The 255,058-nt window shown below is 37.2% G+C and overlaps 5 protein-coding genes across 7 annotated transcripts; 3 read left to right on the top strand and 2 right to left on the bottom strand.

Annotated features, from left to right (window-relative positions):
• The first annotated feature begins 57,958 nt into the window (after positions 1–57,958).
• On the top strand, positions 57,959–92,233 carry LOC125241075 (flotillin-1). Of its 2 annotated transcripts, XM_048149380.1 has the most exons (11): positions 57,959–58,153; positions 62,461–62,627; positions 73,137–73,316; positions 73,581–73,664; positions 77,322–77,540; positions 77,825–77,985; positions 79,454–79,562; positions 80,471–80,596; positions 82,684–82,848; positions 87,477–87,588; positions 90,044–92,233. In XM_048149380.1, exons 1-10 carry the CDS (start codon positions 58,102–58,104, stop codon positions 87,549–87,551), a joined length of 1,338 nt encoding a protein of 445 aa, XP_048005337.1. In that variant the 5' UTR covers positions 57,959–58,101; the 3' UTR covers positions 87,552–87,588; positions 90,044–92,233. The 2 variants fall into 2 exon arrangements, with proteins under 2 accessions (XP_048005337.1, XP_048005339.1); XM_048149382.1 differs by lacking the exon at positions 87,477–87,588.
• A 1,299-nt stretch (positions 92,234–93,532) lies between these two features.
• On the bottom strand, positions 93,533–111,694 carry LOC125240801 (sulfhydryl oxidase 1). Of its 2 annotated transcripts, XM_048148905.1 has the most exons (3): positions 109,747–111,694; positions 101,403–101,450; positions 93,533–93,950 (listed from the first exon to the last, which is right to left on the bottom strand). In XM_048148905.1, exons 1-2 carry the CDS (start codon positions 111,435–111,437, stop codon positions 101,408–101,410), a joined length of 1,734 nt encoding a protein of 577 aa, XP_048004862.1. In that variant the 5' UTR covers positions 111,438–111,694; the 3' UTR covers positions 93,533–93,950; positions 101,403–101,407. The 2 variants fall into 2 exon arrangements, with proteins under 2 accessions (XP_048004862.1, XP_048004864.1); XM_048148907.1 differs by lacking the exon at positions 101,403–101,450 and having other exon boundaries at positions 109,747–111,693.
• Positions 111,631–157,404, top strand: LOC125240471. The gene is made up of 27 exons (XM_048148364.1): positions 111,631–111,682; positions 113,310–113,455; positions 117,455–117,613; positions 118,234–118,430; positions 118,651–118,700; positions 119,018–119,202; positions 119,428–119,538; positions 119,839–120,154; positions 120,366–120,510; positions 120,896–121,037; positions 121,423–121,536; positions 121,923–122,095; positions 124,423–124,487; positions 126,535–126,676; positions 127,673–127,759; positions 128,176–128,260; positions 129,377–129,566; positions 135,601–135,683; positions 137,191–137,358; positions 138,239–138,475; positions 139,997–140,248; positions 140,864–140,967; positions 142,402–142,548; positions 147,682–147,922; positions 154,200–154,307; positions 156,121–156,261; positions 156,943–157,404. Exons 1-27 carry the CDS (start codon positions 111,631–111,633, stop codon positions 157,117–157,119), a joined length of 4,017 nt encoding a protein of 1,338 aa, XP_048004321.1. The 3' UTR covers positions 157,120–157,404.
• A 10,094-nt stretch (positions 157,405–167,498) lies between these two features.
• Positions 167,499–194,297, top strand: LOC125240470 (hypodermin-B-like). Its single transcript, XM_048148363.1, has 8 exons — positions 167,499–167,547; positions 172,133–172,278; positions 175,234–175,367; positions 179,615–179,776; positions 180,469–180,595; positions 181,111–181,239; positions 192,694–192,896; positions 193,843–194,297. Exons 1-8 carry the CDS (start codon positions 167,499–167,501, stop codon positions 194,267–194,269), a joined length of 1,377 nt encoding a protein of 458 aa, XP_048004320.1. The 3' UTR covers positions 194,270–194,297.
• A 2,313-nt stretch (positions 194,298–196,610) lies between these two features.
• Positions 196,611–235,133, bottom strand: LOC125241114 (protein scabrous). Its single transcript, XM_048149441.1, has 6 exons — positions 234,913–235,133; positions 223,540–223,705; positions 217,562–217,729; positions 198,359–198,820; positions 197,785–197,985; positions 196,611–197,692 (listed from the first exon to the last, which is right to left on the bottom strand). The coding sequence occupies exons 1-6, from the start codon at positions 235,095–235,097 to the stop codon at positions 196,979–196,981; spliced, it is 1,896 nt and encodes a 631-aa protein (XP_048005398.1). The 5' UTR covers positions 235,098–235,133; the 3' UTR covers positions 196,611–196,978.
• Positions 235,134–255,058: the final 19,925 nt, after the last annotated feature.

Raw genomic sequence — 255,058 nt, 5'->3', positions numbered from 1 at the left:
ACTAGGCATCAAGCAACCCTCAAGAGCATATGTGCAGTGAACACACAAGCTGCAAGCGTGGGAACCAGCCGCAGCGAGCCTGAGGCGGTTCAGACAACTCGCGTGTAAAAAGCAGTTCCTTCATTTACACTGTCATGACTTTTAAAAGGCTCGCTAAAATAATGCTCGTTCCGTATTTTTGGGGTTCTTTGGCGAGAGGTTCACAAATATTCGTAATTAAGTCAATTTTAGATGTGGTATGGACATCTTAAATTTGAAAGAGTTTCTTGGATTTTAAAGTATGAGGGCTGAAATTATGCTTTCATTTAGAATACGACTAAAGTAAAATAAACTAGTCCCGGACCACTGTATTGGAAGTCTAGCTAAATTGGACATTCTATATCGTAACTATTGTCACAATGAATATTGTACAAAAATCTATTTAATTCCTCTAACTGAATATTGCATGTCACCATAATGCTGAAGAAAAAGCTACATAATGGGAAAAGCATATAAAATGCTGTGCAGAAACTTATATGAAAGTAATCATGAATTTTGTAACTACATAGTTTTCGGTAGGTATAATATCATGTATTATGTATTAACAAATTCATGCTAGGTAGGTTTGTCTAGGTTCTAAATTCCTGAGTTATAAATACAACATTTAATCTGTAGTTGCCTACCTTCTTTCTACCTTACAATAAATAAAGTTGCAATCAATGCCGTTAAATTATAATTCATTCTTTTAGAAAATTGAAATTTATTTTTTTATTTAAAAATGAACTAAAAACAAAAGCAATTAGCAAATACCCAATTAGCCGTAATAAAAAAACTACACTAACCATAGAATAAAAACTCCACCTCATCTACCTACTTTAGCCCACCTCCTCCTCTTTCTCCTTATCTACTCGTATCGTAGTTTAAACTAAACCCGTATTAATTAGGATAACACGTCGATAGAGATTAATATTTATTAAGACCTTAGTTGGTACGTTTGGTTATTCAAATATTTAGGAGGGGTCAATTCTCCATACAAACACTCTCGATTATTTCTTCCCTGATTTTTGAAGATAGAGCAATGATTTTTTCAACATAGATTTTTTTTATCTGTGTTAGATTTTTTTGATATTCTTATTTTTAAAGACGCTAGAGCCCATAAAAAATTTCCAAAAACGGGCTCATTGATTATGACGAAAAAAAAGTGTGGTATTCAAAATTGGTAACAATTAGCCAAAAAAACTAAAAGGTCCGACACAGATTATTTCATTGTTATTCAGACTCTCAAATTTCGTTACGATTGATTAAGTTTTGAAGGAGGAAACAGTCGAGAGCGGAACCTCGATTTTAAAGATTTTTTCGGAATATCTTTTAACTGAGTTGTTCTGAATGGATAAGTTTTTTCTAGTTAATAACACTAGTATATTTAACAAAAATTCAAAATTAAAATCCTTTCTATTTTAGCATTTTCGCTCCCGTAGTGTCTTAAAATTAAGATATTTGTCATACCTACTTACCTTAGAGTCGGCAGTATTGTTTTGGGAGTCAAATAAATGTCGTTAGGTACGTTACACACTGTGTTTATTGAATAAACAGTAGGTATAATATAAAAAACAATATCAGGATTAATTTACAACGTATTCGTGCTCTGAAGTAGTGTAGTGTAAACAAGCAGGAATGTCAGTAAATATATTATTTTATTAATGTAGTGGTAGACAGTAAGGACTGCGTCGATCCAATGCGACGCACGGCGGCGCGCCCGCGCCGATCGCTCGGTAAAAACAGGACATACTCGTAATGTTTTATTAAAAAGTTCTGCTTGAAAATATCACCCGGCCATTGCCTTGAAGGCTACTGATGCATCATTTTGGCATAAAGTAACGGAGCTACAGTTTAATTCAACATGGTAGCCTATTTAATCGTTTAGGGTTTAGGTATGAGAAGCTCGATGCGCTTGCTTTTGCCTGTATGTAATTTTCAGAAAATAATTAAGTACCTATAGGAGCAAAGGTAGTAAAATGTTTGGTCAACTTTGGTCAGAGTATATATTTCATGTCTGGTGAACTATTTGGCGACCTTGGCTGCAACAACAGTATGTATTTGATGCTGACTGTACCTGTTTTTTAGTCTACCTACATAAGAAAAAGCATAGCACATTTTGCAGCAAAGGTACATAAGAAAAAGCATAGCACATTTTGCAGCAAAGGCTTTGTTTTTATTGTTTTGCAGTAGAGTTTATAAATAATACATATTTTACATATTCATCCTATAATAAGTATATCCTCATCCTCCTATGATATTATATATCGTGTCACTGTTGGGTGCGTTGCCAACGTACCAAAGTCTACGATCCGTAGCAAATGAAACGCGTTCCACAACAAATTTTGCCACGATCCGTAAATAATAGCAAATGAAACGAGAGTAAGTTAAATCGCGACGGCTTCCACAACAAATTTTGCCACGGTGACACTTGGGAGAACGATTTTTCTAACGTAAATAATATGAAATAGTTATTTGTTATACAAGGGAGCAAAGTTGTATTTTAACCGAGTGTGGAATTGCAACACGAACTAGCGAATGGATTCTAGGGTTGAACTACGAGCGAGCGAATGGATTCTATGGTTAAACCACGAGCGAAGCGAGTGGTTCGAAAATAGAATCATGAGCGAAGCGAGTAGTTCAAAAATAGAATCCTGAGCGTAGAGAGTGTTGCAATACACACGAGTTCAAATAACTTTGCATCCCGTGTGTAACACATAACTTTTCACCTCACTAAAGAGAGGAAACACGCAATAAAAACAACTGGAACATAATTGCACAGAAATAAGTCAATTTGCGTTTATTACAATTTCCACGAAGCACCGACCGATACCACAAAAGTTTCAAATTAAGAATCAAGAAGAAAAATCTATTTGGGTGCGTTCCGTTTCACGCGTTTTGAGATTGCAATGTTACTTAAGGTGCGTTCTGAATAAGTACAATGGAAGAGTCAAAAATACAATTTCTTGTACGATTTCAAGTGTCTTATGGTGAAATGTTATAAAATTGTTTGAATTTTATGTTTTAGTCGGATACAATTCATACAATTCGATATGAAATTATTTTTATGTTCGCATCACATGATTTGTTAAGACAATTTAAGCACAGGGAGAAAATTGTCCTGTCTGGGACATGCCTTTACAAGAAATTATATTTAAAAAAGTAACTAATGACACGTTCGGATTTCAAATATTCTTTGCACTCTTATGGATAAAATGCGATTTTACTAACTGTTTTTAAAGAATAAAAAAGTCCTTTCCGAGCTAGTGAGGTGAAAAATGTTTTTCACCTTGGCTAGGCACCCTGGCCATAGAGGTCTCCTCATGTGATGCTGTCCAGCAACCCCACTTTGCGTTAAAGGTTTTTTTATTATATTAGGATTTTGTTCACAATAGGTGCAGAAATTGCTTTAAATTATATTTAAGCTTTGTTTACCTAATAATGTTCAATGCGCTGTTAGTATTATTCCTACCGTAAAAGATTATGCTTAAAGATTCAGGCCTAGCCTGGGAATAGGCCCGTGTCGGATATTTCTGCGGCCGCGGACATGACTAGGTACTTACGTTTAGATTTGTTTTATATATGGCATTAACGGGACGGAGGTTTAGCGAATACCATATCACTCGCTCGTAGAACTTCTACCATTACTCCTATGTTCTTCAAGATTTCTTATATGCCCTGCCAGCACCATTTATTGCCTCTTTCTGTGATCTGGGTTGGAAGTTTATACCGTGAGTAATGCTTTGGAAACTGATTTTTATTATTATATCCATGTCTTTATAATCTATCTACCTAAATTACACTTGAAATAGTAGCTCTTGTTATTCGATTTATTTAAAATTAACGAAAAATCATTTTTTGACATTTTCCACTTCAAGTTCACATGGTAGTGGGCGTAATTGTCGTGCACGTAGCCAATACCACCTACACCAAAAGTTGTTGGAAAATGTCAAATCAACATTTATAAGAGTTCTTATACTTAACTTTTTTCAACAAAACAATTATGTCCGTGACTTCAACTTCGTTGCGAAATTTCTCTCATTTTCATTACATTATACGGAATTTTAATTGTTTCAGTTTATGACGGAGTTTGAAAACATTCAAAGACCAAACAAAACAAACAAACCCATACCAGGTTCATTTCGGCTTCTAAGCAGGAACTTTTTGGCAACTTCAAATATATTTTACGTAATTAGAAACTTTCAAACTGTTGGTCAGACAGGGACTCGCTCATATATGAGCTAGAATTTGAACAGTCACCTGTACAGGCAATAAACATTTACTGTTGTTTCTTAACCTTCAGTTTCAAATTGTTTCAGTACTCTAATTCGTTTCTCTAATTCGTTTCGTGCCATACAATACCTATGTAGGTATAAAACAAATTGAAATTATTTATCGAAAAAAAATTATTGGATTTTCCAATTTTCAAAAGTAAGGTATTTTTTATTGGAAAGATGAATCTTATAATAATTTGAGTAGAAGTCAAATATAAATATCTGATAAATCCACAAAAAAATTGTAGCATATATGTGTTGAGTGGTAGCTGGTGTATAATTACTTTTCATGTACCATTTCTTTACTGCTGAAGTATCATAATACATAGTTCAATTTCCCAATCCATCCAGACTACGCTACGGTCCATTTTACCCAGTTACGTCTGGCTATAACTGATAGTATAATGAATTCGGTCTTATACATCACCATCGAGTGGCACCTCGTTATGAGTCCATACCATGAGTTTTTAACGTTGTAAAACACGTTACCCGGAAAATGTATGTAATTTTTGGGAAGTAACCGGACTTTCTCCATACAAATGATTGAAAAATTGCACGACGTTTAGGCACTGGTCCCACCAGAAGCAAGTATATAATCGATGAGCATAATAGAACCGAATAAAAGATAGTCTCTCCCTCGTAAAAGTTGTAAATAAGAGACGCGATCGAAGCCTTCGCCGAGCCTATAAATCGCTCGTTCTCTCTTTAATTTTCAAAGGAGCGACTATAGCTCATCGCTTTTGGTGGGACCAGTGCCTAATGCTATCGAGTAACATAATTATTCTAATACGTCAAAAACTCATGGACCTCATGGTACTCCGTTCGGTACCGTCTCGCCAACATGCAAAGCTTATACCGTTACCCTACGGCGGTGAATCACAAATAGCACAACGACGCGTCATTCATTATACACACATTAGCACGGCAATTAAAATGCTCACATTAAAGTGAATATCAATTACCTACTTTACGGGCAGGTAGGCAAACTTCACTGCACTTCCGTACATTAGGAATATGCACATAGGCATTGGTGGAATAGTGGTCTCAGAAAGGTTATGCAAAAAAAAACAATTTTATTTATTAATATAAATAAACAATGTTTTTTTATAGTCATAATCATAAGCAATAAATGATAGATAAGTATACCTATTAATAAATTCCAGTTGTGGATTAAATCCAATTTTGCTATCTGTTTTCGAAGAAGCAAGAGAGTTAATCTAGAGACTAATCCCAGTCTAATATAAACTGGCTTGTCTATCATATGTTCGCAAAGCTGAACAAGCTATTTTAAGCCACGTAGACTTATTTTAAGAGGTATAAAATTAAATTATAAAATTTAATTAACCATTAGGTAGACAGGTACCGTAAGAGAAGCGAAAAACAAATTCCCTTGGTATTTATGAAAGCTTCTAATCAACTGCTAAGTAATCCTAATCTCTTGAAGTACCTACCTAATTTAAAAATCAGAAATTCGTTTATTTTAAAACTCTATCACTTCGTTGTCTGTAATATTTAGACCTTTGACAAAATCTAAATATCGTCACTACTTTTAAAAAAACTTGTATCTTCGTCTGTCAATGAAAAGAAAATTGTAGTAAGTATTTATTTTTAACAAGCAGAAACGTCTGCTAACGATTCTAAACATTTTTATATTAAAGGAAAAAATGGAAAAATTTACGCTTCCGGCGGGACTTGAACCCGCATCATTTGCAATCCGTGCAAGGCTCTTAACCAATTGAGCAACGGAAGCCACGCCGGACATCGCAAATCTTTCCATGCTTTTCCTTATGTACACACGTCTTGGGGTGACGTCTAGCGCCATCTACCGACAGACTATTACATCTTGTAACGGCACTGGAGTCTCAAGTTATATTGAGAATTCACCAGTAACAATGTGCTAACCCATACTAAATTTATTTTTAACAAGCAGAAACGTCTGCTAACGATTCTAAACATTTTTATATTAAAGGAAAAAATGGAAAAATTTACGCTTCCGGCAGGACTTGAACCCGCATCATTTAACTAACTCTCGTCAGCAATATTCAACTTCCTCCCCTTGTTGCACAATGTACTATTTCATCACACTCCCACAGTAAATGTGCAATTACACGCAGGCGGAGCGGGAGTTGTGAAAAAATCGTTCTCCCCAGGGAGTTCAGAAAATTCTAGTACTTACCTACCATATTTAATTTATGTTTTTACATATTTTTTATATCGAATCTTTAACCCTTAAATGCATGGTGATGTATATATGCATCATAAATTTGATGGCCCGTGGCTCGATATGTAGCTATCCAAAATCACATTTATTGGTTAATTATTATTCATTATTTATTATTATTTAATATACAATTAAATAAATTAAATAATATAATGATTTACTATTTATTATTTAAGGATTAAGATGAAATGGCAGAAAAGTGTGAAAAAACAGGACGATGGCGATTTTTAGTATGTGATTTAGGCTGATTTTTCCGGAGTTAGTAATTAGTTTATGTTTAAACATTTTATCATAAAGGTTTCACAAATAGTGTACCTTTTTAATAGCAGTATTTTTTTTAAATAAAACTTACCAATTAAGTACGATATATTTATATAAATAAGATTTTGCCTATTTAACTTCTAACACTGATTTAGTATAAAAATCGATCTTAAATATTTTTTTTATTATTTTTCCCAGAGTCAGAAAACCATGCATTGTCTATCACATATATTAATATCTCGTTAAAAGAAAAAATCATGCATTTAAGGGTTAAATCTTTACCTACTACTTAAATTCTCGTTTACAATATTTAACTTCCGGCCCAAGTTGCACAATATACTATTAATTAAATATTTATTGATTAATAACGGCAATATAACCTATCGGAAATATGTTTACAGCGCATATATGGCGCTACTTTTCCGCCCTGAACCGTACTTTACTTGACTGTGTCGAAGCTTTGAAGGTAATTCGCGATCGTGTCGATTTAAAACACTCTCTTCGGTCCAATTTTATATGTAAATACCTGTAATATTTAATAGTATTTTATACAATCGTGATATAATACAAAGCTTTTCAGTCCAGTACCATGTTTAGGCCACGAAGCTTGCTGAGTGGCCTAATAGTCAATCGTATAGTACGACGAGAGTGAAAAGCTTAATTATATCACTATTGTATACAATACTTTTTCTACGAGTCATCATCTTCATCATCAATGGACGGAAATATCATCATTCATGCAAGTTAAAATTAATGTTAATAGAGTCGTTCACCGTTGTATCAACATCGAATTACCTAGCAACCAATTGTTTGTAATAACCGTCTCTGATTGGCCGATAACGCGACAGATAAAAAAAATGTGTTTCAGATGCAGGAAAATTTGCCAGGTATCGCAAATTAGTATAGAAATTGTATGAAGTTCTATTTTTGAAATTATTACAGTTAACTAAAGTCAACTATAATGAGCTTATTATAATTGAGTCGGAACTGCCATAGAGTATCCAACACTGAAAAGTTAGCACTTATAGTTTAGTCTGTGGTGTCCTAATTGACAGATTACAGTCGACAAGTAGGAAAACACCTTTAAAGTTTTCAGCTTATGCAAGTACCTACGTATACATTCTATATCTCGGCACTACTTTGAAAAAAAAAACCTATCTTCTTCTGTAAATGAAGAGAAAAATGTATTAAGTATGTATGGAATGCATATAGACTTACTACGTTTTGTCTTTGAGGAGCAGTGTGAGATACGAGATTTTTTTAAAGTAGTGACGATCTGTTTACAGACTTTCATCAAGTAAGTAAGCAAGTACTTATCTTATACTATTAAACGAGCAATTCTTGTATATTTATTTATTTATTTATATCTTATACTATTAAACGAGCAATTCTTGTATGTATATTTATTTATTTATATATACCGACGATCTCGGAAACCGCTTTAACGATTTCGCTGAAATTTGTTATGTGGGGGTTTTCGGGGGTGAAAAATCGATCTAGCGTAGCCTTAAAACGCGAATTTTCGAGTTTTCATGAGTTTTTCTTTCGCGTTTGTAAACGTAAAATATGGTCCTTAATTTCGCCGCGCGCGCATCGATTTCGCTTAGCTCAGTCGTACGAGGTCAGTCTAATGTACGCAGATAGATCGTAGGTGTCAGGGTTTCGAATCCCGACCAGAAATTAAGTTTTTGTTTTTTGTCTTTTTTTTGTTTTTGTATTTATAAGGGTTTTTTTTTATCTAAAGACGTGATATATTAAAATAGAACCGAGCGAAGCTCGGTCGCCCAGATATAACTACTTATACTACCTACATATTATGTATATGTAATAAAATGATGCGACTCGCGCGACACATAGGTACAGGCAGGTAGACAGAGGGACAAACGGACTGGACGAAACTTAAGCATATAACGTAAAATGCAAACAACGCTGTTGGGAAACTTGACAAATTGGTTAGGATAGGTCAACAAAATTCACATAATAGATAATTACGTGACGTTACATAGCTATTACACTGATTTTCTTACAAATTTTCAGTTGTATGTATAAGTACAGCGGGAAAATTACGACTGGAGGGTAAATTTCAACTAAGTAGGTCTGTACTCGATTTTTTTCCATGATTTACATTTTTTATATTATGAAATAGTGTCCACTGGTCATTTATGGCACGCGTTTTCAGTGGATACCTACATAATATGGAGCTTATTTTAATAGCGTAAAACATGGAAAAAAATTATCAGTTGAAAATTGTTCCCCTGTCATAATTGCCTCGCTGTACCTTACTCGTACTTAGAATCTCTATATGCACACAAGAGAAACAGATTTTCCTCCTTCGAAGATTTGTATCTTAAAATATTTTTTCGGAGTAGGTATTTGCAACGTGGAGTTCTTTCGTGATTATTTTTAGTTATTTACGCCGGCGCTGGACGCCACAGGTCCGGGCTGTTGGTGTCACATAAAATGCAACAATGCACTAGGATAACATGGTCGCGAGGCGGTTGACCTTGCTTGGTGTTTACGTCGTGCGCGGTCGCGGCCACGTCACGGCCGCGCGTTGCACCGAGCCGGGACACAAACAACCTACATACCCATATGTACACGCATCGGCATCGGGTATAAGTAGTGGGACTGGGACGGCTCGAGTATGCAGGACGCCCGCTCCGGCCCGTGTCCGGTTAAGGCGCGTCGCGATCCTCCGACATCGATGCCATTGAACTGCGGCCTATCGCCATTGTGAGTCGTCGTCGACTTATTCGGTTACAGGCACGTCCATGCATGTTTTAATGACTAATTTAACTTCCTAAAATTGTATCCTGTGAGCCTAAATAAATGACTACGTGAATTTATACCGGGCCATCACTTGCATTATAGAACTCTTGTCAACAAGTATAGCAAGTGGCAGGTAGGTAGGTACATAAAATGTAGGTGTTAAAAAGTGAGCATATTTTGCGAAAGTCGTAAGCTCATGGTCTGAAGACTTGAATAGGGCCATAATTTAATTGTTGTGCGGAAAGCGTAGAGTCAAAACCCTTCCAAAAATAGAACCCTTATGAGTACACCGTTAAAATATTTTCTTAAATGCTAAATTAATTTAAAAAACCGGCCAAGTGCGAGTCGGACTTGCTCACAGAGGGTTGTGTACACACTTTCAAGACCTAGTTGCATCGTCAAATGTTATTCATATAACTCTACAGTCATATCTTGACTAAATCCCTCAAGACTCAATTTCCCACATAACAAGTAATATTTTAATATACCTACAATTTTATTGTTAGACAAAGTCCAAAGAAAATCAAGACTATTCGACTTCAATTGTTTACGACATGTCGTAGGGACGCTACGAAAAATTTTCAAGATACGTGTACGATTTTATTTCTGTAATATTCATTATAATAGCCATGTTTGCCAAAAAATCATAAATTTATGTTGGTAAACTTCGGGCGGGCGGTACTTTTTTTTACATTGTCCTACAAAAAACATTTTTTTTTCATCTACAGAAAAAATATAAAAAATATTTTTGATATGTACAATTTGAGTTCTTTCTAACGATACCCCACTTGACCTAGTAACTTGAAATTTACAGTTTATCCCCCTTTCATTTTGGCCATTTTCTGTAATTAATATTAATAAATTAAAAAAAAAATAGTTTCAATTTGTACAAGTTAACGATGTTCATATAGGGATCATCCACATATTACGTCACAGACAGACAGACACACAGACAGACAGACAGACAGACGGACAGAGTCGCACCATAAGGGTTCCTTTTGTAGCTTTTTGGTATGGAACCCTAAAAATGGAAGTAGAAACACGCCGAGGTGTGAATGTTTCCCCTCTTTCCCCTCATTTTTATATCCCTATTTTCAGTTTTTTTTATATTTTCATGAAAACCGTGAAAGCTACAATCAAGATGTTTAGGAGTTGTCAGAAAGTTAATGTCAAGTATCTGTCGGCAGTGTCGGCACATACACCCCGTTTTTATTGAATTCCGTTAACATAAGGGAAGGTTCTTTAGATCAAATACAATTAATTTCTCTAAGAAACTTAGCGTCTTAACTCTTACGGTTATCGAGTTATTAAAAAAAAAAGATAATTACTGAACACGTGTGTGACAGCCTTTACCAATTCCTAATGTTATTTGTTTTGACATGTGCCGTCAATTACTTGACACTACCTTGAATGTTATTCGTAAGGGTCTCTCACACAAATAAATTAATTTATTATCTATGAAAATGATGGAAATTTTTTTTTGCGAATTTAACTATAAGGGATATACAGGGTGGTTCCTGAGATACAAAAAAAACACGGTTTATAAAAATAACATTAGAAAGTAGTAAATTCAATTAAGTGTGAGTGTGTTTAGTAAAATGCGAAATAATGATATGCGTATTAAACGTTATGCGTAATAAACGGTATGCCAATTCATATTAGACATTCAGTTATGCGAATTAATATTATTTTTTTTTAATAACTCAATAACATAATTAAAACACTAAAGAAATAATTGCAAGTAAATCTTCGCCTTAATGGTAACCGACAAAGTGGGACGTTTTCCTAATATGAATTGGCATACCGTTTATTACGCATAACGTTTAATACGCATATCGTTATTTCGCATAACAGATTTCGTATAATGCTAATGCGCATAATGTAAATTGTTATAACGATGAATTGGTATAAGTATAATAAGCATAACTTTGTTTCGTAGAATGTTTAATTGGCATACAAGAAAATTATATTTTCACCACTCTAACGGGTAACGGCTTACTTTTCTGTTCGAAAACATATAGCAAAATTGCATTTTATCCACAAGAGTGCAAAGTAATTTCATACAAATTTTAACTTAATGTCTTAAGCTAGCTGATAGAAATTTACCTATAAATGATGATTTTGAATCATAAATATTAAAAAAAAGGATTTGATTTAGTTTGATGTTTTATAGTCAGTATTTTGTTCGTGTTGGGGTGGTGAAAAATTTGGTTTTCAAACTCGGTGGCAATGTTTAACGTGCCGTACGAAGGTTAATGTGCCTTGAAACCCTCGCAACGCTCAAGATTCCACTTTTTGAACCACTCGCTACGCTCGCGGTTCAATATTGGAATCTTCCGCTTGCTCGTGTATCAGTATTGGCACGTGCGATCTGCGAAAATCTGAACGATGAAATAATATTATTTAAATACTACAGGTACAGCGGGGCAAATCTAGACTAAAAGGCAATTTGTAACTAATCCATTTTTTCCATTATTACACTATTTCCATTATTACACTATTTCCATTATTCCATTATTACATGTACCCACTGAACACGCTTACTACATAACTGATAGACACTCTATTTTCTGAAAAACACTTATGAAAAACGAAAAAACTTAATAAGTAATGTGTAAATATAATAAAGACTCCTTAACTCAAATAATCTTAATTTGAGATTAGCAGATAAGTTCATAAATGCATGTATGTTTCTTAAAAATAAACAGTTTTTTTTAATAATGCAAACATTGTAAAACATGGAAGAAATTGACCAGTTACATTTGCCCCCACTCGATATTTGCCCCGCTGTACCTTACTTAGCCCTATTTTTTTCATGCTTAATAAGTGAGACAGTATAAAATTAAACACTCAAAATCGAGCGCTCGAAATTGGAAAATCAGCCCCTGATTGATCCTATCGCTTGCTCCATACAGTTAGTAAGTATGGCCATTCATTTTAGGATAATTAAAGTTATACGAAATAATAGTATGCAAATTTCAATTATGCAGATTCATTGTTATGCGAAATAAGAATTATGCATTTTTAATATTATGCTTATTCAATGTTATGAACAATTATGTTATGCCAAATCTGTTATGCTTATTCAAATTATGCGAATTAATGATAGGCGAAATAGAGGGCACCCACCGCGAACGTATCTAGTTCAAGATAAAACATATATGTATACTCAAATCTATAGTCTCTTCAAGCTGAGAAATAAAAGCTAGGGCACGGTCAGTTGCTTTTCCTTATAAAAATAAGAATAAATTTATATCAGTAGATATATATCATTAGATAATTTGACAGGGGTCTCCGCACTACATAACGCCTTCTGTATACAGTGTGGTCTGTAACAAGAGCAAATAAAATCCGGCCAAGCGCGTGTCGGGCCACGCTCTGTGTAGGGTTCCGTAGTTTCCCGTATTTTTTTCAAAAAGTGTTCAATTGATAGGTTGTAATAATTTTCCTAGGAAGTCTTTATAAAAGTTAGGGGGGGAGCACATTTTTTTTACTTTTGGAGCGATTATTTCCAGAAATATTAACAATATCAATAAATGATTTTAGTAAACCCCTATTAATTTTTAAATAAGTACCTATCCAACAATATAATCACACGTTAGGGTTGAAATGAAAAAATATCGCTCCCCACTTTGCTTGTAGAGAGTCGCCGTCGCCGTGGCTCTTTTTAACCGTCGCCTCATATCTCTCAAGAAGGACGGTTATCAAGTCGTCTGTATGTTTTTTTTATTTTTTTTTATGTTTGTTCCTCGATATCTCCGTCGTTACTGGACCGATTTTGAAAAATTTTTTTTTGATTGAATGTATATGCATACAGATTGGTCCCATTTTTCTCAGAACCCAGTTCTGATGATGGAATCCTGGAGAAATCGAGGGAACTCCTCGAATCTGAAAGGCATACATATGGTGATTTTTGTGTTTTTAAAGGAACAGCATGCATTTAGGTACGGAACAGTGACATTTGGTGCAGTGGAACTGCTGATGATGGCCAGAACGGAACTCTTCAAATCTGAACGGCACGCTTATACTTTGGTATTTTTATAAGAACAGCATGCACTTTCGTCCAGAACAGTGACATTTGGTGCAGTGGAATTGCTAATGATGGTCAGAACCGAACTCCTCAAATCTGAACGGCACGCTTATAGTGACTTTGGTATTTTTATAAGAACAGCATGCACTTTCGTCCAGAACAGTGACATTTGGTGCAGTGGAACTGCTGATGATGGCCAGAACCAAACTCCTCAAATCTGAACGGCACGCTTATAGTGACTTTGCCATTTTTATAAGAACAGCATGCGCTTACGTCCAGAACAGTGACATTTGGTGCAGTGGAACTGCTGATGATAGTCAGAACCGAACTCCTCAAATCTGAACGGCACAATCATAGTGAATTTGGTATTTTTGTAAGAAAAGCATGCATTTAAGTTCAGAACAGTGACATTTATTTAGTTATGTTTGTTAAGCATATTGATTTTTCAAGTCAAAGTTTGTCAAGCTTCGATTTCTTATAATATAATCGGATTCATGAGGAATTGAGGAAACTCCTGCAACCTTAACGTTATACGTATATTCATTTGTGTTGCCATCTAATAATTAAAGCATTAAAAGCAGTTTTAAAAAATACTTACACATTTGTAAGTACATAATCCAACATTCGCAAGTAGCTTTCACCAGAACCCGAAAGGCGACGGTTTTTTTTTCTTAAAAATTATATTTACACTCTTTGGGGGGCTAATAAAAAAAAACACTTTTTATTTTACCACTTTGTCGGTGTGACTGATATACATATTGGTACCAAATTTCAGCTTTCTAGTGCTAACGGTCACTGAGATTATCCGCGGACGGACGGACGGACATGGCGAAACTATAAGGGTTCCTAGTTGACTACGGAACCCTAAAAATGTAGCTTCTACAGTCGAGTTGCCATCAAATATATCGTAGGTGCCAAAGCTCTCACAAATATCGGGACATGCCTCTGATGTGAAGACGTTGAAGTGCGTGTTCCGATATAACTGTGGTCAATATTCATTAAACTGTGTCGCAATATTTTCATTAATGTTTATAATACACAGGGAGAAAAATGGGCACTATTGTCCCGGATTTGTAAGAACCTCTTTTTGACACATGACAGCGTCCACAAAACGTAAACTCGTGCAACCTAATGAAATTTTAAATAAAATCCTGCAATGATATTTAAAAAAATCAAGTACTTCAAAACAATATTTCACTTACTTTAAACATAATCTAACACATGTTACATTTTTGCGGATCTTCGTTAGTGAGTATTTTACGATTAAGTATTAATTTATCACACAGCATTTACTTATCATGTCATTTATTTATCGTTCATTTTTATTTTTAACCGCCTTCCAAATCTCAAGGGAAGGGGTTCTCAATTCGTCTGTATTTTTTTTTAATGTTTGTTCCTCGATATCTCCGTCGTTACTGGACCGATTATGAAAAATTTTTTTTTGATTGAATGTATATGCATACAGATTGGTCCCATTTTTCTCAGAACCCAGTTCTGATGATGGGATCCTGGAGAAATCGAGGGAACTCCTCAAATCTGAAAGGCATACATATGGTGATTTTTGTGTTTTTAAAGGAACAGCATGCATTTACGTCCAGAACAGTGACATTTGATGCAGTGGATCTGCTGATGGAGAGTGAGCCGCCCCTGGTTAGAGTTCCGTTCTGATAATCATTCTCATCTGTAAGTACTTCAGAATCATCCAAATTTCAAAATTGGTTCAGAAATGACGGAGATATCGAATAACAATCATTAAAAAATATACAGACGAATTGATAACATAATCCAACATTTGAAAGTATTTATCACCAGAAGCCCAAAGGAAGGCGGTTATTTTTTCTTAAAAATTATTAAACTAGTGCTGTAGCAGAGTCTATCATTTCGATTCAAATGACATTTCCGTCAACAATATTTTATTATAAATTATAATATACGATACCTTAAAGAAGTAAAAAATATAATAAAATTAAATAAGATGAAAACAGGTTTATTACTAATACTAACTTTGCTAACTTCGATTTTTGAGGCTATAAGTAAGCGTACATCTCGCGTCTCGCGAGCGTAGCGTTGGGCCACCTGTATGGAATAATTTTTAAGAAAAAAAAACCGCCTTCCTTTGGGGTTCTGGTGATAAATACTTTCAAATGTTGGATTATGTTATCAATTCGTCTGTATATTTTTTAATGTTTGTTATTCGATATCTCCGTCATTTCTGAACCAATTTTGAAATTTGGATGATTCTGAAGTACTTACAGATGAGAATGATTATCAGAACGGAACTCTAACCAGGGGCGGCTCACTCTTCATCAGCAGTTCCACTGCACCAAATGTCACTGCTCTGGACGTAAGTGCATGCTGTTCTTATAAAAATACCAAAGTCACTATAAGTGTGCCGTTCAGATTTGAGGAGTTCCATTCTGACCATCATCAGGAGTTCCACTGCACCAAATGTTACTGTTCCGTACGTAAATGCATGCTGTTCCTTTAAAAACACAAAAATCACCATATGTATGCCTTTCAGATTTGAGGAGTTCCCTCGATTTCTCCAGAATCCCACCACCAGAACTGGGTTCTGAGAAAAATGGGACCAATCTGTATGCATACACATTCAATCAAAAAAAAAATTTCAAAATCGGTCCAGTCACGACGGAGATATCGAGGAACATTAAAAAAAAAATCATACAGACGAATTGAGAACCCCTTCCCTTGAGATTTGGAAGGCGATAAAAAGACGCGACGTCGACGCGGCGTCAGGCTCTGCCATACAGTTGGCCCGACGCTACGCTCGCGAGACGCTAGTTGTGGGGGGGCCCTAAGCTAAGAAGTTTAGCCTCATTACGAACATAGACAAAACATTACCCGTTGGCGGAAACATCGACGAGTCAGTCATAACCAAGCCTCCCTAATAACAAAGCTTGTGAAATGCATATAATGTGAAATACCCTATAATGGACGGTGATGCCATTATGGACAAAAAAAACACAAATCCTTAAAAGTATGTATCTAAAATTAGTTTCTAAAAACTGACGGCAATGTACCATAAACTAGAGTTGTAGAGCTGTTTCATTTTGAAGTTTCAATTAATTCGGTTATTTCTGAAGGATTTGGCGGCAAGGTAAAATTCACCAGTTTACTGAAAAAAATATCAAGACGAATTCTTAGTAATGTTGCTAAGAGAGTTGAGTTCATGTATAGGTACAAAAAGAAAAAACTAATACTCGGTGTAAACTTGAAAGAGTTTTACTTACTGCATTAAGCATGAGATAAGGTATACAACATACTAGTTTGTTGTTCCAAGGATATAAAGAAATAGACTTATTTTGCGAGTGTCCATTACTGGAACCGGAAAACTGCGTACCTCCTATGTTGGACAAGGAACAATTTACAAAACCAAAATTTACAAGAAACAGTCCTATGTTAAAATAACCCAAACTTATTTTATTTATGGTATATAAAATTGACTTATTGAGTATCAGTTGGCTTTAAAAGTAAAATTTTAAACTTATTTCACTGTCCATAATGAGTGATCCATTACTGGAGAACTGCCGTCCATAATTGGAGAAAAAACACCTAGTTTTAATTTGTTAACTATGAATAAACCAATAGGAGTATCTATTCTGCAATACGCTTGAAATGTAAAAGAAGGATAGGACATTCAATATTTAACACGCTTAGCGGTAGAATTTTTACATTTATCAGTGAAATATCAAAAAGAGGCGAATTTTTTTCTTAAACTGTCCATGATTGGGTCCGTTACCTTACTCATCCTCGACTTCTTTATGAATTAGATAATGTATTGAAAAGGGATGGATATATATGCTAGTTATTTCTCTTTTTAGTAGGTGGTCAGTAGATTAGAGATGGGCCGAATATTCGGTAAATATTCGGTATTCCGCATATTCGGCAAGTTTTTCAATGTTCGTATTCGGCCGAATTATTCGGTTGCTTTGCCGAATATTTACCGAATAAACAAAGTAAATAACTAATGAAGATCTTACGTATTTCATTGAATAGACATCATAATAAACAATTTTTTACGAGGATATAAAAAATTCATCCCTTGGAAAGCCGAGCGTAGCGATGTCTGTTACGAAAAACAAAAAAAAGGCATTTTTTTTTATTGGATCGTCTTTCTAAGGGTTTCTAAGGAATGAAATTTTTATATACTTGTAAAAAAATGTTTATAATGATGTCTATTACCTATGCATACTTTTAACTGTAAGAAAAATATAATGTTTCTGACTTTCTGGCTAAGGAATTTATAAGCGACCATATAAACAAACTAAGCCAACTTTGACAACTTGCATCTTAAAAACTACTGATTCGATTTCGATTCGGTCTTTAGTTTGTAATCATGCATTTATTTGTCTTTAATTTTTAAAAATCATATATCGAAATTATACACCGTGTCTACCGTTTTTTGCGGTTATTCAGTGTGATACGAAAATTAAGGTTTTTTTTTTAAAAAATCTTACATTTTTTTTCCAATTTTTTTCAATATTTTTTTTTAAGTTACATAAAGCAATACCTTTCAAATGAAACATGTTTTGTCAAAATCGGACGACGTACAAAAAAATTAGATTTTTTTTTCGGTTTTCGTAACCGACCTCGCTACGCTCGTCGTTCTAAGGGATGAAATTATAATATCCTCGGAATTTTTAATTTTATTTTGATGTGTACTGTTACTAACGACGATACACGTGCGAAAAGGAAATTCGTAACTCGTTGTCGATTTAATACACTCCCTTCGGTCGTGTTTTAATTTATCGCCACTCGTTTCGAACTTCCTTTTCGCTCTTGTATCGTTAATGTACTATTATGTTTATAGAACATAAAAATTATTAATAAAGTAATTAAAAATTTTCACTAGCATGGCGTTAATTTTCTGTTGCACATTATTGTGTAAAAATGGTGTTCCGGACCTTTGGTAGGCGTACGCGGAGCCAAAGTTCAGACATAGAGGGATGCAGATGCACCAAGGCATACAGCCATTACTCGTGTCATTAACGTACGCAGAGGTGTTGCACATCCATAACATTGCACACAATTAAGGGAAGGGAAGGTTGCGATCATTGGACCAGCGCCTTGATTGGAAAAAGAAATAATTTTTAAGAAAAAGAAACCGCCGCCTTTGGGGTATTGGTGAAAGCTACTGCGATTGTTGGATTATGTAGAAATGTATAGGTATTTTTTAAAACTGCTTTTATTTTTTTAATTATTTGAGGGCAAGACAAATGAATATACGTATACCGTTAAGGTTTGAGGAGTTTCCTCAACAATTCCTCATGAATCCGATTATAAGAAATCGAAGCTTGACAAAATTTGACTTGAAAACTCAATATTCTTAACAAACATAACTAAATAAATGTCACTGTTCTGAACTTAAATGCATGCTATTCTTATAAAAATACCAAAGTCACTATAAGTGTGCCGTTCAGATTTAAGGAGTTCCGATCTGATCTTCGTCAGCAGTTCCGCTGCACCAAATGTCACTGTTCTGGACGTAAGTGCATGCTGTTCTTATTAAAATACCAAAGTCACTATAAGTGTGCCGTTCAGATTTGAGGAGTTCGGTCCTGACCATCATCAGCAGTTCCACTGCACCAAATGTCACTGTTCTGGACGGAAGTGCATGCTGTTCTTATAAAAATACCAAAGTCACTATGAGCGTGCCGTTCAGATTTGAGGAGTTCCGTTCTGACCATCATCAGCAGTTCCACTGCACCAAAAGTCACTGTTCCGTACGTAAATGCATGCTGTTCCTTAAAAAACACAATAATCACCATATGTATGCCTTTCAGATTTGAGGAGTTCCCTCGATTTCTCCAGGATCCCATCATCAAAACTGGGTTCTGAGAAAAATGGGACCAATCTGTATGCATATACATTCAATCAAAAAAAAAATTCAAAATCGGTCCACTAACGACGGAGATATCGTGGAAAAAACATAAAAAAAATAAAAAAAAAACATACAGACGACTTGAAAACCACCTTTCTTGAGAGATTTGAGGCGGCGGTTAAAAACTAGTATATATGAAAATATATATATATATATATATATATATTTTCTAAATTGTAAATTTGAATACAAAATATTTCATTAAAGATATTTTTTGTCGATTTCCATCACTTCCCTCGATTAGACCATTGGTCTACATTTTCTAAGTCCATTGATGGCGACTTTGTGGTCCAAGGAAGGCGACTCTGGTCCAAATAAGGCAACAGCTTATGAAAACCTTTTCACGATTTTTCTCTATATTTATCATACTTTTTTTTATTGTGAATAAGGTGATCATATATTGATGTCAAGAATTAAATTTCTCTAACTAGTGTTATTTTTGGACATAAAATCTGTAAATTATAGAGCAGCGAAGTTAAGTGGTCCAATGATAGCAACCTTCCCCTACTAGTGTTAAAAAAGTTGCACCATACGGGTTCTTTTTCTACGTTTTGGGTACGAAACCGAAAAATACATTGGATTTAGGGTTCAATTAGCTCCGTACAAAAATATAAAGTAGGTATGACAAAGTAAAGACCTAAGGACGACCCTCATGTATGGTGATCGCTGATATACGGTTCCTTCAGTCACGCCCAACTCACACTTTGCCTATTTCATTAATACGTTAAGGTTGTGAACTTAGTGTCTTTTACCAAATTATCATACATCTTTTAAGTGGCCTGCCACAATACCTACTTAATTTGAATTCATTTGAAATGCCAATACCGCTTATGTAGCGTCGTCACAAGCTCCGCAGTATATTCAAGTAGTGAGAGGCAACAAAGTCATTAGCACAGCAACCTCAACAAGCTACGCAGAAAACGGTCCCTCAAGCGCAGGGTGCATATTCTGTTTGCGCCTCGCATCCTTATATGAGGAGCCGAGGAATCGAGCACACTCGGCGCAAGACGGAGAGCGCGCGCGCACAGTCCGCCGCGCCGGCGGGTGCGACAGAAACGACGAAACCGTCGCGGAATGCGGCGCATTTCATTTTCGTAACGGACTGCGGGTCGAAAAGCGCGCCCAAGTCGAGAGGGCATGTTGGTCATGTAGTAAGGTCGCGCGGGGGGAGGGGATATTGGCTGTAGTACGACGGCCGCGCTTCTCGTAAAGGAAGCGACCCTGGCGCGGTCATTGCTCGCATCGGCCGCATTCTTCTCCCTCCCCTCGTCCCGCCAACGCGACTGCGCATCAATGAACTGCGCGCGAGCAACTGCCACGTCCAATCGCGCTGTCTCCTTTCAGCACCAGAGGATGCGCTTTATCCCCTTCGCCTTCCTGCTATAGAACCCTGTTATCTGCAAGAATCATTGTAGATGTATCTATGAATAACTAAAACGTTTCCAATGGTTATAGACTATCACAGAATATTCATTTATCATGTTCCTACGTTATAATATAAAAAATATACACCAATGAATTAAGTTCCCAGAAATTCTTACATATTATATAGGTGCAATTTACGAATTCTCAGGCAATTAATTCAGGCTAACTTTGAGGGAACCTTAATTTTACTTAAAAATTTGGAAAAATATGTAATACTTAAAGTAATCATATTACCTATAGTAATTTCTTTTACTCTCATCAACATCATAGAATCTCCAAAACAAAAGAATATAAAAAATCAAGAAGCATAGTAAAGTCAAAGTAATTCATGTTAGTACATAATAGTAATTTACTAGTAAGTACTCGGATAAGTTGCATAAAATATAAGCTTAACAAAACATCAAACTTGACTCGTGTTTATTCTTTAGATTTAGTTTTTAGTTCTATTACCTAAGGCAGGTTTTATTTATTCTTTTTCCCTTGAAAACTTTGTTTTATAATAAACAAGTTCTGTTTAGTTTATGTTTTACCTCTCATTTCAGGGTACAATCAACAAATGGCTCTATCGCTTTTGCGTATTGGCGCGACAGAGCCAGAAATGCCATTCGGCGACGGCACAAGGACCTTTTAGTGCCGAAGGACCAAGTGTTAAGGTGCGTTTATAATGTTTATATGTACTCAGACAAACATGGCTTACGAAAATCGACAGCGATTTTATATATCCTATCACGGTAGTTAGCAATAATAACAATCTTAAGGTCAAAAGTTCATCAATAAATTAATTTAAATTAATTAATCTTGCATAGACAGTAAAATTATGAAAATCTAATCCAGTATTGTGCTTGAGGGTTTTCATATACTTATACCTTGTACTTTTGGCACTTGAAAAAAGTGTAAACAAACCTGAGCTGTCAAATTTGAGGGTTGTTTATTAGGTAACGTTTGGTTCCTGAATTTTTTTCTCTATTTAAAAATAATTGAGCTCACTACTATTTTCCATTTCATTCCACTAACATGTAATTTCGTTTAATTTGACGAAACGTATACACCTTCACAAATACAAACCTATCGTCATTACATTTAATGAATATTATTGTTTTCTTCAGGGAATCATCAACCAAAAAGTACCTAATTTTGCAGAGGTTTAAAACTCATGGTTGCATTTTAATCTGGATGTAACTCCGGTTTCACATTAAATAAATAAATAAATAAATATTATAGGACATCTAGAAGGCTTGTGTTGTGGGTACTCAGAAAACGATATATATAATATATAAATACTTATATACATAGAAAACATCCACGACTCAGGAACAAATATCTGTGCTCATCACACAAATAAATGCCCTTACCGGGATTCGAACCCGGGACCGCGGCGCAGCAGGCAGGGTCACTACCGACTGCGCCAGACCGGTCGTCAACACACATCGACATTATCGACATTATCCGATCCGATATCGGATGTCGGAAGGATTTCGATGGAAAAATCCAAGATGGCGCCTGTAATGTATGAGATATCGGTCCTACATCCGATATCGGATTGGATAATGTGAAAACGCACTAACTCTACTAAAATATAAAGGTAGTACTTATGCGATTTTTAATTTTATCTGTCTGACATTTGCCATTGCTTGTTATCAATCATCATCATCTGTTCCGAGTTCGATATTTGTGTTTTCGAGCTTCCGTCCCTCCGTATGAGATGATGATTATTTATGTTTTTTAGGGTTCCGTACCAAAAAGGTACAAAAGGAACCCTTATGGCGACGCTCTGTCCGTCTGTCTGTATGTCTGTCACATTTCTAAATATCTCGAGAACTACTTACGCTATTGATTTGAAATTTGGAACAGTTATGAACATTTTAAACCTCTACAAGCTGAAACTATTATTTAAAAAAATATATTAATATTAATTATAGAAAATGGCCAAAATGGAAGGGGGGCAAATCGTAAATGTCAAGTTACTAGGTTAAGTGGGGTATCGTTAGAAAGAGCTCAAATTGTACATATCAAAACTATTTTTATATTTTTTTTGTAATGGAAAATAAAAAGAATTATGAAGGAAAATGTAAAAAATAAAATACCATTCCCCCCCTTATCTCCCGAAGTTTACCAACGAAAAATTATGACTTTTTACGAAATATTGATTTTAAGCTAAATTTTACAGGAAAAGGTTTCTGGCCTTAAAAGGTTCACTATCCCTGGATCTGTCAAATTTGACGGCTCTGGATTGTTTACACTTTTTTCAAGTGCCAAAAGTACAAAGTATAATTATAATTAATTTTATTTTTGTAAGCACGAGCACAGCCATTCATTTCGGATAGCCGGCGTGAGTAAAGAAAACGAACTTACTGGGCCTTAAGTACTAAATAACTTCAAAAAAAGAATGCGAAACTATTTCAACTGTTTAAAAACATCAAATGTGCAATGAAAGGTTGGCATTAGGTTAGTTGTAATAGGGTTCTAATTCACGTTTCAGGCGAAGCAAGTCGAGAGGACTGTAAAGAAATTGCATACTTAACTGAAGGCGCAGGCCGTGAAAAACCGTTCGTTTTATTTTTAATTTCACAGATATTTGAGGTAGCATTCAGCAATAAAAACAAACTACATACATATTTGATTTTTGGTTCGTTTTTTTTTTTATTTTTATTTAGGGGTTTCAGACAGGATTGAACGTTTGTTTATGTTTGCTCTAAACTTTGCAAGGTTTCAGAGATACGGACGTGTAAATATTTCTGCCTGACTAAATAACGTTTCTAGTGAACAGTATGTCTATAACTATTATTTCGACCTCTGCAGCCATTACTGCACATACATAGAATAATTATCATCAAATATATAAAAAAAAATAGTTTTTTCGTTGTACTTCTTATGAAAATTATCGCGCGCTCCGCCCTTAGTGCGTTTTCAATGGCATATAATTAACCGGGCAACTAAAATATTAAACGGGAAGTTATGTCGGGCATACAATAATATAATTTGGCTGTGTTTTAATATTGTGGCGACAAAAAAAATATATGAGCCTCAAATACTAAGCACCATTATTATTGAAAAAACGGCAGCAAATTTCAAGCGACAAAAATATTGCCGACCTAGTATTGTAAAGCGTAAGATTTTTAATATTTGTAGGCATATAGATGTTAGCACCTAAATAATTATACTTAGCTCATCGTTTAAAGTAGTATTTAAATGGCGGAGGCAACTACAAAAAATTATTGGGAAGTAGGTTTTTTTTAAACACATATAAAATCTGTTTTTTTTTATCATGCAGAAACGTCTGCGAGCGATATTACATATTGCGCAGTTGGTAAGCGCGACGGACCCGGCAAGGCCAAAGGTCGCAGGTTCGAGTCCTGCCGGAGGTGTGAATTTTTCCATTTTTCCTTTAATTTAAAAATACATATAAAATAATTTCTTTATGGAAACGTTGGTCTCATCGGAAGATCAGCGCTGGAAGTCATCAGCAACACGCTGAGGTGAGGCCATTTCGTGGCACTTCATTCCTTTCTGTCGTGTTGTTAATATGTGTAATTTGTCTTGCCTGTGTTCACGAATAAATGTTTATTCTATTCAAACATCGTATTTGAGACCCGTAAACCACGGCTATGTATTTAAATATTTCACATCCTATTTTCGAGCGAGTAGCAAGCGAGGGAACGCGTACCAAATCATTTTATAATAAGTACACAGCAAAAAGAAGTGTATAAGCTTCTAATGGGTCGGTAACGCGCATGTGACGCCCCTTGAGTTGCAGTCGTCCATAGGTTACGTTGACCGTTTTCCATCAGGCGGATCGTATGCTTGTTTGCCAACGACGTGGTATTCAAAAAAATTACCATGACAATCGTATAGTATAATATTACAAGAGCAGAATTATTTTCTGCTAGCAGAAAAGTGGGTTAGGGTTAGGTTATTTTTTTGTAGAATATAAGTCCTACCAAATTTGCTATGTCATATTCTCAGGTACTTTGTATGAACAAAACAACGATAGCAAAAAGGAAATGAAATACAGTCCCAGAGGCACCGTTAGGTACGACGACGAGCGAAGCGAGGAGGAGTGTTAGGTATCTTGCATCCCCAACACACATGACTCGCTATCAAAACAGAAATAGGAAGAAAATGGACAACTTTTTACCGCCTAAATATTATGCAATCAAAAATCTACGGAAGTACTCTTAATCTAGAAGATTATTTTGCTCTTTAACATTATGCCACCATAAGATTCGATATTATAAAATCTGCGGAACGATTTATGCCAAAGCATATTATGATTTTCCTGCCAAAAAAAAATAATCTTTCAGAGTGATGTTAAGACTGCGTAAGGCCAGCCTTAGATTCGATAGAGTAAACGTCATGAAAAGTTAAATTAATCGTATAGTTAGACGAAGTTGCCTGCACCAGTGCACCCCCAAACACCTAATTTCTTACCCATGAGTATAATATTTTGTCGACCGTTATATTTTATAAGAATCCTTTTTTTTTATTAAATTGACAGCTCAGGTGATGAGTGCCGATGTATAAATTTTAAATGTAGTTTTTATATTAATTTGCTATATAAATATTTTAAAAGAACTGTATATTTTATATTAATAGACAGCCGTTTTCCTATTAAACTGTATCTCTTAAATTGTTTCCAATATAATAATTCAGTTGCCAAATAAATAGTTGGTACTCGCGTCTGAATAAACCGTAGCCGTAATGACATTAAAATGCTACCTCATATTTAAATAGTTTGAGGCCCCATTTTAGTCGCCAAACTATTATTTTTGATACCCATTTCTATGGTTATTCAGTCGCCCCGTTAAGACCCCTTACTCCTTAGAGCGCTCATCAATTTCACGAAACGGCCATCGATAGATGGCGTTGGCGCTCGGTACGCGAGCACCGGCAACTCAACGCGCGTTTCAACGCAGACACGAATAATCTTGATAGTTTTGAATTAAATTGCTAATAACATAATTTTCAATTTTATATGGGGACTCTTTATTTAATTTCATATTCATGGTATGGTAGTAGTAAATAAGGTATATGAATGTAGTAAAAGTATAGTATTAGTCTACATGTACATATATAAATTCAGGTTTCCTAATTGATTGATTCAACAACCAACACCGCTGAGCCGAAACTACGAAAGCTAGAAAGTCGAAATTTGTATAGATTGCATTAACAAAATTTCGAAGAGATAAGAATCGATTATGAAAATTTACACCCCTAGTAGAGGGAAAAAGGGGGTGAAAGTTTGTAGCGGGATCAATTTGTTTTTTTTTTTTATTAGGAAAATTTTAGTTAGGAACTTGAAATTAGAGAATAGTTTAATAGTGATTTCTGTTTTTTAGGGTTCCGTAGTCAACTAGGAACTCTTATAGTTTCGCCATGTCTGTCTGTCCATCCGTCCGTCCGTCCGTCCGTCCGTCCGTCCGTCCGTCCATCCGCGGATAATCTCAGTAACCGTAAGCACTAGAAAGCTGAAATTTAGTAACAATATGTATATCAATCACGTCAACAAAGTGCAAAAATGAAAAATGGAAAAAAATGTTTTATTAGTGTAAAGTGTAAAGTGGGGGCTGATTTTTTTTTTCATTCCAACCCCAACGTGTGATATATTTTTGGATAGGTATTTAAAAATGAATAAGGGTTTACTAAGATCGTTTTTTGATAATATTAATATTTTCGGAAATTATCACAGTTATACTGACTTTCATATTTTTATAAGAACAGCATGCACTTACGTCCAGAACAGTGACATTTGGTGCATTGGAACTGCTCATGATGTGGTTATGATGAGGAGAATAGCAGTTCTGTTGACCACCTCCTGACTCCATCATGAGAACTTGGACCTCGTCTAGTTCGATGGTGCTCGTCAGCCCAAATCTAATGAGCCCGAACATGATGGGATTATGTTGAGGAGAATAGCAGTTCTGTTGGCCACCTCCTGACTCCATCATGAGACCCTGGACCTAATCTAGTTCGATGGTGCTCGTCAGCCCAAATCTAATGAGCCCAAACATGATGGGCTTATGATGAGGAGAATAGCAGTTCTGTTGACCACCTCCTGACTCCATCATGAGACCTTGGACCTCATCTAGTTCGATGGTGCTCGTCAGCCCAAATCTAATGAGCCCGAACATGATGGGGTTATGATGAGGAGAATAGCAGTTCTGTTGGCCACCTCCTGACCCCGTCATAAGACCTTGGACCTCATCTAGTTCGGTGGTGCTCGTCAGCCCAAATCTAATGAGCCCAAACATGATGGGGTTATGATGAGGAGAATAGCAGTTCTGTTGACCACCTCCTGACTCCATCATGAGACCCTGGACCTCATCTAGTTCGATGGTGCTCGTCAGCCCAAATCTAATGAGCCCAAACATGATGGGGTTATGATGAGGAGAATAGCAGTTCTGTTGACCACCTCCTGACTCCATCATGAGACCTTGGACCTCATCTAGTTCGATGGTGCTCGTCAGCCCAAATCTAATGAGCCCGAACATGATGGGGTTATGATGAGGAGAATAGCAGTTCTGTTGGCCACTTCCTGACCCCGTCATGAGACCTTGGACCTCATCTAGATCGATGGTGCTCATCAGCCCAAATCTAATGAGCCCAAACATGGTGGAGTTATGATAAGTAGAATAGCAGTTCTGTTGAACATCTCCTGCCTGACTCCATCATCATGAGAACCAGAACCTCATCCTGGTCCCAAAATATAATAATAATTCAAACTCTCAACAAACTTCACGTATAACTTAAAATCCAAAATCATATGAAAAGCATGTCGAATGCTAAAATTGCATAAGGTGTAAAAAGGATCAAGATTTGTTTAGTCGCAGTTTACGGCACTTCTCGGAACTATCGAGCTGCTTAAGAAAGCTAGGTGCGCCGGACGATCAAACGCAGGTCCGTTGTCTTCGAGCGCTCGGCGCAGACTGAGCGGGCTCGCGTTAGCACAGTGTCTTTTATTCGAATTTTAGGTGTTTTAAAAACATATCTATCGACAGAAAGGTATGTCTTATATGTATGATTTTTTTCTTATAGGTCAATAAGAAGTTCTAGTTTAGGATAATATTATTTAAGAGTTACAAAAAATGCAGGAATCGCAGGAAAAATACATAATGTAAACCTCTTTTTATCGAAAAAATGGGGAGGATACGGAAGGTCAAGTAAATCTTAAAATGTCAAAGTATTAGCTAACTCGTACAGGATATAACAAATAGGATTGTGATCATTTATTACCCCAAATAACATTTTTAACAGCACAATCACGATTCTAAACGAGCTATCCCACTATGAAAATTGAAAACGTCTTCCGAAAAAACTGATTTTTCGGAAGTATAAAAAGACATATTTTAAAGTAGTACCAATTGACTTTCTAGATTAAGATATGTACTTTTAGGAACATTATCATTTTTTTAATAATCATTTATAGTTTCTTTATAATTTTGAATGAAAAAGGTTCTATTTTGCAAAAAACGCTCGTCTTTAGGAATAAGGCCTCTTAAATACGTGCCGTTTTCAATTATCCCATCCGATATCTGATGTAGGACCGATATCCCATACATTAAAGCCGCCATCTTTGATTTTTGCCTTTGAAATCCTCCGACATCCGATATCGGATCGGATAATGTGAAAGAAAACGCACTTAAGTTTGGTTATATTTGGATGCTGATAAGCAACAATGTGTCAACCCACACGCCAACCATTTTGAGAAAATGGCGTCTAAAGATTTTTTCTCATTTTTTTGTGTTTCTCTTAAAAAAAATTGTTTTTATATAGATTGTTGTGTTTTTCAGCTATAATACGTTCAGTAGTAGTGATTATTGTAGCTTAATTTCAAAACAAACTTCAATTTGACGAAATAATGCCCTTTTCTTTTATTGCGAATTCTTCGACGACGTCAAACTTTTTCAGGACTGTGTTATGATACTTAACCCACTTTTGCTAATTGTTTAAAAATATCTATGAGTCTTAAATAAACATGTTAAAGCACATAAATTGTTGTTGTAAAATACTCTACCTATGCATATTTTTAACTTTATAAGTGTTAAGTAACATATCAGTCATGGTCACTTATGTTATTAGGTATGTAGGAATCAATACATTATTTATTAATCAAACCTTTTAATGATTTTTCTACTCCCGAACTGTTATTCGTCATTTACAGGATTGTGCGTATCGAAAAAACTGAAAACGCATTGTTTGGTTCTGTAATCATGGCAACGCATTGCATTAACGATACTGCGTGCGTGCGCGGGAAGGCTTTGGGCAGCTGAGCTGACAGTGCAAACCTTTGCAATACAGGAAACAGTGTGAATTTCGCGAGAATTATTAAAAAAAAACTATTAAAAACTAAGTGCATGGTCGTTGTAAAAGTATTGTATGCAATGGTGTTTAACTGACTCCAAAATACTCGTGGAAAGTACGCCACTCATATGTCTTGACCTTTAAACGCCTGTATGTATAAAATACTATAAATTTAACTATTAGAGTAATGATCATTTCTAGACACATATTTAAATTATCTGTGCTTTTTCAACAAAAAATCGTTACAAAAACCAAATAAATCTTTAAAAAAAAAATAAACTACTTATCTAAAATATACAACAAAATATTTTTTTACGCTAAGAAATAGACTAAGTCATTTAAATTATGAATAACTCATGACTTGTACAAGAACAAAACATAAAATATCTTTAACAAAATAATAAACTACCATTCAGTAAGTATTCAAAAATCAAACAATATTTTTATGCATACATTAACACGTCTTAATGTAATTAGTAATTATAAAAAAATAGTAGCTTATATTAGATTTTTATATAAACACGTACTTGTAAAAAATGTTTGCAAATTATAATAACGAATATGTATATTCATGACTTAAAATGTTCAATTTCGTACTGAATTTACCATTCATGTGCAAAAATATACTAATGGACTAAGTCATAACTTATTCAAACATAAATTAATATGAACAGTTATAATTTACAATATAGTGTCATGGTACTTACAACAAAAACGAACAATTTATGACCCGAATATAATTTAACAATAATGACTTATGTTTTATAACACGGGTCGTAGCATAAAACAACGAATAAAATATCATTTTGCAATAATCATTCAAGTCTCATAGTGGGTAACTATGTCATTTTTTGCGTTTCGCAAGAATGAGTCAAGTGTAAAAAAATCGTTGAGTCAACCCTCATAACACATTATTGTAATTTAAATATGTCTTCTGCCAATTACTATAATAAGTTAAGGTTCTTGACACATTAATGCAAAACAGGCAACACACGATAAAGGATTTGTGTTAACCTATTTTTTTACTTTTGGGATGGTGAAAATTTTCAAAATGAAAAGGTAATTTTTGCAAATAGAAGTTTAAAAATCCAGCTACAACATGGCATTAAAATCTCATTTTTTTAGTTTTTGTGGGTTGACACATTATTGCTTATCACCATCCATTTCTACCACCAAATTTAATATGTAGGTAGTTACCTTACGACACAAGTGCGGAAAGCTCGAAACAAGTGGCGATATATTTTTTTTTTATACATAATAGCTTATAAATATTATAAACTAACTCTTGCCCGCGGCTTCGCTCGCGTTAAATTCGGAAATTGCGGAATGCTCCATATAAACATTTACCCCCTATTTAGGTAGAAAGGGACAAAAATAGTCTATGTCACTTTTAATCCCTTCAACTATCTCCACTTAAAAAAGTCGTCGATCCGTTTTGCCTTGAAAGACGGACAAACAAACAGACACACAAACTTTCCCATTTATAATATTAAGTAGGTATGGGTTAAGCTATTACAAAGTTGATGTTTGATAAATACATACTTATGTTCCCTTTGACACCCTTTATTACTATAGAATAGTGTACCTAATTAGCGTACTAAAAAGCGTCTTTAAACAATACTTATTAGCCCTGCATACCGAATTGGTAGCCAACTTGGTTTATGCAGGGTTGCATGTCATGTATGTATGTTACTGGGGCGACACTGTTTGAAGTTGAACATTCAATCACGAGAAACTATCCAAAAAACCAATAATATATTTTTCTCAAACATGGTATGAAATATTCATGTTATGTGCCTTATAATTGGCAGCGAAGTATGACGTTGCAGGTGCGGCTAGGACGATTGATAGATAATGGAATTTCATACAAACCTTGCAGGCCAAGGCCGGCAAAGTCCTCTTTTTTAATTTCCAAACACAGATAATTGTGACATAACATCCAGGTATTTAGCCAATTGAAAAAAAAACTATAAGGGGCTTTATAGACGTGCCGACTGCAACTGATACGGGCCCTAGACAATATTGGATTTTGGGTGCGTTTTCATACAAAAAATTTTTTTTTCCTTTTTTTTGAATTTTTTTTTAAGTTTTTGTTTTTTTATAAGCGTATACGGGGTATCAAAGGGGAACGAAAACGAAAATTCGATTATTTTTGCGCTACGACGCACCGTTTAGGAGATACAGCCATCCAAAGTTACTATTTTCAGTAGACTTTATTTATTTCATACCATGTTTGAGAAAAGCACTATACATACCTCGGCGGGAAATGGGGTTGCCCGCCTCAGACCTATCCGGCCTCGCTTCGCTCGGCCGTCTATATGTCTTCGGCCGGCAACCCCCTTTGTCCCGGCCTCTGTAGTAATGTACTAATAAGTAGAAATAGAAATCATATATTCGTGACAACAGAAATTATTTACACATAACACAAAAAGACAGGTAACAATTATGTATTTGCCACGAAATGGTCCCGACTCAGCATGGTGTTAGCCTGGGAGGGCCAACGCTGATCTTCCATCGGGGTCATTGCGAACAAACACACACATTACAAACAGGAAATATAATAAAAGATGCATTAAAGTAGATAATATAAAAAAAAAATTTACAGAATTTATAATTAAAATTATACATTAAAATGAAGAGAACGAAACAATGGAAAATAGTGATATTTCAGTTTATTTACGTTCTAGTTCCGGGAACAGCAGGGTTAGCACATGATTGCCGCGAGAGTATGTCGCCGCGAGATAGACTACCCGTCCTTATGTCATTAATACAGTTAGAAGAAGACGTGTCATCTATCTCGCGGCGACATACTCTCGCGGCCATCATGTGCTAGGCCTACAGATCACTATTCACACAGGAGAGTGGTAGAATAGTTCCCACGCTGGCCCGAGCGGATTGGAAACTTTCACATGGATTGAAACGTTACATTTTTCACTGTTAATACAGGTTTATCATAGCGTTTTCAGTTTTCTTACACCAATAACGGTTGTTAGTACCTATAATTCTAAGTTAATTCTTTGATATATGATGAATGATATGATATGTTATTAAGAGTACCTACCTCCGATTTCAGGCAGGCAAGCATGGTCGCGCGATATATGATAAAACATCAGACCGTCCCTATCATAGAGTATATTGAATAGTATGGTACTTATAGAGTTATCAGTCAAGATTTTCGCCAGATTTTTTATGTGACTTTCCATGCCTAAAGGTTCCTTATAGCGCATGATACATATGGACCCTTCAAACATAGAACGCCACATATTTATGGCGGGATTTTTAAATAGGTTTTATGTTTTCATTCTGAATCTGAGCAAAAATAACGAACTTAATTGCCAAAGTCCAAAATCAACAACAAATTTTACATTTTAATAATTAAATGTAATTAACCATAGAAAGTCGTTCGCTAGTTTGCGGTGGTAAAATGAAAAATGAAAATGAAAATCTTTATTGATAACAATTGTTATATGTCCATATTTTGTTGCCTAATATTTATGTCTCTATGTATACGTAATGCATTTATCATAATTTCTAAATTAATGAATCTAGTACAATTTTATTGTATTACTTGCTACATACATATCCAAATCGTTAAATACAACATTAAATTGCAAGTGGAATGTCAAAAAACTCATCATAATTGTAGAACATCTTCTCAAGAAGCCACTTTTTAATTTTCGATTTGAATGTTTCTGTGGAAGCTGCATTTCTAATGTGATCGGGTAATCGATTGTAAACGGTGGGTCCAAAGCAGTAAATCGACTTCGCCGACTTTGCGAGTGTGTGTCGCTCCGCCACCAGCCGATCCCCGTGCTTGTTACTGCGCAGGGGGTATCTGGCGTTCATACCTCTGCGTTGAAACTTTTCTAGATTGGTGTGTGTGAACGCCGCTACCTGCTGTATCAGCATACAAGGCAGAGGTAGAATTTGGAACTCTATGAAAAGCTCCCGGGCAGGAGCGTCGTTCGGCTTACCTGCCATACCGCGGAGTGCTCGCTTTTGCATTGAGAAAACACGATACCAATCCGCGGCACGAGCCCAGAGCTCCACGCCATACGACAGCACGGAGTGGACCGTCGCGAAGTAGCATTCACGGTACAGCGACATCTAGCGAAAAATTTGGACATCAAAATTAATACTTATACATTTTACGACTTCAAGTCGTTAGCCAGTTTGCAGTGGTAATAGTGACATCTAGCGACAACTGCACTACGGTATATTTGTACGCGTCAGTTTGCGTTAAATTGTTTTTCACGCCCTCTATCGTTCACTTTCCTAAACGGCGACTGGTCTGGCGCAAAGACCTTTACAGGGGACAGCTCAATCACATTTTTTGCCATACGAAATTAAACCTTATTACTGAAACAGAAAGTCGATCGTATCAGACTAGTGAAAACGGTCCACATGAGAGGGCATTGTTTGGGCTGGTGTCCCTCTCGCACGTGTTGCCAGTGTTAATGAGGTTCCCATATTAGTAGTATTTTTATCTGTATATTACCTGACTTTATAACTTCTTATTTTATTTTAATGTTATATTCAAACTAGGGTTTCGATATATATCAAAAAATTTGAAAATAATTATAATGTAATTATTTTGATGCCAGTAAATCAAAGATTTGTATAATTAAAAAATACTTTCAATTGGGTGTTAGTAGATTTAGTAGTAACTTTGAAAATTGACTGGTATCCCCAATTTATGACAGTGATGACGTCACTGAATAATGTTGACATTGTCAGCAAGTGCGAGAGGGACACCAGCCCAAACAATTACCTCTCATGTGGACACACTTTTTGACCTAACTAAACAATCTAGTTTAATAATTCTAAATCTATGGTCTGGCGTAGTTGGTAGTGACCCTGCCTGCTAAGCCGCGGTCCTGGGTTCGAATCCCGGTAAGGGCATTTATTATTGTGTGATGAACACAGATATTTGTTCCTGAGCCATGGATGTTTTCTATATATATAAGTATGTATTTATCTATTTAAGTATGTACGTCGTCGCCTAGCACCCATAGTACAAGCTTTGCTTAGTTTGGTTCAAAGTTGATCTGTGTAAGGTGTCCCCCAATATTGAAAAAAAAAAAAAACATATCCTAAGTACAACGGATTTACTATTTCCTTTGACTGAAAACACCGTGGTCCCTATCGCACTGTATGTAAGTGCGATAGGGACGGCCTGATGTTTTATCATTTATCGCGCGACCATGTTTGCCTGCCAGAAGTAAATGATGTACGCTTTAGCCCTAGGCCATCAGCACTTTCTGAAAATCATAAGATACCAAATAAAAATCCTTAATTGGATGCTAAAACTACATATACAACTTAGATTTTTTTTTCAACTAATGTATGTCACATGTGTACTTATCACAGCAAAAAGGAGTGTACATGTTTCTAATGGGTTGGCAACGCGCTCGTGACACTCCTTGAGTTGCAGGCGTCTATAGGTGACGGTGACCGCTTTCCATCAGGCGGACCGTATGCGTTTTTGCCACCGCCGTAGTATAAAAAAAGTGGCATACTACTCAAATGGAGGACAGAGGCAAAAGTCCGGCGCGGCGCAAGTGAAAAAGCACTGTAGAGACTACACACTGTGTTTTTTTTGTTTTCCGTTAAGACGATACGGTAGGGGTCAATTCTCCATACAAACGCTCTCGAATATTTCCTCCCTGGTTTTTGAAGATAGAACAATGATTTTTTCAACACATATTGTTATTATTTTTATCTGTGTCAGACCGTTTTGATTTTTTTGATATTCTAATCTTTAAAGACTTTAGAGCCAATCAAAAATTTCCAAAAACGGCCTTTTTCATTGTGGCGCAAAAAAAGGTGTGATACTCAAGATTGGTATCAATTAACCAAAAAAGCTAAACGGTCCGACATAGATTATTTCATTGTTATTCAGATTCTCAAATTACGTTCCGATTGATTAAGTTTTGAAGGAGGAAAGAGTCGAGAGCGGAACCTGGATTTTAAAGATTTTTTTGAAATATCTTTTGACTGAGTTGTTATTAATGGACAATTTTTTTTCGATAAATCTAGTTAATAACACTTGTATATTTAACTAAAATTCCCAAGTTGAAAGGGTCCTTTCCATTTTAGCAGTTTCGCTACCGTATCTTCTTAAATTCGACACGTCGTTAGGTTCATTATCAAGAACCATCCTGTATATCACTTTTAGTTAAATTCAGTAAAAAAAAATTTTCATCGTTTTCATACATAATAAATGAATTTATTAGTGTGAGAGACCCTTTAGAATTACATTCAAATTAGCGTCAAGTGATTGACGGCACATGTCAAAACAATTAATATTAGGAATTGGTAAAGGCTGTCACACACGTGTTCAGTAATTATCTTAATTTGTTTAATAACTCGATAATCGTAAAAGTAAAGACGCTTGTTTCTTAGAGAAATTAATTGTATTTGATCTAAAGAACCTTCCCTTAAAGTTAACGGAATTCAATAAAAACAGGTTGTAGAGTAGGTACTGTAGTGGTGACCAAGATCTACAAGGATTGTAGTGGCATATATAGTAAGAATAAGAAGTAAGTATTAACAGCTCTACATGGAAAAATTGTGCCTGTATTGAATAAACCTATACAGTAGGTACCCTAAAGTGTATAGGTATTTTTCATTATTTTAATATGTTCCTTTGCACATTGCAATTTTTCTTTCGTTGAACGTTGAAGGCAGTGAAGGGTTCGAACCTTCGAGATATATTTATTATCTTTTCATTATACGTATAATCCAATTGCATAGTTTAGTTTCATATACATATGTAATCCATACTAATATTATAAATGGGAAAGTGTGTGTGTCTGTTTGTTTGTCCGTCTTTCACGGCAAAACGGAGCGACGAATTGACGTGATTTTTTTAAGTGGAGATAGTTGAAGGGATGGAGAGTGACATATGCTACTTTTTGTCTCTAGACCTAGTATAATATAAGTATGATCAACCGATGCATGTTAAGGTACTGACTGATATGTATATGTACGAGTAGGTACACGTACGTGTATCATTTGGGTCGCACTGTCAATCATTCATCTTTGGATTTTCATCCGTTTTTATGACTCCTGAAAAATCTCTTAAGGCTGATTAAAAGCACAAACCCTACGTAATGAATCACAAGATTCACAAGCTACTTACTGTTATTACTATTTATTTCAATTGTTGAAAAAGTATTACAGGATATAAGTTAAAAAAAAAAGTGTGTAAGATTGTAAGAAAAAAATAATAAAACTAGGTATTTTTATTTTATTTCAAGTAGACACCGAAGAAAAGATCATATAAGTACATATGTACAAAGAAAAAAACTGGCCAAGTCGGGCTCGCCGTACGCTCGTTGAAATTCAAAATACCTGAGTACTTATTTAAAATTTATTTTTATTCTGAAAATGTGTTTTTAGACTTTTTCCTGTGTCGATGATTGCACACTTTGTCACAGGCCTTGAAATGTTAAAGTGGTCCAGGATTCATTTGACGTAACATGTACCTATCTAAATAAAATAAACTTTCTATCCGGTGCGGTAATCCTTCAATACCATACAAACACGGGCGTTTCTTATAGGCCCTAACGATATATTGGGATATTAAATAAACAATTTAGAATTTTGAAAAATTTACTTTAACTGGCAAAAAAAGCTGTTTCTCACCAATACGAGATCATAATGCTGGCCTGTCAAAAAGTTATCACACCTCATGTAGAGATTGTAAAGCTAAACTTCTAACTACTGCCAAATTTAGTTGGGAAGAAGGTCAATCATCAAGAACACATAAGCGTTGTGTTTGAGACGTTTCAAACCCTATAATAAGTTGCATTTAACGATAATGTACGTAACAAGCTCACAAACCTTCTAAAGAAGTTAAATTTGTCATTAAGGAGAATCTGAAAATGTTACGAAGTAATCGAAAGGGTCGCAGCAAAGTTGTCCAACGGCTTTGCGCTTCGCGGCAAAGCGCGGTCAACGCTCGGCAAACTGCCGGACTTACAGGTTGGACATGGGGCAATGGAATCCGCGGGGGACAAAAAAGAAACGCGCCCGCGCCGCCGCTGCGCGCGCTCCGAGACTACTAACAACGGTTTAAGTACACATACGGCCACGTAGGACGGGACGCATCCGCCAGCGAACTCCGAGAGATGTGCTCAGGAGTCCACTGTGCTACTTCAGCGCCCGCCAGGACTAGCCGCCTTCGGATTGTATGCTCGCATCTCAATCACTTACTACATCTTTGATCATGCATTCGTGCGTTACACACTAGCGCGCATGAATAGGCGCATTCAAGAAAGATAATAAAACACCACTCTGATATTGAATGCTAATAAATCTTTCTTTTTGTTCCTAATCTAAATAAACATGGCTCTACAAATAATCTTAGGGACTCACGAGATTAGAATTTTATTAGGTACTATACACAAAAATACTACGCATATCTTAAATATTCAACCACAGTTGACAATGAAAAAGAATAAAAATACAAAATTCGAATACAGGGCTTGGTACTGCAGGTCATTAAAGTAAGTAGCAAGTAAAAAAAAATACTTACATGGCGCTCATCGCCCTTTCTGAGAAATTGCGTGTAGCCGTCCGTTTTCTGGGAAGAGTGAGGACTTTTTACGCGCCAAATTCTTATTACAATACAGTGCGGATGCCAGCGCCCATTCCGGTGACGGACCGGCGCAGGCGCACTCTGCAACGGTTTATTTTTTTTTTAAAGGCACAACTAACTTGGAACTTAGGTACATGCAATGCAATAGAGTTGGCCCATAGAAATTAAAAAAAAAACTGATTACTTATAGTACCTGAGAATCATAATCACGCACCATGTTGAAATGTTTTCTTTTTGTACTTTTTTATACACTAATAAATAAATAACTAAAATAAGTGTAATATTTTTTTGTAAAGCCTGCTCACGCTTAACCGGTTTTATTACATAGGTATGTACTTAAAAACATACTCCTAACATGCAACTGACTTGAGCAACCATTATTAAAACTTGATCAGTATAAAAATATAAAGGAACTCGTTCTTAGGGTACCGTAATAATATGTATGACCGTCAACCAAATCTTGTCACTAGAAAAAGGCGGCAAATTTGAAAAATCGCGGGCTAGCAACACTAATAGATCTGAAATCTCCACCCTACCAAAAAGAGAAATGACTAGCACATATCCGTCCCTTTTTAATACATTATCTAATTCGTAAGGAAGGAGGGAATCCCTTGAAAAAAAAAATATCTGTGGCTGTTCGACGTACATTGCTGGTTTTTGTTCGTTTCATAGGGATACCATACATTAGTTTGATGTACATTGCTACTGCCAAAATTTGGTTGACAGGCTATAAGTAGGAAGGTAAAACCCTTGTAGCTAGTTTCGCCATATCTCACTGGATGTCTGTCCGTTATTTACTCATCACAGAAATTCTTCACTTAGACTTAGTAAGAAATGTAAGAATAGTAAGTAATAGAAAGCTCACGTGGAAATGTAATTACCTACTTATAAAAACACCTTTTCCCCTCACTAGCTCGGAAACACGTATTTTGTCCTTTAATACCAGCGGGTAAAAACGCATTTTATCCACTAGTGGGTAAAGTAATTTGGCCTTGAATAAAGTCAAATTAACTGCTTTTAAATTGATAAAAGTAGGTGAATCTAGTAATTAAGATGATTTACCACCTGTGGAACTACTGGAAGCAGTGATAAACGCATTTTTTTGCGTTGTAGTTTCCTCGCTATAGTGAGGGGAAAAGTTTTGTGTTACACTCGGGTGCAATAGTTATTTGTTATACAAGGGGGCAAAGTTGTATTTTAACGCCGAGTGTGTAATTGAAAAACGAGCAAGTGAAAGGATTCTATAGTTGAACCACGAGCGAAGCGAGTGGTTCGAAGAATAGAATCCTGAACTTGCGAGGTTTTTAACACACGAGAAGTAAAATACATTTGCACCCGAGTGTAACACAAAACTTTTCCCCTCACTATAGCGAGGAAACTACAACGCAAAAAATGCGTTTATCACTGCTTCCAGTAGTTCCACAGGTGGAAAATCATCTTTATTACTAGATTCACCTACTTTTATCAATTTTAAAGCAGTTAATTTGACTTTATTCAAGGTCAAATTACTTTACCCACTAGTGGATAAAATGCGTTTTTACCCGCTGGTATTAAAGGACAAAACACGTGTTTCCGAGCTAGTGAGGGGAAAATGTATTTTACTTCTCGTGTGTTAAAAAACTCGCAAGTTCAGGATTCTATTCTAGAACCACTCGCTTCGCTCGTGGTTCAACTATAGAATCCTTTCTCTTGCTCGTTTTTCAATTCCACACTCGGCGTTAAAATACAACTTTGCCCCCTTGTATAACAAATAAGTAACTATTGTTGTGTGTATGAGGTGACGGTCTGACGGTGAAGGTCTTTATAAAAGAATCGGGCATTTAAAAGCGTTTTTTGGTTTTTTAGACAAAGGGTTTTTTTTGTCTGAAATAATCAGTATTCAAAACCAGATAGACTGGATCGATTCTCCGTACAAACGTAGTCTTTATTTTTCTCTCTCGATATTTAACATTTAAGAAATGCTTTTCAAAACATTATATTCACCGTAAGTGCGTTTTCACATTATACGATCCGATATCGGAAATAGGAAGGATTTCAAAGGAAAAAATCAAAGATGGCGGCGTTAATATATGAGATATCGGTCCGACATGTAATGTAATCATATTTTAAACAATGTTGAGATTACTTCAACCATTGTTGAAAAGTACTTAAAATCATTAAAGGTTTCCAAAGGTAGTGGGCCTGATGGTATTCATCCAGTTTTTCTTCATAGGTGTCGTACAACTCTAGCAGCGCCAATTAGCTATTTGTTTAACCTTTCTTTGGAAACCGGCGTGATGCCTGGCATTTGGAAAAAATCGATCGTTGTTCCTATTTTTAAAAGTGGGGATAAAAGAAACATAAAAAATTACCGTGGTATTTCAAAACTATCCGTACTACCGAAGCTTTTTGAAAAAATAATATATGATACGCTTTATCGTGTAATTAGACCAATGCCACAGAATATATAATAGTACAAGTACAGAAGGCCCACTGCTTTGATGTTCACGAAATGCCGCCTTTTAAATACCTACAAAATTCTTACAAAGAAACGAGCCGCACGTGCGCGGCGTCCCGTGATAGGGTTACCAATGGATTCAAACGAATTAATACCCACATAAAATGTTATACTATTATATTCAAGTCTTGGGTACTTTCTAGGTATATATACTGTATTTATATATTTTTGTTCAAGTTCTAACATCACAAATCACAAGCCTTATTGACCTTTCCGTGGGACTTAATCAGTAGTAGATCTGTGTAAGAATGTCCTATGGTATTTATTTTATTCAATATGTCTATTTAACTAAATATTATTAGCATTTCACACGCGGACATCGCTTGCAAAAACCTCGCGACGTAAAGTAACAATAGAAAGTGCGAACGTGCATTCCGTGAGAACGCGCGCCACCCCTGAGTAGGCCGCGAACTCGCGGCCGCCAGGATGTACTTGTAGCGCGGCGATAGAATCGCGGAGTGAGCCGCCCCTTACTCCTCATCAACATGGTTTCGTTAACAAAAGATCCATAGAAACCAACCTTTGCCAATTACTTGATTATTCATTGGTTGCAATGGACAAAGGTGCACAAGTAGACGCTATTTACACAGATTTTTCCAAAGCGTTCGATAGAATTCCCCATTCCTTGCTTATAAACAAAATAGAAACATTTGGAATCCACGGAAACCTTTTGAGATGGCTCACATCTTATCTTCGCAACAGAACGCAGGCGGTGGCAGTTAAAGGTCATACTTCTAGTTTTGTACCTGTCTCGTCAGGGGTCCCTCAATGCTCCCATCTAGGTCCGTTGTTATTCAACGTTTTTATTAATGATGTCACTGACTGTTTTAATAATTCTGAAGTTTTGTTGTATGCAGATGACATGAAGATATTCAGTGTGATCACATCGCATAACGACAGTCTCAATCTACAACGCGATCTGGATAGATTAAATGACTACTGCCAAAACAATAAACTAAGCCTTAATATCGAAAAATGTTGCTCTATCACATTTTCTCGCAAAAGTACTCCCATAGTTTATGACTACACTATAAATGGCAACCCCCTTAAAAAGATGACGGAAATAAAAGACCTTGGAGTAAATCTTGATCATGAGTTGCGGTTAATCACCCATGTTGATAAAATTGTTCGAAAGGCCTACAGCATGCTCGGGTTTATATTTAGACAGACAAAAGATTTTAAAGATCCCAGGCAGGCAATTATGGTCGCGCGATAAATGATAAAATAGCAGGCCGTCCCTATCGCACTATTTGTAAGTTCGATAGGGACGGCCCGATGTTTTATCATCTATCGCGCGACCATGATTGCCCTACAGGACATTGATTCTTTTATATAATGCTTATGTAAGATCTCACTTAGAATATGCCTCCACTGTATGGAGTCCTCATTTTTTAACACATATAAATTCTATAGAAAATATACAAAAAAAATTTATAAGGCGGATGAAGTATAAATTCAAGGAATTTAATACTAATAATATAATTCCCCTTAAAATAAGGCGTGAATACAGAGATCAAATCCTACTATATAAAATCTTAAACGGACTGATGGACTCCCCCGCGCTGCTCGGCCGCGCCGCCCTGCGATGCCCGAACCACCGCACGCGCTCCTCTAAATTATTTGCTATTCCTTCTCATAGAACAACATACGCACGGAACAGATTTATCGTAAGAGCGTGTAGAAATTACAATGATAAATACTGTCATATTGACATGTTTCACATTTCATCAGTACCAAAATTTGTTTCTGCAATTAAGAGCAAATAAATAAAATATATATATAATATAAATAGTAATAACATTGGATACCTACTCAAAATTCAAAATTTAAATGTATTAATTCTAGACATTTTGTTTATTAAGTAGATACTTAGTTTGATAAGTTAGAGTAAGGCATGTGGGCATTTATTAATATGCATATTTAATCTAAAATCAGTTATGTTTAACATTACATATGTATATTTCGTTTGATTATAATCGTAGAACAAGTCATGTCTTCCCTGAGCAACCATAATTGTTAAATTCAGTAGTGGAAACTGTTTTTGGCCTATGTATATCTAAATTGTAATTCTTTTATATGTGTTATTTTCGCTGTTTGTTTCCCATTATCAATAAAAAAATAAAAAAAATAAAAAGACATCCGATAACGTCTCGGATAATGTGAAAACGCACTAAGATTTAATTTAGTCATGGCTATGCTTGTAAGTATATCGTTTGATTTTTTAACCGACTTCTTTACTAAAAATAAAGAAGAAGGAGGTTATACATTCGGGTTCCTTTTATGTATGTTACTGTTACCTGATTACTCCGAGACCCGTGGTCCGATTCCATTTAATTTTCAATTATGAATATCATAATGTGAATTACAATCATTTAAAAATTTGCGAGAATGTGTTTTATGAAAGAAAAAAACGCTTACCATGAAATGTTCATTAGTATCTATGGTGGAAAATATTACCTTTTTTATATCTCCAACAAGTTTTTATGGGGCATCCAATTATGTCTCATAATAACTTCCTTATAACTTAGAACAGTTATATGCTTTATTCATCTTTCGTCTTCAGTTAGGCTGTTTATAATATGAATATAAAAGTAGAATACAAAAACACGTACAAAACAACATAAAAAACATATAAACACATTATAAAAAACCTAACCTAGGGTGCCGCCAGCAGCGGGGCAGGGCTCAAGGAACAGTTATTATTATTAAAAACAGTACAATATGTATCAGTAATCCGGCACTTCGGTGGTCCGAAATGCCCCATGAAAAAATAGGCTACTTTCCTCCTAGTCAAATCAGCTTCTTTTTAAGAAGTAAGAACTGTCAAAACGATTTTGAACGACTTGCTAATATGGAATTATTTACAACTGATTTACTTTATATATTTCTATCTGATTTATAAAATACAAATTGAAGTTAAAAATAACTTCCGTCCCTGGTTTTCTTATAATGTCTGATGCTTTATTTCGTGCATGGTATAATAGTAAATTACGATACAAGTGCGTAAAAAAGGAAGTTCGAAACGAGTGGCGATAAATTAAAACACGACCGAAGGGAGTGTTTTAAATCGTCACGAGTTACGAATTTCCTTTTCGCATGTGTATCGTACGACGTTTTTCAGTACAGATGAGCCTCCGAAGTTTCGACCTGGCGTATAATGAACCACTTCTCGCACTAGTGCGTAAAAAAAACAACATCTGTACTGAAAAATATTTTATTTTAAGTACAGTAAAGTTTCCTATGTTCAGAATTTTAATTTGCCACTCCAAATTAAGCCACATAATGGATAATTAAGGAGAAATAATTCGTATCAGTACAATTGAATATACAGCGTGTGGATTCCATATGGGCAAATAATGTAACCAGTTATAGTATCTGATCATACGAATCGAATGGGATAATAATTTCGTTAAATAGTGTTATTAATTAAGAGTAATTATTTTTTTAAATCCGACCAAGCAGCAATGTACGCCGTCCAACTTAATTTGACATGACAAGTAATTAACTGTTAGTAAACAAACATTCAAACGTTATTTTGATGTCTTTTTGAGATAAACCCTAAATTGAGGTAGCTTGATCGGAATAATCATGGTTTCGGAAAGATTCTTCAAGTAAATTATTATTTTGCAGCAGTGCTCAGGTGAATTTACTTATTGTACCTACAAGGCAGTGCAAATTACGTTAGTTATCATGCTAATACCATTCTTGAATCCTATTTTCACTTTCAAACTACTTGCCTTACTTACCAGTTTAACCAACATTCAATTTTACAATCAAGTAGTAATTTTTTGATAAATTCTCGTATTTCATTTTAGGGAAACCCGTATTTCAGCAATTCCCGAAAAGTTTGTACATTTGGATCATGTCTCCGATTTTGATAAAAATTGGTAGGCTGATAGAGTCGATGATGCTGAGCAAGATCCACTAGGTTTCCCAAAATGTCCTAGGTTGTTTGTATGAAACTTTCCTTTTTTGTTACCGAAAAAGTATAGAAATCTGGTAACAAAAAAGGAAGGTTTCATACAAACAACCTAGGACATTTTGGGAAACCTAGTGGATCTTGCTCAGCATCATGGACTGTATCAGTCTACCAATTTTTATCAAAATCGGAAACGTGATCGAAATGTACAAACTTTTCGGGAATTGCTCATTTATCAATAAGCAACTGACGTTGCCTATCTGACATTTCGTGTCATTATCTGCTTTTATAACATTATATTCGTCCTCAACCCGAAAAGGATTGATTATAAAAAAAATACAACATTTTCATCTAAGGAGTCCAGTCATTGACTACTGACTTTTTGGTTCATATTTATATTTAGGTATTAAGTAGAGATTAAAACTTTTTGATTTTCGATTACTTAATAAAAAAAAATCATTTTCTGCTTTCTGCTTTCCTGTCATTTAATTTGTCATGTTGCCGTCAGTAATCAAAATAATAATTGTTGAAAATACCACGATCAACGAATTATCCTCCTAATAAACTCGTTGATATGATTTTGATTTACGGCGAAACTCAACAACGCGACCGAAGAGCGTTTTTCGGACTATCGAACCCCGAGATACGCAAGAGTGATCGTTTCAGCGTATCCACGATGATCTGCCTATCACAATCCTATTATTTGCAACTTTATTATTTTGTACGTTGAGACGTGACCAATTCAAGGAATTCCGGGATTTCTATCAGACATCGTTTGTACCGATAAAAGCACGTTTACTAGAAACTGTGTCTGAAACCAACGAAACAACCAATTGGACGCAGGTAAAATCGACTCTTGCTGAACACTCTTTATTACACGGTCGCTTCATTACTTGCATGGAACAGCGTGGACGCAGAAGCGTCCACGCAGGACGTAGAAGACATCAAGTATCTACGGTTGCTAAATCGGCGTGATTAGTTCAGAAACCTATTTAATAAAATAATGAGTTAGCTATTTTAGACTTTTATTGAATAAAACCACAACGTTTCTTGCACTGAACAGCAGAGTATCGAATTGGCTTTGAATTAATTTGGTACACATTAACACCACGTTTGGTATTTTTGTTAAAAATAGCACACAAATTAATACTAACATGACATAAGTCATAAACGTCGGGTCATTATGACGATTAGGGAGATACGCTAATTGATGTGGGCGTAATACATTGCGTGCTGAATTATTATGTATGAAAAAAAAAATCTCATCTATTCAAAAAAAAACAATGTAGTTAGGCTCCTTAGGTCCGATACTAACCGTTGTTAAAATATTCGCCCGTACGGAATACACACGCTGTATATTTTGTGGTGTCCAGTGGTGAATACTAAAATTTCTCGAATCTCGACATTGGGAGGTGTGCTGCGGAAGAATATTTTTGGTCATTGGTAAGTATATTAATTTACCTAATATCAATATCACTTTATCCACAACAGTGAAAAGTAATTTCATACAAAATTGAACTTGATGTTTAAGACGATACGATAGGGGTCAATTCTCCATACAAACGCTCTCGACTATTTCCTCTCTGGTTTTTGAAGATAGAGCAATGATTTTTTCAACACAGATTGTTATTATTTTTATCTGTGTCGGATCGTTTTGATTTTTTTTTTGATATTATGCTTTTTAAAGACTCTAGAGCCAATCAAACATTTCCAAAAACGGCCTTTTTCATGGTGGCGCAAAAAAAGGTGTGATACTCAAGATTGGTAACAATTAACCAAAAAAGCTAAACGGTCCGACATAGATTATTTCATTGTTATTCAGATTCTCAAAATTCGGTCCGATTGATTAAGTTTTGAAGGAGGAAGAGTCGAGAGCGGAACCTCGATTTTAAAGATTTTTTTTAAATATCTTTAGACTGAGTTGTTTTTAATGGACAATTTTTTTCGATAAATCTAGTTAATAACACTTGTATATTTAACTAAAATTCCCAAGTTGAAAGGGGGGCTCCTTTCCATTTTAGCATTTTCGCTACCGTATCCTCTTGCGATGGCTGGTTGGATTGACTTTGAGTCAAATATTTCATACATTGAATAGAACAGGAATCTTTTATTTTGGTGAAAAAAAATATAATAAGCCGCGGTCCCGGGTTCGAATCCCGGTAAGGGCATTTATTTGTGTGATGAGCACAGATCTTTGTTCCTGAGTCACGGATGTTTTCTCTGTATATGTATAAGTGTGTCTTTCTACTATTTTTATAAGTAAGTACTTACATTGTCGCCGAGCACCCTTAGCACCCATAGTAGTAGTAGATTTGCTTGTTTTGGGGCTAGGTTAATTGATCTGTGTAAGGTGTCCGCCAATATTTTTTTATTTTATTTAAAATGAAAATAAAATATTGTTTTTTTTTTATTACTTTTATTAAATGTCCGTTTGGGGGTGCTTTTAACCTTCTCCACACAATAAATGTAAATTTCAGCCACGTTCACGCTATTGAAAAAAATTACACGGTGACTAAAATATCCTGGAGAGCCGTCTGCAGCGCCTGAGAGAAGATAGTGCCAATTGTTAAACGGTTCCCCCACCTAATCGGTCGGCTATGGTTCCGGACGGTGTCATTGACCGTACGGAGCCGGAAATAAACACTCCTACAATTCCGTTCCACGGAACTCCTTTAAAAGGATACGACTTAAAATTGCCGGATTTGCAAATTTTTGTTTTGTAAGAGCATTTGAAATAAGTACTTTGGCACATGATTGCAAGGCGGTTTTTTTATAACTTCGTCTGGTTCCTTATACATAATTATTATGCCAATTACCTATTACGTGTCCATTATTTCTACGACTTATACATATAATATTCTGGGGATGAAGTAAAATTATAAGCTTAGATCGATAAAAAAAGACAGATGACATTTTTTAAAGATAATTCAAACAGATTTTTTAATTTGCTCCTTTGTGTCATAAGTATGTTGTCGTTTATTTATTCGATAACAATTTGTTGTGACAGAACCGACAGACGAGTCATGTTATATTAATTAACTATGCGATGTAGATGACAGTGACAAAGTCTATGTACCCCCATCCGTAGTCGACAAAAACTTGATCATACACATTTTTAACCCTGGACGCAAAAACGACGGGGTGTTTGTTGTAAGTTTGACGTGTCTGTCTGTCTGTTTGTTTGTCTGTGTGTGTGTCTGTCTGTGGCATTGTAGCTCCCGAACGGATGAACCGATTTAGATTTTTTTTTTGTCTGAAAGCTGAGTTAGTCGTTTCTGTAGTATCTTTTCTAGTGCCACCATACACTTTGCAAAATTAAAGGAATCAAACGCTAAATTATATGCTGTTTTTTTTTTACGGGGATTCACCTACATATATCGTATTTTTTCAACAGATGAGGTCTCCTAAATGTATGCCTTTCAGATTTGAGCAGTTCCCTCGATTTCTCCAGGATCCCACCACCAGAACTGGGTTCTGAGAAGAATGGGACCAATCTGTATGCATACACATTCAATCAAAAAAAAATCAAAATCGGTTCAGTAACGACGGAGATATCGAGGAACAAACATTAAAAAAAATACAGACGAATTGAGAACCCCTTCCCTTGAGATTTGGAAGGCGGTTAAAAAGAAACAATCAAGAGAAGAGGTCCTTGAAAAGAAGAAACTTGCTGAGCGGGAACGAAAAAGAAGAATTATGAGTGATCCCGAGAAAGCAGCAGATATGCGAATAAAAGAAAGGGAACGAAGCGATGATACATAAAAAAGCCCAAGGTAAGATTTTACCTCTAACCTCTAAGCAGCATGCAGCCTCGTGAAAGACGAAGAAGACAAAAAAGGAATAGACAGAATTTCAGAGCATATTATAAAAGAATTGTTGATTTGTATTTTTGTAGTATTTCATAACTTTGATTTATTTCACTGAGACACGTTGTTTCTTAAAAAACTTGTTAATTAAGTGTAACATTTTCTATTTTTATTTTCTTATTATTTGATTCGAGACTGAGATTGTTCTGTATTTTGTAATCACTATAATAAAACGGATCATAAAACATCTGTGTTTTTTTCATTTTATAACTGATTAAATATAAATATACTATTGATTTGTAGAACTATCTAATTTTGGTGGGTATACGCAATTTTGGTGGCAACCAAATTATTAAAACCATAATATCTCCAAAAATACTATGTGTATTACGGGGGCATTAGTACACAATATACATTGGGACTAGTTACGTATAATCCATACATAATTTAGACATAAACTACAAAAATAAAAAATACCACCAAAATTAGGCAAATTTGGAACATGTTGAAATCCACCCAATTACTTGAGACTCAAACAAGAGAAACGTGATATGACCTACTAACTCTTAGGCCCACTTGCACCAACCACTTAACTCAGGGTTAGTGGGCTACCATCTGTTAAACTCCATATAAAATGGTAGATGAAATGGTGAAACCCTCCGTTTTCGTTGGTGCAAGTGGCCCTTAGTGTAGTTATTGGCCAAGTGTCATTGTTAGTGTTCCGTACCAAACAAGTACAAAAAGAACCCTTATGGTCAGCCTGTCTGTCCCAAACCAAATTATACTGACGTGTTTACATACAACATCACTTGGACAAAAAGAAACCAAAACTACTGCATAATTTTTACTGACTTTATTTCAGTAAAATGTGATGACTTGATGAGTGCATGTTTCGACATCTTGACATTAAAAAACCTACTCTTGATAAATGATAATAGTTATTTGTTATACAAGGGGGCAAAGTTGTATTTTAACGCCGAGTGTGGAATTGAAAACGAGCAAGTGAAAGGATTCTACAGTTGAACCACGAGCGAAGCGAGTGGTTCGAGAATAGAATCCTGAACTTGCGAGTTTTTTAACACACGAGAAGTAAAATACATTTGCACCCGAGTGTAACACAAAACTTTTCCCCTCATTATAGCGAGGAAACTACAACGCAAAAAATGCGTTTATCACTGCTTCCAGTAGTTCCACAGGTGGTAAATCATCTTTATTACTAGATTCACCTACTTTTATCAATTTTAAAGCAGTTAATTTGACTTTATTCAAGGTCAAATTACTTTACCCACTAGTGGATAAAATGCGTTTTTACCCGCTGGTATTGAAGGACAAAACACGTGTTTCCGAGCTAGTGAGGGGAAAATACATATACAGCGCGTAAAGTAAACGTAATAAGGGCGATAAATGAAACCAGGCCCCGTAGCCGAATGGCATTTCTCCGACGCCAAACGAAAGCGATACGCTTGCTGGTCTGTCGACATCTTGAATACGCAACGCGATAAATGATAGATATCTACTAGCGCTTCGTTTCGTGAGCGTTTCGTGAGCGATTCCATGAAACCAGGCATAATTATAATTCAATATTGTTATCATTAATTAAGATGTGTTTTTGAGTTACTCTTAATTTTCACCCCATAGAGAATTTTTGAAAAATTTCCAAGCAGCAATATACAGTAAACGTGGTTGTGATGACAATCAATGACAACTGTCAACGAGCGTTTAACGCGATTGTGTTTGCATTACGTTGCGGGCCGAATTAATTTGTATGGATAAAAAAAATATTTCAATTTTAAGTAAAAGTTATCTAATTCCATTTTTTATGTCCTATACACACCACCGTTAAGAGGTTCGCCCGTATTAGGTTTACACCCTGTATACTATAACAACCGCACACTGTTTCCACTTCATAATTTATTCATTACCTCGTCACATGCGACAAAGGTTGACAATGTTGTCATAAGTAAAATGGTAAAATTAAGAAGTTAATAATAGTCAAGGATGGATAAACCCATACTAATATTAAAAAAAACCGGTCAAGTGCGAGTCGGACTCGCTCACCGAGGGTTCCGTACAAACTTTCAATAGTTGAATCATCAACATGTTATTCATAGAACTCTACAGATTTGACTAAATCCCTCAAGGCTCAATTTCCCACATAACAATTAATATTTTAATATACAATTTTATTGTTAGACAACGTCCAAATAAAATCAAGACTATTCGACTTCAATAGTTTACGACTTACGACACGTCGCAAGGACGCTCCTGAACCGACCTCATTATATCAGGAAAAACGCGATGTAGGAAATGAGCGTTCAACGTACAGCGACATCTATCGGCAAATTGAGTTAACTAATGCGCGCGAGCTAGTATGGAGGATGATTTTTATGGAATAATTGTTTATTGCGTGAACCGATTTTAACCATTTTGCCTCTATTTGAAAGCAGGGAATTTCATTGTTATTTTGTTAAAAAATACAGGTACAATAAACACCCGCAAGGGTGTTGAAATTGAAAATGTAAATCTGAAAGGTTTTTTATAAATAAAAAGAAAAGTTTTCAAGATACGTGTACGATTTTATTTTTCCTGTAATATTCATTATAATAGCCATGTTTGGAGAAAATTTCATAAATTTATGTTGGTAAACTTCGGATGTAAGGGGGGGGGGGCGGTATTTTTTTTTTACATTTTCCTTAAAAAAACTTTTTTTTCCACAACCAAAAAATTATTAAAAAAAAAATAGTTTTGATATGTACAGTTTGAGCTCTTTCTAACGATACCCCACTTGACCTAGTTACTTGAAATTTACAGTTTGCCCCCCTTTCATATTGGCCATTTTCTATCATTTATATTAATTAATTAAAAAAAAACTTTCAACTTGTAGAGGTTCACAATGTTTATAACTATTCCAAATTTCATATCGAAAGCATAAGTAGTTCTCGAGATATTTAACAATGTGACAGACGGACAGAGTCGCATAAGGGTTCCTGTTGTACCTTTTTGGTACGGAACCCTAAAAATGGAAAAATGTGTGTATCTGTGTGTTGTTTGTCCGTCTTTCATGGCAAATCGGATCGACGAATTGAAGGCATAGAGAGTGACATAGACCTTTTGTCTATTTCTAACCTCTCACTTCTCTAAAATGGGGGGGTGGTGGAAAATTTGTATAGAGCATTCCGCAATTTTCGAATTTAACGCGAGCAAAGCCGCGGGCAAAAGCTAGTGTCATTATAATAGGAAAAAGTCGATCGCAGCGCGGGTCGAAGCGAAGCAGTGGAGGATTGCATTCGATCTAAACGATCGATCTCAATCCGCGGCATGTTCCGCGCTTGTCGGCTCTGATCTCTCCTTCGGTATTGCAATGCACATCCGGGGCGGTCGATACGAGCGGCGACTTGCGCCGTGCTTGCGGCGCCCGGCGCCCCCGCCTTCCGCGTCGCCTTCGCCTGCCTGTCTTCGAACCCCCCGCGACAACTCACATCGATTCGCGCTCTTGATTATTAGGCGTTAGTCGCAAAACTTTATCATTTCATTATACTCATGGAAGTTTTTCATCACGCTCATAAACAGACATCTAAGGTTCAATGCCACGGTTGCTTTTATTCGGCTAATACGTACTGCAGATACTTTCAGATAACACAATCAGACAAAATAAGCTGAACATTTACAATGACACATTTTATGGGTATCGATGATCGATCTACTATTAGACCTAGATTTAAAAGATAATGACATAAGAAAGACAAGTTAAATAAAACACAAATTACTAATTAGGTAAGTACTTCTAGTTTTCACACAAATACTGGAGCATTGAGATTTTGATTGTAGCCTTTATTCAATAGGTCCTTCAGTAGGTACTTACCTAAGCACTCAAGCAGGAATCGAGAGATTGAGGTAATGAGAAAGTCGCATCCCGTCTCGATGCTGATCTGTATTTATACCGGGTAATTACAGAATTTATGGTTAAAAACGCGTAGCGGGATTAGGACGAAACAATCATATATATTAAAAAAGAAACATATTTGGTAATTATAAAACCAAGAAAAAGGTTAGCAAAACCGAACTGATTTCATGAGTGTTCGCAGAGCTACAATGTATACGCGAACCTGCTAAAATGTATTGGCGAGCAAACCCAAGAGTCCAAAAAGTGGAATTTTTTGAGCAGCTCGGGCGCTCCCATATATCTGGCCCCGTAGCCAAATGGCATTTCTCCGACGCGAAACGAAAACGAAACGCCGCGAAAATTAATCTGGCTTTGTCGCGCCAATATGCAAGAGCGATATTAGAGATAGATATCTACTAGCGTTTCGTTTCGTGAGCATTTCGTAAGCGTTTGTGCCATTCGGCTACGCACCCTGATGGCAACTGTATTACTCTGTGAGTCTTATTTCGCTTTGTTTTGAGTTAGCACTCACCTTATTTCCACATCTTCATACATGGATCTCAATGCCCTAAAACAAAATAGAATCAAAGATTAAAATCGTTATGAGTGAGTACAGAGGTATAAGTTTGCATGAGAAGAGGAAGTAGGTAAGCAATTACCTACATTCAATATAAACTTGAGTTAAGGAATTTTCGCACATGAATCACACGATTCGCAAGCCTTTATTTAGCATTTAAAATAATAGAAATCAAGATCGAATGTTCACTACGACACGAACCATCAGGTCATCATGGGTCGTAGTGTCGTAGTCAACTTTAAAAGAAGAATAACTTTTACGAAGGTGAAACCGAAGCAAAGTACCCCATTGAGTAACATTACTAATCTGTGCCCATTGCCCACGTCACGTGATCTTGCCTTGTCAGCCCTACTAAATCAAGGAAATCGGACGCCCGGAACGCAAGAGGGGAAAAGTGCAGTCGCCTGCTGTAACAAATCCGTGCCATGAGGAATTGAAACTTTAGAGGAACTATTTCTTAGAGAGACCTTTCATTGCAAGAGCAGTGATTTTTGTCATCCAATTTATTTTATAACATTATCACATCTGATGAAGTGGAAGACCTCATCGTCAGTAGTTCACATTCGACAACTTTTCGTTATGGTTGCTAAGGAGTAAGGAGTGTAAGGACTAAGGATCAAGTTTGCAGGCACCATTTAGTCAAGCTCAAGTTTTGATCAGCAAGTGTGGTCGTGTCTGTCCTGCCAGAGGCGCGTAAAGAGCCAAGATTAATGCCCGTGATTTGTCGTGCAGGGGCGGAAGGGATGCTCTTCCGCAGTGCTGAAGCCACTCAGATTCAACAGCCTCTATGGACCAGACAATATGGACACCCATCACGGCATTTTCATTGACGTTCAGCACCATGCGTGATAAATTATGATATGATTTACGAGACTTTTAATAGTTATTTGTTATGCAAGGGGGCAAAGTTGTATTTTAAAGCCGAGTGTGGAATTGAAAAACGAGCAAGTGAAAGGATTAAACAGTTGAACCACGAGCGAAGCGAGTCCTGAACTTGCGAGTTTTTTAACACACGAGAAGTAAAATACATTTGCACCCGAGTGTAACACAAAACTTATCCCCTCACTATAGCGAGGAAACTACAACGCAAAAAATGCGTTTATCACTGCTTGCAGTAGTTCCACAGGTGGTAAATCATCTTTATTACTAGATTCACCTACTTTTATCAATTTTAAAGCAGTTAATTTGACTTTATTCAAGGTCAAATTACTTTACCCACTAGTGGATAAAATGCGTTTTTACCCGCTGGTATTAAGGGACAAAACACGTGTTTCCGAGCTACTGAGGGGAAAAATATTCCTTTGCGCCAGTTAATAAGTAGTGCCATCTCAACATTGCACGGAAATTAAACACAGGCGTCTATGTAGGTAGTCAATTCTTTCATATTAAGTAAATTCCAAAAGCCTTATTTTTTCAGTTTTTCAATCTGCCTACGGAGACCGTGTTTCGGAAACTTGGCCTTCCGCGTAAATTATCTTCTAATATGTCTTCTTCCTGTCTATCTGTAGGCCTAGCACATGATGGCCGCGAGAGTATGTCGCCGCGAGATAGGTGACACGTCTTCTTCTAACTGTATTAATGACATAAGGACGGGTAGTCTATCTCGCGGCGACATAATCTCGCGGCAATCATGTGCTAACCCTGCTGGGACACTTACAAAGCAATTTTAATGTAGCATAAAATATACAACTATAGATGTGTATCGAGGGCAAAGTAGGTACTTAGAAATTTTCAAACATAATTAATAAGTAGAATTATGAAAACTGATTTGTATATATCCCCGGCCGGCCGGGCCATCCTAGGCGCCCGGGGGCCGATTTTTGAATCTCACGGCGTTCGAATTCAGAAAATTGTCACTGAAAATAGTAGGCAATTCACCGTTTTCAACCGGTATTTTAGTGACAGTGAGACTCAAAAATCGGCCCCCTGGGCTGGCTTCTTAGCGTAAACTGGTATATATTGTTATTAAATGTGTCGCTTAACTTTACAACATTCTGCTATAATAACATGATGCTATGAAAATGAAAATGAAAATGAAAATGAAATATTTATTTTTCAAGTAGGCATATTACAATGCGCATATGAACGTCAAATAAAGCTACGCCGGCTCTAACCCTACGCCTCAGCCTCGAGAAGATTCCCCCCTCAGTTGGGGGGGGGGGCAAGGGCGGGCAACTATCCACTATGGGACCGGCAAGAAACTCGGCGGGCAACTTCTTTTCAAAACATTACATCTTATAATTAACATGCATTAAATAACAAGATACAATTTAACATGCAAAAGTATTCATCAAAGAATATGAACAGACTAGGTACTCTATGGAAATTAATTTCAATAAATTATATTATTGCTTAATAATACGTCGTTCTTCTTCAGAGAAAACATATCAAATTGTCACAGAAGAAAAAAGATAATATGAATCTCAATATCATTAAATATGTAATTTACCTACACAATATAAAATATAAAAATAAAATATTTGATGTGCTTTCTTATCTGAACTGTGTCCTCTATACATATTTAATACAATTATTTTAATTGCTAGGTATTCGTTTTTTATAGTTTCTGGTTCGGGCCATGCATGTTTGTCTGTCAAATAGTCCTCGACTCTGTAATAAGCCTTTAACATCAATGATTTTTTTAAGTAGTTCTTAAGAGCTGGGAGGGGTAATCTCAAAGCAGTGTCAGGTAACTTATTATAAAAAAAATGAATGCATTGCCCAACAAATGACTTCTGTACTTTACGGACACGAAACTTCTTTATGGCAAGCTTATTTTTGTTTCTAGTATGCTGTTTGTGGTCCGAAATAAAAGTTTTTTTTTTGTTATAAGATTGATTATCTTTCAGATCATAATATATTTTTTTATATATAATGGATTGATTGGATGGACAGAATGGATTTACCCAAGTTTGAAGTTAAGCGACACAATTTTACAACCAAATTCAATACCCAGAAATTACATGATAATTGATAACATTGATGACATAGGTACTTAGGGTACTTAATAATTACAACATGACATTGTCAGATAGGAATGTCCTTAGAGAATAAAAACGGGTCATGTCTATCATATTGTATACAGAAAAATCTGGGAGACGTATATTGATCGTTACGAGTGCTCAACGAGTGCCGCAATAGTAGTTACCAATTTGTAGTAACCTGGCAGGCAAGTATGGTCGCGCGATAAATGATAAAACATCAGCAGGCCTAGCACATGATGGCCGCGGGAGTATGTCGCGCGAGATAGACTACCTGTCCTTATGTCATTAATACAATTAGACAAAGACGTGTCATCTATCTCGCGGCGACATACTCCCGCGGCCATCATGTGCTAGGCCTACTGGCCGTCCCTATCGCACTATTTGTAAGTGCGATAGGGACGGCCTGATATTTTATCGTCTATCGCGCGACCATGCTTCCCGTGCAGGGTGGCCGAGCGGAAACAGGCATCTGCCGCGATTGCAGGGTACGCTGGTTCGATTCCAGCCTCAGGCACTGTAGGCCTTAGTCACTTTTTCTTTCATATGTGTAATTTATTTCGGTTTTAACTAAACTATAATGACATTTCGATTTTTTTCCAACGAAATAGAGTTCTTTCCCGAGCGTTTCATGCCCATCAATTTGCTATATACATTATTTATAATATTTCGCACCGTACTCTGTACGTTTGGGACATTTATCATAAAATGTTAATTCAATATTTAACAATAAATACCATTTAAATAAACCGCTATAATGACACTAACACAACTGACAACCCCTTCACTAAAATTATTGCCAGTGCAAGAAATTAGTTCCAATGAAATTCCGCAACATGGCGCGTAGTCATATATTTCTCGTCAGGAAATTTCTCGTCTCTAAAGAAAAATAAATGTGTCATAGCCAAAGAGTATTGTAATATAAATGAAAGTCAAAGCTACAAAAATGAACTGTAATATCATTCCCCGCGTTATGTATGGTGTGACCACTTATTAATGGGCACTGCTAAAGGACTTTATACACCTCACCGTTACCGAAGTCGTTCTTGAGAAATTTTAAAATTCTATGATGTCGGTATGTTTTCACTTATTTTACACTTTTTGCATTGCACAACATTATATATATCAGAAGCATACTATTGGGTTGGTAAGAAAGTAATGAGCGATCGATTGAATTCCACATAAAATTTTTGAGAGAGTTCTAGAATCTTCTATGGTCGAAAGTATATAAAGGGCGAGTCGCACAGTTTCTCGTCAGTCATTCACTAGCTGTCGCCGAGCTAATATAAGGAAGAAAATGGACGAATTAAAAGTGCATGTAAGGCATTGCTTACTATATGAATTTCAGTCTGGCCATTCAGCCGCCGAAGCAGTGCGTAATATATGTCAGCGTGTTCCTCCTGAAGTTGTGTCTGAGGCCACGGCGAAACGATGGTTCCAGCAGTTTCGTAGTGGCGACTTTTCATTATCAGATCAACCTAAGTCTGGTCGACCGGTGAAGATTGATGTAGCCAAATTAAAAACCTTAATTGAAGGAGATCCGAGGCCGAGGCTAACGAGTCGTACTCTTGCTACCGAGTTAGGCTGCTCTCATGTCACCATAGAAACACATTTACACGAGTTGGGAAAAAACTACAAATACAGTGTTTGGATACCGCACGAACTTGATAGAGATCAACTAAACCGCCGTGCCGATATCTGCATACAACATCTGTCTTTTCGCCGCACATTCAACTGGTTGGACCATCTTATCCATGGAGATGAAAAATGGGTCTTATATATAAATCACACACGCAAACGTCAGTGGCTAGCTCCAAACGAAAAAGGAATAGAGGCACCAAAAACAGAGCCTCACCCGAAAAAAGTTATGCTGTCCGTTTGGTGGGATATTCATGGTATTATTCACTGGGAACTCCTACCAAGTGGAATGACTGTTACCGCATCAGTATACTGTAATCAGCTTGAAAATTTAAACCAAAAAATCTGTCAGAATCGTCCACAGCATGCTAAAGTTTTTTTCTTACACGACAATGCTCGCCCACACATTGCAAAAGTGACTCGGCTAAAGCTATTGGAGCTAGGTTGGAAAGTGATACCTCATCCACCGTACTCTCCAGACTTGGCACCTACGGATTACGCATTGTTCAGATCGCTAAGCAATGCCTTGAATGAAAAAAAGTTCGATGATCAAGCCCATCTACGACAGTACATAGCTGAGTTTTTTGAATCTAAATCTAAGAACTTCTTCGCCGATGCTAAGTATTCATTCTTTACCAGAACGATGGAGACAAGTAGTAGATAACGAAGGCCGTTATATTTTTGATAAATGATTAAAATAATAAATTAAATAAAAATTACAATATTGGTTATGATTCGCTCATTACTTTCTTACCAACCCAATACTAAACGCACTGCCCAACCCCACTGTCATCCATTTATATTTACTTTATCTGTGGGCATTTTACTACAACCACGGCAGAATCAGATTTCTGGCAACACTGCTCTGACATAAATGTCTATTCGTTTGCGGCCGCCTCTGGCTACATTAAAAAGCTATTTTAGTGTTTTTAAGTTTAAAAACTCGCTCTATTCGTAAATAAATAGTTCTTACATTTATATTAGTTTACAAATAATTGACACAATGACCTGGGGATTCGTCACTTGTGGTCCTAACGAGGCTCTTGTAGTGTCTGGTGAGTCTATCTACATCTACGCACGCTACAGTTTCCCTGTTTGATTAAATGTTTTATAAATATTATTAGAAGAACACTATAGTCTGCAAGAAATCATATACATATTCGAAAATTAATTGAGGACCCTACTAATTTAATGTGCCAACATCGAATATCCCATACTTATGTCAAAATAAACAATCGGCTCTGCGAAAAATATTTTTCCTTATTTATTGATTTGTATGTGTTTTAAAAATGCATGATCTTTCTTCGGTGTTACATTTTATAGCTAGCACAGTCTATCATGTTGTTTCTCGAATTCTGGTTGATCACGCTTACTGATATCTTGCGAAATATTGTGTCAAAAACTGGGATTTACTAATAAACCGATAATAGTTATTTGTTTTACAAGGGGGCAAAGTAGTTGTTTAACCGCACGTGCCAATATTGATACCTGAGCAAGCGGAAGATTCCAATATTGAATCGTGAGCATAGTGAGTGAGTCAAAAAGTGGAATCTTGAGGGTTTCGAGGCACAAAGGTTTAACAAACTTTGCCACCGAGTGAAACACAAAATTTTTCACCAGACCAACATGAACAACATACCTACTGACTATAAAACATGAAACTAAATCAAATCTATAAATTTATTCAATATTTATGATTCAAAATCATCATTTATAGGTAATTTCTATCAACCAGCTCAAGACAACAAGTTAAAATTTGTATGAAATTACTTTGCACTCTTGTGGATAAAATGCAATTTTCCTATCTGTTTTCGATTAGCAAAGTAAGCCTTTACCAGTTGGTATGGTGAAAAAAATATTATTAGTCATATTAAGATCTTGCTGTAATCTTAATGAAGCAACCCTACCTATGTTTATACCTTAATATTATAAAACATATCAACAATCCAATAATGAGATGAACTAGAAATGTGTCTTAACTACATCCTTTCAATTGCTTCAAAGTATTTCTACTTTTCTATTACAAAATATAGAGAAAATTTGTATTTATTGTCAATCTATATAGCTACCAAGTCAAATCTTGGGATTTGTTGCCAAATCGGGCCCTAGGCTCTCATGACCCATGGTAAAAATACCAGGATATCACAATTTCTAGTAAAAAATATTATGACCATGACTCAAAAACTGCACCCCTTTTTTTCAAATATGATTCTTCTAAGTATTATTTTAAAAAGATTTATACTCTAATCTGCAGTGTGGCACCAGCTATGCCAATCACTGAACATACAACATGCCCTTGATGTTGAACATATTTTACTTCTTACTAATATTTGGAAACGGTTGAATTGTTGGAAGCCGCCAGCAACATACCAAGATCAGACCAGTGGCGCTTTCTCTTTCTAGTGTTTTCTGTTTTGTATAATTTTCAAGTTTTGTTTCTGCTTTTGAACCAAATATTTCTATTTACACTAATATGCTCTTCCACTTGACACTTTTTATAGGCTACTTGACGCTTTTTTAAAGTGTGTGTTATTATGGTTAAGTAATGTCCAATTAACCGAAATATTACCATATTTTATTATGACTTAAAAACAGCGAAAAATATATTTATAATACACTTATATGTATGTAATCAGGCGAAAACGACACAGTCATGTTAATCTATAGATCATCTGTGCATCAGGTCATTCTATTCGAAAACAACATTTTCTCAAACATGCAATGAAATATTGTCTTTACGTTCCTTAAAATGGGCTGGGAAGTATCGCTTTTTGGGCGCAACAACTCGAGAGGACTGTAAAGGGATTTCATATTATTTTTTAGGCCTAGGCCTGCAAAGTAACTTTTTTTTATAAAATATTGTCCTTTAGAGCATTTTATTTTTATTTCATTGTATGTTTGAGAAAAGCACTATACATGCCTCGGCGTGAAAACGGATTCCCGGCCTCGTATCCCTATCCGGCCTCGCTGGCACGCTCGCTCGGCCGTATATACCCACTTGGCCGGAAATCCTCATTTTCCCGGCCTCTGATGTAATGTACTATTTCTGACTGTTTAAGTATGAAGACATAAAGTTCAATATGTCAGTGATTGTTTTGACATGCAGTAAGGTTCGAATACGATGACGTCACTACATCGCTGACAGCGTTTTAGGTGGCCAAAATAAATAAAAAATTGCAAACATTTTAAATCGAAAATACGTAGTCATAAATATACGTGCGTAGTCAATCTATAAAATATTGTTTTATTTATGTCAAATACTGCAGATCACAATAATTTATTGTGCCTAGTAGCCTATTTTAGACTTGATATGAGTCTAGTAGCCTATTTTAGACTAAATGCAAATTTTAGCATAAAGACTAGAATAACAAATTTGATATGATATCCTGATAAAACTAACCTAGTGTATAATACAATTGCAAGCAAAACTTTGAATACATATGACTCATGAGTCATGGAACTGCCACACCCAACCTATTATTAAAAGGCATACACCACCATTATGTTGAGATAAGATTGTTACAATGACAAGTGCAAATGGTGATGCAGATTCCTTCACATAATCACCAGAATAGAGCAAGAATTTTTATCACCGGCTCTAGTTTTTAATCACAAGGCAGGAACCATTGTCTCAAGTCGACTACGCCTAAGACCTGTTGGTAACATTAGTCCCTTTCTAACCACATTGTTTTTTTTTTTTTTTTTTGCAAAAAAGAGCCAGGTCCAATAGTGTTACAGGGACCAATGTCACACCCATAGCACGTTTAATTCATTAGTGTGGTGGCCAGACACTCGAGGTCAGAACTCAATAAACAGTGGTGGATCTACTTCATGCGCCAAATTGATGCTATTGGCCTAATTGCCGAATACCGAATGACGTAACCGTTAAATGTATGTAAAACGTTATCTTATATGTAAACTGTAAACAATATAAAAATTTTATGTGCGGTACGCATTGTGTGTTTAAATGTACACTTGTAGGATTTTATTTGAAGTTTACATTTCGGCATTTGCATTACACTTTTACAGGTAGACCACTTACTCTTTGCTTTGCTTACTCGGCAGCTCAAATGATATCAAATATATATGAAAGTGCTACCTAATTCACTACATAGTTGACTTGTTCTCGCTAATTAGATACCGACAAATGTGGCCACTTTACCTTCTGTGATAAATGGACCCTTAGGTACCTATTACTAATAGAAATAGTCGATCAATAGCTTTTAAAGTAACCTACATAAGTATATTGTATTTTTTTGGTTACTTATATTTCTATGATCCATTTACCTTCAACTATGACAACTTTACCCATCATGATACCTAAGAAACTAAACAATTCATCATGGACCTATTACATAAAAGTCATAAAACAATGTAATTGTGCCAACTTGCTGAACTTGCTCTTGACTTCATAGTTCGTATTGCTTCCAACTCGGTTTCAGCAAAAACAAAATAGAATTGTTAAGTTTTAAAGTAGAACAAAGCAACTGCCGTCTGACCTTCCAACCAAGAGGGCAAACTAGGCCTTGTTGGAATTAGTTCAGTTTCCTCACGATGTTTTCCTTCATCGTAAAGCAATTTCTAGCTCGCTATATTACCGGTTATTTTCATACACTGTGTATGCTTTGAGTACAAAAATGTTTATAAATCGAGCACTCGACTAGACGGAGCATCTGAGGCAATCGAGGTCACCATGCGTGTGATGCCTTACAGATTTAGTATGGGTGTGCCATCCCTCATTCAGCTGCGGTTACAATAACTACTAATTTTGATCTAAACTAACACATTCGCAACCAAGAATAAACATACATTTTTTATCTACACTATCTTATATTACTTTTATTTAAAAAATAAAGTATCGTTTTTTTATTTTGTAACGATAATAAATACCGAAAACATGCATATCGCCTGCCTACATTTTTTGCCAACACGTAACACATACGTAAAAGTTGATTGATTCACCCAACTGCTTCATACTAGTAATCCCATATAAGGTACAGTGGGGCAAATCACAACTGGGGGGTAATTGTACTAATCCATTTTTTTCCATTATTACACTATGATGTTGAGTTCTGTTCTACATGTATCTACAGAACACGCCTACCATACAACCGATGAACCGATGGACACTCTATTTAATAATGCAAACATTGTGAAACATAAAAAAAATGGACCAGTTACATTTGCCCCACAGTCGAGATTTGCCTCGCTGTACCTTAGTTTATCTACTTTGTATCTAGACAATGGCGCGAAGTTCAAATTTTCTATGAGGCGTAACCTTTCGCGCCTATTTTTTTTTTCAATTTGTTTTTTTCTAGTGAGTGTGTCGCTTGACAGGCAATATATAATATGCAATGTGCAGGATGCTGTTACTCAAAGCCTCTGCTGGTGCCGGGCGGGCGCGCGTTCGTATGGCCGTCCATCCAGCGCGTGCAGCGGATATCGCTCAACACCATGACGCTGCAAGTGGAGTCTCCCACTGTCTACACCAGCCAGGGCGTGCCGATATCTGTCACTGGGATTGCGCAGGTACTTTCAAACTATTTATATTAATAGCAGTATAATAAATATCAAAATATCGGATATTTATGAAATATGTCGGAAATATATCAACTTTGTTATATATCCATTTTGTATGAAGGCATATTATTATTTTGTTGCATTGTTTATAAATACTACTTTAGATAAGGAAAAATCTGCTAAAAACATAACATTTAGTAAAGAAAACAGTAACAATCACAAAAAAAAAACTATATTATTAACAATTTTTCATTTTTTAAAAACATTTTTGTATTGCAATATTCATAAAAAAATAATACACCCTGTTTTTATTGAATTCCGTTAACTTTAAGGGAAGGTTCTTTGGATCAAATACAATTAATTTCTCTGAGAAACTAGCGTCTTAACTCTTACGGTTATCGAGTTATTAAAAAAATAAAGATAATTACTAAACACGTGTGTGACAGCCTTTACCAATTCCTAGTGTTATTTGTTTTGGCATGTGCTGTCAATCACTTGACACTAACTTGAATGTTATTCTTAAGGGTATCTCACACTAATAAATTCATTTATTATGTATGAAAATGATGAAAAAATTTTTTTGCGAATTCAACTAAAAGTTATATGTGGTTCCTGATAATGAACCTAGCTACGTGTCGAATTTAACGGAAAACAAAAAAAAAACACAGTGTACATAGCGGATATTTTTTGATATACAGAGTGGGGCCTGTAACAAAGGCGAAGAATTGAACTCTAGGCTATTCTCCTTATACTGATCAACATTTGTTCGGCGACTCATAAAAATAACTTGTATTTTGATTTTTATCACCCTTAAAAGTTTTTTCTAAGAGGTAATGTATTGCGAATTCTGTTAAGTCTAATGTGTGACAGACAACGTCAATGACAACAATAATGGCGTACATTGAAGCTAATATTTATTTTGTATGAAAAATTAAAAAATTAAAGACTTCATAATTTTTCAAATTCACTGAACAAATGTTGATCAGTATAAGCAGAATAGCCTACAGTTCAATTCTTCGCCTTTGTTACAGGCCCCACTCCGTATATCGTCGAACCCAGCTGCCGATATATCCGATATATATCGGATATATATCTTGATATATATCCTCGAACCCTGATTAATAGGCTTGTTCATACAGAGCATACTAGGCACAGCTAAGCAAAACGCAAGCTGCCTCGGCCGCTGGCCGAACTAGATCCGTTAATGTGATACATATTCAGGATTGCTGTTGCTTGAAGTCTCTGCTGGTATTTGGAGGCGCATGTTCGTATGTATAGCCCTTACGAGATTAAAAATGAGACTTATTGTTAAGTAATTTAAGTGTTTAAGTGCGTAATAAGTCAGCCCTACTTGTAAAATTCCATGCATCTTAGTAACAATTAGTTGCTAATACGATCTGATTATTATACATTTCAGCATTTTATATTATAAATAAAGGAAAAAGCAAGCGTGTGTAATCATTATGAGCCTAAAAGTGGATTAAATTCCAGGGTGTAAAAAAATTATAATAGAGTTTTTATCGCAGCTTTTTATTTGTATCAGCTATCTGCTATTGTCGTATGACATTGAAAAACGGAATGATTCATGTACGCAAGATAAGATGAATGCATACAAATAACATTGTCAACTTTTATCTCGATTTATAAAAATAACCACGACAGAAAAAAAAATATTATAGGACATTCTTACACAGATTGACTGAGGCCCACGGTAAGCTCTAGAAGGCTTGTGTTGTGGGTACTCAGACAACGATATATATAATGTACAAATACTTATGTACTAGTAGAGCGGCGAGAGGTTCTCGGAAAAAGTTGATGTGACTGGAGAGTATACTGCTGACAAGTGGTATCGTTGTGATCGGTAGACTTTACTGAGTACGAAATAATGACTTGTCGCATTCTCAGACTGTGGGGGGGTTAACTATGACGTCACAAAGATCGCGGTCCCGGGTTTCATTTTTTTGCCAATTTGTCTAGAACCCCTTATCCAATTTTGAAAAATGAGGTGTCAATTGAAAGCGTATAACATGCTGATTAAGATTTCTTATATGTGAAAAGTATAGTTTTGTTAGTTATTTTTTAATTAACAATAATGCAAAAAATACTTTTTTTTTACTCTTTTTTTTTATTTTTGTGACTCAAAAAGGCAATGAAAACGGCCACTTAGCTAAAAAATATGTTATATAAATCATTTAACTACATTATTAAGCTATCTGTTGCTTTTTAAATTTCTACGATCGGATAATAAATAAGCAAACTACAACCATATACCTGTAGGCGGGGAGTACCGCTTGACACGCGTTCCCATACATTCGGCGTCTATCAAATTACACCTCGCGCAAAATTCGTTTCAAGCAGATATACCTCTAATCTTATTCATCTTAACCTATCAATATTGGTATGATTTGAAAGGACAATTAAAGTACTTTAAGAAACAATGTCAATCATTTTCTTAAAATCAATAATCGCACGTCTGCGGTGGTTACAAAGGAAAACAGTGGGTATGCAATTTGACTGGTTTCCTAGGTTTGATACCCTAGACGAGTTTAAAAGGGGAGGTAAAGGTGACATATGGGTTTTTCTCTGGCCTAAAAGCTACACAGAGGGTCAGGGGAGAAAAAAACTAGGGTTTAAGTTTAGTTTTAAGTTATTTTTTCCTTTATTTGTTGATTTTATTGTGTTTAATTTTTTTGTAATTTTATCAAGGATACACGTTGGTTTCTTTTGCTAAAAAATCCCTTTTTTATGAGAAATGTTATGAATTTTATGGCATTTTCCGATAGAGACTAAAATTAACTTTCAAATAAGGCCAAATAGTCATACTTTTACTTATATAATATTAAGGGTATGGCTATGTATCAGTAGGCCACATAGTCATACTTTTACTTATATAACATTAAGGGTATGACTATGTATCAGTATGACTATGTGGCCTTATTTGAAAGTTAATTTTAGTCTCTATTAAGAGGGGGTCGTACGAAATCCTCGAAAAGTGCATTCGGCGTTTAACAAATGCTGCTCACATTTCTAAATTAAATGAAATAAAATAAATGGAGTTATTATCTTAAAGAGTGTGTCTACAACTTTTGACTATTCAGAATCTCTAATTATTAAAGGTATAATAAATAAACCCACGCAAAGTTGACCTAAAATGAGAAAAACGTATGTCGCCGTTTAGTAAACTTTGTTAAAAAAATTCAATACTTTAGTTATAACATTAAGTGATTCTAAAAGCCAGATAAATGGACTAGAAGTTTTGAGGTTTTTTATATTTTTCCTCTCAAAGGCAACAAAGAAATTTTACCTTAAATTTAAACTATCGTAAAATTTCCATACATTCGCCATTGCTGTCAGAATTCTCCTTTCGATTAGATGCCGTGAGCGGCTCATCGGAGGCAGACGTGTCGCCGGTCGCTCCGCGTTGACAATTAAATTTGACAAATATTTTGACAGAAAATAGTGTACGTACACGAAAAACCATACCAGTGTAAAACTGTGCTCAAAATAAATAGGGTAAATCAAATATGTCAGGTGGAGATCCAATCTCATTTAAAATTTAAAGGTGCATGGCTTGTGCATAAAAAATAAATAAAAATATATCACATTATTAAAGAAAATAACGAACACAACCGAATGAGTATAAATGATTTCATTCTAGTTCGGTTAAATTGAAAAAAGTTTCATGTTTTGTTTTACTCATTGGAATACATTTTCATTACGCTGGTATTAACAGTACGTCATTTTAAAAATATATATGACAGTACCTACGTCAAATTTTGGCAACCAAACTTCACAGGTTGTATGTAAACAATTACAATTTAATTTATTCATACATATTCAGATACGTATTAATCGATTCTTACTTAGAATAGAAAAAAGGGGAATGCGAGCGGGTATAGGTATAGTGCTTCTGGTTCAAATTTAATTGTGTAAATAAAAAAATGACTCAATTTCATTAAAGATTTACTCTGTGCATACCGCGAACACGTAACCGTAAGTTGAAAACAATAATAATTATAAATCACCTAAATACATCGTTGTTTACAAAGCGCTTGTTTTGAATGGCACTTCTCCACTCAACTAAACCAAATATTCATGGAACACCAGCTGGTGACCAGCATAAATGACTATGAACAGCCGTGCAAAAATATCTGATTTTCTATAGTGGGCCATAAGTATATGACGACATGTTCCCGGCAAAAATTTGTGATGCTCCGTGACCGGCAAAAACATCGTCTCTCTTTCTAGCGTCTCGCGAGCGTATAGCGTCGGGCCAACTGTATGGAAAAAGACGCCGCGTCAGCGCGGCTTAGCCATACAGTTGGCCCGACGCTACTATCGCAAGACGGTAGATGTGGGAGGGTCCTTATCCGCATACATATCTGATCGGGTCGCTTAAAAATATTTGATTCTTTATAAAAACCTAAATTACACTTTCACCCGCATAAATATCTATCCATTGTTAAAGCAAATATATATCTTACGGGCTAGAAATCATTAATATGTAATTAAAGTGCAATAATAAACCCTACCTGGTTGCCTTACAGCCGTGAATTGTATGAGGTGATTTGACAGTTCACGAAAACGGTATAGACTCGTGTCATTGGATATGTCTGTCTCATCTGTTCTTAAATTATGACAAGTAAACTTATTGCAAATCTAGTATCAGAAGCCTTTATACAAGCTTTTATTCAACTTGCCTTGTTAGTAGGTATGTTAGTTTGAGTCAAAACGTAGCAGCTAAATTTGACCCACTTTCCGGTTTCCAATTGAGCTGAAATTTTGCACACCTATGTAAATCAAGTGACAATGCAATATTATGGTATCATGGAGCTAATCTGATGATGGAGCAGAAAGGTGATCATAGGAACTCTGTTATGAAACGTCGTATCCCCATTGAGTCAGGGGTTTTTAAAAATTTCTCGGAGAGCAATAAATATTTTTTTTGCAAAAAAAAAAAACTTATTATAAATTGGGAGGTGTAATTTTTTATTATCTCTTACATAGCATTAAGAAGAAAAATCGACCAAGAGCGCGTCAGTGTAGGGTTCCGTAGTTTCCGACATTTTACATAATGACAATTTAATAAATACCGTAATTTGGGGTGAAAAGGGTTCCGGGGGTATATAATGTTATTATATTTCTTGACATATTCCTTCTATTTTCCGCAATCAAAGTAGGAAAATAATATATTATGTTTTTTTTTTATTATTATTATTGGTATTTAGGACAACATCCGTAAATATTCAACTTACATAGGTATTTTTACATAGTCTTAGGCCAATAACAGTTATCTGTTGAGTGAAAAGTATTATACACAATATGTTACTAAAAAAAATGTGTTACATATTTAAAATTACAGTGAAAATGTGCAAGCCACACATTTTTATTTACAGTTTCATGTCTGTCAAAGTTGACGTTCAAATTTATTGGATTTTTACTCATTTTAATCGTTCATTATCCTTTTGAATGTGTATACACTTCTAAAGTCATAAGACATATTTTCATTTTTATAATGGTTTTCATGAAGAAAGCGATGCAACTGTGTTGGGGAATTTTTACGGGATGAATAAATATCCGCGGCCTGAGGGGTGAATGGGATCAGGAATGGGGGGAATCGGGTCGCAAAGGGGGTGAATAGGTTTACGAAGGGGCTGATTAGGGTCGGAAGAGGGGTGAATTGGGATGTGTGGTCAATGCTTTACACATTGTATAAAATATATATAACTTACCTAAAGTGGTATTTTTATGAATGACCTCTCTGTATATGGACGCAATTTATACGTCAATGTATTGCTTCGTAGTTAATAGACTAGATACAAGAAATTAGCACTTAGAAATGTTAATCACACTTCTGTCTACCTCCACGTTTCTACTTAAGTCCGCAAAAATCACCCATGGTTGCTATAATATAGACGGATTACTTTAAAATAAAAATCATAAGTATGAAACTATACAACTCGGGAAGAAATAAAATTATTTTATTGAATCATTTTTGATTTGTTCTTTTTCAAGTTTATATAAATAATAAATTTTCAATTCGCTCAAAGGTTGGAAGAGATCCCTTATAGGGATAAGTTAGCCTTTGTACATCATAACTATACTGTATTTTTATGTCCTAACTTGTCTTATGTACAATAAAGTGTTCACATACATACATACATATATTGAAATAGATATCATACACGAAAGAAAAAACGACAAGGCCCACGGTGGCTGAGCCGGGAATCGAACCCGGGTCTTCAGCTTACGCAGCTAACGTTATTACCACTAGGCCACCAGGCCAGGTTAAAAAAACCGGCCAAATGAGAATCTATTTTCGCAAAATTGTAAAACTAAATTATTTTTACTAGTTACCTCCAATATACCAAATAAAATTGGGCTACATAGTACATCGTTTTCTGAAGATTTTGGGTTCATGGGGTCGGAACGGGTATAACTAACGTAATTTATGGTGAATAGGGCCAAAACCGACTTTTGAACGTCGATAGCAGTTTTTTTATATGTGCCATGCTAATTTTTTACACAAAAAATCTTCCGGCAGTGTGAACTTCGGTTTGTCTTTGAAAATATGTTGTTTTATTTAGTAATTTTCGCTCACCCTAACGTTGGAGTGAATAGGGTCGGGAAGGGGGTGAATAGGGAAAAGGGTTGACTCTTTCGGATTGCGAACAAAATATGACCTGTCACGAGCGTATTATATTTATTTTACCAAAAAATAAGGATTTAATATGTTATGAGTGGTCGGTAATGAAATCTACACAATACATATATTATAATAACCCTTAACCAACCTTTATAGTTAGATGGTGCTCTGACGCGGTGAATAAGTAAGTATGGTCGTGGGCAGTGCGGATAACGTGTCAAAATATAAGCATAGTTTGTTGCTATTTTTCATGTTTAAATAAACTTCTAAACTAACGTAGTGGGTATTAAAGTAAAAGGTTCACAGTGAATATTAGGTTGCCAGAAATGTGTTTAGCTATACCATTGTATTGAATTTTGTATCATAAAGTCAAACTAGGTATTTACTACTAATGATTTACTCTGTGGGGTGTCTTTGATCACTTGCATGGGGTAACATTGACCATAATGACACATAGTTAATTATTGTCTGATTTTGTCACGGTACTTGTTGAGGCTGATAATTTGATCGCTTCTTGTGATAAATATTGAAATAATTGCAAATAAAGTTGGTTTTTCGAAGATGTTAATTTTTATTCTTGATCAAAGTGACCCCAAAATAGCGTTAAAGAGTTGTAATATTTGACTGCGAACCATTTTTTTTTATCTTTTCTTGACATAAAATACTTTTGTAAGGAATTACCTACATTCGATTATCATTAAAAAAAATATATAGTGTATCAAAGTAACCCCAATGTCAGTTTATGTTTGATCACATCGTTTTTTTTCTGCGTACATTATTTTATTTATTTATTTATTTATTCCTTATTGCACATAAAAAATAAGTACAAATGGTGGACATAATGCCTTAAGGCATTCTCTACCAGTCAACCACTGGGTTAAAAAGAAACATTTCATACGTGCAGGCATCGTGACAGAAAACAATAATCCTGATATCACTTATTTTGTTACCTTTTTAGATTTTTAGCAGGAAAAGACTGAAAAAGTTGATGGTCCCATTTTTTTTCTTCCTTAGTTACGTTACGTTTAAATTCCCAAATTGGTCAATGTAACCCCAGTTTACGGTAGACACCGTCAACATATTCTAATAATTCTCTTTTTATTTGAAAGAAAATTCGTTACGATAATATGCATATAAAATATGCAATCTAAGATAAAAAATGCTTTTCATATAGTTACAAACTTAGTTCAGATTTTTTTTGTACAACTTTTAAAAATTGTTCTACCTATCAAGTTCAAAATAATTTTCCTAGAAAGTCTTTTTTCTACTCCCGAACTATTATTCGTCATTTACAGGGTCGTGCATAGATCTTTAAAACCCTACATAAAAGTCTATTCCCCAAAGCCAGTGTCCGCCGGCTTTCCGCGCATGCGCGCAGTATCGAAAAAACTGAAAACGCATTGTTTGGCTCTGTAACCATGGCAACGCCTTATAACGATACGGCGCGCGTGCGCGGGAAGGCTTTGGGCAGCTGAGCTGACAGTGCAAACCTTTGCGTCAAAATACAGGAAACAGTGTGAATTTCACGAAAGTTATTCAAGAAATCTATTAAAAACTAAGTGCATGGTCGTAGAAAAAGTATTGTATGCAACGGTGTTTAACTGAGTCAAAAAATACTCGTGGCGTCTTAATAACAATTTTCGGCTTCGCCTCAAATTGTTACCCACGCCACTCGTCTTTTTTGATCTCCTTTAAACGCCTGTTGCATAAAATACTATTTAAAGTTCTGCTTTTGAGATTTTTTCATATTTGAGAAAACAGCCCTTATGGCCTGAAATACGACATACGGCAGTGATATTGACATTGACATATGCTTTTTCGTATTTTGATGGTATTTTGACTGCACTGTATTTTTTGCCATGCTAATTTGAACCTTATCTCTGAGCGATGTTTTTTAATTTTCAGTTACATCACAGATGTGTATGACATGACATCTAGGTATTTAGCCATTTAAAAGAAACTACAAGGGGCTTTACAGACGTGGCGACTGCAACTGGTACAGGGCCTAAGCCATAATTTAAAATTATATTGTGATTTTTATATGTATTTGTGGTTTATTTAACTGAAATTAAGAGAAGGGACTAGGAAATTGGGTAAGATCAAGAGTCTGATGCAGATGCCGATGGCAGTATTGGATAAGATAAGATATGCGTCGATATTCCCTGTCTTTCTTTGTGTCTCTGACATGACTGCTGCTAGCTGTACTCTATTCATTAGGTTTTTATTTTATACACATACTTTATTTTTGTATCAAAATAAATGATAAATTAATAAAAAACCTAACGACCAAAAAGAATAAAGTACCTATCTGTTAGTCTTTAATACACCCCGCATATACGTAATGCACAGCACAGGCCTCCGAAGACCGGCAGGGCAATCATGGTCGCGCGATAAATGGTATAACATCGGGCCGTCCCTATCGCACTTACAAATAGTGTGATAGGGCTGATGTTTTATCATTTATCACGCGACCATAATTGTCTGCCTGGAAGTATCGGCCTTTAGCCCTTCACACACGTCTTTGAATAATGTTTGCGGGGATAGGCAGGCTGACGATTTTTTATCTAAGTATAGAAAAGTAACGCAAAATGAAGTGCAAAGTAATTTGAAATACACCTAGATAAACAATCAATTGAATAAGGAACGTTATCTACATATTTAGGTAAATTTAAGTCACATGAGACATGAACAGAGAAGGAAAGCTAGATGATGCGTATTTTTTCTCTGTCTTCTTGTATGCTACCTTTTTTACAGTTTTAATTTCTCAAAGGAGGTCAGTAGTTGACTACAAACTCAAAATAACACTCTTGAAAAAAATTAAGGGTCACTGACCTTTCACAGTAAATTGAGGTAGTGTGAGTGAAGGGTGTTTGTGTGTGTAATGGGGTAATTTGACAGATTCTGAAAATTCTCCCTGCTCTACCCCCTCTTAATTATACATAGAAAACGCCCATGACTCAGGAACAATTATCTGTGCTCATCACACAAATAAATGCCCGTACCAGGATTCCCGGGGGGATTACCGGGGTTCGAACCTGGGACCGCGGCGTAGCAGGCAGGGTCACTGCCGACTACGCCATACCGGTCGTCATAAAAATACCTCTCTGTTCTCTCTAGATATCCTTGTTTGTTGAAATAGTTATTATTCATATTACGTCTGACTGCTAAAACTCAATGTAATTTAGAATTTCAATACTCAAATACTTGTCCCTGAAACACAAGAATAATTTATTCAGTATGCCAACCACCAGCATATTTATAGAATTTACCTAATATACTTTTCTCTTGTACAGTCAGCATCGATTATACCGGAACACATCTTTATTTTTATGGAAACGAAGATTACGTTACGATAATATACATATTTGGCGCTTTTGGCTGCCACAATACATTTGTTACTAACTGCATGCAATATTTGGCGTTGTCAAATCGTGCGTTGCACAAAGTCACCACCTGCAATAATATCTCGCTCTTTGAACACCGCAAAAGTATGTGACACGCTCTTATGGGTCGACATTTAAGATCGTGTTTGATTGTTTCTTTGTGTAACAAATGAGGTACAGATGAGGCTTCAATTGTTATTCCAGTTTATTAGCCACCACACAGAGTGAGGTACGTGCGAGACAATTTGTACGCGCGTCAAACGTCTAATGTAGACGTGCCTTGGCCGAGGCAGGTTGCTCGTCCAAGCAAAACGTGTTCACTGCCTCGGCCGAGGCACATCTACAACTCTACATAGCACGATTACCGGGCGAAGAAATCGTCTCGCAACTTACCTCGCTCTGTGTGGAACCTGCTAATGATAACATATATTTACGCCTGTTTCCCAGAGGATGTGGATCCTGACAAACCACAATTTGTTAACATTTCAGGTCAAAATACAAGGACAGAACGCCGAGATGCTGTTGTCAGCATGCGAGCAGTTTCTGGGCAAGTCGGAGCAGGAGATACAGCATATAGCCCTCGTCACACTGGAAGGTCACCAGCGCGCTATTATGGGCTCCATGACAGTCGAGGAGATTTACAAGGACAGAAAAATGTTCTCCAAAAAGGTTATTCAATTTTTATTACAATGTTAAACGTGCACTGCCCACATGAAATGAAAATGAAATATATAACATACTACTTAAATCATTCTATATAGAATATGTTAGGCAACAATGCCTAAGGATAGATTCCTTAGTAATTATTGGATAGTTTTCCGTATAAAGTATAAACAAGTAAATTATTTCATTGTAGTTATTTTTTTCTAATTATCACAACTGTTTTGTAAACTCTTATGTATTGTGACAAACTTCTATTATTACATTTTTCAGGTTTTCGAAGTGGCCTCAAGTGATTTAATCAACATGGGCATCACAGTTGTTTCCTACACCCTTAAAGACATAAGAGACGAAGAGGTATGTTACATATTCAGACACATTATATAAAAAATAATTCTATTCATTTTAGTTATGTGCTAACTTCTAAATTGTTATCATGAACAAGTTCAAAATTTATCCCCTAACTAAGTATAAGTGACATTTGACAAAACTATCATTAGTTTAAAGTGTAACTTGTACCTTCATTCTCTATTCAGTTGTTACACCGTTGATAGTAGCATGCAAATTATTAATAGTATGTCCAGAGTAGACCGAGTTACACTATATCGACGTTTCGTAGTTTCATTCCCCCTCACCACTGTCTGCCAGGTAGGTAATTTCTAAAATTAGTAACACTTGAAACAATTGAGTAGCATGTTTTTCTATTTCATCGTGGCTAAAGGAAGCTAAGGTATGTCGAGTTGCGAGTGATAATGGCGCATTGTTTTGGATATGTGCAATATATACATTATACATATATGTATGTGTTATTGAGCTTCTATAATTATATATCGCATACATATACTACACGTTCCCATTCAATAATATAATGCTATTTTATGAACAAAATTTGCCCATTTGTACCTTATAATTAGTACAAAAACTGCATTAGTTACTACACACACTTCACACGGCTCTGTAAAATTAAAAAATCATTCATGGGTAATTGTGTTCGAAATATGTATTACAGTAAATTTAGTGAAAAAACCGACGGTAAATACACTTCACGTAAGATTTTATCTAAGACAACTGTAATTTTTATAACATAATCCATGCAAATGAATGTTGTCAACGCATACACACCAGTAGTCTTGAAAACATAATAAAGATTAATATGTCAGTACTGGTTGAGCGTTGAGCACTGAATGAGGAGGCATACTGACATTTTATCCCGCCAGTGCAAGTGTCTAGGCATGTCACTGTCATTCATATGTAAGAGAGCGAAAAAAGCATATCATCTTCTCGCTCTCACGTATGACATTCTTTATTTGTGCAATGGACTAATAGGGTGGCGCCATCTGTCATAACCTTTGAGTGTGCCTCCTCATTAGTTGCATAACTGCCACTCCAGTGGTACATTACCTAATGCCGAATTGTCTATATGAGTAGATATACCTACTTAACAGTTTTTTACCGTTTCGACTTGCAAGTATCATATTATGTTTCAAAAATACTGTAGAATGTCTAAATTGTAAATATTTAAGAAAGTTAAGGAGAGTCCCCTAAATTGCATATTATAGGTGCCCAATGTTACAATATTTGGCAGTTACCTACCAACCCTTACTGTATCATAAAATTAATAAATAAATAAATACATATTGGGGACACCTTACACAGATCAACTTAGCCCCAAACTAAGCAAAGCTTGTACTATGGGTGCTAAGCGACGATATACATACTTAAATAGATAAATACAAATTATATACATAGAAAACATCCATGACTCAGGAACAAATATCTGTGCTCATCACACAAATAAATGCCCTTACCGGGATTCGACCCCAGGACCGCGGCTTAGCAGACAGGGTCACTACCGACTGAGCCAGACCGGTCGTCTAAAATTAACTTGTTTCTATTGCGTTTTAGGTTTATAGTTAGCGTTAGCGTTTTATGTTAATATTCTTGAGCCGACATCCGCAGATGTAAACAAGCGTATGGATTGTAGATTTTGCTTATGCCGGCAGTACATGGTCACCACACCACAAACTTTCGTAATACTTATGTATTTATATGACATTACATACTTTGATTTAACTTATACGAGCTAATTTCCAACTTCGCTTCTAGCTGATGTTACTTAAGAGATATTGGATATGTATTGTTTTTGTATATATACAAAGTAGATATAGATGTTATTGAATATATAGCTTGGAGGGATAAATATTCACTCGTTTTTTTTTGTTTATGTTTATAGACTGAAAAGCATGGCTATTACACAATATTTATCACAGACATTTCCAGGAAAAAAAATGCGATAAATATTGACGAAATACTAAAAACAGTTGCCAGAATCATTGTATTTATTTAAAGCTGAGTTTAGACGTGCAAGTATTGCTGCATGTTTTGAGACAGGAGTATGTGCAAGAAAGAGATGCAGATATTTGCCAATCACTCTTACCTATAGTTGCGTCTCAAAACTTGCAGCAATAACTTGCTGGTCTAAACTCAGCTTAACACTTTCGCCACCAAGAACCCGCCTGGTAGCCACTCGTGAACTCGCTAGCCCTACAAGCGGGCGGTTATAGATAACGCCCGGTTTCTCGCGTAGTGCGCCATTTTCTGTCTGGCAGTGAATGTGTTAATTATAAATGTAAGCTGCATACTACCGTTAATTTTCCTGGAATAAGCTTTAATTTGTGTTGGGTTTGATTGCCGTGTGCCGCACCAACTTCCCTCGTGGACACATTTGGTTGTGTGCTGTGCTACTCAAGTACTCAGGGTTCGAGGATATATATCAATGTATATACATCCACTCATCCAGCTGGGTTTGATGATATATTTAATTGGATATAAATATCTGATATATACCATTTTTTTATAAATATTGTAATACAAAAATAGTTTAAAAAATTGTAACATTGTTAAAATTATAGTTTTTTTGTATTTGTTACTGTTTTTCTACTAAATGTTATGTTTTTTAGAGCCTCAGTTTTGACAATTTGGCCCATATTCTTAGCTTGATATGTTTTAAAATGTCAAATATTAATATTAGCGCCATCTAGTTGAGCGTACCCCAAAGGTGTAATGCCATCTAGGCCACCGTACCTTTTTCTGTATGGTACTGAGGTACGTTTCTTAGACTTTATCTGTCTATACGGAGTTATATATGTCTTTGCTAATGTGTTATTTTTAATCTAAGTGCGCAATAAAATAATCCATAGCATATTATCTCAATAATCTTATAATGTTTTGGTTATCTTAACCGTAAAAAAATACAGACGACTTGATAACCTCCTCCCTTGAGATTTGGAAGTCGATTAAAAATAGAGGGATCGCCGATGGATTCTAAACATATCATCATGGCGACAAATTAATAAAATCGTCGCAAATACATAGTTTTTGTTTGTTTTAGTGCGTAATTCTTTGTTTAATGGCAATAGGTACACTTTTACTATTGCCACTCAATGAATAACATTAAAGTGAAAGTGTTACTGAAATCGACTTTTAACCCATATTAGGGTTTGCTTTATACCTATATTTTATTTATATAATAAAACTTATTGTGCAAGTATCTATTAGTATTATATAACGCTGAATTACATATGTAAGTCATATGACAAACTTGACACAAATATAACTTGTTTTTTTTTTTGACAAAAATATTAATTTTAAACGCTTCAACACTGAGTTATCAGTGAGTTCTTTGAGTTCAGTCACTTAAAGGTTAGAATATCCTAACTCGAATTAACATAAAACTCGAATTAAATCAACTATTAGATCTGCGATTTCGCTAGTCAATCGATTCATCCAAGTACACACACACACACACTACACACTACAAATCATTTAAATTAATATCATCATATCTTTTACATATCATTACAAAATCTGTTTTGAATTGTTGTTTTATAAAGGGTTGCAAATTCAAAACAAACTAATATTCTCAGTCTCAGGCGGTTTAAATCGAGGTTTTAAAAAATACCAACACCCTCTAGCATGTTCGTAGCCAAGTGACGTGTGTGTGGTCGTACACAGGGCTACCTGAAAGCGCTGGGCATGGCGCGGACGGCGGAGGTGAAGCGCGACGCGCGTATCGGCGAGGCGGAGGCGCAGGCCGAGGCCAAGATCAAGGAGGCCATGGCTGAGGAACAACGCATGGCCGCGCGCTTCCTCAACGACACGGAGATCGCGAAGGCGCAGCGGGACTTCGAGCTCAAGAAGGCGGCTTACGATGTCGAAGTTCAGACTAAAAAGGTAATGTGGCTCTTCCTTCAGGATCATTAACGACAGACAGCACGAATAGAATGAAACTTCATATTGTACTGTTTCGCTGTGACAGCCAAGGCGGTAGATATAAACACTTTTTTTAGATCGTAATAAGAGTGTGTCACATACATACAATAATACAATTACATGATTTGTCGAAGCCGGGAAACGATAACAATAATAAACAATACGTGGTTCTGATTTAGACTATTTTGACGAATATGTCGGTGAGTATCCTCGATACTAATATAAGAAAACGTTTTATTATACAGGCCGAAGCAGAAATGGCCTACGAACTACAAGCGGCCAAGACGAAGCAGCGAATCAAAGAGGAGCAAATGCAGATCGCAGTCGTTGAGCGCACGCAGGAGATCGCCGTCCAGAAGTGGGAGGTGCAGAGGCGCGAGAAGGAACTAGAGGCAACAGTCCGCAGGTCCGCCATTTTGTTTAAATATAATTATTACTGGACGTATGTAGTAGGGTGGTTCAAAAAATATGTTTTTGAATTTTTCTTTTTCCACAGGGCTTTTTTTACTCAATTTGATCAGAAATGTCTGTATACAAAATTTCAGCGAGATAAAGTAGTGTTTAGGGGTCGCTATGATTTGACGATTTTTCAGTTTTCATATAAAATTTCAACATTTTGGTACATAATAGCAAGAACCATTTAATACTGGACTGATATAGCCCATACAAAAAAGCGTACCCCTGAAAAAAGCTTAAGTCCGCAGGTCCGCCTGTTAGTTTAAATATAATTGTGTTTACATTTGGACGTAGTTAGGTGAATCAAAGCGAATGCGGATCGCCGTTGTGAAAGTATGCAGGATCAGGTTGCGTGACCTGATGCAGAAATGCTCATGATAATATCGTTATTATTCGTTATGGTAGCTATCTCGATCACTCTTCCGTATTGTCACGACAGAGACAAGCTGCGTTTCGATCGGCGTCTAGCGTCAATGATTGTCATTTCGGCTAGGCCGCCAGAAGTGGGGTGATAGAGTTACAGTCTACAGGTCAGCCATTTTATGAAATAATTGTAGTTTAGAATATTTAATTTCCTTCAAAAATATGTAAAATGAGTAACTTAAACCTAAAACGGTATTTCTCTTAGTTTTAAATTACAGTCTCAATGTATTTATTTAAATTTTATAAGCGTATTTGAATATTTGTGAGCAAAAAATCTGATAACGCGTGTATCCTTTTTATCTCTAATTTGTTATCAGCAGTCGTGAGTATATACCACAAATACTAACTGAACAGGGCTATACGAAAATAGTTGAATGCATTTTGGGGTCGACACAAACATGAAACGTGTTCAACCCGGCTGTAATTTGTATGGAAATTCGAAAGCGAAAGCGTCCACACAGCCGCATCGGACGCATAGTTTTCCTTGTATAGAAAGTAACACAAGTGCATCCACTGATCCGCGCCGTACGTTCCGCTATATACGTAATACAATACAATAGAAATGGTTTATTAGGGTTCCGTACCTCAAAAAGGAAAAACGGAACCCTTATAGGATCACTCGTGCGTCTCTCACAGCCGATTTTTCGCAGTAATATGGTTACTAATTATAGATACTACTACATATTACACCTTTCCGGGCGTACGAATTTTAAACAGTCAAGAATTCAAAATTCTTTAACTTAACTAATGTCATAATAATAAGAGTCCTCATTGTAAGCGAAGAACTCGTTTACTGAGTAAAATACTCTAAGAGTAAGCCATTGGTGGAGTTGAGCTTTAAATTTATTCAAAGGAAAGTTACGCAGTCCAGCAGGCAGCTAATTAAAAACTTGACCGAGGACGAAATGCGATGCATCCCATGCGCACGTTACGGACATGTGGAGGACGTCTAGCTTAAATCTTGCGTATTTGCTAAAGTATATATGATATTTCAGGCCCGCGGAAGCAGAGAAGTTCAAGCTGGAGAAGCTGGCGGAGGCGCACAAGCTCAAGACCGTGCTGGAGGCCGAGGCTGCTGCCGAGGCCGTCAAAGTGCGGGGAGAGGTCTGTCTCGGCGAATACTGCTTTATTTACTAAGATCGACAATATTTTTTTTACTACCAACTTCGACTTCTCGATTCCTTTTAGATTCCTCATTTACATTTCCCTATTTGAAAGAGAACAATCGAATAGTTACATGCCTAATAATAGCAATAATTCAATTTGAGCATGTTTGACGTTTGTACAGCATTCAACATGCCATGTAAGACCAAGTTGTTTTCATTTAGCATGCTCTGATTGCTCTGAAAGTGTATAATTTAATTAAACTAGCATGTAATTACATTACCTTTGAAAGCAAAATATACCTATACCTAATCATATAACTATAATCAGGAACACAAGATGTCTGTTCATCACACAAATAATGACCTTACCGGGATTCGAAGCCTGAACCATTGACTTCGCATGCACACACATCCCACAATTCCAGATTCGTCGTCAAATTCTTGTGCGAATTAATAATTTCAACAAAATGTTTAAAGTCACTCATGGGTCGAACGCGATAAAATATATTTTTTTTACATTTTTTCCGATGTTTCGGGCATGCAGGCAAGCACGGTCGCGTGAAAAAAAAAACATCCACACTATTTGTATTTGTAAGTGCGATTGGGACGCACTGATGCGATAAATTTTATCCAACTAGTGTGCTACGCCCCCAGGTTGCACTGGCCGTGGTCATGGAGGAAAAGTTAAATAATGATATTTTATCGCGTTCGAAACGTGAGCGACTTTAAAAATCTGCGGCAGGAAACTCTAGCGCTGGTCGTTATTGCGCAGAAGTCAAAAACAGATTTCTCAGGGGATTACAGTGGGCGAAGGGTATGCGTATTCACTCAGCGCTAAACGTATGTGCCGCTACTTGTACAAAACGCGAAAAGGACAAGTGTTATAACTGAAGTGAATGTTCTTAGGCTGAAGCATACGCCATCAAAGCGAAGGCGGCGGCGGACGCGGAGCAGATGGCGAAGAAGGCCGAGGCCTGGAAGGAGTACGGCTCCGCGGCCATGGTCGACATGATGCTCGAGACATTGCCCAAGGTACGCTGTGCTTTCTTTACTCTATTAAGGGCTAGTTGCATCTAAAGGTACGGTACGCTATATAATTTCTTTAGTCAATTATGTACAATAGAAAACGACAGTTGGCAAACACATCAACGTCACGCTGAAGTCATACACGCACTAAGCGGCCAGCCGCGTGCGATTGCGGCAGTGTATGCGGCTCCAGTTTCATACATGTGCGTATCGTGCGCATACACAATTTGACAGAAACATTTGTGTAGAATGCCACTAGTCTACTTAGCGAGATTGCCCGTGATGGTGTAGTTTTCTAACTCAGCCGTTTAGGCATAATAATAAAAATAAAAATCATTTATTTCGAACCACAAAACACATACAAGCTTAACCCTTAATAGGGCAGGGGGCATATATTTACCACCATAATTTAGACTTTATTTGACAATTTGACAGAATTCAAATTTGACTAATTTCCGAAATTCTTCTGCCCTATTAAGGGTTAATAAAATTATACCTAAATACTATGTTAGTTGTCTTAGTAACTAATTACAACATAAAAGTTATATTTCAAAATTAGCTAAGAAGAGATGCAGGTTCGACCATTGTTGCATATAGCGACTATCAAGCTTGCTCGCTGTCACACTCAGGACACTGTGTGTGGATTATGGTCGGTGTACGAGTAGTTATATGTTAAAAAGCTCATTATGCCTACTTAAACAAATAATTTTCTTTTCTTTCCAGTCACTAATAACACTAATTGATACATACTGTGTACTGCGTTTTCTTTACTTCTATGAAATGATATTCCGTTATTAAAAAAGTACCTATAGTAGAAATATTGAATACAATAATAATAGAAACAATACACCCGTAAGACGCGCGGTCCAGCTTATACTATTGAATGAAAGATAAACCATGCTCAGGTTTGCATTGTTTTATAGATTGTACACGCCTGGCAATTTGTTTTGAATGCGCCTGTCACAAGATCTTTAAGCTAGGAACATACTACGCGGACGTCCGTCGTAAATCGACCGCGACCGCGACCGATCAGTGTGCACGGAACAAAACATCCAGCGAGCCAGATTTCGATCGGACGTCCGTGCGCTCAAGGCCACGTCCGCGTCCGTCGACCGATAGTTTGCACGGTTATGTGTAATGTCATTGTCCAGATTCCCGTCCGCGGTCGATTCACGACGGACGTCCGCGTAGTGTGTTCCTAGCTTTAATCCACACACTTGCAGATGGTCGCTCCTATAGCGCAATACACGCGCATAATTACCATGTCGGTGTACATTCGAACGACCATCAAGTCGTGTCATCACGCATGCTTACAATGACAGCTGTAAGCTCAATGAGTTAATAACTTAACCAAAATTAAAATTTTGAAAAATACCCCGATATAGTGGACCGATTTTCATGAAACATGGCTAAGAACCCTCCCGACTAATTCAGTTTTCAAACAAAAAATATTAAATCGAAATCAGTTCATCCGTACGGGAGCTACGATGCCACAGACAGAAAGACAAACAGACAGCCACGTCAAACTTATAGAGTCTGGCTAATGAAAGTTGATCCTGCGAAAACGCGGCAGTTTTAAAAAAATTGGAGCTGGCAACACATTGACAACATGGTTTTCTTTTTATTATTTCTAATTTATTTACAGCACTTACTTTACTAATTTTTATGGTGTTATTCATTATTATTTATAAATTTCGCTGTTAACTTTTAACGAAATTCGTTAAAGTGATAGTCACACTGACAGATGACAATCGACATATGACATCCAGAGTTGCCGTTTTAAAAAAATACTGGGTTCAACTTTCATTAGCCAGACTCTACCACCCCGTCGTTTTTGCGTCGGGGCCTAAAAACTGCGACACGTCCGCCGCGGCGTGTCCGCTCTCTAGCATTATATCCTCTGAGGCTCTGAGGATACAATGCATGGCCCACTTGCACCAACCACTTAACTCAGGGTTAGTGGGCTGTCATCTGTCAAATTCCATATAAGTAAAATGGTGGGTTAACCCTCCATTTTCGTTGGTGCAAGTGGCACTAAGAGTTAAAAATAAATTCAACATTGTTACTTCTTGTAAGTATATATTTATGTGTAGGTGGCAGCGGAAGTGGCGGCGCCACTGTCGCAGGCGCGCAAGGTGACGATGGTGTCGTGCGGCGGCGGCGAGGTGGGCGCGGCCAAGCTCACCGGCGAGGTGCTCAGCATCGTGCAGTGCATCCCCGAGCTCGTCAAGGGCGTCACCGGCGTCGACATCTCCAAGGTCAGTGCTTACCTCACACTTACACATTGGTACCACCACAGTTTGACGTTGACATATTCACTAATTTCTTTATTCTACAGTAACTGATTGAAAAGCAAAGGCTTTTAAACACGTTATTGTTTAAGTCACTCCAAAGACATGTAACTCCGTATAGATAGATAAAGTCCAAGAAAAAAACGTACCCCTGTACCATACAGAAGAAGGTACGGTGGCCTACACACCTTTGGGGGACGCTGGGCTAGGTGGCGCTAATATTAATATTTCACATTTTAACATATATCAAGCTAAGAATATGGGCCAAATTGTCAAAACTGAAGTTCAAAAGTTTTAAGCCATTTTACTTCGACAGTAACTCTCTATAGTACTCGATCCTTCTCGGTCACACTGACTAACGTTTTATTATGGGACCAACCACAAAATCATGATTCATTAGCCGGATCCACACAGAGCGAGGCAAACGTGCTATGTAGACGTGCCTCGGAGGCAGTGCGTGCGTTTTGCTCGGCCGAGCAACCGGCCTCGGCCGAGGCACGTATACAACGTATGCCGCGTGCCTAGCTCTGTGTGGACCCGGCTATTGGCTGTTACTTACATTTTAGTCGTGTGAAACTAAAATTTTCTTTGGGAGCTTCAATATTTTTCCCAGGATTTTAGTGTTCAGCCCTTAGTAAAAGCTGCTTAATGTGACTAATAAGACATTAACGAGTTTGAGTGTTTGCTCTTCGTTCAGTTACTATACTGTATACTTCTGGCCCTTGGAGCAACGACGGCATCCGACGCTTCAAAAGGGAGTAGACCAAGCAATGTCTTACCGTACAAAAAAATTCTGCCATTTTTCTCTCTCACTACATCATACAAAATCCAATTTGTAATGACGTATCAATGCGTAGAAAATTAACACACGTCATAGACAAATATTGCACGCCTCGATCTACTGTTGTGTACGAACGAGTCACAACACACGCTGTTTGTGTATACACACATGCCACGGCACATGTGGCACATGCTACTCCCTTCTGTATCGCTTCAAGATCGCGCCATTGTTATGTCGGTTCTATACTATGTCAGTGTACTAGCCGTGGGAAGGCACTGGTCCCACCGCGAGCTAGTAAGCTATGAGCTATCGGCTATAAAAACGAACAAAAGATAATCACTCCCGCGTAAATAAAAGAGACACGGCGATGTTTATAGTTACTCGCCCAGCGATGAACTATCAATAATGTATCTTTTATTTGCTTACTAGCTCGCGGTGGGACCAGTGCGTACGGCTTAATTTAGGCAATTGTTCCACATACATTTTTAACAAGCGGAAACGCTGATACTTAAAGTTTTCTTGCATTCTTCGCCATTTTATACTGTGCTTCTGACCTACCTAATTTGTAAACATAAACATTGCATAACGAGAATGATCTTTTACCACAGAATATATAATAGTACAAGTACAGAAGGCCCACTGCTTTGGTGTTCACGAAATGCCGCCTTTTAAATGCCTACAAAATTCTAACAAAGAAACGAGCCGCACGTGCGCAGCGTCGGACGATAGGGTTGCCTATGGATTAAAACGAATGAATAATCAGATAAAATGTTATACTATTATCAAGTCTTAGGCACTTTCTAGGTATATATATAATAGTATTTATATATTTTTGTTTAAGTTCCAACATCATAAGCCTTATTGAACTTTTCCGTGGGAATTAATCAATAGTAGATCTGTGTAAGAATGTCCTATTTTATTCATGATGTCTATTTAACTAAGCATTATTAAGTTAACGGGGCCATCGCATATGATCCTTAAAAAAACTCGCGACAATAGAACCTGCGAACCTGATTAGGCCGCGAACTCGCGGCCGCCAGCATGTACTTGTAGCGTGGCGATAGAATCGCGGAGTGAGCCGCCCCTGGTTTAATTCTAATAAATTCGCGTGTAACTAGTTAGGCGTACCTACTTCCTTACATAGATAGGTACCTTAATTGAAACAGGCCTGATATTACCTACTCAAAGGCCTTGAATAATCCCGCCCTTTAGTTATTTCTTTGCCCTTTTTTAATGTTCATTGTCATCAGATTAATATCAATTCTGTGACAGCGGTCGAATGCACCTCTCGCGCGTGCGTCACCGTTCGCTCGTGAGGCCCTACTAATTTGCCCCTCGCGAGGGGTACTTACAGTTCGATACCTACACGCGCGAGTGGGAAAGGCCTGCTTTTACGCAGAATACTTAATCGAAAAACTACTAAAAGTACTAAAATAAAACTATCTACCTATGCTGGATTGTAAAATTCTTAAACCTTTGAATATTTTATTTCCAATTTACTTCAATTCATAAAGTCAACCCAAAGTCTCAATCTAAAGAATATTAATGGTTTCATGCATGATTCATTTAGTCTTCAAACGTTAATAATTTTCAGAATAACGCTGTCTGCATTCCCCTTATCAGTTTACCTAATCGCATTTAACAGCCGTGCAAGGCTCTGTAATTCATTATCGCGCTACTGTATCACACGACACCAGACGGTTGAAATGCGTTTAATTAAACTGTGCTGAATTCATTTTTTATGCCAATTAATTTTTACACCACGGAACTACTATTTATAGTTCGATAAGATACATTTCACCATTTTCACCACACCAGCTGATACCGCCTTTGATACTTCAAAAACGGATTAGAACGTTGCAATCGACATGTTCATCAATCATAGAAATTTTACTGTGTTATTTTAAGTTGGCTAGGATTGACCATAAAATTGATGATCTTAAATCATATATATTTTTGGATATTGTTTTATTTTCCTCATGTTAGTGTGGTGAAAAAGCTTATACTGTTTTACTGCATTAGATTACAAAAATTGAATGAAACTCTCGCAACGTTCAAAATTCCACTTTTCGAACCATTCGCTATGCTTGCGGTTTAATATTGTAATTTTTCGCATGATCGGGTATCAATATTAGCACAAGCGGTTTAACATCAACTTTGCCCCCTTTGTTAAAGAAATTGTTATTTATTCCAAATGGATATTATTTTCTACGCTACCAAATCGCTTATCACGTAAACTGTTTATGGACACTTAATGTGTCGTGACCTCGTTATGCAAATGTTTATGTACCTCATCTACATGTTTTCACTCCATTACATCATAAATTCGTTATCACTTCACATTATTTTAATACTATCTGTTTTCTAGAGAATTCTTATTGTTTCCTTCATCATTCATACACTGTTATAATGGGAGATTTTTTTTATACTCTTCTACCTGTTTAATCTGTAGATACAGTCTAGAAAAACTAAAATTCGAGCACGTACTATCCCACTAATTAGGTACTATAAATGTTATGTTGTGCACTAAAACAATATTTACCTACTAACCGAACGTTTAACAAAATAACTGTACTTACATATATTGTTTTAGTTGGGCATCGTTCGCTATTTGTAACAAACTAACGCAGGTGGTCGCCTAGCGCACAGTTGACACTTTCTATTCATCCGACATGTGGGTCTGGCCGCTAGCAATCTTTACCTCCACGAACAAACCTGTCCGTAACTTATAATTAAATACCGTAAATTATAAAATATCTACATTCTAATTACCCATCTTAGTTCCTGAACTTCCTTTCCGTGAAAGGTACATCTTATAGCGGCTAGACCTACTTACAGGGGCTCATTTCTCGAAAGATATATTAGTGTGTTGTCATGACACGTACGTGTTGACAGTTGGTGGACTAATAATATTAGTTTCATATCGTTCTAGAAATGGGCCCCAGACGGGAGGATAATTATGATGGTTCCCTATTCCTCAGTTGCAATCATTTCTATCTAAAGTAATGTTAGGCATGGAAACGAGGTTAGTGTATGTTATGGCACGTGCGATGTTAATTTTGATTGGCTTCATGCTCAGGCTAAATTCAGTTGTATTGAGTATATCGATTTATTTATCATTACACGTGATTGCGTTACACGCAGCCATATCGCCAACGAATCGAGCAACCAAGACTATACTTTTGAGACTTGATTCAAACAATTATTTATCTGCATACTATTCCCAAAATGTGGAAATGAATTATCACTGTATTTAGATTAAGTTCAAAGAGGATCAAGCCAACTAACCCCTTTTGGCATGGCTGACCCAGAGCGAGCGAGCCTGATATGATAATTATCGTGGATAAGCAATGTTTAACCTTAATTAATAAAAATAAAAAAATAACTCAGTTTCCATGCCTGTGTTACTTTTTTCTATTTAAGTGCTTGCTATACGTAGACTGAACATATTGTACATGCAAAAGTTAGGTATAAACTTGGGGTGCTGCCAAAGAGCTTTAACGAATGTGGGAAGCATTCAACAATACGATCGCGCGAAGCCTATCTTAGGTGATTACTTTGTATGAATAAATCATGCGGCTGTATAATTTGAACTGTTACCTACTCAGGAAAGATAAACTAAAAATGCTTGTGGCACCGCATTCCATAAGTGCTTTAATCGCGCTCCCAATAACCAACAAAAATAACTTTCAACGTATTACAATATTGTACTTTTATCTAAATTCTCAAGTCACACAACGTTCAAAAGTAAAGCGAGCACTTAATCATTTGGCACTTACTGTCGCTTCTGTGACTAACCCGGTGTGGGCGATAGGCGGTCGCGGAGCCGCCGACGGTACCCACGCCCACTCCGTCCCAGCGCGGCGACTCCGCGCGGAAGGCGCGATAACTGACGCTCTCCACGCAACCTTTGTATGCTCATCGAGGTAACGCATGCACCTGATTTTATATCCTTTAGGGCTACACATGAAAACATTGAGCATTTTGAATTCGTAAACCTTTAAACTGAAATATATATCATACTTACACGAAAGAAAAAACGACCGAGCCCACTGGTGGCCGAGCCGGGGACCTACTTAAGGCAATAAATAGCTCTTTAACCGCCGTAGTCCGATGTACAACACACAATACTCAGCTGAATTCACCAGTGGACGAAAAATTCAAAGTAGTTAATAGATTTAAATAAAAATTCTTTTAAATAACAAAGCTGTCATAATGCTCATTATTTTCAAGACTGCCTGTATATACCAATGATGCAGAGTTGTGATATCTGTTTTTAGAAACGAAGAATCCAAAGGAAGGACTATTTAAGAGCTTTGTCGTTTGTTTGACTTCATTTCACCCCATTAAAAATGCATGTGCATGTCTGGTAATTTAATTTATTAATAAACATAAAGCCTGACCAAAAAGGATGCCATGTTGCGGAAATTCATTAGAACTATTCTCTTCATACTATTCTGAACTGTCACCGCATACATGAGAATAACAGAGACCTCCTGACAATAGTCATATATTTCTGGCCAGGCTTTACAATAATATGTTATTCCATCATCTAGTCTTAATGCCTAATTATATTCCAGTTATCGTAGCTTATATTTATTTTATACATGCAACCTAAATTTATCATTATTTGTTTTTATACATGGTATGGTATGAACATATTCTATAATTGTGTTGTTGCTAGAATGTGCGGGAAGATATTTAAGTAATTAAATGTCGATTTCGTTCATTGTTACTGTGATAAACAAGCGTGTCATTTATTAGGACTGAAAACCGTCGCAAGTCTAAAACTCGACACGGCTGGCATTTATTGGGACTGTTACGTTATTTTCCAAGTCCCAATGTTTGTCGAGCCGTTTTTTCAGGATATCACGATTAAAGTAGCCAAAACGAATCGTTTACAGTTTCATATTAAAGTAGCCAAAACGAATCGTTTACAGTTTCATATTATCAGCATATTTTTCTGTAAGTCACATTAACTTTACTGAAAAAACCGGCCAAGAGCGTGTCGGGCCACGCTCAGTGTAGGGTTCCGTAGTTTTCCGTATTTTTCTCAAAAACTACTAAACCTATCAAGTTCAAAACAATTTTCCTAGAAAGTATTTATAAAGTTCTACTTTTGTGATTTTTTTCATATTTTTTAAACAAATGGTTCAAAAGTTAGAGGGGGGGGACGCACTTTTTTTTCCTTTAGGAGCGATTATTTCCGAAAATATCAATATTACCAAAAAACAATCTTAGTAAACCCTTATTAATTTTTAAATACCTATCCAACAATATATCACACGTTGGGGTTGGAATGAAAAAAAATATCATCTCCCACTTTACATGTAGGGGGGGTACCCTAATAAAACATTTTTTCCATTTTTTATTTTTGCACTTTGTTGGCGTGATTGATATACATATTGGTAACAAATTTCAGCTTTCTAGTGCTAACGGTTACTGAGATTATCCGCGGACGGACGGACGGACAGACAGACATGGCGAAACTATAAGGGTTCCTAGTTGACTACGGAACCCTAAAAAGGCAAAGTATTGCAGAATCTGTGGAATACATTTTTTATTTTGGGGGAATCCCTATTTTAGTTCATTACATAATTTATTTTGCTCAAAATGCGGAGCCGACTTATTCTATTTTATTACGTAAATGTAACACGGATATGTTTTGTATAGATGGGTAAATTATCTACCTATTATTTTACCTAATTATTTTATAACCGGTATTATGTAATATTTTATAATAGGTAGGCATAATATGTGTTAAACTTATTTCATATATACGTACTGTTATGTGTAGATAATATAATATTAGGTGTGTTGAATATATAAATAGATCATCAAACATTGTAAACATTTTACGTGTTTTTGTTGAATAGTTAATTCCAAGTGTCCGTTATTCAAAATTTGGGGTCAACATTATTGTCGGCGCATGAAAGTACAATACAACTAATGATTACTCTTCCGGACAGGCAGGCAAAACAAAACTTAGTGAACAATATCCTTAAATATTATTTATTGAATAATTAAGGCAAAAAAGGATACAGGTATCAACATTTTAAACGTTATCCAATTCTATCCCGAAACTCACATTTGACTTCTGTATGCTCTTATGAGTATAGTCGAGAGAGGTTTGAAAGAAATTTCTGTTTAGTAAAATTCTATTGAAATTTTTAACTTTGTTTTCGGGGCTAGATTACATACTACCTCTAATATGACGGGTCTTTGAACAAATGATAGGTACTTGACGAATTAAACGACGTAAATAATCTTGACCCGGTAACCAACTCCGTAGTTTGTTTATTTGGAGTGTGTTTTGTTTGAATTGAGGTACATAGAACAAGCATGCAATGCAACAAGCTTAGTCTGAATTCTTGTTCACAGGGTGTGCGCGCTATGTAAAGGTGCAGGGGTCGACGCACAGCAACAACAGGCAAAAGTAGTTTCGGTTCTATTTGTTTATTACCTTGCATTTTATTACTATCAAGAACAGATAATTTATTGTACCTACCTAAGTGCCACTCTCTTGTTTTTGTAATATTTGAGTAACTAATCCGTTTTTATTTTTATTTATTAATAAAAGGCTATATTACAATATTTTATAAGAGTACATTTGCTTACGTGCTCTAAAAATAATATGTATTCTTCTATTCTGGTATACAACGTTCTATTGTTATCTATCTATGTCTATGATGACTGTCTCGTAAAAACTGTAATATAAAGAATAGTTAATTCAAAAAATAGTAACTTTGATCCCAAGTGAGAGACGTAGTTTTAAATATATGTTTATATGGTCAGTATAGATAAATGATCGATCTGAAAATGTATGTGTTCTGCGGTGTTCTGGCGAGGCACGGAGCGCCCAGTGGAGGCGCGGGCGAGGCGGCGCCGGCGGCGGAGGCGGCGGGTCGAGAAGGTATAGGCATAGAACAGGTTGGCTTCTAGAGGGAGCCACACGAGCTGTTTGTCCTAGCGTAAATTTAAAATGTTTGACCAATCGCCTAAATTTTCCCAAATTAGAAAATTACATGATAATGATTGTTATACAAAAAAACTAAACCTATATTTTTTTAATTAGCTAAAACTGTCGTTAAGGTATATCTAAATATTTCGTGTTCAACAAAGAGGAGTTTAGAGGTCCTAGCTGTAATTTAGTACACTCTTAGATATTGATGTACATTTTTAATATAATCAATGTTTTCTACCTTCACGGTAATCGAAAAGGCAAACCTGCGTTCTGCTTGAATTCATGTATTTTTATTTGCGCCAACGTATTACCTGATTCGGCCTCACCTAGTGTAATAAATTTGTATATTGTTATAAGTAAGCATTAAACATCACTACTGTCAACTTTATTTTACTGTCATTATGCGAGAATTGTACTGTAAAATTTCAATCTGTGATTGGGAATAACTGATGTAGTGTAATTTCTGATGACCGATTGAAATTAACGAGCCTGCAGTTAAGTAGTTGTTAAGACTGTTACTTTAACCCTCACGGGGCAATGCGCATGTGCGGCTTACCACCACCACCACCACCTGGCCGCTCTCGGGAATCGAGCTTTAAAAGCTGTAGGGTGAGCGGCACAGATCTTCGTTGAGGCTCTTTTGGAGATACGAATAAACCATTAGAAAGAAGTCGAAGTCTTCTCCAGAGCGTATGTGCGTCTATAATATTACTTATATGTGAGCATAGATACCCTGGATTCTCTGGAGGGATGCTTATTTATATGTGCTTTATCTTTATCATAATACTACAAATGTATAGAGAGATCTGAGTAATACTTTCAAAATCCTCTTAATGAGATCTTTTAGGTATTGAAATATCGCCACTTGATACCGGTGTCAGGCTTAAGTATGTAGGTTCGCGTGTTAACTTTTTAAAGTTCTTTGTAAAATATTTTATTTACCTCGAAGCCGGTTATCGAACTTTTTTTGATGCCGGTGCCATATTTTTTGTATTGTTTTTAATATTAAAAATGTTTTAAATCTTAATTAGATTTTAAGCGTGACATGATTCTAAATATATTAAATGTGGGATGACATTGATGTTACTTTATAAGTTGTCCGAAATCGTTTGAAATCAAAGTACAGCACAAAAACTATGCATTTATATTTTTATTTAATTAAATATTTTTTTAGTATCTAACTAATAAATGTAAAACAAACATCACACTGACGGGTTATGTGTATAAAATACAAATAAATTTAATGGTTTTGCATTTTCTTCGCCTAAGTCTAATATTTCTAGTATAATATTTGGTTATCTTAGGCACATTTGACAGACGAAGACATTCATTAACTAAACTAAGTACATATTACATCTGTTGTATTATATGTCTGTCTGTGCAATACTAATACCTCAGTACGTTGTTCTTTGTATCAGTGTGATGTAATGGAATAATGCTTAAACTCTGTTAGAAATATTAAAAAATATTTCATAAGTATAATGTGAAGGCACTTTGAGTGGCAATGGCACAATAGAGATCGAGTTATGTTTGGTGTGGATAAAAATAACAAAAACTATGTGTAAAGTGGTTTTTATTCGTGTATATTCATTAAAAATTGCAGATAACTTATTCGTTTTATTTAAATGTCTACTAATGTTCCAGCCCGCGACTCTATCTTCGTCACAATCACAAGGTCTCAATAGGTACCTGACGTCCACATAATGAACTAGGTAAAATATTCATTGAAGACATTATATTTTTATTTTATGATATGAGCATGTCATGTTCAACCATAAAAGGGTAGTCCATGTATATAGAGAAAAGTAGGAGAGCCCAAAAGAGAGGATTTTTGCAGTTACTCGAGCGCGTCAGATTAAGATATGAGGGATAAATACCTTGCACACTGTAGCAGTACCTCTACTAATACGGGGAAATTTGCTAAAATTACGGCATAATTAATGGAAGTTTATTTCTGAGAAAACTGTTGAAGATACACAAAAAGCGCATAGGAACAAAGTAATCCTTAATAAAACTACATATCTTTCATTGACACTTTAGTTCTAGCACTTATAGTTTTGGCGTGATCCATCACGAAAGTTGGTCCTTGCTGCAATTTTCTTTAATGAATGTTCAGTTTTCGCCCAAAATGCTTATGAAATCGTCGAGATTTGTTTGATATGACTAAATATTGTAAACTCATGACTAAAATAAAATTAAGGGGGAAAATTCACTACCTTTGGGTGGAATTTCCAATATGTCTTGGAACTCCAGTAACTATTTAAGACGTAATATTTTCACGGTAGAAGTCGCTAGGGGTACCATTGATCCATATAGTATATCGCTGACTGGGGATGAGCTTTTGGTAGCTGAGTTGGTAGAGCCCTGAAGTATCAATCCAGAAGCCGTGAGTTCAAGTCCCACTCTTTTTAGGGGGGGGGGGGGGGGTTCAAGTCTTTAGGGGGGATGGGCGGGGGGGTTGATGAATTTTTTTCTTTAGTCGTTCCCTCAATGCTGAGGATCGTGACATCATGTCATTCTGTTGAAGACTAGGTCCCTCCATAGGCGTCTGTTCCTCGCCAAGCGCATAGCCTCATGCAGTTTTAATCGCATGGGTGCAGTAATTTGAGCACACCATTTAGTAGGGGGAGATGCCTGAGGTCTCGTGCCTTCAACTTTGCCCGTCATAATTATTCTCTCCAGGCTATCTGGCGGTGAAATGTGACCGAAATAACTAAGAGTATGGTCCTGGCATATTGTTGACAGTCGGCGCTTTATGTGTAGCTCCTGATGAAATAGAACTTCGGCCTATAATGTACATATCCCAATTTAAAAAAATCTTCCATTAATTATGCCAAGATTTTCATACATAACTTTCCAGGAGCAAATGGTGAATATGTTTTTTCTCAAACAAAAAAACAACCTTGTAATAATTAATTTATACATTTATTTAAAGACATGCACAAATGGATACGCTATTAGTACGACTTAGAAATAAATCACTTTCCTTTGACATGCAAAAGTATAAAGCTGGCCTTATGTAGGTAACGATACTATAAAAAAAGTTAATTTAATAGGTAGACCTAGATTAAATTTAACTGGGTTGTAAACATTAAAAGCGCTATCATATTTTGTGCCTATCAAAGAAGCCGTATTAATTAGGTAACTTATCTTAAATTACGAATTCACATTAACAACTTATTTGTTTCATGACATTATTAAATAGGTAGGTACATAAGCCTATTGCGTACATAGAGTATGTACCTAATTGAAATGAGACTAAAACTGGGCGTAGTGATGCATGTGCTACGTCATCTTCGAGATCCGATTTATTATGGCATGTACCTGGAAATTAAAGAGGACATTATTAATCAATTAGTAGAGAAAGAATAACTACCCTAAAAAAATTAGATATTTTCAGAAGATCTGGAGTAATGTTTAGTTTAAAAAAAATCGTTCCTTCATTTTTGAACTTCTACCTATTTAAACTTCAACTTTGATTTTACGAGTTTTTGACCTATTTAACTATTTTCGATGAAGCTGAAATATTGCACATACTTTAGGTACCTATATGTAGGTAGGTAGGTGTCTGGTAGCAGTGCAACATTAAGGGGCCTCTACCATCGAGCATTACGATAATAATTAGTGATGATGATGATGGAGACAGTTCGTCATAAAAAAAACTCTGCGGTAAAACATCGCCCCTACAGTTCACATCTACCTACCTACCTACCAGTGACATTATTGACTATATCAAAACTTGTAACATTTATTCAGCAAATAATTAGGGCACAGGGCTCCCAATACATGTAAATTTTTCAAGGTAAAAATCAATTAAATCTACTTTAATTTATTAGGGATGTGTCTCATAGACCTAAAATATACACCGTGTCCAATTACTTTGCTTGCATACAGTGTCAAACTCTCGTTATAATTATTATACTTACCCATCCATAATAAATATTTCTGGATGACTTCCTTAATTAGCCTTTATCACACAATCTACAAACGTTTTTCGATATAGTCACACGCGGCACGCTCTGCCTCCATCGGCACTTCTTTCCAAACTATCATGATAACTTTTTAGGGTTCAGTACCAAAAAGGTACAAAGGGAACCCTTATGGCGCCGCTCTGTCCGTCTGTCTGTCGGTCCGTCTGTCACATTACTAAATATCTCGAGAACTATACTTATATTAAGCTATCGATTTGAAATTTGGAATAGTTATGTTATGAATATTGTTAACCTCTACAAATTGAAAGTATTTTTTTTTATTTATTAATATTATTTATACAAAATGGCCAAAATGAAAGGGGGGGCAAACTGTAAATGTCAAGTTACTAAGACAAGTGGGGTATCATTAGAAAGAGCTCAAATTGTACATTTCAAAACTATTTTTTATAATTTTGTTGTTGTGGAGAAAAAAAGTTATAGGAAAATGTAAAAAAAATACCCCCCCCCCCCCTTTTTCTCTGAAGTTTACCGACGAAAAATTATGAAAATTTTACGAAACATTGGTTTAATCCTAAATATTACAGGAAAAATAAAATCATGTCTGTATTTTGGAAACTTTTTTAAATTAACAAAAAAAAATTCAGATTTTAACTTTCAATTCACCCACCCTAGCGGATGTATATCGTTCTTGAAATGAATACGAGATTTTACGTAAAATATTTTCTTTCAAATAAAATAAAAACTACCGAAATCGATTAACATTACAAAGAATTATCCCTGAAAACCCAACATACTATACAGATAGCGCAAATTAGTTAGCGAAGTCACCGAAAGATGGCGCTGTACACAATAATACTTGGATACTCATCATTAGTACATACAGTCTTTAGAGTTAAGTATCTGAGAAACGAGATTATTTTAACTGTTGAAAGTTTATACGGAACCCTCGGTGGGCGAGTCCGACTCGCACTTGGCCGGTTTTTTTATTATTATTGACCGAAGCGACGTTAGGAATTTAGGATGGTTTTACTCAATTTGCATTTTGTATGTTATTAGGCATGACCCAAATAAGAAAAAAATTAAAAACGCATATTAAAACTGTACCTCTTGCAAACACTTAAATGACAGTTACAAACGTGTAAATGTCATGTCAAGTGTTTAAATATGTAATTAATATTTTTTATATTATAAGTACCTACATAGGTAAGTAGTTTAATCTACATATCTGCTAACTAGAGACTCATACCTGCAGACAAACTGTAGATGCAGTTTTGCAGGGATATGTTTTAATTATAAGTCCTATACTGTAATTGATAATAACAATAAATAAATAAATGTCTCCGGACATATGTTCTCCTTTGCAGTAGCAATTTCTCAACCAAGTAAACGAAGTCGAAGCGGTCGAAATTCAAAAATCACTTCCCTTTTAGTTCTTAATGAGCAATTGAGCCTTGTAGCTTTAGTTATAGTATACATTAGGGTGTGCTTAGTTTAAAAATATTTCACTGATTTATATTTTCTGAGGAATTTTTAGATAACACAGTCATGGAACCGCTTCACTATAATTTAAAAGCGAACAAAAATTGGCTAAATATTGCAAATTGTCCATGACAATAAGTATCCAAATTGTAGCGACAAAACTGTCTGAAATTTATGCTTGATTTTTTGGACACGGTGTATAATAAAAAGATTAACAAGATCAGGTAAATGGTTGAAATTCTGTATCTGTATCTATTACGGAAGTAATTCAAAGACAAAAGATAACATCAGACAGACAAGAACCGAATGAAAGAAGTATAGGTATCCTATTAAAGCATAAGCAAAGCCTGTACTGTATGTATCAGCGTGGCTACTGGCTACAATGTTTTTAATACGTTACTCGATACCGTGATAGTCACGAAAAAGTGCCAGTAGGTAATTGTTTACGGCACTGTTCACTTTTTCCATACAATCAATGTAATTTGTCGTTCTCGATATTGAGTAAACTACTTATTCTCTTCCCCGAACCTTCATTCGGAAATGTACGTTCCGATCAACGACAGCCCCGTAAGCAAAGGCTTAAGCGAGCATGACATATTCTTAGCTGCCGGGCTTAAGTAAAGCACTTAGAGTAGGTAGGACGGGCTACGTGGTAATACTAATAAGTCACGTAAACTGTTCGCTAGGTACCTAATATCGTCACTGTGCAGCTGAGTTTGTAGCACGTAGCTGAAAACATAGTTTTCCCGATGCGTCTCTGGAGCAGCATACGTGTGCCGCGTAACTAGGGCAAATCCATTTTGCTTAAAGGTTGACAATTTAAAAAAACCCGGCCAAGTGCGAGTTGTACTCGCGTTGCAAGGGTTCCGTACACCAGAAGAAGGGCTTAAGCGCCTCCTTTTTTGTTGGCACTTGGCACTTAAGTCATTTCGGCGAATAATCGATATTTTGAACAATTTCTACAAAAAAACGGAACAGAAATGAATTTATATGTAATATTCAAACGCGCTCGCACAATTTCAAGAGATTTGGTAACTCCTTTGAGTGAAATTCGTAATTTGAGTTTTTTTTTTCATAAGGTACTTAAAACAGACAGTAATCGAAATAACAAAAGAGATACAGGTTAGAAAAGCTTAAGAACTAGATTACAGTCCAAAATTATATGTACACAACATGACTATGAGTTATATTTATTATAATTTATTATAGCATGTTAATACAATTTTTATATGACAATAATAAAGAAATTTAAAGAAGAACAAGATACCAAAATTTTGAAATTAATTTAAATTAAAAGAAGACAGAAGGTAATTACAAACGCGCTTAACTATACAAATTTTAATCAAATATTTTTTGTGACCAAATAAACAGACTTTTTAAATTGAGACATCTTGGAAACATAAATATCAAAATCCTTACAGACTCGAACCATATCGTTAAACTCCCGACACATGCGAACTATTGGATTATAGTACGAGTATGAGGTATTATTTTTATATACAGCCAAATTGTTTGATCGTATTAGCTACATCTTTTTCAACAAGCCTCACAGAGCACAGAGCACTTTTTCTTTTAAGTCAGACTTACGCTTGACTGTAGATTTTTAATAGGTTTTCCTGTAATCTACTGATTGAAGGCTATCTCGTGTATTTTTTTTTTGAAAATTTTACGCTTAGTAGTTTCGGATATAAGGGGGCGGGGGGGGGGGATCATTTTTTGCCTAGTTTCTTAAATTACTTGAAAATTTCTTTACTTAAAATTATAAAAAAATATATTTTTGAAATACTTTAAAAAGCTCTTTCATTTGATATGTAACACAATATAGTTCAAAAAACTTTGATTTTTAATTTTCACTTTTACCCTCTAAAAGTGGCCCCTATAATTAAATTTTCTTAATTTAAATTACATGTCCGTCTTTGGGTCACAAGTTAACATATGTGTGCCAAATTTCAAGTTAATCGGTTCAGTAGTTTTGGAGAAAAATGGCTGTGACAGACAGACGCACGAGTGATCCTATAAGGGTTCCGTTTTTCCTTTTTGAGGTACTGAACCCTAAAAATCTGAGAAATAATCAACCTTATAGCAGAATGGATTTAGCAGAGTTTAGTTAAGCGACACACATAGGTATTTGTTCCAACTTATCCTCCGTTTTAGAAAGGACTTCATACCACCATGACATACTAATTATAAGGTACCTAAGTAAAGGTACGACTCGGTGATTTAGTTCATTCCTGGATGGCAAAATAAGCTGCTGGCAGCTCAGGTACATACAGTCTATTGTAGGTAATATTCGATACTGTGTGTGCTGTTCAGTCTGTCTGATTCTTATCTTATCTGTCTCAAACTATCTGTAAAGCTTAACATGTTAGTGAGCACCCGGGTTAGTTTGAGCAGAAGCACGCAGCGCAGGTGTAGCTAAGCGGCATTTTTCATCAGTAGATGCTTTTTTCTACAAAGCGAGAAAATGGCTACAAACGTAGGTAGCGCTACGAAAACGTCGGTATCATAATAGTACATTACATCAGAGGCCGGGAAAATGAGGATTTCCGGCCAAGTGGGTATATACGGCCGAGCGAGCGTGCGAGCGAGGCCGGATAGGGATACGAGGCCGGGAATCCGTTTTCACGCCGAGGCATGTATTGTATAGTGCTTTTCTCAAACATACAATGAAATAAAAAAAAATGCTCTGAAGGACAATATTTTATAAAAAAAAGTTACTTTGCAGGTCTAGGCCTAAAAAATAATATGAAATCCCTTTACAGTCCTCTCGAGTTGTTGCGCCCAAAAAGCGATACTTCCCAGCCCATTTTAAGGAACGTAAAGACAATATTTCATTGCATGTTTGAGAAATATTTTTTTCAGTACAAGTGGTGTTTTTACGCACTAGTGCGAGTAGTGGGCCATTATTTGTCAGGTCGAAATTTCAGAGGGCCATCTGTACTGAAAAACGTCGTACGATACACGTGTGAAAACTTCCTCTTTTCCGCACTTTTATCGTAATGTACTAATTTTGTGCAAAAAAAATAGGGTAAATGAGTAGGTAAAATTAATAAGAAATAAATTTCCAATGAAGAAAATGAGGATTAGGTACGTTTGCATGAAAACTCATCGTTTTAGGCGGTCGTCACATTTCGTCTTAATTACGTCTATCGTCATGCACGTGAATCAGTTATTAGTGTTAATTATTCGTTCGATATTCACCACGCGCACAAGTTTATTAGTAAGTTATGGGTACTTGAGTGTGAAAAATCAGAGGATCGCGATGTTTATTAATATCCGCACTAACTACGGCCGCTAATAATCATTATCCGCGTAGTTTTTCAACGTATCCAATCAATCACCTAGGTAAGCAATTAGTGAATTTCTAGGTTTGTTTTCTTATTGTTATTTCGTGTGATTAATCTTTCAAGTGTGAATACTTATCATTAAAAATAAGTTGCAAATACTTAGGTGAGGTGCGGGCAAGACCGGCATACTTTATTTGAAATAAAGTTTGAGTGGATAAAACTAGACTATTAAAGTAGTCTAGAGTGATCTGCATGGTCCTATGGGCTAGCAATTTTTATATTCTACACAGCTTTTATAATACTTTGGTGAATTAAAGTAAACTTATGTGATAAAAATCACTTTTTTTAAGGGTCGGCGGCGGCGGGTTGAGCGTCCCCACGCCACACGCTGCATGAGTAAGGAAAGACCGTCTAGTGCCCGTCGTCGCGTAATTTATATAGGAAATAAGTATCAAAATCATCTTCATTGTTATATTCTGTAATAACAGGGAGTAATGTGATAGATATTAAAACAAATAACGTGGATATTTTCAACATATCAGCATTTTTCTATTTATAAGGCAAGACCGTCATATGTCCCGTAAATGAGGTTGATAACCTTCTTTTTTCAGGTCCAGACAAAAGCAAAGCCGAAACTTATAGTTAAAATTAACCTACAACACCCGTTTAAACTCGACTTATTTCACATAAAGCCTAAAAAAGGTGCCTTACTCTTATATGTCGGTCTTTCCGACTACGCACAATTTCGAAGTTACATATTTCAGGACATAAAACAATAAACTGAACGCATTAGTTGTACTAGACAGGAAAACGATTATTAAATTACTACGTTACATACATAATGCACAAATATTCCAACTGCTTCTATTTTATTAAATTTTTTGCGTAACCATGTTGAACTCGATGGACGATTTCGAAACACGAATCAAGTTTTTTGTTAACTAGTGTTCGTCCTAGGGATATCTATTGAAGACCAATGGATTAAGGATGAAAAACTGGTATATACCTTCGGAGGTGTAAGAAGTGATAGATATATAAATACAAAAGTTAGATTCAGTAGACGGTCTTCCCGACACCTGACCTTATAAAAAAACTAAACTCCAATTATTCAAGATCATCTTTGTTATATGTCCCGAGACCTAGGTACCCTACTTAAGGTGTGAAATTGTCAATGATTTCGGACAAGCGGCAAAGTTCATTAACCACGGTTCACGTAACGTTATTACGTTGCATAAACCTCAACCGTATTAAACAGTTTCAATAAGTTGGTAGATATATAACTTTTAAGTAAATTAATTCTAAGCCTCGTGGTATCGATTGCAGACGTTTCTGCTAATCAGAAGTTGGTAGGTAAAGCCAGCAGCAGAAGTCACTAGACGAGGGGTTTATAATGACCAGGCAGGCAAGCATGGTCGTGTGATAAACGATACGTCAGGCCCAAATAGTGCGAAAAAGTCGGTCTGAGGTTTTATCGTTTATCAAATTATCACGCTCTTACTCTTGACAATAAAATCTAGTGGAGATTTTCAACACTTCGCTCTGTTAGTATATTTTGTTTGTTCGATTCGACAGCCATTTTTCCGGTACCAAGTGCCAAAACTTGCTCTAGATATAGCTACTAAATAAGTAACTATGTACATGTACCTACTATATTTTGAATTTCGGGTACGATCATGGCTAACGGAAACCATCAACGCAAAGAGAAGTCGCGGGCAGAAGCTATAGTAGTTGATAATCTGGAAATCAGCTAGGATACTTGATAGCTATCCTACAACTTACGCCACTATCTATGTAATCCAACTATCTAACGACTAAGCTGTGACCCTGTGGTGGTGTTACCAACGTACGCTGCACCTCACAACAGCAATTACAATTTTCTTTCGCCTCGTTAAAATGTTACTTAAAAGTGTGATTATATACATATATTACATACAAAATTAAATTCAGAGAGCTAAAATAATCCCAGATTGAATATCTGAAATGTTGACAATGCTATGCACAAAGTGACTAAGTATAAGTTAATTCCACCGCCACCAACCGCCACCACGATACACAAATAACGGAATCCTTCAACTGACCTGCGCTAGCTTATCAGCCACCTTTCCACCAACACTCGAACAATCATGCTGTATACAAAAAATCTAGTTACTATACAAAAACAGGGAGATCTAACTTTAAACAATTAAAACAACGTAGGTAATGCTAATTGACCACTGTTTAATCATTTGTTTTCATAACTGTCGACATGCGTCTATTGTAACAAATGTCAAAGGAAATCCGATTTATTTTTATAGATTGTAGACGATGAAATGAATAGGTATTATTATTAAATATAGGAATATTATAAGACTAGAATTCATAAGAACATACATACTGAGAATATAAACTCTTGTATACGTATATTTTTAGGAATGAACCCTTCTTTAATACATTGAATAATAGTGTCAAGGTCGATGGTTGTAACTTTAACATATATACAAATACATACATTTAAAATAATATCAATTATGTTATTTAAATCATATTATGTTATGAAATTTTCACGCATAAGCAATAAAAAAATGATTTGTTGAATATCGACAGCGAAACGTTAGCAATTTCATAATTCGTTTAGATACAGACGATACAGTCAAACTCACCAATGGTAACTTAAGGTCCAGCGACCAAAACGTAAACTCTTCCATACAAAATATTTGTTATTTATATAATAAATTAATCTTTGCGAATATATATTTATCCTTATTCCTTAATTATTAATCCTTAACATATGCTCTAGCCTAGCTTAATTTAATACCAACAATTGATATGTTTCATTAAAATAACAATTTTACGTATTAGTGGACTTTGCTACAGTTAAGATAATAGAAACTTTTGAGAACTAACTTATGGAAAAAGTGAATACAATTATATTACCTACCCTGGCATAACAATTTGTATATGGTTGTTAAGTTACGTACTTAATTGTAAACTGCCCGCGGTTGTTTATTTTATGCAGTCAACGGTGTGTCACTCAATCCACACACTTTTGAAAAGCCGAATTTTGATGAAAAACATAAGATTTAGACCGCTATTATATGTGTATAGTTTAGTAAAAGTGAAATGGGAATTTGTAAAATACAAAACGAACCACTAACGTGTCAGGTTTTTTTATAATAAATTTTTGTAAGTGCTCACTCAGTCCACACGTTTTGAGAAAGTTAAAAATGTAAATATCTTACGATTTGTAGCACCTAAGACACTCGAAAGTACTTCAACATTTAGTAAAAATTTTTACTAAATATCCACCATCTAATATTTTATATTCGTTGTCTGGTTTTAAAGATAATCAGACATAACTTTTCTCATACAAATGTATCAAGTACGGTGACCACACTATGTCGGCTCCTGATTTTCCCCACCTTCCCATTGTCATATTGAGATTAGGGAGTTTCGTTCAATTTTGATAATAGTTTACCGGATTTGTAAGTGGGAGCGAGAAAAGAATAACTATTTCTCGCTCCCACTTACAAATCCGGTACGCTCATCTGTTAGCGCGATTAGATTATCAGGTTCTGGTTTCTTACTAGTGAAGTATTATATTCTTTGTTTCTTACCAATTATTATTCATGTCCTTTTTAATGCATGCATGTCGATATGGTTATTATCCTGACGTCGATAAAAATTACACAATACACATCATCACTAGGCCAAGAACATAACCTAAAAACAGTTTGCAGATGGAGAATTAATATGGTATTAGTTTAATATTATCAAAATTGAACGAACGAAACTCCCCAATCTCAATATGACAATGGGAAGGTGGGGAAAATCAGGAGCCGACATAGTGTGGTCACCGTACTTGATACATTTGTATGAGAAAAGTTATGTCTGATTATCTTTAAAACCAGACAACGAATATAAAATATTAGATGGTGGATATTTAGTAAAAATTTTTACTAAATGTTGAAGTACTTTCGAGTGTCTTAGGTGCTACAAATCGTAAGATATTTACATTTTTAACTTTCTCAAAACGTGTGGACTGAGTGAGCACTTACAAAAATTTATTATAAAAAAACCTGACACGTTAGTGGTTCGTTTTGTATTTTACAAATTCCCATTTCACTTTTACTAAACTATACACATATAATAGCGGTCTAAATCTTATGTTTTTCATCAAAATTCGGCTTTTCAAAAGTGTGTGGATTGAGTGAGCATAAGAAACTATTTGTAAAAAATTTAATACGTCACTAGGTGATCTAATATTTATAGAGGTAGGTTGGCCTATTTTTTACTAAATGTTAGTATATAAATATTATATGTTAAATGAATATATTCACTGTTTTCGTTGGTAGTTTGTGAGAACTGAGTGAGCACATGTTAATGGCTGTATCTTTTGATTTATCTTTTTACAAATTCAGAGATTCGTTTTACAATTGTTTTAGAACTTTTACTAAATGATCAGCATATTTTTTTTTATTTTCGGAAGGTGCTCACTCAATCCACACACACACCAGTCAACGCAGCGTTGCCCGGGCCTATACGAGTATTATGTATATTATGCCGTCAAAGACTGAGTGGACCGGATATTCAGCGAATAATCTATTAGCACCAAGTTTGTATTGGAGAAAAGCCTGATGGCTGGCGATGACGTGTTAAATAATAGAATTGGCACCCACGCCCGTGATCAAGAACAATGGCGTCGTAATTTATTTGATCATCGACACCTGCAGGTTCAAGAAAAACATACTTTGCTGTGTTGTAAATGTTTTAATGTTAGTAGTCTGACATTATTCAATTCAAATTCAAATTCAAAATTATTTATTTGTATACATTTGTACATTATAATATGTAGTACTAAGACCTATTGTGTTTACTAGTAAAGAACATTTAAATACAAAGTACTATATTTATTCTACTGTAGTACGTTCCCCAAATCTTTGCCGATTGTTTTTGGTAATCTAAATATTACATTTTTTTCAATCGTTCATTCGCATACAACATAAATTTTACTTACTTTTTTTTGGGTCACGCAAATTTATTTTTTCGTTTAAAGATCATATATGTATCGCACATATGTTTAAGGTTTAAAAAAAATTTATAACTTAGGACATGAACTACGTTAAGAAATACGACTTTTTGTTTATAATTTAGGACGTGAACATTATGAATTTTAAATTAAATATTTGAAGAGTGTAAATATGTAAAAAACACAACTTCTTATATTAGAAGAAATCGAAGTAAAAAGGTCCATTTGTTGTAACATCGTTTACCGTTTTTTAAATCGTAAAAAAACACTTAATAAACATTTTCATTGATCCAGAAAAAAAAAGGTACAGTGACCATATATGTAGATCACATCGTTCCTGATATTTGGCAAACAAGTGAAATTAGAGTTTGGCCGCCCTGAAAATATTAGGTACTTTCTTCACATCCTATTTTATTATCATGTTATCATAGAGGGCGACGGGGATCTCGAGGTGATGTATTTTTTAAGCAAGTGAAGACAATTGAGTTGAGTCTAAGATCGGTGTGTTGAGAAGATAATGCAAATTAAAAACAAAATTGGTGCATAATTTAGCTCTGCTATAAAACTAAAATAATGTGATGTATATAGAGCCACTTCCAATGTAGGTATAATCATAGCTGGGTACCGTTAATCAAATAGTTAACTTCGATAATCGTTAATCCGTTACTTAAAAAGTTAACTTCGTTAATCGTTAAAGCGATACATTTCGGTACATTTAACGGAAGTTTAAGTTAATCGATAATCCGTTAACACGCCATAAAAATAGGACTTCACTGTAGGTATTATGTATTTGTATTTACTAAGTATCCACCAAAAACCATTAAAACCTGTGACGCCAATCGGTAAAAAACCGAAATGTAATAATTACGGTCTCTTCGGGCTTTTACCGCCGTTGGTTGGCTAAATCCTAGGTTTTACTTCGGATTGGTAATTATTGGGTCATTCATGCGGTCGCGATCGTGATGCGTTGGTTCTTCAGATTGAGATTTGAGATGACAACTCGATGCTGTGGGCCACGATAACTTGGTAGCTAAGTAATCTAAGGCCCGCGCTGGACTCTAACTCGATGCGTCGGTTGCGCGATTTGTCTGTCATGCCTGATGATTGCACTCTATTCCCATGCAGGTTAGTGATCGATCTAGCACGCCTAATAAGATTTAAAAGATAAGTGTATCCGCCAAATAAGTGATCCAAAGTCGCCAATTGGTCTTTAGACTGCTTATAACCGACGGATCTGCTTTTACCGATAAATTCTAGGTTTTGCCGTACTACGGGCTTTTACAGTAGCAGTAAGAACGTGGTTTTCGCGGCGCAGCGAGCTGCTTGGGGTGCTGGATTAACGGACTCGATGAAATTTAACGGAAGTTAACGAATCCGTTAACATTTTTTAAAGTTAACTTAAAAGTTAATCCGTTAATCGAAATGTTAACTTCGTTAATTAACGATTAACGGATAAACGAGTTAATGCCCTGCTATGGGTATAATATTAATTAAAGAGACCGTAATGTGTTATGTCATAACCTATTTACCTATATGTATATATTATACATTTTCTCTCTATAAACCAGTCTTGTGTTGTGTAATAATACAACTATTGCATTTATAATTATTAATTTATTATATGAACTCTATATTAGCTGATCAAGGCTGCAGTTTTCTAAACCCTAATGTTTATAATTTTATTGTAAAATAGTGTCATTGTATTAAGATAATTAAAACAAAATTAAGTCCATTTTCCGTTAGTAGGATTCGACAGCAGATTAAGTTAGGTATTGGTAATATTGGTATTACAATATCATGGCCGCAAGAAACCGAGAAGCAATGTTGATTGTTGCTATGTATGCATATGTATCTCTCTTTATCACACTAATACCAGGGGCGGCTCACTCCGCGAATCTATCGCCGCGCTACAAGTACATGCCGGGGGCCGCGAGTTCGCGGCCCATTCACTGGTGACGACCTTCGCGCGGCGCAATAGAATTCAATGTCGGCTACTCGCGTGCGATCCGTTTGTTAATGTAGGTAATAATTTAGAATGGCGGCATTTTGTGAATATCAAAGGAGTGAGCCTTCTGTACTTGTACTATTATATATTCTGTGCTAATACGGAAGAGCGCTATTGAGAGAGATAACTCCAATACGTTTCGGAGCGTGAACGATTGACCTTTTGTCTACGCACTCTGGCCAAAAAACTAAGTAAAATTGCTGAAATTCAAATACAGCATTCATATACAAGTTGGTTGTATTTTTATATATTATACCCAATTCTTGCTTTCAGGATTGTAATAGGTACTCAAACCGATTTAGTGGTCCTATTACCTCAATGAGCTACATGAGACATGAGCTTATTTATAAAAAAAGTGCACATCACACTCATGTTCAAAATATTGACTATTTGGGCTCATTTTACTCAGAATGGTTTGTACTTTTACGCCTCATATTGAGTAAAATCATGAGACAAAACTGATGACAGCAAAAATTACAAAAAAAAATCATACGAAATAGTGGCGATAAGAAAAGAACATTTTAGAGCACATTTTTTCATCTAGTTCACTTCATTACTTATTGAACGCCCCTCGTAGGTCTGAAAAGCACACTGATTCTGAGTAGAATGAGCCTAAAAAGTCCACTTTCTCTGAAACATTATCTAAATTGGCTAGATGTAGCGGGTAATGGACTCCCTTAAATAATCTTAATCATGCTTCAGAATATTAGTATTTCTCCCTGGGGCAATTTTACTAAGGCTTTCTTTCTAGTCAAGATTTTAGGCAAATCTGAAATCATATTTTTGACAGTAAGAGTTAAGTATTTATACCTAACGGTATCCGCTATCATAGTAGGTATTTCCATGCCACTTTTCACTGTTCGTTAATTAAATGCTAATCAGTCCTTGTAGGTAGTCGCGTCATCAAAACAAAACTAACTACATATTACTGAGACAATACTCAATGCAGAAAGTAAAAAAGCTTTTGGCGGGACCAGTGCCTAAGGACCCTTCAGACATAGGACACCACGCCTATAATATCTACCTATATACGTACACGCAAGGACCCGTCGCCCACGGGCATGCTCTGATAGACCCCGTGCCCGTGGCACACCCGGAAACTGATTTGTTTGTAGGTGTAAGCGGTTTAGCAGAAGTTGCATTCTCGCGCGAGTTGATATATCAAAGTATCAAATACGACTTCTAGTAGATATGCGCTCGCGGCGAGAGCGCAAATTGTGCTAGAGCGCTAGACGACTATTGAAAGAGATGATTGAGTGTATAGTACGAATCATAGAAGTTCATTTTTTCGCCTAGGGCTTAATCCGTAATCAAAAGCCTTTGATGAGCGGTTAGCTCCCTTTTTCGAGGCTTGTGTCAAATCCACAGCGTCGTTAAAAAGCAACTATCGCGATAGCATAAAGGTTTAACTTTATGTATCAGGTAATTCGTAAAAACAAAATCGCAATGCGTAGGTATTAATTGTCAAATTTGCAGGATTTTTTTTTAGAAAAAACGTGTTAACTCCAAATAAGCTTTTTTGAATATGAACCATATTATTAGGACGGCGCAGTTGATTTTTAAACGGGTTGGTTCTGATTTCTTATAAGCCGACTTTGGTGTGCTTGATGCAGAAAAGGAATTTATAACAGATTAGTGCCGAGAGCGAAAAAATTATCTCAGAAAATTCGTACTATAAACGAGAATGATAGAGCGAGAGGTGCATGTAAACACTTTATGTAATAAAAACATTGAAATTTTAATAGCCGTCAAATAGAGTTTAATATTTATCATAATGCTCAATGGCTTTGTACGCGGTAAAGGATGTTTTTATGTGTACCTTTGGACCTATTGTATAAGTAATAAGTAAGTTAGGTACTTATTGCTGTCTCTGAATTGTGCAGCTGTGGCTCTAGCTACTAAGGTAGAATTGTAAACTTGAAATAAACAATGTTAAAATTAACGATTGTATTGTATGCTTTCAAACATTTCGTTTACATAACAATTTAGCGTATTGATATCTGTATGTTTGTGATTTATTTTACGATATAGACTATTCCGCTTTATCTACTAGAAAGAACAGACTGGATATCTTTTTATTAAATAAAATATAAGTAGATCATTTTAATGGCAGATTGTTTGGAAGACCAATATACTCTGTTACATACTATATACATATACACTAATTAATATTAATTGGCATCAATATTCTTAGAATTAATCCAACTTTCCAGATTAGTAAAAAAAAAAACAAGTAAAATTAGTGGAATGATAATAGACGTACATATTGGAAAACCAGTAAAGTTAAGTAAGTTATTTTTCCATGAACGGGTCAAGAATTTGAATGCGATTTTCGTTATTTTGCGGTATTTTGTCGATCTACTGAATCTGTTGTACTCTACAGTCAATCTCTGTTTATCAAGTATTGCATGCACATTCTTGATCCGTCCAAACGAGGCTTTTGCTGTAGAAACACTTTGTTATGGAATTGGTCTCGCACTGCAACACACACACAATGTATACGCGATACTATGTAAGCACAAATTAGTCATACTAGTGAGCGCTTAAATAGGAGCTTTAGGGAAAGTTTTCAGAGAAGTTTCACGAATGGGTCTTACCTTATACAGTGTAAATTAATAAAAATAGAAAAACATGGAGAAGTTCCAAATTATAAGTAAAATGGGACCAGTTAAAATGCATTTTTAGTGAAGTTAGTGATGCTGATGGTAACTTACTGCACTGTTAATACTCAGGACAATAAAGTCTGCACAAATTTAAATGTGGTTATAGCTGAAACAGTAATTAATATGTCAAAGGTATGCAAGTCGTCTAACTAGTAATATAAATAAATAAATAAAAATAAATAAATATTATAGGACATTCTTACACAGATTGACTGAGGCCCACGGTAAGCTCAAGAAGGCTTGTGTTGTGGGTACTCAGACAACGATATATATAATATATACATACTTATATACATAGGAAACATCCATGACTCAGGAACAAATATCTGTGCTCATCACACAAATAAATGCCCTTACCGGGATTCGAACCCGGGACCGCGGCGTAGCAGGCAGGGTCACTACCGACTGCGCCAGACCGGTCGTCGAAAGTAATATATGTGACATAATGCAACATGCCGTGTGACATAGGTAACATGGATGATGGATGTCAATACTGTCAGTTATATCACCATTATCACATTTATCTGAAAACATAAAACACAACCACCAGTCACGAGCAATGACAAGTGTCATTACATTAACTAACTTGATAACAAATTATAAAAAAACAAGTAACTAATATAATAACTAGTCATTGTGTTATAATATACACTTTACCCCTTCCATGCCTGTATGCACGTTTTCTGTAAAAATGTTTAGTAAAGAAAAATTTTACTACTAGAATAAGAAGAATAAAAGATAATATGTACAGGAGGCTTAGCATTCCAAGGTCCAGGTTGGAGAAGGGGCTCGGCGCAGCGAAGGCCGACCTTCTAACGACGTCCTTGATGTTGCCACCGCTGTACATTGTTTGCAAGTACTGGTACACCGCAGGCAGGTTCCACGCGCCACGCGCGAGCCGGCACTCGCGACATTTGTTGACACTAGGGAACTGTATCTTAGGATGCTCAGGGTCCTCAGTGACATCACCGGCCAGTCTTAAGTTCACTTCATTATGGGAAATCCACAACCACAAAACAGCTTTGTCATTTTCTTTTACATCAAACAATTTATTCCTGGCTGCCATGGCTTGAAAATGCTCTGCACATTTGGTGCATCCAAAGAAATGTTTTACATAGCCATGAAGAGCTTGTAAAACTTTCGGTCCCTCTTTGCCAGGTCTGAGTGCAGCGTTGACTGTGAGCGTGTGGAACAAGGTCCACAGACCACAAGTATAGCCGCGGTATGTGGATTGGCTTCCTCGGCAGCCAACATACTCCAAGTTAGTAACATACACGGGTGCATGGACTGTCTCCAACTTCTTTACCATGTCAAATATGTCTGCACCGGCCCATTGAGATCTAGTTGCAAGTTTGTTCCTTAGATCCAGAATATATTCCTGAAGATTACCTCTGAAGGGAAATGAACTGAGCAACACATCCAAATAATTTAACAGGGCTTGTAGTGGCTCGCCAGTTAATATTTTGTGTCTTGTTATTTCTGTATGTAAAGATGTTTTTATCGTTTTCTCTAAGTCACTATAGTAGATAGTGTCAGAGCTGTCATGTATGGTTTTGTCAGTATTAGGGTCAAGATCAATATCATTGCTGTATGTCTTCCGAATTGGGAAAACATAATTTTTAGATAGTAAAAATGTGTTGACAGCCTTCAGTAAATTAGCTTTTGAGGGATTTTTTGGTGTTAGTGGGGTGGCTTCCAATGTATTTGTTCTTACTGCCACTAGACCTGGGAAATGTGTTACTCCTGCCAATCTAACCAGCTCACTGGTGTCATACACCCGTTTCACTCTGATATTACTATAGTCATTCACGTCCAAAGCAAGCTCGGATCCAACAGTACTGTTTTCAGATTCAAACACTAAGAAAGTGTACATGATGGAGTTGGGCACATCAGAAAGGGCCGCAGTGAAACTGGAGTATGAGGCTATACTGAGAGGAGGAGCATAGGGTAAACGTCCCATTACTTGCTCCTGCTGCATTTTGTGAATAATTTCAGATTTCAGTTTTTCAGCTGTATCAATGGCATTCAGTTTCTCACCAACATTAGCATTGCCCTTGACATAATTTTCATGAATGTATCGAAGGGATGGATACGCCATTATCTCAAATTGTCTGCATATTTCATTGTTCTCCTCCTCAGAGCAGTCTATAACTGCTAATTTAAAAATGTTTTCCCATGGTTGTATCTCAGCAGCCAAGCTTTTGAACTTTGGCGAGAAAGCTCTACAATGCCCGCAATAACTGTTATAGAACTGCACAACTTGTGCTCTACTTTGGCCATATACTTTTCTTTCGAAGTTACGTCGAGTTAGTATAACAACTTTGTCCGACTTACGATACAGTCCCTGCTCTTCCACATCGTCGTCGTTAGCGATAACTGCACCACTCACTAAACCAACAAAAACAGCAAAAAATACGACAAGTAACCGCCTGATGTTCATTTTGACTTCTATCAACTTCTATATTTGCACTAAAAAGTCAATAAATAACTATGTCATAATTGTCCAGCGAGTAACCGATACTAGCCTAGCCGGCAAGCAACTAAACTCTCCGTAAGTGAAGTGTCCTATTTCATAGACTTCGTCTGTGCAAATTTAAATACGTCATGGTTTGATTGAGGTACATGAAAGTAAAATGCACAGCGCTTTCGACGGTCAATTCGTCAAGCAAGACGAGAGCGAGACTCGTACAGCTCGTACTCGTTTAGTTTGATTACGTCAAACGTCAACGTCAAACTGCACTGACAGCACTTTTTTTTTTGGTAATATTGGCCCGGATACCTTCCCCTGCGAATATACTCCACCATATTAATTTTATATTAATCTTTTTTGTATATCATATTATATTTATTAAAGATGAAGTTGCATAAAAGACGCAACGTCTTTAACATACCTGAAAAAAAACCTCATTAGAGACTGTGGTAAAGGGACACTTCATTGACACAAAAAATTGACATATCAATATCATAGTATCGTTCTTCCATTCGTTCTATTCCATTCACTCATATGCTCATTACACATGTTGTGATTTATATACTTGCGTTAATTGTAAGTTTTACTTTTTAGTTTCTAATATATGTAAAGTTTGTGCGTTGAGGTAAGAAAAACAGTGCAATACGTTTTTAACCACCAACTCAAAATAATGATAAAAAATGCAATATGTGCATTAATGTCTAAGTTCGGCATTTGTTACACAATTTTTTACCCGCTTCATTTTTATGAATTCTAAGCACATTTTAGCTATGTTTATCATAATTTTACCTAATACCTACGAGGTGCGGTCCAAAAGTTTCCGGCCTAACAAAGAAAGGGCTTACATATCTTTACAATTTTATTTTTATTTTTTAATATAGTCTTCCTCTGTCACAACGCACTTTTCAAATCTCTTTATAAGCTTCTCCATCACCTAATAAAAATAATAAAGATTTTTGTCCTTAAAATCGCCCTAAACCGCACGGGTCACTTCGTCAAACGAAGATTTTTTTTTTCTACTTCAGTCTACCTTAAGTTTTTAGAACAAATAATAATCACTTGGGGTCACGTCTCGAATATAAGGTAGGTGCCGAATATTTTTGAAGACACATTTCGTTATAGCAACCTTGTAAAATGAAGCAGCGTGAACGGGGAAATTGTCGCGGAGATGCCCTTGTGCCTCTGCTAAGTTTTTAAAGACTATTCTGCATAATCTGCTATCGTAATTGGACAAAAAATATTGCGTAGCATCTGCTATTTACCGTAGTCTACCCTTCTTTTATGTAAATCGTTAGAATTTCGTGACAACCCTAGAATACCGTAGCCTTTATCTTTTTTCGTGCATTTTGTGACAGAGGTTGTTCTAGGCGCCTTTTCACCATGACGTTGTCACTCCATTAATTTTCTTTTGTACAGAGTATCGTCTTACATAACCATGGTTTCATCTACAGTAGCGATTGCATTCAAAAAACTCGCTACGCGGTGTCTATGCTGGTCTCAAGTTTCATGAACTCACGGTTTTTCACTCATCTCGCTGTAAGCACGATAAAAGTTTAGGCACTAACCTAGCACTAAACACCGTAAAAAAACCTACAGCCAACAGACACCTAAAGAAACTATACACCAAAAAAGTGGAATAAATGACGAACACAATGATATCCATACTTTTTTTAAACTCTTCCGCCATATTTGTCGGGCCGGAGACATTTGGACCGCACCTCGTATTGAGTGTATTAGAATTTGAACCCCGTGCTTTCGTATTAATGTAATATATTGAAAAATTATTCTATTGAAATACTGTGAAGTCTGAACGTTTTTATTGCTAACATTTCTAAATTACAGAATACAAGCCATATTTGAAGATGTCTAGTAGAAATGTACGCAAAGTATTTGGTGATAACCGTCTGCCAGAGCCCTGTGAGGATTCAGATGATGATTTTGAACCTCTATATGCAAAGAATACAGCTTCTAAGTTCACTTATGAAGGGGTGAGTACTAGTGTGATTACATATACTAAAATAAATATCATCCGACTTATGAAGGGGTGAGTACTAGTGTGATTACATATACTAAAATAAATATCATCCGCCTCCTTACTTGTACATCCGCCTACTTAAGGTTCAACTGTTCAACCCATTTTATGAGTTTCAATGCAATGTTGTAATTTCAACTTCAAGATAACATTGTAATTTTGTTATCTACTAGTGTTTCCAGGTTATCAAAATTGCACTGCTGTTGCACCCTCATTGCCTCAAGAGTAGCTAACTGATATTTTTTATGAGATTTTTATAACCCTGTACTGCAGTGACTGTGTTAAAATATGAATTTTAAAGCATATTACTATTACATTCCAAAAATGATGAACTGCTAAGCGAATTTTACTATTTTATAGCGAAATGTTACTCAACACTTTCAATTACATTCTTATAATGATTGGCATGCTTTGCAAACCTATAAAAACTCCAAATTTATGAAATGGTTTTTGTGCGTAACTTGCTTACTTATTTATACACACACACAGCCTTACCTGTTTCGATGCAGAGACCACTGCGGATTGTCATAAATAGCTATTGAATAGCCATTGTAACCCATTAATTGCCGATGTCTGCATCCACAGTGCAATTAACATGTTTAGTGATGCAGATTCGCGTGATTGGCACTGAATGGGTTATTATGAATAGGCTGAGTAGTTTTATCAAGACACAAAAAACAGCATATAAGTTTTGGATCTGAGAAAGGAATATGTGGATAAGTTGAGTATTTTTCATTGATATTGTCTTATTGTACCTGGCAGCCAGGAGGCAATAGTAGCTAGTAGCACAATTTGTAACCAGAACCCATTATGAAAATTGCTGGAAACTGTCAAAAAATGCAAAGAATTTGAATGCTAAAACCAAGATGATCATTTATGAAAAAGTGAAACAGTCTTTCAGGATTTTATTGTTGTTTATCATTTGCAATTGAATGCTAAGCGAAATAATGTATAACTATAGGTAGACTAAAATAAATCCAAGGCTGTATTTTTAGTAAATCGTCACTACTTTTAAAAAATCTCGTATCTCACGGTGTTTCTCAAAGTTAAAACGCAGTAAGTCTATATGCATTCCATACATACTTACTACAATTTTCTTTTCATTGACAGACGAAGATACAAGTTTTTTTAAAAGTAGTGACGAAATTTCTTTGTATACTATTAAGAGGGCTTTCGTGTTAAAAATAGTGAAATCGCAACCGAGCGCTCGATCATACCGTGTGTGGTATCAAATTAAAGGGCTTTGCGAGTAGTTTATAAATATATATCACATTATAGGACTTTTTCTACTTGGTCTAACAAAATATGAGAAAATGTCCAAAAGTGGTAATAATTGGACGGTGTTATGGAATAGCGAACTAAGCGCCAAAATCCGAAAAAAAAGTTATGAATGCAGTTCGGATATAAATGTGATAATCTATAGTATTGACTATTTCTTTGTTGAAAAATCATGCTTACAGCCTTATTTTAAGGGGTAGAATCAAGCGACACGTTAAAATTTGTATGGTCCTGTGTACTAAGTCGTTACGTAAAAACAAATTGAACGCCAAATTTACTTTTACAAATTATAATAAGCGTATATTCTAAATCGCAAAATCGAGTTAAACGCCATAAAAATGTTATTAATTCGTTTTGGTTTAAAGTTTTGATGATTTATAAACGCAATATCGATTTAACCGCCCTAATAGTGTCGTTTAATTCGTTGTTACATATTTGAAATTGCAGGATATTTCACTTAATGAGAACTAAGTATCAAGAGGTTTTGTTATATCATAATATCTTATGTGTGTAATCCTGGCTAGTACTAATGAATTATTATTAGTTACAATGCCAATTTTGCCATATATGCTGATTTTTTTGACATTTATTAAAAAAAGTTGATTGGAGAACAAAACTAAATTGTTAGACGGATTAGTCCTAATCATTGTGGAGGAAAACATTGTTGTTGATTTATTTACAACAGCACTATTTACTCAAATATATGAAATTTTATTTTATTCCAGTATTCACTTTACCTCTAACAATTTGCATTAAAGAATCAAGCGACAAAATATGTCTCATAGTACGCTACGACGAAATAAATTAACCTCATCCCAGTATTAGTTCAATAAAGAATCAAGCGGAAAAACGTTAATAACTTCGATACTTGAATAGGTATGGTGTTATTTTTTTTATCTATTTAAATTATGAACACTTTTATAGGTTCAATGTCAAAATTAACTTTTTTACTTTATAAATGAACTTACAACAACTGATTCAAATTTCAAATCTTTCTAGCTCATTTTCTCGATTTCAACTAACTGTCGCTTGATCGCTTATTCCATAACACTGTCCAATTGTACCGGTGAAGGCTCGTTTTCAAAAAATTGGCAAAAATCAATAATAGCAATTTATAATCACTAAGACATAACAGCAATTTAAGTAAACGTTGCTGATTAATTAAGTACAAAACTTACTTCGATGTGATGTAGATTTTCAAAGAAATTGTCACTTAATTTTAGGTAATTTCTGAAAAAAATTGAATTCGCCTTAGGCTAGTTTACTCTTTTTCAAAAACTTAAAATAAAAATCTAGTCTGAAATGATTGTGGTACAGGATATACGAATTATAAATTTACCCGTTTTAATATTCAAAATTGTCCAAATTTTACAAATAAGATCGACTGATTCAGCTCTATACGTGCGTTTTTCTAAACGTGCATTATTAGAGAAAAATTCATAATTAATTTAGTAAATTAGTTTTCAAAAATCCAGTCTTATAAAAATCAAGATAATAAAATGCTCTAACTGGAACTTGAATTAAATAAATCTATTGGATAACGGAAAGTGTAGTATTTCACCGACTAAAACTATCAATTTTACATTCTTTTGACGTTTTTTTTGAAAGCAGCCTTAAACATATTGTTGAATTTGAAATAAAAACCATGGACAATATGTATGCATTGAGTATGCATTGTTTTGGGAAATGTGAATTGCGCCACATGATTACCCCACAGTTGTCCCTTCAATCTCTTCTACCCCTTTCTCCAAAACAGGGGGGAGAAGGGATTGGCTACCGAGTTCAAATCTGTGCTATATTTGTGTTTTTGAATTGTGTACAATAATTAGAAAAAAGGGGCCGTCCATAAATTACGTCATTCTAAATTAGGGGGGGGGGTTTGGTCTGCGGATGACGGTAAATGATAGATGGGGGGGGGGGGGTTTCGAAATTGACGTCATTCTTATTTATTTATTTATAGTTTATTTTTCACGTACAAAAAGATTATTTCTAAAAAGAAATTTCTTCCAGCACACCTAGTAAGTGAGACTGCAAATGTGAGAGGCGGCTAAGGCGCATACAATACTAAAATAACTCATAATAAACATACATAAGTAATGCAACATAGATGTACACAAATACAGTAATAACTACAGATAAAATACTCTAACAATAATATTACATATAATACTAGCTGCCCGCCCCGGCTTCGCCCGTGGTACTTAAATGTATTATACATATAAACCTTCTTTAAGAATCAGTCTATATATTTAAAAAAACCGCATCAAAATCCGTTGCGTAGTTTTAAAGATCTAAGCATACATAGGGACAGACAGCGAAAGCGACTTTGTTTTATACTATGTATTTATATTATATTATGAGTAGTTATATTATATTATGAGTAGTTATATTATATCAATGATTATTGCCAAAGTAAAAATAATAAAAGATGATTCTATAACCAAGTATTTTAATCATATAATACCCTATTTTTCTCAAATCTGCAATGTTTTATTTTGTCAAACTGGTAATGACGTCAATTTTGGGAGAAGGGGGGGGGGGGGTCATTAAGATATGACGATAGGATGATTATAGGGGGGGGGGGGGTCTAAAATCTGAAAAAATCGATGACGTAATTTATGGACAGCCCCAAATTGAATATTTTAAACAAAACTAAACCTGCCTTTTGCTTTGACAGCTTGAGTTGAGCTCACATTCTGAAAAAGAGCAAGAGCCATCAGAATCGGAATCAGTTGAAGAGGTTGAACCCCAGCCAGAAACAAGCAAGAAGAAAAATAAACGAAAAAAGAAAAAACAAAAGAAAGCTAAAGAGGCAGCAAAAGTTGAAGATGGAGAGGTCAGTTTGTTATTATTACTTGTTATAAGTACAAGTTTAAAAAATGTATTTTTATTAAAATCTGTGCAAAAATTTAATGATACACCAATAGAATCGTGAACTCATGATTTCATGAATAACATACATACATACAATCACGCCTGTATCCCATAAAGGGGTAGGCAGAGCACATGAAACTACTAAAGCTTCAGGGCCACTCTTGGCAAATAAGGGGTTAAAAGAAAACGAAACTGTGGCATTGCAATGACAGGTTGCCAGCCTCTCGCCTACACCACAATTTAACCCATATCCCATAGTCGCCTTCTACGACACCCACGTGAAGAAAGGGGGTGGTGAAATTCTTAACCCGTCACCACACAGGAATAACACGAATAACACTAACATTATACCTAAGTTAACTCGAATCTTGAGTAGGTTGTCCATGTCGCCATGGGGACAACTAGTTATGACTCATTTAAGCATCCTAGGCTTCAAGTTTACAGATATAGTGCGAAAATATTTCAGTCAATCTCAGACGTACTGACGCTGTCTGAACTAGCATGACAAATACCAACTTTTCCGAAAAATACGAAGGAAAAGCTTTTCGCACTACATCTGTCCGGAAACTGCCCTCTTTTTAGGATGAAATAGACAAGTCGCTAAAGGAGATCAATGCGTTGATGGGCGCCCCGCCGGCTGCGGCGCCGGCCGCGTCGCAGGAGCTGCCGCCGCAGACCCTCATCCCCGACGTGCTGCTCGTGCAGCAGAAACACTTGAACGTCGCCAATGAGATGAAGAAAATGTTCGGGGCTGAACCCGCTGAAGAGAGAAACAAACGGTTGGTGTATTTATTTTTTTATTAGTAAACTAATCGTCGCTAATTTTAAAATAACGAAAAAATGTCTGCTTTATACAAAATCTGAACATCTGTGGCAAAAATTTAAAAAGCGTAGGTTTAACATTTTTTTTCTTCCCATTTGAGTTGAATGACTAACTAAGATTCTGTTTGAGAGTTGTATGTAACACAATGTACCTATGATATTGTTATTTGTAAACAGGGGGAATCGCCAAGCACAACTCCGAATTAAAAAAAAACCATCATTGTTCCGTCTGTCGAATATACAGCGGATTTCAAGAAATTTGGTAAGTAACATTGCATAAATTTGTAACTACTTATTTACAAAATATGCGCCTATTACACGATAGCATATTTTTGGAACACTTACCATTTACAGGAGCTGGCTTTATGCACCGCTTTTTTATAAACCGCTGAACAATAATGTTGTTGCTTAATTTCTTATTTGAGCTTGTTGTATTTAATTACTTAATGTGCACAATAAAGAATTTTTATTATTAAAAGTTGTAGATACTGGATGGCTGGGACACAGACAGTTACCTTGAATTTATGATTGTTGACTTGTCCAGGGCTGTCCATGTCGATGACCCGCAAGTGGGACGGGTGCGCGCACTTCACGTTCGACCACAGCAAGGAGTACCGGCACATGCACCAGCGGCTGCTGCATCTTGTCTACGTGGGCCGCCGGCAGGGCTGGCCGCAGGCCGCCATCGAGGAGGAGCAGCGCCACATGCACGTCGAGGCCATGCTCGAGGTACGCCACCACTCATAGCTCAAATCAAAGCGTACTCTTTGTGACATCGGTCAGCAAGAGCTGCGCACAAATATAACAAGCAAAATAATCACGTTTTAAGTCTCGTCAAGAAACAGGGTTGCCGACCACGCAGCACATATCCCTATGCCTATCTATAATGTCTATTTGAGACATCTCGTCAATTATCCAAGTCCTACAGGTTTATAATAACTGTATTGTTCTCAGAGTGCAGACATGTTGTTCCAAATAGAAGAATACACCGCAGCCAACACACTGGTCGAGCGTGCTATAGCCTACATGCAGTTCGTCGCTCATCCCTCATTTCAGCTTGCAGATGTGAGTACACATTCAGTCAGTTCTTATTTAAAAAGTCAATATACAATACGAATTTTGACGACCGGTTTGGCTCAGTCGGTAGTGACCCTGCCTGCCGAGCCGCGGTCCTGGGTTCGAATCCCGGTAAGGGCATTTATTTGTGTGATGAGCACAGATATTTGTTCCTGAGTCATGGACGTTTTACTTGAGCTTACCGTGGGGCTCAGTCAATCTGTGTAAGAATGTCCTATATAATATTTATATTAATTATTTATTTATTTATTAATACGTAAGTGAATAATGCATTTTCCTATTTCTCAGCCCCGAACGCGACTGCTATACGCGTACATGGAAAACAGAACATTCCACGTCGCTGTACTAAAATATATCCACTTGCTAACGAATCGGGCTTGCCATCGCACAGCACTAGAACTAGCAAAGATGCTGTTGAACCTCGACCCGTCGGACCCGCTGGCCGTGCTGCTGGTTATTGACACGCTAGCGCTGCGCGCGCGGGAGCACCAGTGGCTGATCGACGCTGTCGACCACTGGGCCAAGGAGAGAGACGCCGGGTTCCTGTTTAGCATACAGTATTCTTATGCTATGGCGCATTTCCATGTTGCTACTAAAAATAAAGGTAAAGGGCTACAACTACAGTCTACTAATGCATTAGTATTATTGAACAGATCGTATCTGTGATCCTTTACACTATACGATGCTTTTAAACTTTCATAGTCCACTAGGAACCTTGATAGTTTATCCGTGAGTGTTCGGGCCGGACGTTCCGAAACTGAATTCACTCGGGGCGTTTTTTGTCGTTACTCTGGCTAACGTATAAATATTGACAGAGGACACGGGCAAGGCGGACGGGCTGCTGCAGGCGGCCATGCTGCGGTTCCCGGCGGTGGTGCTGCGGCTGCTGGAGTGCGCGTCCGCGCCGCCCGGCGCGCGCCTGCAGGCCTGCGCGCTCTTCGCCACCATCGCCGAGACCAAGTGAGACTCGCACTGCACACTAAACAATATACACTTACAAAAGGCGGACTAAATTATCTACCAGTAAACCTTTTGACCTTATCAGTCAAGATATTGGGAATCCGGTATATATCCGTTTACTAATTAGTAAAAGTTGAAAGTTTGTTTACTACCTATCAAAATTGTACCTACGTAGATCTTTTTCCTCTATTTCTAACTAGAAATATTACTTTTTTTAAAAGGGATCCTCACGATTTTTGTTACACTTTGTATATGTATTAGCTGTCGCAAAAATGCAGGTTAGGTAAATTTGAATACGAAAAGAGGCTTTTTAGAGTTTAAACAAAAAGATTATTCACCCACAGACTCAGCTCCAACAACGGTCTATCATATGTTTATGTTGCAGAATCACGAAGAACCTAAAAGAGCTGATTCTACTGTACGCGAAACTGACGTGGTCAAAGTGGCGTGAGCCGGCCGTGTTCGACTGGCTGCAGCGCAACGCCAACGAAATCGCTGAGAAATACGACAAGGACCCCGCCACACAGGTACAGACACCTCAACTACTAGGCGGAACACTGACGAACTAGGTCACCGCACGTTAAACCTGATATTACTGTACGCGAAGGTAACGTGGTAAATACATTCATCAGACAATCTAGATTAGGTCTTCAAAAATATGGAAGTTAGCGTAAGATTTGAATATGTTATTATGGTATACACACAGAACTTAATTTAGATAGAAGAAACAAATTCATATATTTGTATAGGGGCCGATGTTTTTGTATTTGATTCTTGCCTGTAATTTTAAATATGTCTCAGGCCGTTTGCTTGATCTATGGTATATATGACATCTGTGGGTATACAATTGGTGATCAATTCGAATTGTACTGTTTCAATTGGAGCAAATTCAGAACTAGAATTTGTCTACAGGAACGAGCGAAGGCGCTGGCGAACGAGCAGCTGAACCTGTTCCGCAGCTGGCCGGACGAGGTCATCCGCCATCTCTGCGTCATCAAGCCCATGGCCAACCTCCTGGTTGATGGGGTGAGTGTTTCGATGTCTTAATATCTACATAAGCTAAGCTAGTGGCCCTTTTTTGTATTGTTTTCTTATAAATTTGTGGGTAGGAAAAGTACTAACTGTTCTTATCCCCATCCATCCTCCTTGCGTTATCCCGGCATTTGCCAAGGCTCATGGGAGCCTGGGATCCGCAATGACAACTGATCCCAAGATTTGACGTAGGCACTAGTTTTTACGAAAGCGATTGCCATCTGACCTTCCAACACGAAGGGTAACTAGGCCTTATTGGGATTAGTCCAGTTTCCTCACGACGTTTTTATCTTAACTGTTCTTATCCCCATCGTACAAATTTTATATGTTTACCCCCTTATTCATAAATGTACACTAAAGGGGTTAATGTTTATGTTCAGGCGGTGCCTCAAGTGACGAACCTAGTCTCCGCGGACCCGTCTCCGCCGCTGCACGGTGTCAACCGCTACCGCTACACGTTCGGACCGCCGGCCGCCACCTCCGCGCACTCCGACCTGCGCCTGCTGTTTGACGCGCTCCTGCCCACTTACGCCGACCTGCCGCAGCAGCCCGAGTGAGTAGCGCACTGCTGCCGCCTGGTGTCGGGCGCCGACAACCGACATGACATTTATGTCATTTCTACGTCACAAAGCAAACGAACGTGTATACATAGAACGTGTGCCAAGTTGGCAACGCTATACAATAGGTAACTAAATTAAACCAGGCTCGTTCTAAAGACCGATGTGCATATTTAATAAGTGCAGGTGAAGTAGTTTTCACCATAAAATATCAATATATTTTACACAGATAACCCGTTTATTTCTCCAAGTTAAATTAAATATTTGCAATTCGTGAAATTGCAATATTACTAAAATCAGGGTTCGAAATTGTCAAGATAATTACGCTTCGTGATAACTATCAGATAATTATCACTTCTATAGGAAATTTACTTGTTACATTTTTTTCATAAAGAAAAAGATTGATATTTTTTGACATTTAAGCCAACTAAGATCTGTGTATGAGTTGTTTGTTATTCGATAATCATCGACCTTTTACTATCGTGATAATTATCCTTTCCAACCCCTGCATTAAATATAAACGTTATAGGTGGGAATGACACGAAGATGACGAGGAGGCGGTCCGGCCAGACGTCGTGTGGATCGACGAAGACGGCGTGTGGCATCGCGAATACCTGGAGTAGCTGTCCGCTTCCCTGTCCCCGTCCCGTCGGGCGCACTCGCAAGAGTTGCCACGAATGGAACCAACGAGACTAAGGGCCGGTTGCATCAAACCGTCTATCACCGTTAAAGCGTTCGTTAAATTTTATTGTATGGGAAGTCCCATAATCGTTTGCTGTGTGACGATAATGTATCTGTCAAATGTGGTTGATGCAACTGGCCCTTAGTATGGGTGACACTTGCACCGTTATACAGTCAGAGCCACCATCTTATCGGTTAATGTATTACACATATACATACATAGATATTTTCATGTTATTCCATTCTTGACAGCTCTTGTGAATTCACTTAAGTAGGCATATTTATAAAATTGCCGAAAATACTACCCCGTAAAATGTCGGGCCCTATTTATAATAACTTAATTATGACAGGGTCAGGAACCTAAAACTACGTACTCTCGCGCAATGCCGACGTGAAGTTTTTCGAAGAAAGCATCCGTCTAGAATTTTCATCAATAGCACTCGTGTTGGAACCTTTACATAATATAGTTATTTTACTTTGTTTTTTGAGTTAGCGATATGGCGACAAGCGAGAGAACGATATATCAAAATACTATCGCTGTCTTGCTTTCCGCCACCGCGATTGTGGCGTGTGCCCGTGTGAACACCTCCTAATGTTGATGTGTATAGCGTTGAATGTGATTTTGCATGCATAATTACGATTATCATTGAAACGATTTATGGTGTAAATAATACATAGCTCATCCGGCCCAAATATGGTTATTAATAAATGAAGTTAATTAATAAGTAAATAAATAATAACATTTGAGGGTCGATGTTATGTTAAATGTATGTATATAATTTCAATGTATTTTATATATTATGATATAGCTGAATTGTTGTATTGTATCTTACTGTTAAATAAATAAAGTGACCCTCATACCAGTAATTTATTTATTGTTACCCAAAAAAAAAAATACCTTAAAGCAAAGAGTATGGATACGGAATTTTACAGTGTGTAAATGTGTAAATCGAATACGGGCGAATCTCTCATAGTGATTAGTAATATACAAGTATAGGAACTTTTCACGAATTGAATTTAAAATGTAATTCATACAAAATAATTCGGCCCGCAATGGAATGCAAACACATTGGCATTATAAATGCGAAAGTGTGTGTGTCTGTTTGTTTGTCCGTCGAGCGACGAATTGACGTGATTTTTTAATTGGAGATAGTTGAAGGCATGGAGCGACATAATAATGCTACTTAATTCTTTCTGTCACATCATCTTTTGTCTCCTTCTAACTCCCACTTCGCTCTTCTTACACTTTCCTCTTCTTCGGGGTCGCCAGCGAATCCGCGGGAAATAGCTATCAGGGTGCATTGGGATAGTTTCGAAGCACATAAATGCTCGGGTAATTTCGAAAAGGGACACTTGATATGATGGAAATAATGGCGATTTTCATGTGACTTTCGAAATTACCCCAATGCACCCTATATATGTATGAATCAAATAAGCTCATAACATAAGCACCTACTCCAAAGAGTAGTATGTATGTATGTATATTTTCATTTATCAAGGTCAAAATGCATTCCCATTATTGTCTATAGTTACCATACGTTACTCTGTCAAAGAGCCTGTCACATCAATAAGTAAATATAAACTAATATAAGCGATATTTCGAATAGTAATAAAAAGGCAAAAAAATGTTTCCAGGACACAGTACTGCTATATTCTGTATCATCGCAACTGAGTTCTGCGAACGGTTTTCATTTTGCGGCTTGCGAAGTAAGCTTTCAGCGTGTTCGAACAGTTTTGCTTTTATTTTGTTCGCGAGTTCTGTTAGTTTCCTTTTTGTGAACTAGTGGCACGATCTATGAAGTCCCATTCAGTGCCTACCACTACACAAGAGTCGGCTAACTGATTTAACTGTTTCGAGAAATTGCGTTCAGTTTACGTTTTCTGAAAGTGGTACAAAATACAATACAATGCAATATTAATAGCTTTATAATGTGATGTTTGTAAATGCTTTTTCCCCTCACTAGCTCAGAAACACGTGTTTTGTCCTTTAATACCAGCGGGTAAAAACGCATTTTATCCACTAGTGGGTAAAGTAATTTGACCTTGAATAAAGTCAAATTAACTGCTTTAAAATGGATAAAAGTAGGTGAATCTAGTAATAAAGATGATTTACCACCTGTGGAACTACTGGAAGCAGTGATAAACGCATTTTTTGCGTTGTAGTTTCCTCGCTATAGTGAGGGGAAAAGTTTTGTGTTACACTCGGGTGCAAATGTATTTTACTACTCGTGTGTTAAAAAACTCGCAAGTTCAGGATTCTATTCTCGAACCACTCGCTTCGCTCGTGGTTCAACTATAGAATCCTTTCACTTGCTCGTTTTCAATTCCACACTCGGCGTTAAAATACAACTTTGCCCCCTTGTATAACAAATAACTATTACAATTATAAACTGTACTTGTAGTCTGAACTCGCAGACTTGAGATTAAATTTTACATAGTTTTAAGAGGATTAAAATCGTACGTACCTAGTTGAGATAAAATCAGTTAACATTTAAACGTAGTGCTTGTAATGTTTTGTTAGTTTTCTTTATCGGTCGGTGTACAGGTACAGGTCTACCTATATACACGTCGGTGTAACAAGAAGTAAATAAATAATTAAATATTGGGGGACACCTTACACAGATCAACCTAGCCCCCACAGATGTCATATATACCATAGATCAAGCAAACGTATCTACTTAGCGTGTCAAATGAACTCAGTGAAATCCACTGAGTTGTCCGTCTTTAATCGCAGCTTGCAGCTTTCGGGCGTCAATTTTTGTAAGTTGAAGTCAATCAAAACATAAAAAATGCCTCGTTACGTGATATTCAATTGCAACAACACAAAAATTATGAACAATCAAGAGCCTGAGACATATTTAAAATTACAGGCAAGAAACAACTTCAGTACAAAATTTGACACGCTCGGTCCCTATACAAATAGATGAACTTGTTTCTTCTATCTAAATAAAGTTCTGTGCTAGCCCCAAACTAAGCAAAGCTTGTGCCTACTATGGGTGCTAGGCGACGATATACTTACTTATATAGATAAATATATACAACACATACATACATAGAAAACATCCATGACTCGGGAACAAATATCTGTGTTCATCGTACAAATAAATGCCCTTACCCGTTTCCAAACGGAAAAATCGGGGGTTGCTAACTTAATTTTGAATATTAATGTCATGCGTTAAAATTGATAATTAGGTATATATGTTAACAACACGCAAACAACCTCACGATCGTATCAGCTCGGGTGTAAAGGGTTACCGGGTCTTCATCACACAAATTAATGCCCTTACCGGGATTCGAACCCGGGACCGCGGCTGGGCAAGTAGGGTCACTATCCGCTAGGCAGACCGGTCGTAAAAAAAGTAATCGAATAATTTAAGTCGCACGGGTTCATTGTATCAATTGACAACATTTCATATTTTTGAGTACTACTTTTTATTGTTTGGTTTGAAAGAACTCAGTATTAAAAGATACACGTATTTTTTTATTTTCCCAAAAAAACTGCTATTTTAATGAAATAATTGAATTGAAGAATAATGCTTTAAGAAGCCAAAGCTCTAGTTTTAACGTTACTTAATAACGTTTTACCCCCTTATTCATTAACGTTCTCTAAAGTTATCAAGCCGATAAAGTTTGTTTGTCCCTTTCTATCACACCAATACATCGGAAAGGGACAAACGAACTTTATCAGCTAGATAACTTTAGAGAACGTTTATGAATAAGGGGGATAGTATTTGACTGCTCTCATCTGTTTCAGCTATTCTTTCCCTTTACTTGAGGAATGTCCTGTGCCTGCACGAAAATGCAGCCACAGTTGTGTATCACATATTCATAATGCTGTGCTACACTATGCCCTTAGCAGGAGCGATACTAGCGGATAACTTCCTGGGAAGATACAAGTAGGTGTTATTTACTTATTACCACCATCTTTGCTAAATTATTAAATTAGTTTAATTAGTATTAACTATGTTTTGGTTTACTATGTGATTGCAAACAAGCACATAGCCTGCTAGGTCGTAAGCAGTTTCTGTAGCCTATGGACGACTGTAAACATTCCTAAAGAACCGATAGCATGGTCGCGAGATAAACGATAAAACATCAGGCCGTCCCTATCGCACTTACAAGTAGTGCGGAAGGGGCGATCTGATGTTATATCATTTATTGCGCCACCATGCTTGCCAAATTGGACGTAGGTAATTGTAAACTGAACAATGACATCTTATTCCCGTATCAGTGCTCTAAAACCAGAAGGCTCTAATAGTAGTTTCTATCACGCGTAAGGGGAGTAAGTATGTGCATAAATTGTTTAGATTGTACCATCACATACATTATAACCACAAAATTAATATTTTGAAAAAACCCCCGACCGCGACATAGTGGACCGATTTTCATGAAACATGGCTAAGAACACTCCCGACTAACTCAGCTTTCAGACAAAAGAAACTAAATCAAAATCGGTTCATCCGTTCGGGAGCTACGATGCCACAGACAGACACACACACAGACAGACAAACAGACAGACAGACAGACAGACACGTCAAACTTATAACACCCCTTCGTTTTTGCGTCGGGGGTTAAAAATGCGACCGCCTAAAAACGTGCAAAAAGTAGATGGCGCGACTAAAAGTGCCTTGTTGCTCTCGACTACTCTTAGATGGCGTTAATAGGTCAATTTCGAGATTTTCGAGCCATAAACCTTTTAAAAAATATAATGAATTTTAGGACTCGTAACGCCATCTATAAACCTTATTGAAAGTTAGTATATATATATGGGGTATGGTATGTATTTACTAGTTAGGCTCAGGTCTAGATCTGCCGCTGTACTCTACCACACAAAGCGAGATAACCCTGACCCCAGTCCACTTGACTGCAAAATGCCCTTGTTATTGTTTCAGAGTAATACTTTACTTCTCCATCATTTATTTCTTCGGAACCATACTGACATGTTGTTCAGCTATACCTTTGCTTAAGCTGCCACCTACGTAAGTTACTTGATTTCAACTGAAAAATACACCGATGTTTGATAATAATATGTTGTTATAACCGGGATGGAACTAGTCAAGAATACCTGTGTTTAGTACCTAATTAAATATAATATCATAAAAGAAAACATTTGATCTCGGCTCTACAAAGCCTAAGAGTGCCTGGGTTCATAGTCGGAGTACAATCGTTCTCACTCCGTAGCGTATCGTATCTATTTTCCGTATTGGTGCGTATCGTTATTGTTCGCCAAGGAGCGACAACGGTGACAACCGAGCTAGATGCCCCGTTGAGATACTTTAAACACGTTCCGATATATCTGATGGCGATTGTAAGTACATTTAGTTCGACCACGTGTTTCTTACCCTTTATTAAACTGATTCGATTCATGTTAATGACTGTTTGTCGTAATAAACAGTGTGACGTCCATGATCGGGCTCGCGCTGATCGCCGCGGGCACGGGTTGCGTGAAGCCCTGCGTGGCGGCCTTTGGTGGCGAACAGGTACATACCCAATCATTTGCGTCATCAAACGAAAGCAAATCCATCAATTTATTAAATATGTATGATTCAAAATCATAATTTCCAAGCAAATACTACCGACCAGCTTTAACCCTTAATTGGGCTTAAGTATTAGTATATTTCCCATTCCACTTTGAACTTCATATATCTTTCAGGTTTCAAAATTGACTAAATGTTGACATTCTCATGCCCAATTATTAAGGGTTAAGACATCCCGTTAAAATTTGTGTGAAACTCTTGTGGTAAAATGCAATTTTGGTACCTATTCGTTTTCGAAGAATCAAGAGAGCCTTTACCAGTTGATGTGGTAAAATAAACCTACTGAATATTGTAATCGTACCCATGTTATACGTGTATTATGCAAATTTGACAAATGGATTAGCAATTATTGTAACGTTCGTACACTTGATTACGAATATTAAAATAATTGGTAATTAAATCGTGTTAAAGCGGGCAATCGCGTAATGAAGTCGATTGCCATAATGCAGTATGAGGGTTTCCCAGAAAAAACGCAATATTTAATCACAATATACTGCATAATACCTTTTTATTAGAAAATTTTAATAATCCAATGTTATTAAAAGCCGTCGTTTCAGCTTGGATAAAATTTATATCACACGGTCATATATATGTTATCCTAAGTAGGTAATACACATGTGGCAATTTTCAAATATTTCTAATTGAATTTTACGAGCAGGGGACCGATTTTTGAATCTCTAACGCATGAATTCGCCGTTCGAAAGTCGTAGTACGTCGTTTTCCACAGACTTTCGAACGGCGAATTCATGCGTTGGAGATTCAATAATCGGTCCCCAGGCCCTATGATATGATTCATTATTATTTCGATCCAGTTTTAAATCTTAAAACGGTCATGTCGGTCATACGTGCTTGCGTGGTTCACGCCTCATGGTATTAAATAACGATGCGGACAAAGTGTCAAAAATATCTCACACTGCTACTTAGAGTTGAAACGCAGTAACTCTGCACCCCCTACATAGTTACTACATTTGTCTTTTCATTGACAGAAGAAGATACGAGTTCTCTTTAAAGTAGTGACGATATGTTTCCTGACGGTAAAATCATCAACCGCCCCTCTAGTTCCGGCTGCCCGAGGAAGAGCGTCAATTGCAACGTTTCTTCTCGACGTTCTACTGCACGGTGAACCTGGGCGGGTTCATGGGCATGGTGCTGACGCCGGCGCTGCGCCGCGGCGTCATGTGCTTCGGGGACGACACCTGCTACGCGCTCGGCTTCGGCTTCCCCACCGTGCTGGTGCTTCTCTCCATCTGTAAGGGGCGATCTACACACAGGCGACACACGTCGTAAAACGCGGAACTGACGCCAGAGCTGCGCCGCCCGACTTTAATTTTAAAAAATGTATAGAAAAGATGTAAGACGCGCCGCCTAGAGGCGCGGTGGCGGCGGCGTGGCGCCGCGTCGCTTGAGGAGCGTCTTACGTTTTTCCTATACAAAATGAGGAGACGTTTTGTAAATTACACTCAAGCGACGCGGCGCAGGTGTCCGCTCCACGCCCCACGTCCCTCGCCGCCCGTGTGTATTTTACGCTTAAGATACTAGCTCTTTGTTACATCATAGAGTCAAACGGGGAACCTGAGTGGGTTCATAAATCCATATTAGTACCTAAGCGTTTCTAAAACACCGAAGTTTAATCAAATCTATGACTGCTGCTTAAGAGGATACGGTAGCGAAAATGCTAAAATGGAAAGGAGCCCCCCTTTCAACTTGGGAATTTTAGTTAAATATACAAATGTTATTAACTAGATTTATCGAAAAAAAATTGTCCATTAAGAACAACGCAGTCAAAAGATATTTCAAAAAAATCTTTAAAATCGAGGTTCCGCTCTCGACTCTTTCCTCCTTCAAATCTTAATCAATCGGAACGAAATTTAAGAACCTGAATAACAATGAAATAATCTATGTCGGACCGTTTAGCTTTTTTGGTTAATTGTTACCAATCTTGAGTATCAGACCTTTTTTTGCGCCACAATGAAAAAGGCCGTTTTTGGAAATTTTTGATTGACTCTAGAATCTTTAAAAAGCAGAATATCAAAAAAATCAAAACGGTCCGACACAGATAAAAATAAGAACAATCTGAGTTGAAAAAATCATTACTCTATCTTCAAAAACCAGGGAGGAAATAGTCGAGAGCGTTTGTATGGAGAATTGACCCCTACCGTATCGTCTTAACGCAACGTTATTGGCGCAAACACAGTGACACTATTTTCTTAGCGAATCGCAACGGAACGGTATTCATTTAAAAAAATAATATAATTATTGCAAGGTCTACTGTAGACAGATATTTTATGCTGCTAAGTCTACGTAAAGTGAGATTTTACGTTACCTAATTAGTAGAACGGTACTTCTTAGGTATCTAAACAATCATATTATTCATAATCAAGATGAATAATAAATAATTATTTCTTAACCTTAACTCTGTTTACCTCCAAGAATATTATTAGGTATCTACCTAATTTTAAACTTGAGAACTTTGTTCAATATTTGCAAACAACTTATGCCAATTAACCTAGATTGGCATAAGTCGTTTGCAAATCGCTATATTTTTGAGTTCTTTCGTACTTACGAGAGACTCTTGCAAACTCAAGATACTCTTATCAAGAATTAAAAATATTTCTTGCATAGATACTAAGATTTCATGAATTTCATCGTCAAGCCAATAAACGTTTTACAAACAAACTCAAGTTTAAAGCAGTAGATAATCGCTTCCGAGTAGCATTCGAGACGTTGGAACAAGTTTTGAACGCGGAGTAAAACTAACAAAAGATTTAATTAGAGGGCCAGGCGACTCTTCCAGTGATTGAATCAAAGTTAAAGAAAGAGATTCTTCATTTGATATGCACACAATGTTCATTAATAATTTATGTTAATTACAGGATCAGAATGAAAGCGCTGGTGGCCTAGCGGTCAGAGCGTGCGACTTTCAATCCGAAGGTCGCGGGTTCGAACCCCAGATCGTACCAATGAGTTTTTCGGAACTTATGTGCGTAATGTCATTTGATAACGAATACATCGTGAGGAAACCGGACTAATTCCAATAAGGCCTAGTTATCCTTCGGGTTGGAAGGTCATATGGCAGTCGCTTTCGTATAACTAGTGCCTACGCCAAATCTTGGGATTAGTTGTCAAAGCGGACCCCAGGCTCCTATGAGCGGTGGCAAATCCGGGATAACGCAAGGAGGATAATAATAATTACAGGATAAGAATAGCTGTATTGCCATTGTATCCTTAAATATACTTAAATAAAAGTGTGAATAAATTCACAAAACTTCAGCACATCACGATTTGATTTATCTTGGCTTGCATGATGCAGTGCATTCAAATCAAAATCGCCCAAGTGCGCGTCGGATCACGCAATGTAGGGTTCCGTAGATAACTCAAAAATTGCTCAGCCTGTAACGGTCAAAACAATTTTTGTTAAAAGTTATCTATAGTGTAACTTTATGTATATAGAGATGTATTTACTGTTCAGGACTATTTTTAACCCCCGACGCAAAAACGACGGGGTGTTATAAGTTTGACGTGTCTGTCTGTGTGTGTGTGTCTGTCTGTCTATCTGGTTGTCTGGTTGTCTGTGTGTGTGTGTGTGTCTGTCTGTGGCATCGTAATAGCTCCCGAACGGATGAACCGATTTTGATTTAGTTTTTTTTTTTGAAAGCTGAGTTAGTCGGGAGTGTTCTTAGCCATTTTTATGAAAATCGGTCCACTATGACGCGGTCGGGGGGTTTTTTTAAATTTTAATTTTGTGGTTACTTGAATAAATTTTTGAACAGCTTTCCAAACCATTTAAGTGAATAATGAGACAATCTCACTGTTTCCTAGTTTTTGAGTCAAATCTTTAGTACTTAACAGAAATTAGTAACCAACTAGGTTTAACTGATTCAGGGAAACAATAGACAAACTAGAAATTAGGCAGAAATAAAAATGAATGAAAAATTACGTTGTTCAGAATCCTTGGTGAGCGAGTCAGCTAGCACTTGGCTGTTTTTTTTTCCGTAGTCAACTAGGAACCCTTATAGTTTCGCCATGTCTAACAACAAGTCCGTCCGTCCTAGTCCGTCCGTCCGTCCGTCCGTCCGCGGATAATCTCAGTAACCGTAAGCACTAGAAAGCTGAAATTTGGTGCCAATATGTATATCAATCACGCCAACAAAAATGCAAAAATAAAAAATGGAAAAAAATGTTTTATTAGGGTACCCCCTACATGTTGTTATTTTTTTTTATTCCAACCCCAACGTGTGATATATTGTTGATTTATTTAAAAATGAATAAGGGTTTACTAAGATCGTTTTTTGATAATAAATATTTTCGGTAATCGCCCCTAAAGGAAAAAAAAAGTCGTCCCCCCCCTCTAACTTTTGAACCATATGTTTAAAAAATATGAAAAAAATCATAAAAGTAGAACTTTATAAAGACTTTCTAGGAAAATTGTTTTGAACTTGATAGGTTCAGTAGTTTTTGAGAAAAATACGGAAAACTACGGAACCTACACTGAGCGTGGCCCGACACGCTCTTGGCCGGTTTTTTTTTCTAGTTAAGTCATTAACTTTTAAACTAACAACAAGTACCTAGTACCTACCCATTCTCAGGCCCGGCAAATACGAATTCCCTTAAATAGATTTTGATGATTAATATGATTATTAGTTCTGTATCCCGAAATCCGCACTAAAACGGAATGCTAGAGGGTTGAAATTCTGGGAAATGGTTATGTTATGCCCAGTAATCAGATTTCTCGGCGCAACACGGGGCGAATGACCTCAACCATTGTATTAATATGATATCCATATTCCCCGGGATCCCACTACTTATCGAGTTATATTGTTGAATAAGTTTCTGTTTACATTCAGTAAGTAAACATTTCGTAGCGGAAAACAAAATATATTTTCGGAAAATGAGTGTATTTGCATTTAAAATATGCATTTATTATTAAGTAATTTCAATATACCGATGTATTCTCAACAATTTTAAAAATAAAAGGAGGATAAATAATAGGGAACTTGACTGTAGTTAAAATAAAATATTTTTCAGTACAGATGTTGTTTTTTTTTTACGCACTAGTGCGAGAAGTGGTTCTATATATGCCAGGTCGAAACTTCGGAGTCTCATCTGTACTGAAAAACGTCGTACGATACACGTGCGAAAAGGAAATTCGTAACTCGTGTCGATTTAAAACACTCCCTTCGGTCGTGTTTTAATTTATCGCCACTCGTTTCGAACTTCCTCTTTTACGCACTTGTATCGAAATGTACTATTTAAAAATAACTCGTGTCGATTTAAAACACTCCTTTCGGTCGTGTTTTAATTTATCGCCACTCGTTTCGAACTTCCTTTTTTACGCACTCGTAATCGTAATGTACTATTATACCATGCACGAAATTACGCATCAGATACTAGAAGTAATTTTTAAATCCAATTTATATTTAATAAGTTAAATAGAAATTATATAAAGTAACTGAATTGACAGTGACGTCACTCAATTCGATTTTTTTTTTTAAATTTATTTATCTAAAAACACTTATATACTATTTTATTACATTTGAACAGCGAGCGAAAACCGCTAACGGTTTATCTGCCGCCGTTGTCACTCGTTTACATTGTAGGTATTTTTTTTTTTAGCAAGTCGTTCAAATTCGTTTTCACAGTTCTTAAAAAGAAGCTGATTTGACTAGGAGGCAAGTAGCCTATTATAATAAATCTGCTTACGTAATACTCGCCCTTATTAACAAACGAGAATACATAATTTAAGGTCATTCACTGTAACAAATGCACCCTAATAGGTAATTAATTCCGAATGACAAAAATGCTCGGATAATAGTATACTTTTCTAGTAGTCAAATCAGCTTCTTTTTATGAATTGTGTTTTGACAGTTCATGAAATACTGAGGAGTGACGTCACGGTCAATTTACTTTATATATTTCTCTTTGACTTAGCCTATATTTTTCTTCTAATTGGGTGGTGCTTTATTTCGTGTACTGCATAAAATATTTTATTTTAGGTATAGGAAACTAATTCCGAAAGGGGAATCTTGATATGATGGAAGTAATGGTGATTTTTATGCGACTTTCGTAATTAGATGACTTTTGGAACTACCCTAATGCACCTTATGGCGTAGGTACCATGAGGTTGTAAAACTGTTCATCCTACTTTGGATTGTCGCTTCCATAGCTTTGACGCAAGATCTGCCTTTAGTTTAGTCTTTGAAGCCATGTTGCCACTGCAAGTAAGTTGATAGAGTGATTTCCACCAACACCTATAATCAACAACATAACCTAATCACAAAAGTAAAATTTTGAAAAAACACCCGACCGCGACATAGTTGTCCGATTTTCATGAAACATGGCTAAGAACTCTCCCGACTAACTCAGCTTTTAGACAAAAAAAAACTAAATCTAAATCGGTTCATCCGTTCGGGAGCTACGATGCCACAGACAGACACACACACAGACAGACAAACAGACAGACAGACAGACATAAGGACAGATAGACAGACAGACACGTCAAACTTATAACACCCCGTCGTTTTTGCGTCGGGGGTTAAAAATAGTCAGATGCGAACTCGTACGTTAGTTAGTCACATAGAGTCATCGAGTCCACAAAACAAAACAATGTCTTTGATGTAGGGAACAAATGAAATTATTTTATTGTAACACTACTGTATATAAATTATAAACTGAAATAGATACCATACACTAAAGAAAAAGCGATCAAGCACACTGGTGGGCGGCGCCACCCCGACCGCCGAGGTACCCGTCGAAATTTATCTATAGCTGGAGACCCGGGTTCGATTCCCGGCTTCGCCACCAGTGGGCTTGATCGCTTTTTATTTAGTGTATGGTATCTATTTCAGTTTATAGAGACAATGTATTCTTAAACAAAATTGTTGTTTAACCATTCGTGTAGGTCAAATGTTCATACAAGCGAAAGATTATAAAAAGGAATCTTGAGCGTTGTGAGGGTTTCAAGACGTGAAGGTTAAACAAATTTTGTCACCGAGTGAAACACACAAGGAAAGTACTTACTGTAAAACATCAACCTAAATCAAACTCATCGATTTATTGAACATTTACGATTCAAAATTTAGTTACACCAGCCAGCTTAGGCCATCAAGTTACTATTTTTATGAAATTTCTTTGCACTTTTGTGTAGAAAATGTAACTTTTTCACCCGTTCTTGAAGATTCAAGATACTTAGTTATGAAAACATATTTGCGTCATCCAGTCAGTTTGAAAATTCACTAATATTTTGATTTGTTTTCTTGGTTTATTTCATTCGATTTCATTTTCAGTCATCTTTGCCGCGGGTAAAAGCTGGTACAGAATAAAAGAGCCTCGCGAAAACGTTACATTGAAATTCGTCGCCTGCGCGTGGGTGAGTGCTTTGCCGGTATACAATAAAATATTAGACAGCGACTTACTTACTTATTAGACATTTCTGACCATGACTTATGTCTGAACCTGTGTTAAGGTCTTTGCCTACTAGACCGTACAGTCGGCCAAGAAAGTGGTCTACCAGTTTTTACAAAAGTTTCTGTGAGCTCTAACGATCGCTAAGGTTGACTTGACATTGACACATGGCATGACGTAAACAACATCATATACTTAGACAGAGCGATTGTCACTGACATAATATAATTGCAAGCGGAAATCGACCTTGTTGTCTCATGACGTTTAAACGAACCTCACCCGTAGGGTGGTAAACCACATTTTTGGTCGACTGTACCACATACCATGACCGTGCTAGGAGAGTATCCGGCACGGAATTTTACATGATACGGTCTACCTTGCCCACTGAAACGTATCGACGGCGTCTCAGACCTGTATGGACCCCGTATGCTATGCACGTACTAAAGTCTTTGCCCACTACACCGTACTACACTATGATCGTACTAGGAGCGTATCAGACAAAAACATATTCTTTGTATGAAAACGTATGAGACCTTGCCCACTAGCCCATTCCGTCACCGTCGCGTGTCCTGCACGGCGCGTGTCCGCACCCTCAAAATAGTTGCCGGGCCGTGCATGGCCGGTGACGGAACGGGCTAGTGGGCTAGGTCTCATACGTTTTCATACAAAGAATATTTTTTGGACGGATACGCTCCTAGCTCGGTCATGGTATGGTTGAACAGTGAATATATTTTTCATCTAATGCCCATGTGACCGTAGTTAAGCTTACCTACATATATTTCAAATTTCAGCTTTCTAGAAGTTCTGAAAGTACCTGAGTTAAGAATTTTGATGATTTTTTTTTTTTATACTACGTCGGTGGCAAACAAGTATACGGCCCGCCTGATGTAAAGCGGTCACCGTAACCTATGGACGCCTGCAACTCAAACAGCGTCACATGCGCGTTGCCACCCCATTAGAAACTTGTACATTCCCTTTTGCTGTGTTAAGTACACAGCAAAAAGGAGTGTACAAGTTCCAAGGAGGGTTCGGGTTGCCGACGACTCAAAGGACAATAAACGGAACAAGTTAGTTCCGTAAGTCCTCCCGTCATCAGCACACCGCACCCTCGTTGAGCTCTGGCAACCTTACTCACCGACAGGAACACAATAATGATGATCATGTCTTGTGTTATGAGCGAGCGAGTGAGTCAGCCAGATAAAGTAAATAAATACGACTATTTCCTGTAAACTTTTAAAATAACTAAATATAATTTTCCATGTTTTTTCATTGAGCTTAACTTTTAACTGGATTACCAATATTATGTTTACATATGGCATTCAAGTTAAAAATTTAAAATGTGAAAAATATTTCGATTAGGTACAGTGTGTACATTTCTTCACCTTAACTCGTTGCAATAAGGTGAAAAAATGTACAGATATTTATGAACTCGACTGTACATAAAATGCCATTGAATAATAGTGACATTCCAGTACGCAGCGAAGAAGCGACTTCGTGAGAGTGGCACACCGCCCGAACATTGGCTAGACTACTCCATAAACAAGTATGGTAGTAAGCTAGTCGAAGACATGAAGATCGTCTTCTCCATCTTATATTTGTACCTGCCCGTGCCCATATTTTGGTCTCTATTTGATCAACAGGTACAAACTATCGATATAAATGACGTTATGGTAGGGTACGTAGCCAAATGCACAAACGCTCACGATAATTTCTGTTTCGTAGCTATCTATCTCTATCAATCTTGCGTATTGGCGCGACAGAGCCAGACTGCATTTCTGTCGGCGTATGGCGTCGACGATTGCCATTCGCGCCGGCTGGTTTCACTAGAGTCACCACTGAAGCACTGTCTAAAATTGTAGATTTTAGACAGTGCTTCAGCGGTTAAGGCGCATCTTGCGTTAAGAATATGTGCCAAATTGTCAAAACTGAGATTCAAAAGTTGTAATCCTGTGTCGAGATATGTCACCGGTCTAAATATGCGCTGTGACTACACATTTTATATTGACAGTAAATTCTCGATAGGTACTTTCGGTAGGTACACTTTTAATATTTGATAAATTTACAGTTTCAGTCAGCCATTTTTAGGGTTCCGTACCAAAAAGGTACAGTCAACAACACAGCTGTGTATAAAGACAAAGTGCCAAAAATATGTATACAGAACTTTATTACCTGTACATAAAGGTGTGTATACATATTTTTGGCACTTTGTATACACAGCTGTGTTGTTGACTGTACAAAAGGAACCCTTATGGTGCCGCTCTGTTCGTCTGTCTGTCTGTCACATTACTAAATATCTCGAGAACTAAGTACCTACTTATGTTATCGATTTGAATTTTTTTATGTGATCCGCGGCCTACATTTTTTCATATATTTGTATCACGGTGCCCTAACCCGTCACATTTTCGAATCGGTACATTTTACTGTCAACCCCTAGTCTTTCATTGATCTGTTCAATTATGTACTTATTGTTAGTCGACAGGCCGGTAAGTAAGTAGAGAATGCATCTTTCCACTCGCACAGGGCTCACGTTGGACGTTCCAAGCGTCCCGGCTGCGCAGCGAGCTGTTCGGGCTGACGCTGATGCCCGACCAGCTGCAGGTGCTGAACCCGGCGCTGGTGCTGCTGCTGATCCCCGTGTGCCCGGGCGGCGCGTGCCCGCTGCTGCCCGAGCTGCCGCCGCTCACGAAGATGTTCATCGGTGGCATGCTGGCCGCCATGGCCTTCTTTGCGGCCGGCATACTCCAAGTCGGCATCGAGGTATGTCGTATCAACGTATTTGAGGTACAGTTAGCCAATTGGAACCCTAGGCCACTGTAGAACTATGTCATAGTGACGTTATAAATCAGATTGCAAGAAATCTCTTACTGCTTGTCATTTTAACATGGTTGTAGAGTGGCCTAGGGTTCCAATTGGTTGACTGTACTTACGTATATTAAATTAATGAGCTGCGAGTTCAGTTCATATATTGTTCCAGTTAATTAATTTAACTTATTTATTTATAGGTAATTACTTACTTCTGCAAAATACAATTTGTGTTAATAGTTAATGGCAAATAAATAGATTTCAATTTAATTATCTAATTTATCTATATCACTGTTTTTAAATACATTTTATTTTATTTATTTATTTTTATTTCAAATATGTTACACAGTATGACAGTAAAAACCAAAGCACTGAGTAACTAAAAATACATAAGAGCATAAAAAATAAACACATAAAAGTAAGAAACGTCATCTAGATGTCACGTCATTACATATCAACATATTATTATACTATTCATGAATCATGATTATAAAAAATAATTGAAAAGTGTTGATTTTAAATACCAAAATATTTATATATATTTAGTTGCTTAAAGTGACTTCAATGCGTTCAACGAAAATGAACACAAACGACTACGATTATAATTTTAATATCGTTATCGTAGAGCCATACTGCACTTCGATCGACATTTCGTCTTGTCTTGGCCGGTTGAAGTTCAAAGCAGTAAATGCAGGATGTTCACTCTAAACAAATATTTTATTTATACTGGTATTTTAAATTAAAATTCACTATATCCCGCTACATTCCCCTTCTAACATGTGTAGTATAACTTTAACCTGTAACTAATGTTCTGTTCCGTTTCAGAATATTTCGGGTTCCTGAAATAGGAACATATTTTAATTTTAAAAAGTAAATAAACTACAATTAGTTCCTGTCGGTAGCTAATATTTTTGAGAATCTCTCTTTTAAAAGTTTTATCGTTCTATTTTAGTTAGGGGCGAATTTCTCTAAATCGTAACTTGTTTGGCTGCTCAAGGCACCGATTTTTTTAATTACGACCACTCGATTCCTCGTGATTCGTTAAATAAATTCTACTGATAGGTAGAATTATAAGTAATCAATACCTCAATATTTAAAATCTCTGACTCTCATATTTCATAAATGAATTTTCACCGAATTTTACAGTTTTCCCAGTGAAGTGATCGAGCGGTCGTAACTCGAAACTCGGCGCCCAGTTCTATTACGTTCATGGGCTAATAGTCAGTCAGGATTATACTGACGTGCCGACCGATACATCCCAAAATCGTGAAATTTTCAATATCGGAAAATACTTGAAACTCTTTGTATGAAGATTGAAACTGTCCATTTCATAAATTTAAATTTCCGATATGTATTGAGAAAATTTCATGATTTTTTCAAGAACTTTTTATTAAATGTTTCCATGACTTGCACATCAGTAGTCAGGATACATGCGTGTTTATATTTAGTTAGATAAGCCGTAATTTCGGTTAGTAGCGATCGACGCTGCAGGCGCCGGGGCGGCACCACTCGGGGCTGGTGGTGCTGAGCACGCTGGCGTGCCCGGTGGAGCTGACGGTGCGCGGCGCGGGCGCGGCGGGCGTGCTGCTGCCGGCCCGCGGCAGCGCGCTGCTGACGCCGCTGCCGCACGCGCAGCTCGCGCTGCACGCCGCCTGCGCGCGCTCCTGCGACGGACGACACATGCGTCAGCACGAAATCACCACCACCGTCAGAACTGTTGCAGGACTTGTAATTATGATTTTTCACATTCCTAAAAATGTCGCAGCTATACGTCGAGGAAAATTGAGGCCTACGTTTGTTGGAAAAAGGCGATTCCACTTTCGTCTTTATTTTGCCCTTTCCTTCAACATATCTGTTCATTGCTGTTTGCGTGTCCATCAGTACCACCAAAGACATATATAACTCCGTATCACAGAACTTATCAACCTAAGAATATGGGCCAAATTGTCAAAACTGAGGTTCAAAAGTTTTAAGCCCGTGTCAAGAGATGGCAGTCTAAGATGCATTATGATATTTATGATTACACATTTTACTTCGACAGTAACTCTCTATAATACTCGATCCTCTTTGGTATCACTAAGGGCACTAAGCATATGGTGTTTCTTAAATACTAATACATAATACTATTACGTTTTGGTACGAGAGTGTATCTTGATTAGCGCCTTACTTTTACTGTCAGCATGTAGGTAATAAATATACTGTGATAGCCAAAGCGTAAAATAATTATTTTTATGTTAACAAAGATATAAGAAAGTGAGTTACGATCTAGATTTTGGCACTTTGGCTGTCACAACATATTCGAGGCTGATTACCTCCACGTCAAAAGCAGCTAAATTTTTACAGTTCACACCAGTTGTAATTGGACAAGATTCGGATGACCACATATCGTTTCATTTTATGGACCCTAACGCATTCTCCAAATCTTTATCTGGGAAGCCTAAACTGAAGTAAGTGCTCATGAATTATTTTAATAACGGAACATTTATGTCTATATGCCGGTCGGATGGTACAGTCGCTATAATTATATTGGAGCTGTCAAAACTCGCCAAATCAAAAACGGTTAAATGGGCCTTTACTTGGTCAATTTGTCATGACTCCTATGACATGCCCAAGACTTCCGTACATTTTTCAAACCTTTCATTCCGTTACCGCCATACAAAATGTATGAAAAATGGTGACGGAATGGGAAAAAAACCCTAAGACACTTTTTTTCTCCTATTAGGATTGAAAGAGCTTGCGATTCTGAGTGGAAACCACATAAAAATTTCCAAATCCAAAAAAAGTGACCCAAATACTATTAGTACTATTACTTACATTTATGTTCCTCACATTAAAACAGCCGGTAACGCCGCGCGGGGTGCACACAAGCGCGTCGTGTAAGTGTACGCAACACATGCAAGCGGATTCGGATAAACCTGGATAAGAATAATATGCATAATGATATTTTTCGTGTTTTCTGACTGATATAATGTGGTATTATTATACTAATACGTATAGTTAGTTAATAGTATTAAATAACAACATCGTACTTTGAACGACGTCGAGTAACATTTATAGTAATTTTGTTCAACCACGTGCTTTGGAACGCAGTAGGTACCTTTCGCGTCGCCGCTGCCGGAGAGTAGCTACTGAGTCGTCCTTATACTGTGACGTGGACGTCGGTATGCGGTGAAGTATAAAAGCACCCAACTAGTTTTGCGGAGTCTTGGTTAGCAAGGTAGAGTCCGCGGCAAGTTCGGTTCTCCAAACAAACTTCGTTACCGCTCTCATTTTAAAACTACGTGTCAGGTTGTAATGAAACTTTGCACTTGTATTGATATAAAGTATATCTGTAGCTCTAATTAGTTCCTGTAGTTTCAGATTTCACAGTAAAAAAAATACAAGTGAATTTAACATTTTCATTGCTAGTCACGTATGGTCGGGATCTCTGTTCGTAGGCGCTTTTCGACACGCACGCATTTTCCCATGTTGTCAGCTACGCTCGTAGCGCCGTAGCACGTGCACATAATGTGTTAAGTTTTTCACTCAAAAAATCTACCATTATTTCATTCTACTTTAATTTATAAAATGGAGCTATAAAATATAGTAATTGTATGTGCAAAGTTTAATTATTACAATAAATTAAATGTATAAGTATACATATAATTACTAAGTCTTTTAATTTAAATGAATGTAAAACTCCGTTTGTATGGGAACATGATGTTCGGCCGAGCTTAATTTGTGATAAATTGTATATTATATACATACATATATATCGTTGTCCAAGTACCGACCACACAAGCCATTTTGAGCTTCCCGTGGGACTGTCAATCTGTGTAATAATGTCCTATAATATGTATTTATTTTGTTATTCTATGCACTCACAGATAATATATTTTCAGAGTGGTATACGTGGGCGAGACGGAGCCGAACAGGAACGTGACGCTATCGATCGAGAGCGACAAGCAGCTGGTGGACATCTACTACGTGTCTGACTCCCCCGTCAACAACATCGCCGAGTCGGCGTACATGCACTTGGCTCCCGGCAGGTATCTCCTGACAATACTGCGACACCACACTATAATAAAGAGTACTATCGTATATCTATCGAGAGCGACAAGCGGCTGGTGGACATCTACTACGTGTCCGACTTCCCCGTCAACAACATCGCCGAGTCGGCGTACATGCACTTGGCTCCCGGCAGGTATCTCCTGACAATACTGCAACACCACACTATAATAAAGAGTACTATCGTATATCGATCGAGAGCGACAAGCGGCTGGTGAACATCTACTACGTGTCTGACTCCCCCGTCAACAACATCGCCGAGTCGGCGTACATGCACTTGGCTCCCGGCAGGTATCTCCTGACAATACTGCAACACCACACTATAATAAAGAGTACTATCGTATATCGATCGCGAGCGACAAGCGGCTGGTGGACATCTACTACGTGTCTGACTCCCCCGTCAACAACATCGCCGAGTCGGCGTACATGCACTTGGCTCCCGGCAGGTATCTCCTGACAATACTGCGACACCACACTATAATAAAGAGTACTATCGTATATCTATCGAGAGCGACAAGCGGCTGGTGGACATCTACTACGTGTCCGACTTCCCCGTCAACAACATCGCCGAGTCGGCGTACATGCACTCGGCTCCCGGCAGGTATCTCCTGACAATACTGCAACACCACACTATAATAAAGAGTACTATCGTATATCGATCGAGAGCGACAAGCGGCTGGTGGACATCTACTACGTGTCTGACTCCCCCGTCAACAACATCGCCGAGTCGGCGTACATGCACTCGGCTCCCGGCAGGTATCTCCTGACAATACTGCAACACCACACTATAATAAAGAGTACTATCGTATATCGATCGAGAGCGACAAGCGGCTGGTGGACATCTACTACGTGTCTGACTCCCCCGTCAACAACATCGCCGAGTCGGCGTACATGCACTTGGCTCCCGGCAGGTATCTCCTGACAATACTGCAACACCACACTATAATAAAGAATACTATCGTATATCGATCGCGAGCGACAAGCGGCTGGTGGACATCTACTACGTGTCTGACTCCCCCGTCAACAACATCGCCGAGTCGGCGTACATGCACTTGGCTCCCGGCAGGTATCTCCTGACAATACTGCAACACCACACTATAATAAAGAGTACTATCGTATACTTGTGGACAAAAACACTAGGGTTATCTAAAATAGTAGGTACGCCATTTTGGATATTCCTATAGTGTTGTTGAGAGAGAGGTAGTATTCCAAGAGGATCGTTTACATATAATTTGTATTGGTACGAAATTTTCCTAATATTTATTTCAAAGCCCTATAAAAATTCTTATTACATGCAAATAATAGCATAAACATTAAACACTGAAATTCTGAAAATAAAAACCGATCGGTTAATTGGTATTCATGTGAAATTAATATTATTATCATTATTTCTATTTTCTTGTGATTCATTAACTATTCATCAGTTTCCTAAAAATGTGATGAATACTGAATATATCAGGATCTCTTATTTACTCACTCATTTTAATGGAATGCATTAGCTCAATATATTTAATTAGTGGCTCCATTGGGCAAGTACGTGACCACAATGGCCGTTACCTGCGGTTTCTAGCGCTTAATATAATTTACTGTGATAAATGGTTGTGAAGGCGTTAACTTGTTCAAATAGGTATTAGTTGTCGCCCACCACTTCGTGCACGTGACATTTTATATTGGTTTACGTATAAAGGTTAAGTTAAATTATAACCAGCATTCGAACATTAAACATTTTGTAGTTAAATATAGTAGTCGATTTTAATACATTGTGTTATTTTTAAAACAGCAGTAGGCACTTTTATGTACAATAATTTGTCAATTTTATTACACGGATGCACCTAAAATGCTCGTCCAAACTGTTCATAGTTCTATAAACTTTCCCCATCCTCCTGGACGAGGAATTTTCCAATACATAATTGTTTTACACTAAGTAACATGAAAAGGGATGATAAATAAGTTAAATAACACGGATATAATATTAGTCTACTTAAGTACTTCAATTCTAATACTTATTACACCCACGTTCTAGGAAGTTTCAAGCTTTGTACACGATATACAATTTTAACCCCCTTTGAATGAAAGAACGCCTTTATTTTATTATTTACCTAGGTAACTCGAGTTCAGTAAAATGTAGAATTTATTTTAAATAAAGTACAGCGGACAATTTCGACTGGGGAACAATTATAACTTTTCTATTTTTTTTTTCATGTTTTACAATGTCTTGCATTATTAAATAGAGTTCCTCAGGTTATATAGCAAGCGTGTTCAGTGGATATGTTATGGACCAAGTGATTAATAAGGGCATTATGTATAATGCCCGGGCATTATGAATAATGCCTAGCCATATTGGGCAAAGTGATTAATCATCACTTGTTGATTGTCTAGACGCCATTTTTTATCACATTGCCCGGTCATTATGATAATGCTACATGACCATTGGGCAAATTGATAATAAGTTTAACAAGTTTGCCTGAACGCCATTTTTTATCACATTGCCCGGGCATTATGATACTGCTACGTAATTGTTGGGCAATGTAATAATAAGTTTAACAAGTTTGCCGGAACGCCATTTTTTATCACATTGCCCGGGCAATATGATACTGCTACGTGATTTTTGGGCAATTTGATAATCATTTTAACAAGTTTGCCTGAACGCCATTTTTTGTCACATTGCCCGGGCATTATGATACTGCTACGTGATTGTTGGGCAATTTGATATTAAGTTTAACAAGTTTGCCTGAACGCCATTTTTTATCACATTGCCCGGGCATTATGATACTGCTACGTGATTGTTGGGCAATTTGATAATAAGTTTCACAAGTTTGCCTGAACGCCATTTTTTATCACATTGCCCGGGCATTATGATACTGCAGCTGCCCGTAATAAGTCAACCCCTCTTTTTCTGCTTCGAGAGTACCAGAACCCGACTAAGCGAATGACCACCATTTGCAAATGGTACAATTCTATTTACCAGCTTTGCCAATCGTGAAAGTACACTTTTATGATAGCGCTTACCACCTTATGGCTCTCCTCTTGCCCTCCCCGACATCATCTATGTCTCACTAAGGCTGGAGGCGAGCTCTGCTCTGTGGCCTATGTCGGACTTGTCGTTTAACTCTAAATCATCGATTATAAGTCCTATCTTAGCCATCCTTGACATCGAGAGGTCCTACGGCACTGCAGGCGGCTCGCGGCTGTGTCCTTTGTAGTTTGATATGAAACTGCGTACAGTCTCTTGAACAAATCAGCACGAAAGTCTGCTGAACCTGCGCCAATCTACATGTTTTATTATTACTCTGCCCGACAGAGGACAAGCATTATGAATAATGCCCGGGCAAAATTGAGATATTCGGTATGTTATTATCACTTTGCCCAACAGAGGATAGGCATTATGTACAATGCCCGGGCAAACTTCAGCTATTCGGTGTGTCTTTTGCATATCTCTGGACCGTGGGGTCCCGGACCTTTGCGAGGCATGCGTGGGGCCGAAGCCAACAGCTCAGAGGCCCTTTAAGACATTTAAATCTAAAGGCAAGAGTAGAGACACACGTGGCGGATACCATCCCCGAGCGCACTAACTATATGATATGGGGGAGCCAGGTGCAAAGACTATTGCAGTGCAACACTGTCTTTTGTGCTACGATGGGAGCTAAAGTCATGGGTTATTGTTTTGTAAGTTGGATGAACTGGATAAAGGGCTATGGGAGGAGACTATCGAACACCTGCCGTGACAATAAGTCTCACAATTGTAAAAGACAGGAGGTGACTTGCCAACTCATTGAGTGGGCCCTGCAAAACGGGCGCACATACGGTGCGACAACAGAGCAACACTTAAAGAGTGGCTGAAAGGTTGTCGAGAGGTGAGACTGCGGTAGCCAGTTTCCGGTGATCCGTTCAGCAGGCCGCCGGCGTTATGACACTTTCCCATTTATAATATTAGTATGGATGCTCATCATACTGTGTAATTTTCTTTAAATAAATAAATTAATATTATAGGACATTCTTACACAGATTGACTGAGGCCCACGGTAAGCTCAAGAAGGCTTGTATTGTGGGTACTCAGACAACGATATATATAATATATAAATACTTATATACATAGAAAACATCCATGACTCAGGAACAAATATCTGTGCTCATCACACAAATAAATGCCTTACCGGGATTCGAACCCGGGACCGCGGCGCAGCAGGCAGGGTCACTACCGACTGCGCCAGACCGGTCGTCTTTGTGTAAATAAAATAAAAAAATGTCTATAAAATGTCTATTCTTGGGCAAAATTCAGTTATTTGGTGTGTTATTATTACTTTGCCCAAAAGAGGATGGGCATTATGTATAATGCCCGGGCAAAATTCAGCTATCCGGTGTGGTATTATCACTTTTCCCAACAGAGGATGAGCATTATGTATAATTCCCGGGCAAAATTCAGCTTTACAATATGTTATTATCACTTTGCCCAACATAGGACGGGCATTATGTATAATGCCCGGGCAAAATTCAGCTATTCAATATGTTATTATCATTTTGCCCAACATAGGATGGGCATTATGTATAATGCCCGGGCAAAATTCAGCTTTCCGATGTGTTATTATTACTTTGCCCAACAGAGGATGGGCATTATGTATAATGCCCGGGCAATTTAATTATTTGAATAGTTATTATCAAACTGCCCACTCACAATGGGCATTATTCATAATGCCCGGGCATTATGTATAATGCCCGATTTATCACTTGGTCCATAACAGATACATCTGAAACTTGACTTGATAGTGTAATATATACATGGAAAAAAATTTGCTCAGTTGCAATTGACTCCCAGTAGTCCCAGTCGAAAACGTCCCGCTGTACCTTAGTTCGGAAAAAAAAAACAATCTCAAATCATGTAATTTTCGTGTAATGTCCCTAATATTGCCAACCTTTACTTGGCATACTCTGCATGCGATCAATGAATATAGTTGAATAGGCCCCGTAGCAGAATGGCATTTCTGCGATGCGAAACTCCGCAGAAATGTAGTCTGGATCTGTCACGCCAATGCGCTCTCTATCGCTCAGAGATAGATAGTATTTCTACGGCGTTTCGCATTGCAGAAATGCCATTCGGCTACGGGTTGTCCGGGCAGGTACAGATGGCGCGCGGAGCACGCGGGAGGAGCGCTGGGCGCGGGCTGCGGCACGCTGCGCGCGGGCGGCGTGTACGTGCTGAGCGCGCGCGCGCGCCGCGGCCGCCTCGACAGCGTGCAGCTGCACGCGCCCAACCCGCCCAACGAACTGCACCTCGCCTGGCTGCTGCCCCAGTACCTGCTCATCTCCTGCGCAGAGATCTTGTTCGCCGTCTCCGGGCTGGAGTTCTCCTTCACTCAGGTCTGTGATAAGCGTCCTTTTTAATCAGATGTCAGAGAATGACAATCTCAGTTTTTTTCTTTCTCCGACTGTAGGCATGTACTGATCTGTATCTTCTGTAATATTTAATACGCAGGTCCTATCAGTTTAGGTCTATATCCATAGATTTTTGCAAAATAGTAGGTAGTAGTTAAAAACTTACTTAAAAGTGCCATCAGCAGACCTATTTTGCTTCCAATTTTATTACTAGTCTACGTGGATAAAGCATCCGTCACTATCACACTGCCAAAAGTGAAGTGTGAGAGTGACGGATGCTTTATCCACGTAGATAAGTAATAAAATTGGTAGCATAATAGGTCTCCGGATGATAAATTTCCTGAGGAGCGTCTTTTCAAAAGGATTTTTTGAACTGTTTTCATACTTAGTAGACTTACTTGTTAAGATGCCATCTGACGACAGGTCCTAGCATGGCGTTAGTCGGCAGGCATTATCAGGGGCGGCTCACTCCGCAATTCTATCGCCGCGCTACAAGTACATGCTGGCGGCCGCGAGTTCGCGGCCTAATCAGGGGTGGCGCGCGTTCTTACGGAACGCACGTTCGCACTTTCTATTGTTACATTACGTAGCGAGTTTTTTTCAAGGTTCATATACGATGTCCACGTGTGGAATGGCTAATAATGCTTAGTTAAATAGACATCATGAATAAAATAGGACAATCTTACACTGATCTTATTGATTAAGTCTAACGGAAAAGTTCAATAAGGCTTGTGATGCTGAAGGCTGCAACAAAAATATATAAATACTGTATATATACCTAGAAATTAACCAAGACTTGAATATATAGTATAACTATTTATCTGAGAATTAATGCGTTTTAATCCATAGGCAACCCTATCCTCCGACGCTGCGCACGTGCGGTTCGTTTCTTTGTTAGAATTTTGTAGGCATTTAAAAAGGCGGCATTTCGTGAACATCAAAGCAGTGGGCCTTCTGTACTTGTACTATTATATATTCTGTGGCAGTATCACAGTCGCGTCAACAGGTCTAGCATGCGTTTGACATCTTCAAGTACTACATAAGGACTATCTTTTCAAACGGCCTTATTTTAGACTTGTTTTCATAGTTAGTATTCACTTACTGAAACTTAATGATGCGCTGTAGCTTATTGACTATTTACTCGTAGGATTGTTAAAATTTAAGTAATTATCTTATCTGTGGTATCTAGTGCGTACGTCAAATATTGGGATTAGTTGTCAAAGCGGATCCCAGGCTCCCCTGAGCAGAGGCAAATGACGGGATAACGCAAGGAGGATGATGATGATCTTATCTGCGAACTTGCGCTTTGGCGCAATCTGTGTCATACCGCCTGGGAGCAAACCTGAACTGCAATTGCCCGAACGGGACATTGTCCGAGCACTGATTAAACTATCATGTCGAGCAATACCTATTTAATACGAACTAGATGGGATGTTATTCTTCCGGTAACAAAAAAAACCTACAAAATTATAATTGCCGTTTATTGGCTGGGTGCACGATGACAGCGTCACCGGGCAGTTACAACTACGGCGGACTTTGAAACGCCAAATGGCTTTCTGTCAATACGAAGAGAAAGTAATAAATAAACAAATAATTCTAATGAAATAGCGTAATATTTCATTAGACCATATAAATTTATAGTAATATATAACATTCACCTTTTTAGGGTTCCGTATTATAGTCAACTAGGAACCCTTATAGTTTCGCCATGTCTGTCTGTCTGTCTGTCTGTCTGTCCGTCCGTCCGTCCGTCCGTCCGCGGATAATCTCAGTAACCGTTAGCACTAGAAAGCTGAAATTTGGTACCAATATGTATATCAATCACGCCAACAAAGTGCAAAAATAAAAAATGGTAAAAATGTTTTATTAGGGTACCCCCCCTACATGTAAAGTGGGGGCTGATATTTTTTTTCATTCCAACTCCAACGTGTGATATATTGTTGGAAAGGTATTTAAAAATGAATAAGGGTTTACTAAGATCGTTTTTTGATAAGATTAATATTTTCGGAAATAATCGCTCCTAAAGGAAAAAAAAGTGCGTCCCCCCCCTCTAACTTTTGAACCATATGTTTAAAGAATATGAAAAAAATCACAAAAGTAGAACTTTATAAAGACTTTCTAGGAAAATTGTTTTGAACTTGATAGGTTCAGTAGTTTTTGAGAAAAATACGGAAAACTACGGAATCCTACACTGAGCGTGGCCCGACACGCTCTTGGCCGGTTTTTTAAATTTCCGTTTACAATGTCACAAATGTCACAATCAATAAATTTCAAGTAGTACACACGGAATTTCTCATGGTTAAGTTTACGAAAATATGTAAATAAAGAAAAGAAGTAAACCGATTTTAGCGAATAACGCATTTCATAAACATTGGAGACGACTATTTATGCCTGGAGTGTAGTTAATAATGCAGAATTCTTGTCATTTTTAAAGTATGTTAGAATACTTATTTTTTCCACTTACAGCGATTATCCATTTAATTTTTTGGTCTCGTTTCCAACTTGCTTGTGCAAATTTATAAAATTTGTGATCACTGTTTTTCCCAGTGTTGGCAGTGTTCTTACAGTTAACTACGCAACAAGTATCGGGACGCATATTTATTTATTTTTACTTTAAATGCACGGATACATAAATTTCGCTGTAAAAAGTGACAGTTCCTTTCTTGCGCGCTGCGATTAGAGATGGGTAGGGGTGAGTAAATACGGAGTATTTACCCGTAATTTACTCAAAGCACCGATTTTTGAGTAAATACTGAGTATTCGTGGTTCTCCCACCAACTATTGGGTTGGTAAGAAAACTAAGAAAGTAATGAGCGAATCATAACCAATATTGTAATTTTTATTTAATTTATTATTTTAATCATTTATCAAAAATATAACCGCCTTCGTTATCTACTACTTGTCTCCATCGTTCTGGTAAAGAATGAATAGCATCGGCGAAGAAGTTCTTAGGTTTAGATTCAAAAAACTCAGCTATGTACTGTCGTAGATGGGCTTGATCATCGAACTTTTTTTCATTCAAGGCATTGCTTAGCGATCTGAACAATGCGTAATCCGTAGGTGCCAAGTCTGGAGAGTACGGTGGATGAGGTATCACTTTCCAACCTAGCTCCAATAGCTTTAGCCGAGTCACTTTTGCAATGTGTGGGCGAGCATTGTCGTGTAAGAAAAATACTTTAGCATGCTGTGGACGATTCTGACAGATTTTTTGGTTTAAATTTTCAAGCTGATTACAGTATACCGATGCGGTAACAGTCATTCCACTTGGTAGGAGTTCCCAGTGAATAATACCATGAATATCCCACCAAACGGACAACTAACTTTTTTCGGGTGAGGGTCTGTTTTTGGTGCCTCTATTCCTTTTTCGTTTGGAGCTAGCCACTGACGTTTGCGTGTGTGATTTATATATAAGACCCATTTTTCATCTCCAGTGATAAGATGGTCCAACCAGTTGAATGTGCGGCGAAAAGACAGAAGTTGTATGCAGATATCGGCACGGCGGTTTAGTTGATCTCTATCAAGTTCGTGTGGTATCCAAACACTGTATTTGTAGTTTTTTCCCAGTTTTAGTCCCAACTCGTGTAAATGTGTTTCTATGGTGACATGAGAGCAGCCTAACTCGGTAGCAAGAGTACGACTCGTTAGCTTCGGATCTCCTTCAATTAAGGTTTTTAATTTGGCTACATCAATCTTCACCGGTCGACCAGACTTAGGTTGATCTGATAATGAAAAGTCGCCACTACGAAACCGCTGGAACCATCGTTTCGCCGTAGCCTCAGACACAACTTCAGGAGCAACACGCTGACATATATTACGCACTGCTTCGGCGGCTGAATGGCCAGACTGAAATTCATATAGCCTTACATGCACTTTTAATTTGTCCATTTTCTTCCTTATATTAGCTCGGCGACAGCTAGTGAATGACTGACGAGAAACTGTGCGACTCGCCCTTTATATACTTTCGACCATAGAAGATTCTAGAACTCTCTCAAAAATTTTATGTGGAATTCAATCGATCGCTCATTACTTTCTTACCAACCCAATACTTTGCACCCAGCCAATATTGTCAGAGGGGTTTTCCTAGGTAATAGTTTGGGAGATGATTTTCTTGGCTAATGATTCCTTAATGACAATATTTTGCATTATAAAATCAATTTTAATGACAAAATATTTTTACCCGTCAAATTTTTCCAAGACAAAAAAGAAACAAACCAGGGGGGTAGTGAACCTTTCAAGGCCAGGTTGAAGAACAAAATGATAGGTGGCTACTTACTTGGTACTTACGTAACCAATTTTAATGATTATAAACGCATAAATTGGTAAGTAAGGTGAAAGGAAAATATTATCAGGAAAATCCCGGGTATTATGAAATGTAATTTTTTGGCAACTTAAGTAGACCCCTTTCCTTTTAAGGGGTTGTTTATAAGGTAACGTTTGGTTTCTGTACAATTTTTCGTATTTAAAAATAATTGAACTCACTATTATTGTCCGTTCCATTCCAAAACATACTTTCGCTTAATTTTACCAAATACACAACAAAATAAGTGTAGATGTACAAGTTTCTAATGGGCCGGTGTGTATTAAATATACGGTGTGGTACCTATTAAATATTACTGAATCAACCAAACTGCCATCTAGTATAAAAAAACATAAATATAACAATCATCTCATTCGGAGTATCGGAAGCTCGAAAACACAAATATCGAACTCGGAACAGATGATGATGATGATTGATACCAAGCATCAAACAGATAAAATTAAAAATCGCTTAAGGGTTAGTTAGTACCTTTATATTTTACTAGTGTTACACCCAGATTAAAATGCAACCATGAATTTTAAACCTCTGCAAAATTGGGTACTTTTTGGTAGATGATTCCCTGAAGAAAAGAATAATATTCATTAAATGTAATTAAGATATATTTGTATTTGTAAAGGTGAAAGGTACAGCGGGGTAAATCTCGACTGGGGGGCAATTGTAACTAATTCATTTTTTCCATTATTACACTATGATGTTGAATTGTACATATATCCACTGAACACAATAATGCAAACATTGTAAAACATGGAAAATTGTACAAGATACATTTGCCCCCCAGTCGAGAATTATCCCGCTGTACCTTATATGTTTCGACAAATTAAACGAAATTACATGTTAGTGGAATGAAATGGTAAATAGTAGTGAGCTCAATTATTTTTAAATATGGAAAAAAAATCAGGAACCAAACGTTACCTAATAAACAACTCTCAAATTTGAGAGCTCGGGTTTGTTTACACTTTTTTCAATAGCCAAAAGTACAACGTATAGTGAGGGGAAAAATCAATTCCTTTAACAGAACGAATGAGTTTTTCAATCGACTTAATGCCATAATTGCCTAATAACTGACGTTATTATAGCTAACGTTGATTTTAAGTTAATAGACGAATCATTTTAATTGAAAACCATTACTTGTATTCAATCAACATCAATAATACGAAAAGTAACCCTTTAAAAAACAGAACCGTTTATTACGAATCTACGACAATTGAGATTAATTATAGTTTTATACCTCCACAATTTGTTATATATTTTTCTAATATCTGGTCTGTTGATATAAAAAGGAATTACGCCACTGTTTAGGTTTTGGGGCTTTATCCATAATTATGATGTATCTATTTTAATGTTTAATAAGGTGAAATATTCGTCGAGTCGTTTAAGCGCTGGTGGCCTAGCGGTAAGAGCGTGCGACTTTCAATCCGGAGGTCGTGGGTTCGAACCCCGGCTCGTACCAATGAGTTTTTCGGAACTTATGTCCGAAGTGTCATTTGATATTTGCCAGTCGCTTTTCGGTGAAGGAAAACATCGTGAGGAAACCGGACTAATTCCAATAAGGTTCTAGTTACCCTTCGGGTTGGAAGGTAAGATGGCAGTCGCTTTCGTAAAACTAGTGCCTATGCCAAATCTTGGGATTAGTTGTCAAAGCGGACCCCAGGCTCCCATGAGCCGTGGCAAATGCCGGGATAACGCAAGGATGATGATGAAGGTGAAAGATTTGTACAATGATATTATTTTTATTTTATTTTATTTTTTATTAGGGTTCACCAACAGTGGCAACAATAACTTATGTATATTAATTAATTCATCGCGTTTGCTTTATAAACTGTACACGCTAAATCGATGGGTATAATCTAATTATTCTAAGACAATAAAGTTAATGCTAATATGCTTGTCAATTTTATAATTTCATGGTCACAAACTTATTTTTTTAAATTTGACTAAATGCAGGCACCGAAGAGCATGAAAACGATAACGATAGCGGCTTGGTACATGTCGGTGGCCGTGGGCAATTTTATCGTCATACTGGTTGCTCAAACCAAAGTCTTCGAATCCAGGGTAAGTACATTTACGTTACATTATCACTCAGCTCACTTCTGCCTATAGCTAAGCTAAGCAGTATAGTTACTAAAGTACTCAATCCTAACTTACTTATCGAGGTAGCACTCGAGTTATATACTAAATTCTATTCTAACTCCAACTCTAGTTTTTTTTTGTAAGGGCAAAAATGCAAAAAAGCACTCGGGGGCTACTACACTACTTGGAGAGATTGTAATTGGTCAACTACTATGTCACATCAATCCTTCGCTAAAATTATTATAATTATTACCTATTACCAAAGAGGATCGAGTATTATAGAGAGTCACTGTCGAAGTAAAATGTGTAATCACAGTGCATAGACTGCCATCTCTTGACACAGGCTTAAAACTTTTGAACCTAAGTTTTGACAATTTGGCCCATATTCTTAGCTTGATATGTGTTAAAATGTCAAATATTAATATTAGCGCTATCTAGCTGAGCGTACCCCAAAGGTGTAATGCCATCTAGGTCACCGTACCTTTTACAGTATGGTACTGAGGTACGTTTTTTTCTTAGACTTTATCTGTCTATACGGAGTTATATATGTCTTTGCCTATACTAAATTTACTTGATCCTACCGGCTGCGCCACGCCATGTAGTAATTTCTTGTATTCATTTTAGTAGTCCAAAATTTCTTATTATGAACTACAGTAACATTGTTATACGCTACGTGCACGATTACTCTGCCCTCATTTTGTGGGCTTCTTGGTGTTACATTTTAAAGTGTCAAATAAGTTACAGCGCCAGCCATAAGCATAAATGTTGATGGACATATCCATGAGATGACGTGTAGTTGTGACAATCAGCGTCACTCTATCACTTGTTCAAACATGAATAGAATAGAATAGAATACTTTATTGCAAACTATGGTAAACAGATGATACAGATGTAGTGCGAAAAGGGTTTCCTTCGGAAACGTTCGTATTTGTCATGCTAGTTCAGTCAATGTCAGTACATCTTGTACTGAGACTGACTGAAATAGCATGACACGTTCGTACGTTTCCGTAACAATACGAAGGTAACTCTTTTCGCACTATATCTGTAAAATAATATTTTATGTATCACATGGCACCCTGATAGGGTATTGCAAGTTAATCTTATGTCTAGTTAGTACACAAGTAAGTTAGTACACATGGTATAGGCAAGAAGGAGAGCTGTGTGTCGGTTGCAAGCAAGTGGAATAAATTACTAGTTGAGTTCTATAGACACATTGCTTATATCAAACGGTTACAACTTTCAAGAGTAAACATTGGATCATTCCAGACAGATTAAATATTTCCAGCGCAGAACTACATTTACTATATTGCCCACCAACTTGGCACTTACAGTGTAACTAAACTTTTTGGTGATAGGAAATATATAAGTAAGGTACAGCGGGGCAAATCTCGACTGGGGGGCAAATGTAACTGGTCCATTTTTTCCATGTTTTACAATGTTTGCATTATTAAATAGAGTGTCCACCGGTTATATATGGTAGTCGTGTTCAGTGGATACATGTAGAACTCAACATCATAGTGTAATAATGGAAAAAATAGACTAGTTACAATTGCCCCCCAGTCGAGATTTGCCCCGCTGTACCTTTTTTCTGGCTCTTGAGTAGTCAGTGTGTCGGTGCAATTAAAATCACGTAACTCGCAACGAAGCATTTTTTAATGTTTCGTTGCTACCTACAAATATTGACACGCGAAAGCTTTGAGTAGGGACGAACTAACTAATAGACGTTTTGACTGAGTTCGGGCACGCATTTCCTTGATTTATGGTATATTTATATATGAAATTTGTGATTTGTAAGGCTACCGAGTTCTTCGTGTACGCTACCGTCCTGACGATCGCGATGCTCAGTTTCCTCAAGATGGCCCAGGGCTACGAGCCTCGCAGCCTGGATGAAGACTACTCAGAGGAAAGTGCCTTACTGCTGAAGGGGTTGTCCAAGGTTAGTTCTGATATATGCTTGTACCAGTGACTGTTTAAGTATTTATTATAAACACACATCGTAACTTTTCCAGCAATATTGGTGCAGCGTTGCCGATCATCTTGCTACAAAATACACGTTAAAAAACTTAATTTATTTCTAACATGCCGCACCGAAATCGTTGGAAAAGTTATGATGTCTGATTATAGTGATTATATTTAAATGGGTTTACTGATGGCCACATAGTAGCCAAGGCGAGGACTTAGCCTCGTTAGTTAGAACTTCAAAAATCAATTTTACTCACGTAGCGTTCGGATTATACAGTACAGTATTACAAATAAAACAAAAATATAGTTTCGTAATTCCTGAAAGCCTGCGGTACTTTCAATTTCAGTTTTTTTTTCAAGCTTTGTTCATTTTTCGGTTACCTGAAGCACAGTGCAATAAAGAGTACTATCCTGAAGCTACGAATTTTCTATTCTGTGTACTGAAAAAGAGACACGTCACTACATTAATTCACCTCAGAATGTATGTGGAAGAGTTAGTGCGTTTTCACATTATCCGATCTGATATCGGATGTAGGAAATATTTGAAAGGCAAATTTCAAAAATGGTGCCTGCCTTCCCCCTACCTACTGTCGGCCCAACGTCCGATATTGCAAAACGTTGTTACGGCGACTGAACATAATAAGAGTGTCACCAGATGCTATCAGTGCGGTCGGCGACGACGTCGAGCACGTTCGCGGGCGCGGCGAGCGCGGCGTCGTGCCTGGGGCGCATGGAGCGCGCGCCGCCCGGCGCCTGGCCGCCGCGCGCTCACGTGCACCTCGCCACGCCCACCGACAGCGACGTGCAAGCCACCACGCTGGCTAAGAACTGACATAGTATAACGACGACCCAGTAGTGAATCTCCCGCGTACCGATCGCGGGAGACTCACTTTGACTCTCTCACACGCGCCGCGCGCGAACTTGGCAGCGCCACGCGGCGTGGCACGTACTGGCGCGACCGCGATCGTCCGTTTTCACATGAACTCTCTGCACCTCGCTCGCGCAGAGCGCTACTCAAGGACAAACCGCGCGGCGCAAAATTTGTTAGAAGAATTATTACTGTTTTATACTGTTATGAACTGACTCCCAAGCCGCGACGATGGCCTTTTTTTCTTACGATTGTAATCTTGGCTAGGCCATGTGTGTACCACCTAAGTAGATTAAGGTCTTTCTGAAAATAAATACAATAGGTTCACTAACTTTTTTATTAACTTAGTTAAACTTGCCTAATGATATTGTAGCAATGACCATTATTCGTTCCGTTGCTGTAATACGAAGCAATGTAGTCACAGACTTTAATTGTTGATCCACTTCTAACTCATTTTAAACTGGACACTTCATAGCTTAACTATGAAATGTCCAGTATAAAATGAGCTAAAAGTGGATCAACAATTAAAGTCCGTTACCGTACAAGAAACGAATCCCTACCAAATGTAATACACAGAATAATTACACAGCAGAATTATCATGGTATAAATCTTATGTAGGTAAGTATGTAATGTATATTACCCATGATATGTAAGTGGTAAAGCCATTGCACAATAATATTAGTAGTTCGGGCGCTTAGGTTTATAACCAATTTATCCAGCGTATTAAACGTAGACTTGCAACATCGATGTGGGGTAGTGTGATTGGATTGAACCTGTGGATTGAACCGAGAACGCTCGGGCTAGGTACGGTCGAGTTCACATAAGTACTTTTTAAACCAACTGGCAGACAATTTTACAATAAAGTCGTGTAGGTGCATACCTACTTATATTTTCTACTTAGATTTTTATAAATGTTAGAAAATACTGTTCTGAATTGATAATCATGACTTCCTGGCCATTTTCGCCGTCTTCCGATTCTTGTAACCCTCGTTTGCGCCGTTTGCGCGGGAACCAATATTAGCACGAACGGTTAAACAGCAACTTTGTCCCTTTGTAAAACAAATATGTATAACTATTGTTTATTCTAATTATTGTACACCAGTACGGAGATCAACAACTCGGTAATGGGAACCCTTATATCAATATTCAATAAATATAGTTTATTGTTATCGTAACATGAGAATTTTAGAGTTACAAATATTTTTGAAAACATTGAACAAATCAATATGTCCTATAGTTGTATATTTATATATGCACGGGATCAAAGTGCGATCAAAGCAAAACCGTCAGAACATTGATAAAGCCGGTTTGCTTTTTGGTTGCTATATTCAAATAGAGCAAATACAGAAGCCCTATCTACTATTTATTTTTCCATCTCTATAACATAAGGAACAATTTGAGTTAGGGGAAGGTGAGGTATAATGATTCCCTTAAGGGAAAAACTTAACTGTGGCTAAAGCTGAAGACAAAATCCGCAAGATTTCTGTTGTTGCAGGTAGTAAACTTACTTGACGTTGTAACTGCACACTTGTTTTTTATTATATGTGTGTATTTTTATAGTATTAGAGGTTTTTGATAAAGATTAGTAAAGGATCATTTTATACACACCCTTGTATAAAATGATCCCTGGGGTAGGGGTAAAATAATCCCAGGGATCATTTTATACCCGGCCCTTTATTTATTACGGCCCGGCATTTTATTACAGCCCGTTTGTGCAAACACTCCCGAGTTTTTTGTTGGGACAGTGCATATACTCGTCTCGTCAACATTAAATATCCGATGGGGTGGAAAATAATGTTTTGCTTGCACATTTGCGAAAGTCGAAAAAAAATTGTCCACCACACCACAGGCCTTATTAAAGGCTCGCGCCCGAGCAGAAGACATCGATTCTGGGGCACGCATCGTAATGTCCGGATGTCTACGTCTAAACTAAATCAACGAAGCCATTCAAGTCCAACTTTTCCTTTTTCTTCAGAAAATGGATGAGGTCAATTAAATATTTCTGCCAGTTGGTGAGCTAAGCTTAAAACATCCTGTGTGGTCAGTCCGTACATTCTAGACTCCATGTCCTTAATGTCATCAACCAGTTCCTGTTCTTGTTCTAAGTTAAACACAGTTTGTTTGCGACCTTGCTTTTTAGCGGAGCCTACAGCTATTTTATTTTTACCTTTGGCTCTTTTTTTTAAAGCCATCACCGGGACCTTAAACTCTACTTGCAGTTTTGTAAGGCATGCCATCTCTGACGGCATCTAATGCCTTCTGCATTTTGTTCTTCAAGCCAATTTTGGCGATTACTTTTGCGTATATAAATTCGCGGCATGATCTGTAAAAACAACAAATACTAATGGGGTAAAATGATTCCAGGGATCATTTTAAACACATAGAAAGGCATCGTTTTGCCCCAAACACCAAATTTCTAGATATCGATCAAATTATAACCTTCAAATAACGCGTGCGGTGATCGAACATGGCTTAAATATTAGCTAACCGATACCCGCAAATAACACAACATTTCAATAAATACGAACATGAATAAAGTAATGAAAGTTCAAAAACAGGCTTATCTTAGATCAGAGCCACACTTTTTGATTATTTTTTAATTTAATCACGCCGAGCTCTCGCACCGCCATGACACTTGGAGAGGTGACTGGTTCAGGCGCGGGGAACATGTTTAAAGCGCATTTGGATAGATGGCACTAGTTGTCTCTGATTTAGGGCGGGGGATCGTTTGACCTCCAGGGATCGTATTACCTCACCTTCCCCTATATAAATTAGCATTCCAACATTCTCGAAAACAGTTTTCTAGATTTTGGTAAGGTACTAAGAAATTGAATAAAAAAAATAGCGTACCTATTAGTATTAATTGAGTTACAGAACCATCCGAAATTGCGAATGTCTTTAAGGATCACTTTAGGGAGACCTCGCCTCTAGAGTCGCAGCAGCGGAGGTACGGGTTCAGCACGCGTGGCGGGGCGAACATCTTGTCTTCAGTTGCAAAGAAATCAAAGACGCAATTAAAAACATGAAGAAAGGGAAATCGCCTGGCCACGACGGGCTCAGTATTGAGCACCTGCAGCATGCGGGCCCGCACCTGCCGCGAGTGCTCACTTTATTGTTCAGGCCATTCTTACCTCCCACAGGACTTGATGTGGACGCTGGTTGTGCCGATAGTGAAGGACAGGACAGGGGACATAGCGGACAAGTGTAATTATAGGCCTATTTCACTGGCTACCGTAATATCGAAGGTGTTTGATAGTGTGCTGGACCAGCATCTCAGTAAACACACTAAGCTTCTCGACGCACAGTTTGGCTTCCGTGAGGGTCTGTCTACTGAGAGTGCTATACTGGCTCTTAAGAACACAGTTAAGTACTACCTAGACCGTAAAACCCCAGTGTACGCTTGTTTCCTGGATCTGTCGAAGGCTTTCGACTTAGTGTCGTATGATATCCTGTAGTAGAAGCTAGAGGAAGCGGGTGTCCCTGCCGAGCTCATAGGCCTTTCCTACTGGTATCAACATCAGACAAATAATATTAAATGGGCCAACTCGCTGTCTGACCAGTATGGACTTGAATGTGGGTTGAGGCAGGGAGGTTTGACATCTCCAAGGCTTTTTAACATTTACGTGATTCAGCTGATCGAGGAACTCAGCAGCACCTATGTTGGATGTCATGTGGATGGAGTTTGCTTTAACAATATAAGCTACGCAGACGATATGGTGCTGCTGGGAGACACGATTGGCAGTTTGCGTAAATTAATAACTATTTGTGAGACGTATGCTGAGAAGCATGGATTAAAGTATAATTCCAAAAAGAGTGAGCTGGTATTTAAAGGCAAAAATAAACCTCCAGCAACTGTTCCACCACTAAATCTCAATGGCACTCCATTGCAAAGGGTCTCGCAAACCTTGGGCACATTCTCAATGAGGAGTTAAAAGATGATAGTGACATAGAAAGGGAAAGAAGGGCATTGACTGTAAGAGGAAACATGCTGGTTCGCAGATTTGCAGGTTGTACCCTTGAGGTCAAGGTCACGCTCTTTAAGGCATATTGCCAAACTTTCTACACCAACAGTCTGTGGACCAATCATACTCAAAAAGCGTATAATATTGAATATTGTACAATAATCTGTTCCGGGCAATGGTGGGTCTTCCTCGATACTGCAGCACCTCCGGTATGTTTGCCGACGCGCACACTGATGACTTTTATGCACTTATGCGCAATAAAGTCACGTCGCTCATCAGACGGGTCAGGGGAAGCCCCAACAGGCTCCTGCAGGTCGTGGCCGGCAGGCCAGACAGCGCCGTGTTCGGCAGGTTTAACGAGCTGCACGCCCTGGTGGTGCGTGTGGCTCGATAATCCGGTCTAGTTTATAATTCTAACACATTTAGTTTTAGTTATTTTTAGTTTTTAAGTTCAACATTACCTACTAACAAAGCTATGGACCAATGTTGTCTGAAAATAAACGCATTTTATATTTTTAGGGTTCCGTACCTCAAAGAGGAAAAACGGAACCCTTATAGGATCACTCGCGTGTCTGTCTGTCCCTCTGTCACAGCCGATTTCTCCGAAACTACTGCACCGATTTACTTGAAATTTGGCACACATATGTAAACCTGTGGCCCAAAGACGGACATGTAATTTAATTAAATGAAATTTAATCACAGGGGTCACTTTTGGGGGGTAAAATTGAAAATTAAAAATCAAAGTTATTAAAACTATATTGTGTTACATATCAAATGAAAGAGCATTTTATCAGCATCTGAAATATATTTTTTTTATATTTTTTGTTTTGGTAATTTAGAAGTAATTTAAGAAAATAAGCAAAAAATTACCATTCCCCCCCCTTATCTCCGAAACTACTTAGCGTAAAATTTTCAAAAAAATACACGAGATAGCCCTCTCCCTGTAGATTACAGGAAAACCTATTAGAAATCTACAGTCAAGCGTAAGTCGGACTTAAGAGAAAAAACTCAGATTACGAATTTCACTCACTGCCGCTGCAAGTAGTTACTAAACGTCTTAAAATTGTGTAAGCGAGTGTGACAGGTATAAAGAAATTCATTTCTGTCTTTTTCTTTTTAGAACTTGTTCAATTTTTTTTTCATTTGTACAAAATGACTTAAGTTCCTACTAAAAAGGAGGCGCTTAAGACCGTTTATAAATTGACTGAGCAAAATTTTATTCAAATCGGTCCAAAAAAAGGTGTCTGTTGACGAAAACATAGAAATTGTGCCACCGAAAGCCCAAATCTGAAGTCCATTTTGCTCTATCTCTTATCGTTTCCGAGATATATACGTAAAGTCTTGAAAGTGCGAAACGTTAACTTTGCCATTATAGTCGTTCAGGCGCTCATGAGTTCTTTGTATGGAAAAGTCGAAAACCGACTCGCACTTGACCAATGTTCATAGAACGTTGTGGTTTTTTTTTATTAGCATAAATGACTTAAGCGCCTTCAGAAGTGCAGGTGCTTAAGACCGTTTGTAAGTTAAAGTTAGCTGTGATGGCTCAACGAAGAAAGAAGATTTCAATATCCTACTTATACATATTTTATTAATTTAACTATACAGTTTTTATTACTCAAGCCAAGCGTTACGTTAGCTATTGCTATTGAAAGGAAAACTTGTGTATAAAGTATGAAACAAATTATGGGACGCGTCTGACGACCGCGACTGATAAGCCAATGGCTTGCGTGGGCGACGGTCGCGCGACGGCGATGCGACGCATACGAAATCAAACTTTATCGATATGGAAGTAGACGATGCGATGAGACGTGACGGCGACGGTCGCGCGACCGTCGCCCACGCAAGACACGGCGTAAGTGTGCACGCCAATTGCTTGCATTTGAAATTGAACTTTAATTACTAAGAAATAACGTTGTTTTTGTAAAAAAATGAAAGTAGTTTTTACTACATTGCGAAGTTTTCGTTTGTCAACTAGACGCACACATTTGCAACTAAGCGATCGGACTGTAGGTGATAGTGTATCTACTCTAGCCTCGTGGCGCCGAATGTACTTTCTAAAGTACATAATGGTTTCAATGGAATTTTAACTCTCATGTAAACAAATAAAATATAATTTCTTTTGTTTCTAAAATTTTTCGCATAACTGAAATTGAATTCAATCTCAAGTACAATAAGAATCAAAATTCCCTAGCAAAAATTTTGTATGGTGGGCGCCACGAGGCTAGGGAAGTTTAAATCGATGTTATCGCATCGATCTACTGAGGGGGGCGGTGCCTACAGCAGTTGTAGTTGTATGCATACCAGCTCACGCACACAGACGTGTCCACTGGCGCCGCGCCGGTGTCCGCGTGCGCTCTCTGCAATGTCTCTGCAATATATGCAGAAACCACATGGTGGTCTGTGGCAGAAACTCAATAGACATTTTTAGGGTTTTTAAAATAACTAGGTACTTATTTAGTACGTGAAGTAACATGGTAAATTAAAAATTATCATTAGATACTTATTTGCGGAGGTGTAAACAATTTCCTTCGTTTTGCCATATATCAATAATTACTTATCTATATTAAATTCATTAATCCGTATACATTACATTTTTACAATTAAGTGTATTAATTATACTCATAGCTGGGCACCGTTAATCAAATAGTTAACTTCGATAATCGCTAATCCGTTACTTTAAAAGTTAACTTCGTTAATCGTTAAAGCGATACATTTCAACAAATTTAACGGAAGTTAAAGTTAATCGATAATCCGTTAATCATGATAAAAAATAATTTTACTGTAGCTAGTTGCATCAGTTATCAACTATTAATTTTTTGGGTAAGTTTATTATGTTACTGTAAAAGACCGAAGTTCGCCAAAATCTCTTGAAAAATCCCAGCTGCCAATTGGTAATAGCGAAATGTTAATAAATATTGTTCTCTTTGGACTTACACCGACGTTGGTTCGGTAAATCCTAAATACAACAATAGATAATGTATTTACTAAATAATATTTATTTAGTAATTTCCCGCTAGAAACTTGCGTTATACTATTCTGTATACTTTTTCAGCTACCATAACCAAATTTGGATTAGATTAAAAAAACCTTTAAGTAAAACTTAGAACCTTTCAGATTGTTTTACTCACCCTTTCTGATGTTTACCATACTTACTTACCCCGTTATTCATAAACGTACACTAAAGTTATCAAGCCGATAAATTTCGTTTGTCCCTTTCCGACGTATTGGTGTGATAGAAAGGGACAAACGAACTTTATCGGCTGGATACTTTAGTGTACGTTTATGAATAAGGGTGTTGAAATTTATAGCTACGAAATTTTACATAAAACACCTACTTTAAAATAAAATAAAAATGTTGAATTTGGTTAACATTATAAAAGACCTCACGCAAGCTGTGCTAATTAGTTCGCGAATTCGTCGAGAGGTGGCGCTAAACACAATTATGCTCATTAGAGAACCTATACTTCTAGCCTAGCCCAGTCTTTAGAATTATGTGAGTAACGTAAAAGTTTTGTAGGTACGGAACCCTCGGTGGGCGAGTCCGACTCGCACTTGGCCGGTTTTTATTTTTATAAACGCGGGTACTGCAAATAAGGGTTAAATTATAAGGTTTGTAAGGTTTGTAGGTACTCGTAGCAGAAATCACGTAAAACTTGCTTACCGGTTCTAGGAAATTACTGTACAAATAAAAATAAAACTCTTATTATAAATTTAGCCTTGTAAGTAAAGATACATACTATTTTACATTGTAATCAATGCTACAGATTAATAGCTTATTAACCCCCAACGCAAAAAGACGGGGTCTGTCTGTCTGTTTGTGTGTGTGTCTGTCTGTGGCATCGTAGCTCCCGAACGGATGAACCGATTTAGATTTAGTTTTTTTTTGTTTGAAAGCCGAGTTAATCGGGAGTGTTCGTAGCCATGTTTCATGACAATCGGTCAAAATTTTAATTTTGTGGTTACTTATTATGCGTTGCATCTTTAACCTGGCTCTTTCATATAGTTGATAATACAGTATTACCTACATTCATTTGTTTTGCCATAATTATCATGTCATAAATAATTAATACAGATATTCATTAAAAATAATAAAATAGTCCCTTGTTAAATCATTGTAACGAAACGTATTTAATTTTGTTTTCCAACAGCTGTCATGGAGAAACCAACTAGATGTTGTAGTTGCTGTGTGCGTTTGTCTAAGAAATGGTGAGCGTAATCCTATTGATTGTATGTGTTTCAGGTAAATAAACAATTTCACGCTACCCCGCTTCGGAGAAAGCTATTAGATTAGTAGACTGTGATCTATTACATGTATGCCTACCATAATATTAAGATTTGATTAAATCTTATAGTTTAGGTATTATTTAAGTATGTCTTATTACCTATTTATCTACGTTTAAATTCTAGATATGGTCAGCTTGCTAAATGTTATAGGTATACAGGTTCCGACTCGTTCGTTGTTTTGTTATAACAGAAAAACACACACACACACACACACACACACACACACACACGCACGCACGCACGCACGCACGCACGCACGCACGCACGCACGCACGCACGCACGCACGCACGCACGCACGCACGCACGCACGCACGCACGCACGCACGCACGCACGCACGCACGCACGCACGCACGCACGCACGCACGCACGCACGCACGCACGCACGCACGCACGCACGCACGCACGCACGCATGCACGCACGCACACATTTGTATAGCTATATTATAAAACTACATACCAAAATAAAACATTTCCTACAAACATTTTACATTTAAGATAGGATAAGATACTTTATACAAAAAATATCTGTAACCCAAAACTCGCATCTACACTACATAAGCAGAAGGCTACAGGCGTATTCTGATGTTAATATTTTTTTATATTACGTTAGTCTTTGAGGGTTTCTATTGGTTCCAAAGTATTGCTTGCAAAGTATTGTTTATATGGTTAAAGAAACGAAAATTTGATATTACCCAATTATCCATTAAAGTTAATATTAAAATCAGAATATGTAAGCCCAAATGTAAACGTTCTACTGCAGTTCTGTGTACCTGTGGTAAGCTCCTTCTTAAACATATTAAGTAATTAATTAATTAATTATAGTGCCAAATCTTAGAAACTACTTCATTAGGAATTTGCCCTCTAGGTTATTTTTTTAAATCTTTAATGTTCTGAAGCATCCTGAATAAATTGTATTTCACCACCCCAACTGGCTTTCTTGCTACTACACAAACGGATGAGAAAGTTGCAAGTAGGGCTTGCAATATCGGACGGTTTTCAATTCCGGAACTGGCTTTCGAGATTGGACTTCAATTCCGGAATTCCGGAACTGGTTCCGGAATTGAACAATTTTTTTTGGTTTGGTTTTCTGGTGGATTTTTGATGAAATAATACAATTTTAAACTGAAATTTGTTATAAATCGACGTTTAAGACAATAACTCCGTACCTGAAAAGCATATAACACTGAAATTTTCGTTTTAGTAATTTTACAGGAAAGCCCATTTTGCGTCAAAATCGGTCTTGCACTAGGTATTTCGAACTACAGTTAACGATACAAACGAGGTTTTAGTGCCAGTTTTCTGATAGTGGTCAACGTTAAAGTTATTTTTTTATCCATTGAGCATCGAAATAATATAAAAGTAATAATTTACAAGGGGTGGAAAGGGGACCCAAACAACATCTCTCGGGACCCAAGTCAACCTCACCTGCTCGTGGTACACCCTGCTGAATAACGAACGAGGCTCTGGCGACCCACCAACCCGCACTGGACCAGCGTGGTGGGCTTACGGTCCAAACCCCCCTATGAAATGTCGAATTCCCCGTCACGGCCCCGAGGGCCCGGTGGAACCCAGAGACTTGGTGACGACGGTAACCGAGCAACTCTGGGGGCCAGGGGTGCTAAGAATCTCCGGGCGTTACGATCTCCCCACCGTCAAACTAACATGGCACGAAATATGGACTTTGATAATTTTAATATACTTACATACAATGTACGCACATTATTAAAGGATGAACGTCTTTTGGAACTGGAAAACGCTTTAAAATACATCAAGTGGGATATAATAGGGCTTTCGGAAGTGAGAAGACCTGGTGAGGAAACCACAGATAGAGACGATTTCATTTTTTATCATTATGGAACGAATAGCGGCAGAAACGGGGTTGGATTTTTAGTTGCCAAAAAATGGAAATCCAACATAATAGAGTTCAAGGGTTACTCCGACAGGGTAGCTGCATTAAAGTTTAGACTTACAAAATCTTACACACTTACTGTAGTTCAAGCTTATGCTCCTACATCTTCATACGCAAACGATGAAGTGGAAGAGTTTTACGACTCATTAAATAAAGCCTGCGAGGAGATGAGAGGTACCTGGAACATGGTTATCGGCGACTTTAACGCAAAGCTGGGCAATCGAATTGAAGCGGGTGATGAGCAAGTTATAGGGCCACACGGACTTGGCGATCGAAACGAACGTGGCACACGCCTACTTCACTTCGCTTTCGGACAAGAGTTAAAGATCTGCAATAGCTATTTTTCAAAAAGAGAACAAAGGCGTTGGACCTGGGTATCACCTAATGGCAACCACAAAAATGAAATAGATTTCATATTGACTTCCAAGTTAGACATTGTTAATGACATAAGTACAATAAATCAGATTAAATTCAGTTCAGATCATAGACCGCTACGCGCAAAACTAGCATTCAATTTCAAAATTTTACGACAAAAGACTTTCCTAACCCGAATGAAGAAGCTCGATAGATTTACTATAACAAACAATTACGAGGTATTCAATCTAGAATTGCAGAACCAATTTAACACACTCACCATTGATGCCAATGACGTAGAAGACCAGTACCAAAAAATCCTACGTTGCATTAGATCTGCTAGCAACAAAATTAAAACCAATAACCATAGACATAAAAAACTTTCCCACGACACTTTGCAATTAATTGAACAAAGGAAACATTTAACTTTAGCCTCACGAGATTTCAATAACATGGACAGAAAGGTAAAGCGCAGCATTAGACGTGACATTCGAGCATTTAATACCACCGCAGTTAAAACAGCACTAAATAAAAACATATCACTAAAAATAGCCCGTCAGGGAATCCATCAAGGAACAAAGTCATGGATAAACAGCTTGACGGATGAAAACAACATTAAACAACATAGCCGCGATAAAATTCTGGAAATCTGCACAAACTATTATAAAAAGCTTTACTCAAAATCAGATACATCTCCCACTGTCTCCAGCCGATACATTTGTACCGAAAACATCCCTCCCATTACAGAGTATGAAGTAAATGAAGCTCTTAAGACCATGAAACTTGGTAAAAGCCCAGGAGAGGATGGACTTAGCACTGAGTGTTTAATTCTAGGCAAAAGGACATTGTTGCCTCATATAACTAGTTTATTTAATAGCATACTACAATCCGGAAAAGTCCCCAAACTGATGACCCACGCTAATATAATATTGCTCCACAAAAAGGGCGACAAGAGCAATATTAACAATTATCGCCCTATAAGTCTAGTATCTCATGTATACAAATCATTCATCAAAATAATAGAACGTCGCATTTCTGGACAACTAGACAAACACCAACCTCCTGAACAGGCCGGATTCCGTCCCGGTTTTTCCACTACCGATCACCTACACTCACTAAATCAGATAATAGAAAAATGCCACGAATACAAGATACCCTTATACTTAGCCTTTGTAGATTATACAAAGGCTTTTGACAGCATTACCCATGACTCCATATTTACTTCACTTCGCCATCAGGGAATAGAGTTCACATACATAGATTTACTACAGTCCATTTATAATAGCAGCACAGCCAATATAAAATTACAATCCTCCGGTCAGCCGTTCAAAATCGACAGAGGCGTAAAACAGGGCGACCCGTTATCCCCGAAACTTTTCACTTGCACCCTTGAACAGGTATTCAGAAGTTTGGCGGTTTCATGGGAAAATAAGGGCATTGTCATCGACGACCGAAGGCTAACAAATCTCCGCTTCGCCGATGACATTGTCCTGTTTTCCTCATCAGCCCGAGAACTCCAAACAATGCTCCAAGATCTAAGCTCAGCAAGCCTTCAAGTTGGTCTTACAATGAACAGGACCAAAACGCAGTTAATGACCAACAGCACAAAACGTAGGGTCGAGGTAGACGGGCAGGTAATAAACTATGTCGACGAGTATCTGTATCTGGGCCAATTAGTCTCCTTCAGCCATAGACAGGACAAAGAAGTCGAAAGACGAATCCAAAATGCATGGAGGAGCTATTGGTCCATGAAGGAACTGATGAAGGGCGACCTTCCTCTGACCTTGAAACGGAAACTCGTTGACATGTGCATCCTGCCCGTCCTAACCTACGGTGCTCAAACGTGGTCACTCACCGAGGCGCAAAAGACCAAATTGAAGGTTTGCCAAAGAGCTATGGAGCGCAGCATCCTAGGAGTAAAACGGATTGACCGAATCCGCAACTCCACGCTGCGCTCAAAAACACGCATTACAGATGTTGGGGTTAAGACCGCCAAACTGAAATGGGACTGGGCAGGCCATGTCTGCCGTATGCACCCACAGAGGTGGGCTAAAATAGCCACCGTATGGGTGCCGCAAGACGGGCGGGGATCTGGCAGGCCCAGGCGGAGATGGCGGGACGACCTGGACGTGTATCTCAGCGACTGGCCGGAGATCGCTCATAACCGGGACGAGTGGAAATCGAAGGGGGCCCAGGCCTTTGCCCAGCAGTGGGACACAGTATAGGCTTTAAATAATAATAATAATAATATATCATATAAATAAACATAAGAAAACAACTAAATATCGATATGCCATCAAATAATGACACTATTTTTCAAGCAAAAGGTTCATCAATTATGAGCCGTATTAAGTGCCCAGCTGGAGGAATAAATAGTTCGTGTCTTCCTGCACCAAGGTACCAAACTATAGATACTACATGTGCACAACTCCCAATAGTGCGACGCCCTGTCAAACAAGTGCAGTAATATTGTGCTATCCTACGTATGCTAATACGAATACGAATAGGAATAAGCGATATAGGAATATTCAGTATCAAAAAAGTTACATAGTAACGTTTCAACTTATTAAATTATTTTTATGCAGCGATAACTTTTTTCACACAAAGATTTGGGATTACCTGTCATAGTAAAAGTTTTAGAAATTAGAATAAGCTATCCAGTGACATATCGCATGTCCTTATTGGTCAATAGGCCAATTAGCCCACCCTCCTTTAAGTTCGATCTAATAAATTGAGCATAAATAACGCCAATAAAATAATAATATTAATAATGTACCTAATGTTATTTATTTATGTTTAATTGTCCTTCAGTATTCGAGCATAACACTCAACTCCCGGCTAGTAATTTTAAATTATCACAAAAAAAACTTTCTACAAATATTTACTTTAAAATGATTATATATTTCACTTATTAGCTAAAACAGTTGCAGCAAAACCAGAAAGTGACAATGGTATAATATTAGCGGGTTAAAACTACACTATGTCGCTCTAACTAGCCCTGGATGCAACCCTTTGGTCATAAAATAGGCATTACCTGAATCCGAGGAGTGTCTAACTTAATGAATTTACATATCTTTTATAGACGCGGTGGTAGTTTTGTAAAATAACCAGGCTGATATTACACGTTTTCGTCCAAAAATGTATCTTTTTTCAATTCCGGAATTTTCGAGATTATGTGTTTCAATTCCGGAACTGTAATATCGGAAAAATTGTCCGAAATTCCGGAATTTCGAGATTCCGGAATTCCGGAATGCAAGCCCTAGTTGCAAGTGTTATCCACAAGAGTACAAACTAATTTCTTACCAATTTTAGCTTGATGCCTAAAACTGGCTGGTATAATTCACGTTTTAATGATGAATACTAATTGTTATTAAATTGATGAATTCGATTTAGTTTGATGTTTTACAGTTCATATTTTCATAGGTAGTGTTCAGTTGGTATGGTGAATTTCTCTTGGTGGCAAGATTTGTTTAACCTACATGCCTTGAAACCCTCGCATCACTCAAGATTCCACTTTATGATACGCTTTCGGTTCAATATTGGAATCTTTCGCTTGCTCGGGTATCAATTTTGGCACGTGCGATTAAACAATAACTTAACAGTAGTGTGAAGGAAAATATGGTTGAAAGGAAACTGGGCTAAATATTCCCAGTAAGGCCTAGTTACCCTTGGGGTTACGCCAAATATTTGGATTGGTCAAAGCGGACCGAAGGCTCCCGTCCCGGGATAAGGCAAAAAGGATGATGATGATATGCTTCTAAAAATTCATGGCCTTAAATAGTTATTTTACAAAGTAAGCACCTTCGGTAACTGACGACTTGCGTTGTTGTGCTCGAACGCCGGGACAGTGCATATTCGATTAAAGTTAGACGAGCTTGTCTGAAGCATTGGTTACTTTAGTTTCCATTTAAAGTTCATATATAGGTATGTTAGAGTGACACGGGATCGAGGGTAAACCGGATTTTTTGTGTAGTAATATCAGTAATATTTTACACAATGTCTTCTTAGTTACCAAAGTCTTGGTACTTGATACTTCATGAGTTATATGACTTTCAGAATATTTAACTTCTTCATTAAAATGTACATTAAGTTGACTATTTCCACTTCATCTGTGAACGACTGTGTATGAATCGCGTAAACAATTATCTATGTTAAAAAAAGTGGGGTAGACAACTTTAAAAAAAAATATGGCCCAATTAAATACTAGCCCTTAATTACTGGCACAACTACCATTTTGCTTTATGCATCGATTTTTAGTGATGACTTATTAAATGAATCAATACATAAGTGCAGTTAATACTTCCATCCGTCATCCAATATCGGATCGGGTAATGGAATAAAGTTAAAAAACGAGTACAAGATTAACTCCGAATCTCAAATCCGGAAACAGTTTCAACTGCCAAAAAAGCTTAAACTTGCCACATAAACGCGACGTCCCATTTCACCCCAACACACCCTAATGCAGAAAATGTTGTTGAAGTAGTTTGCGTGGCGTGGAGCGCGTCGCAGGAGACCCCAGGCCCGACCAGAAAGTTCGACGACGTTCAAGCAGCGGAGTTTAGTCGCAAAGCGTATCCGGAACTTGGCGACATTCCTGTGCTCAATCGTAAGGTCAGTATTGGCTTTCTTATTTTATTGGCGTTTAAGGATATGTATGCAGGGTGAAGCCTGTAACAAAAGCAAAAAATTAAACTATAATTGATATGTATACGTACTGAGAAAATGTGTTCGTTTTTCTCATTAAAACGAAAGGAGTTGACCGTCCTGAAACCGGTATTTCATCCAAGCTTAAAAAGCAGTTCTAGTCCATATTTTTCTCGCTTTAATATCTTTACATTATTTGATGTATTAATTATAGCCCCTTGGTTTTTTAAGTTTTAGTTGTAAGTGGACTTACGTGTGGAGAGATCGAGTAAATACTAGTACGATCGACTACGAACGCTATTATGAAAACGTTGGCAATGAATGAGTTAATTAAACTGTTGTAATTGGTACGACGAAACACACGACACCATCGTTATCCTATTACAAACATACATGAGACACAATTAGAAAATCATAATTTTAACCATCTTTGTATTTGCCGTATACAGTAATATTAATTGAGCAACATTAGTCCAGTGATCGGGGATTTGGATGCCACACGGGGTGAATGACCTCAAACATTATGCTAGTATGGATATGCCGCGGGATTCCAGGCTTTATTTGGTTAGAAAAAAGACAGTTTTTTATCATAATATTATGTACCTACCTTTACATTATCAATTTATTGCTATTACAGGTCAATGTTTTAAATGCGACATCAAATCATCATTGTTATCAATCAATCAATCAATCAAAATATTCTTTATTCAAATAGGCTTACAATAAGCACTTTTAAATTGTCAACAGTGTACAATATTCATCTTATTCTAAATATCAGAGCAATTTATTGGTGCAATAAACAATATTGTTTTAAAACTACATTGATTTAATAAAATGATATCAATCTAAATTGTATAAAAAAATACTTAGTATATTGTATAAAAAAAGTTACGCCGTGGCTTGCGTGGACGACGGTCGCGCGATGGTCGCGCGACGGCGATGCGACGCATACGAAATCAAACCTTATCGATATGGAAGTATGAGACGCGACGGCGACGGTCGCGCGACCGTCACCCACGCAAGACACGGCGTTATTACTGCTGAAGGTGCTGAATTTATTTTCCTTAATTCACTTACAATTATGCGCAATTAAATATGCGTATAAAACTTTATACTTCACTTTATTATAGATAAATAATTTAGTACAAAATGAACACAGGCACATCTCGGACACTGGCGATCAAATATATGAAAGTGGCGCCTTCCTATCACACATTCTAAGCTCGTGTAGGTGAACGCGTACCAGGCTTGTATGAGTGAAATATGACAAGTCGACTGTTCGCGTTTTTTGACAGGCGGTAACTGTGAGGTAACCGAGAGTGGGTGGGCGGCACTTTCAGCGGGGAGCGGGAGTGGCCATGAACTTGAACAGAATGCTATGTTAGGAATTTTCATATCATGTGTCTGTTGTTTTTAGGGTTCCGTAGTCAACTAGGAACCCTTATAGTTTCGCCATGTCTGTCTGTCCGTCCGTCCGTCCGTCCGTCCGTCCGCGGATAATCTCAGTAACCGTTAGCACTAGAAAGCTGAAATTTGGTATCAATATGTATATCAATCACGCCAACAAAGTGCAAAAATAAAAAATGGAAAAAAATGTTTTATTAGGGGGGGTCCCCTACATGTAAAGTGGGGGCTGATATTTTTTTCATTCCAACCCCAACGTGTGATATATTGTTGGATAGGTATTTAAAAATGAATAAGGGTTTACTAAGATCGTTTTTTAATATTAATATTTTCGGAAATAATCGCTCCTAAAGGAAAAAAAAGTGCGTCCCCCCCCCCCTCTAGTTTTTGAACCATATGTTTAAAAAATATGAAAAAAATCACAAAAGTAGAACTTTATAAACACTTTCTAGAAAAATTGTTTTGAACTTGATAGGTTCAGTAGTTTTTGAGAAAAATACGGAAAACTACGGAACCCTACACTGAGCGTGGCCCGACACGCTCTTGGCCGGTTTTTTTTTCTTAGGAGGTGACCGGCTAAATAACCGTATATAACCCGTGGACACTCTATTTTAATAATGCAAAATTTGTAAAACATGGAAAAAATAGATTAGTTATTTTTTTCTGTAAACTTCGACTTTCCTTTATTTCTGGAAAACTTAATGTCTTTCTGTTTTGCAACGTCGCCGAGCTCTCATTATGTAGTACCTATCAGTTGCACAATAGTTATTTTCCTCTCACTACCTCGGAAACACGTGTTTTGTCCTTTAATACCAGCGGGTAAAAACGCATTTTATCCACTAGTGCGTAAAGTAGTTTGACCTTGAATAAAGTCAAATTAACTGCTTTAAACTTGATAAAAGTAGGTGAATCTAGTAATAAAGATGATTTACCACCTGTGGAACTACTGGAAGCAGTGATAAACGCATTTTTTGCGTTGTAGTTTCCTCTCTATAGTGAGGGGAAAAGTTTTGTGTTACACACGGGTGCAATAGTTATTTGTTTTACAAGGGGGCAAAGTTGTTGTGTAACCGCACGTCCCAATATTGATACCCGAGCAAGCGAAAGATTCCAATATTGAACCGCGAGCGTAGCGAGAGGTTCAAAAAGTGGAATCTTGAGCGTTGCGAGGGTTCCAAGGCACGAAGGTTAAACAAACTTTGCCACCGAGTGAAACACAAAATTTTTCACCACACCAACACGAACAAAATACTGACAATAAAAGCTTAAGACATAAAGTTAAAATTTGTATAAAATTACTTTGCACTCTTGTGGATAAAATGCAATTTTGCTATCTGTTTTCGAATATTAAAGTAAGCCTTTACCAGTTGGTGTGGTGAAAATGTATTTTACTTCTCGTGTGTTAAAAAACTCGCAAGTTCAGGATTCTATTCCACACTCGGCGTTAAAATACAACTTTGCCCCCTTGTATAACAAAATAGTATTGTTATTCCATTTATGGCAGTGTCTTGGTAACAGGTTTTCCGCGGAGCCCGCGTGGAGGTGGAGGAGCACCCGTACGTGGCGAGCATCCGCCGGCTGCACGCGCACCACCTCGTCGGGGCCATCCTCAGCGTGCACACCGTCGTCACCGTGGCGCACCCTCTCCACGAGTTCGTTGGCCTATGCATATAAAAAAAATCCATAAATACTTACGTAATGAAAGATGATATCTCTGTACTGCTGTGAGTGTGATTCAGTTTTTCGTGATTAAGCGAATTTTTAAGAGCAAGTTTGGCCTGGCTAGCCACATTATAAGAGCACCCAAGAGGGAAAACTCTTGACTGCTGAGAGTGCTGAGGTCGCCGTCATCGAAATCGATGTGGAGAACTATATATGTTATGGACCAAGTGATTAATAATGCCCGGGCATTATGAATAATGCCTAGCTGTATTGGGCAAAGTGATGATTAATCATTGTCTAGACGCCATTTTTTATCACATTGCCCGGTCATTATGATAATGCTTCGTGATCGTTGGGCAAATTGACAATACGTTAACAAGTTTGCATTAACGCCATTTTTTATCACATTGCCCGGTCATTATGCTACGTAATCGTTGGGAAATTTGATAATAAGTTTAACAGGTTTTACAATATCTCAGCATTTCCCGAAAAGTTTGTACATTTGGATGACGTCTCCGATTTTGATAAAAATTCGTAGGCTGACAGAATCCATGATGCTGATCAAAATCCACTAGGTTTCCCAAAATGTCCCAGGTAGTATGTATGAAACCTTCCTTTTTTGTTACCACATTTCTATACATTTTCGGTAACAAAAAAGGAAAGTTTCATACAAGGTACCTGGGACATTTTGGGAAACCTAGTAGATTTTGCTCAGCATCATGGATTCTATCAACCTACGAATTTTTATCAAAATCGGAGACGTGATCCAAATGTACAAACTTTTCGGGAATTACTCATCTAATACTTCTTTATGCAACCGGTGTTTAATAAAAGAGGTCAAAACAGGCGATTGGCGTGGGTAACAATTTAAGGCGAAGCCGAAAAGTCAAGTTGGTAGCAAAAGTAGACTATACATTATACGTGCATTACAGTCACCGGCATAAAGAAGTGATGATTTCTGTGCCTTGTCGCTTTTAATTGTTTGACAATTTCGTATGACATTTCAAACAAGACGTTAATATAACGTTAAGGTACAGAAATCATCACTTATTTCAGCAATTCCCGTCAACTTTGTACAAAAATTAAGGGAAAAGTTAAATTTGTTTTTATTAATTCCTATTTTGTTACCAAGATTTGGTTGATGAATTGAGATTTTATTAAGTTTTATTTCGTCATTAAGGTTCTCTAGTATCTATATTTTCTTAATTATAACAATTATCCTGTATATATCTTACGAAAGTCGAATTATATCACTAAATATTGGTAACAAAATAGGATCAATTAAAATTTGCTGACGTGGCATTGTACAAAGTTGACGGGAATTGCCGATTTATGTCGGTGACTGTACGTTTCTAGGTGCCAAAACATACTAGGTGTACCTATGCACAATTTTGGGGAATAGACCACAGAGGTGTCTGGTGGCCCAGCGGTAAGAGGGTGCGACTTTCAATCCGGAGGTCGCGGGTTCGAACCCCAGCTCGTACCAATGAGTTTTTCGGAACTTATATGCGAAATTGTCATTTGATATTTGCCAGTCGCTTTTCGATGAAGGAAAACATCGTGAGGAAACCGGACTAATTCCAATAAGGCCTAGTTACCCTTCGGGTTAGAAGGTCAGATGGCAGTCGCTTTCGTAAAAACTAGTGCCTACGCCAAATCTTGGGATTAGTTGTCAAAGCGGACCCCAGGCTCCCATGAGCCGTGGCAAAATACCAGGATAACGCAAAGAGGATGATGATGATGAGACTACAGAGGTGTCTTGACATCTATTAAGGTGGGATTTTAAAGATGCAACCGGTGCGTAGCCGAACGGCAATCGTCGACGCCCGACGCCGACAAAAATGCAGTCTGGTTCTGTCGTGCCAATACGCATGAGCGACAGAGATAGCTACGAAACAGATGTTATCGTGAGCGTTTGTGCATTTGGCTACGTACCCCGTTAATGACAATTAAAAGTACGGGAGTAGAAAAAGTTACAATTCTGTCTGTGCCACTTGTCTTCGTTGTTACTTCATATTTGACGATGAAAGTCCACGATTATTTTTAACCGTCGCCTCAAATCTCTCAAGAAGGACGGTTCTCAAGTCGTCTGTACTTATGTTTTTTTATTTTTTTATTTTTTATGTTTGTTCCTCGATATCTTCGTCGTTACTGGACTGATTTTGAAATATTTTTTTCTCAAACATGCAATGAAATATTGTCTTTACGTTCCTTAAAATGGGCTGGGAAGTATCGCTTTTTGGGCGCAACAACTCGAGAGGACTGTAAAGGGATTTCATATTGTTTTTCAGGCCTAGGCCTGCAAAGTAACTTTTTTTTATAAAATATTGTCCTTTAGAGCATTTTTTTTTTATTTCATTGTATGTTTGAGAAAAGCACTATACATGCCTCGGCGTGAAAACGGATTCCCGGTCTCGTATCCCTATCCGGCCTCGCTCGCACGCTCGCTCGGCCGTATATACCCACTTGGCCGGAAATCCTCATTTTCCCGGCCTCTGATGTAATGTACTATTTTGATTGAATGTATATTGGTCCCATTACAGATTGGTCCCATTTTTTTCAGGACCCAGTTCTGATGATGGGATCCTGGAGAAATCGAGGGAACTGTATGGTGATTTTTGTGTTTTTAAAGGAACAGCATGCAGTGACATTTGGTGCAGTGGAACTGCTGATGATGGCCAGAACGGAACTCTTCAAATCTGAACGGCACGCTTATAGTGACTTTGGTATTCTTATAAGAACAGCATGCACTTACGTCCAGAACAGCGATATTTGGTGCAGTGGAACTGCTGATGATGGTCAGAACCGAACTCCTCAAATCTGAACGGCACACTTTTATAGTGACTTTGGTATTATTATAAGAACAGCATGCACTTACGTCCAGAACAGTGATATTTGGTGCAGTGGAACTGCTGATGATGGTCAGAACCAAACTCCTCAAATCTGAACGGCACACTTATAGTGACTTTGGTATTCTTATAAGAACAGCATGCACTTACGTCCAGAACAGTGATATTTGGTGCAGTGGAACTGCTGATGATGGTCAGAACCGAACTCCTCAAATCTGAACGGCACACTCATAATGACTTTGGTATTTTTGTAAGAAAAGCATGCATTTAAGTTCAGAACAGTGACATTTATTTAGTTATGTTTGTTAAGCATAATTGAGTTTTCAAGTCAAAGTTTGCCAAGCTTCGATTTCTTGTAATCGGATTCATGAGGAATTGAGGAAACTCCTCAAACCTTAACGTTATACGTATATTCATTTGTCAGCAATTCCCGTCAACTTTGTACAATGCCACGTCAGCAAATTTTAATTGATCCTATTTTGTTACCAACATTTAGTAATATAATTCGACTTTCGTAAGATATATACAGGATAATTGTTATAATTAAGAAAATATAGATATTAGAGAACCTTAATGACGAAATAAAACTTAATAAAATCTCAATTCATCAACAAAATCTTGGTAACAAAATAGGAATTAATAAAAACAAATTTAACTTTTCCCTTAATTTTTGTACAAATTTTCGAGAACTGCTGTAGTGTTGCCATCTAATAATTAAAGCATTAAAAGCAGTTTTAAAAAATACCTACACATTTCTACATAATCCAACATTCGCAAGTAGCTTTCACCAGAACCCGAAAGGCGACGGTTTTTTTTTCTTAAAAATTATTATTATTCTACGTCGTTGGCAAACAAGCATACGGTCCGCCTGATGGAAAGTGGTCACCGTCACCTATGGACGCCTACTGCAACTCAAGGAGTGTCACGTTCGCGTTGCCAACCCATTAGAAACTTGTACATTCCCTTTTGCTATGTTAAAGTAAACAGCAAAAAGAGTGTTCAAGGGTAATTTTTTTCAAAGTTGTCCACCCCACTTTTTTGTATCATGAGTATTTTTTACGCGATTAATACTCATAATCGCGAGGTCTTTCGATCCTGATATTAGAAAAAAATATGTCCCAAGATTTCCATACATTTTTTCGAACCTTCCATTCCTTTACCGCCATACAAAATATATGAAAAAATGGTAACGGAATGGGAAAAAAACCTTGGTTCACTTTTTTTCTCCTATTAGAATTGAAAGAGCTCGTGATTCCGAGTGGAAACCACATAAAAAATTCCAAATCCAAAAATAAAGTGGGGTGGACACCTTTGAAAAAAATGGCCCACAAGTTCTGAGGGTTTGGGTTGCCGACGATTCAAAGATGAATCTCGTTATTATCTCGCAGTGTCCCGGTGACGGAGCTGGGCGTGGTGACGGGCGAGACGTACTGCGACCGAGGAGCCGGCTACTTCACCGTGCTCCTGGCTCTCGTGCACCAGGACTTCGACCCTTACACCCTCAAGGCGGACCTGGCGTTGCTGAGGCTCTATGAGGCCATATTTCGCATGTATGTCAGACTAAATAGTAGCTTTTGCCCGGCGAGCGAAGCCGCGATTGCGAAATTCTCCATACAAACTTCCACCCCCCATTTTAGGGAAGCGGAGGGTCAGAAAAAGACAAAAAATAGCTTATGTCACTGTTCCTCCTTTCAACTATCTCCACTTAAAAAATCACTTCAATTCATCGCTCCGTTTTGCCGTGAAAGACGGACAGACAGACACACACTTTCCCATATATAATATTAGTATGGATTTACTACGTGGCTGTTTCACCGCACTGCAGGCCGTAATGTACTATGACTTTGACCCTACACCCTTAGTGCATTTTCACATTATCCGATCCGATATCGGATGTCGGAAAGGTTTCAAAGGAAAAAATCAGAGATGGCTGCTTAAAATATGCTTATGGGATATCGGTCCTCCGGTCCTCCGGTCACTCACGTACCTGGATTTCGACCCCGACACCCTTGAGAATGTGTGAGGCCTATGGCCATATTTCTCATTTATGTTTGCGGTATCGCCTCACCGCGCTGGCAGTCAGTGTAATTCGCAATATTTTCAACTATCACAGAACTCATCCCAGGTGAGTAATACCACCTATGATCACGAACGTAGCGTCTACGGGCAGAAATTTGCAAGCATTGAATGGGTGAAACCGATATTCTTGAATTTACCTCACTAATTTACCTAACTATTTTAGGACAAATCAGAAGCCGATCGCTCTTTTTAAGGACTTTCATAGTGAACCAAGAGTCAAGGGCTCGCACCAACGAAAGAAAATAGCGCAGAAGGCTTTCGTCACCGGTTGGGGTCGCTGCGACTGGATGGTACGTTCTGTAGCTTAGCAATTGATTTATACCGCTCTACTCGCTACAGAGATCTGGTTAGATTTTGACAGGTAAGACAGGTCGCCTGATGGTAAGCGATCTCTGCTGCCCATGGACACTCGAAACACCAGAATTGTTGAAGGTGAGTTGCCGGCCTTTGAGATGGGTGTACGCTTTTTTCTTGAAGGTCGTAGCGGTCCGGAATTACGAGTACCGCGGCGACAGTTCATTCCACAGTCTAGATCTTTCTGTTTAGCTGTATTTCTGTATGAGTTAACTTTGGAGAGTTTAATAAATTAAAGTGACGAAATGTCAATATTAACATCAAGTTTCCGCAAATAAGATAACGCTATCCTTTGCCCGAACCTATGTACGAGAACAGTATTTCATTTCATTGAGTACTCATAAAGTAAATTTGGGAGATCTCTAATTCTGCGTTCGATCCAATCATATTTTGAAGAGATATTATTTTGAATGACGACAATATGGCCTGGCTGTAATTGTTATATTTTCAGGGCAATGAATTGTGCTTGCCGAGATCGTCTCTGTACTTTCCGGACGAGAGGCAAGATCCCATGTTGCGGACTATCTCGTTCAATCACTCTTATCTCGAAGAAAGCCCCTATTGTGTGGGGTATGAAAAAGTAAGTGTACTATTATTCTGCAAACTCTGGTAGTGCATGTAGTAGATACAAAAAGTAGATGAAGAGTGAAACATTACAAAAATTACTATTATTTAAAAGGCAGGATATAATTTATATGTTCATGCATTGGTGTACCTATACCAATGTCTAATTCTGAAAATAATATTACATAACCACCTACGATCTCTACGTCGCAGCCGGGTTCCTCATAAATATGTAGCTCAGAAATACTAACGTAGCGAAATATATAAAAACTAGTTTTTGTGTGTGAAGCGAAAGTGATTTGTCAGGATCGTAGTAAATGGAAATCCGTGATCTCTGCCTACCCCTCTGGGAAACAGGCGTGATTGTATGTATGTATGTAGTTTTTGCCCGCGGCTTCGCTCGCGTTAGAAAGAGATAAAAAGTAGCCTATGTCACTCTCCGTCCCTTCAACAGAGGGGGTAGAGCAGGGAGAATTTTCAGAATCTGTCAAATTACCCCATTACACACACAAACACCCTTCACTCACACTACCTCAATTTACTGTGAAAGGTCAGTGACCCTTAATTTTTTTCAAGAGTGTTATTTTGAGTTTGTAGTCAACTACTGACCTCCTTTGAGAAATTAAAACTGTAAAAAAGGTAGCATACAAGAAGACAGAGAAAAAATACGCGTCATCTAGCTTTCCTTCTCTGTCCATGTCTCATGTGACTTTAATTTACCTAAATATGTAGATAACGTTCCTTACTCAGTTGATTGTTTGCCTAGGTGTATTTCAAATTACTTTGCACTTCATTTTGCGTTACTTTTCTATACTTAGATTAAAAATCGTCAGCCTGCCTATCCCCGCAAACATTTTTCAAAGACGTGTGTGAAGGCCGATACCTCCAGGCAAACAATTATGGTCGCGTGCTAAATGATAAAACATCAGCCCTATCGTTTTATTTGTAAGTGCGATAGGGACGGTCCGATGTTTTATCATTTATCGCGCGACCATGATTGCCCTGCAGGTCTTCAGAGGCCTGAGCTGTGCAGTACGTATATGCGGGTTTTTATCATTTAGTTTATACAAAAATAAAGCATGTGTATAAAATAAAAACCTAATGAATAGAGTACAGCTAGCAGCAGTCAAGTCAGAGACCCAAAGTAAGACAGGGAATATCGACGCATATCTTATCATATCCAATACCGCCATCGCTATCTGCATCAGACTCTTGATCATACCCAATTTCCTAGTCTCTTCTCTTAATTTCAGTTTCTTGAGTTGAAAATGTTGAAACTCATACTTAGCATTAAATAAAACACAAATACATATAAAATCACAATATAATTTTAAATTATGGCTTAGGCCCTGTACCAGTTGCAGTCGCCACGTCTGTAAAGCCACTTGTAGTTTCTTTTAAATGGCTAAATACCTAGATGTTATGTCATAAACATCTGTGACGTGACTGAAAATTAAAAAACATCGCTCAGAGATAAGGTTCAAATTAGCATGGCAAAAAATACAACAGTGCAGTCAAAATACCATCAAAATACGAAAAAGCAAATATCAATGTCGCCGTATTTCAGGCAATAAGGGCTGTTTTCTCAAATATGAAAAAATCTCAAAAGCAGAACTTTATTAAGACTTTCTAGGAAAATTATTTTGAACTTGATAGGTAGAACAATTTATAAAAGTTTTACAGAAATAAATTCTGAACTAAGTTTGTAACTATATGAAAAGCATTTTTTTATCTCAGATTGCATATTTTAGTATCGTAACGATTTTTCTTTCAAATAAAAAGAGAATTATTAGAAAAGGTTCACGGTGTCTGCCGTAAACTGGGGTTACATTGACCAATTTGGGAATTTAAACTTCTCTAGCTTCTACATTTAATGGGTATTTTTACCCATTAAATGTAGAAGTTAGAGAAGTATAAATTCCATAATTGGTCAATGTAACGTAACAAAGAAAGAAAAAAATGGGACCATCAACTTTTTTAGTCTTTTCCTGCTAAAAATATAGAAAGGTAACAAAATAATGTACGCAAAAAAAAACGATGTTATCAAACTTAAACTGAGATTGGGGTTACTTTGATACCCTATGTATTTTTTTAATGGTAATCGAATGTAATCCCTTACAAAAGTATTTCATCTCAAGAAAAGATAAAAAACGGTTCGCAGAGTCAAATATTACAACTCTTTAACGCTATTTTGGGGTTACTTTGATTAAAAATAAAAATTACCATCTTCGAAAAACCAACTTTATTTGCAATTGTTTCAATATTTATCACAAGAAGAGATCAAATTATCAGTCTCAACAAGTACCGTGACATAATCAGACAATAATCAACTATGTGTCATTATGGTCAATGTTACGCCATGCAAGTGATCAAAGACACCCCACATAGTAAATAATTAGTAATAAATGCCTAGTTTGACTTTATGATACAACACTCAATACAATGGTATAGCTAAATACATGTCTGGCAAGCTAATGTTCACTGTGAACCTTTTACTTTAATACCTACCCACTACGTTAGTTTAGAAGTTATTTAAACATGAAAAATAGCAACAAACTATGCTTATATTTTGACACGTTATCCGCACTGCCCACGACCATACTTACTTGTTCACTGCGTCAGAGCACCATATAACTATAAAGGTTGGTTTAGGGTTATCATATGTCTAGATTTCGATAAATTTATTTTATTAATACATTACCGACTACTCATAACATATTAGTTTCTTATTTTTTGATAAAATAAATATAATATGCTCGTGACAGGTCAGGTTTTGTTCGTAATCCAAAAAAGTCAACCCTAGCACTTTTCCCTATTCACCCCTTCCCGACCCCATTCACCCCAACGTTAGGGTGAGCGAAAATTACTAAATAAAACGACATATTTTCAAAGACAACCCGGAGTTCACACCGCTGGAAGATTTTTTGTGTAAAAAATTATCATGGCACATATAAAAAAACTGCTATCGACGTTCAAAAGTCGGTTTTGGCCCTATTCACCACAAATTAAGTTAGTTCATAGAGTGTGGCTAATGAAATATTGCCCCAACTTTTGGCGGGAAATTCAAAAAATCTAGGGCTGGTCACATTTGGTATAGTAGGAGATATAGTTTTGATACTTACTAGAAAATATTTTTGTTTTCTGTGCACACTTATATTGAAAATCAATAGAAATTGCTAATATATGTACAGAAATTTGACAAAATCTGTTAGCATTTGATCCAATTAATGGTGGTAATTGACATTTTTTAAGGTTCAAATGTCTGTCTTAGGGGTAGAACCTGTGAAGACGAGTGCTGTAAAGGGCTCGAAACGTAGGTCATGATGTTAATATACGCGATTAATCCGTTTAAAAGAGTTTTATTTCAAATGTCTGTTTAATATGTTAAGTAGGTAGGTAAAGAAAATGCACTATAGACATTTTTGCCGCTCATATATAGACATGTTTCACCAAGATATTTTTATATATTTTATATTTTTATTGCCATATAAGCAGTTACAGTGGTGGCCGAGTGGATATGACGATGACGCCCGACTTTCAATCCGGAGGTCGCAGGTTCAAATCCTGGCTCGTACCAATGAGTTTTTCGGAACTTAGGTACGAAATATCATTTAATATGTACCACTAGCTTTACGGTGAAGGAAAACATCGTGAGGAAACCTGCATACATCAGCGAAGAAATTCAAAGATTTATGTGAAGTCTCCAACCCGCATTGGGCTAGCGTGGAGACTATATAGCCCGAGCCCTCTCAGACATGAGAGGAGGCCTGTGCCCAGCAGTGGAACGTATATAGGCTAAATTATATTATTTATTTTATTTTTTATATTTTTATATCAAATTACTACTGACCAGTCACTTCACTGATTTCTTCTAAATATTGGTTTTTCGTAAGTAAGTCGTTACGTTCCAATATTTTTATTTTATTAATACTTTCCAGAGCTTCGAGTTTCTCCTTGTCTTTACACTCTTTTCCTGTTTATGAGATTTAAGTTTTATTATATTCACATACTTAATCAAAGTTATAGGCAAATGTTAGAACTAGTACTTAAAGTATCAAAATATTAATAGAGCACCAACCTACTATATTGTTTACGACTTGTAAACATTGCAGTTTTTCATTATATGCCGCTTCACGTCGACTTCGCTCTTGGTTGTAATTATTTATTAGCTTAAACAGCAAATTGCGGACCTCGCTTGGTATCGTCATTGTTATAATATTTAAGATTTACCCTTAATAACCCGCGAACAATTTGAATAAGTGACATAAATTGACAGCAGACTTTTAGCCTTTTTTTTTAAACCATAGACAATTGGTGATACCACAAGGAAATATCTGTCAACAATATTTGGCTAGCCAGACTCTACCCGTTCCGACCCCATGAACCCAAAATCTTCAGAAAATGATGTACTAAGTAGCCCAAAGTACAGCGCCATCCTAGGTGAATTGGGTAACTAATTTATGCAAACTGCTTAAGTCGCAATAGATGTCATTTCATTTAGTATTTTGGAGGTAACTAGTAAAGATAATTTAGTTTTACAATTGTGCGAAAATAGATTCTCATTTGGCCGGATTTTTTAACCGAATTCCAAAATTCAAAAGGTTATAAATGTATAGTTTTTTTTAAATATCACTCCTGGTCCAATTTAATATCCCACAAATATTAACGGCAAACTGATAATGACTTAAGTATTTTTGAAATAAATTTGTGACAAATGTGGGTAGTTTAGTAATTAGGCGCCGACTGATTGTGGGTAGGTTATATTTTCGCTCTCTGCTAATAAATCTTGTATGGAACGGACGTGTTTTCTTTGGTGCCTCTTCATCAGCGCTGATCTTCGGCTGGGAGCATACCTTACAAAATTGAATGCCGAAAAAAAGTTTATCAGCAAAAATTACTTACTTGAAAATAAAGTCATAACCGTTTTCATACTTATGCATTGAAATAGATATCACGCACGAAAGTAAGAACGACAAGGCCTCCTGGTGGCTGAGCCGGGAATCGAACCCGCCATCTCTCTCGCTATACCCTAATCCTCTAAGTGCCACTTGCACCAACGAATATGGAGGGTTAACCTGAGGGTTAACCCACCATTTTACATGGAATTTGACAGTTGACAGCCCACTAACCCTGAGTTAAGTGGTTGGTGCAAAAGGGCCTTAAAGATTCATATACGAGGTGGTCAAAATGTGCCTATCAGAGATAACATACACTAGAGAAATTTCGTCGGGTACCACACGGCGGGCGGGTGGCCTAGTGGTAATGACGTTAGCTGCGTAAGCTGAAGACCCGGGTTCGATTCCCGGCTCGGCCACCAGTGGGCCTTATCGTTTTTTCTTTCGTGTATGATATCTATTTCAATTTATGTATGTATGTATGTGAACACTTTATTGTACATAAGACAAGTTAGGACATAAAAATACAGTATAGTTATGGTGTACAAAGGCGAACTTATACCTATAAGGGATCTCTTCCAACCTTTGAGCGAATTGAGAATTTATTATTTATATAAACTTGAAAATAACAAATCAAAAATTATTCAATAAAATAATTTTATTTCTTCCCTAGATGTATAGTTTCATACTTATGATTTTTATTTTAAAGTAATCCGTTTATATTATAGCAACCATGGGTGATTTTTGTGGACTTAAGTAGAGACGTTGACTTGTGGTTGACAGAAGTGTGATTAACATTTCTAAATGTTAATTTATTGTATCTAGTCTAACTACGAAGCAATACATTGACGTATAAATTGCGTCCATATACAGAGAGGTCATTCATAAAAACATCACTTTAGGTAAGTTATATATCTTTTATACAATTTGACAACCATTGACTACACATCCCAATTCACCCCTCTTCCGACCCTAATCACCCCCTTCGTAAACCTATTCACCCCCTTTACGACCCGTTTCCCCCCATTATTGATCCTATTCACACCTCAGGCCGCGGATATTTGTTCATCCCGTAAAAGTTCCCCAACACAGTTGCATCGTTTTCTTCATGAAAACCATTATAAAAATGAAAATATGTCTTATGATTTTCTGTTAAACATAAACTTTAGAAGTATAGGTATACACTACATTCAAAAGGATAATGAACAAATTCTTAGCAAAATTTCACACAAAAATGAAGTTAAAATGAGTAAAAAATCCAATAAATTTGAATGCCTACTTTGACAGACATTTTCATGTCTGTAAATATATTATTTACATAAATCATAAAATATATTATTTAAATATAATAGCATTATATACCCCGGGAACCCTATTCACCCCAAATTACGGTATTTATTAAATTGTCAATATGTAAAATGTCGGAAAGTACGGAACGGAACCCTACACTGACCGTGGTCCGATGCGCTCTTGGCCGGTTTTTCTTATATAAAATAATATAAAAATTCACCTCCCAATTTATAATAAGTTTTTTTGCAAAAAAATCATTTTTGGCACAGGCTTTACCTTAGCCGACTGTACCTTTCTTTCAAAAATCATCTATTGCTCTCCGAGATGTCTCTAAATACCACTTACTCAATGGGGATACGACGTTTCATAACAGAGTTCCTCTGACCACCTTTCTGCTCCATCATCAGATCACCTCCATGATACCAGAATATTGCATTGTCACGTGATTTACATAAGTGTGCAAAATTTCAGCTCAATCGCAAATCGGAAAGCGGGTCAAATTTAGCTTCTACGTTTTGGCCCAAACTAAGATAAATACTAACAAGGCAAGTTGAATAAGAGCTTGTAAAAAGGCTTCTGATATCAGATTTGTAATAAGTTTACTTGTCATAGTTTATCAACAGATGAGACAGACATATGCACTGACAATACTTCACGTGTTTCGTGAGATGTCAAATCACCTCATACAATTTACCGCTCTAAGGCAACTAAGGTAGGGTTTGTTATTGCACTTTAATTACATATTAATGATTTCTAGCCCGTAAGATATATATTTGCTTTAACAATGGATAGATATTTATGCGAGTGAGAGTGTAATTTAGATTTTTATTTATAAGGAATCAAATATTTTTAAGCTACCCGATCATACAGATATTTCTGCGGATAAGGACACTCCCCACATCTGCCGTCTAGCAATCGTAGCGTCGGGCCAACTGTATGGCTAAGCCGCGCCGACGCGGCGTCTTTTTCCATACAGTTGGCCCGACGCTACGCTCGCGAGACGCTAGAAAGAGAGACGATGTTTTTGCCGGTCACGGAGCATCACAAATTTTTGCCGGGAATATGTCGTCATATACTTATGGTCCCTTATAGAAAATTAGATATTTTTGCACGGCCGTTCATAGTCATATAATTATGCTGGTGACTGTTCCATGAATATTTGGTCTAGTCTAGTTGAGTGGAGAAGTACCATTCAAAACGAGCGTTAACTTTCTAAACAACAATATATTTAGGTACTTTATAATTATTATTGTTTTCAACTTACGGTTACGTGTTCGTGGTATGCACAGAGTAAATCTTTAATGAAATTGAGACATTTTTTTATATATACAATTAAATTTGAACTAGAACCACTAAACCTATACCCGCTCGCATTCCCCTTTTTCTATTCTAAGTAAGAATCAGTTAATAAGTATCTGAATATATGTATGAATAAATTAAATTGTAATTGTTTACATACAACCTGTGAAGTTTGGTTGACAAAATTTGACGTAGGTGCTGTCATATATATTTTTAAAATGACGTACTGTTAATACCAGCGTAATGAAAATGTATTCCGATGAGTAAAAGAAAACATGAAACTTTTTTCAATTTAACCGAACTAGAATGAAATCATTTATACTCATTCGGTTGTGTTCGTTATTTTCTTTAATAATGTGATATATTTTTATTTATTTTTTATGCACAAGCCATGCACCTTTAAACTTTAAATGAGATTGGATCTCCACCTGACATTATTGATTTACCCTATTTATTTTGAGCACAGTTTTACACTGGTATGGTTTTTCGTGTACGTACACTATTTTCTGTCAAAATATTTGTCAAATTTAAACGTCAACGCGGAGCGACCGGCGACACGTCTGCCTCCGATGAGCCGCTCAGGGCGTCTAATCGAAAGGAGAATTCTGACAGCAATGGCGAATGTATGGAAATTTTACGATAGTTTGAATTTAAGGTAAAATTTCTTTGTTGCCTTTGAGAGGAAAAATATAAAAAACCTCAAAACTTCTAGTCCATTTATCTGGCTTTTAGAATCACTTAATGTTATAACTAAAGTATTGAATTTTTTTAACAAAGTTTACTAAACGGCGACATACGTTTTTCTCATTTTAGGTCAACTTTGCGTGGGTTTATTTACTATACCGTTAATAATTAGAGATTCTGAATAGTCAAAAGTTGTAGACACACTCTTTAAGATAATAACTACATTTATTTTATTTCATTTAATTTAGAAATGTGAGCAGCATTTGTTAAACGCCGAATGCACTTTTCGAGGATTTCGTACGACCCCCTCTTAAAAAATCACGTCTATTTGTTGCTCCGTTTTGCCGTGAAAGACGGACAAATAAGCAGACACACACAATTTCCCATTTATAATATTAGTATGGAAGTATGGATACTACTAATTACGCATTTTTGGATTTGAGTTGCATGGGATGGGTAGTACATAGCAGGGACTGAAGGGGAAACCAAGGTATTGTGTGCAGGTTTTTAGTTTTTGAGTCAGTGAAGGCAGCTACCAGATACTGTGTAGCTACGCAAAAACAGTCTTAGAATTCCTTTCCTCGATTACAAATTAATAAAGATTAGCGTTTGTAAAACATAAAGGGTTCATTATAAAAAAAGACAATATTGATACATACATATATATACACCGTGTTTCACTTAACACTAAAAACCTGAAAACAGTTTGTTCAGAATCGAGAGTAGAATCGATTGAGCTATATCTTGATGGGGGTAATATTTTTATTTAAATTAGTATTATTAGTTATTTTTTAGGTGCCCATTCTATTGTACTCGTAATACAACATTGTGTATATCGCATTGCTAGAGGTTGTTTACCTTTTTTCAGTATTTAGGGGTATTAATACTGGCTGGTTACATGGACGATTATTTTTTCCGCTACTAGTTTGACGTTGTTTGTCAGTTCAATCTTAATGTTTATCATAAGTCATAACAAATTGAACTCGTACCTAATTACAACCTTGTCATTTTGAATATTGAGTTTATTTGCTTACTGCGATTACCTGTCCAATTTGAAGTTTACTGTGACAAAGCTTTAAAGTGTTTTACAGTGACATCTTAGCTGTCTATTGGTAAACCTTATGTCGTTGCAGTAACGTACACAAATAAATAGTCTTATGGTTTATGATGGTAGTTAGCAATTATTTTATTGAGTGTAGAGCTAAAAGTCAAGTAGAGCTGTACAGAAAATTAAAAATTCAATTAAAAAAAAAGTAACGATCAGATTAAAAGATGAATACTCTAGATGAGTTTAAAAAAATAAAAATCAGTTGGGGTGTCTGAGGTTTTGAGTGATACCGGAAACACCGTGTATATATACAACGTGTTTCCAGTATCACTCAAAACCTCAGACACCCCAACAGATTTTTATTTTTTTAAACTCATCTAGAGTATTCATCTTTTAATCTGATGGTTACTTTTTTTTAAATTGAATTTTTAGATTTCTGTACAGGGTGGCTAGCCGAATGGCACAATCGCTCACGAAACGCTCACGAAACGAAGCGCTAGTAGATATCTATCTCTATCGCGCTTGCGTATTGGCGCGACAGAGCCAGCGGCGTATCGCTTTCGTTTGGCGTCGGAGAAATGCCATTCGGCTACGGGGCCAGCTCTACTTGACTTTTAGACTCTACACTCAATAAAATAATTGCTAACTACCATCATAAACCATAAAACTATTTATTTGTGTACGTTACTGCTACGACATTAAGGTTTACCAATAGACAGCTAAGATGTCATTGTAAAACACTTTTCCCCTCACTAGCTCGGAAACACGTGTTTTGTCCTTTGATACCAGCGGGTAAAAACGCATTTTATCCACTAGTTGGTAAAGTGATTTGACCTTGAATAAAGTCAAATTAACTGCTTTAAAATTGATAAAAGTAGGTGCATCTAGTAATAAAGATGATTTAATTACCACCTGTGGAACTACTGGAAGCAGTGATAAACGCATTTTTTGCGTTGTAGTTTCCTCGCTACAGTGAGGGGAAAAGTTTTGTGTTACACTCGGGTGCAAATGTATTTTACTTCTCGTGTGTTAAAAAACTCGCAAGTTCAGGATTCTATTCTCGAACCACTCGCTTCGCTCGTGGTAGAACTGTAGAATCCTTTCACTTGCTCGTTTTTCAATTCCACACTCGGCGTTAAAATACAACTTTGCCCCCTTGTACAATACAATTAACTATTAAAGCTTTGTCACAGTAAACTTCAAATTGGACAGATAATTGCAGTAAGCAAATTTAAACCCAATATTCAGAATAACAAGGTTGTAATTAGGTACGAGTTCAATTTGTTATGACTTATGATAAACATTAAGATTAAACAACGTCAAACTCGTAGCGGAAAAAATAATCGCCCAAGTAACCAGCCAGTATTAATACCCCTAAATACTGAAAAAGGTAAACAACCTCTAGCAATGTGATATACACAATGTTGTATTACGAATACAATAGGCACGTAAAAAATAACTAATCATACTAATTTAAATAAAAATATTACCCCCATCAAGATATAGCTAACTCTCGATTCTGAACAAACGGTTTTCAGGTTTTTAGTGTTAAGTGAAACACGGTATCTGGAGTATATTAAACCGTGAAACATTATAGCTTTTACGATGTTTTTTTGGAGAAAACGGAAAAGCAAATTTGCTGCGTAAAAACACCCTGTTTATGTGATTATTAAATGAAAACTCATTGAACAGATTCTAGTACCTCTTTTACGTACCACTTAACTGTAACTGGCCACTTCAATGACATGTGCAGTTTTCCCGCCGAACCTTTACGACATTTACAACAAACAATTATGAAACAATTGTTGACATGACAGACAGTGTTATTGTGACATGTGATAATGCACATGATGATTTTTTTTAGACGAAATTATAATTAATTTTTTTGGTAGGAAAATGAAATCAAAAAAGTTACATGAAAAGATTTCTTAATTTATATTTAAAGTTAATTATTTTAATGTAGAGTATGTGTTAAAATATCTGCAACTAATAAATTAGGACCTTATATATATATTTATGCTACTCGATCCCAAGGGCGGATCCAGCTTCGTACCCACGGGGCGGTCACGTGGTCAATGTGTGTGCCCAGCCCAGGGGGTCACGTGGTCAAAATGTATGGCCAACCTAGGCTCCAGGGGCTTGGGGGCATGAAACCCTCCCTGAATCCGCGCATGCAGTCGATCCTACACCTATCCAGGATCAAAAGCTAGCAAGAGACCAAAAACTATAGCTAGATATTAATGGTATATTTCAGCACATGATTAAGCTGCAGAGTGGTGAAGGCATGCTGTGCGTGGGCCCCGCGCGCGAGGCGGAGCCGCTGGCGCCGTGCCTGGCCGCGCCGGGCGCGCTGCTCACGGTGCTCGGCTCGCTCGCCGGCCTGCAGTCCTGGGGCTTCGGCTGTGGCTACACGCACGACCTGCCCCTCGTCTACACGGACCTGCGATACTATGACAAGTCAGTCTGTTAAGTCTTGGTTGTAAAAAGTTCCACATATAAAAAGTTGGAGGGAACGTAAGGTACCCTGAACGTGAGAGCTGTTCACGGTGCTCGGCTCGCTCGTCGGCCTGCAATCCTGGGGTTTCGGCTGCGGCTACACGCACGACCTGCCTCTCGTCTACACGGACCTACGATACTATGACAAGTCAGTCTGTTAAGTCTTGGTTGGAAAAAGTTCCACATATAAAAAGTTGGAAGGAACGGAAGGTACCCTGAACGTGAGAGCTGTTCACGGTGCTCGGCTCGCTCGTCGGCCTGCAGTCCTGGGGCTTCGGCTGCGGCTACACGCACGACCTGCCCCTCGTCTACACGGACCTGCGATACTCTGACAAGTCAGCCTGATAAGTATTTGTTGTAAATAGTTCCACGTATAAAAAGCTGTAGAGTACGCAAATATACTGTTCGTGAAATCCACTCACGGTGCTCCTACACAGACGACCTGCCCCTCGTCTACACTAACCTACGATACTATCAAGTATCTAGTCAATCTGAGTATAGCCTTTGTACATATACTTAGTAGAGCTCATCATAGGGACGAGGCTTGCTTGACTCATATACGAATTATGCATTGGGGTAATTTCGAAGGTCGTCTGATTTCGAAAGTCACATAAAAATCGCCATTATTTTAATCATACCAAGATTGCCCTTTCGAAATTACCCGAGCATTTCTGTGCTTCGAAATTACCCCAATGCACCCTACCTGTAATCACATCCGTAAAAGAATCGACTAAGAGGGACGTTTTGCTGGAAAACTATACATAAAGTACCTTATAAAGTAAGACATTCTTAAAGTAAAGCTGGTTCAGACGAACAAGTAAGATAGAAAAATTAGGTACACTTTCCACCAAGAGAAACAAAAAAGTACGTCTGTTTCTGGCCTATAATGAGACGTTTATATTTTCAGGTGGATAAATTACAATTTAAATATATTAGAAAGTCTTGAAACGGATCAAGTATCCGGGCTATTCATCGCTACTAAGGCTTATTTTTTGCACGAGTGGCTAGTGCAGACCAGCGAGCAGCGGCCAGCGCCGCCGCGCTACCGGGACCCGCTGCAGGCCACGCCCCTCGACACCCTGCTCGCCGAGTTGACGGGAAGCGTCACTGACTTTAGAGATTATGCTTACGGAGGCAAACTCAGACAACAAAAAGTAGACTTATATATGACTATCAGAGCGGATTCAAAACAAAAACAACGATTAAAAGAAATATCTGATGATATTGACCTGTATTCAGAAGTGGGACCATTGAGATCGTTTCTTAATAGGAAATATTACGGTATGATCAAAAACTCAAATACTACTTCAGTCAATGCCACGAAATCAGGATAAAATTGAAATAAAAGGCGTATAATTTTTTACAGTTTTATTAGGTTTTTACCTTTATGACACGGACATAAATTGGATTTTATTTAAATATGTTTAACGTTTACAACTGTTCAGACAAAACCTTGGTCAGAAAAACTTGAACTACTACTTATTCACATTATCAATTTATAGACTACATTTAAATATGACACAACTTTGAGCCAAGAAATTTAAACGTGTTTTCAATTCAACATTTTAAACATAGGTTATTAAGTGAATTGAAACTTGGAGATGTGAAGATTTTATCCAAAATTACTTATAGGTAAAAAAGTTAGTCGAAGCCACTCTTCAGGTTTTGGATAGGTAGGATTTCATATTTGACGTACGGTTTATAAACTCAGTATATCATGTACATACCCTAATCTAATGACAAGTAAACTTATAGGTAAGTACAGTGTACGCCTCTGTAGTGAAACAAGTGGACGAGAACCCACACATAAAAGATGAAATTTAGGGCCAGTTGCATCAACCACTATTAACAGATACATCAACGTCGCGCAGACTATGATATTCGCATACAATACATTTTTTTTTCGAACCCTAAATTCGGTAACAGACAGTTTGGTGCAACCGACCCTTATTCACCGTACATTCAACTTAATTAGGGTTTAACTATCATCACGGACAAAGTGCATGTGCATAAAATATATACACGACATTAAATAATTAGTGGTTTTACAGGCATCCGTCCGGTTAACGGAGTACGCTGGTCACTTTTTCTTTGTATATGACATTTATTTAATGTTTATAGTATAATAGTAGTGTTACTACTTAAAAATACAAATTAAAATATTTTCAAATGAGAATAATTTAATTTGTTCTAAGATATATACACGACCTTTGATTTTATGCCCGTGGCGATATTGAATACCGTGAATGTTCGAGTTGGTACACGAGTGTTTACGTGCACTTATAATATTACGTGCCTAGCTTTAATTTTAATTGATTCCTACCTATCCTCTGCGAGCTTGACTCTGCAGTCTTTAACTCTTGTTAAATACTTCTACAGAGTGGGGCCTGTAACAAAGGCGAAGAATTGAACTGTAGGCTATTCTCCTTATACTGATCAACATTTGTTCAGTGACTTTTAAAAATTATGAAGTCTTTAAATTTTTAATTTTTCATACAAAATAAATATTAGCTTCAATGTACGCCATTATTGTTGTCATTGACGTTGTCTGTCACACTTTAGACTTAACAGAATTCGCAATACATTACCTCTTAGAAAAAACTTTCAAGGGTGATAAAAATCAAAATACAAGTTATTTTTAAAAGTTGCCGAACAAATGTTGATCAGTATAAGGAGAATAGCCTAGAGTTCAATTCTTCGCCTTTGTTACAGGCCCCACTCTGTATAATAAAGTAATATCAACGAACTTTAAGTAGGGAGCCTAATTTACTTATTTGTTATATAGAAATGGTTACCATTTCAAGAATACCTACATTAAATTGTATAAGAGCAATATCTTTGGACCTATCAAGATTAATCTACTATCTAAAATCAAACAACTAATGGAATGCATTGTAATTTCAAAGTGACTTGAGTAGGTACTAAACATCTACCTACTGCAGACGCCACTGCGGCGAGTGACTTTCCTGATATTACGTATTCATAATAAATCATCTATATCTGCAGAATACCCAAGGTTGTTGCAGGTATATATCAGTGTACCTGTTGCACTAACAATAGAACTACCTACAAAATAAGTATTTTTATAATATACGTATTGTAAGTATAAAGTAAAAAATAGTTGTTAATAAATAAATAGTTATGAAAAATAAGTTACTTAGGTACACAAGGGCCTATTAGTTACACATTGATTAGTGTCAAGTGCGAGTCAACATGTTCAGTACCTAGCAAAGTCACACCAAACACTGATTAATGTAAAAACAAACTTTAAAACAAATGAGGCCGTTCAAGTAGACCATAACCCGTTCCTCAAGAAACGATTTAAGTAGGTTTATTTACGACAGCCTCATGCCCTCACTATAAAATAAGTACTAAGAGACACTTACGTGTGAGCATATACAGAGTGGGGCCTGTATGAACTGTATATACAAAGGCGAAGAATCTCCTTATACTGATCAACATTTGTTCAGTGACTTTTAAAAATTATGAAGTCTTTAAATTTTTAATTTTTCATACAAAATAAATATTAGCTTCAATGTACGCATTATTGTTGTCATTGACGTTGTGTGTCACACTTTAGACTTAAAAATTCTTTAAAAAAACTTTCCATAATAAATGCGCCGAACAAATGCAGTATAAGGAGAATAGCCTAAAATTCTTCGCCTTTGTTAATTCAAGTTAACCTTTCATAAATAAATGAGACGGTTTTTGAGATACTATTAAGGGATTATTATGTTTGGGCTTATTAAGTATCATGCCGCTTTCACTAAATAATATTCTGAAAGCTAATGTCAATATAGAATGTTTACCTTAAATTTTACAGATACTGACAAAGGAAATATCTAATCGGAGTTACATTTATATACCTATTCTTATAACACATGAAAAGAAGGATAGAAAGAAAATTAAGTAAGTGCCATTGTTTTCCTACTAGCGCTATCTTTGGTAACAATTAAATTATTATAAACAATATCGATCATAGCGATTTTTACTAGTCTAACAATAATATGAATATAATTTATGATTGAGAGGGCGTTGCGTGCCTAAGTACAGCCGGGCCGGCGGTACATCCGCATCTCGGTGGAGGCGACAGCGATCCACTCGTTGCGCGAGGAGTCGAACCACGTGAGGCCCAGCGTGTACTTGCCGTTGATGTTGACGTGCTGGCAGTGCGAGAACCACCAGCCGCCCTCGTAGTTGCCGGCGCAGTGCGTGTTCGAGATGTCGCGGTCGCGATCGACGGCCGAGAACTCCATGTGGTTCTGGTACTCGAAGGCGTCACTCGCGTTGCCCTTGAATCCGCTCACGTTCAATACGTAACCCGTGTCGGCGCTGCCCACCGAGAAGTGATCGTACTGGGCATACCAGAACCCTCCGTAGATATCGATCATGTCGATTCTCATAGAGGAACAATTATCGGCCGTCAGCAGGTGCATGGATTGAAGTCCGAGCCAGTATTCAGAAGTCGGGTCTCCGAAACCGTGAGCGTACTCTGCGAATTTTCTGTTGAATTCAATCGAACCGTTGTATCGCCGCTGCAACAGAGTGCTCCCGTTGACACACCACGTGTCAAGAGGCACGCTGCCCGGGCGGATAAGGTAGGTGCCGGGGGGGCCCGATACACTCGAGCAGTCTTTCGGCAGTTGGCTTACTAAGTCTTCGTATTCTCGCTGAACGGGCTGTAGCTCTTTGACCTCTCCCATCAGTTCGGGCAGCGGAATGATCTCGGTTACATTGATGTCTTGAATGGCTTCGCTCTACAACAACACAGTATTGATATTTAATAAAAATGACGGCAAACTATAAAAATACAAAAGTAAGTATAATGCATGTAAGTATAGTTACTAACCTTAAGAATATGATCGTTCAGTCTGTAGAAATGTTCCTTGGACCTGGTGGTGAGGTCCGCGACGGAGTCGTTGATGCGCTTGATGAGCACGCGGTCGAGCTCGGCGCGGTCCACGGCGTTGCTGACGCTCACGGCGATCGCCTTCACCGACTGGCGCAGGTTCTCCTGGTCCTCTTTAAGATACGAAGACTGGGCGGTAAGCTGTGTAACGGAAAATATACGTATAAGATTTTATAATTCGATCAACTCAATCAAGACAGAAAAATAAATAAATATTATAGGACATTATAAACACAGATTGACTGAGCCCCACGGTTAAGCTCAAGAAGCCCTGTGTTGTGGATCACCCAGACAATGATATACATATATAATATAAATACAAACTACTTAGAAAACACATATCATCTTATATACATAGAAAACATCCATGACTCAGGAACAAATATATCTATGCTCATCACACAAATAAATGCCCTTACCGGGTATCGAACCTGGGACCGCAGCGTAGCAGTGTCACTACGCGCTAGGCCAAATGTGAGGCTATTATTTATTTAACATTGATAGTAGGTCTTACCTGAGCAAAACTAATGTCCAGTTTCGAAATCTCCTTCCTGAATTCCGGGATAGTTTTATCAGCCTTATTCTCGATGCTCTCAACATCCTCGCGCAATTCCAACATCGATGCGTGTACTTTGTCAAAATCGGATACGCTCTGGGTGATGTTTTTAAGTTCATCTCTGAGGTTTTTAGTATCGAGTTCTAGGAATTCGACTTTGGCCGAGAGGAGGTTCCAGTTGGGTTCCTCGAAGCGGTCGAGGCGGCGCTGCACGTCGAGTAGCTGCGTCTGCAGGCCCTGCTGGAACTGTTCGAGCTGGTCCTGCGCGCGCGCCACGCGCGAGATCTGCGCGTGCACCATCTTGTTGTGCCGGTACTTGTGGCTGTGCGCCGGCCTTGGCTCGCCGTCCTTCACTTCGTGGATGTCGTACACGTCGTTGTAATTGGCGGTGCTTAGTTCTTCTAGCTGATTAGTTTTGATCTGGGAACAAATAATATCCTATAAACAAGTAGGTTAGGTAAAACGACTATTTCATACAATAATAGTTTTTATCATTGAACAAAAATGCCTACATACAAAATCCCGCACGAGCAAAAAAGGATATCGTCGCTGTACATTCCTTTCAACTCAAAAGCATAATATTAAGCCTGTACCAGCGCGCCGCAGTTCGAGTACGCTTGCACAAAGCGCTGTACACTACAAAAGTTTGCACAGGATGCTGCGTCGCCGGCCTGCGAGGGGCGACGCTGTCGAAGGCTGAATAATGCACACTCAGCCCGCCGCCGTCGCCCGGGAGTCGGGATCCCCGCCCCGAGATAGAACGCCCGAGTAATTATACACTACATTTTTAGGAGGGACAAGGGTATACATACTAACCAGCTAAACTATGGGCTATTTTCGAAATTTCAATAAGTTATTCGTTAAGACAAGAGAACTAATATAATGTGTCATTTGCAAACAAAAGGTTCCACTTTCAAGGCCACTTGTGTCGTTTAACTTCAAAATTGTGTAAATCCATTCTGCTATAAGGTTGATTATCTTTCAGATCATATTACATTTTTTATATATTCAACCTTAACGCAGAATGGATTTAAATACCAAAGTTTGAAGTTAAGCGACACTCTTTCGCATAAACATAAAATATATCTCCTCCTTATTGGCACACCTCCTCGGACACTGGCGATCAAATATATGAAAGAGGCGCGTTCCTAGCACCAGTCTAAGCTCGTGTAGGTGAACGCGTACTATGCTTGTATGAGTGAAATATGACAGGTCGACTGTTCGCATTTTTGACAGGCGGTAACTGTCAGGTAACCGAGAGGGGGTGGGCGGCACTTTCAGCGGGGAGCGGGAGTGGCCATACTGTACGATAGTACTCTTTATTATACCTACTGTGTTATTGGTAAGTGACAAAAATGGTCCTTCAAATTGCTTAGTAGGAAATTAGTAATGTGTATAAAATACAGAATGTAAGTAAGTACCTATAGTAGGTTACGCTCCATATCGTACGGTATACAAACTAATCCTTATAGCTAGACCTTAGCAATAAAATGGAAACTGAGGCAGTTAACCCGGTTATTTATGTAAGTCGACGTAAGAACTGTGCTAAATTCAAATATTATACTGTATTATTCCATAGTGTACCAGTGTACCTACTACCTATATACTCGCAGGTATTGTGAATTACTTGCCCTACACTACACTGCTGATCGTCAAGATTTTGAAGACAAAATGCTTTTCATTAATCTTATAAGTAATAGGAAAAAAAAATCAAACGTAAGACTTAGTAAGCATTTCCGCAAATGAAAAAGGTGTCTAGTTACAAAAGTTTTGTCACCCAGCGACAACGCAAACAAGAAGGGAATATGCATGGCACAGGGGTGGCGACAGGTTAGCATCAAGGAAATGACTATGCATCTCCATGTCTCCACTTTTCATTTCCACGGACTAATTTCGGCTTTGAGAACAGTACGTGTTTCGTGTGAATGATTTCTTAACAGTACCTACCTACACAGAGAAAAATAATCATACCTACAGCACAGTATAATAAAGAGTACTATCGTACAGTATGGCCACTCCTGATGCTCCCCGCTGAAAGTGCCGCCTAACCCCTCTCGGTTACCTCGCAGTTAACGCCTATCAAAAACGCGAACAGTCGACCTGTCATATCTCACTCATACAAGCATGGTACGCGTTCACCTACACGACCTTAGAATGTGTGCTAGGAACGCGCCTCTTTCTTAAACTTGATCGCCAGTGTCCGAGATGTGCCTACAGTTTTATTGTAAGGACTTTTATGGTTAGCTAGGGTTCGACAGGTAGTTTGGGTATTAAAGAAGTAGGTAGTTAGACCCTTACTTATCAGCTCACATGAAGTACTTAATTATCTAAGACTGGTGGGTATTTTCAATTAGTAAGTACCTATATTATATTTTTTCTATGTATGTAGTGGCCACTGGTCACATACGGCACGCGTGTTCAGGCGATACATATGGCACTTAATTTAATAGTGTATAGCATTGAGAACATTTCGATTAAGTAGTTGAAATTATCTGCCAGTCAAAATTGTCATCCTGTAATTACCTCACACATATATCAATTTACTTAATGATTGACATTGATTAGGTCTTAGCGTGTCTTGATAATACCTAAATGTATTGTCTACTTATACGAGTGAGATAGGCGGCGAACTTATTAATAAGTAATAATTACTATTCAAATCAAATCAAATCAAATATTTATTTCGCTTTAAAATGTGGTACAGGAGATGTTCACATATATTGTAGTCACACACATTCCACCAGAAACTGGCATGCAAAATTATTATACAACCTAAATAAGAAAAAGCATGCAATGGTACTCTAAGTACTTAAATCTAAAATAAGGTCAGTCATAGTTAACGTATTTACTAAAAATGTCCAAATTACAATTATGTATATTGCTACTAAAATAACACAACTACAATACACATTCAGCTAATTAATAAATATATCATAGAATGTCAAGTTTGATGTCTATAATAATCAAAATATTCTTCCACCGAGTAAAAACATTGTTGAATAAGCCAGTTCTTTAGTTTGCGCTTAAATAAACTAATAGGTAAATCTTTAATGACATCATGAAGGCGATTAAAAATGTCAATGGATTTACAATATGCATTATTGCTGTACAATTGTGTCATCCGCCCAGGACCGGCAAGCCGATTTGGGTATTAGTAGTAGTGTTAGTTTTCTAAGAATACGACAGTGCCTACGTAAGTGATTTTTTTCTGTATTGACAGCGTCATTATAAGTATGAAACGGGTGGCTCGTACCGAAGTGACCACCTGCCCTAAATCGCCGGCGCGCCAATTAGGCCCGGTGGGAACGGGTTTCGGCCAAGATGCACGAGGCTGCCAGGAGCGAACCCAGTGCATCTCCATTGCACGCCGACGTACGCGGCATCCGGAATGTACAGTTATCAAATCAAATTAAACAATAAACAAGCCTTTTTGAGATAAAAAAATTGTGTAAGAAAGTCCAGTTTAAATTTAAGTGTTTATAAATTAATTAATTCGAGTCATTTCAACTAAGCGATATTTTTTTCCACGTTATACAATTTAAACCTTAGTAAATAAAATGTCATCTGGTCACAATATGGCACGCCTGTTCAGTGTATTAGGTACCAGCAGCGGCTGGTTCATACAAGCCGATTCCCACTAGGTACTCATATGTCACTCAAGTTAATAGCGTAAAACATAGATAAATATCTATTACTTGAAATTACCCGCCAGTCGAAATAGTAGTGCCAAATTTCCTACGTAGTCAGGAGGCTTTAATTTAACGAGAGCATACCATTAATTTACCACTTAACGTTCTCATATTTCTTCCTACAATTTATTATTTTAATTTAAATTGGATTAAGCTACATAAAAGGGATAGGCTAAGCAGACTAAGCAGTATACAAAAGGATATTGGAAACGATTTACTTCTTTCTCCTATAGTATTGTTGGTAACGCAATGCCATTTTCTTTATTTAGCAACTATATGGCGATGGAAACTATTTTTACTGCTTAAGTACTCTATATGTACAGATATTATATAGACACAGTTAAAACACAGCTCGAATATAAATCTTATACTGTCGTACATTGAAACTACATTGGTGCACTCAGTGCGTAAAACTTTTTTATTTTTGTTAAGACACGATGGGTATGACTCGCGCCAGGTGTTCAGCGACTGCACATTCCACTAGCGCCAGTGTGCGAGGCGCTATATGTAAAATTGTGGTATCCACCTACTTTGTGTTAATGCTTACTTCTTTATACCTGTCTTTCTGTTACATCTGAATGGTTATTAAAGGTGTGTGTTTATGATATTGATGGCATGCAGAAAGCCCAACAAACGACGTCCTACCTTGTTCTTAAACACACGTAAAATTCCAAGCACACCGTGTTGTGAGCAGAGCTTCTAAAGTTTAGGTTATGAAATGTCTGACCATATGGACGCTGCATAGTACGAGTTGTTCGTCAGTGCGACTACTTGTACTGTTATTACGTATATTCTGTGGTTCTGACTATGACCGTGACAATTATTTTATAATGGGGACCACCCTTCAGAGTTTCTTTCACCCTGTGTAAAACATCATCATAAGCGTAGGTGTCCTTGGCCATGAAAAGCAAATTAACTTAACACTATGATCAAATAAAAAAACCTTAATACCATGAAAGTTCATTTTGTAAAACTACTTTAGTTTATTTATTATTCTTGTTGCCTATTACTAATGATAAACGTGAATGACATTAGGCTCGATAAGGGTAATAAAATGATAGTTGTTGCTACCGACGCAATCAAGGTATTATTGTTATTAAATAAACTAAGTACCGAAGTACTATTTAGGATAAGTGTTTGCTCTCTGGGTGAGTTGAAGTTGCGCGGTTGATATGTATGCGGGTAGGTATATAAGTAAAACGACCGAATGTGGCTGTTGCTGATTTAATACTAAATAAGAGTGTTTTGACAAGGCACACAGCGAGCGCGTTGGTTATGCATCTATAGCTATAGATAGGTACATACGATGTAGGTACATGTATACACAACAGCGGTCCATATTCTACGTGTGACAGCACGGCATGGGCACGAGGCTAGACTAGACCCGACAAGCATCGATCGCAGCGTGCAAGGTTCTCCACTATTGGCCTACGAGTATGCTGCTAGTGCAGATGTAAGCTATTTTTATACTTTGTACCGAACTCCTTTTATTAAGTTGAGTACCAATATGTACTTTAAATATTTTTATGAACTGGTTAAACGTAAGTAATTAAAGTACAATTGACGATTAACACTACGAAAGAACTGGCCCCGTAGCCGAATGGCATTTCTACGACGCGAAACGAAAACGAAACGCCGTGAAAGGTAGTCTGGCTCTGTCGCGCCAATACGCAAGAGCGATAGAGATAGATATTTATGAGCTTTTCGTTTCGTGAGCGTTTGTATCATTCGGCTACGAACCCCGGTGAATTTAAGCAAGCATACTCAATTATGGTAAACATACATAAGTAGTAGGTATATTTTAGTAAGAGCAAGTTACCTTTAGTTCGGAATGTATTTGTGGTAAGTCGAGAGATGTCGCGGCAGTCAGACTGGGAGTAAAGTTCACTTAGTCGAGCTAAACGCGCGAAGTTTACGCTCAGAGCCGTGTAATCTCGTCTCCGAGTACTCTAGAGACCGATTAAAACGATGTTTAGAATGAAAAATAACCGTGCGTCAAAAATATGCTTTAACGGCTTTTCTCAGAAAAAAACACAAAACACTGGAGGTCATTAATGTTTTACGCAGATTTATAAAATAAATTATAAAAACTAAAGTGTCAACTTTTAGTACCTATTACTCTTGTGAGTATTATACTTATGTGCCAATTGGTAGGTACCTAATAAATCTTATAACTTACCGAACGGAGGAATAAAATTAAATTAGACTTAATTTTATTTAGGGTTCGATTCGATTCACTACAGAATCTGAATAGGTCTGGTAATTATTTATGTCACATGTAACACACGGATCTATTGATCTTTAACAAATTGCTAACGGTTTACGAGTTCAGCGCTTTGAAGAATTAATATTCTGATACGTAGTTACACTATTTTAATAGTTACGATTATATGTACATTAAACGGCTTTCAAAGGCCTCATAAGCAGGGTTTTCATTTCGTAAGTTTTTAACTTTTCCTTCATTAGCCATATATCGACCAAATGCAGAGGTAGATTACTCTAGTGACTATTACGACTGATAAGGTACCTACTTCCAAAATGTACAGTATGTAAAGAAACTGACCAAGCACCTGTTAGGAACTATGTTCAAACTTCCTAACTGACGCTTAGTAAGTTTCCTCTTATCATTACACATACACTGTACAAAGGCCCTTATAGAATAATCCAAAAGTACTTATCGTACACTAAGTTAATTTTAGTCTTTTCAACCGCATACATTTTATGGTGTTGAAAAGGTTAATTTTGTACATAGTAGCCAATGCTCAGAGTGCATTTTGACATACTTGCTCACCCTATATAAAAACATGTAAACTGTGGAATAAAACACACCCCAAACTGTAAATATTTAATAAATAGATAGTTTAAAGTTATAGAGTAATACATGTACACTACCACCAACGTACTGCGGGTATCTAATCATTTCGGCTACAATAATGCATTATACGTGCCTTTTATAGAGCAGATATGTAGTTATTAACTTCGTAAACCCATGCACATGCTTTCACACTACGTGTACACTCTCACACTACATATATATATGTATATAAATTAGTGATGTCATGTGTCTCCAAATCTATGTATAGTCTTGTAATGAAAGAGTGTTCACTTCGCCATATCAAATTGTTTGGTGCTTGGACTCAGTCGCTTGTTCACATTCGATGTAGAAAGCCGGCCGCGGCCCGTGTAAGTGTCGTTTTTACCAACAATGCAAGCTCCGCCTTATCCCACCGTGCCGTTCGGCGGTTCGGTCACACGCTCCAATTTCGTCTTTGAGTTAACCAGAACTTACTTATTTATTTATATCTACGTGCTAATAAAAAAGAGGATTTTCCATCTCTCTTTGAGCCATTAAATTATGGTTAAAACCTTTTTCACCACACCAACTGATAAAGGCTTACTTTGCTATTCGAAAACAGATAGAAAAAAATGCATTTTATCCACAAGAGTGCGAAGTAATTTCATACAGTTTTTTACTTGATATCTTGAGCTGGCTGGTAGAAATTACCTATAAATGATGATTTTGAATTATAAGTACCTATTGAATAAATTGATAGATTTTATTTAGTTCGATAATATTGGAATCTTTCGCTTGCTCGGGCTTCAATATTGGCACGTCCGGTTAAACAACAACTTTGCCCCCTTGTAAAACAAATAACTATTACCGTGCGGCCATAATTTAATCACTTTGTTGTTTGTAGCCTGCACTTTCAGTGTAAGGATTTTTTTATAATTATATTTCTTTAACTGACTGTAGGGTTTTTAATGAGTTCTTCCATTTTTTTTTATTGACGGTGTGAAGCGTTCCAGGAGGAAAATGTTTTCGTTAGTTCGGATGTCTCGTTAGAAATATCTCTCATTTCTCTAGTCTTAACCGTACGTTGTAAAATATATGCAAAAGTTTAATGCCTCAGTCTTTTTGTACATTTAAATTTTGTACTCTTCAATAATGCCCCTTACTTAGAGAAACAGGATGATTGATTCAGATCCTACTTCTATCGAGTCCATTTCACCATTTGACAGGTAGGTATGTGTGTTAGGGCCCACTTAGTGTCGTGTACGAGCCGGCCATCCGCATACAAAAGTAAGCAATCGCGTTGCGCCGAGTATTGGTATAGGTAGATTGGGCGCTGCTCGGTTCGCTGACCCTATTTTTCGTTTTGTATCGCTGTCGCGATGCTTCAATAGCGATCTGTGAAAAGAGTTGACCACCTGTGCGAACTCAAGGTTATTTCATTTATGGCTGATATTTATACTAGTAGGTATAATATATGCTGTGCTGATATTTGCTTTTGTAGTAAGCAAATGGATTCGGCAAACTAGTTTTTAACAATACAACTCTTTACGTAACAGTTTTTCGAAAGTTTGTATCGTAGTTACCACAACTCCAGCCTATTTAACTGAATTCCCGTTTTTATGAAAAATATCTAATGCAACAAAAAAATAGTACCTACATTTCTATTTGGTTACCTAATACCTAATAGGTATTTTACATGTCCGGAATGACGATGTATTTTTTCATGTCAAACAATGTCATGAATCATGAAAAATCTAGTAACTTAGTAAGTACTATCATTTTCAACGCCCTGTGTATATTTAGGTACTACTAGTACCTTCTAACCATACATATCTCTAACCCTGGTGAAAAATTTCAGCGCTCTTATAATATTTTTGTACAATAGCTATTTGTTTTACACGGGGCAAAGTTGTTGTTTAACCGCACGTGCTAATATTGGTACCCGAGCAAGCGAAAGATTCTTAGAGATCTTGAGCGTTGCGAGAGTTTCAAGGCACAAAGGTTAAACAAACTTTGCCACCGAGTGAAACACAAAATTTTTCACCACACCAACACGAACAAAATACCGACTGGTAAACACTAAACTAAATCAAATCCATCACTTTATTCAATATTTATGATTCATAATCTTCATTTATAGGTAAAATCTACCAGCCAGCTGACGATATCAAGTAAGAATTTGTATGAAATTACTTTGTACTCTTGTGGATAAAATGCAATTTTGCTATCTGTTTTCGAATAGCAAAGTGAGCTTTTACCAGTTGGTGTGGTGAAGGTTATAAGGGTGTTAATTTATGTTCTTCTGGAAATTTCCGATTTGTAAGAACATTATCAAAAGAGATTTCATTAAAGGCAGAGTTAACTCCCCGCAGAATCGAGAACCTAAACATGTCCGTAACTTATGCACCTATCAAAATAATTTCCGATCAATTAAATTGCACAAATCCTGCACAAATCACCTTTAGCAGGAGAAGATAGTTGATAAGATCCAACAATTACGAGTAAACCTGTCTGAGAGATTTTGGAGTCTACGTAGTCAAGACGACAATCGCTGAGAAAAAAAACTAAATTTGAACGTTAATTAATGTAGAGGGTCCTGGAGAATTGAACGGCTGGGAAACTTGAACCATTTCACACATTTTTTATGCGATAGGAGGCTAACCAGCAGACAGGTCGCCGACGGCCGAACGGTAAGCGATCACTGTCGCCCATCAAAACTATCAAAAGTAGAGTATCAAATATCGTTTCAAAAGTATTACCTACCATTTTGTAACCACTAAACAACAAATTAGACGATGCGTATATGCGCGTTGTCTTCTCGTATATGGAAAAAATAATTATACTTTGACATTTCTGACCGCGAACTGCACAGATTTATCTATATTTAGAAAAGTTATTCAGGATGGCAGATACTTGTGATGCGTTGTTTCGTCCGCTAGCATCAACAGATGCTAACTATATCTACGATTATCATCTTACATAGGTAGGCACCTGGCAGCGTGACGTACTCTGTGCCGGTCCGGCGCGGCACTCTCGCAGCATTAGGTATTACAAACAAGCAGGAAGCCCTGCCAATCTGTCCGCTCCCCCGTGCGTGCGACCTTACGAACTTATGAACTTAGCAATATTCAAACTCGGAACAAGTTATAATAGGTACTCAATTACGAACGCAACGGTCGCCAACGGTTACGATCACGGACCGTGAAGAGGGATAACACCTGTTATTAAAACTCCTCGACAGCCAATAATAGACTTTATAAACATGGCAGAGAAATATAAAGTTGCAGCATAATGATAAATATAATCAAACAACCTCGAAGTCATAATGTATGCCATATTTTAATAAGACAGTAAATAGGAACTAGGCAGGGTGACTTTGTGCTTTGTGCTCATTCAATCAGAAAAAGCTTAATAACGATTCACTCTCGTTTAATGTTCTACGGGTTAATTTATTGCACTCCTTACCTGATTTCCTGTAGACAGTTTTGTTTTTTCGTTCATTCGTAAAACTTCGTCGTTCGTAAAACTATATACATTGGTATTTATATGGTATATGTATGAGATGCGAAGAAATAAGAGTGGTATATTAATTGCCTCTAACTACTGCCGCGTAAGTACTTAACCGGCGCAAAGCTACCGCTAGCTTTCGACGGGTACCTCGGCGGTCGGGGTGGTGTAGCGGTCGAACACGTCAGCCGCGTTAGCTGGAGACCCGGGTTCGATTCCCGGCTTCGCCACCAGTGGGCTTGATCGCTTTTTCTTTAGTGTATGGTATCTATTTCAGTTTATAATTTATATATAGTAGTGTTACTACTTAAAAAAACAAATCAAAAAATATTTAATAAAATAATTTGATTTGTTCCCTACATCGAGCTTGTAAAGATTTTTTCTATGAAGTAGGTACCTAATAGTCAATCTCATGAGGTGCGTTTTCACATTATCAGATCCGATATCGGATGTAGGACCAATATCCCATACATTACAGGCGCCATCTTGGGTTCTTTCCATTGAAATCCTTCCGACATCCGATATAGGATCGGATAATGTGAAAACGGACTAAATGTTACGTAACATTTCCACAAAAACAAACTGAATTATGTTAGACTCTAGGATATGTATACAAAAGTATTACCGATATGTGGAGGGTAAAAATACGCTCCCTCTCATCGTGCCCGCGAGAGGTTATTGCTCGATTATACATTTTCGTTATTCGATAACGTTTCGTATTTTTGCAAAACTACTCGTACCTAGAGCCTATCCAATTTACCTATCCCATTGAAGCAGTCGAGCTGCCGATATACACGAACACAATAAATATATACGTCTAACTATATGACTGATCATATTTGCTCAATTTATTCTACTACAACGCTGGCGGCTGTTGAAAATTTTCTTTGTTTTGTTTGGGAAATCTCATGCATCGACCAGCTACGTAAAACTAATTACAAAATGGGGCATACTTTAGAATCTATCGTCCAACAAACAAGTCATTACGAATGTTAGTCTAAATAAAAATACGAAAATACCTAATACATAGAAAAACTCCATTAGTATTGAACTACTTAGTACCGAGGTATTTAGTAAAAAATCAAAATCATGTCAGCAATTTACGCTTCATAAGATGCGATTCCCTACTGGAGGATGATGAGGGTCGAACCGGTCCTTCTTTAGAGAACACATTTAAAAAAAGGGTCAGAGCATTAGGCTTTCGCCGTTATGATAAATGGTTTTATAAATGATGTTGGCAGGAGTAGCAAAAATAGTATTTCGATGGCTACTTAATTTATTAATTTGTTCGATTTTATTATATATTTAATGTACCTAAATATATACGACTATAATTTAAGGTTGCAACCACTAAAGAAAATAAGGCACGTAGTTTATGATTCATGTAGACAGTACAAAAACTCGTAACGACAGTATGATTGGTGTGCTGAATCGTATCCCGGTATATAACTTTATTAAAAAAAAACCGGCCAAGAGCGTGTCGGGCCACGCTCAGTGTAGGGTTCCGTAGTTTTCCGTATTTTTCTCAAAAACTACTGAACCTATCAAGTTCAAAACAATTTTCCTAGAAAGTGTTTATAAAGTTCTACTTTTGTGATTTTTTTCACATTTTTAGGGTTCCGTACCTCAAAGAGGAAAAACGGAACCCTTATAGGATCACTCGCGTGTCTGTCTGTCCCTCTGTCACAGCCGATTTCTCCGAAACTACTAGACCGATTTACTTGAAATTTGGCACACGTATGTAAACCTGTGGCCCAAAGACAGACATGTAATATAATTAAATGAAATTAAACGAAATTTAATCATAGGGGGCACTTTTGGGGGGTAAAATTGAAAATTAAAAATCAAAGTTATTAGAACTATATTGTGCTACATATCAAATGAAAGAGCATTTTATAAGCATCTCAAATATATTTTTTTTATAGTTTTTATTTTGGTAATTTAGAAGTAATTTAAGAAAATAAGCAAAAAATGACCATTCCCCCCCCTTATCTCCGAAACTACTTAGCGTAAAATTAAAAAAAAAATACACGAGATAGCCCTCTACCTGTAGATTACAGGAAAACCTATTAGAAATCTACAGTCAAGCGTAAGTCGGACTTAAGAGAAAAAAACTCAAATTGAGATTTTTCACTCACTGCCGCTGCAAGTACTTACTAAATGTTTTGAAATTTTGTGAGCGCCATGGACAGGTAGAAAGAAATTCATTTCTATTTAGAAATTGTTAAAAAATTTAATTATTTGCCAAAATGACTTAAGTTCCTACTAAAAAAGAGGCGCTTAAGACTGTTTAGAACTGCACTGACCATAATATTGCCCTAATAGGTCCAAAAAATGGTGTATATATACGAAAACAAAAAAATTGTGCCGCCGACAACCAAAATCTGAAGTCTATTTGCTCTATCTCTTATAGTTTCCAAAATATACGCAAAATCTTTAAAGTACAAATCTAGTGTACGTTGCCATTACATGTTGTCAGGCGCTCATGACCTTTTTGTATGGAAATGTCGAAATCCGACTCGCACTTTACCGATTTTCAATTTTTCATAGAAAGTTGTGTTTTATTATAGTTTTGAAGGAGGTTTCTTGTTTTTAACCACCAACGCAAAAACGACGGAGTGTTATAATAATAATAGGTTTGACGCTTGACATGTCTGTCTGGCAACATAGCTCCCGAACGAGTCAATCGATTTTGATTTAGTTTTTAATGTTTAAGGTGAATTCGTCGAGAGTTTTTTTTTGTACCACGTAGGTGGCAAACATGCATACGGTCCGCCTGATGGAAAGCGGTCACTGTTACATATGGACGCCTGCCACTCAAGGAGTGGCACATGTGCGTTGCCGACTCGACTCATTAGAAACTTGTACAAACCTGTACTTAGAAGGGGCCTGGGTGCCGACGACTCAAAGGACCGAAGGAAGGAGGAGGAAGGAAGGAAGGAGGAAGGATCTATTGTCCTAAGCCGACGACTCAAAGGACAATCTATTGTCCTAATTACTTCCGTTGTCAGCATACCGCACCCTCGTTGAGCTCTGGCTGCCTTACTCACTGGCAGGAACACAACAATGAACTAAGGTCTAGTGCTACTTGACTGCGGTCTTTTGTAAAGCGGAGGTATACTTCCCCAGTTAGACTCTGCTCTACCTTAGGCCGTTTTCACATTATCCAATCCGATATCGGATGTAGGAAGGACGTAAAATGTAAGATTTATGCGCTTCCAGGTCTTCATTTATGTATTTAATAGATCATTAGTACTAAAAAACGATATAAAACGCAAAAATTGCGGATTTAATGCCGATGGCACTCTCCTACAACAGTTTTTGTCCGAGGCACCATCGAACTGCCGATATCGGCAGGACGCTTCCGACTATTTTTGGCATGCCGGACCCCCCGCCAGTTGTCGGCCGATAATACATATTTGTTTGTGTGCGTATATAATGTAGGTATACGTATGTAGTAGTGTGCGTGACAAAAATGGCGTCTATTAAACAGCTGTTAATTGATCGAAATTCAAATTAGTTGACAATTTCCATTGAAAAAAAAAAGGTTGTAATGCATCGGTCCGAATTGCGGATACTAGTTTTTTCATCTTTTAGTAGATATATTTATTTATTTAAACTTTATTGCACAATTGGAAAAAAGTACAAATGGCGGACTTAATACCTTAAGGCATTCTCTACCAGTCAACCATAGGGCCAAACAGAAATTCGCGAATGTGGGTGCAGTGAGAAAAATAAATTTAGAAAGCATGACAACTATTGACAAGTATAGCAATATTATTTACAATATATAATATTGAATATATATATAATAATATATATATTTATATAGTTGAATGTAAAATTATTTATTTTGCCTGACACTGAATATTTTTTATGTTCGTTATTTTAATTTTACAATATAATATTTGGAATATAGTGCTTATAATTATTAAATATAAATTATTTTTTAAATATTTTTTGATACAAAATCATACTTCATTGATTTGGAACAATGCGTTTTATCGGACCTACATCCGACATTATCGGAAGCGTTTATCGGATGTAGGATGTCGGTTCGACATCCGATATCGGATCGGATAATGTGAAAACGGCCTTAGAGTATATTCAATTTAGTATTAGAGTTATGTCAGTGTACATGTCAGCGGCCGCGAGTTCGCGGCCCATTCATTGGCGACGACCTTCGCGCGGCGCAATAAAATTCAATGTTGGCTGCTCGCGTGCGGTCCGTTTGTTAATGTAGGTAAGAATTTAGAATGGCGGCATTTTGTGAACATCAAAGGAGTGAGCCTTCTGTACTTGTACTATTATATATTCTGTGACAAAACGAACAACATGTGTTCCAAGTACAACACTCGAAATGCCGGAAAGTTATAGTAGGTATCGATCGTAAATTGGCGAAATCCAACAAATTAACACATGTGATGGACCCTGCCGTCTATTAGTTATTTGTTATACAAGGGTGCAAAGTTGTATTTTAACGGCGAGTGTGGAATTGAAAAACGAGCAAGTGAAAGGATTCTATAGTTGAACCACGAGCGAAGCGAGTGCTTCGAGAATAGACTCCTGAACTTGCGAGTTTTTTAACACACGAGAAGTAAAATACATTTGCATCCGAGTGTAACACAAAACTTTTCCCCTCACTATAGCGAGGAAAGTACAACGCAAAAAGCGCGTTTATCACTGCTTCCAGTAGTTCCTCAGGTGGTAAATCATCGTCATCACTAGATTCACTCACTTTTATTAATTTTAAAGCATAAAAAATGACTATATTCAAGGTCTAATTACTTTATCCACTAGTGGATAAAATGCGTTTTTACCCGCTGGTATTGAAGGACAAAACACGTGTTTCCGAGCTAGTGAGGGGAAAAATAAATTGCCGCAATATGTGGTTGAAGCGCCTAGTGTGTCGAACTTTAAGTATCGCTTAAAAATTTGGCTGGTCGAGCACCCGTTCTACACTTATGACAATTTTTTTATTACCTAATTAGAAAAATATTTTTGTGCATTTTTTATGTGAATATTGCCTAACTTTTTGTAATTTCAATCTTCTGTCTAATTATTCTCTAAGTATTATTGTTGTATGAATATTATTTTTTTAAATCAAATCTTGACGTGTAAAATGGCGTTACAAATAAATGAATATGAGTATGAGTAATGATTATTTTTACCATTGAAAGTTTGTACGGAACCCTCGGTGGGCGAGTCCGACTCGCTCTTGGCCGGTTTTTTAAACATATGGTTCAAAAGTTAGAGGGGGGGGGGACGCACTTTTTTTTCCTTTAAGAGCGATTATTTCCGAAAATATAAATATTATCAAAAAACGATCTTAGTAAACCCTTATTCATTTTTAAATACCTATCCAACAATATATCACACGTTGGGGTTGGAATGAAAAAAAAAATCAGCCCCCACTTTACATGTAGGGGGGCTACCCTAATAAAACATTGTTTTCCATTTTTTATTTTTGCACTTTGTTGGCGTGATTGATATACATACTTGTACCAAATTTCAGCTTTCTAGTGCTTACGGTTACTGAGATTATCCGCGGACGGACGGACGGACGGACGGACGGACGGACGGACGGACGGACAGACAGACATGGCGAAACTATAAGGGTTCCTAGTTGACTACGGAACCCTAAAAACAACAGACAATCTATTGTCCTAATTACTTCCGTTGTCAGCATACCGCACCCTCGTTGAGCTCTGGCTGCCTTACTCACTGGCAGGAACACAACAATGAACTAAGGTCTAGTGCTACTTGACTGCGGTCTTTTGTAAAGCGGAGGTATACTTCCCCAGTTAGACTCTGCTCTACCTTAGGCCGTTTTCACATTATCCAATCCGATATCGGATGTAGGAAGGACGTAAAATGTAAGATTTATGCGCTTCCAGGTCTTCATTTATGTATTTAATAGATCATTAGTACTAAAAAACGATATAAAACGCAAAAATTGCGGATTTAATGCCGATGGCACTCTCCTACAACAGTTTTTGTCCGAGGCACCATCGAACTGCCGATATCGGCAGGACGCTTCCGACTATTTTTGGCATGCCGGACCCCCCGCCAGTTGTCGGCCGATAATACATATTTGTTTGTGTGCGTATATAATGTAGGTATACGTATGTAGTAGTGTGCGTGACAAAAATGGCGTCTATTAAACAGCTGTTAATTGATCGAAATTCAAATTAGTTGACAATTTCCATTGAAAAAAAAAAAGGTTGTAATGCATCGGTCCGAATTGCGGATACTAGTTTTTTCATCTTTTAGTAGATATATTTATTTATTTAAACTTTATTGCACAATTGGAAAAAAGTACAAATGGCGGACTTAATACCTTAAGGCATTCTCTACCAGTCAACCATAGGGCCAAACAGAAATTCGCGAATGTGGGTGCAGTGAGAAAAATAAATTTAGAAAGCATGACAACTATTGACAAGTATAGCAATATTATTTACAATATATAATATTGAATATATATATAATAATATATATATTTATATAGTTGAATGTAAAATTATTTATTTTGCCTGACACTGAATATTTTTTATGTTCGTTATTTTAATTTTACAATATAATATTTGGAATATAGTGCTTATAATTATTAAATATAAATTATTTTTTAAATATTTTTTGATACAAAATCATACTTCATTGATTTGGAACAATGCGTTTTATCGGACCTACATCCGACATTATCGGAAGCGTTTATCGGATGTAGGATGTCGGTTCGACATCCGATATCGGATCGGATAATGTGAAAACGGCCTTAGAGTATATTCAATTTAGTATTAGACTCCTGTGTGGTGACGGGTTAAGAATTTCACCACCCCCTTTCTTCCCGTGGGTGTCGTAGAAGGCGACTATGGGATATGGGTTAAATTGTGGCGTAGGCGAGAGGCTGGCAACCTGTCACTGCAATGCCACAGTTTGGTTTTCTTTTAACCCCTTATTTGCCAAGAGTGGCCCTGAAACTTAAGTAGTTTCATGTGCTCTGCCTACCCCTTTATGGGATACAGGCGTGATTGTATGTATGTATGTAGTATTAGAGTTATGTCAGTGTACATGTCAGCGGCCGCGAGTTCGCGGCCCATTCATTGGCGACGACCTTCGCGCGGCGCAATAAAATTCAATGTTGGCTGCTCGCGTGCGGTCCGTTTGTTAATGTAGGTAAGAATTTAGAATGGCGGCATTTTGTGAACATCAAAGGAGTGAGCCTTCTGTACTTGTACTATTATATATTCTGTGACAAAACGAACAACATGTGTTCCAAGTACAACACTCGAAATGCCGGAAAGTTATAGTAGGTATCGATCGTAAATTGGCGAAATCCAACAAATTAACACATGTGATGGACCCTGCCGTCTATTAGTTATTTGTTATACAAGGGTGCAAAGTTGTATTTTAACGGCGAGTGTGGAATTGAAAAACGAGCAAGTGAAAGGATTCTATAGTTGAACCACGAGCGAAGCGAGTGCTTCGAGAATAGACTCCTGAACTTGCGAGTTTTTTAACACACGAGAAGTAAAATACATTTGCATCCGAGTGTAACACAAAACTTTTCCCCTCACTATAGCGAGGAAAGTACAACGCAAAAAGCGCGTTTATCACTGCTTCCAGTAGTTCCTCAGGTGGTAAATCATCGTCATCACTAGATTCACTCACTTTTATTAATTTTAAAGCATAAAAAATGACTATATTCAAGGTCTAATTACTTTATCCACTAGTGGATAAAATGCGTTTTTACCCGCTGGTATTGAAGGACAAAACACGTGTTTCCGAGCTAGTGAGGGGAAAAATAAATTGCCGCAATATGTGGTTGAAGCGCCTAGTGTGTCGAACTTTAAGTATCGCTTAAAAATTTGGCTGGTCGAGCACCCGTTCTACACTTATGACAATTTTTTTATTACCTAATTAGAAAAATATTTTTGTGCATTTTTTATGTGAATATTGCCTAACTTTTTGTAATTTCAATCTTCTGTCTAATTATTCTCTAAGTATTATTGTTGTATGAATATTATTTTTTTAAATCAAATCTTGACGTGTAAAATGGCGTTACAAATAAATGAATATGAGTATGAGTAATGATTATTTTTACCATTGAAAGTTTGTACGGAACCCTCGGTGGGCGAGTCCGACTCGCTCTTGGCCGGTTTTTTAAACATATGGTTCAAAAGTTAGAGAAAAAGGCTTAGTTTTTGAGATTAAAGCACAAAGGAGGGTATTAATGCGTACGCATGACTTCAGCTTTCCGACGCGTAATCATCTTTATAGGTACTAAAGAGCGATTTCTGCGGCTCGATGCTGATAGATCCACCCTTAAGCCCCATTTAGATGGTACGAGTTTCTCACCCGTATGTTTACACGGAGAGTAGAATTTTCGGGAGATATTTCCATAACATTTCTCGACTCGTCTAAACCGGTTCTCGTATGACATTTTTTCTCGAACGTGCGATTATCGCACGAATCGGAGCGAACCGATTTTCATACGAGTTTTGCCTGTCAACATGCGTGCCTAGTTGCTAATTATTTATATGCTTTTTTATAATATTGGGTATAATTTACCTTGGATTTATTTGAATTGAAGATGAATAGTACCAAATATTATCAAAAACACTATAAATGATTTATGAAGGTCTCAATAATATACAATAGGGAAAATAATGATTTCGACCGTAGCGTTACCTAGCTAATAAAATCTTGGTTGCGATACTTGCGATTAGGTTTAGGATATTATTAAACATAGAATATTAATAATTTTTTTTTAATTATAGTAGGCATTTTGCCCCATAGATATATGGGGTAAAATGTCAGTAGGTAAACATTAACTGTATAATATTAATAAGCCGAATTTATTTTTGGTTTTAGCAGTTACGCAGCTGAAGGGCAGCTATAAATATAAAAACACCATGTTTTACATGATTTCTACTGAATTCATTGCGACTGAGTAGCGCATAAACTCGTATACGATTCTCGCATATGTGTTTTGTTTACACGGAGACATACAAATATCAAAGGCGAGGCGATTATCGCCCTCTCTCGTGCGATATCGTACGCATAGTTTACATGATACTATATTTTTTCTCGTACTTCGATAATCGTACGTTCGAGGCGAGAAACTCGTACCATCTAAATGGGGCTTAAAACAGCAGTGCAAAGGTGCCTCACCTCCTTAGACAGGTCGGCGATGAGCGCCCGGTGCTCGGCGCGGGCGTCGCGCGCCTGCCGCGCCTCGTACTGCAGGCGGCCCACCGCGCCGTCCAACTTGTCCACGCGCGCCTCCTGCGTGCGCGCCATCTGACCCAAGTCCGAAGTCTCCATCAACGCTTGCTTCAGCTACAACAAAAGTACATTACGTCAGATGCCGCTTTAAGCTAGGAACATACTACGCGGACGCCCGCGGTCGCGCGACCGCGACCGATGAGTCTGCACGGTCTTCGGGACGTGGCTTCGGCTGACCAAAACATCCAGCGAGCCAGATTTCGATCGGACGTCCACGACCGACGACCGATAAATTGCACGGTTAAGTGTATATTCAATTATTCATTGTCTAGATCCGCGTCCGCGGTCGTGCGACGGCGGACGTCCGCGTAGTATGTTCCTAGTAGGGATTGCAGTACCGGTACTGTTTTAAAGAACCAGGATTTTCGATACCGGAGCCATGTGGAACCGGGATTTCCCGGAATTTTCGGTACTTTCGGGACTGGTCTAATTTTTTCGCTTTTTCAAATATAACAACATATTTTTTGGCATTATACATCTTTTATTATTATATTTCCATAACCAAACCGCACCGGCTTCGCTCGGCGTATTATTTTATCTGCCTTTTTTATTACAATGAATTGGGAGTCGGAAGAGCAAGCAAAAAATCCTGAAGAATTCCGCCTAAACCATAGGCACCAATGGTTACCGTTGCAATACATTGCTCCGATTAAGCGATCTGCCATTACTGGGAGATATTTAATCGCTTAGTAAAAGAAATGAGACAAATACTATTAAAGAAATGTAATAATGCATTATAGACCGGCAGTAACACCTCACAAATTTTCCCCAAACATGTAATTTGAAGCAAATAATGTAAACTAAAGGAAGCAAAACATTTGAGATGGTGCACTATTTTTTTGCTAGGCAGAGAGAACGTTCTCGAGAAAATTAGTCATTTTCTGGAAATTTCTGTGGAATACCGTAATACCACATTATATGAAAACATTTTTAAAAGTTAAGCATGTTTATAACAGCTATCCTTAAAAGTTAGACATAACTCCATAAGCCATCCCCGACTTTTTTTCTAGATCTACATTTATGTATTTTTGGAGGAGGTAGGGCATAGCGAATGATATTCCGCTTTGTGTGGTAGGGCACAGCACAGCGGATATCATCTCGCTCGAATCTAGAGCAGAGCCCAACTGGGGTAGTACCTCCGCCTTACAGAAAACCGCAGCCAAATAGCACTAGACCCTACTCATAGTGTTGTGTTCCTGCCGGTGAGTAAGGCTGCCAAGCTCAACGAGGGTGCGGTGTGCTGATGACGGGAGGACTTACGGAACTAACTTGTTCCGTCTATTGTCCTTTGAGTCGTCGGCAACCCGAACCCTCCTTGGAACTTGTGCACTCCTTTTTCTGCGTATTTAACACAGCAATATGGAGTGTACACGTTTCTAATGGGGTGGCAACGCGCATGTGACACTCTTTGAGTTGCAGGCGTCCATAGGTTATGGTGACCGCTTTCCATCAGGCGGGCCGTACGCTTTTTGCCACCGACGTAGTATAAAAAAAATATATATATATATAAGAGCGACAATTCCACCATACATTATTTTGTTATAAGTCGATCGGTACGTACGGGCAGGGTTTTCGATTGAAGCTTTTAAGCAGCGTGATTTTTACCGACCGATTTTAGCACATGTCGTCATGTTTTAATAATCAATTTATAATAACAAAACCTTAATCATTCCTCAAGAATCACTATTCATACATATGTGAAAAACGCATAACATCCGTTTAATAGTTTTTGAGTCTATCGCAAAATTCGCGAACACAGTTTTATAACATGCAGAGAAATGAGTCAAATGAGAAATGAGATTGAGAGAGAAAAAATAAATACACAAATTCATATAACAAACCTTCACCAAAAATACAAAACTCAACTACTGAACTGGCTAGTGGGGCTAGCCAGTGGCACAGTATAATAAAGAGTACTATCGTACAGTATGGCCACTCCCGCTCCCCGCTGAAAGTGCCGCCCACCCCCTGTCGGTTACCTGACAGTTACCGCCTGTCAAAAACGCAAACAATCGACCTGTCATATCTCACTCATACAAGCATGGTACGCGTTCACCTACACGAGTTTAGAATGTGTGCTAGGAACGCGCCTCTTTCATATATTTGATCGCCAGTGTCCGAGATGTGCCAGTGGCCACCGCGATAGCCTCGGTTTTTATGTTTGTAGAGGATGAAAATCCGAAGAGGGGTGGGGCGTGCGCGTGAGCGAAGGAAAAGGCGGCGTGTAGCAGTCTTAGGCGTTTATTCAGCCAACACTATGCTAAAATTGCTAAATACCTATTCTAACGAGGTTCCAAAGGCCGTACAGCGTCCTTGAGGACAACCGACGAGCGCAAAGGGGAGCGTGGTAGACGTAATCAAATGGCTTTACAAAGGTCCCAAACGGTACACTATGTGTGCGCAATTAGTCAATTGCTAATTCTCAAATAAAACATTGTTCAGTGGTTGAGGTCGTTATCCCAGGAAAAATCTTAATAGCGACAACTAACTTTGAAATGCGCCACAGCACAGCGACATCTATTGAGCTTTGTGTGTAACAGACAAGTTGATCTTAGTACTAACATTGTTGTTTATTTTTTACATGTTTGTCTACTTATTTACAATCTTTACATTTACTAGTTACTTCAGTAAAATATACAAGTTACGGGAACCGTGTCCCATGATTTAAATATTTAAAAATCGGGGTTCAATATCACAATATTGATACCCGTGGCGCCATCTGTTGACGGACTGCCAAACTAACAATTTGACGAATTTTATCTAAGAGTTACGTATTGACTTGATTACTATAAAATTCTAGGCACCCGTTAACACATGTTGCACTAGGTTTTAGAATTTTAAGTCTACGGGAACACTTAAATATTTGCTAAGTTCACTCGGAAAACCAGTACCGGTGGCGCCATCTAGTAGCGGCCGGTTAAACTAACTTTGTGTGCACTGAGTTTATACGTTTTGGTAAATGTTCGCGTTACATGTTATTATAAATTGTTTATATGTTATTATAAATTGATTATTAAAACATGACGACATGTGCTAAAATCGGTCGGTAAAAATCACGCTGCTTAAGAGTTTCAATCGAAAACCCTGCCCGTACGTACCGATCGACTTATAACAAAATAATGTATGGTGGAATTGTCGCTCTTATACATAAATGTAGATCTAGAAAAAAAGTCGGCGATGGCTTATGAGTTATGTCTAACTTTTAAGGATAGCTGTTATAAACATGCTTAACTTTAAAAAAATGTTTACATATAATGTGGTATTACGGTATTCCACAGTAATTTCCAGAAAATGACTAATTTTCTCGAGAACGTTCCCTCTGCCTAGCAAAAAAATAGTGCACCATCTCAAATGTTTTGCTTCCTTTAGTTTACATTCTTTGCTTCAAATTACATGTTTGGGGAAAATTTGTGAGGTTTTACTGCCGGTCTATAATCAATTATTACATTTTTTAATAGTATTTGTCTTATTTCTTTTACTAAGCGATTAAATATCTCCCAGTAATGGCAGATCGCTTAATCGGAACAATCTAGTCTGTTACGTACGTACCTATAGTCTGTTAATTTAATATTTCTTTTTTTTTTGATGAATACTTTTGCTGATTAAATTTTATCTCGTTTTTTAATGCATGTTAATTATAAGATGTAATGTTTTGAAAAGACGTGGCCCGCCGAGTTTCTTGCCGGTCCCCCCCGTGGACCCCCCAGTGGATACCCCCCTCCAACTGAGGGGGGACTGAAATCTTCTCGAGGCTGAGGCGTAGGGTTAGAGCCGGCGTAGCTTTATTTGACGTTCATAAGCGCATTGTAATATGCCTACTTGGAAATAAATATTTCATTTCATTTCAATGTATTGCAATGTATTGCAACGGTAACCATTGGTGCCTATGATTTAGGCGGAATTCTTCAGGACTTTTTGCTTGCTCTTCCGACTCCTAATTCATTGTAATAAAAAAGGCAGATAAAATAATACGCCGAGCGAAGTCGGTGCGGTTTGGTTATGGAAATATAATAATAAAAGATGTAAAATGCCAAAAAATATGTTGTTATATTTGAAAAAGCGAAAAAATTAGACCAGTCCCGAAAGTACCGAAAATCCCGGGATTTTTCAAGTTGATTTCCAGGTTCTTTGCTTGGCCAAAAATCCCGGGAATTCCCGGTACTTTCGGTACCGGTATTTCCCGGGAGCAAACCCTAGTTCCTAGCTTTATAGTCTGACCAAAAAAAAGTTGAAATTGAAAATTGGCAATATTATAGTATCAAGTGTTCAAATCAATATGTGTGAGAAAACGGTACGATACTACGATGTTGCCACTTTTTATTTCTACTCTTTGGTGTGACTGTACAGGCTGAGTAGGTGTATCCGGCTTAGTGTAGCGCTATCGAACCGTTTTGCATGTTTTTTTTTTTTCAATTTCAATTCAATTTGACATTTAGAAACAAATGAAGGGTGCTTTACAAGCTTAGGTGTGAAATGTACTATAAAAATCCTTTACATATCATCCTCACAGCGCACCGGATATGGAGTAGCTCCCGACGTAATTTGAAATACGTTATATTTAATTGCAAGTTTGAGAAAACAATTTTTTTTTACGTTTACCGCGCTGATCATCCTATCCACAACAGTAGGTATGTTATGTCTATTAGCCACATACGCCACATACGTAAGTGATGGTGGGTTCTAATATAATCTATGACATTGACCCCTCAGACCACACAAGCATAAACGACTTGAAATCAGTTTTGTTTTTAATGACTTTACTAAAATATACCTCAGTCACAGTTTGAATTTTCAACTTGCGCTTCAAATACGTTGAGAGAACTGCGTCTCTAAATGCTTTAATTCTCAAACCACAAAATCCGTCATCTGAAATTCTTAATTGAGTTAGAATTTAACTAACAATGTGTACAACGCTTCTATAAACAGCTAATTGCTATGAGCGATTCGTTTGGCAAACTATCTCTGGGAACGGCGTGGTGAAGTTTCCTCTTTGACTATTGTGTTTATTACAATTTCAATTAGACCTTCGAGAAAGCGTACTTACAGCGTCCATTATTGGCAATGCAAATAGACACATAATACTCTACATATATACCTACTATCAATTACTATGCTACACAGTGAAATACTGCGCGAATTCACATACTTATTCAGCGCTCTGTCGCATGAGTGAGCACACGTTATTCAATAGTTATTTGTAAGGGGGCAAAGTTGTATTTTAACGCCGAGTGTGGAATTGAAAAACGAGCAAGTGAAAGGATTATATAGTTAAACCACGAGCGAAGCGAGTGGTTCGAGAATAGAATCCTGAACTTTTCAATACACGAGAAGTAAAAGACATTTGCACCCGTGTGTAACACAAAACTTTTCCCCTCACTATAGCGAGGAAACTACAAGGCAAAAAATGCGTTTATCACTGCTTCCAGTAGTTCCACAGGTGGTAAATCCTCTTCATTACTAGATTCATCTACTTTTATCAATTTTAAAGCAGTTAGTGGATAAAATGCATTTTTACCCGCTGGTATTAAAGGATAAAACACGTGTTTCCGAGCTAGTAAGGGGAAAACTATATTTTTCATTCTTTGGCGGATTCCTTGTAAATTATATACATAATTGTATTTCAGATTTTATTTTTAAATGCGGATAGAACTGTATAATTTAATAAGAATATAAACAGACAAATATATTCTAAGGAAGTATAAAGTGGATTTATGTATGAAAATACTGAAACTTAATTCTTAAAAAGTTCCAATTGAGGCCAGAGAGTACCAGGCCCCTGCAATCATGGGGTCTGTTGTCTCTGTTAGCTGGATGGATCGTCATTTTCCTGCACCGTCATATTAGTAGAAAGAACTGGCGGTTACCTCATTCCGCATGACGTGCAGTTGGCGCAGCAGCGCGGAGTTGTCGAGCTGCGCGCGCAGCTCGCGCAGCTGCCCGCGCAGCTCCTGCAGCGAGGCGCGCGCCCACTGGAGAGTCGTCTGCTCATTCTGTAACTGGCTACCCGTTGCGGAAGCCGATGATATTTCCCTGTGAAAAACAACTTGTTAGTGTCGTAGGGTTCCCAATATTTTTCAGTCGCGGCGCATTTGCAAGTTTCAGATTTTATGACGACGCCCTATTCTATATAGCCACGCTATTCGAAATAGATAGGAAACAACGATGAGAATAGGAGGGTTGCTTTACGGCGCATTTTCCTTCTGAAAACGGTGCCGCAAGGCATCGCGGCGCACTTTATGAAAAACCCTTTACCTACCTACCTTTAATACAAGTAAAGAAGGGCTGGTCCAAAGTAGATTAAGTACATATTGATTAGACCGCCGTTATGTACATATTTAGCGAAAAAATAACTAAGCGTATAGGCGCGTACATAATGTGGAGGCGGAGAGCGATTTGTCTACAGTAAACTTGAAGTCAATTTCACTACCCGCATAACTGAAAACACTTGTTGTACTGGTTTTTAGTTATTCGCCCCATAATTTACGGGATGAAGTTTTAAGACAATGGTTTTCTGACTCTGGGAAAAATAATAAAAAAAATATTTAAGATCGATTTTTATACTAAATCAGTGTTAGAAGTTAAATAGGCCAAATCTTATTTATATAAATATATCGTTATTGGTAAGTTTTATTAAAAAGAAATTCTACTATTAAAAAGGTATTTATTTGTGAAACCCCTACGATAAAATGTTTAAACATAAACTAATTATGTATCAGCCTAAATCCCATACTAAAAATCGCCATCATCCTGTTTTTTTATACTTTTCCGCCATTTCATCTTAATCCTTAAATAATAAATAGTAAATCATTATATTATTTAATTTATTTAATTGTTTATAAAATATTGGGTTGGTAAGAAAGTAATGAGCGAATCATAACCAATATTGTAATTTTTATTTAATTTATTATTTTAATCATTTATCAAAAATATAACGGCCTTCGTTATCTACTACTTGTCTCCATCGTTCTGGTAAAGAATGAATAGCATCGGCGACGAAGTTCTTAGGTTTAGATTAAAAAAACTCAGCTATGTACTGTCGTAGATGGGCTTGATCATCGAACTTTTTTTCATTCAAGGCATTGCTTAGCGATCTGAACAATGCGTAATCCGTAGGTGCCAAGTCTGGAGAGTACGGTGGATGAGGTATCACTTTCCAACCTAGCTCCAATAGCTTTAGCCGAGTCACTTTTGCAATGTGTGGGCGAGCATTGTCGTGTAAGAAAAAAACTTTAGCATGCTGTGGACGATTCTGACAGATTTTTTGGTTTAAATTTTCAAGCTGATTACAGTATACTGATGCGGTAACAGTCATTCCACTTGGTAGGAGTTCCTGGAGTTCCCAGTGAATAATACCATGAATATCCCACCAAACGGACAGCATAACTTTTTTCGGGTGAGGCTCTGTTTTTAGTGCCTCTATTCCTTTTTCGTTTGGAGCTAGCCACTGACGTTTGCGTGTGTGATTTATATAAAAGACCCATTTTTCATCTCCAGTGATAAGATGGTCCAACAAGTTGAATGTGCGGCGAAAATACAGAAGTTGTATTAATAAATAATGAATAATAATTAAGCAATAAATGTGATTGTGGATAGCTATTACATAGTAATAAATAATGAATAATAATTAAGCGAGCCACGGGCCATCAAATATATGATGCATATATACATCACCATGCATTTAAGGGTTAAAACAAGCAATTTGTTTCATGATATCAGGGTTAGTCCGATAGTAAATCTTATTGAGGATGGATATATTGAATATATTCATCCCGTACGACTTGGTAGGAGGCTGAATATTTGAGTAACCACCTGGGCACATGGCGGGCGGGCTGGACGCCCGCCGCCGGTACCGGTGCCGCAGGACCCAGTTCCGCAACATCGCACGCGCACCAGCGTGTCTCCTGCTTCGGACTTCCGCTTCCGCTACACGCACTATTATTGTTTTAATTTATCATCCTCTACAGAAGGAGCTTTATTAATAACCACAATATCATCGTGATGTCTAATAAAACCAAAAGTATTCGATCAAAAAGCCTAAACAAGTAAACAGGTACCCTATCACCACTATTCACCACAGATAAGATATCTAGAGGAATCCGAAACTCACGTGTAATGTGTAAAGTGAAGCAAAAAAATTGGTATGCTTTAAGTGCATAATAAAATGCCGACCCAAAAACTCATATCGATATACAAACACATGGTAGGTACGTAGACAAATAACTTATCAATTCGAAGTACCTACTTCCGCTAATCGTGTAAATATTCTTAACCGTGATATATGTTTATCAATGATCAAATATATGTTCCAATCTAAAAATAAAGCGCACATATCTAATAATTTGTATGTCAATTGAAAACACTAAGGTCACATTCAACCACCGTTCAACTATGTATATTCATACATGGAACGAGGATTCCAAACAATTTTAGCAGTATATTCCTACTATTCCTGGATTTTATTTAAAAACAAACAGTAAAATCACTAACTCTTATAACATTTGTTTTATTCTTTTGGGCTTCAGAAACACGTCGTTAAAATATTTCGACTGCTCGGAGTGCACGTGCACGGGTTACATGTACTAGATATTGTAAATACAAATATAAATACCTACTATTATTTCGTCTAAGTAATTTTCTAACTCACAGATAATAGTAGTAGATTATAAATCAAGAGTCGAATACGCAGCTGTTTCTATTGAGATATTAGTTTTGGCACAGTTCGAACACATAGAAAGTGCCAATCCTATAAACTGAGATAGAAATGGTGTATTTTGAAGATAAATTAGATGAAATATGCAAACACCAGAAGCCCAACCAGAACCAAGTAAACACTGAATTGTGCAAGAACATCATATTTTACAGCAAGCAATTAAATTGGTATACTTTTTTCTATTCACGAATCGGGAAATACGATTCCTCACCAAAAAAAGCCCAGAGTCATTCAATATTGTTCCATTAAAGGTTTTATTCGATTCGAGTAAAACCACCATTGTAATTGTCTAAAATTAGATTAGGCAAATAAAATAAATAAGCACAAAAAACTGTTCGCTCTTCAAAGTAATAAGGCTGGGGCATTCGCAGGTAGATAGGAACCCGGCCTGTTTTATTGAAGCAATAATCTCCATTCAGAAGAGGGTGACTCCAATTTCAGTGGCATTATTAAAATTAAAAATTTAGGGAGAAGTTTGAAATTACTTTTTACGAATCTCTTTAATTATTAATGATTCTTCAATACAACATAGGCATAAAGGGTTATCGAATATAATTTTCGATAACGAACCTATCGTGTTGCCTAAATTAAATAAATACTACTTAGCCTCAATAACATTTGCAATAGTAAAAACATCGATAAATAGGTAAGTATATTAATATTAAGTTACTAGACTATAATTAAGTATGTAGGTACTTATTAAAACAACACCTTGTTCGCAAGGCAAGAACCTACGAGCTACGTAAAGCAAATACAATAATGTTGTCGGGGCAAACTAATACAGCATTAGATCGTTTTGTCTAGAACACGTAATGAATGAACAGATGTGGGGCGCAGCCGGCCGGAGGCCGCACGTTACCTTCGATTAATCTCTAAGCGGTCTAAGCACACTCCCGAAGAGCCGCGTGCCAGCCCAAATAGAACTTTTATCAGTAAATTGAGCCTTTTGAACGTGTTTCGGGGCTTTTAAAACTTTTTTCGACGCCAGGTGCAAACGCGCCATGTGCTAAGCGGCCGTTAGAAAAATACACCATGTTAGACCTTATCCTCATTAACTCTCAACGGGCCACAATGATATTCAATGTTGTATACCGGGCTTATGTTACTAAATTCTTTTAGGTAAATCTTCATCCTCCTTGCGTTATCCCGGCATTTGCCACGGCTCATGGGAGCCTGGGGTCCGCTTTGACAAATTATTTTAGGTAAATATAGCTACCATATTCATACCTAATTGGATTTCTTTAAACCAAGTCAATCCGTACAACAGTTTTACAGTATAAATAAAAGCAGGAGTCGGTAAGTAAACAATACAAATCGAGCGCTTCGTTTTCCGTGATTCCAAAATGGTTGTGCATGCGGTACGCGCGAGCTATATTTCGCTGGCTACCGGATGTGGGCTCGAGACCATCACTTCCGGTCGGGGTATAAATAAACATCACATTAAGGCCAGATGTTTGCCCCTATCGGAGTCATAACGATATGTTCCAGTTGGTTCAGCGCCGCTGCTGCGTTCCGCGCGCGGGCTCGAAACCGCGTTGTTCGTGACGCGAATATTTCTCAAATACATGACATTACAGTCAAGGAGCGCGCCTTCATGAATGACACGATGTATACTGCCGCGGCCGTACGTGGGCAGCGGCGTAGCGTATGTATTTTACTTACTAATATGTCGCAACCAACCAACTGTCTAATTAGTCGGATAACCGGTTTAAACGCCATCTAATTTAAGGGCTGAAAAACACTTAGACAAGTCATTGATTGCAACGTTTTGCCAGATGGCTGAAAGTAATGTATTTATCTAGTTAAATTGGATACATTAAAACAAAAGACAAAGTTTCATTTTTATCCAAAAAAGTGCGGTTTTCCGTACAAAATTTAACTGGATATATAAAGCTAGCTGGTACGATTGACGTTTATATTATTATCATGATTTCGAATCATAAATGTTTTACAATTAATATTTTCCTCGTGTAGGTGTCATGAAAATTATGTGTTTCACTCGGTGGCAAAATTAGTTTAATCTACTTGCCTGCAAATCCTCGCAACGCTCAAAATTCCACATTCTGAACCACTCTCTAAGCTCGCGGTTCAATATTGGAATATTTCGCTTGCTCTCGTATCAAGATATATAGGCCGTGTGATTAAACAACTTTTGCCCCAATGTTAAATACATAAATAACTATTATAGTAAACGCATAAACGTATTTATTTTATTTATTCCTTTGTTTTAGTTTTTAGGTCACATTTTAGTACATTGGCTGAGTGGACCAGTAATTTTCAGAGAGTTGGATTTCAATACAATTTGGTAGCGAGTGTCTATCGGCACAGGCATCAAATTGGATGCGGCGTTCAGCATTCTAGCTAACTAAAGTTGGTTTCTAACCAGACAATAGCAAGACAATTCCCGTATAAAAGTATTTAGTATAAATACAACAGAGTAGGTCACCGAAGTGGCAAAACGCGGGGTCCGATGCCCCGGATCGTGCCCCCTCAGCGCTCTCGAACGCCACTTGCGACTTTATATCGCACTCGCTAGCCCTCACCGGCCACTCCACACGAAACGTTCAACGCTCAACTCAACTTTTATTTATCTATTTTTTTGTAATCCATTTATTCGTAACTTTGCAGTGCGACAAGCTTTTGAAACAGCCCAATTAATATTTATATATAGAGAACTTGAGCTTTATGGCATCTTCGTAACTAAACAAATATCAGATGGCGATATAATTAGTAAATATATGTATTTTAAATCACACAATAAGGATTTTTATTTCTTCTTTAATATTTTACCGAGTTATGAGTGCCGAGATTAAATGTGATTAATGCTTGATATCGAAAATGTAAGACAATAATTTCTTAACCCCTGAAATTTATGGATGTTTAATCTACTTTACACTCTATAAGGTAAAAGCGTTGTTACGCGTAAATAAAAGAATAATGCACGGAAGTGGATGTTCGCGGGATCAGGGGCGTAAGGCACTACCCGGCAACAGAAAACTTAATTTACAGAGCGACAACTATGCCTGTTTCCATAGGTACCATCGACGCTGTTCATACGAACGAGTGAACATGCGTTTATTACATGCGTAGATTAAGAGAGTTATAGATTACATGCGTAGATAAGAGTTCATAAAATTCAAGGGCTAAAGTTACATATAACATTCGGCCAAGAATAAAAGTTCTCGTTATTATGAACCGTTACAATATTTATCCAACATATTACTTAAACTTTGAGCAAAAAAACATCAGTTGTACCTACTTTAGGCAGAGTTTTCCATTTATACCTAGTATATATTTATGCTGGCGATTTAAGTTGTATATTACGCGTTAGTTGACTCAATTATGTATTAGTTATGGTCTTAGTGTTTATGGTAGAACTTTTCATACTTATTTAGAAGAAATTAAAAAAATACAGTTAAGATCTATGAAATATTTGGTAAGTAAAAAATTTAAGAATAAACTTAAAGGGGAATATGACAAATACTGCCTATACATCAAAAAGTGCAATATATACTAGCAGTAGAAAACTATTATGATAATAATAAATATATAATAAAAGAACAGAGTAAATATACAACAAAGAGTATAAGGCTAAAAAAAGTTGTTCAAAGGAATGCTAAAAACTACACAAAAGGACTAATATGTTTTTGGTACCAAAGTTATATAATGAAATTAGCTTGCTAAGGGAAGAAAATAGATGTACTATAGCAGAATTAAAGAAAAAGTTAAAAGAAACGCTATTGGAGAAATTGCCCTAAGATATTTATCTACCTACCTAAAGTATAAATAAATAAATAAATAGATATAATAGGACATTCTTACACAGTATAAGTGTAATTGAGTAGTCCAGGAAGCATTAGCATGTAATAATGATAACCTAAGCTTGCGCATTGCATGTAAATAGTTTTAAGTTAATTAGTGCCTAATAAATATGTAAGTACCTAAGTATACTATATATAAATGTTAAAAATGAGCGCTATCTCGCCAACAAACTGCAAGACAGTTTGGCGAGAAACATAAATGTGAAAAATATAATGTACTTGTTAAATAAATAAAAAAAAAAAAAAGTATATTTTATCAGCCTAAATGTACTTATATAAGATGTTCTTAAGAAGCTATAGCTCGGTAAGTGCATTCGTCTGTGCCGGTGTGATCGTAGCGCCACGCGCTCGTCGTAGCCGCTCCGCTACGCAATATTGAGTAATCTAGTTACAACGAGGACGACGGCAATAAAGTACGCTTTAGATATTCTATGCTCGGCTCCTTGACTTATATGCACACTTCGGACTGATTGCAAGGGGCTTCGTTTACAATATGGCGCTCCATCCAGTCTCAAAGCTGCTTAATTGGTGAACATAGTAAAAACAAATTATACACAAACAAGTTAATTAGTGAAAAGTTAAATCTGAAAGTCCATTAACAAAAAATTTACACGACGCGAACTACATGGGCGAGCAGGAGCAGGGGAGCAATTATTGAATGTCGACCAGTCGATTTCGTGAATTTCGTTCGATAATGTCTCTACAACTAGCCATTTAAATTCTACTAACAGAATCGAAAACGAGTGATCATTACCATTACCACTACATTTAAAATGACTAAGTAGCCGTCCTTTTTCAAAATATCATTTCGTCGTTTTCAGTCTATTGAACGACGAATTCGTGCTCAGTGCTTTCGAAGTTTGGTACAATTTATGTATATTATATTATAAGAATTTTCCTAGTAGGTATATTTTGCTTCAATTATGTACTTTAAAAAGACCGACACATTTTACCTAAAGGATTTTTACCAAAGGAAACGCAAAGTTATGTTTATCTTGGTTTAGCAATTAAATAATAGCTCGAAGCGAAATCTTAATCTAATGAAGGGAATTTTCAAGAATGAGATAGATAAAATAAACTGAACTTCTAAAGCAAGTATATTTAAAAGGAATTACCGGCGCGACTAATCTAAATAAATTAGCCCAAAGGTACCTACCACGTACCTACGTAATATTTTTCTCTATCTAATGGACGTTTGGTTGATACGTACTTAAGTACGAGTATGAGTACTATGGTAAATGATAACATTGGTGAATAATAAGTACTGTTTTGTCGTATAAGGTACGAAGCTATGCCAGTGTTATTGAACCCCTGTTGGTCACGTAATATCGAATATTATCGGCCATTATTCTATAAAGGCACACTTGATAAAAACATCGGCAGTGTAGACTGTACGTACTTTATACCGTCTACTAGCTAGTAGCACTACTACTAGCAGTAAAAATAACAACACATGCCAATACTGTAAGGTGCATTAGGGTAATTCCGAAAGTCGTCTAATTACGAAAGTCGCATAAAAATCACCATTATTTCCAACATATCAAGATTCCCCTTTCGGATTTATCCGAGCATTTCTGTCATTCGGAATTACCCTAATGCACCTTACATGATTCAAATTAGCCTGGATTTATTTCACTGAACTGATTAATATCATAAGTAAACAATTATACTGTCTGAAAGTACACAGGTATTTTAAGGTCTCGACAAATTTAGTTTTCATTTTTATTTTATACTAGCTTTTTCCCGCGGCTTCGCCCGCGTACTAAAAGTATAATCTTATTCAAACGTTGAACTTTGGACCCGCATTTCACGCCCCTATGATGTGAATTAAAAAAAATCCTTTCTTAGTGCTCCTTTACACCTTATAAGGAAGCCAAATTTTGAATCTCTAAGGACCAGCGGTCTCAGGTTGTGCGTTGATATGTCAGTTTTGTTAGTCAGTCACACAGAACTTAATTTAGATAGAAGAAACAAATTCATATATTTGTATAGGGGCCGAGCGTGTCAAATTTTGTACTGAAGTTGATTCTTGCCTGTAATTTTAAATATCTCAGGCTCTTGATTGTTCATAATTTTTATGTTGTTGCAATTGAATATCACGTAACGAGGCATTTTTTATGTTTTGGTTGACTTCAACTTACAAAAATTGACGCCCGAAAGCTGCAAGCTGCGAGTAAAGACGGACAACTCAGTGGATTTCACTGAGTTCATTTGACACGCTAAGTAGATACGTTTGCTTGATCTATGGTGTATATGACATCTGTGGTCAGTCAGTTTCTTCTTTTATATATTTAGACCTGTTTTAATGCAGGGCAAATGAACGGAAAAAAAATCAAGCTTGTTACTAGGTACAACTAAATAGACTAGGTTCCCGAGGGCAGATTTCAAGACAGGCAGATTTCTAGTTATGTATCATATTACCCTGTGTTACAATTTCCCCCTCATCGCTAAGATGCATATGGTTATCGAGTACCGACTGATCCAACATCTAGGGAACTACATATATTAAATTACTTACATATAAATACATATATTACTCGTACCTAGAAGACAAACAGTATACCTGCCAGCATATACCTACTGCTGGTTATTAAAGCTTAACAATAGACAGGATTATAAAATTCGCCGAGCCTGTAAGTATTATCTCCATTGTCAAAATTAATGAAAAATTCGCAGTGCTGTATCGTGGTTGAACAACAATATTTTCCTGAAAATCAGTAAAACCATGCCAGTAAATACTTATATACAACTGGGAGATATTTCGATTGCGTTTAGCGTGAAAAGTAGTTTTTTTTTGTGAATTATCGAATGAAAGCTTTATTTGTTCGGCACAAGTCGGTAAACGTACAGTTAACCAATCTGAATCCTAGGCCACTGTAGAACCCTTTCACTGTAAAAGTCAAACTGACTTCTAACTTCTATATCAGCAAATAAAGCACGGTGTCAATACGACAGAGTTCTAGAGTGCCCTAGGATTCCAATTGGTTGACTGTACATATAAGTAGGTGCCTACCTTTGTACTGTTTAACCCATTCCAAGCCCATGACAACACATTTTCATCCTGGCTCAGCTCAACGCTTCCACCAGGACTGTGACTAGTAGGTATACACGTCATTAATCATTATTAAATCTCTTCTTAAGCTTAAGAAAAGAAAAATGTCTTTAAGAAACGATAGCTGACCCTTTAGCACAACTTGCCTTGTCACGCGCGAGTCCATACATCAAGCGCGACTTCAAGTATGGACTCGCGCGCGACAAGGCAAGTTGTGCTAGAGGGGCTGGTTGTTGTAGTACATGGCTTTATATTATACGAGTCCTCTTTGCATATAAGACTACAATATTCATACCTCCATAAATAGTTGCATATAACGGAACTGCATTGATTATTTCAACCCAGTATATACAATACATACATATACATATATTTGGCATTAGTAACTCGCACAGATCGGGTTACACAGGTTGAACCGCAACACAATGTAAATTAATATTGACTACAACTGGTTTCCAGTCTTATAAGATCTGATCTCAATCAATAGTGTTCCTATAAGTACCTAATTCCTTAGTTTTTTCCAAAACTACATTTTTACTAGGTAAGTACTATTGATCCTACATAAACATTGTAACATAAACAATGCGTAAACATTGTAATATAAGGAACGTCGCCTTGACATATGTAGGGTGCATTAGGGTAATTCCGAATGACAGAAATGCTCGGATAATTCCGAAAGGGGAATCTTAATGTGATGGAAATAATGGTGATTTTTATGCGACTTTCGTAATTAGACGACCTTCGGCTACAATTACCAACATAGGTAGGTACCTAAATGTACATATGTGCCAATCCATATCGAAAGGGACTCTATAATGAATTTCTTCGTATAGTAATAATTTGGGGAACTAAGTATATATATATTACTAGTGCCTTCGCGATATGCTTATAAAACGCAAAAGTAAAAATAAAAAGCACTTTCTTGATCACAGTCAAACCACAGTATAATAAAGAGTACTATCGTACAGTATGGCCACTCCCGCTCCCCGCTGAAAGTGCCGCCCACCCCCTCTCGGTTACCTCACAGTTACCGCCTGTCAAAAACGCGAACAATCGACCTGTCATATCTCACTCATACAAGCATGGTACGCGTTCACCTACACGAGCTTAGAATGTGTGCTAGGAACGCGCCTCTTTCATATATTTGATCGCCAGTGTCCGAGATGTGGTCAAACTATGATGGTCTTATAAGCGCCATGTACGCCATTGGCTCTTAAGTCTTTTATGACAGATTCCAAAAATTGGTTAAACAAAAAAGATCTAAAAATATTATCCCAAAATATAACGAGAATCGTTTGAGAATTGCAACCTGTAGGTAGAGGAGAACATCTGGACATATAAAAAGCATATCTAGTTAAACCGTAGACCTACGCTGCCGCTCCGATCAAACGGTGTAAGTTCCGACGGCCAAAAGGTCCCTTTCAAAATTGACTCACATTCACTTTTCTTTTTCAAGTAAGTACCACTTTATTAGTAATAGGCCTTAAACTAAGTTATATCTTATATGTATATTATGTATACGATACGGTCAACCTCGAAAGTTAACCATAAAACGATGTCTCATTAACAGATCAGGTACGGCAATTAAAAGTATAATAGTGCTATTATTCAACCACTAAGATTGACCACATGAAAAATAAACATGAAAACTTACTTCAGTTCTTCAATTTCACGCTTGAGCCGCGTAACGTCTGTTAGGTGCAAAGTTTTCAAAATCTCGATCTGCTCCGCCATCGCCTTTATTTCGTTTTTCATATCAAATTCGGCTGCATCCACGGCAATCATAAAACATGTTAAAGCCAAAGCCGCACACATTGCGAAGCACTTCATTTTCACCATCGTAAGTTGTAGCGCGGCGGAGGACGGGACTGAGCGGCGAGTGGCGCGACCGGCGGTTGGCGCGAGAGTGTCTCGCGGGTCGCCGCATCCCCTTAAATAAACCTTGCACCCTGCGAGGAGCAGATGCGTTCAACAGTTGTTTTGTAGCCCACAACTCTAATGTTTTTTTCTCACTCACGTACTCTGTGCTAATGATAATGTACTTGGGAAAAAAATGTTTTCTCAATCCATCTTTCACCTAAATTTAATTCGCAACAGCATCACCAGCACCACACAATGACTTGTACCTCTTTTGAAATAACTTGTACCTCTTTAGGTTGGAACTTTAGATGTAGGTAAATACAAGCTGAATGATGTTGGGTCTGCTGTATAAAATCCCGCTGGCAATCCCTAGGTAGGTATAGGTACTCAATTTCAACTTAGGCTGCAAGCGTTTCAGCAAATAACTAAAACACTGGAATAAGTATTTTGTACACGTGTATTTAATCCAAAATGAGTAGGTACAGTTAGTGATGTGCAAGTTGCGGAAACTTTCCAAAAAAATCTTAAATTTCATGAAAAATTCACGAAACTTTCACGAAAAATAATAGGTTGTTATTTGTTATACAAGGGGGCAAAGTTGTATTTTAACGTCGAGTGTGGAATTGAAAAACGAGCAAGTGAAAGGATTCTATAGTTGAACCACGAGCGAAGCGAGTGGTTCGTAAATAGAATCCTGAACTAGCGAGTTTTTTAACACACGAGAAGTAAAATACATTTGCACCCGAGTGTAACACAAAACTTTTCCCCTCACTATAGCGAGGAAACTACAACGCGAAAAATGCGTTTATCACTGCTTCCAGTAGTTCCATAGGTGGTAAATCATCTTTATTTAGATTCACCTACTTTTATCAATTTTAAAGCAGTTAATTTGACTTTATTCAAGGTTAAATTACTTTACCCACTAGTGGATAAAATGCGTTTTTACCCGCTGGTATTAAAGGACAAAACACGTGTTTCCGAGCTAATGAGGGGAAAAGGAAATTTAAATTTATGAAATGGAAAGATTGGAAAGTTTCCATCCATATAATTGTCCATAAAAAGTATGGAAAGTTTCCGAAGTTTTCCTAAGTGAAAATTCAGAATTTTGGAAACTTTCCGTCGGCACATCAGTAGGTACAGTCAAGTCAATAGTAGCGGATGAAACATCAAACCTAAAGAATTTGACGCCCTGATAATTATTTTCTAAATATAAATACGTGTCGCATAAATCCATTACCATATAAATGATCTGAAACATAATCAACCTTATAGCAGAATGGATTTACCCAGTTTTGAAGTTAAGCGACACCTCCAAGTGAGTATTATACAGGGTGGCCCATTCAAATCGGTCAGTATGGGAAAGTCTGAAACTATAAGACATACGAAGATTTGTTCTTAGGAACCATGTCACCGATTTTGATAAAAAGAAAAACTGCATTCATACAATTAAAAAAAAGTGTACCCAGCTGGGGAATCGAACCCGGTTGTTTTGAAAAAATAAACTTACACTATTTCTATTCACATATCGTTTGTGTAGGTCTTAAGCAGTAAATATCTCTAAGAAACATAATGTCTAAAATGAATAAAATGCATTTTTTTCACATACTTTAATTTATCATAGTAGGTGTTCAAAGTGACCACCGTTACAATATTCAGCAAGTTCACTTCATCTTTACAACAGTGTACAAAAATAGCTATAACACCGTTGAAGACCTAAAAGTAGCCATAGTAGTCAACTTTAACGCAGATTCACCACATGAAGATACAAAATGCAATAGTAAGATCGTTACCTAGACGTGTTGAATATTGTATTGAAAAAGACGGTGGTCACTTTGAACACCTACTATGATAAATTAAAGTATGTGAAAAAAATGCATTTTATTCATTTTAGACATTATGTTTCTTAGAGATATTTACTGCTTAAGACCTACACAAACGATATCTGAATAGAAATAGTGTAAGTTTATTTTTTCAAAACAACCGGGTTCGATTTCCCAGCTGGGTACACTTTTTTTTTAATTGTATGAATGCAGTTTTTCTTTTTATCAAAATCGGTGACATGGTTCCTAAGAACAAATCTTCGTATGTCTTACAGTTTCAGACTTTCCCATACTGACCGATTTGAATCGGCCACCCTGTATTCTTGTAGCGAGACATACCTAAATCTGTAGGTAAACTAATATAATGTTTATTTATATTTTTTATTAGGTACACTTCTGAAGCCTTTGATCCGCTACTTTTGATGCTGACTGTTCCTAAATTGGATCTAGTTTAATAACTCGTAGTTGTCATGAAATATGTACATAAATACTCGCAAACTAAACTCTAACTTTTTGCAAAATGACTTTCGAATGCTCTGACTGCTCTGTCGCGAGTTATCGTGAATTACGAGTTGTTTAGTAGCGAATTATCAAATCCTATTTAACGCTTTTAAGCGAGCTACTTATGTCAATTAAAATGTAGGTAGTTAATGACTATGTGGCGAGTGCGACGACGTCTATAGACTTTGCTCGCCTGAAAGGATTAAGGCACAATATATGTACCTACATATAAAATAAATTATACATTATGTTCGTAAGTTACTCAACCTTCCTTTTGCTTTCCATAGTCTAGGTAGATAGCATGCGCCTCTAAGTATATACTCATTTCCTCAATCTTAATAAGATGTTTGTTGATTTACAACTCTTACCTAATATCTATGACTTGAGAGGTATCTATGACTTTCTTTCAGATAGTGGAAGATGTCTCTATTGCATAATGTGTCATGCTACTTCAGTCAGCGTCTATACTTCTTGTAAGGTACAGCGGGGAAAATCTCGACTGGGGGGCAGTTCCTAATTTTTTTTTTCTATTATTACACTATGATGTTGAGTTCTACATGTATCTACTGAACACGCCTACCATATATAACATTGTAAAACATGGAAAAATTGGAAAAAATGGACCCGTTACATTTGCCACCCAGTCGAGATTTGCCCCGCGTACCTTACTGAGTCTAGTTGAAACAATATGACACGTTCGTGCGTTTCAGTGAAAACACGATTGAATTTTTTAACACTACATAAAACTACACAAGGGAGAAGGTAACGATGCTCTAGAGCTTTTTTAACCCCCGACGCAAAAACGAAGGGGTGTTATAAGTTTGACGTGTCTGTCTGTCTGTGTGTATGTCTGTCTGTCTGTGTGTGTGTCTGTCTGTGGCATCGTAGCTCCCGAACGGATGAACCTATTTAGATTTAGTTTGTTTTTGTCTGAATGCTGAGTTAGTCGGGAGTGTTCTCAGCCATGTTTCATGAAAAGCGGTCTATGTCGCGGTCGGGGTTTTTATCAAAATTTTAATTTTGTGGTTTGGTTATTTAGTATTTGTTACATCACGGGTAGTGTTGTAATAAATACTACCCTATTTATTTCTGAACGTTTTGCGTACTTACTCACATATCTCTGCTTAAAGCAAGCTAGCATATCTACCCCGTAATATTGATACTTTATATCCCAGTGAAGCAACGTTTATATGTTTATATGTATGTTTGAAAGTCACCATATCCCAACCGATACTGACAATCGTTGACGCTAAGATGCCGCTCGAAACGAAGTCTGGCTGTGTCGCGCCAATACGGAAGAGGATAGAGAATTTATCGTATTATAATATAGATAGAGATAGCGATATTATCGTAAGCGTTTGTGTACGTACCCAGTTTAAGGATCACTATGCTCGTTCCTGCTAGTGTCGACGAACTCCTTCTTGAGCTACCTGTAAACAGAACCTAATTACTAGGAGAAAACAAGGTAAAATACTTCTTAGCACCATGCATTACTAAAATATGAAGAATCAAGAAAGCCTTTGGTGCGGTGTTTTTTTTTGTATAGTTGTAACTTGTGAAGATTATTTGAACAGATAAATATGTAACATACATTTACATATTTTCGGGTACCTAATCAAAGGTTTTGTACTATAATCACTAGCGGAAACTCGATCAAGATAATTTTATTTGCAATTTTTCACAATTAACTGTCGGTGAGATCAGTTTACCACTTAGTGTGGGTGCCTAAAGTGTTCCCATGAGAAAATAATGTGCAAGGACCCAACAGTGTCTAAATACTTTACCAATTTCACGTGTGATCTCTCCCAGAAGCGAAGCCAGTCGCGCGAGTGCTTCTGATCACTTCACTTGGTTGCACGCATGACACATGGACCACATTGTTAGTGTAGTAGTTATAGGTATACTACAGTTCAAAATTCTACAAGATCCTTAAGATTTAAGTCACAACACCTGCAAGATTAAGTTTCTATGTGAGCATTTCAGAATTTGGGCCCCCCGATTAGCGTAAGTCGTTAACAAAAATTAACTCGCTGTCAGCTAAGCATAAAATATGTCTAAAAATTTACTTTTTTCACATTTTGAATGTAGATTATCGCTTTAATTTTTGTTAACAACTTACGCTAATTGGGGGTCCCAAATTCTAAAATGCCCATGTAAATGAATATCAAGTGTTTAATGGCAAAAAATAATAAAAGGCACGAGGAATTTACCTATCACGGTTTTTTGCAAACGAATTTATGAAGCTGAAGATAGTAAATCGCCAAGATGACCGATGTTCCACCTAACGAGCTGGATTGATCGCATACGCGTTTCAGTGATGCTCCAGTTACATAAAATCGAAGATTATGGCCGCCGTATTGCCACTTTCCCTTGGCTAATTTTATTTTGATAGGAGTAAGTAGTATCTCTATTTTTCATACACATTAGTAACCTTATCGAGTAGACGTAGAGTAGACTTTTGATTCCACAAACTGCAACTGACATAAATTTGCACTGTATTATTTTAAAAATACCAAAATTCTGAGAATAAACTTATTGAATGACATAATAAATTCCTTAACTGTTTGAAGTGGTGCACCGATGGATATACTCGTATTCATTACTCCGAATAATAGATGTAGTTTTGATGTAGTTCCCTGAGCTGTCGATTTTCATAAAGAAGTTGTGGTTGAATAGTCTTTTCGTAGCGCTACTGTTTACTTTTAACTTAGGGTCCCGTCCCGAGCTTCAAAAGAAAAAGCAGACACTTATAAGATCACTTTTTGATTGTCAGGATATTTACCGCGTCGGGGTATCTAATTGAAATTAAAATCATATAAGTCTACAGTCCCTTCAAACTGTAAAAAATATCTAGAAGAGCCAAGAGCAAATGTTTTGTGCTCGTAGAACCATCTTCCAATCATGCCGAAGTGAAAAAAAAACTACATGAACCTGGCGACACTACTTGAACTTACCTATGTCTAATATTCACGACCTACTAAACTACCCTCTGCAATGTCTTGTGTTCTGACTGCTTATTTTTGCTATCCCGGTTTCCATCTGGATATCAACTCTCTGCAGGAAAGAACAAGGTAAATCTTACCAACCGGCAGTTATGGCATGTGAGCAGTAGGGTGGTCCTTATTTTGTCGATGTTATATTTTTATACGGGGCACCCGCTTAATGTAAAATCTAACCCTAAAAAACCAATGTATTTTTTTTTTCAGAATTTTTAAATACATTTTAGAGGTCGCTACCGCACTTTGAAAATTTGGACCCTCCATACAAAATGTTTTTTTTTTTTTTTTTTTCGAATTTCCGTTGTGTGGCAAAGAGTCAGGGTGTATTAAAACCAATGTAATTTGTTTTCAGAATTTTTAAATACATTAATTAGGGGTCGCTACCGCTTCAAAATTTGGAAGAACTTACTTTAGAAGTCTTAGAACCCCTAAAATATTAATAAATAATTTTAAAAAAATCAGCGGCGTTATTTTATGTTAAGTTGCACTTTAATACACCCTGACTCTTTGCCCCACAACGAAAAATCGGAAAAAAAAATAAAAAATAGCATTTTGTATAGAGGGTCCACATTTTCAAAGTGCGGTAGCGACCCCTAAAATGTATTTAAAAATTCTGAAAACAAATTACAATGGTTTTAATACACCATGACTTTTCGCCCCACAACGAAAAATCTAAAAAAATAGATAAAAAAAATTGCATTTTGTATGGAGGATCCAAATTTACAAAGTGAGGTAGCGACCCCTAAAATGTATTTAAAAATTCTGAAAAAAAAAATACATTGGTTTTTTAGGGTTAGATTTTACATTAAGCGGGTGCCCCGTATAAAAATATAACATCGACAAAATAAGGACCACCCTAGTGAGCAGCCCATTTTCTAGCACTCACCAGATGAGTTTCACGTATAGTAATAGAGATATGCTTCTGTTAACTTTAGCGATGGACATATCATGACATGAGTCTTTTGTTGTCGTCTGTGATGAATCCCGGTATTCCCGAGAGCATTCTGGAAAATAATTCATTTGAAAACATAAAAAATTTGGAAATGGGTGAAAGCGAAGCGCAGCGAAGAAAACTTTGGACAGTGCCAACGTTTATTAACTGTTTATTGACTATCCATTATTAAATAGAGTGCAGTGGAGTCAGGGATCCAGCCTGGTCCATTTATCTCTTACAATACTTATTTCACTAACTACCCATTTTGCAAATTTGGCTTACCAAGACCAAATTAGTCTCATTCAATTGCAAATGTTGTCTACTTGGATTATATGGGTTATTTGTTAAAAAATTTTTTTATATATTTGACCCCGTGGGTGATGGAAAACTTAGATATACCTACCCTACAATCTATAACACCAGTCAGAACTACCTCATTTGATGTAAGGGTGAAAAGGTACCTGTACGATTTCAATGAATCAAATGGAGTCGAAGATAAAACGATTTTTGCCTAGAACTTTTTAAGTTAAGTACCTACTTATTCACTGAAGGTCATATCGTAAGAAACGTAAATAGTGTCAGGATAAACGTTTTCAGAAAATATTGTATGTTTATTTATTTGCATGCGGATGTAGCTACAGCCCGATCTCGATAGATAATCCGGTACCTCCACGCATCAGCACGACTGTTAATCCGATACAAAACCGATCATAGGCCGACCAAAGCCTGAGGCTGGCTATTTCATTTTGTACACACCTACACTACACAGGTATATAAAGCATTCTCTCTCAATTAATAACTTACAACCTAGCAGCACTGACGGCTGGTGAAAATTTCGGCTAGGAAACACTGAGCAAAAAAACCTACCTTAACCTTAGGTACTTTACTAGTAATCAATTTTAGGCAAGCCGGTAATAGGAATCGGCTTGTATAGATCAGCCGCTGCTGCAACCTAGGTATACCTACGTACCTCGACATAAGAAATGCCAATTAAAATATGATTGGGTACCAATGGCGTGGCGTAAAAATTTTCGTTGATAAAGCCGGAGGGGTTTTCGGGATCTCTTTTGTATGAACTTCTACAGATACTGGAGAATTTTAGGGAACCCGTAGGGAATCGAGTTGTATCAACGCCCCGCCACTGAATGAGTACATCCTTGCCAAGATTAGAACGCAAAGAAATATTTTTATGCCTAATTGCCATGGACCTCCATTATGTTTCTGTATATTCACATCTGTTGGGGAGTGGCGACCAGCACGAGTAGCATGGTCGCGCGATAGACGATAAATCATCAGGCCGTCCCTATCGCACTATAGTAAGTGCGATAGGGACGGCCAGATGTTTTAGTATTTATCACGTGACCATAATTGCCGGCCAGGTGTGTAGGATTTGATTATCTGCCTCTGGCTTGCCTTGCCTGGCCTGAGTTGCTAAAGTTGCATTATCGAGAGTATATGGAGACATAAGTTTCGAGTTAGCTTAGCCAGAGATGATTTTGGATACCTAACCCCAAAAAGGGCAGGCATCAGGTTTTTCATCCCATCCATCAGTTCGATCAATAGCTCAGTTCATTTTGATTACCACCAACTCTTACAATAGTCCTTACGCCCTGGCAGCCTCTGCGTACTTGCGCCCTTTGACACACAAAGAAAGTAAAAATATAATAATTCAATATCAGCCTATGTGGGTAATAAACAATATCTAGACGAAAAACATAATCTAACACGATTTGATAAGAAAAATGTACCTAAAATAAACATTGCATTTCTTTGAAGACGATTTTCAAACACGAACCATACAAATTCCAACCGACTTGTATTGCACCTTATTTGCAACGTCTCGAGTGAATGTAATGAAACATTAAGTAGGCGGGGCAAGCAGTTTGGCACCGCAAGCAGCCGCAATACGATGTCACTCCAGACGCTATTGAGGAGCGAATCGAGGACTCAACGGGAATCTGCATGAAGACACGCAAATCAAATAACGCGGAATTCTTATAGATTTCTAGCTCAAGTTACGTTGGCAGGTACAATTTAACATCCCCCGCTCGTGCCGCCAATCAAAGACCAGTGAGGCGCGTGCCGACCGTGCACCCCGTGACCATTCGGGCTGCGGCCCATCGCATTGTATTCCTGGCAGCTGCAATGTGCTTCTACCAAATTTAACATAAAAACATCTACCTGCATTTTTTCCTAATCTCTTGGTTAATAATTTGACCATTTATTTGAATTTCGAAGGTAAAATTAACTTTTGAAACTGCTGCTTATATCACGCGGACCTATTTTATCGTCCACTATGGATCTTATCGTGCGATAAATATTTATTTTGTGACGGTCTGTTTAGTGAATTTACTTGTAAGGTACTAAATACTTATTTGTGTAAGAGCGAATTACTAGGTAACTGTTTATCCTGTTAATATACTAGTTATACATACATGTGGATGTATGTCATACAAAGATAAGTTAACAGCAGTTTTGATAACAGCGTTTAATATTAATACAGGCACCGGCGACGACGGCGGAGCTGTGGAATCGCTACCAACTTAAATTGGTAGGACTCTATTTACAGCTCTAATACCACCTGACACAATATATATAAGTGGTGCTTTTCATTTCACTGATAAATTATTACTTACCCTTGAAAATCAAATTAATAAAAACAAAAAAATGTAGGTATAATTATTCCAAATATTTTTTTACTTGAAAATATTCACGGTGTAACATGAGGAAACCGAAAGATTTTAACTACGCATTTCTAAACGGCAAAATAAAGATAAAATGTTATATGACGTTAAGCAAATTACGCATTTTTTTATTTCACCTAAAAAGGAAATGTTATTCGTAAAACCGACACTTAAAATAAAAATTAACTTTTTTTTTGTATAAAAATACTTTTTTGCAATGTATCAACGAGGATAGGTAGATTTTGTCCGCTAACTGCATCATCGCAATCATAACAGCGTTTTTTTTGACAAATAATAAATAATTGTATTTATGAAATAGAACTATGGAAACGGATTAAATCGCGCATAATGAATTTAAAATACATCCCGACGTTTCGTTTGCGGGAGTGTACAGGCTAGACTGTGAGTGCGGCCTGTCATATGTGGGACAGACGAAACGAAGTATTTCCACACGGGTGAAGGAACACATAGCGGATGTCAAGCACCGTCGGCAAAGGTCTGCAGTCTCTGAACATGTCATGGATAAAGTCAATCATGCTATAAAGTTTGACAAGCCTCTGGTTCTTGCTAAGGAGAAGCGATATATACCCAGAATGTTGCGAGAGGCCATTGAGATCAAGAAATATCCAAACTTTTAATAGAGGAGATGGCTTTACTTTACCACCGGCTTGGGATCCAGTAGTACATCTGATAATGGAACAAGCACGACGAAGGCTGTGAGGCATTTGTGTTGTATGGTGTTGGACATTTGCAGTTTGTTCTTTGTCAATTTTGTGTAGATTAATTGGTTAATTATTTTTTAACATAGTAATGGTATTTTTTTTTAATATTGTATAACTAGCTTTATTAATAGTGTGAGAACCTGCCTTAGAAATCTATATTATTTGTGGTCATGGTTCGTTAATATTTCTTGTACACTACCGTCAAAAAGTTTAAGACCAAACACAATGTTCAGTGTCATTGTTATAAACCCTTCTAAAAATCATCAAACTAAATTTGTAATAAATAGAAAACAACGTAATCTTATTATATTGATCGGCAACCCATTTGTTTTGCAAGACGACAACGATCTCAAACACTCAGCAAAGATCTGTAGAAGCTACACAGTCAATAAAGAACGCCAAGGTGTGTTAAAAAATATGATTTGGCCACCGCAATCCCCAGACCTTAACCCGATCGAACTTTTATGGGATGACTCGACCGTAGAGTCGTGGAAATCCATTAGCCAAGAAACGCTACACAAACTTATAGCATGAATGGCAAGAATCTGCTCGGAAGTGAAAAAGCGTTGAGGATTTTTCGATGAGAAAAACGAACGTATGATCCCTTTTTAAATAAAATTACTGTGGAATAAATTGTTATACGCTTTATTTTGTCGGTTGTAGGTACTGAAAAGTAATATTCTCATAGGAACTTCATGAAATGTTGATTATTTGCATATATCGTGTTTGGTCTTGAACTTTTTGACGGTAGTGTATGTGGGTAGCTTTTGCACATTGCAATTTTTCCTCAGTCACCCGTTGACCACGAACGCTATAAAGAGTTCGAAATGTCGGGATGTATTTTAAATTCATTATACGCGATTTAATCCGTTTCCATAGTTTTATTTCATGAGTAACTATCGCGGTAACCGAAGACAATATTAAATAATTGTATTTTTTTAACGCTTATAAATCTGAAAGTAAAATCCAAAAATCGCTATTAAAATTATTCGGTTTTCTAATGTTACACCGTGTATATGCCAAAAACGAAAAGATCGTTACCTAAAACCGAAAAGTGCTAGTTTAATCCATCTCACACGGGAAAAAATGCCACTTTTATTCCTCCGGGCTTTTGTTTTGTGAGTCATTCGTATCGGTGTCTCAGACAAGATGGTAAAAATCAAGGTGATGTAGTTGCAATGCAAAGCAAAGGGACATTATAGGTGGGGTGGCGCGGGAGAGGCGCAGCGACAGCGACAGCTCAACCGCATGTGCTGCGCGCATCTGTCCGATCTCGCGCGCGCTACATAGTAGGCGAACACTACTCCACCTACACTACAGGCTGATCTTAAACAAGAAAACAAGTATCGTCACATCCATTTAACCCTTAAATGCATGAATTTTTCTTTTATTTTATTTTATTTGTTAGGAAAACTTACAGCTAAAGTTACGATAAGACTTACTTAAAACATAAAAACAATGAGCCAATAACAAGTTTCCACAGATAGAAACAAGAAGTTAACAAGATATTTACAATGGTTTTCTGATTCTGGGAAAAATATTTAAGATCGATTTTTATACTAAATCAGTGTTAGAAGTTAAATAGGCCAAATATTATTTATATTAATATATCGTAATTGGTAAGTTTTATTTTTAAAAATTTAAATGACTACTATACTATTAGAAAGGTACACTATTTGTAAAACCTCTATGATAATAGTATTTTATGCAACTGGTGGTTAAAAGAGGTCAAAAAAGGTGAGTGGCGTGGGTAACAATTTGAGGCGAAGCCGAAAATTGTTAATAAAGACGCCACGAGCATTTTTTGACTCAGTTAAACACCGTTGCATACAATACTTTTTCTACGACCAAGCACTTATTTTGAAAGAAAATTATAAATTCAACAAATACCTACTTTCAGTCATCTTAGTTATCTAGGTGGACCGTCTACCATTTTGAATATGCAGTTTGAGTGCAAACATGAAAATAAAACTGTCTATGGTATGGTTCTTTGAAGCCTGGCCACTAAGACGAATCGAGCCGAGTTGAATCGAGTTCTATACATTTGAATGCGATTCGACGCGTCGCCAATGAACGCAGCAGAAAACGAAGGAGTCTCGACTCTGCGAATTGGTTTGTTAAGTTGGTAGCAATGTATTTACTAAACTGTAAAACAGCTATATCGTGCGACTGCTACTAAATGTTTTCAGGGTATAGACTAGATAGACTTGTCCTGACATCTTTTATGTAGGGTTTTAAAGTTCTATGCACGACCTTGTAACTCACGAATAACAGTACGGGAGTAGAAAAAATATTTAAACATAAACTAATTACTAACTCCGAAAAAATCAGCCTAAATCACATTTAAAAATCGCCATCGTCCTGGTTTTCACACTTTTCCGCCATTTCATCTTAATCCTTAAATAATAAATCATTATGATGTCATGTAAACATGTTTTTACTAATAAATAAATAAATAAATAAATTATATTATTTAATTGATTTAATTGTTTATTGAATAATAATGAATAACGAATAATAATTAAGCAATAAATGTGATTTTGGACAGCTACAATACATATCGAGCCACGGGCCATCAAATATATGATGCATAACCATGCATTTAAGGGTTAACTTCAAATTGTATTATTGTGTTAACTTTGGAAAACATTAGGGACAATGAAAAGAAGTTCCCGGCTCTGTAATGTGTAGGTACGTACCAATATCAATCAATTGAATATTGACAAATGTGTAATTTAGTTTTAGGTCGACTTAACAGCTCTAGCTAGAAAACTGAACTGCTTTTTCCGTAGTCAACTAGGAACCCTTATAGTTTTGTTTTGAACTTGATAGGTTTAGTAGTTTTTGAGAAAAATACGGAAAACTACGGAACCCTATATTGACCAAGATATAGACCGTGATTACGCGAATGAGGGTAGATCGCGCGCCGTCTACGCAACTTTGACATCCACCCGCCGTCTTCAATTTCCCGCGATCATGATGCATGAAACTGCGTGGAAATATATCGGGACCTCAATAAAAATCAAAAAGGTAATCACGGTCTATATCCCGGTCAATAAATATAAGTCTAATGAAGCTAACCGTGAATCTTTTAAAACTTATTTCTAGACGTTTAAATGTAGTACAGTTACCATCAAATATATCGGAGCATGGCAAGGCTCTCACAAATATCGGAACATACCTCTATTGTCAAGACGGACCTACTCCAGGGGTGTTCCTCTACATACAATAGTTAATTAGTCCTCAATGAGTCCTTACACCATGCATAATTTTTAAAAACTCTGTTAATCTATGGTATGGCACTGCTTAATATCGAAACCATACTTGGCCAAACAACTGAAAACGTAGGTCATACTCATACCTACCTACTCCAAAATACAACCCTACCAAAATTATCGACCGCCTATACTTGACAATGTGTAAACTTTTAAAATTTGTGTTTAGTTGCAATAAGACACAAAGTACCAATTTATATGCAATCGCAAGCAGGCTGTATAATCGATATCGGCCGAGATCACGGAGGACACCTGCGCACGCACCTGCCGCCCCTGATTCGCCAAAAACGAAAGCTCGCGCGCCCACCTGCTGCATCGATACTCCTGCTTATCGATACGATAACCAAACTACCCGAATCTAGGCGCCTCTGTAAACACCACTTCAATCCCTATCAGCTTACTACTAAAAGCCGACGCACATGTACTAAAGTATTTACGTGGTAGGTACGATACAAACACATCCATGGGTAGATAAAACGAGACGAAGGTATTTTTGTTGACTTTTTATATCCCTTAAATTACAGTTGCCGAGAAACACGTGAGAGTAATGGTAATGAAATGATGAAGATTAGATTCAGGTAAACTACAGATTCTTATAATGCTGTAAATGTTTCTCACTTCACTGAGGCTGCGTCCGTCATGCAGCCCAGCTGTTTCTTTTTTTTGTATAATTTCTTTTCTACACCTTTTAAAACAAAGTCCCCCGCCGTATGCGTCTGTATGTTTGTTCGCGATAAACTCAAAAACTACTGAAAGGATTTTCATGCATGGTCAATGTATGGTGAATTGTGGATTTAGGACTACAAAAAGTCCGGGATGGCATAATGTATCTTTTACGGATATAATAGTACTATCACCATTTTTAGGGTTCCGTAGTCAACTAGGAACCCTTATAGTTTCGCCATGTCTGTCTGTCCGTCCGTCCGTCCGTCCGTCCGTCCGCGGATAATCTCAGTAACCGTTAGCACTAGAAAGCTGAAATTTGGTACCAATATGTATATCAATCACGCCGACAAAGTTCAAAAATAAAAAGTGGAAAAAAATGTTTTATTAGGGTACCCCCCCTACATGTAAAGTGGGGCCTGATTTTTTTTTTCATTCAAACCCTAACGTGTGATATATTGTTGGATAGGTATTTAAAAATGAATAAGGGTTTGCAAAGATCGTTTTTTGATAATATTTATATTTTCGGAAATAATCGCTCATAAAGGAAAAAAAAGTGCGTCCCCCCCCCTCTAACTTTTAAACCATATGTTTAAAAAATATGAAAAAAATCACAAAAGTATTATAATTGAATTCCGGGGAGATAAGCTTATAAATGAGGAGTTCGGTTATGGTTGTTAATACATAAATTATATCAGTATTATATGACATGGACAATTGTTTAGGCCAAAAGTTTCGAAGTTCCAAGCGATAACACGTTGCAAAGGGCAACATAGCACGTGGGTAACTTTGAGATTAAGTAGACACAAAAAGTGGCTATCTACAGTAGGTACCTACCTAGAATTTCCGGTTTGGTGTCGGTTTGTGTGCGCTTCGGGAGACGGATCTAGGTGTTAACATATACCTACCTATGTGTGTTTAAAATGTAGGTAGGTACTTATTTCATAAATAGAATAATGACGTATTCCTATGCTGCCCCCACAGTATGCATAGCCTGTCCTGTCCTGGCAAATAATTTGGTTTTAAGTATGACGATATTTAAATCTTATTTGTCCGTCCAGTCCTGAGGTGATTATTTTATACATTAATTCATTCCTAAAACGTTTTACAGGGCAAACAAGTAATATTAAAGTAAATTAGTAATATTAAGGTATTATTATTTTCCAATATTTATTATTCTAAGCATTAACCACCGAGTGGCGATGTCTGGTCGCACCCTAAGGATTATCGAAATCCCCATGTGTTTGTTTCTACGTATAGTGCTCTTTGGTACAACGAGATGAAACGGCACTGAATCAATAAAACCTGTTGTTTACCTACTCGGTCACTTGAAAGTCACCTGGTTTCATCAATAATTAAGGATTTGTGCAAAATCTTGCATTTTGTTTTTCCAGTGAAGTCTGAATCTATCCGTAAAATCGTTATTTGGAGTTAGTTCGGAGAATACACGAAATAATTTAAGACTACCTCTTTGGAAATATTTTTAACCGCTGCCCCAAATCTCAAGAAAGGGGTTTCTCAATTCGTCTGTATTTTTTTTTGTATTTTTTTAAATGTTTTTGAAAAAAAAATTATTGAATGTATATGTATACAAATTGGTCCCATTTTTATCAGAACCCAGTTCTGATGATGGGATCCTGAAGAAATCGAGGGAACTCCTCATATCTGAAAGGCATATATGGTGATTTTTGTGTTTTTAAAGGAACAGCATGCATTTACGTACGGAACAGTGACATGGTGCAGTGGAACTGCTGATGATGGTCAGAACGGAACTCCTCAAATCAGAACGGCACTTATAGTGACTTTGGTATTTTTATAAGAACAGCATGCACATACGTCCAGAACAGTGACATTTGGTGCAGGTGGACTGCTGATGAAGATCAGAACGGAACTCCTCAAATCTGAAGGGACACTTTATAGTGACTTTGGTATTTTTATAAGAACAGCATGCACTTACGTCAAGAACAGTGACATTTGGCGCAGTGGAACTGCTGATGAAGATCAGAACGGAACTCCTTAAATCTGAACGGTGCGCTTATAATGACTTTAAATGGTATTTTTATAAGAACAGCTTGCGTTTACGTTCAGAACAGTGACATTTGGTGCAGTGGAACTTCTGATGAAGATCAGAACGGAACTCCTCAAATCTGAACGGTACACTTATAGTGACTTTCGTATTTTTATAGGAACAGCATGCATTTAAGTTCAGAACAGTCACATTTTGTTCTCTTTGTTATGCTTACATATTGAGTTTACAAATTTTGTCAAGCTCGATTTCTTATAATCGGTTATCGGATTCACGAGGAATTGAGGAAACTCTTCAAACCTTAACGGTATACGTATATTCATTTATGTTTCCATCAAATAATCAAAAATTTACATTAAAAGCAGTTTTAAAAAATACCTACACATTTCTATTTAATCCAACATTCGCAAGTACCTTTCATCAGAACCTCAAAAGCAGCGGTTTTTTTTTCTTAAAAATTAAATTTATATCAGGTACTAGGAACCCAGAGTAGATGACGACTTGACGAGTAAAGTCATTTCACACGTTACAGTTGACTTAGGCCTTATTCTCGTCCCCCCGCAGGTTGCTCACCTTGTCGTGGTGGAGGGGCTTAGTAACCGTGGCTTGGTCACCCACAGTGAAGCGAAGAGGCAATCAGGGCCGGCTTGTTGCTGGGCAAGCTGGCCCGAGGAGGATGCTCCAAGTGAGCTTCATAAACCCGCTTGTAACGCATTGGTGGAGGACCGTCGAGGAAGAGGAGGGTCGGTATTGCGGTGAGCCGTTCTCTCTGTCCTCGGCGGCAGAGGTGAGATCGCAAGGGAAGACGCCTGTTGGTATAACGGTGCGCCACTCTCCCTATCCTCTGCAAACTCGGCAGGGCCGTTCCGCTGTGGCGGCGTTGGTGGGGCTGCAGAGGAAGAGGAGTATCGGTGTTACGGTCTGCCGTTCTCCCTGTCCTCTGTAGTCGAGTTGTGGTATGCGACAGGATCGTAGGCCTAATCTGTCGCCAGGTGACGGAGAATTTTTTGCGCCCGTGACTTCGGCGGACTGGGGGGGTCCACCACATAACAAGACGGAAGTCGAGGAAGAAGGCGCGTCAAAATATGGCGCGTCAAGCGCGGAGAGCCTTCAGGCGTTTGTGGGTGGCTACCGCCGGTGTGGTTATGGATAATAAGAAAACTGGGCCCATAACCACTCCATAAAGGCGGCGAAGCGGCATGGGGTTTTTTTAGTGAGTATACCGTGGGCCTCATTAGCCTAGACGGGAGTCCCACATAACCACTCGGGTGACCCCTCGCACCCGGGTTGTATGCGTTTGGTACATGAATAAATAATGATTTTTATTTTTTATTTATTTTCCCCCTAGGAAAAAAAGGCCTTATTCTCGTAAAACGATCAATCGCAGAGCATGTGCGACTGCGACTGCCCATTCAGATGTAAGTTGGCGTATATTTTTTAAATGTTTCACGTAAAATTGTTCTTGATGCACGAGTATCATTGGAAAGTTTCGCCATATTTAATGCAAATTAAAAATTAAAATATTAAGTGGGCCCCAAAACGCGTTTGTGGTTCCACATTGTATCAAAAAAGTTTCAGCTGTCCCCGGATTCGTGTACCGAAGAGTCGGATCGATCACCTGCCCTCCCGACGCTCGGTTGTTTATCGGTGACGTACATATTTAATCTGGCGCTTACACAGATAAGCACAGATGGTGCTTAATACTTTCATATCCCCCGTAATATTTTGCGATCGACTTGCAAGTCCTGCATTAAATAGATCTTTCTTTTGTTTTGGGAATTTTAATTAAATATACCCGTCGCGCTGATAAGATTTAAAAAAGTAGGTATACATGAAGGAATACTTAGGCACAGCACAGTATAATATAGGTGAAAAACATTGCATAAAAATATTGTTTCATTCTCCAAAAGTAAAACAAATGTGGCAAAATTTGGAAAATTGAATGAAATGATCTGTGCCAGACTTTCATTAGTTGGTTAATTAAGACTAAGGACACTGCCCATCATCTCCTAGACAGAATAATCTTATGTTCATTCATGGTGTTTATGTAATTTGTGTCGTATGTAACACTTAATAGGTCCTTACGCAATGAGCATATAGTCTGTTCGGAAAGAGAAGAGTCGTGAAATGTATGGGGTCCGATGCATTCCACGACTGTTCTCTTTCCGACTCAAACCCTTTTGCTAATAGAAGAGCACGTTTAATGCCGATTCTTTCGATTTCGCAATAAAATGTAATTTAAGTACCTAAGAACCCCTTCCTTGTCCTTCACGGTTAACGGCACCAAACTTATATAACTTTGTACTTTGATATAAGTATATTTATTGTTAATAGAAGCACGGATCCTACTTGAGAGTCTCAAGATTGGCTGGGGCACACCTCGGACACTGGAGATCAAATACATGAAAGAGGCGTGTTCCTAGCACACAGTCTAAGCTCGTGTAGGTGAACGCGTATTATGCTTGTATGAGGGAAATACGACAGGTCGACTGTTCGCGTTTTTGACAGGCGGTAACTGTGAGGTAACCGAGAGGGGGTGGCCGGCACTTTCAGCGGGGAGCGGGAGTGGCCATACTGTAGGATAGTACTCTTTATTATACTGTGGCTAGGGTAACCTTTTTAACACATGCTGTTTATACTGCGTAATTACCATCAAAAATTCTATAGAGGTAGTTTACATTTGCTACATATTATGTATTAAATACAAAAAAGTAACTAAAAGAACTGTTGCAAACGTTTTATTTGTAAAAGCTTCCGTGAACACCAGTTTCTTTTATGTTATTAAATGCGATCCATTTGGTTCTCTTTACGATATCATTTCTTTAAGTCGAAGTGAAGATAATTGCGACCGTGGGCATTGAACAGGTGGCACGCGTTGCAAAGCAAAAACCAAGACTTCGACGCGAGTCAACAATGTTTTTTGCATGATCGTGACATCGCACGTCGTATTATATAGGTAAGGTATCTCCGCAATATCACATTTGCCATATGTTAAAAGTGTTTTCTAAGAATTTCGCAAATAGAAAAGAAAAATGCATCGGTGAAGTTTTGGGCATATCGCAAAGTGCAGTATAATCACCGGAATGAGCGACGCGTGCAGCAGCCTGCCAAGGCCACACGGAAGCAAGCGAGCGCGGGCGCTCGCCGCGGCCGCGCCGCCGCTCTGACGAGGTTGGAATCATTAATAGTCGCCGGGACAGGTGCAAACCAACAGATCCTACGAATAAATAAAAATCTAAAAACTTGATTTCAACTTTTATTTTATGCATTCTCGTCTGGACGGTGGTTTTATCACAATACGTGTGTGTGTAGTCTTTAAACACTATGCCGACGTAGGCGTTTATTTAATCGTAGTTAATAAAATAGAGATCATTGGATTACAATAAAAATCTTAAATATCCCTAATATGTATAAATGTATGTACAGTTTTATTAAGTAATTGACATAGTACACTTTTAGGTAGGACACAGTTACATGTTTTCGGAGGAATATATACTTTAAAGCATTTTCGGGATTATCAAATAATCCCTTCTAAATGGATCAATGTGTAAACTAAACTTAATACTTCAGTACCACTAGTTATATTTGTAAACAATGCTTGTTTCTCACTAATACAGCTAATCTTCGAAATTAAAGGCATATTATCTAACACTAGGATCTAGGATATTATAATTAAATATTAGTAGTTTCATACATATCAATTATTGTCTCTTGTAAATAGAGATTAGAGACCAATAAATAACAATTAGGACGGATTCTAAATCACATTAACTTACTTACAATATAATATATATAATTAAAATAAACATTGATCAACATTGAGCCTGTGTGGTGACGGGTAAAGAATTTCACCACCCCCTTTCTTCCCGTGGGTGTCGTAGAAGGCGACTATGGGATATGGGTTAAATTGTGGCGTAGGCGAGAGGCTGGCCACCTGTCACTGCAATGTCACAGTTTCGTTTTCTTTCAACCCCTTATTTGCCAAGAGTGGCACTGAAGCTTCAGTAGTTTCATGTGTTCTGCCTACCCCTTTATGGGATACAGGCGTGATTGTATGTGTATGTGTTGTATGTGATGTGTATTGATCAACTTTCTCTTGTCACTCTTTTCCATTGTTATGGTCACTTTTGCTACTATTTAAAACAGTATCATGGTTCGAAGACTATAACATACATCAATTATGAATTTTCGTTGTAGTTACAGGTATTTTCATAACCGGTCATGCACTTAATCACGATAATAGAACGGTACATCGTCGGTCAAACGTGCCCTACGTCACAGAATAACAAGAAATGGTTGACTCATGTAACATCAGG

Source organism: Leguminivora glycinivorella, chromosome Z (assembly GCF_023078275.1).
Source record: "Leguminivora glycinivorella isolate SPB_JAAS2020 chromosome Z, LegGlyc_1.1, whole genome shotgun sequence".
In the NCBI taxonomy this organism is placed as follows: domain Eukaryota; kingdom Metazoa; phylum Arthropoda; class Insecta; order Lepidoptera; family Tortricidae; genus Leguminivora; species Leguminivora glycinivorella.
Note: the sequence above shows the minus strand (reverse complement) of the source record. Positions and strands in the feature narration are given on the sequence as shown.

Coding starts and splice junctions, on each gene's coding strand:
- LOC125241075 (XM_048149380.1), top strand. CDS start 58,102: ATGACCTGGGGATTCGTCACTTGTGGTCCTAACGAGGCTCTTGTAGTG. Junction 58,154..62,460: donor CGAGGCTCTTGTAGTGTCTG/GTGAGTCTATCT, acceptor TGCAATGTGCAG/GATGCTGTTACTCAAAGCCT. Junction 79,563..80,470: donor CCGTCAAAGTGCGGGGAGAG/GTCTGTCTCGGC, acceptor GAATGTTCTTAG/GCTGAAGCATACGCCATCAA.
- LOC125240801 (XM_048148905.1), bottom strand. CDS start 111,437: ATGAACATCAGGCGGTTACTTGTCGTATTTTTTGCTGTTTTTGTTGGT. Junction 101,451..109,746: donor CTTGGAATGCTAAGCCTCCT/GTACATATTATC, acceptor TTTTGTATACAG/CATGATTGTTCGAGTGTTGG.
- LOC125240471 (XM_048148364.1), top strand. CDS start 111,631: ATGCACAGCGCTTTCGACGGTCAATTCGTCAAGCAAGACGAGAGCGAG. Junction 113,456..117,454: donor CTAAGTTCACTTATGAAGGG/GTGAGTACTAGT, acceptor TTGCTTTGACAG/CTTGAGTTGAGCTCACATTC. Junction 121,038..121,422: donor ACAAGGACCCCGCCACACAG/GTACAGACACCT, acceptor ATTTGTCTACAG/GAACGAGCGAAGGCGCTGGC.
- LOC125240470 (XM_048148363.1), top strand. CDS start 167,499: ATGGTTATCGGCGACTTTAACGCAAAGCTGGGCAATCGAATTGAAGCG. Junction 167,548..172,132: donor GGGCAATCGAATTGAAGCGG/GTGATGAGCAAG, acceptor ACCCTAATGCAG/AAAATGTTGTTGAAGTAGTT. Junction 181,240..192,693: donor ATTGTGTGGGGTATGAAAAA/GTAAGTGTACTA, acceptor GGTATATTTCAG/CACATGATTAAGCTGCAGAG.
- LOC125241114 (XM_048149441.1), bottom strand. CDS start 235,097: ATGGTGAAAATGAAGTGCTTCGCAATGTGTGCGGCTTTGGCTTTAACA. Junction 217,730..223,539: donor TGCACGTCATGCGGAATGAG/GTAACCGCCAGT, acceptor CTTTTGTTGTAG/CTGAAGCAAGCGTTGATGGA. Junction 197,693..197,784: donor TGAACGATCATATTCTTAAG/GTTAGTAACTAT, acceptor GTGTTGTTGTAG/AGCGAAGCCATTCAAGACAT.